The following is a 288,358-nucleotide window of genomic DNA, read 5'->3' on the forward strand; positions in this document are numbered from 1 at the left end:
CTTTTCACGTGTGGCCTGTTAATAATGAGAGAGAGTATAAAAGCTGGAGCCCAAAAGCAGAGAGAGAAGAGAAAGGGAAGAGAATCTGCCATGTTGGGACCGAGCCAAGGAGCAGAGACGCCGGTGAGCGATTCCCGGAGACCTGCCAGAGGAGCTTTGCAGAACCGGGTATCCTCTACTGTGAAGGCAGGCAGCAGGTGCTGCCAGATAGCAGAGGAGAAAGAAAAGCCATCCGTGCCTGAGCCCAGGTGCAGCAGGAGCTGCGGAAGATGCCGGGGATGGGGACCGCGTGTGGAGCAGAGTAGAGGTGCAGGGAAGCCTCTGGAGACGTGCCCGGTGAATTAACTGAAGGTTTTCCCGTTCGCGGAGAGCCACTGGGTGAAGCTGTGAAAGCCGGTAAGTGTCAGGAGACCGGAGCGCTCCAAAGGAACTTTAAATAATAGTGCTTGCATTTAAGTAAACTGAATACGAACTGAAAGAAAACCCCTAATTGAGTAAATCCAAGTGAATGCTACCCATATTGAACACTGAACTGAAAGAAAACCACTAATTGAAAAACACAGGTAAATGCTACCCATACTGAATACCAAACTGAAAGAAAGTTGCCATTCAAACAAACACAAGTAAATGCTACCTGTAATGAATGCTGTGAAAAACCTGAAGGTGTTTCACGACTCAGTCCCCGGGGATCCCTTATTCAGGTGGCCAGGGAAGGGCAATGACTATTGGATTCCGACTTTGGGGGTGGACCAGCAGGGGAGGATCACCAGGGTAGGGGGTCCTCGGGGAGTGGGGAAGAGATACCTGAAGGTGAGACATGGGATCCTCCATTTCCTGACAGCTGTTTACCCCACATTCCCTCTACCGTTATGGGATACTACAACTCCCATAATTCCCCTCCTATCTTTTTCAACCGACTACTGAGAGGAGGAAGAGGAGGACTGAGACTAGGAAGATTACCGCTAGTGATCTGCAATGGCTCTGAGGCACTAATGAGGCCAGGCACTCAGTCACTGCCACACATCCCTGAAACACATTGACAATCAAAGAGAGTATAAAAGGTGGAGCCCAGAAGCACAGAGGGAACGAGGGAACGGGACCGGGTACGAGAAAGAACAGCTGAGCAAAGGCGGCTTGAAACCAGGCTGAGGAGAACTGAAAGCCGAGATGCGTACCGACTGCGAGTGAGAGCAAGAGAAATCAAGGCAAGGGAGTTGCATCTCCAAGAAGTAGAAGAGGTTTTGAGAGGGAAGCCAAGAAGCTGGAGGAATCCTTTCTTTAATGTGCCTGAAGGTTGCTCATTTCCCCAGAGCGGCGAGAGTATCCAGGAAGGTCTGAGGGGTAAAAGTGAGAGACACCGACCTCAGACGTGATCACAGTGAAAGGTGCCGAAAACAGTAACAGCTGTTGAGTTCTTGAATGAAGGGAAAGCACGGTTTGTGAAGACCCGAGTGATAACAATGTTGCGAGGAAGGTTACATGTATGATGAAAGACACGTGGAGAGAAAGATGATCTTCCCAACACCTTGAAATGAGGTAGTCAAAGAAATAATGGTGTAGATTGCTGTAATTACCCCCCCACACATAGAACACATAAAACACAAAAACACAACACATAACTACATCAACCTGATTTAATTGAAGACTGTCCATCAACCTGGACCAATTAATAAGGTCTAAAATATACGAACCTCTAAGTCTAAACTGTAAACTCAGAATCCTATGCCCAATAACACATATATATCAATACATCCATCACTTATCAATCCCTCATCCTAGATATACTTCTCAATAATGTCACAATGAAACTCCCTACCCTATCACTTAATGTCACCCTAATACCAGGGCCCTAATTACAACCTTGGCGGAGGACCATGGTGCCATGGTGGATGGCGGAATTACCACCCCATTCCAAGGTGAGTGGGGCCGTAATTCCCCATTCACCAATGGCCCCTTCCCCATTCCCATTTTTGCCCCATAGGGCATAATGGGAATGGGGAAAGGCGATAATTACGGCACCGTAAATTACGGTGCCGTAATTATCTCCAAGGTCCCTTTGCGGCATGGCTTTTAACGCCTGCAAAAAGCAGGCGTTAAACAGCCATCCCGCAAAGGGAACCTTGTAATCAGGCGTTAAGGGTCGGTGCCATTTACGGCGCCATAAACCCCTTAACGCCTGAGTCGCAATGACTCCCATATCCTAACACACCCATTGCCAAGGACCACCAAACCCCATAATGTTCACACCCTTCCACAGCATGTTTCTAACATCCTCCTCCCTCACGTTGTCAGTATTATAACCTTACACCCATCTCTCACTAAAGAATCCACAATACCCAGTGATTGACCATTTTAGGGGATTGCATGAATAAGATAAATCTAACCTTGCAGCCGTAGCCCATATGGCATCACTATTCCCCCAACTCCTTCACTGTGAGTGTCTTCTTTTAGATAACAGAAAGTGCCACATTGTCATACCTGCCAGATCCCCCCAATAGGCTCAAAACTACTACCGTGGCAGCGCCCATTATTCCCCAAACCCCCAACAAACAAACAAAAAGGAAAGGGATATAAACATGTGAAGGACCCTTAACCATAGATCATAATTAGGATCCAATTGAATGTCAGTACAAATGGAACAATCTCCAAGCAATGAAAGGTTAAATGTCTCAGCTGACGTTACAAAAAAAGTACAGGATGTGTTCCAAATCTCCGGGGGACATTACCATCACTGTCTTCCCACCAAATCCAAAAATCGCCATTGTCACTCGCCATGGATCAGCACTGCATAAGTCATGCAGCAGTGTCATTTGCTTGCAGCAGTTTGTATAACACCCATCTATAACCTTCCAACACTACCAATTCAGTGGCTTCCTTCGGCTGTAGTAAGTTGACTCCTCCAAGGTCTCTCTCATCGCTTCCTTAGGAGCATGTATGATGCAAGAGGCTCATTATCAAAAGATGAGCGCTGAAAGAGCCCTGTATAGGACAAAATATAGGTGGGGCTCTGAACACAGCACTAGCAAACAGTGAACAAGTTCCAGCCCTTCTTTGCAAGCAAACATCATCACAACCTCAGCCACCCCCCTCCCCTCAAACATTGTAAGTAGCCAAACCCTTAGTGCTAATGAAGCCACAAGCAACCCTAAAAGGAAAACAGGGCCCAGGAGCCGGGATCTGCAACAGCAATAAAAGGTGCGACTTTTCTTGCAGATCCTATATATATATATATGTCACAAACAAAGGGGAGTATTTGTTAAAAAATAAAACGCAGCCTTACAAAGCCCCATAGAGTTCAGACAAGCGTGCGGGGGCCTAAGGCGGGATTTCTTTTACCACTCTAATTGACTCCGCGGGTATGCGGATGCCATCTTCCAATGCCCACAAAGTCATCACAGTATCCATTGTCCTACATAGCGAACAGCGCTAGCTCCTGAATAGCGGTGCAAGGAGCGTGTGTTTTTCTGGACTCACCATCCTTCAAAAGCATTTGTTTTTGCAGAGTGGTGTCTAATTTTGCTGCAGCCAAGATGAGGGGCAACGCGTAACGGCGGGGGTAACGCGGTGGCACCACTGTAGCCGGGATTCGGATATGACTGTCTGCCGCTTCTGACAAGCGGAGGCCTAGAGCAGGCGCCATTGCGGCCCAATAGGAAACAGATTAGAAGTTCACATCGTAAGTTTGAAGCCACCGGCGCATACAAGCTGAACATGCTCCCGGTTCCAATCATCCTATCGTAAGTACATGCATTGTACTCAACATTCCATCAAAGTTATTAGATCACACGCCGCCTACCTCTACGAAGAGTAACTTCCAGTGTCTGTGATCTTCTCAGCTCCTCAGCCATACAAGTCACTCCCCGTCTCCAGAACGTAAGAAGCGGGTCTCCATGGAAGTAAGTGCGCTGGTTGCTTCCTTTCACCACGCTCATCCATAGTCCACGCATAGGTTCCAGCGGCACATGACTCGACGCTTATAGCCTCCCAACTGTGCAGTGATTTCCTTTAATCATCTCCACAGCAGTATTCGATCCTCTTCAGCATTCCAATCATCTGTTATCCACATAAGAAATGTCATCTTCCTCTAAAACAACTATGTAAATAATTAAAATGTTAAAATATTAACTAACCAACCAACTAAATAAGAACATTGAAGATGATAAAAAAGAAAAAATCATTGTGCACAAAGTCAATTTTTTTTCTTGGAAGGCACGCCCTTGTGAGGCTCAGAAGCAGTTTCCATAGGAGCAAAGTCAAGATCTGTTAGAAAGGCTTCTGCACTTTGACAATCTGAAAAGGAGTGGGTCTGACCATCTACCATCACCCTAAAAATAGCTGGATAAACCATATAATATTGAATTGTTTTGCTCTTAGCCTTCTCCTTTGCAGCATTGAACAGTCCCCTCTTATCCAATACATCCCTGCTTAAGTCCCCAAAAATCATGGTTTTATGTCCACCCCACGCCAAATCACCCAACTCACGTGATTTTTTAAGTATCAGTTCTCTAGTGGGGAACCTTAGGAACTTCACTATGAAATATCTTGGTCTTTGACCCACCGCCGGTTTCTGTCCCAAGGACCTATGTGCTCTCTCCATCTCCAAAGGGGTATCTGGATTCAATTTCAAAATTGTAATCAAGGCCTCCACCAAAAAGTGCATAGGGTTTCCACGTTCCACATTTTCTGGAAAACCAGCCACCCTGATGTTGTTTGCCCGCAAAATGTTTTCTTGCTCTGACAGTTTAAGCACCAGTTTTTCATTTTGTGCTTCTAAATCTCTGATCTTAACATGTCATTTCACAGTCTTCTCATCAGTGGTGGTCAAATGATCTTCCAATGCAGCAACTTTTGTTGTCAGATCTGAGTATCCCTCTTCAGGGTTAATCACCTTGGCCTTTATCTCTGCAATGTCCAGAGTCACCTTAGTGAGAAGCTCCAAAAGTTTATCATCTCTTGTCTCAGATGCATCTGTCATGATGCATACCCCCGGGCATCCAGACCACGTCCATCAGCCCCGGGAGCAGGCATCATGTTGCCTTGAAAAAACCCAGCAACCCCTGTTAGGGGCTGTCTGGGTTCAGTCCTGGCGCCAATGGCGCCAGGCTCATATGGGACATCAGTCCTGGCGCCATAGGCACCAGGCTCTTAAGTGCACACTTACCTGATGCAGACCATGCTGTAAGAAGATCCAAGCCCATGTGAGGCCTGGAAGGGACTACTTTACCTTAGGGACTATTTTGTTACTCGGTGTGGTCGGGGAGGAATACCTACCTGGGACTACTTTGGAGGCTATTTAAACCACGCCCGAAGAGCAGCACACGCTTTGCGTTATTCTGCATCCAGCAGCGTAACATTCACCGTGCCAGCAGCAGCATCCAGCCTTCTGCCACGCCTGAAGGCTGAGGAAAGACTTTGTTTTAAACGCATCGCATCGCCAGCAGCAGCGCCGCGCCATACTCACCGTTCCACGCAGCATCTCTTCGATCAAGAGCTGTCTCCATCTTTACATCGCCGAATTCCGGCACCTAAAGGGAACAAGAAACAACAAGGTGAGCAGAGAGAACAGACAGAGACAATCTCTTTAGCCGCCATATGCTTACCTGATTTTACCGCCAGAGGTATTATTCATCACCACGTCACATCTTATGCCGCACCTGTGAGAAAAGGAGAAAGCAGCAAGTTTAGCCCTTGGCATTATTTACCGGACAGTGTTGGGTAACACAGGCTTTTACCGGAGTGCTTTTCAGCTGTCAATCTTCTTATTGGGTCAAAGCTGCAAGATAAAAGAGGAATTGGACAGGAGTGAATTCCAGACATTTTGAACTCTTACGAACTTTATACTTACGGCTCTTCGCCAGGACCTTTTGGAGTGAGGATTCGTCTACAACTCTTCCAATATCTTCAGGCCAGTGAAGTAACTGGTCTTCAACGCGGCCCCTGCGTACTTCGCAGGATGGAGGGCTCATCCTTCAAAAATATAAGGTGAGATTGCTGAGAGGGCGCTTCAGAGGTGACTAGAGGGGAGGACAGTGGGGGTGCAATCACTTAAATCCACAAGTGGCTAAATCCATCTCTCCACTTGTAGGAGAATATTTCTACGGGTCAAGCAGACAAGAATTGGAGGGCAGATCCAGTCAGTCATCGCTGCACTACGCATCACGTGGGTGGAGGCCGCAGCAGTCCGGGTTCGACCGACGCCCCTGTGGGAGCCAGCCAGGTGAGCTTCCCTTCTGTCGCTTAGCTGGCTGGGAGGTTTCTGTTGAGTTTAGGTCAGTCATAATGCCAGAGGGTGTAATTTCAATCAGGGCACAGAAGCGCAGTCTCTATGCTGCCATATTCTGAAGCTGACAGTTCTAGAATCCTCGCAAGCGTATGTTTCTGACATAGGGCCTCATTACGAGTTATGCCGGTAAGGGAAAAATGATGCCGGTATGTAAATACCGGCATCATTTAACGTTCCATAGCATTCTGATCCACAAACCCAGTATTAACGGCACAGTTATTTACGTTGCCGCTAATAGCGGCACAGGCGCGTACACGTGCCTCCTCAGGTAGTAAATACCGCCATGCCGGTAATAGGGGGCAATCACAACCCACGCAAACATGCAAATACCGGCATCGCGAACACGGTAATAACGGGCTGCATGATGCCGGAAAAACAGGCATCGCGGACCACCCGCAAACAGCAACCAAGATACAAGGCAGCTGCCACAGGTGCACACAATCCCCACAGGTGGAGTCAAAGGAGGCTGTGCCAGTATGAACTGAGCACACCCACACACCGCAACCCCCCCCGGCGTAGCCAATGCAGAGTTGGCCATCACAAAAGGCGCACAATGAAACACCACACCCCTTCCCACACCAAAATGCCACCACTAGCACCATCAAACATGGTGCAGGAGAACCCGCCCATAGTGATACAACCACAGCAGCAACAACAGGCAGCACAGAGGAGACGCAGGAGGTGAAGGAGGGCGAGACATGGCCAGCAATCACCACCAGCGCAGCCACCAGTGCCACGTAGGCAGCCACCAATCCCTCGCACCAGACCCAGCCCATGTAAACCAACCCCTGAGCAGATGCACACCCTGGACCGGTTGGACCGTGACACCATCACCACCATAGTGGACATGACACAGAATGACATTGCCAGCCACATCGAGATACGCACTGCCATCCCCCCACCAATAAAGGTGGTTACTGTGCAACACTTCCTGGCCACAGGCACCTACCAACACACAGTGGACCAGCTGCATGGCATTTCACAACCACTACTCTCACGCATGCTGGACCACGCGCCTGGCAGCCTGGTGAGTTGCACAACTGTCCCATGGCTGTGCTGTGGGGACCTGATCAGTGCAGATGCAGAAGGGGGGGGGGCTACTGCACCTGGGTGGCAAGGGGGGGGAATAGTGCACCTGGGTGGCAGTAGCCAGTGAGTGGAGAGTGCATGCCGAGCCAAACACTCCAGACCTGAACTAGCCAAACCGAACCCGACACATCACTGGGCCACAAATGCCAAACTATGCATATGGATGACGACAAGTAAGAGCCACAACCAGGCCACCATGGCAATGTCAAGCAATGCAGGACTGAACAGTATGGTAACCCTGGCAATGTGGCCAGTGTGAGCATGCATAATTGTGAGCATGCATAGAATACACATCATGAATTGGAGGCCAAACATTGCCGCACTAACACAGCACATCTGCCTCAACATGCATGTTTACACCCTGCATCATCTATCAAACCACATCCAGTGTCCCACACCTCATTACAGTATCCATAGCATCTATGTGACTATTGCGTATATGTACAGGGACATGTGCATGCCCACAGCAAATAGCTGCCGCCATGACTGAGTGCCCTGAAAGTTGGCAAGTCAGAGTGACACACACCTATTCCAATCTGCCTGCAGGTGATGGAGGATATACCTTCAGGCCGTGGCTACTTACCCCAATGCGTAACCGCTGAACTGGCATGGATAGGAGTACAATCGCGTGCACAATCGTACCCGTATTCTGCCTGAGCATACCTTTGGCCTGTGAAAGCGCGGTTACGATGCCAATGCAGTTCTGGTGGTGCACTCCTATATAGGCCTGAGGGGGTGGCAAATATCACCATGGCCTGTGTCATGCTGCACAACATGTGCGTCCGGAGGAATGTACCACTGCCAACTGACATAGACATGCATGGGCCGGGTGACCATGAAGGGGATAGAGACGGAGGCGAAGGAGCCCCCCTGCCAGTACATGATGCATGGGATGGCCATGCTGTACGCCAAGCACTAATCCACGTGTACATCTGAAACGCACGGACCATGAAAGGAATGTTCCAGTGACACACTGGCTGCATGTGGGCATGCACACTTGTAGACTTAGCAGTTCACAACCGTACGCTATCACACATTGAATGTACATGCACAAAATTAAGAATGTCCAGCCATTGAATTGCTTGCAAACAACGGGTGTATTATTCACATACACGTGATAATATTAACATTCCCCTCCAAACACCCCAGTGAACCCCCCCCACCCCACAAACCCTCCAAACACCACAGTGAAATCCCTCTCCCTCCACACAGATGCTAAGTGTCCCCATGTGTGCATCGGACAGTGCTCCCTTCCACAATGTGTCCTGCCACAATGTCATTGTCCGTGCATTCATTTCTTTTGCATCTTGGTGTTGGGTGGTGCCATGGCCGGCCGTCGTGCGCTCCTCCTCATGTGACGCACCGGACTGGATTTGGCCGAGGTGGCAGGGGTAGTTGTGGCGGAAGTGTCAATTCTCAATGGACTGCCTGTGTCAAGGTGTGGCCGCTGCATTGGAGCGTTACCTGCACGGATGGCCTCCGTGAGTGTCCCCATGCACTCCTGGAAGGCACGCGTGGATGCCTCCACTGCTGCAGTATTGGCTGCTGTTGCCCTCACGATGGCACTCATGGCCTCTCTGCTTGCTTCTACCAGCTGCTGCATGATCTGGAGCAAGGACTCCTGCCGGGCCTCGACCCTTGTCAGGCGGGTCTCGAATGATGTGACGTCCACAGGTCTGCAGGTTGCTGGCAGGGTGGAGGAGGGCAGAGTCGTGCCTTGCAGGGTGGTGGTAGGCGGCTGCGCAGAGCCATCCTCCGGGGCACTGTCCTTGAACAGCGCAGTGTCTGATTCACCGAGGTCTGAATCATGCAGGCACGGATTGTCGAGGCACTCAGACTCTGCTAGAGGTTGGGGGCTGGCAATTGGGCTTGGGGTGGGTGTGCCAGGCATCATGTCTGATTCCTCTTCCACCTCTGTGGGCACAACGTCCTTGATGGCTTGCGGCAGGGCTACCACTGTTGTGGTTTATGGTTGTTGGTCAGTGGGTGCAGGTGTTCCCTGCAGGGTTGGTGCCTTGCGTGGCACGCTGGCTTTGGCAGATGACTTCTCCTTGGACGGTTGTGTTGGGGTGTCCCTGGACCCCTTTTGTGCACTGGACGTGCTCGCACCCCTGTCCACTGGTCCACCTTCATCGTCAGTGCCTGGGGGATAGAAGAGATGCGGGTCATCAGTGATGTGGTCAATTGGCGGCTGTGATGTATTGTGGTGGGATGTGTCCATGCATTTAGCCATCATTTCAATTCTGGTTTGTTGCTTTGGGTGTACTGAGGGGGCATGTGGAGGATCAATGCATGGCTGGTGGTGTAGCATTAGTTTGGTCTCTGTGTAGTGGGTGCATGGGCATGGTTGGGTCATGTGGCACCTCTGTTGGGATTGGGGTCGTCACTCTGCGTCCATGTGGTGCGGGAAGTGACGATGATTGATCTATGGGTATGTTGATGCATCGCCTTGCCCACTCTAACTTCCCCATCAGCTGGGCCACATCATGTGTCGTGATACGTGGTTGTGATGATACACTCACCTTCCTCTGTGGTGATTGCCGCCCCGACCTCCTGATCTCCGATCCCCTCAATGCTTTCGGTGTTGATGAAGCGACTTGCCGTCTCCTCCCATGGCATCAATTGGACTGGGGAGTGTGGCCCACCGCCTGTCGCCCTTGCGGCTCTCCGATTTTCAGACAGTGTCCTCCGGACACGGAGGCGGAGGTCGTCCCACCGCTTCCGGCAGTCGCGCACACTCCTTGGGGCGCACCCCACTGCTGTCACCCTCTGCGCTAACTCGAGCCAGACCTCTTTTTTGCGGGTTTGGGCCGCATGCTTGAGGTCTGTGCAGCGTATTACGTCTGCATGCTCTTCCAGTGTGTTGGCGAGCATGGTGAGCTCAGCGTCCGAGAACCGCTGCTTCCTCTTCCTCTGGGTGGATTTCCTGCTGGCCTTGGACATGGTGATGCTCTCCTGACACACGACGACACGGGAGGAGTGTTGGTTGTGGAGGATTGCAATGGATTGTGTTTTTAAAGATGGCCGCCGGCCCATTTCCCGTTCCTGTGCGATGACGTAATTTCCGGGTCCATTTTTTGCGAACACGGTAATACCACGCCGGTATTACCGTGCCGGTATTTAGGGGTTAGTGTGAGGCGGTAGCGCAATGGGCGTGCCCCGCGATGCCGGTATAGGGGGCTTGGAGGCCCTTTACCGGCATGGCGGTATTGCCACTACCGGCATGGGGGAACGCGCGTGCTCGCGCACTCGTAGACACCCGCTATTAGCAGGTTCATACGTGCACGGACCCGCTCATTCCGGCATGCCGGTAATGAACGGTTTTACCGGCAAACTCGTAATGAGGCCCATAGACTTTTCTTTATTTTGACTAACTGATTTTGACTCCTTTATTTTACTTCGGTGGTAGCGACTACTCCCATTATAGAGATAGGGCTAGTTAGGAAGTCTCCAACACCTATTCAGAACTTAAATAAAGGTGTTGAAACTTGAATCATTGTCCCTGCCTCACAATGCCGAACTGAAAGAAAGATTTCTAATGAGTAAAGTACGATAAACTGAAAGGTGAATGAACACTTTCATAGATATGTCAACCAGCACTATCAATTAAGAGCAGTTTGGACAGAATCAAAGGCAGATGAAGGATTGACGAGTTGTGGTGAGCATTTTGTGTGCAAAGATCAGAAAGACTGCCAATTAGAGTTTCAAATGTGAGAAAGAGTCACCAACATATCACAAACCAGGAACTGGCATCGAGAGGGTTACAAATAATACAGTAAAAGCCTGAGGCAGAAGAGTCTACAAGGGGCCCAACAGCTTTGGGGAGATTTATGGTTGCGTGACCTGTGATGGGTGGACCATGCGGTCCGACAACTGCGCCTAGACCAGAAAGTCTACTAATATGCAGGGCTACTGGTAGCGTGACCTGTGATGGGTGGACCGTGTGGTCTGACAACTGCGCCTAGACCAGGAAACCCTGAAATATGGACAAGCAGTGAAGAACTGTGAAATGCTTGGTGAAGCAAACCCGAAGGAGGGGCAATCGGTCCCAGTGTTTTCTTTTGAACTATTGAACCCAAAGTGAATGTTATGTTGAGGTCTTGAGGAAGAGAACCCTGGGAGTCAAATGAACGAAATACTTTGTCTTGGAGAAGGAAGTCCCAGGACCTTCGGTTTGTATAAATAGTGGTACATTTGAGCTTGGAGAAGGTAACTTCAGAAGTTGATCAAACACTTTTGAACTGAATCTTTATTGGAACTGTGTTGACCTTGAAACAGGGAACCCAGGAAGAACTCAAGCTGAAAGGAGTTCAGTCTTTACTTTTGAACACTTGTATTTTGTTGAGAAAGATTCCCACACCATGTTTTGTTATGGATGTGAGGACAGACATAGGATTTGACATAGACAGACTTTCATTTTGGACTTACAGACAAAGACTTTCCTTAGGTTTCGTTAGGCAGGGAAAATCCCACTATAGTGTAGGGCTAGTTGGGCATTACACCATTCTGATTGTTAATAAGGTTTTTTTAGAATTGCACTTCTGTTGTCTGTGTCATCTCTCTTGATACCATGCCTGTCTCACAGTGGTAAGCTCTCATTGTAGGATTGTTTGGTATGAATTTTGTGATAAATGATTGTACTGTATGAATTTGCAAATAATCTACTGGCACCTAAAACTATAGGCTCTGTAGATAGGGATTTGCTAAATAACCTAAAATTTTGAATGAATAGAAAGAGTTGAATTGCACTTTTGCACACTTTTTTTGTATCTTCAATATATTTGTTATGCATTGCTGCTTGCCTAAATGCCAGATACATTTGAAAAAGATTTTTTTATTGTTTTGATGTATTGTTAAATCATGTTGTTTATGAAATAATAAAATATGCTATGTTCGCAGAACACCCTGAACTGATCTTTCTACCCCAGTCTAAGCCCTTTTTGATAAAATGAAATATTTGAAATGATTATTTCGTGAGACACTACGCTTGTAGTTTTCACTGTGACCATTCCCCAGGTGTCTATGAGGCAAGGGGAGCCCCACACATAGTTGTCATAGTAAGAGTCTGCATTGATTTTGTGAAGCATGCTTTTATGTGTTTTAACCACTGCATGTTTTCCGCCCCTTTTGTCTCAGCTATATTCCCAATTAAGTATTGGGTAAGTACTGCTTGAAGTTTTGTCCAAATATGTAATCATTGTAAAGCTAGTTCATCTTGAAGGAAATGTAAGCCCTGCTCTTTATGGGCGGCACAATATTGTGTGCTGAATTTGGTAAGCCTAGTAATCATTTGATGAAGAGTTTTTCTACCTCTTGCACGTCCAGGAAGTTGGAAAAGATCCTAATCTGAGGCACTGTATTTTACTGCAGCTTTGGTTTGGACAGTGTAGATTTTCTTGATTATGTTAAGCGGCTGTGTTTTACATTTCTTCATGATGCAGGAGATTCCTCCGAATGATTGTCTCATTCTGATTACTTGTTTCTCAAAATGTGAGTCAGGAGTAAGGGAACTCGAGAAGCGGATACCAAAAATAATAAAAATGTTAGCTCTTGGTATGAGGTTACCATTGCTCCAATAGTTGGAGTTTTTATCTTCTTCTTGTCATGCGAACAGACCATTGCCACTGATTTTACTGCGTTCAGATGTAGGCCTAAGGCATTCATAAGTTGGGTGTACCTTCTGGTTTGGGTTTTAGAGCATTTGGTGTATGGGTGATTAAGACAGTGTTGTCCGTGTACGGGTCCACAGGTAGGGCTCTTTCTCCTATTTTTGGGATGTCGGCTTTGCAATCTAGTAAAACTTCAGGACACACCTTGTCTAACCCCAGAGGATATAACGAACCAGTGGGTACAATGTTCTTCTATACTGCTTCTAGCACATGCCACGTTCTTTGTGTGAAATACCTTTACTCTATCTACCAAGGGTTATGGCTACTGTAGCACCTAAGCACTTGCCAGAGCTTCTCTCTATTAACTTTGTCAAAGGCTGTGCTTAGGTCCATAAATGTCAGGTAAATTGGTTCCTTTTTATTAAATAAGGAATAGGCGGCCACTGGATAGAGATTTAGACCTTGTTCCATCGTCCTTAATGAGGGATGAAACCCCAGTTGTATTGGTGATACAATTAGTTTATGTAAGGAAGGCATGGTATCAAACTGTAAAACAGACACAAGTGATCACAGTTCAAGGGTGTTTATTGAACTTCAATTGGGTTTGAAAAACGCCTATCTAATCCTAAATCTAAAGGTGGGAGCAAGCTACAGCCATCAAATAATAATAATGCAGTCCTAGTGGAGTCTGTCAAAATAAAAGGATAAAAGGGCTTATACTAATAAACCTATTGCCAATCCTTACTTCTAAATACAAATAGTTTGGGAAACAATGTTATGTAAAAGAAAAGTGTTCAAGACATGATATGTCAGGATATTCAAGCCATTGGCTTCCCTTCCCCACGTTTTCACACGGGACAAGGCGGCACACTCGAGCTTAGCACACTCTCTGGTTCTCTAGCATGAGGATATAGTTAAAAAATTCAATATCAGGGCCTTCTGTGCCAAAATCCTTTTGCCATTCAAAGTCTCTTATTTCAGAGGGCCTGATGCAACACGACATACATTAAAGTTCCTTTCTTAGGATTTCACATAATCGGTTGATTTACTGTTCACCCCGGGTTCCCCTGCGCCGGACCCATACCCAATTTGACCCAAAACCTTCAATTGATCTCCCTTGGCCGGGCTCGGACCAAATTTCTCGACTTCATCAAAATCGAAGACTTTCGACTGTGCACAGGATTTTGCTTGACCTGTCGCAGGACCACTTCGATTCACAATTACACATTCTCTTCTTGATATAACCTTTTTCTCACTTTCACTTTTGCCACTTCTCAGCTGGATACCTTACAGTGACCTTCGATTTTAGCACCCAACTCGGGTCAGACCACTCTGTCAAAGGTATTGTATCTTGCTTTTTAAAGTTCAGTCAATCATCAGCAGTTCAACTTTACTTGTGTCTCTTATCACACACGTTTTAACAATGTTCGTTGTAGCGTTCGCCATACAATGTTGCTGCTTGCAACCTTGGCTTCAACACAGACAGGTCTTGGATCGGTCTCCCCAACCCACTGGCTGTGTTGATTTCACTGATGCTGATTTGTTCTTGGAGCCAAGGACGGTAACACTGCGGCTAGTGATTCTTCCCGCTTTGATTATTGACGCGGGAGAGCCCGAGATATCTCCGACACACAATGCAGGATTCTTCAGCCTGGTTTCCTGGTCTTACGCTTTCTATTCTCAAGGTCTCTGCAAAGTAACGGTTCCTTGTCGAAAAGGTCAAGGGAAATTCCCTCCTTGCGATCCCCTTCTGTTTTGCCGGCTTTCCTTTCTCGTTCAGCTGCTGTTTCGAAACTGCTGTTTCCTGGTGTGCTTTGCCTCGCTCTGAGTGTACACTTGTGCTCCGCCTTTTATCCGTGTGGGGAAGCTTAATGGAAGTCAGGTGTGTGTGATGGTCAGTAATTGCCTGACTATTGTATTGGGACACGTCAGGTATACTGCTCAGGTGTTAGTCTGTTTTCTTTCATAGTGGGCTGTCCGTGAGAAAGTGTTTGTGTTGTCGAAGGGGGTTAGAGTTCCTAAATATCCTAAGTGGTAGGATGGGGTAAAGGTGTTACAGGAAAGGGATACTGCGTCTCGCCATCTGGTGTCCCACTCCCCGAAGACCCCTCACCTAGGTGATCCTCCCGCACTGGTCCACTCCCAGGAACTGGATTCAAATGCGATGGCCGTGTTCTGGCCACCTGGTTGACAGATCCCTGGGCACTAGTGGGTGCGTCACCTTCTGGTTTCTCACAGTAATCAGTGACCCAATTTTCCAAGTTGTTCAGTAGACACCTTCCAAAGATCTTAAAACTGGTGTTTAACAGGGAGATGGGTCTATATGCTTTTTTGCAACCTCTTTTTTTTCACTTTAGTTTTTATTGAACATTTTTCATTAGGCAAAACACTGTATTCCAAGCAAAAACAATAACTGAAACAAATCCCTTTTATCCCTATCCCCCCTCACCCTACCTTCCCCCCGCACATGCGCTAGCATGACCAACTGTCCGGTGGGAACTTCAGACTAGTAATTTAATCTAAATCTTCAGTTTTATCTGGCGTTGCAAATTCCATGTATCGTACCTGTGCACTACCAGTGTCTGTCTCGACCCAGGAGACCAGTGGCTCTGCAAAAACCTGGGTCCACCCTCCCGGTTAGAGCTTTAGGCCCACACATCGTTCTTTTAACAACTGTCATGCGCCCATTCTTCCAGCGTGTTTAGGACCGGTGGCAACGGGTCCGCCATTAGTTGCCCTGCCAAGTACTTTGGCGTTCGCATGTTGCGGTCTAGTCTTTTTTCCATCATGGCCGTCGCCGGGTGATTTAGTCCTCATTCACCCGACGGCAGCCGCGTTGCAACTTCGCTAAGGAGCCTTCCCTTTGTGTTGCCACGCTGAGTTTTCAATTGGCTTTGGTAAGCCCTCTTTACTTGTCCTCTTCGGACCCCCAGCCTCTCTCTTATTCTGTTTCTCCCTCTTGTTTGGGTTCTCGTCCACTTTCTCGCACCCCTTTGGTGGTTACTGTTCTCTCTCTCTCTCTCTGCGGGTCCTTCCCGCGTTCCTCGCTCATTCTTCCTCTTCCTTTTTTTATTGCCTTTGGATCCTTCTGCATCTTTCAGCCATCTACTCATTTTCCGCTCTGCAGAGCATACGTTGCAGATCTTTACCTCCAGCTGCACCGACTTTTATCTACAGTCTTAAATGTCTTCCTGGCTCTCCTGGACCAAGGAACAAAGACTTACCTCGGCTGGGAAATCCATCAACCTCAGTTAGTCCTTTGTAATCCGAAATCCATCAACCTCATGGACCATCAGTTTTTTTGCCTGGCATAGGCTTTTTCCCTACCTGGCTACTGTGGGACTGGGGCTACTGGTGATCTGGTCCTTCCAATGACTAGAGTGGCGTTGTCTCGCGGTAGACCTTATCTCTATAAAAAGAAACCAGTATTCAAGCGCCCACAGAGAAAGAAGCATCCGGCAGAGGAGTCCTGTACTTCAGATAAAGAGTCTGAAGTACGGTCAGCTCACAGTAGGGATTGTGACAACACAGGGCCCCACTCGGAAAGAAAACTTTCCATCTTATCATTTGAAATCGCTGACAACTTCTCACATGTAAAAATAGCCCACAGTTTAGTTCGCCATTCATTGTTGATTTGGGAGGTTTTGCCTTTCCATTTCTGGGCCAATGCTACCCTTCCAGCCTGTAACATGGCTTCCATAATTTTTCGGGACCTGGGGGTTTCGGAATCAGGGGACGGGACACCTAGTAAAATCTCAAGGGGGCATAACGCAGGAGAAACTCTGACCAAACCTTTGATCCAGCTCAAGACTTCTGCCCAGTAAACTTGCATGGACGGGCATTGCCACGACATATGGTACCAAATTACACGATGACCACATTCCCTTGGACGGACAGAGAGGAGAAGATCCCGGAAACACACGTGTACAGGGAGCCCACGAGCACCAATTTACACAGTTTACCCCAGGTTTCATCCGATATTTCTGCTCCAACCCTTGTCTCCCAGCATTGTCTACAAGTCTGCTTCCCCTCTAGGTCAGCTGTTACCAATACTCTATAAATCCTTGACAGCACTCACTCCCTTGTGGTGGCTTCGCAGTTTTCTCAAAGGGGTTGAAGACTCGGGAAACATCAGCATACCACTTGGGGTCTGTCAAGATACCCTTCAGGTGTAGATACTCAAATCAGACTAGGGATTCGTTCCCATGGCCTCTAATAATGCCTCTTATTAGATGAAGCTATTCCCCCTGAACAACTGGGCAGCTCTCTCCAAACCCATGTCTGACCACTGCTACGTGTTGCGGAAGCCCTTGCTACCCAGATCCAGCGGGTCACCCCACAACAAACTCAGGGGGCGAAGGCCAGGAAGAGAGGAAAGAGTTTGCTTCCTTACATTTCCAAAGGCATCAGAGCACTGCCAAAGTGGGATGAGTTCTGATATGGAGCCGGATCTCTTTGGCATGTGTCCATAGGAGGTCTCTTACTTTTTTGGGGTGAGTATGTGTATCCTCAATAAATGTCCAGTAAGTAGCCATGTCATTTCTCAGGTGCTTTAACATTAAACGTAGTTGTGCTGCGTTATAATATAGTCTGAAGTCTGGGAGGTCGAAACCCCATAAATCTCTGGGGAGAGTCAGACTTGCATACTTAATTCTAGGCCTCTTACCATTCCGTATATAAACTGGTACACCATACCCTGTAATTTCACAAAGAAGGACTGTGGAAGGGGCATGAGGAGAGCCATGAATAAGTTAAGGAGGCGGGGGAGGATATTAATTTTTACAGTTACCATTCGGCCAAACCAAGAGAGTGTGAGGGGCTCCCAGCACATGAGATCTGATTTTATTCTCTCTAGGATAGGAGTATAATTGACTTCGACTCATTTTTCCAAGTCTCTTGGGAGGAAAATGCCCAGGTACGGGGAGGACGTGTTCTTGGCCCTCATACCACCTACTGTCTTCCTACCTCTGGTCCCTCGGCTGTTTCCTCCCATAGGCATAACACTTGATTTGGAGAGATTTATTTTCAGGCCCAAGAACCTGCCAAAAGATTGCATCTGGTTTAGGAGTTCTGTTAGTAATTTCGAAAGATTCGCCAGGTAGCAGAGTATATCATTGGCAAATAAGGAAAACTTAAAGTCTAATTCACTGCATTGAATTCCCGTAATCCCCCGGTTCAGTCTAATGGCAATACTAGAAGCTCCATGACCAGAGCGTACAGCAGGGGGGAGATGGGACAGCCCTGCCTCGTCCCTCTAGTGAGCTGCAGGGGAGAGGAGACATTGCCATTAACTGCCACTCTTGCCGTTGGACCTTTGTATAGTGTTGATATCCACCCACTAAATTTCTCTGCGACCCCCATCCATTGTAAAACTTTACCCATGTACTGCCATTCGAAACAGTCAAAGATCTTTTCTGAGTCTATGGATATTAGGTGTGCCCCCAACCCCTTACGCCTGCATTCATGCACTAAGTTTATGGTCTTCCTTATGTTATCCACTCCTGGCCTACCCGGGATAAATCCCACCTGATCCCCATGAACCAGACAGGACATGTGATGTCCCAGTCTATTGGCCAACAGCTTTGCCAGTATTTTACCGTCAGTTTTCAGCAGGGACATAAGTCTATAAGATTGACACTGGGCAGTATCCTTTCCCTCCTTGGGTATAGCTACAATTAGGGCAGCTAGCATGGATTGTGGAAGGGTGCCCGTCTCAAGGACAGAGTTGAACAGTTTGGCCATGAACGGTGCCAGAGTGGACCGAAATCTCTTATAGAAGGACACTGTAAAACCATCTTCCCCAAAAGTGGTCCCCCCTTTCATACCACTAATTGTATCTATTACTTCCTGGGCAGTAATGTGCTCATCCGGGGGTTCTGCTTTTTCCGGTGGGAGATGCGGAATTGGGAGAGAGTCAAGGAAACGGTCCACCTCGGACCCGTCCGCATTATATTCTGAGGTGTAAAGTGTCTCGTAGAATAAACAGAACTCCTCCGCTATGTGCGGATCCTCAAGGAGCCTCATATCCTCATACGAACGAATCGCGTCCATCCTCTGGCTGTTCCTCAGCTCCCTCAACCTCTGTGCCAGTATCTTGTCAACCTTCTACCCCTTTTCCATATATTTTTGTTTCAAGAAGGCACATTTTCTTTCCGTTTAGCTGGCCAAGAGGGCATTTACTTTAGCTCTATGTTCTTGCAGTTTGGCCCATTTCCCTGGAAACATTTGGGATTTCAGTTTATACCCCGACTGGATAGCCTCAATTATCTTTCTAAGGACCTTCTCCTTGTGAGCCCTTTCCCTTTTTCTCCTTGACCCCATCCCTATTAGTACTCCCCCCTTTTTTTCAAAACTCTTTATTGTTTTACAATGATAACCAACAACAATAACAAACAAAACATAACACTCACTCTGGCACTTCTTTGTGGATTCCGGCTTCCTTTTTTTTTCAACATGGAGCGGTCCCGCGGCTGTTGTGCTCTGGTCTACGGCTACCCGTTTGCTCAGTCTCAGGTCCATATCCCTTGTGCGTCATCTTTATTAGGGGGCACTAAGTGCGTCTGTATAGTCTCCTGCTATTGTTCCTCTGCTCTCCTGCGGCTCTCTAACACTTGTCCAAATAGGTCTTGTATCGGGGAGTTCCATGCAAGTATCTTTTGCAGACTTTCCCCCCTCACCCATCTGCACCGCTCTTGTCCACACCACTGTTTCCGCCATCGCCATCTCTGGAGATCAGATCACCATGAGTCCATACTTGGGCCTGCACTGGAGTTCCATGCCATTGCTATACAACGTTTAGCCAAAATGCACACCAAATCCTTCATTTTGGCCAGATGCGTCCTTTGTCTGCCTCCTCTGGGAAAAAGGCCCAATAAATAAGACTCCGGGGTCCATGCTTGCATTTGGATTCCACCCCTGACACCCTCTCCTTGATTCCCTCCCAGAAAATCCTTATTACTAGGCAAGTCCAAAACATATGCAGCATGTCAGGTTCCTCCTCAGTGCAGCAGTGGCAGTTTTGAGGTTCTCCCGGTCTCATCATGGTCATACTTCTAGGCGTAAGGTATGCCCTATGCATAAGATATAACTGCGCTTGTCTGAATCTTGCATTCCTGGACACTTTTTTTAGGGTATTTCAGCACTCTAGCCCATTCCTGGTCACTGAGGCGCCTCTGGAGCTCCCCTTCCCAGCGTTCTCTTGTTTGCAGCACTTGCTCATTGTTGGATTCTAGCAACTGTTCATATAGTCTGGAGACCGTGTGTCCCCCTTCTGATATGTCGTACCACGCATCCAACCCCTTCCCCCTGTATCTTCTTCCTCTGGCCATTCTGCCCATCTCTTCTTGATTGTTTTGACTAGGCTGTTATGTTGAATAAACTGGCCTCCATGTATATCTTTGTCCTCCATGAGGCTTAAAAATTCCACCCATTGTTCCTCCTTCCTCAGATCTCCTATCTGGGCTACGCCCTTGGCTTCCCAATGGGATCGGTATATTGCGAGAGTTCCTGTGTCCGGGCCTACAAATCCTGCAAGGGGGATCTGTACCGAGCAGGGATCTTTCGTCCCCTGGAGTTTCCATGCCCTGCTGCATAGGGTTACTGCGAGTTTGACCATGTTAGGTAGAGTCTTGATCTGGGATTTATCGATCCATAACAGTTCTCTCAAATAGTATAGTTTCAATGCCGGATGGAAGAGTATTGTGTCTATCGTTGTTTCGACCCCCAGCCATTTGACCACAAATTGTAATTGCCCTGCCAGGTAGTACCTTTCGAAGTCCGGCAATCGAATGCCTCCTGCTTCATAGTCTCTTTGCAGAGTCTTCATCGCAACCCTGCACCCCCCCCCCCCCACAGGAACTTTCGTGCTATTGTGTTCAACTGTGTGAAGAAAGCCTTAGGTATGTCGCATGGGATGTTTGTGAAGTAATACAACATGCGTGGCAGTAACCCCATCTTCAGCAGGGCCACGCTCCCTATCATTCCCAGGGGATGTGTCCCCCAGAAGAATGTCTGTTTGCGTCCTATCAAGTGCTGCACGTGTGTTGATTTTGTGTGTGTCTGCGGTATCATTGTGCACTTCTGTCTGCAAATATCGAAAGGAGCGCAGTGCCCACATAAAGCCCAGATATGGAAGTTGATTCGAGGGGGCCCATTTTAGCTCTGCTAAGGGGAATAGAGAGGACTTGTCTTTATTGGTAGCTATTCCCGAGAGTCTGGTGTACGTATCAATTGCTTCTAGCAGACATGATAGGTTTACTTGCGGGTTCCCCACAAAGAGGAGCATGTCGTCCGCATATAGCGAGATTTGATGCACCACCCCATCTATGTCTATCCAGTGTCCCCATACTCGGCTCTAAGGAAAACCGCCAGCGGCTCTAGGGCCAGTATATACAACATCAGTGACAGTGGGCACCCCTGCTTGGTGCCTCTGTCTACCCTCCAGACCTCTGAGATGTGTTGTCTAGTTTTCACTCTGGCTCTGGGATTTTTATATAGCAGCCTAATCCACAGAAGGAACCCTTCCCCCATCCCACAGTGGGAGAGGACAAACAACAGCCACTCCCAATTCACAGAGTTGAAAGCATTAACTACGTCTAGCGACACTATAGCGCATTCCCCCGTCTGAGATTCGTCCGGTCTACCAGATGGTGTCGGAGATTCCACAACATGTTCTTTCCCGGGACATAGCCGGTCTGATCCGAATGGATCAGCGTGGGTATCACCCATTTTAGTTGGTTAGCAAGCAGTGCCATGAGAATTGTGGAATCTTGATTAATGAGGGAGATCCACCTGTAGGAGGCACACTCCAGCGGTGATTTCCCTGGTTTGAGGATTGGTATGATTACCAATGTCGACATGCTGTCTGACAGCTGTTCCTTCTCATACGCCTCTTGATATGTTTCTAGCAATCTCTGTTCTAAAGTGCCCTTGTATTTCTTGTAAAATTCACCTGGGAGCCTGCCGTGTCCCGGGGATTTGCCTGATGGGAGCTCAGTGATTACGGCCTCTATTTCTTCCACTGTGAGGGGAGCCTCTAATAATTGAACCTGTTCTGCTGCTAGTTTCGGCAGACTGATCTCTGCCAAGACGTCCACTATATCACCTGGCTCCACCTCTGCGTTAGCGGCGTACAGTTGCTCATAGAAAGGTGAGAATAGTTTGTTAATGCCCTCCTGGCTCCTGACCTCTTTCCCTGCTTTGTCTTTTACACTCCTGCTTGGTAATCCAGGCCAAGAGCCTGCCTGGCTTGTCCCCCTCAGCGTGCAGTCTCTGTATATACTTCCCATAATCCAATCTCCCCAGTTTCTCCCAGAGTTATACGCATACCAATCTCAACGCAATTAGTTCCCTAGGTTCCTCCCCAATCATTCCCGCCCAGCGTTCCACTAGTTCTATCTCCCTTTCCAGCTTTCCAAGATCTGCCAAGGCGCTACCTCAGTCCCCCTGTTTTCCCTATTGCTGCCCCCCTTATCACCACTTTGAAAGCATCCGAGAGCGTACCATTACTCTCTACGCTCCCCACATTGTGCTCAAAATAATCTTCTATCACATCATGCAATAATTCCTTGAACTCGCCCTTCTTCAATGCCTATGCCCTCAGCCGCTGTGTTGGTATTGGAGCCTTTCTATAGATGTGTGTCCATGTTGCCAGCAATGGTGCATGGTCTGATAGTGTGCATGCCTTAATGTTTATCCCTGTGAATTCCCTCAGATATTCAGCGCCTGTGAATAAATAATCTATGCGTGTAAATGTTCCATGGGGTGCACTATAATGTGTATACCCTCCCTCATCCCTGTGTACCTTCCTCCAGACATCCGTTAGATGCAATCGGTTCAGGACCATTTGTAACGCTTTAGTTGGGGGTGCTGGCTTTATGTGTTTGTCATCCGATCTGTCCAGGAGTGGGTCCAGGGTGCAATTGAAGTCTCCCGCCCAGATGAACGTTACCTCTCTGCATATGTATTCATCAAGCATATTTCCTTATTCTCCAGCATTCCGTGCACTATTACCAGTCTGCCTTCTGAATCGCGTTATTGCTTTATCAGCTGGAATGGGACCCCTGGGGCAAACCCATATCAGCACTCCCCTGGCACAGTTTGAGAATGTGGAACTGTACACCTGTCTCCCCCATTTCTTGTCCACTTTGGTTTGTTTCTCCGGTGTTATGTGAGTCTCTTGCAACATTGCTATCTTGACCTTCATCCTGTCCTGAGTCTTTTTACGTAGGCATTGAGCCCCCTGACGTTCCAGGTTGCAATCATTATCTCATATGGGCCCATATCGGTGGTATTTCTTCTGGCTCTGCCTTCCCATAGCCCTCTGCATACCCGCTGCCCTGTGTCTCCATCCTCCGGCCCCAGCTTGGGGTATCCCATCTCATCGTAGACCAATCCTCTTCATCCTTTCACTAATGTCATCCTCTGTCTCCATTTCCATGGGTCTCCGACTGGGCTTGGTTCTTTTGATCCCTGTCATGTCCGCCACCATTTGCTCCATGCCTTCTTCCTGTGCTACTTCCTCCACTATTAATGGCTTCCACCAACCAACCAAACAACTGACTAAATACAACTATCAAACAAACGCCCAGCCACCTTTCCCCTGATTCGCTGCTTCTCTTGCTCCGCCCACCAAGATGGGACAGGCCCGCTGCAGCGTGATGCCTTAGAACTGACATCCAAACTCATAGGACACTTTGGGATTGTGTGTCTTGTCGTCCCTTCCGGCAGACCTGGAGCTCCTCGCTCCATTATGAAATCCTTCAGGCTTGCGTTACGGTGATCGTGCTGAAATGACCTTTCTCATATTGGTTCCCTCACGTTGTCACCGGGGCAGGTTTTCATTGTTACTGGCGTTCCTAGGTCTTTGCTGGGGAATACCTTGCTGGACCATCCATGTGTGAGCCTCCTCTGTCGACTCGAAGAAACACGACCTGCCCTGATGTATCACCTTAAGTTTAGCAGGATATAGCAGCATGTAACGTATACCTGCCGCTCTAAGGCGTTCTTTAGTTAGCCCGAATTGCGCTCTTTGCTTCTCGACCATGAGAGTGTAGACTGGATGTATAGTAATTCTGGAGGAGTTCCTGGTTATCACCCCCCCTTTCTTTCGAGAATGTCAATATCTTCTCCCTATCTTTTAAGTTCATGATCTTGGCGATCATTGATCTCAGGGGGAGGTGCTGGGGGGTGGGGCACCCGGTTGGGGTTTTCTGGTCAGGGCTCTGTGGGCTCTTTCTACTGCAAAACCCTGGGACAGTACCCCTGCCCCAATCTCCTGCAACAGCAGATTTTCAACGTACTCCGTAGGGTCCCTGCCTTCCTCACCTTCCGGCAGTCCAACTATTCGGATGTTGTTCCTTTGTGCCCTCCCTTCCACATCCTCCACTCTGCGTTCCAGGATCTTTACTTGTTGCAACACCTCTGACATTTGTGTCTGAGTGGTGGCGACATCAGTGGTGTTTTGCTGCACCTGCTGTTCTGCTGTAGTCACTCGGTCTGTCAAGTTCTGTGCATCTTATCGGAGGAGGCCCACATCCACCATGACTGTGTCCAGCTTGTTTTCCAAGGACGCCTTCAAGGCAGCTATCGCTGTGTCCATCCTGTTTTCCAAGGACGCCTTCAGGGCAGCTATTGCTTCCAGTATTGGACCCTCGCTTCCATCTTCCACCTGCTGTGCAGTGCACGTCGAGGCCATTGCTGCGTTTGATTGGGTGGGTTGTTTTTTGTCTGACTTTTTGGTGAAGGAGTCTATGCCAGTTTGTTTGCCTCTTCCTCCTTTTGTCCTATTTGGCATTCTCCTCTTGCAGACGTGAGGCGTTGTCTTCCCCCTCTGTCCTTCCGAGGGCGGCGCACTGAGTCCACCTTCTATAAGCGTGACGGTTTATTGCGGTGCCTGGGAGATGTTATCCTCTTCCCCTATATGGTGCATTAGCTGCCTCTCATACTCCAGCTTTTGCGCTCTCCACGTGCACTCAGTCCTTATTCAGGGTAGTTGCCGGCTCCCCTCTCTGTCCCTGGTACCCACCAGTGCCAGTACGCCTCAGCGATGAGCGGGCTGTCCTCCAACTTCTATACATCTCCAAGTGGGCCGTCTTGCTGATGTTGTGTCCTTGCTTGCCCCTCAATAGCTTGTGTGGGTCTATCCGTTTAGCCACAGATACCTATGGCTGCTGGGAGGTGCTCCTCTTCGCTGCTTCCCAGGCCCAGGAGGCCGGACCTGCCTCCCCTATGTGTTGTTTCTTTATTTTTTGTTACTCCTGTGTTTCCTTGTTCATCTAACAACATGGGGGAGCTGGTGCTCCGTTGCCTGTGCCTGCAAGCCCCAAGCTTGGGCACGCTCGAGCGTTATTGTCACAGCGTAGCTTGCTTGTACTTGAACTGGTACACTATTGGGCCCTGTGAGGGGACAGTCTTCTGCTGCTCTCTCTTGCACTACTTCCCATCATATTGCTTCTCAAATGGGTTGTGCCCTCCCACGTTGCACTGCCCTTTCCGTCCGTTTCCTTACCCTCGCATCCCCAGGCTGTGCTCTCTCTCTCCCCCACTAAATTGCAGAGGTCCACTCCTTAACGGCTTTGTGTCCTGTATCGTGGAATGTTCCGCACAGTGTTCTTATTTGCAGGCTTATGGATCTATTGCTCTCTTTATCACAGCCCCCGGAGCTCTCAGTCTGGCCAGTAGTGTCCCTGGCCTTGAGATGCACCCCTCCTATGGTCCGGCTGACACTGCCCATGCTCCCAGGATAGGCTGCGTGGGCCCCGCCAACCCCAATCGGGAGCAGACAAAGAGGGGAGCCTGCGGTCTTCTTCCTCTGCCCTCCTGCGCCACTCACAGTTGTCCTCTCTCCTCCTCCTCAGGGTCCGCTGGTGCTCTGTGCCCCCTTGTACGTCCTCTCGTGTCTCTGGCTCCGTCCCGGCCTCCAGCGCTGCTTCGCCTTCCAGAGCACCTTTCCTGGCCACAGGTGCTCGCTGCCCAGCTGTTGGCGGACCTGGATCTTGTGCGGTCCTGCCACTGGTCCCGGCGGGCTCGCTATCCCCCTACGAGCCAAGCGGTGCACCCGCACACATTTCCCCGCTACACTTCCTGCAAGGAGTGGCATCCTCACACAGACTCCCCGAGTGTTGACAGTGGATCGCCAATACCCCCTGCGAGGGAGCTGGGCAAAGGGGAGGTCCGGTGTGCCCGTCTCGCCCGGGTGTTGGGGCTCTTCTGGTCCTCCGCCCTGGCACCTGGTTCTCGCCTCACTGTCTCGTACAGGCCATCACTGGCCAGTCTCGTGGGCTCCAGCCCCACTGGTCACGCCCACCCGGCGAGCGATGTTCTTGTCTGCCGTCCGCCCTCCTCTGACAGTGCACTCCCCTCGTTCTTCCTGGGTAATCCGGGTGCCCCATGGCAGGTCGGGCCCCAGTGTCACTCCCCAGTTCCTCTGCTGCAGGCGAGGACTTCCTGCCAGGGCCGCCTTTCCCGCACTCTCGCTCTTCTGCCCGCTCTGTCACTGGGCCGCCCTCTTCACCTCTGTCTTGCTGTCTCCTCTAAACTCAGCCTGGATCCGTGATCTGCGGAGCAGGTCTGCGCTCTCCCTCTTTGTCGTGTATCATCACGCTTAGGTTACAGTTCTGAGCGAGAGTCATCCTCGGTGTGCTCGGGACCTTCATGAACCCGTACATCTATTTTCAGCAACCGCTTATGCAATTTTTACCAGTTCTGGCTCTTTTTGACTTCAGGATCTTTCGGAGCTCCAGGTTCTTGCAGCCTACCTCATGGCCACCGGGCCACGCCCCCTAGTACTTCCCTATTGTAGCCTTGAATGCCTCCCAGACCCCTGCTAACTCTTTGTCTCATAGCAGCAAGTCGTTGCAGGACCACCTAGCATTGTGTTGGGGCCTCGGGGTCACCCCAATTCAGACCCTCACCAGGTCATGGTCTGACCACGGAATTATCTCGACCGCAAATTCGCTCACTCGCTCCAGCAGGGGGAAATCTACCAGGATGTAATCTATCCTCAAGAACATATTATGTAACTTTGAGTAATATGTGAATAATGGGTCCTGACCCTTTCCCCTCGTGTGCGTGTATGACAAACCCAGCTCTGCATTAACTTTCTGGAAGCGGGCAGCAGTCCGCCGTTGTGCCATGCCATGGTGTCGGAGTAGGGACCCTCTCTCTTTCTGTCACTCTTGGGGTGTAAAACCATATTGAAATCACCTCCTATTATCTAGGAACCCTCGGCAAAGGTCAACATTTACTCCTAAACGATTCCCAATACTGGTCCTGGGCTTTATTTGGGCAGTAGATGGAAACCACCGTAATCATTAAGCCCTTAATCTCCCCCATAACCATCAGGAAACAGCCGTCTGGGTCTTTGCATTGTGCCTTTGGTGTAAACTGTAGCCTGGTGGATACCAGGAGGGCAACTCCTTTTTTTTGGATGGGCCGGAGGCATGGTATACCTCCTTTATTGACTTGGCTCTCAAAGTCGGTTCCCTTACCCTCAACCAGTGGTTCTCCTGTAGGAACATGAAGTGCAGCTTTAACCAATTGAATTCCCTTACCACTAGGGACCTTTTGTTGGGGGGAATTCAAACCTCTTACGTTTAGGGAGCCCAACGCCAGGGTGGGCCTTGTGTCATCCATTGGGGGAGCGCACAACTCTCATATATCTCTCAGGTTTGGGATCCCGATGTGCACTCCCTCCAGGGCTTAGTATCTTACCTCTCTCTGAATGCATGGCAATTCCCCCGTGAACTGGACTGGATATTGGTAGCTTGGAAAAGTTGAATCTTACGTTAAGTAACAATAAACCCCCCAAATCACCCTCTCCCCCCATACACCCAGGTGCCTGGATCACCTGCGATATTGGTCTTGCTGCTGGGCCAGGCCACCAACTCCTACCCCCTTGGGACTGAATGAAACGAAATACCACTTCTGAGCCCCCCAATTAGCCCGACTACGATAAAAGATAACCATGTACATCTCCCTCCACCCCCCAGATACAAGAAACTCAATAGAGCTCCCCCTTAGGAGAGCTAAACAGCACCTAGGGACAGTGCCCACCTCAGGGACACTGGCCGAGGATTTAAGAAGCAGAAAGTTAGAAACAGAGAGACTGGCTGACCCACGGCTAATCACTCAATCAACTTCATTGCTTTGCCAACTCAGGACGAGAAGAAGTTCTTCTGGGGCTTCCAACCGGCCCACAAAGAGTAATTCCTCTGTGCGCTACCAAGAAGCCACCCTCGGCCGTTGTTAAGTGGCGGGAGCGGCGGATTTTACTTCCTAAACTTCATCAGCCTCGCCCTTCATTGAGAGGAGGGGACGCTGGATTAAGTTTCTTGAATTTCCTGTGGCCACAAACACAGTGCCTGTCCACAAACCCATCGGTCTTCTGGGATTCACTGTGTCCTCCCCCTCGGAGCTCCGGGGCGTTGGCCAGGGCGGCTTCGCCTAACACTCCCTGTGTCACCCTCTGTAAATCGTCCTCTGCTACGAGGTTGAATTTGTATGCATCACTTTCAAAAGAGAGGGAAAGGGGAATCCCCACCTGTAACACACTCCTTTAGTACTGAGCCACTTTGTTAGGGGCCCGCAGAGCCTTCTTCTTGTCAGGGTAAACGCCTAGAGATCTTGGTAAACAGTTATCTGTGAGTTCTCCCACTCTATTGGGCCCCTCTTCCTCGCCAACTCTAAGATCTTTGACTTCTCAGAGAAGCAGTGGAACCCTGCTAAAATAGGCCTTGGGCCCCTAGAGCTTCCTCCCGCTCTATGGGCACTGTCAATAGTAGGTTCATTGGTGTTTTCTTCATTGAAGAGTTTCCTGATCACCGCATTAATGACATTGATGATGTCACTCTGGGACTCTCCTGCTCGCTCTGGGAAGCCAAAAAATCTAAGATTATTGCGTCGTTCTCGATTTTCAAAATCATTCATCTTTAGAGTGCACTTTTCCTCTCACCGCTCCAACTCCGAGAGCCTCATGTCAATTTGGGTTTCGAGAAGGTCCACGGGGGTATGGTTGGCTTCCAGGTCTTGTATGCAGCCATCCATACTGTCTACTTTTTATCCAGACCATCTAGCCTCTTACCAATGTCAGCCATAAAGTCCCTGATTTCATCCAGCAGAGCGGCCATGCTTTTACTCACTGACTGGGTCTCCTCTGCGTCGGCTGCTGATGAGTTCGGTATGGTTGTTGGTGACGGGGAAGAGGTCTGTTTGTGTCTGAATTTTTTAAGAGAGCCTGCCCAGCTCATGGATGGTTCCGGAAGGGTTGGGTTCCTGGGTTGTAGGGCTGGAGGGCGAGTTGGGAGAGCCTTGGAGGGTGGGTGGAGGTCCCCTGGTCCCCTCCTTCGTTGCACACTACTATAATCACCCAAATTTAACATAGGAGTTTAAGGGACGTCATTTAGGGGTTGCCAAAGGTCGAAACTGCGACCTCTGAGGTCTCCCTTGCAACCACTGTGGTCTCACTTGCGAACTCTAAAAATAAAAAAATTAAATAACATTTTTTTTTTAATGCAAGCTCCTGGGCTGTGGCCAGCACCGTGTGGCTCTTTACTTCTGGAGTGGCTGGCTTTCGTGTTCAGGCCCCTTAAAAAAAGAAGAACAATAAGAACAGGAGTGCCACAAGTCTAACACTTTCAGCACTGACCCTAAATAAGAAAGAATAGGAATACCAAATAATGTGTCTTTCTGGAATTCTATACAATAATGACTAGACTCATTAAAGGTTTATTTCAGGCACACTTCAGGGGGTGAGTCACTGATTTAGTCTGTTCTTAAACGCCTCAACTCCGCCTTTCATCCTTCTGAGGTCGATAAATGAGTACCAACACAGGTTGGGTGATATTGGGTGTATATGTTTCCTATATAAAGCGCTTAAGCGTAAGTGCTATATAATAACACATCATTATCATTTGGTCATGGACGTCTGCTTGCATTCACAGTAATTTGGTAATATGGTAATAGACACTGATCTTAACGATACATATGGCGATCCATTCTTGTATGAAATGTACATCACATTATAGTGATATCATAACCATATTTCTTGTAGTGTAGAATGCTATGTGATGCCACTTCTTGTTTTGTCAACGGGTGAAAGGTTGTGTTCCATCCCTTCCCGTAATACCACTTCAGGGTGGGGTCAAATGACATCACTTCCTGTGATGTCATCAGGGGGTAAAGGGTCATGTGATGTCACTTCCGCTACCCCTGGCATTTTGGTGAAATTACGTCCCTGAGGAGTTGCACCAAGGGCGGCAGCTTTTCTCTCCACAGTCTCCACTAGGGACCGCTCAGGTCGAGTGGGGGTCCAGGCAGGGAGGTCAACTGTCTTCTTCTATAGGCCGGCCCCTCCAACAGGGTGTTGTACGGTGGTAGCAACGGCCTCAACACACAGTAGTCACAACAGCATGGCCCAGGGTGGGGAAGAAGGGTCTCTCTGGTTTCAGGGCTGGAGGGCAGACAGGTGACGATGCAAGGCTTTTAGCAGAGTAGAAGGGGCACATGCACAGAAGCGAGATTCCGCGTGAGGTAGAGCACCCAATGAACCTGTTGTATTCCCGATGGCCGGGGTGGGGTCGAATTGTTCCCCGCTGGTTCCTCACTGGGCTAAGGGTGTGCCACCACCATGTTATTGGAGACCAGTACCAAAGGCTGTTCACAGCTAGAGCTCACCCACCCCCATCCACCCGGCCCGGGGATGGTAGGGACTCATGCTGTTTATCCCAGATTACTTAGCCCAACCACCCGGATCCAAGTTGTATGAGCCTCACCTGGACCAGGTGTTCCCGGCTGAGTCTGAATGGGGCGAAGCGCAGGCCAACGATTAAATAATTTGTGATTGATTCGTGGGCCTATTCAGGAAACAATGAGGTTCCAACTTTGCTAGGGAGGCTCTTTGGTCGGCGTCACCAGGCCTCTGCAAACTGCCTCCACTGGCTGGGAGTAGGTGGACCCTGTGCAGGCCCTATCGGGGTGCCAAGCCCTTTCTGCAATCCCAATGCAGGCTCGCCAGCTTTACTGGGCTGCACAACCCAACTGCTTCTTCCAGGGGGGCCTCCTGACTTCCGCCGAGGGATGGCCGTTGGGTCAGAGGCTGGCTCACCTCATGTCACGGGGGGTTGTTGCAGTGCTCCACTCCGGCTGTGGGCTCTGGTGTGTGTGGAGGTAGGGGTTAAGGGCCACCGGCAGCTGACAGTGTTCAAAGGGACAGGCCACCAGGTACCACACTCGACGTTCCCCGGCTCCCTCCAACCGCCTTGCTCTCTATGCAGGGCGCAGGGTAGGTGTCGCTGCACTCTGTCCCACTGGGCAAGACGCTACTGTACGGGTCAGGGGGGGGTGCAGCGTTCACTTCTCACCTGCGTTGTGCAGACCCGGGGTGCGGGCTGGTCTGCCTCCCTCACGCCCCCCAAGTGCTCTGGGATGAGGGGGGTGGGCGGCTCCTCACTTCCCGCTCTCTGGGGAAGTGGAGACTGGTAAGCCCTATATCTTCCCTGGCGGCGTAGTCCAGGTTCCTCGGACTCACTTAGGTTTCACTTGGAGCCGGAGAGCGGCTTGTAGTTTTTATGGCTACGCCTCCTCAGAGCAGCGCCATATCTCAGTCTTCCTGGGGGCTATCGCCTCCGTTCTTTCACTTCCCCGTTTTTGCCTGATGCAAGCTCGTTGGGGGGGGGCAGTTCAGCTCCCTGGGGGCTATCAGGGGAGCTCAATTCCCTCTTCAGCCTTGGCGCAGAGGAGCAGATGCAGACGTGCTACCACATCCCTGCGCCCCCTGGGTGGCTACCTGTGCAACCTCTTTTACCCTTTTAACAATTGGTATGATTAGCGCCCTTCTTCAAGTATCTGTGATAGAATTGATGGATAATATTGCATTGAAGATGATTGTCAATAATGCCCCCCATAGGCATATTATGTTGTAAAAGAAGTCTGCGGGTATTCCATCAGGCTCTGGGGACCTATTATGGGTTGCTTCTTTAATTGTGAATAATAACTGTAAAGGGGATTCAGACAGGGTCTTCGTAGTATTAGTTGTCTGTGCCGTATTGGACACCCATGGTGGATCTTCTGCATACCTTATGTCTTTACATAATTCTAGGAAATGATCCAACCCCAATTGCTCGGGGATCGTGACTTCCAGGCCTATTGTCTTCTAATTATATAGGGGGTCTTAAGTGCTAGTTTTACAACATTTTTCTCAGATGCTGCTGCTTCTACTACACTCCAGGCTTTATTATCTAGCTCTCATTTTCTAATTGCGATGGCTCTTTTATATGTGGCGCTATTAGATTTTATTTGAGTATGCATAGAATCCTTGTTTTTAAGCAGCCCAATAGATCTTTTTTGGCTGCTTTACATTGATCGTTGAACCAGCCCTGGTCTTATTTCTTTTCAGGGTTCACTGATCACGAGATAGTGAACACTTTGGTAATTTTTGGTAAGAGTGTCACAAAGATGGATACAATTTCATCCGGATCCTCATCTTCCTATAATAGGGGGAAGATTTGGAGGTATTATAGTCTCATGTATAGTAGATGAATCTCTTGCTTCCCATTTAGTCTTACGGTAGTAGAACCCTGGCACACCAGATCAGTTAAATTAATCATTATGCTATTAGAATTGCTGGAGTTCCATAACAACTTCAAATGAAAGGCATGATGATCGCTATTAGTTTTTCCAAGGCCCTACAACAGTCAATTTCCCCTGCCCATTTTTCTACTCTCGGGCGGTCCGCTGCCCCCACAGAATCAATTTCATTTTTTATTCGGGATAAGGAGTGATCCTTCCCATTCTTTTGTGGGCTTTATACATATTTATAAGATACAATGATTGACCTGTGGTGGAATTAATTTAAAAATGTGCATACAAGAAAGGTTTTTGCTTGTGTGGCTTACTACCTGGCAGTACAGGCATGTCTTAATGATGGTAGCTATGCCTCCATAGTGTTCCCCCGAGCCTTTTTATGCCCAGATTTGGTGAGCGAGTATCTGTCCAACACCAGGTCCTTTCCTGCCCATGCCTCCTATAGTAGTATAATCACATGTCTACTGAGAAGTGATTTGATTGTGTTGTTAGTTAATTTTCCCATGTGTCTGTATGTTCCAGGACAAAATGGAGAGGGTGGAGGTTTGGGATGAACCATTTAAGTCTCTATTGATGTAATTTCTAATATTCAGGGAATTTAAAACGGGGGCTGATGAGTCCGCTCAGGTATTACTGCCTATTTTGGAGAAATCGTTTATTATTAGTGGTGTTAGTCAATCTATTTCCTCTAATGCCGTGAGAGCTTCAAATTGGGTCTCAGTGATTATTCCCCCTGAACCAAAGTCTCATGTCTTATTGTGTTGCCTAAACGGGGAACATTTTTCTTCCCTTTGGGAGACTCTAAATGGCAACATTCATGTGGAAGAGTTGGTTTTTATTAATGCTATTAAAGAGGCTTCCGGGGTTGCTCCTTACAAACAAGTCTACCAATCCTCATTGGAATTTCATAACATCAAATCTGGAAAGAAGGGAGGGAGGGTTTTTCAGGGAACACATTTTAAAGTCAATACAAAAAAACAAGGACTCTAGAGCCTCTGACCCGGAATCTTTGGCTCCTATCACTATTAAATTTAGTACAGAGCTATGGTCAGAGATCTTGGAAAAATAATTTGCTGACATTATTAAAAAGAATGCATTCCCTCCCTCATGGCACCTTTCCAATATAATTTCCCTTTTAAAAAAGGAGGTAGAAGCAATCCTGTTAACTTCCTATTGCGTTATTAGATGCCTCTAGTAATGGGTTTGCCTCCCTTTTTTTTAAGCAATTTGAATTTTGTGTTGTTACGCTGAATTTTCTAGCAAAATTTCAAGTGGGGTTCCCTAAGAAATTGGGATCCTTTCTTAATGGAACAATTTTAGCGCATCTACATGCCTCTGCACAGGTGAAATCAGGGAAACTATTTTGCGAGCATAGACTTAACTAACTCTTTTGATGGGGTTATCAGAAAGATATTATGATTTAAATAAAACAAATTGGGATATTCCCAGTGGCTTACTTAGTCTTATCACGCTCTTGCATGCAAATACCTAAATTGGGGTCCTATTGAAGAGAGGAGGTTTCTTCTCTCAAGATGAATACATACTTTGGGCTTAAACATGGTTGTATTTTAGCTCCAATGCCTTCCACCTTTATATTGCAGATATTAACAACTTGTGGGAACATCTTTTATGGAGAACATTGTCTCTATATGCTAAAATTGCCTGTCCTACAACAAATTCCCTAAAGCTGTTCCTTCCGTAGTCAAATTTGCAGTGCCTCAAGAAAATCTTTTGACCGAACTTGATTCGGATATTTGGGAACTGACGATTAACCTTGCTAGGACTAAGCGGAAACTTTATGAGATAGACTGGAGGCTCTTGATATTTCAACTGAGCTCATATTCATTGTACTCTGAATATCCAGAAATATTTTGGAAAAGGGGCAATATTCCCAAATATATTAACCTTTTTCCTTGTAGTACGTCAAGGTCAATTTATATGAGATTTGAATTGAATTAAGTTTCTACTTTGGAGTGCATGGGGCCGGGTTTGGGCCTGGAAAAAGCGGAGATAACATTTCAGTTGTGCAGGTCTGACGACACGTTGAAGGCAATTAACATTTTTATTTATTATCCTGTAATGGAAAGCTTAAGAGATATTTGTTTTGATAAATGTTCTGATTTTAATGTTATACATGCAAGTAAGCGATTATGGGTTAGACTTACGGAGGGTGATCATATCTCCTTGCTATTAACTTTAACTAAATTTTTTTAACAAATTGTATGCATTTTTGAAGTTGTTATGGGCTCCATAATAGTTGTATTGAGTTATTGGGTGCTAATGACGTGTGTAAAGCATATCAATGTAATTAACTTGTCTATTTTATTTATTCATTGTTACGCTCACCTGGTGTCTGCGGAGGTTTTGGGGCACGGTTGAGGCCCTCCCAGGAGTTAGATCACCCCTGTCAGGTCTCTGCACCTGCTGATAAGCTGTGGATGGCGGCAATTGGTGCCACGGCCTCTGCGTGGATATGAGAAAACACGAGTGCGCTGGTCGGTGACTGTTGTACCTCTCTAACCCTTCAATCCAAGGTGCAATTTCTATGGGCATGTAGCGGCCCATAAGGCTCACCTGTTTATTATTGATGATGAGCTCTCCATCCTGCTACTTTGGGCAGGGGCGCTTGTTGATGGGATCTAGTTCCTTCACTGATCCCTTGTAAGTAATATTCCAGTCCAGCTGCGACTATGCTTTCCCCTGGTTGATGGTAAGTGTCTCTCAATGTCTCTTGTCTTTTCCCCTTTCGGTTTTCTGTCTTGGTATTATTGCTCTCAATAGTGTTGTTAATTCGTGAATAATGTTTTCTCTTCTGTATTCTTCCCAATAGGTGGAAATGGGGCCCAAAAGCAGCTATCGAGGCGTGGAGCGCGACCGGGAGGAAGATGGATGAAACCGCAATGTCCGACAACAGGTGAGTGATGGTTTAAGGAAAAGCACAAGGTTCGGTGGTAGCGCGACCTTAAACTTAATGGGCCTCATTACGACCCGGGCGGTAAGGGAATACCGGTACTGGTAAGGGCACTGGTGCCGGTAATCCCTTACCGCCCTATTCCGAGGTCTCTTTGCGGGTCCTCCCTTAATGCCTGGTTTTACCAGGCGTTAAGGACAGGACCCGCAAAGGGACTTTGGAGCTAATAACGGTACCGCAATTAGCGGTACCGTTATTAGCACCTTCCCCATTCCCATTGAGCCCTATGGGGGCTCAAATGGGAATGGGGAAGGGCCATGGTGAATGGGGAATTACCGCCCCCGCCAACCTTGGAATGGGGCGGTAATTGCTCCATTCACCATGACGGAATCGTTAAGGTTTTGGAGGCAACCATGGCGCAAATAGCACCATGGTTACCGCCTGGGTCGTAATGAGGCCCAATGTCTGTTAAGTGTCTAACCTTGCCTTTTGTTTTTACTTGCAGGTGCTGCGGTCGCGGGTGGAGCGCATTGTGCTGCGGTGTCAAGATGAAGTTTCAGCATCCTGGAAGATTTGAAGATGAGCTGCGGTACAAAGGTAAAGATTTCAGCGTTCCGGAAGGTTTGAAGGTGAGCTGCGGTGTCAAGATGAAGGTTTCAGCGTCCCGGAAGATTTGAAGATGAGATGCGGTACCAAGATGAAGATTTCAGCGTTCCGGAAGGTTTGAAGGTGAGCTGCGGTGTCAAGATGAAAATGTCAGCGTTCCAGAAGATTTGAAGACGAGCACAGGTGACAGCAGGTTCCTCAGATGGTAAGTATGGAGACAGGTAACAGGATTTCCAAAGGTAAGTGTAACCCCAGGCAGCCGTGAGCGTTACGCTGCATGGAAATACACGTGGGGCTGCTGTAGTAATGAAAGTTCCCTATGTTAAATACACTTAGCACCTAACATGAGGTGCCATGTTCATAATAAAAGTATTCTTGACCCAAATACATGTTCCTGCTTATTGTTTTTCATGAGCCTGGCGCCAAAGGCATCAGGACTGTGTCGATCCGGGCCCCCTGTGTAAGTGGCCCTGTAATGTTTGTGTCATTGGCCCGATGGCCATGACATTCAGGTTTTGATCTAAAAACAATTCAGAATAAAAAATGTAAATGGAACAGAGAACTCAGTATTGTCTTGCATGGTTCAAGGATGATCATACATCTGCACCAAAATCTTAATGTTAACAGTAAGCAGGAAGAGCCTGATGATGATGTTATATAAAGAGAGGTAAACAATCTTGTGCAAAGGAGGTCCTTGCAGCTTTGCCTTCTATGTCTTACACTCTCTGTAACCTCCAAGGTAATCATAATATGAATCAATTGGGTATTCATTTTATCTGGTACAGTCAGCAATGTGCTTTCAAAGAAATCGGGTAATAGATTTCACTGCTGCCTGGAAATGACACTTGCAACAAAATGAGGATTCTCAGAAGCGGGCAGTCGACTTCTGCATTAGCATTTGCTTGCGGTGAGACCCTCCTGTCGACTGAAGCTTATGATGAAGTCTATGTTGAAGTGACATCACCACTTTGAACAACCGTTGGGGTCTTAGCACTTGCTGCAACAGAATTGGATACAGGAGAATATTTGGATATGGATGATCCTGATGATGAAAACTCTCCAGTAGCGAGAAAAGTAGAGGTCTCCAAAGACAAAGTAGTCAACTCTGATGTTTCAGATAGAGGCTAGATCTTGTGGCAGGTGGAGATATGGACTGATGATGGATGCTTTTCGCTCCTTATGACTGTCTGGATCAGCGGGATCTGGAATAGTCCATGCCAGTGCAGCTGTAACACTGACTTTCTCTGGTACAGCATGCAGATACACCCACTCTCCGGGTTTGAGGGTGTGTCCAGGCCCGTTGGAAGGTTGTGACAGAGACCTGCGTATAGGGAAATCTGATAGCCTTCACAATGGACTTGTAATAGTTCATAACAGCTTTGCCATCTAAATGAAGTTTAAGACTGACAGCAGAGGGAGGCAGGATCATAGCTGTAAGCATTGGGCATCCAGTTAGTATTTCAAGGGATGGCATTTCATGCTTCCTTTTGGGATTGTAACAGATATGAAGGAAAACCAATGCTAGGGCTTCAGGCCAGTTGAGGCAACTCTCTTGTCAAACCTTGCAAAATGGATTCTTTATTTCACTATTTCTGCTCTGTACCGCTCCAATGAATTGTGGATGATAGGAACAATAAAACATTTGAGAAATATTCAGGGCCTAGCAAATATCTCTGAGCACTTGATTGGTAAAATGTGTGTTTCTGTCACTATCTATAATCACAGGAAAAAAGAAATTGAGGAATACGTTCTGGCATTGACAGAGACAGATCAAGGTCATGCTTCCACCCCTCCAGAAAACATGTTCATGATTACCAAACAGAATTCATAAAACAAACATCTTGGCATTTGAATGAAATCCACCTGAATATTAACGGCCTTGTGGAACAGACTGTGCAAAAGGTTACGTCTTTACAGCTCGCCCCACATTATGAGCAAGACATGCCGGATATGTGCTAAAATATTTCTATAATATGCTACAATATTTCTGGACAGCAGTAGGATGATAAGGTGCAAAGCAGTCCAGATTTACCAGCGATATCATGGCATTTTTCCCACAATGAGCCACTGAATGGGCCAGTCGAGGGAGAAAAGGCTAAAGCGTTGTGTGCACTGCTACACAGCCACCTGGACTGTGCCACAACGTGTTATTGTACAACTTACACATTTTCCAGGACCAGTACTCTTTTTCCTGTTCAGGTGCTATGCTAAATCCTGCAGCACCACCATGCTAGAAAGGTAGCAACCAGAGGCTGATTCGCTGCAATGCAGATGAGAACATCATTACAACCGAGGGGCCTTTGAGGGCCGCAGTTTGAGCCAATTTGCCAGCAAAAGAATGTCCTAATGCAACTACTAATCCAGAAATGTCATGGGTCTTGCACTTTACTGTTACTGCAAGGTCAGAAGGCAGCAACATACAATCTACTAAAGCAGTAATTTCAGAATTAATACATAATAAAATAATAATAAAATGGATAAAAGCGCTACAGAAATCATTATATTTTTATGATAATAGTGGAAAGCCTATGTACACTGGTTAATTTGCGTAAAGGAAGACATTTATCATGTGGTGTATGTTAACGTAAGATATGTTAATAGAAAAGAAATGTGTAAAGGATCTTGCCCCTTTTACGTGGAGGAGTAGTAACCTCAAACAAAATCTCACAGAATCTGTTGAAAGTTCAACATAGTACATATGGCCAACTGTTGTATCTGCTCCTCATTGTCTTGGATTCCACTTACAGGTTTTGGAATCAAATATATAATGTTGAGGGATGTCAGAGTAATACAATCCACGTGCAGCATAATTTGAAGTTGTGCAGGATAATTTGAAGGAGACATGAGGTTGTAAGGGTGTCCCTAATTACGCCCACACCAGAATAAATACACCCTTCTAGGGAAATAAGGCCAAGAGTCTATCTTGTAACGATAACTAGTTTAATCTTACAAAAATGAGTATGGTAGCAAAGGAATCTGTTGCCTGAACGGTATTCTCCTGTCCCTCTTCCTCAAATTGTCTATTAATTTCTTCAGTCCATTCTAATTTACAATTTTTTGTCTTTTGTCCTTCTCTGAGACTTTATAACAGCGGCCTTGTGTAAGCTGCGTAGTCGAGGATACATTCCCTACAATAATTACATAAGCCCAAAAACTGCTGCATTTCCTTGACAGTACTGGGCCTAGGGGTGGCGGGTACTGCTGCCGCCCTATCTGATCATATTTTTTTCCCTTTTGCAGAAATAAGTTGCCCCAAGTATAGTACCTCCCGCTGGCAGTATTGTAGCTTCTTTCTATCTGCCTTGTACCCCTTGTGAGCCAGCAATTGCAATAATGCAATAGAATCCCTCCTGCACTGATGTTTATTTTCAATACATACCAGCAGATCATCCACATACTGGATGATTGTGCTATGGACCTGAATATTTCCCAAGTCGGCATACAGTACTCTATTGAAAATACTTGGACTTTTACAGTACCTTTGAGGCAATCTCGTGTGCTCTTGGGAATGCTACATAGGATTGTCGCTGGATTTTGAACTGCACCACGTCATTAAGAGGACGTACATCCTGGATCATTCTCCAACTACCCCCTGTTGCTTTCTTGACTGGGTATATGGCCATATTACACGGGGACGTGGATGGCACAATGATCCCTTGCTCTAATAGAGCTTGAATAGTGCCTTTATCCCTTCCTCTGCTTCCCTTGACAACGGGTACTGCTGCACCCTTGGGAGTACTGCTCCTGACTTCAATGTAATCTGTACTGGGGTCACATCTCTCACATCATGTGGATTAACAGTCCATAATTGTGCTGGCACATATCGCATGTCCTCCGCAAATAATAAAGACGGGGTCACCACTGCCATCGGGGGTACTGTACTTTCCTATAGTGCACCATGATATCACAGGGGATGCAGATTTCCAAAATGATCTCCCCATTTTGCTCACTATCCTCATCAGTCATTTCCTTCAATTGTACTGTCGGGTCTACACATAGTACCGTGCACCACTCGCACCCGTCCTGGTCTGTTCCAGTCAGGACTAATCTTTTGTCTGACACTACTAGTCCTTGCAAATCTAATGACAATATTGTCCCTGCCACCATCTCGGGTGGCACCATGGGTCAGAAAACAAAATCTGTGGGCCCTCGCCAACATTCTGGCGCAATTAGAGGCACTGCTTTTGCTAGTACCTTGATACCATAGACAAATATGTCTGAGACCACAGGAACCCCACGGACTACTGACTCCCTTGCCATTGCATTGATTATTACCATTGCTCGAGCTGCATACATCCCTGGAGTGGAACACATTACCCCTTGATCTGTGAATGATATAGTTATATTTAGTTTACATAGCAGATCCCTACCCAACAAGTTAACAGGGGAACTCTCTGAATATAACAAGGGGGCTCGTACTACCTTCCCTCCCATTTTTATATCCAGCTCCTCGGTGTATGGAACCGTAGAAATAACCCCAGAGGATTTCAGCATGTCAAGAGTTTTACCCGATAATGGAAAGTTCCCCTGGATAATGCATGATTTAGTAGCACCTGAATCTACCATAAATATAAAATGCTTGTTTCCTATTTCCGCCTCCACCAAGGACTCCTCTTCAGGGTGTGCGGTTGTTGATAGGATTGGACATGCAAGTGCTCTCTGTGGGCTGTCCTACTCAGAATATGCAGTTGTCCAGGGGAATGAAATGAAAAAGGGCCACCCCCTGCCATTGTAACTCCTTGGAACGGGGCACCTGTTCCCCCTGCCATCCTGTTAAACTGTGTTCCCTCACTCTGCTGTGGTTGTTGCCCACATTGCCCTTCCATGTCAGCCCCATAAGGGGACTGATTTTGACCCCCTCGCCCAAATTGCGGGTGTCCCATTCCTTGAGGCCCTTGGAATCCCTGTCCTGGAGTTGATGGCCCGTAATTAAATCCCATCCCGGGCCTGTTCCTGCATTCCTTTGCGAAATGCCCCCATCTCCAGCAATAACAGCACTGTGATGTTCCCAATGCTCCTCCCCGGGGCCCTAGCCCCCCAAAGCCTCCTGCTCTTGCTCCTCAAAATCCCCCTCTTCCCCTTGGTGCTCCTTCATACTGCCACTGTGGGTTGGGGTGCCAACCCCCAACCCCATTGTCCCTGTCCTTCTTTGCCCCATAGTGTCACAATTGTGGCATTCACAATTTGTTGCATGTCTCCTATCCTTTCCCCCTGAGCCGGTGCCATCACTGGTACTTGGACAACAACCTTATCTAGTTTCTTTTCCACTAGGTTTGCCTCGTCCGTTTGCAGCTTCTGGGCAGTCTCCCTGTCCCGCTCCTTGATTCTTTTACAATGGTGGACTATTATACTTTGTATCTCCGCCCACCCTTTGGCTTCAACTCCCAAAATTTTATCTAGTGCCTTCTTGACCTCTTTTGGTAACCCCCTCTTTACGATAGAATAGAAAAATGATACTGGGTGGGTCCATTGCCCTCCTGTCTCAACTCTCCACATTTTCTGTAACTTAAGAATAAACCTAACTGGGTCCTCATCACCCATCGTGCACTGCAATAAAGAATGTAAGTCAGAGGTATCTGGGTACATCTTTTGTAGGGCATCCCATACCCTCGCACTTACTTCATTAAAGCCTGCTCCAGCATGATCATTATCTGCAAGACTTATCTCAGGGTACCCAGCCCTTGCCCATATGTTCCCAGCCTGGTCCCCAACTATGACGACCAGTAAATGCTTACGGTCTCCTAGTGCTAAAGCTGCCCCTGATGTTTGTTTTTTCAAATTCATAGATCCATTTACTGGCTCCAGCTATAAGCTGGGGGAGAGCTTTAATCAAATTATTTTTGTCCATTTGAGGCCATGGCACATACTGCGTTATCCCTACTCCTTTATGGCTAAGAGGCATCTGCATGTCTCTGGCCAGGAGCAGGACATGCCCCTTCCTTTGTTTCCAATACCCATTGTTTATGATATTTGTCTATCCTTTCACAATACAATACAGTGGCAGAGCCCTATGGATGTGTTTTATTGGGGTTTCTTCCCCCATAATGTTGCACACGCCCCTAATGCTTCACTTAGACCATACTGCTATGCTGTGCACACTGCTGCTTGTTACACAAAAATACAGATCAACCCACTTTTTAGCCCACCCCCTTTATTCTTTTCCACTTTGTTTTCACACACACCGCAACTTATCTACCTTCCTTTCTTTTTTACCACAAAATACAGCAAGAGAAAATATATAAAAATAATTGATTAAAATCCATGTCCATTTCTTATACCGAGCCACTACTTTTATTTTCCTTATATCCTCATCGTACCACATTCCCAGCTTTTTTTATATGCTGAGGATCCCATTGCTTTTATCGTCAAAAAAGAACACCGCGTGGCACTACCTTCTCAACCTATTATGGCTGAGGATCCCTTACCTCTCAGTCTTTATACGCTGAGACTCCCTTTTTCCATTATAAAAAGTAGAAAAATACCTTAACACATCACCTGAAATCCTATCCAATCTATACCATAACACATCACCAAAGGTCGTATTCAATCTATACCTTAACACTTCACCAAAAGTCCTATTCAATCTATTTCATTGACCTCGTACTTCATCCATTCACACCAACATACTGTCATCCATACATGTCCCCTTGTTGTTATCTCTTACAAGAATCTACTCACCTGTGCGTGTTCACTCGAGTTTCCTCTATTAGGAGGTCCCAACACTGGTCTGTCTTTCTCTCTGGAGCCACGCCCTGCTTCAGTGATCAGAGAGGATTTTTTTTAAATGGCTCCCACTAAAACTGCTCAGGAAATACGTGTTTTTTAATTTGGGGGACCAGTCACTGTAGATGGGTGTGACACGTTCATGGGGACTAAGCCTAGGCCTTCAAAAGGTATGGGGAAAACTGATATCACGTTGGGGTCACCACTTGTAAGCCTGTCCCTAATTACGCTCACACCAGAATAAATACACCCCTATAGGGAAATAAGGCCAAGAGTCTATCTTGTAAGGATAACAAGTTTAATCTTACAAAAATGAGGATGGTAGCAAAGGACTCTGCTGCCTGAACGGTCTTCTCCTGTCCCTCTTCCGTTCCTTCCTACCAAAGTGGTGCCGGGCAGGAGTTTATATAGGCATGTCTTGCTGTAGTGGTGTCACTGGATAGGGGCCAAGGGTTCATCCCAATCCGTCCTCCTTCCATAATCGGGATGCTCCAAATCCTTCTTTTCTTCTTTGTCAGCAGTTTTGTCATAGCGTGCTGCTCTACATTTTGCTAGCTTATGCAAGCATACACTATAGCTCATGCTTTCCTTCATTTTGCTACCTATGAACATTTTATGAATAAAAAATGTTTCCAGTCATTCTCTTCATATTCCACTCATGTTTATATCTGGTCCTGTAATCTCCTTTACACCTTATACTTATAATATGTCCCATTTATGCATTTTGTCACACAGGGCATGTAAATCACATTTTTTAGCCTGCATGGACCTGAACCCGTAGGCCATCTAAGATGAGGTAGTGTAACGCTCACCTGATTCCCGTAGAGGCGCCGGTCTTGACTGGGCGTATACCGTATCTGCAAAGGTGATGTGTAACACACGGCTGGCTCTTTGGGCTGGACCTCTGTGCACTGTATGTCTGACTTGAAGGGTAAAATGTCTGCAGATAGAAAATATGGGATTAAGGAACTGGGTTATTGAATGTCTCTCTCTTCTTCCCTTTCTCTTCTCCTGTAGAACCCCAAAGGTTAACGCTCTCACCTTAGGTAAGTGAACGCCGTGCTCTCCATCTGCCTCGGGGCAAGGTGCTGTAACCAGTTTCTTCACTGGATAAGGGGAGCAGGCCTCTTGACTTCAGAGGACTGCTGTCCGTCGTTTACTGCACGAACGGTAAGTTTCGAGTAATTCTAATGTCTTTAAAGTCTTTAGTAATGATGTTTCTGTTTTGCAGGGTTCCGGCGATGGCGGATGACGGGCTGAAGTGAGTTGAAGATGGAGCCCGTGTGATGAATAGAAGCGCCTGGAAGCACGTAAGTAAGCGCTTGTTGCCTGCTTCACGATGCGCTCTAACTGTCTTTTTATTTTGCAGGTACAAGTTCGGAGCGGCTGCAGGGTGCCGGAATACCCACTGGGTTAGATGTGGAAAGGAGTAATAGCACGTGAGTATTAAAGTTCCCCAATGTCTTTAAACGCACCTTGTTTTGTCTTTCAGATGCGGGATGCAGCGCCGAAGGCCTCCGGAGCGTGCAAAGAGTTGGTAAGCTTTTGTCTTTCAGATGCCGGAATGCAGTGTGAAGACCTCCGGAGCGCACGAAGAGTAGGTAAGCCTTTGTCTTTCAGATGCCGGAATGCAGCGCGAGGCGTTGGTGACAGCCGATGGACCAGGTAAGTGAAGAGCTGTCACTGAAGACCGTAATGCTAACCTGTTCTTTCTTGTCTTTATAGGTGTTGCTGAAGACTGGATTCAGGATGGTAAGCCTTTTTCCTTAGGCCCAGGATTAGATGCAGAAGACACGATGAGCGTTCTGCTGCAGAGGATGCAGAATAACGCAAAGCAAGATTCATCCATCGGGTGTGGTTTAAATAGCCTCCTGTAGTGCTTAGGTGTCTCCTTCCACAGCCACGCCTAGGTAAGAAAAGAGTTCCTGCTTTCCAGAAGAGTTCCAGTGTTCTGAATCTAGGGAGTGGCTCCTGCCCCACCCAACAGGAAAAGTAGTTCCAAACAGAAGAGGATCAGAGGCTCAACTGGCAGGCAACTGGTCTGCTGCAGGTAAGTCCACCCAAGCATTATGAGCCCGGCGCTTCCAGCGCTGGGACTGGACATATTTATGAGCCTGGTGCCACTGGCGCCAGGACTGGGTCCAAAAGGTCCCAATTGGGACTGGTTGGCACTCGGAACCTGGGTTATGGATCTGCTTCCAAGGGAGTTGGGCAAACCCTGACCTTTTGGAAGCAGAGATCATGACAGGTAGCGCTCTTATAGGATGGATGGGGATGCAGAAGTTACTCAAACATCAATAAAAAAGATTGACTAAGGAAGTTGGCAAAAGGTAGGCTGTTTTATTAACAATTCTCTAAAACAGGGAGTACAACGGACATCAGCGGACATCTCATGGCAGCATCTCAACGATTTACATAAAAAACATGCTTTTATAGTCAAACTTCGTCATCACTGTCGTCACACTACGTGGCAAACCAAAAAAACTTAAACTGGATTGCGGTTGGATAACCGGAAACATCTACATATACTTCTATGGGGTTTGGGGTTGTGATTGGGTCTCTATTGTCAGGTGGGCAACTAAGCCCTCCTCTAGTGCAAATCATCCTCATAAAATACACAACGATTTATTGGTTCACAACTATAGGGCTCTTTGATATTTGGCCCTTTATAATAGGTTGGTACGCTTGTGCCGTTCTGGAATATTCCACTTGCTAGCAGCACGCAAGCTGGTACCCCAGGTGTTGGTGGGTTGGGCTTCACCATACCTCCGCACCCAATTAGCCCAACATCTATCATCACTCTTACTTTCTGTCATTCAATTAGCCTTTGAACATGACCTTGCAAGCCTCACAACTCCTGGGAATAAAAAGGGAGTGTGAGCATGCTCTCATCTTCTCGTCTCAGCGTTGTCTGCCCAAGTCTATTTCCATCTAGGTCATGTGACTGGCGACCACGTTTTCGAGTTTCTTCTCTGTATTTAATGGTTTAAAAACGAATAAACTTGGCCCTCATTGTCTTTTTGCTGTACCTTGGCAGGGGGTTGGCCTGTCTCTTGCATTCATTGTATCTCTTGAAGCCTTTTGACACTGGGCCAACCAAGCCCTCTTGGATTCTTTCTTGCTCGTCAGCTACTTTTATTAACTGCACCACACTTTCGTCTTCCTTACTCATGGGGTCCCAGTTTGCTAAAACACGATGTGGAACATCCAGATTTCTTATACATATAGATACCTTGGTGCATCGCCGCAATCTATTCACTACGTATAGCCAGCCTTTATGATTACTTACTCTACTTGCATTACAGCATCTGTACACTTATAAAATGGTGTGGATTTTCTTCCGTGCTCTTCCACACTTGTAATCTTCATTTTACAAGTAAAAGGTCTCTCACTTCTTTACTTCGTCACCGGATTCTATATGTTCTTTTTACTTTCGCTTCTGTTATCTCTTCTCGGTGTGACACTTTACATCATGTGACATCACTAGTCTGCTCTTTAGTCCATCTTCTCTCGCTCTTCAGGGATCTTCCCCAAGAGACTGTCAGCTCTTCATGGATACATACGGTTTTCTCACTGGGTATTTTGCTTCAAAGGCTGCTCGCGTTATTGGCATCATTACAAGTGTTGTCTTTGTCACTATTTCCAGTTCCCAACATATAGGCAATTTAGGGGCGGGACATCTTGTAGAGGCTTTTGGCTCCTCCTCTACAGACCCTTAACGAACAGTAGACAGCTGGTGAGTCTGTTTGTGTGCTCTGCCAGTGTTCACCTTAGTGGCGAACACTGCGGAAGCGCCTGCAGTCAATTTTTAGCACAAGCCACATTCTTTCTGGGAGGAAGGAGGAGTTTTTGACTCATACCGCACTAAGATTTTACAATTCATAGGATATGACATTACAAATCTATCCAGCTAATAGTCAGTTGTGCTTTGTATTTAAACAATAACTGCCTTCTTCAGTGCCTGCCCATGTCCTTCTTCAGTGCATGTCCATGTCATTCTTCAGTGCCTGCCCATGTCTGTGTATGTGATTATATCTGCATGAGAGAGCCTTCCAAGTGCCCCTCCCCCCTCTAGTCCATTATAGCGCCTAAAAAAGGTCTTGCCTAACTCGAAAGTGCTTGGGGGTGCGGGAGGACCCTGGTTCCTTCCCAACAAAAATCATAAAAGAAAGCAAATTGAGGTCAAATAAAGTTTAAAACAGACATAACAATATTATTGATATAATACATACCAAGAAATATTACAATGAACAATTACATAAGTACATTTAAAAAAAAGTAATGTATTTTGTTAGAGAAACAGTGCTTAATGAAATGAATGTGTTTATATGTTTTTTTAAATGTATGTTTTTTCTTAGTGTACGCAACTTGAAGTATGCTGTTAAAGTTGTATCCCTGTCTTGGGCCTTTTCTGCAGCTACTTGTATGTTATCATTGTTGAAATACACATTTTATTTGCCTGGAAGATGAACTCGAAGTCTTATTCTTGTATGTGTAAGGCAACAGCTCCCTCTAGCAGTGATGACAGGCGAAGCGGGCAAAACTGCTTCGGACAAACAGGCAGCAGGCCTTTTATTATATAGTATGATATGATGTGTATGCCAGCTGACGTCAGGTAGCCACGTCGCTGCCACGTTATGCTAAAGGCGTACGTAACACTGTAGGCATTGCAAGAATAAGTGTAAATCATGGACATTTTACCTTTATCAAATGTACATGCACAAGTAAGAGTAACCAGTTCAACAACCTGGTGTACAGAACTCATGGTGGCAACAGTAAAGACAGACACATGTGATCACAGTTCAAGGGTATTTATTAAACTGTATATGCAGGTTGGAAAAACACCTAATCTAAACCTAAATCTAAGATGGGTACAAGCTATGACCATCAAATAATAATAAGGCAGTCCTAGTGGCGTCTTGTCAAATAAAAGGGTCTATAATTAAAAAAAAACAATTGCCAATCCTTACAACTAAATACAAAAAGAATGTAGGATAGGATTCACAAGAAAGATAGAAATGTTCACAAATGATAAGTCAGGGTGTGGTAGCCGGGGTGCCCCTTCCCCACGTTTTGAGCACGGGACAAGACGGGACTCCTGAGCACAGCACACTCTCGATCTTTCCCAGCACGAGACGACAGTACCGTTCTCAGCTATCAGGAACTTCAGTGGTTAAGTCTCTTTTCTCCAAAAGTCTCTTGCCTCCGAGGACCTGATGTGTTCAAAATAACAAACAAAAAGTTCCTTTCCACTTGTATGTTGGTTGATGACTTTTCACCCCTTTATCCCCCTCTTTAGGGTTCAAACCCTTCATGAATGTTAGCCTCCCTCCGTCGGGTTCACTACGGCTTTCCTCAAAACACTTTCACATGTTGCATTCACAAGTCTTAATGTCTTTTAAACAATCCACTGTGGACATCCCTCCGTAGGGTTCACCCTTGTCACAACAATGTTCATTGGGGTCTCATGCTTCACCCCTTTCTGTCGGGTTCACTCTTGCCAGCACAATGTTCCTTCTCCTTTTTCACTATGCGGGATTCATCTCCCTTAACTTTCCAATGATGGACCGGTCAAAGACTTTCGACTGTACAGAGGATTTTGCTAGACCCCTGTATGACAACTTTGACCTTTTCCTTGTGGCTTTCTCAAGGCCTTCTAGTATTGGTAGTTCCAATAATGGGGAATTAAACAGAGTCCCTCGAGTGAGCACCCACGTGGTGCTGGACCCCTTTGCAGGTCGTTTTCCCCTTAGGAGTTAACAGTTCTTGGATTGTACCTTAATTTGCCATTTGCAACTTTCGTTCACCATAGTTCGGATACTTATCGGTTCTCCCCTCGACTCACCGGCTGTGATGAACCACTGGCTTTTTTTCTCTCTGGAGTCAAGGACGGTACCACGGTAGCAAGCGTCTCTCTCTGTCCTGATTATCAGTGTAGAGGGCTTTGTGTACCGTTGACATCTGCTGCAACACAGGCTGGCTATTGTTTGCGGTCTTACAATTCCTTTCACAGAGGCTCTGCGGGTCTGAGTCGGAAAGGGCAAAGTTGCTTCTCTCCTTGTCATGATTTCGGCTTCTTGCTGCCTTTCTCCTCCTCTTGAATTGCCGTACTGGGATAGCTGTCTCGTCATGCGGTCTGCCTTGCTCGTAGTGTGCTCACATGCTCCACCTTTTATCCATGTGGGGAAGGGAAAGGGCTGTCAGGTGTGTGTTGTTCTGGTCAATTGCCTGATTTTGCCTGACCCTTGTGGTGGGACATGTCAGGTAAACGGCTCCGGTGTTAGTCCGTTGTCTTTCGTGGGGTACGAAAGTGTTTGTGTTGGAAAAGGGGGGCGAGGGTAGAGTTTCTGAATATCCTACATGGTAGGATGGGGAAAAGGTGTTGGAAGAAGGGGGATACTGTGTCTCACCCATCCGTGTTCCACTTCCACTTCCCGAGGACCCCCATCCAGGTGATCCTCCCTCACTGGTCCACCCCCAGGAACTGGATCCCATAGCAATGGCCATATCCAGGCCACCTGGATGACAGATCCGCAGGGACTAGTTGTTAGTCTAGAAAAATGGATACCTCTCATATTTGACAGCAAACGTATTTTGGTGGCCGTGGGCCAACCGTCTCATGAACGATATGACAGACATATAAGTTTCAGAGTTTGCCAATGAACTACCATTTTGATGTAACAAGGATCGCCATTTTGATTTCTAACCATTGCTCATTGCTTTCTGTTCTTATTGCTTCGCAGCACATTTTCTGCTTCCACTGCTCGACTGTAAAACATTGTTGTCTGCACGTGAAAGGACAAGGACGCAGTGCCGCGAGGATAACAAGAGTTCGTTGAAACACAACGTAGGCAGCGCCAGGAAAGAATGCCCGGCTCTCTCCTGAATGTAGCCTTGAAGCAGAGCTGCAGGGAATTTAATCATTTCGCAGCTGCCAGCCAGTCTCGTTATATGGTAGAATATGTTAGAATAAAGCAGCTAAAGGCTTGAATTTTGCTCTTCTTATGGCCCCCCCTTTACTGAGCCCTGTAGAGCGTGTCGGCTCCTAGGACACGAATAGCACCTCATAGATAGCAAGGTCTGGAACGCGACTCTTCCCCTGTATGTAGCTTGCTTCCAAGAACAGAAGCACTGTGTTATGTTCAACAACTGAAAGATGCCTCCGCACGGGCAAATTGCATATTGTTAGTAGAATAGATATTTGAAGGTGCATAATTGTCGAAAATGTCCATCATCACACCGAGTTCAAAGAAACCCATTAAAGGGGGGTGTTAAACATGTCATAGCTGATTGTATGATATGCATTTTGTATATATGTAACTGATGTACGTAATTCACTCTCTTGCGTCCCTCGAGGTCTAGAGATACACGTCGCGGGGCGTGAGACTGAGTTGGCCAACTGAGACTATTTGCTTTGCAATAAACCCTAGCTTTGGGGATATACAACCTTGTGTCTGGCGTATCTATCGTGTGTGGTGACTCGCCTTGTTTCCATAGACGTAAGGGACTCCCTTACAGGGAGACACTTTCAGGTTTCTCACATACCCTTCCTCCATGCGATGTAGCAAATTGGTTTCACAGAGGAACCGGGAAAGAAAAGCTACATTTCCCTGGTCTTTTCCTTTTCAGTGTTCCACAGTGAAACAATAGGCTGTAGGTCCAGAAACCATTGCATGACCCGAGGGTGGGAATCTTTGCGTTGGCTAATCCAAACTAGGGGTGAGTGATCTGTAACAAGTGTGAATCTTAGTCCTAATAGGTAGTATCTAAGATGGATAATGGCACACATGATGGGCCGGGCCTCTAGTTCCAACACAGAGTAATCTTTTTCACGTGGGAACAGCTTGCAACTAGTGAATAATATGGGGGGGTTCCAATCCATCGCAAACCTGGGACAGGACGGCTCATAACCCTGTATGGGTGGCATCCGTCTGTAATACAAACTCTTTAGAGGAGTCGACTACCTTCAGGATTGGGTTCTGACACAGAGTCTGTTTCAAGGTGTTATAACATTTCTCATCCTCCTCATTCCAATGAAGTTTCTGGGGTTCAGCATTCTTTTTTTTTAACATATTTTATTAAACGGTTGGAGCACAGTACAACAACACAATAATATCTTGGTTAGGCAACAACATAAGTATGAACATCTTTGAAACCCCTGTCCCTCACCCCTTTTCCCCTGGCTCTTTCCCGCCAGTACCTTTCCTCTCCCCTGTTTCTCATCCCTTCCCACCCTGACCCAGATACAGCCGTTTAAGGTGGGGTTTAAAAGTCAAAGCTGGGTATTTGCAGTCAAACTCGAGGAGCGGTGACCAGATTGTGTGAAATTGGTGAAGTTTCCCTTCCCTTGCTGCAGTCACTTTCTCTGACACCATCACATCCCAAACCTTTCCCCACCATGGAATCATGTCCGGGCCCTCTGGGGCTTTCCAGCGTTGGGCAATGATGAGGGATTGTGGGGGTTTTTGGATTGGGTGTGGGCTGCAGGGGGTTTCCCCCGCATATATGTCCTAATTGACCTAATAAACTTGATCAGTTTTCCCGCAAGCAGTTCACACCCGATCAATTGTGATTAGAGCAATTTGCATACATCCTTGAGGAACACCACAAGTGAATATGTTTCAGCGGAAACCCCCGACCAAGAAACTGAAAAGGTTCTCGTTGATAGATATGATTCAAACCAGGCTAAAGTGAAACCAGAAAAGCCAAAAGAAGAAAGAGCAGACAGTAAGAGTGTGTGATCAACAGTATCGAAGGTGGCAGAGAGATCCAGAAGTATAAGAAGAGAACACTGTTTAGCGTGATCTGCAGAATGTAAACATTGTCCAGGACAGAAAGAAGAGCAGTCTCAGTAGAGTATCCTGGACGAAACCCAGATTGGAAACAAGGGAGAATAGAAATATGAGAGATAAAAGTAGAAACTTTTTTTATTATTATTGAAACTTCAGTCTAACAATCACAACTTAACAGTTGATCAAGCATGACTTTTGTTACAGAAGCCATTTCACGTCTAGACAGCACCAAAAAAGAATTGAAAAAAGTATAGGTCAATTGACACCTGTCGCGTGACCTTCACTTTGTACTGAATGGCCATAGACAATAAGAAGGTACAAACAACAAGGAAGCATAGAAAGATTAGATAGACAGTAAAACAAGTATCGCGACAAGAATCATTCAATTGTGCTCCCTGTCAGTCAATACTTGAGGGCCCTTCTTCAGGAATGAATCTAAATAATTCACTACGGCACAGGATAGATTTATATTGTGTCCTGCAATCACACATCCTCACCAATTTGTGATAATTCGTAACAGATCGCTGTTACAGAGCCACAGTTTGGTAGTTTCAATACACGTCTCCAAAATAATTCTTCTAGTTTGTGCCATATTAGAGGATCCAAGTTCCATCCGGCTTCGGCGCCGAACGTGATCGCTGGTATTACTTTTTGCGAGTAAAATATAATAACGGGTGATAAGCTGAATTTCCCGTACTCACTATTAATCTTGGAACCCTGTATTCCAAATTGCGTCATCCAGGCAACTAGGTCCTGCCTCCAATGATGCTCGTTTAAAGAATTATTGAACATAACTCCAAGATAGCGGATGGAGTTTACTGGCAACAAGCTGTCATTATCAATTTTCCATTTGAATGCTTTGCCTTTCCGAGACCCTGGGTGACCAATAATCATTACTTTAGCTTTTAAGTATTTGTGGAGATTTTCCAGTAGCCGTTGTAACCCGATTGGAGTGCGATCGATCAGCACAAGATCATCTGCGTATGTTATGCACTTGATATGGGTGGTGTTCAGTTTGGGTGAAAAACAATGTACCTGATTCAGGTGCTCCGGCACGTCAGCGATAAAGAGTTTGAATAGCTCCGCTGCCATAGGGCATCCTTGTTTCACGCCTCTTTGTGCTAAGATTTTATTTGACAGGTCACCTTGATTGATTAAGCACACACGGATTGATGTACCGTCGTGGAGGGCTTGTATCAGTTCCAATATGGACCGAGGGCAGTTCCAGTTCTGCAACTTCTTCCAGAGCTGCCACGATTGATTTTATCAAAAGCTTGACGCGTATCAATAAAGGCTAGGTACAATTTCTTCTTTGCCTTTAGAGTTTCCAACTTCAAGATGTTAAGAATGAGCAAATTTACTTCCACCCCCACTCCTGAGGTGAAACCAGTTTGACGGATGTCCGGGATCTTTGCATTCAATGCCCAGTCAGCCAATTTATGGCGGAGGAAAGAGGCCAGGATTTTTCCAATCGTATCAAGTAGGGCAATCGGGCGGTAGTTCATCGGGTCTGCCCGATTGCCCCTCTTGAAGATTGGGACTACTATTGCCTCTAGCCATGAATCTGGAATTTGTTTCTTGGTGGAGATCGTTTTGAACAATACTTTGATCGATGCTGCCCATTGATGGGTGTGTTTTTTCAGCATCACATTGATGATCATATCTGGTCCGGCCGAATGCGAGTTCTTTAGAGATCTGATCACTTTCTCTATGTCCAATGCTGAACTATTCACCTCCCACACTACATCGGCGTGCCTTATTTGTCCACACGGTTCCTCTTGCGGTTTCTTATAAATTTCAGAAAAATGGTCTTCCCATTTCTTGCTATTTATTTCATTTGAAATGATGGCCGAGCATCGAGAATTGCCTGTGTTCAAGATGGTCCATATTTGTCTGGTATCTTTGGTCACTAAAATGTTCATCATTTCTTCAGCTCTATTTTGGAGGATGATCATTTTTTGTGATTTTAACCAATTACGGTACAATTGTCTCCTTTGTTTGATAGCCTTTCTTAGGTCTTTTGGGAGCTTGATGAGCGCAAGATTTTTTTTCAGCCGTCTGATATCGCACCGCATGGATTTCTTTTGCGCTGAGATCATTGTGCATGACATGTGCTTATGAGAACTTCCCATTGGTCGAGCCGCGACCATGGAGGTCTTGAGTTGTCTCAAAAGCGGGGCATAGTTGACTTGTTGTTCTTCATGAAGTTAGAATAGCTTCTCGCCTAGTAGTTGAAGTTGCGGTTCATTAATTCGCAGCCGGTTCCCTCCGGCATTTACTGTTATCGGTGTTGCATATTGATCATCTGAGCTTGCCCACTCCATCATACAAGCCAATCGGAGAAGGTCATGATCGCTGTTAACCATTTTTTTGACGTTCAACTTGATCGTTTTTTCAGTCATATGTTGTGATATACAGAAATAATCCAAGATTTGGTATGAGTCAGCACGGTGCAAGGTGGCAACCGGTGGATCATCGCCTTGAGCGTTTCCGTTTACCATGTGGCAATTGCGGTTTGTTAGAGCCGTCAACCAAGCCTGACTGCTTCGAGAAACCTCATTCTCATTTAATTGGACGTTTATCTTTCAATCTACATCAAAACTGAACCAAGTACAATTTAGGTCACCACAGCAGATTATAGATACGTTTCTGTGTGTTATTAGAGCGTTGTCTATCAAGTGGGTGGTGGCTTTGGTGAAGGACGCTGTGCTGATTTTATATGGTTTCCAATAGCCGTTGATAATCAGCAGATGCTGACGCTCTTCCTTTTTTGTGTGAGAAGATTGCAAGACTATTCCTTGAATAAAAGGATTAGGATTGAAGGTTTCCAAGGTTGTCCACCATATGTCTATTTTTATCAGCATTACTAGCCCCGAATAAGGTCGACCCTGGGGGTTCTTCACAGCCGGTAGAAACTTGAGTATAGACTACGCGCTCGAGAATTTTAGAAAGATATGGCAGAAGTGAGATGGGACGGAAATTAGAAGCAGAAGATACATCAGCAGAGGGTTTTTTCAAAATAGGAATAATAGTAGCATGCTTAAATGAAGAAGTGAAAAAAGAAGAAAATAAACAGGAATGAAACAGAATTGTAAGATAAGAGATAAGTTAAGGATAGATTTTAGATATAAGTGCAGATGGTATAGAATCCAGAGGGGAGGAAGTAGGGTGAGCATGGGCAAGGAGACAGAGAGGATCTTCATCAGTAATAGGAGTGAACCCTGATCGAAAGGAAGAGACTTTAGAAGTGAAATAGAGCGCAAGATCTGTAGCAGTGAGAGTAGAATTAGTTGAAGGATACGGAATAGGAGATGAAAGCAGTCGAGAAAGAATTTGAAAGAGACGTATAGTATGAGAAGACTGTGAATGAAGTAGATAAGAAAAATAAGCTTGTTTGGCTGAAAGAAGACAGTTATCGTATAAAGTATGATACGACACATAAGAAGTATAATTTCATGGTGTCTTTAGTTTTAACCAGTACCTTTCTAAGTGCTGAAGGATGCGTCGCATTGCGCGAACATGGGAAGACAATCAAGGTTGGAGAGGTTTACGTGATGGGTGAAATGAAGAAGGGTAAAGTGAATCAAGGGATGCTGAGAGTGAAGAGGAAAGAGCATTTTGGATATGTCTAACCAAATTTGCTCTCACCTCATTGCTTTTCTCATATTTTTGATCATTAGAGCACATGAATATTTATGAGTTATTCTCTGTCTCCTAGTGTGGTCTTTGGGTTCTGGAAAAATTTAATATCTCATTATAATCTAAGGTAGAATTTGTCATCTGTACTTCATCTTGAAAGTAGTTGGATATCTTTGGTAAGAACTGCAAGGAGGATTTTATTCGGTTGCAACCTTCTGAGAGCTAAATGTGCTCTTTATAGTAGCCACCAGCTATCTGATTGCCTAATTTACAACTCATCTGCAGGATACTATGATCACTGTACTGTGTTGGTATGATTTTAAAGTTTTCTATTAGGTCTAGGTGATTGTGCGATATAAATACATAGGGGCTCATTACGACCCTGGCGGTACGGTATGGATGGTGCCGGTATGGCACCGGCACTGTCCATACCGTACCGCCTTATTCCGAGTTTCCCTTGCGGGTCCCTAACAGCCTGCCAGGTCTCATATTCCGTACCCTGTATGTCTTGTGATGGTATTAACTCCAAACATGGAATTAGTTTGTAGATTGCAAGCACGGTGGATCCATTTGGAAATGAATTGTGGTTGTCTATCAACCATCCTCATCGTAAGGATCTCCTCTTTGGAGAGGTCTGGCTTATTCTTACTGTCATAACACTGTTTATTTGGGTGTTTCAATTGCACTTAGAAAATTGGGCTCTTACTTTGCATGCTTTTGCACACTCTGTGTTCACTAACAATATTTGTGTGTGCACTTTTGTGATTAAAATTGTGAGTAGCCTGTCAAGCTCTTTTTTATTCTAATGTTAAAAAGGCTTGTTCATCAACATTGTTATGCTCACTGTTCATAATCTCAAGGAGTATCGATAAGTCACTCAATATCGGTGTATCTGAAATCACCACATCGTCAGGTAAGGACGTAGATGAATATGTAGAGAGATTCATGAGGTCCTCTGTGTCTGCAACACAATCCATTTCTGATGCTGTTGTTCTGGCATTCTCAGTGATAGCTGTATAGTCAGCAGATTGTTGCTCGCCGCTCTCTAAACCACTCTGGTTCCCTTCAGTTTTCATTGATATTCTCTTTACTCTGGGAAGCAGTTGGTTCTGAAGAGTGGGAGTAGTCAAATTCCCTATATACGTTTTGATTTACTTGTCACTTTCTCTAGTCCATTTTGATTTTTGTTTTTTTTGGTTGTAATGAATATGTTTTTAAATGGCATGCTACTCATACCTCTATTGACTTTTTTGTTTCTCTTGTTCGTTTGGAACACTTCATATACTGAGGGCTCACCCTATTCAATCACATTAATAAACACCTGGGGCTCGGTCAGGGAGATTTGACATCTCATTCTGTCTGAAATCACCTCTACATCTGTTGTCTCCTGTACGTACAAATATGCTATCCACCACAATGTCCTCCTTCGGTTCAGCCTCCACAGTGTTAAGATTGCAGACTTTAGTGGTTAAAAGATGAGAATTGAGTTGGGCGGTTTGCAGTTCTCCCACAATCCAATCAACTTTGGCAGCTATTAGGTGTATCATATGCATCTGTGCAGCTGCTTTTTTGTCCATTAAGTCAAAAAAATGTATTACGCTCTGAATTCCTGTGTTAATGGCACTCAGAGCTATTTCCCACGCCAGTGGCGAATGTGGTGGGATGCCAAATGAGGGTCTTGCAGTGGGTTTGATCAACAACACTTGTGAGGAAGCAGAGGAGTTTGGTGAAGTTTCCACTGATTCCAGGTACAATATCAGCGACTGTGCTATAGGTTCATTCCATTTCTCTATTTGGATGTCTCTTGTCTCTGAGATGTTATCCGAGTTTGGCAATATAGTCCACGTTGTTGGTGGAATCAAAGTTGATTGAATGTGGTTCGCCAAACATACTTGCGCCTTTGGACTTTGTAGAAGAAATGTTCCTGGTGTCTTCCTCAGAACTTGGGAGTATAGTAGTGGTTGACCATTACTGTCCATGTCATGTTTTAACTCTATAGTAGATGAGGTAGTGGTATGTGGTACCTCTCTCCTGTTGGGTGTTCTGACCCACGTTTGGACTATTAGACTACAACATTTGGTGCTGTGGGCTTAGGAAATCCAAGATGGCCGAAAAAGCCCACATGTGCGCCAGAATCTATGAAAACCGCGCAGTTGTGCACACTAAAATGGTTGCCTAGCTTGCCACCCACCAGTGCAAGCAGGATGGGCCGGGGTGCCATGAGTGAAATGTGCCAAAGGAAAAACCGCACTTTAAAATCACCTTTTGTTTCCCTGAATGCAAGCTTCAAATGCCCATTTTAAACATTGCAGGATATGCAAAATGTTCACTGAACACCAGCAGACATCTGGCAGAATAAAGTATTGTGGGCATACAAAATCTGGAAAGAGGATGAAAAGTTATATTCTGAAGTGACTTGAAGGTTTATAACAAGAATGGCTGAGCTATGGAGTCAGCAGTTTTAAATTAAACTGAACTACAGACACTAAAAATCTAAATGTTTAAAAGAAATGAGTGACCTACTTTTGAGTGTCACATAGGCTGCAATTGTTTAAATGTCATAGTTTTAAACTTAGAATCAGCATTCTAGCTGCATATGTAAAAAATTGTTAGTTATTTGAATGCAGAAAACTGGGGAACAGAAACGACATGTGGCTAAAAACTGGCTTAAAGAGATTCCAATTTTGCCTGGCAACTACCCCCATCAGGAGTGAAACTTGATTCACAAGTAACTTCCCAGGCCTGGCTGTTTCCTGCTGGCCAAACTAAGGATTTGCCATCTCTCTGATAATTGAATTAAGGGGAGCCCCCACAGAATACAGGAGCTCTGAACAATGCAACCCCCTTCACCCAGGCAGATGGTTTATTGCAGATGTCGTAAAACAGCTTCCTCTTGGCAGAAGCTGGGAGGGGCAGGGTCTCTGAGCTCGGCAGAAACTGGAAAGACTGGTTTCTGTACCATTTGACCTGAAAAGACCCACCCCTGCCAGCCAGAATATGGTTTTAGAAAAAGATCAATAACTCATAGTACGGACTTGTGAAAATTATTTAAATGATACCATAATTCTTGTGATTTTTCTGCCCACATTTTAAGACGTGTTAGGACCCGGTGGTATGTTCAGGGGGGTTTTAGTGGAAAAGAGGATATTACTCAAAATGTGTGCATGTGAAAAATCTGACACTTCATCAACTAATGTCCATACTCCTTGCGCACATGTGTGTAAATTTGGGTTAATGTCCGATATTGCGAAACCAGTTAAAAAGTGCAAATGTCGCCATTTCTGAATTCAAGCTCCCAGGAAGAGCAGATTTGGACAGGGTATACCTCCTGTGATGCATGATGGGTGCATGTAATTTCAAACCACTGTGTAGCTATGAAATATGTCTTTTGGGTCAAAATATAGATTGTGTGTAATTTGACAGGGGTGGGTTCTCTGTACCATAAACAGACCTCATCATGATGACACTTCATTTCATTCCCCCAATCAAGTGGAATAGGATGAAGTGGCCAATGACAAGTGGAGAGGGGTAGAGCCTAGTGATGCTGCACACACACCCATTTTCAAAACACATAAAAGCAGACAGACAGGACAGATAGGGACCTTCAAATCCATTTGCTGCGGGACGCTCTGCCGGGAAAATCCATACTTTACCTCCATCAATCTCTAGAGAAAGCTGTGCAGAAAGATCCAGACTTCAAATCCATCAATCTCCAGAATCCAGAGAGAGAGAGAGAGCTGACCCAGATCACTGTGAAGTGCAGAGACCAGACCAGAGTCCAGTCTAAAACCTGACCAGATCCGTGGCGAGGCCCATTTAATTCAAGAATATAGTGTGAGTACCTAGCAAGAACTGTGCAGAACCAATCTTCTAGTTAAAATAATATAATTCAATCTATTTTAATCTAAGTAGAACTGCCTCCTAACTGTCACCTGTCATTTGTAAAGCTGTCACCTGTCATTTTCTAGTTGCAAGCTGCACTTGTCACTTTGAATTTTAACATTCCAAATCCGAAAAACTACCTTTATTTAATCGCTCATATCTCCGTAACCGTTTGTGCTAGAGACTTGCAGTAACTTTCCTCAGAAAGCTTAGAATCGTGGCTTTCCTACGAACCTAGAGCCGCATTCCTACCCCCGATACTTTTGCCGCAATCGCGAAAAACGCACTCGCGAATTTGCCGCGATTTGCAAATTTCTCAACGTGTGAAAACAGCAGTTTTCTTGCTTTCAATTGCCAAAAATTCGTTTAACCTGCTAGTTACTCCTAGATCATTGCTAAAGTGAGCCTGGACTAATATTAACTTGATACCACTCACCCTGAACCTCTAGAGGGAATTAAAAGCATTCTAGCATATTTTTCACTTCATTGCCAGCACATATAAAAGCATTTTGGGCCTGTGTTTCAAACTTCTGTAGGCTAAACTTGCTGGGGTGAACTGAATTACATTTGATTGCATTTCTGAGAACTGGGTGCTTTCCTTCAATTTCCTTGCATTGCATAAAGGGGGGAGGGGATTGCCAGAGAAAAGTGATTACATTGTTTTGTTGAAATCATATTGAGTATTTTTTGTATTGCATTTTCATTCAACATTACATCCATCTAAACTTATATAAAGCATTCTCTACCACCTTCTTCTTCTGTTCCTATTCACAAGTGTGCTAGTGCCAGATTCTCCGTTGTTAATCTTTATCATATCAGATTAAGTGATATTCAATTATTAAATTATTATAAAGTGTGATATATATATATATATTGTTTAAATTATCAAATAAACCTTTTAACTTGCAAAACAGAACTACTTCTTGGCTCAGTGGGGTCAGGGGGATTCTAAGAGAGGGGTGTTATATAGGGGTAGTCATCCAGAACGCATGAACTGGACATAAAGATATATCAATAAGGGTTTCCATTCAGTATCCCAGACTAGGCATTGACTTAGCTGTAGTGTTGAATTGAATCCTCTTACACTCCCCACCACTGTTGGCTTTGTGAGTAGAGATTATGCAGTTACCTCGTTATTTAATAATGGAAGTTCTTGTAATACCTTGTCCGGTATGTCCATAGAGTTTTGAGACAGCTCAGTCACTATTGCCTCCGCCTCAGACACCCTAGTGGGCCAGGGTGCGTTGGGCTCGTTGTTGCTTTAATGTGCCCACAGAGCTCTTATTTCCATCTAAATGGATTTGCAGTGCTTTTTCAGTGATGTTTTACCAGAGGAGGCTGTTGAAGCCTGGCGTGATTCATGAACCGGCAGAGCAGCCACGTCTAGGTAACCCCCCCCGCCCGACTACCCACATTTTCAGGCATGGCTGTTTTGAGAGTATACACAGCCATTCTGCCTTACTGCCTTACTTTGCAAAGGCTTATTCAGTGAATATCCGGGTCAATGTCGAGTGCCTTCAGCTGCAAAGCCAACAGCATTCAGCGATGTGCGCGACCCCCACTCTTTATAGGTGGTTTGAGTTGGGGTGGGATTCCCAGTAGCTGTAAAACATTAAACGAAATATAGGGTATCTGACTAATTTTGCAAGATAAGGAGTTGATTTCTTCAGAATACGCAGGATCAAGGCGTACCGCCGCCAATGACTGTTAAGGTCTGTAGAATCCAATAACAGTGTTCCATGATGGTAAGGACAGTGTTTAAAAAGCGTCGCAGGAGTGAATCCTCAACGTGCACTCAGCAGTGCACTTTTACATCGGTCCAAATTCAATTGGATTTGTTACATTAATTCATTAAGATTTTCCCAGATTTTAACACTATATTATTGGGAATTTTGAACAATATTGTTGTTTGACTTCCTTGGACTTCTTGTTGTTGTATTCATATTAATTAGTCATTGTTAATGGAGAAATCTGATTTCAATAGTCGTAGTAATACATTGTGGAATGCAGAAAGCGAATGCAAGGGACCGAGAGATTCCAGTGGTGACATTTTCTGACTTGCTGGATATCTCAACAAAAAAGGACATGTATACATATATGCTCAATTCAATTCAGGAAACAGCAATCCACTCTAATGCCACTCATGGGATGGTAATATAATCCTGTTTTATCTTTGCATTCTGAGACTTGGTAGTACTGCAGGAGTTCCCCATTATACATGCAGCACTGCAAGTCACAGATGCAACAACAAAAATGAGTGGATTAACATGCCCCGAGCGTAATTGGGTTATGTTGGCATATACATGCTTGCACATATGCTGACAAATTTTGCAAATGGATTTGTAAACCATTGGATATAAGCTACTAGGAACCACAATATTAAAAATAGACAGTTGATCAGTATATTTTTCGAGAGGGCGGTTAACGGTCAGATGGAAGGGCACATGACTCATGTCGGCCAGCAAGTCGTACGAATATTTTTCTAAACAGATAAAATCGTAGACCGAAAACCTGCAAATGGCTTAACTTTAAAAATCATCAAGCCTTTATAAGCTCCACGCCTTGACCGACACAGCTCAACCTAAATACTGAAGATGTGTGGCTGTGGGGGAGGGGCGCATAGTGCGTTTCCTGAAACTCCGTGGATTCCTTTCTGCATCCTCATACATTTGAACAACACGCCGACTCATCCCATTTTCTCGCCGAGTGGAATACTACGCATTTAAGACAGTTGCCGGTGTGGTAATATAGTCCCTTATACGATAAGGGCCAAATGCACCAGGCTAACACAACATACGAACAAGAATAGGACATAGACGTCATAGCAGCCATATTGGAACGGGAACATAGGGGGCGCACATCCAACCGAGACCATGAGATGGTAGGCGATATTACGAACACAGTTGTAGGGAATATGTCGTACCAAGAGACGCACTTTAAATATACGAGGCACTTTATCGGCACACCAGGCAAATCGAATAAGCCCCACTAGCTAATCAATTCTCATTTAGGAGGCAAGGAACTTCGAAGGGAGATTCCATTTCAGTCGCAAAGTATGCGCCTCAAAATGGCCGCTGCGTTACGTGCTGTCGGTTGGGTGTTGGGTTTTGCCGGCATGACTCTCAGGTTACAACTGCGTCGGGTAAAGGGCGTTAGCTTTTGCGATAGCCGCCTCTGCGGCCTGCTGGGGGCGTGGCTGAAAGACTGACTGTCCATTCAAGACACAAGATGAAGCTGATTGACAGCGTTCTTCAGCCACTAGAAGGCTGCCTTCTTTTACAAAGCACAGTCCATCCTATGAGATGTCGCCTTGTTACAGAGTGACTACGGCCGAGGTGCTCTTATAAAGGCGCACACGAGTTGGCATTGTCGGGAGAGTCCATCTTGGAAGAAATTCAACGTTTTCGGCGTCTCGTGTAAGTTGAAACCCCGGAGTCTCCGGCTATTTTCTTGGTATATGTTCACGCTCGTCCCTTTCAATGTTATTTTTAAGTCTTGCGGGACGATTTTGCCGGTTTATTAACAAAAACAACGTCTGGCCGTCATCCATGGTCATCCATGGACGGGCGCGGTGCGTTTTCTCCACCTCGGCGCGATGGCTCGCAGATTTGATTTTTTTTTTTTTTTTTTTTTTTGGGTCTGCATGCGAAAATCACAAAAGGTTTAATGAGTGAAATGTGGTTCCGATTTGGACACGATTAAGTGCGACCGAGGTAGGCCTTTGACGCAACCGTTAGCCTTTTAATCGACGCATTTTGAAAGCGGGCTCCGTGGAAGCCTCGTCGCCGCTCAGTTCCTAGTTTTTTGGTTTCACAGGGCGGTGGGTATCGTCTAGCTTAATGCGGACGTCCGTTGATATTGGCGCCTGAAGTCGAGGCCTAGTCGGCCGACTCCACCGGATTTAGCCCCACCTCCCCCCTCCGCCCCCAATAACTAGCGCAGCCTGCTTCGTGCGTTGCGGTTGCAGAGGTAACTGCGGCAGGGAACTAATGTAATTCCAATGCTTTAGCGCTTTTTTTAAACCTATACCTTGCTAATGGGGCTTTACCGATTAATAATGCTGGGAGTACGCAATGTGTGCGCATTCGACCAACGTCCCGTTCCATGTTTGGGCGGATCGGGTTGCCTCGCGGCCATTGCCTTTCAGTTTGTTCACAATACGCCGAAATATGATCCTCTCGTGGCGTTGAAAGGGTTATCGTTCGTTTTTTGTAGTTGGTAGTATCGCTTAATCCTAATGTTTTTATTTTCCAGGTGTCCATCGTCTACTTCCCAAACACCATGTCTGATTCGGAGCAGAAACCCGTAGAGACCACCGAAAACGGGCACGAGGCGGCGGAGGCTGAGGCGGCCGAGATACCGGTGGATGGCGTGGCGGTCGACGAAATGCCCGAAGATGCCGACGCAGCTAGTGCTACCAAGAGCGATGAGGAAGGAGGGGGAGTAGCTGATATTTCCTCTCCTTTAATGAACGGAATGTAAGTGTATTTTTATGAACGTTTTCTGGTGTTTGGGGAGGTGGGATTATGAGGCCAGGCCCTTACTAGCGTGTCCTTTGTTCACGATCCTTTTGTTGGCGCCATGTGGTGGATGGGAAGGGGGAAGGGCCGGATAGCTTAGTAGTTTCCGTGTTAAGGGGATTCATCTTTTGCCATGTGCTTTTTGGATGGAGACGCTTAATTTAAAAACATGACTCGGCAGGTTTTCACGCCAGTTCTTTCATTTTGAGACTGAAACGGTTTGCACTAGTTATGCACTTTAACGCGTCTACCATTTTCTAAAACCATATGGCGGGTTTCTGGGAAACGGGGTCAGTGTCTTGCTTTTGGCCACACAAATAATAACCATGGAGTGGTAATCCCAGTGTGACTCGAGTACTTGTGCTCTGCAATTATCGCCTGCTTTGATCGTGCACGTTTATTTGAAATCTACAATTTGTGAATGTAGAATGTGTCCTGGCATCTACCATTTCAGATTCAGATAGAGTAGGTTCCCATTATGTTCGCAACAGAAACGCACATGCCCATTTTTTTTAATATTTTTTTAATTTTAGGAAAATGTTTGTTGGAGGGCTCAGTTGGGACACGAGCAAGAAGGACCTGAAAGACTATTTCACCAAGTTTGGCGAGGTTGTGGATTGTACGATCAAGATGGACCCAAACACAGGAAGATCTAGAGGGTTTGGGTTCATCCTGTTTAAGGAAGCTTCAAGCGTCGACAAGGTCTGTAGTGAGAAATAAGTTTGCTCCTTTTCCTTGTGGTGGTTTCCGTGTTTACAAGTAATGCTTGTTGTACCACAGGTGTTGGAACAGAAAGAACATAGGCTAGACGGAAGAGTGATCGACCCGAAGAAGGCCATGGCGATAAAAAAAGATCCCGTGAAAAAAATCTTTGTTGGTGGACTCAACCCAGAAGCAACAGAAGAGAAGATACGGGACTACTTTGGAGACTTTGGCGAGGTGTGTATTCGACAAGTATGAAACGTGACTCGCTGTAATACTTCTCCTGTACATGTACGCAGGCATATTGGTCCTCTCTGGCTTTACCGTATGGTTGAAGGACTGCATGTGACTAGATTAGGAAGGTTTTTTTTTTAACCCATCCCAATTTCCGTTCAGATCGAGGCAATTGAACTTCCAATGGATCCAAAGACTAACAAAAGAAGGGGCTTTGTATTCATCACATTCAAAGAGGAGGAACCGGTGAAAAAGATTCTGGAGAAAAAGTTCCACAATGTTAGCGGTAGCAAGGTATGTAGTAGTTTTCCGTTTCTTCCTGGCTCACTCATGGTGTATATGTCTCCCAACTTGTGGTAGCATTTCGTATTCTAGTTTTGCCTTTGAGCCGATGTTCATTTACATCAGTGGAATGTGAATTGTGACCAGTTTTTTGGTTTTCCTATGTTTTTATTTAGCCTTTAGATGCCTCCGCACAAGATAAAATGGCGTGTCTGGTTTATAATCGGTATGTTTCATTCAACTGCTTCATCATATCCATTTCATTGCAGTGTGAAATCAAGGTAGCCCAGCCGAAAGAAGTTTACCAGCAGCAGCAGTTCGGCGGTGGCAGAGGTGGCGGTGGTGGTAGCAGTGGTGGTTTTGGAGGAAGAGGTCGAGGTGGAAGAGGGGGTGGAGGTAAGACATTTTGCGCGTGATGGTGTCCCGGAATTCATGAAACCAGTAACCAGAGTAATACCCCTTGTAGAACTAGGTGGACAAGTTTTCTTTCACCTGCCAAGTTAACTTGGATCTTGATTAGGTATACTTGTAGTAACTTCTGAAATCTGTCAAACGGTTTAGCCCCTTTGGTTTGTATAAGCCATATGAGCTTGTACTTATGTACTAAAATGGCCTTTTGTGTATTCCTCTTCATAGCACAGAGCCAAAATTGGAGTCCAGGTTACAACAACTATTGGAACCAGGGTTATGGGAATCAAGGCTATGGTGGCTATGGGCAGCAAGGTTATGGTGGATATGGAGGATATGACTATACTGGATATGGGTATTATGGATATGGACCAGGATATGACTACAGTAAGTAAGAACTGCATTGGCTGACAGTAATTTGTTTGAGACCTCACTGGTTGGCAGGTTTAATAAAACATTTTCTTATTCATAGGTCAGGGCAGCGCAAGTTATGGAAAGTCCCCAAGGCGCGGCAGTCATCAGAATAACTACAAGCCATATTGAACAAAACTTTAATTCAGGTATGCAGTGGCATGCACAGTATTTCAGAGACTGCACAGGTTTTGTAAACGACTCTATTCTGGATAACAAAATTATGTACCAAAATTAAAGTTTCTACAAATTTTATGGCCTGTTAAAAAGTGTATCATTGTACAAACTCCCCTGGAAATATTTTTAAGTGTTTAAAAAAAAAAGCTCTAGTTGTGTTAGAAGGTTTGTGATTTGTAATGCCAGTCATGCAAGGAAGATATTAATTAATGATTTTATTAATAGGTTAAACTGAAACTGATTTTGAGGGTCTGCTTAAAGCTGCAGCTCTTCATCTAGGGGACTGCCTCTTCTTGGAGTTAAGTATGGACTCTGCATTGCTCCAGTTGTACAGACAGAAAGACATGCATCTTAGGGAACCAGTGTCACTTTTCCACCTTTTTATTTTGTATTGTTTTGTGTCATACATTTCCTGTAACGGAAGTGTTAATTTTACTGTACTTTTTGGTACCTTTTTGGAATCTAATGTATTGTAAGGTATTTTACATGTGTTCTGATTCACCATAACATGGATATGGAAGCTATCCTAGCTTTTGAAATAAAAGAATTTGAGTACTTTTGGCTGACGTGTGGTATTTGTGTTAATCTTGAGTTATAGTTGTTAATGCTATGGTTGTCGCTGATACAATGATTTGTTTTCTTATCCTAAATGTACAGATTAAAGTTCTTGTGGTGGCGTTATAGAAAATCTATAGACGATACAATACTATGGTCATTTTTATGTAATCGTATGGTTAACTTTTGATAGACTTGTTGTTCTTGGGAGACCCACGATGGACAGGGATGGAAATAGATTTGACCAGGAGTAACGAATCTACCCGCTTCACCACTTGCTCACTGACTCCAGCTACTATAGTCTGCATCTTTTACGATAGATGGAAAAGTCTTCGAAATGTACTTGGAAGGTGTCTGAAGCGTTCGCGCACGTCACGTGGATATTGTTTGGTCCCCCTTTGCATGGGAAGGGTTAGGGGTGAATTTTAGATGCTGGTTTAAAATCTAAACTGGTCCTTTTTAGGCTACACACTGGAGCAAAATCCTCACAGCAGCTGGCCATCCCTCCTGGTGAAAATAACCATATGGCGCAAATGTCCATGCCAGGTGAGTGGCTGGTACGTTTAACCCAGCAAATGTTTCGAACGTATGGTGCATTTTTGGAGCAATCCCCCTCTGTCCTTTTGTTTCCCGGGACTTTGTATGGCAGATATGCCTGCTTTGCTCGCTCCTGTCACTCACCACCTTATGTTCACAACAGCGTGCTTATCCAGACTGAATGGCAAGGATCATCCAGAAGTGTTTCCCTGATGGTTGGTGTTACCTGGGATCTCCCTCTTTAGGGTCACCTACCACGGAACGCCAATAGGACTAATGACCAACTTTTCTCGGTGACCCACGAAATTGAACTGCACTTGGTGCTGCCAGTGCTTCTACCCTGGTACTCCTGCGTTACTGCTGCTTCCGCTAAAATGGGTACTGCCATGCCTACAAACCCCTTCTGTCCTACTTTCTGCTTATCTACCTGTACTGTGGTTCTCCCAGCCTGCTTCAAATACCCATACTCCATATCACTCAAGTTAGTGGGCATTCCCAATATGTGGCAATATTCGTATTCCCCATGGGCGCCTCGTACTTTGTATTTGGGTTGACACTATGACCTGATCATTTCCCCGTTCGGAAGACTGGATGATTCTTATTTCCACCTCCAACATTATTGGCCCTCCCACGGTCCCACCTACAGTGTGAGAAATAAACCAGCCCATCGCTTCTGGTATCCCCCCCTGCCTGTAACCTGTCGTTCCCTCCCCAGCAATTCCTACGTAATCTTCTCCCAAGATCGCCCACATAATAATAACTTGAGCTGGGTTATCTGTCAAGTTCGAGCCCCATGACAAACTTGTAAAAGTTTTGCAAAGGAACAACCTGCTTAGGGTTAGTGAAAGAAAGTTAATGCACTGTAGAAACGACTGGCGATTTCATACGTGTGCTATGCGAACTTCTCTAAACTGCACTGTTGCTTAAGCAAAATCGTCATGTACACTTTAAAGTGTAGGTACAGGGCTATGTCTACATTTGGCTTTGCTGTTTTCATGTTTTACTTAACCGTCACAGGATCGTAGCATTAAGTTAAAGTACCATTTTCAACCTCTGACGCTTCACAAACAAGACAGGACAACATCGACATACACAACAGACAACTTCGAATAATCATCAAACCAACCCCCTAAATGTAACGAGTGATTTTTGGCCTTGTATTCAGGTAATGCCGCTGAACAGGCTTTTTGTTTAAGGGCTTGTAACTCCTGCCATGTGAATCCTTTAAAGGGCTGGTCTTTCCGGGAAGGTGATACACACATACTACATAACATGTAACTGGCACGAAAAGCTAATGTGAGACCATAATGCCCAATGAACTATATGCTCAGTCCCATCTATACTAGGTGCCAGCTTTGTTTCTATACCACTACATGCAATCTTGCACTGTTCGTAAGCAGGAATCCTGATCCTTTTTCTGCAGTTGATTAAATAGAATCAGTTGTACTTGCTTTTCAAAGGGTTTTCAGAATACGATTGGGTTTATTGGAGCCACGTCGGTGCTGCACTAGGGTTACAGCATGGGTGACGTTCCTATTGTCAGTTGGCTCACATCTAAGAGTACATATTGGCACAGTAACCTGCAGGGTACCCCACATGATGTGTGGTTTACAGAAGCTCTAGATCGCAAATGTCCAGGGGTGGGGAGGTTGCACTGTTTAAAAAATGCCCTGTAAACGGCCACAACGGCTAAAAGTGCTTTTACACAAGTAAAAGTTCTTCAAAGCAGCGGGAAGGGAACCTTCTCTGATCTTTTATTTCAATTTTACAACAATATCTAGTATACTAGACCAGAGGCATTTCTTAAGTGCGGGAGAAGGGGAAACCAAATAGGTTTGTCTATACGCCTTGGCATGAGTCTGGCACAACCAAGGGGTGGGGAAATGGACGTATATGCCAACGTCAGGCAAGTGTGCACAGGAGTGTAAGGGAGGGGAACGGGTGTGCCCAGTCCAGCAGGGGCCTGGGTTAAGTGCCGACCACTCGTGGAACGTTTTCAGTGCTGTGGTGCAAAGCAGAGTGCAGAGGCACAGAGTGCAGGACTGGTGGGGGAGCCTTGGACCAGTGTGGCTCTGGAGGTGCACTGGGCTACCCGCCAGTGAACTGAGCCAGTTGGGGAAGAGAAGAGGGAGGGGAAGGATGTTTGTAGGGAAGAGGAAGGTCTTGAGTTTCTGGAACTGGCTGGAAAAAGGTGGGTCTGGCTGAAGATGTGGCCGATCTACCCCAAATGCCCACCCCCAGAGTGTTGGAGGCAAGCATAGGTCTCTGGAACGAGCGTTGTCAAGTATGGGCCCCGGGTGACTTTGAAGACTATGCTCGGGGGCTTGATCCTTGCAGCCATGTGAGCCAGTGGACGGATTTCAGCGCTTGGTAGATGTGATCCCTGGGGTTGAGGCCACGATTAATTCTTGGGTTTCTGTTTTGGATAAGGTGAAGAGGTCTGAGTAGAGTGGTCCTGTCTGGAGAGAACCAGGCCTCTAGAGACAGTGAGCCTGGTAGTGGGACCTTTTGGACAGGTCTGGGCTGTGGCTAGAGAAAGAGTAAGTTGAAAATGAAGGCCATTTTTCCTCCCTAGTAGGTAGAGGTGCAGGGCCATGGGTGGCTGGCCAGATTGAAAGTGGGAGCCAGGGTCCCAATGAGGGCGATCTGTTAAAATCATTGGCAGCACACCAGGACCGAGTTGTGGACAGTGATGGTTGGCAAGGGACAGCGTTTTTGGGTTCGAAGTAGATTACGAACTCATTTTGGAAATAAATCTTTAAGAGCTTCAAACGATAAAGGTCAGTGGTTGTATCTATTTTACAGCAAGGTTCTAGAATCTTGGCCCAATAAGCAATTGTCTACTCTAAATCTTCTGTTTTTCACTTTATTTATAACGAAGCTCTCCCCTTTCCATGTTGTCTCCTATCCCGTCCTGCAGGAGTGCGATGTTAAAAGTGAAGTCGTTACATCTGTACTACGTATTACATTACGTAGTGCATACGATTCAGCAGGGGCATGCTTGGTACTAACTAACATGGTGATACAGGGGTCACATTGGGAATTGTTGACCAGGAGGGAGCAAAAAAGCAACTCCTGGGTATCGGGCATCACCTATTGGGCAGGAGTTCTCTGAGGAACCAGAGCTAGTACATAGTGTGCAGCAAGTCTATGCAAACCAATTTTTCTATTAAATATTATGGGATCTACTTTTGAACCCCCAAACGCTGTCCATTTTTTTAATGCACATTACCCAACACTGTTAATTTACATGGTTTTATGTTTGTATGGCACAGCTTGCACGGGGAGTCAGTTGGCTGTTGGTTTCAGGCTAGCCAGGTGCCCAATAGTTCCCAGCTCTTGACAAGTTCTGTTCATGACTAGTTTTAGTAGACGTGGCTCCAATTGCACTTTTAACGAGGCAGATCAATTGGAATAGCATGACACAACACTGCAAATGCAACGTATGGTCAAACCATGTCTTACATAGTCCCCCTCCTCCCCCTCCAAGAGACGGCAACACCTAGTACATCCGGGAAACTACCCCAAATCTGATAATCCATTAACTTTTCGCCCATCCACATTCACTTCTGGAGACTCGGTTTCCATCCTTACTTTCTGCCACTAAGGCACCCCATAATAGCCTTTTTTTGTTGGGAGGCGCAGTTCATTCACTGGTTTTATTTCAGTAAGACTGGGCGGTTTTCGATGAGGGCCAAAGACTAGTATGCTCACCCTTTTTTGCATAGACTTTGTTCAGCAGTTTGGTGTTGTAATATGTGCAAATTAAACTGGATTGTGTGGTGAAGGGTGCAGCATTACCCATGGACATGTAAGGTGGGGGATTGACTAGTAAAACCAACGGCAAGTGCAGAATGTTTTGGAGATTTGGAATGGAGGGCATACCCTGTTTATGGTTGAGCAGTTACACTGGGAATGTGGCAAACCGATTTATCCCCTTAATAAGCAGTGCCCCACATTAGTATTTTCGAAAATCCAGTAATGAGTTTGTAAAGGCTAAGTTATACCATGCGCTGTTTGCATGGTCTCAAAGTGCTGTTAGATCCGAGGTTGAGTGGTGACGGGGCAATTTGGGTTAATGGGTTTTTTCAGTTGGGAGCGAGCACCGATTGTTTGTTGGCTGAGCATTGACCTTTGCATCCGGGGTGGGCTCATGCTTGGGTTAGGATGCACTGGCTGGGGGCCGTTGGATGTAATTTGGTAGAGGGCTTTGATCTCGGTTGTTCATTGGCCATTTGTTGGTGACTTAGTTGGTATGTGTAGTTGACTGTAGATGTAGAAAGCAGAACTAGTGCTAGCAAAGCATGCAAAGGCCCCGTCCATGGTCCCTATAATCCTTCGAGGCCATTTAAGTGAAGAAATATTTTTGGTTCTATTCATGGATATCCCATGATTGTAACCTGTACCATACCTCACGCCTTTACCCCTGCCCCGAGTCCCACATTCGTGCCTCAACTGTTACCCTTTGCCAGGGGAAAGCTGGGAATGAGGGGCAGAGTGCTAGGCCATCCCCTGGATCAGCTCAGTAAGGTGTAGGTCCTGGTAGGCTAGTACAGGGGGGAGGAGGGTGATGCTGATATTGGCCAATTAATGTAATCTCGGTGCCTTGCTTTTGGGCCATACTTTTTCTGGACCATTAGAAGATTAGTCAAATTTGATTAGTTTGGTTAAAAATCTTTGCAATTGGTGACTTTTCACTTCCCCCGACCATTGTAGCAAATTTATTTCGCCTAGAGAAGTGCAGCTTAACATCAGATTCACAAAAAATACAGCTACCGAACCCCAGAGTTTAATCCTCTTGCTAGAATATTAAATCTAAAGAGCGAACATTGGGAACGCCAGTATGTGTTTAGGAATTTCGTTAGATATCTTTTCTCATGTCCTACACCAATCTAATACCCGTTAGGTTTGAGAGTTAACCTGCCAGATTGGAACGATCTGTCCCTGTATTAAATTGCAATCGTTTTTACAAGGGCCAAAGGGACCCATTGTATCAACATTTTTAAAAATCCTCTTATGGTCTCATAATGTCTTTCAATTATACCATTATGTTAGTGCCTTGTGCCAGTCTAATGACACTGATTGGAATACTTATTGTCATCGAAGGAATTCCTTTCTAGATCAAATCTTTAATCCTGTCTAGATCTTTTTTCAGATGGTTTACCTCGACCATATATCGGGCTGGAATCACTTTACTCTTGTGGATGGTTGAGGGACTACATGGAGAATCTGGCATTCATCCTTTTCATTGTTTTTCCTTCTCTTCACATCGTTATTAAACTGGGCTGTGAGAGCATTGCTTTAGTTTTATGCGAGTTATTTTCATTGGCGAAGGCTTCAAAAGCAGCTATCAAGGCTTTACGGCACAAATTGGGCATGTGATCCATTAGGATAATATTGTCAGCATATGCAAGCCAACACAATTTAGGAGCTACAACCTTGAGTAGGGATGCTGCCAACATGCATCCCTGTCTCACCTTTGAAAGTTGGTATTTCGCTTGTAAAAGCCCCCAGCATACATAGCCAATCTCGGACGTATCCCTATGTAATTTCATTAAAATCTCCAGTAGATTTTCGCAAATGCATAATGTTTATGGAACTATACTATACCTTGAACCTGTCAATGCAGGCAAAGGTCGGGGGTTCTCTTTGGGCAATGCTATATGAATAAAAAGATCCATCAAACATCCTAAGAGCCCTTTTGGCATTTTCAACTGCAATTCGGCAAATACTTCCTCCAAAGGCCAATTTCGGTGCCCCCCTACTGCATACATCACCTTCCTGCCTGTCCAGGACCACCCAGTCAATGCTCTACCTGTTTGCTCTCTGGCAATGTTTCTAGGAAAGGCTTCCAGGCAATTTGGGTGTACTTAACCACTTAAATCTATTATTTGGATGCCTTCCCTGTGTATGCTTACCTTTTGACTGGTGGTCCTCCTCGCCACCACTGTTATGACATCCACTTGAGCTTATGTACTTTGTTTAAGCCCACCCTACACCGCCATGCCATGTTACACTCTCGCAGACCTTTGGGCAATCTACAATATGCTATGGGGGGGGGTGTGCTGTTGAATTGGAAGCCGCACTTGATTTGTGGTCTCTTCCTTTCTGGTTTGTTCTACTCCAAACTCATGTGATGGCTCTAAACCTAGCTTTCTCCCCAGCCTTTCCTTTACGGAGGGGTTTGTCTGGTTTAAATTAACTTTATGCACTGAATTGTTTGTCTAATGAGGGTTTTTTTTTTTGCATAATTTGCCCCCACTACTCCCCGGCAGTGCAACAGTAATTGGTTATGCATTTTACAGTGTTTTCTATGTTTCATGAGGATGCAAGGCTTCTCAGTGGAAATGGCATATCCCAGGTTATCTTGCGTGCCAAAGGGATGATGCTCATGTTTGCATAGGTGTATTTTCCTCCCATGCATGCTTTATATGCAGCCAACTCTGGCAGTTTGTCCCGAGGGACATTAAAAATGGCATAGGATATGTTCTGTGAATCCTGGTTTCCTCCTGGTACTGTACTGTGCCATGTGCCCGAGTACTTTAGGAGCCTGGTAGAAAGTGTTAGGTGAGATGTTGCCTACCAATTTCCTGTTTGGACTTGGAACTAGTTTACTTGGCTGTCCTACCTACTTGCCTTCCTTATTCGCAGTGCACTTACCCATGCTCTACTGCTTGCTCTGCCCAACACTTCTTTGTATGTGTGGCTGTGCTGTTGCAACCACTCCCCTAATTGGAGTCGTTGATGAGACCGGACCAGTGGATCTGGGACTGTATTGAGTTCACATACATTTTACAGGCTGGATAGGTCTCCCTTTACTTTTGAAGTTGCATACTATCATTAAATTACCACCTATTAAAGAGTGATAGGAGTGCAGTAATCCGCTTGGACACCACCTTGCCTTGACGGTGATTACATTAAAGTGTTAGTCTTGAGTAATGCTACGGACAACTAAAAGTACTCCCATCTGTGGAACTGGTGTCCGCATTATTTAATTTCTCCTACATTTCATCTTAATCCCTACAGTCGTCTCACCTGTAAATACCCCAGTGTGCCTTTTAATTGCCTGTCATTTTCTGCGTTCTTGTCACAAGCAATGAGGTAACCCACCAAAATAAATTCAAAGCGCCTGCAAGTGGCTACGACATGAAAGGAAACTGAAAAGACCTGAATACACTGGTCGAAGAAACCATTAAAATAAGTCTTCCTTAATTTAATGTAAAAGCCGTTTTGAGAAGTCTGATCACTGGTTATATAAAGTGAATCAATACATTTGATTAGAATCTTGCACAAAGGAGGCATGTCCACCCAAGGAAAAAACAAAACCACCACCTGTGCACGCATACCATACAGATGACATGGGGGAGGGGGGGAAGCATCACAAGTTGTAACTCAAACTAAATATATTTAAACAAACTCAAATCAAAAATGTATCTAACATTTCTCCAGCATGGGTTCTGGCATGGTTGAATATTCCCTGTTGTCAGGCTAGGAATAAAAAAAAATGAAAACGGTCCCTGCATTACCAATCACTGTCCTCTGGGTCATAATGCCCCCATCCAATGACAGTCCTCTCCCTAAGCTCCACCCCTGGTAGCCTTCAGATTTTCAACTTGCGCTTCAGTTTTGGGAGTCCTTGCTCTCCAAGCTTTTATTCTTTAGAAGTTTTTTCGCCAACACTTAGAACTTTTGGACCTATTTTTGCTTCATTGATCGGCCAAAGGTTGATTACCAGCAGCGAGGGCGTGCTGTTGGCAAAAATCATCCTACATTGTGGATCTTCCATACAAGTTTCGGGAAGGCCTAGGCCTACTTGGTGCCTTTCCACCATGACCGAGGAGAAGAGGTGCCTCTAATGTGGTTTGACGAATGTGTATGTCAAAGATTGACACTAAATGCTTGTATTGCCTGCATCTGGACCATGATGGGGAGGGATGCATGGTCTGCTGTGGGTTTTCCAAGAAAATGAAGGGCCGCTACAGCAGGCTGGCGCCATTGCTCATATCTGGGAAGGCCTCGTGACTCTGCTTCCGGGCACAGTCATGTCTCACCGGGGACCAGCCGTTCCCACGAGCAAACTCCCTCAAAAGAGGTTGAGGTCCTTTTTTAGCATGCCCTGCCCATGGGGGTCCAAAAGAAGAGGCACCATGAACTATAAGCCCCCATGGGTTAGCCGGATGTGGGTCTCAGCTCGTGGACGACAGTCACAAGTCCTTGACTCATCAAAGCTTCGCTTGCCATCTGGTTCCAATCTGACGAAGGGTGACATTTTCGTGTAGCCCCTTTGCCCCCTTCTGTGATGTTAACCTGTACGATCATGCTCCTGTTGACTAGGACTCCACTGCCTTTCGGGAAGGCCTGGGCCTACTTCATGCCTTTCCACCATGACCAAGGAGAAGCGGTGCCTCTAATGTGGTTTGGCGAATGTGTATGTCAAAGATTAACACTATAAATGCTCGTATTGCCTGCATCTGGACCATGATGGAGAGGGATGCATGGTCTGCTGTGGGTTTTCCAAGAAATGAATTACCGCTACAGCATGCTGGCAACATGGCTCACATCGGGGAAGGCCTTGTGAGACTCCGGGCACGGTCATGCCTCAGCCGGTCCCATGAGCAAACTCCTCAAAGAGGTTGAGGTCCTTTTTTTTTTTTAGCACGCCCTGCCCATGGGGGGTCCAAAAGAAGAGGCACTATAAGCCCCCATGGGTTAGCAGTGGCCATTCCGCGATAGTCCCTGCCAGTGGTACAGACTATAGCATCTTGACACTCCGATCCAGAAGGCTGGTACAAATCTATAATAGCTCCGAGGAGGGTGACGATAATCTGCTCTGGCGATTATTCGGATCACAAAGATTGCCTCCCCCGGGGTGGCCCAGTCTTCCCCAGTGCCCGTGGGACATGTTCTGGCGCCTAGTGTCTGGAGTCGCAGCTGAGGCTGTCCCCTGCGCCTACCTCATCTCGAAGCCCGCCACGGCCTCTGGGTGGGAGCCCACCTGGGCGCAATTTGGAGGACCCAGCTCCGCATCATAGGGCAAATGACACTGATGAGGCTGATGTGTGGGCGGGGAGCTGTTGGGCACGGACGAGGCCCACAGCACCTCTCCCGCTGATGAGGTAGGTTCCTTTCATGCCATGATATCCAGGGCCTTGGACCGCTTCAAGGTGGTTCCTGAAGAGGCTAGGGAGGATTCCTTTCCCAGCGCTGCAAGTCGAGACTGAAGAATGTCCGGTCCGTGTCATTGCTGGACGACGTCTAGGGGAGGGCTTGGCCTGAGGAGTACTGCGCCTCCCAAGCGGGATAGGCAAGAGACAAAATACAGGGACTCGGACCCAGAGTGCTTGAGGGCCCAGCCTTCTCCGTAATTGTTGCCGCCAGGAAGCGCTCAGTGAAATAGTCTGTCCGTGGTGCCCCTTGACCAGGGAAGAAGGCTGGATGCAATGTGCAGGAGGTTCATTTATACCGCAGCCTCCACCACACCATTAAGGTGCTAATGCTCTGGCCATTCTGTCCTGTTAGACTGGGAATTGTGGTATTAACTGGGCCCTATTTTGGCTTTCCTGCCTGAGAACAAAAGTTGAGGCCCTGACCCTGTTCCAGGAGGGGGAGGTTGTCCTTTTGTTCCTTGAGGAAAGTCCGTGAGGTCCTCAAAGGGCTACACCGCCCTGTACCTGCTCCACTGTACAGAGGCTGCTCGCAGGCCTGGGTTCAAGGGCCGAAACCAGCCTGAACTGGCTGTGGTCTCTGGCGCTCACTTGTACACCTCTTAGATGGGTGCTGGATGTGCTCCAACAGGGGCACACCTTGGAGTTCCAACTCTGGTGCCTTTTATGGCTCGACAAGAACAGCATGTGGCTCAGCTGCTACAGGAGGTCCATGCCGTAAGGGGGCGGATTTATCCCCTTTCTCTTTACATGGTACTCTGTCCAACGGCTATGGGCTGCCCCACCCCACTTCAGAATTTTTTAATGATTATTTCAATAGTCACATTTGGTTATGAAGTTTTTACCTTAACCCCAGCCTCTGCTTCTTTCCCTGTTAGATAGGCTTTCCATCGCCTCGCTCCTAGGGACAGGCACCCCACACTTTAGGAAAAGGGTGTTCTTCCGCTTAGGGATCCCAGATAGTTACAGATTCATTGTGCATAAAATAGTACATGAGAAATTGTTTGTTCCTTAAAGCGTTCTTGTGTGATAAAAAGGTTTTCCCTATTTAACACTTAATAGATTGGTATCAATCGATTCCCCGATTGTGGATCTTCATGGACCACACACATCATGTTTTGCATCCGGATGCAGGGTGGGATTCACTCTTCAGGACAGGTTTTTTGTCCGGTTTCACCTGGCAAGCACCAAGAACACCATTGCAGACTCTCGGCAGGGAGCTGCGTTCTTCCCACGAAAGGGAGCTTCACCAGATTCAGGTGGCATCTTTTCTGCGAGGGGTCCACCACAGATCGACCTCTTTGTGATGCAGTGGACTCCCCCAAGTGTCAGTGGTTAGCCAGCTGGTCCCCACTGCTAAGGATGCCTTTTCGTGGGAGGGACCCTTCCGTTACGTGTTCATTCGTTGCATGAGCTGGAAAGGAGGGATGAATTCTGTCACTGCAGGATGATGCATCACTCCCGTTGGCTGCAACAGATCCGTTATCCAGACCTGCTACGTCTGTCGGTGACCACATCCTTCCGGCTGCCTATATTTCCTGATCTTGCCAGAGAAGGCAGTGATTCTGCACCGTGATCCGGCTTGGATCCTGCAACCCTAGAGTTGGACATTATTCCCTGCCGTTGGAATGTAAGGACATCCTAGCCAAGGCTGTTTAGTTGACGTGCTATGGCGATAAGTGGATGTGCTTCTCCATGTGGTGTAGGACTCTGAAGATTACTCCTGCATGTCACAGCCCTGCAGCTCATGCCATACCCAATGGCTGGACTGGCTCATGCCTCCATCAGAATGCACCTGGCGGCCATATCCTGTTATTACAGGCTCGTCAAGGAGTTCCTCTGAGGCCTCTTGAGGATTCTTCCACTACTGAGGGCGCCAGCTTGCAGACTCCAATGTGGTTGTGACTAAGCTCATGGGGGTGGCCTTTGAACTGATGCATCAGTCCCCACTAAAGTTTCTCTCGTGGAAGACTGCTTTCCTTTCCTCGTGGCAGTCACCTTGGCCGGGTGTGTCTGGGAGATCCAGGTCTGTCTTGCAAACAGCCATCGCAAACTTCTACTGCGTCGACAGGGATTCCAGGGAGGAGTCACGGGACGGCCAAGCGGTGCTACTCGACCTGTTTGCTTGAGGTGATTCTGTTCCAAGGGTGAGTGTTCCTTGCCACCTCCCGTGGTTGTGTATATGTACTGCTGTGTAATCTTTATTCATGAGCATGTGAATCCATGCTGGCAAAGGAACAAGTCCATCAACTCCTGTTCTCCAGCATGGGTCTGGCAGAGAACAGGAGTTGATAAGTGGACTTGTTCCTTTGCCAGCATGGGGTCTGGCATGGATTTACTTGCAAACCTTCCCACCTGGCACTTTGTGGCTCTCGTGCTTACCAAATCTGAAGATTGCCACCAGGAGTGGATCTTAGGGCAACGGCTGTCCTTGGATGGGGGCAGTGTGACACAGGACAGCAATTGGTTTAGAGGAGAAATGCAGTTTTCAAGCTAACGCGAGTGGTTTACTAGGATTCCCAGCCTGACTGGTAATATTCATGAGCATGTGAATCCATGCCAGACCCATGCTGGAGAACAGGAGTTACAGGTAAGTAACTTGTTCCTTATATGCCACCTCCAACTGCTCTTGCGTCAGTCCGTGGGATCTGTGATAATTTCAAAAAGAACATTTCAAACCCCAAAATACTGTTTTTTTTTTACACCACATATATATATGCGGGGGGGGGAAATTTGATACCCCTTCCCAAAGTGCATAGAATGCTAAAAGTCTACAGCATTAGTTGTGTGGTGAATTTTTGCGTTTTATTGATGAATTCTAAGGAAAAGTTTCGACTGTGAAGTGGCCATTAATTAAAAACAAGTGGCCCAGTCTTCAGGGTGTAAATTATGAACAGTTTCATGGCGTAGCCTCAAGAATAATACCTAAGCTCAATTCAGTGTTTTGTACAGAAGTATGAGCACAGTTAAAATGCCGGCAGCACTTCCCCCGCTGTGTCAGGTGTTCCCCTCCCATGCTGGTAACAGGTTTCAGGCATAGTTATGCAAGGAGCTGGAACGACAAGTTAGGTCTCAAGACGACGCACCAAGTAGCTCTCAAGGGTTATTAATGTTGTAGAGGCAAGCAGCACGCGCCACTGAGGGCAGGAGCCCTTCTCTGCCAGCACCTACATCCCGATTGCCAACACGGGCGCATCAAAATACAATGTGGTTTGCTGTAGCATCACAGGTATCCTAATGCAACCTGAATACCTGGCTGCATTTGGCGCACCAAGCACTGACGCCGCTACCCATCTGTGACGCGGTGTATGTCTCAAAGATCAGCTGTTCGCTTTGTCTTCTACCGTGCCTGGCCCCAAAAATGGCTGGCGCAACGCAGCCTCGCACCGAGGCTCTCCCAGGCTGCTAAGCAACCTAAAGAGTTTTTCTCTTGAGCATCTGCCGGTAGGCGGCAGGAGCCGACCACCCGGAAGAAGGCCAGAGGAAAAAGGCCTTCGTTTGCCACCGTTCGCCGTGGAGCACCGCACGGCACCCGTTAGCATACTAAGGTATTGTCTACCATATGGCATCTTGTACTCCTGTACCACTATTACTCATCCTCGTAAATCATTACCGCCACACGCCTGCCCTTCGCCTGCTACACGCATCGTGTTACTGAAACCAGGCAGCTCACGCCAATCTTGCCTTGAACCCCACTGCACAGACTTGCAACAACCTACTATGACTACTTCTCTGAGCACACACTGTACTACCTAGGATCTTACTGTCACTGCCTACTACTGTGCCTAGTACGTGTCGAAATAGCCATTGTGTCCACTGCTCTGATTCTATGGAACTTGCCTAATTCTGCATGTTTGTCATTGACCTAAACTGAACCTGCCTACTCTTTTGTTAGCATATACGGCCCTGACTTTGAACTGAATTTGCCTAATTTCAGCTAGCATATACTGCCCTAACATTAATTGAACTTGCCTAACTGTGCCAGCATACGTAGCCTACAGACACATACTAATCCTACCTTCCCCATGACAGTATACACTGCCTATTGCTTTAAATTGAATTGGCCACCTAGCCAGTTTATCTACCTAGCACCCGCCCCTTATGATACCACCCAGCTCACCTTTGGCTGCACACACCTCTGGGAATCAAACATCATAGTCTAACTAATTATGCCTGCCATAAAGACCCAACTAACAACCATACGATCAACACTTCTCTGTGCCATCATAACAATGGCCTGTATTAATCTTATACCCTACACTTCGCAGGAGAGATTAACTAAAGTAGCATTAAGGCTGTCTAGACCCCCTGCAATTAAATCCTATACTTTCAGCTAAACTCCCAATCTCCGATACTAGTACATTAAGTTTGTTCCTAGTATATAGAATCCCCCCCCCACACCCCCGGTCCAATTGGCACCTTCGAAAGACCTTTCCAGTCTCCTTACACAAACATGCCCACTCCATTGAAACCATTTTGACTGAACATGGTCTCACTCAAAACGTCACCGCCACAGCGCATATAAAAGGGCGAATCTTAGACTGGGTTGCCAACTTGAACTGCGCCATCACTATCACTAAAATAACCCCACAACCCTGGACTGACCACCACCTGATCACCTTCTCAACTACCATAGTGCCCCTAAAACAGAAAATTATTGCAATAGTACCATCACTCCCTACTAGAAGTAAAAAAGACATCACTGCGGAAAAACTACTTCCACTCATCCTACCGACCCTCTCCTCTATCACCAATAATCTTGACCCTAACACACTAGTAGCAACCTTTAACAATACCATGACGAAGGCCCTTGACGCCATCGTGCCAGTCAAACTTCGTAGGAGTAAACAAGTCTCATCTTAATACGGGGTTTACACCCCAGTTTAAAGAATTAAGACTTAAAAAGGGAATCTCCAAGCCATCTGGCGACACACTCCCACAGACTGGAATAAAACCATAGTAACCAACTTAAGCAAATTCTAACGCCTCTTTATCTTTCGTCAAATGGAAAACCCTATTCCACCAATAAATAATATCACAAAAGATAAACAATGGTGCACCAGTACTCACAATGCTTTATCTAATAAAATAAGTACTCTGCAGACCAAAATAGCAACCAAAAAAGCCTCTCTGCGCCCCACTGAGTGGCACCCCACCCCACCTACTGCCAATCCTACCACGAACACATCCTTCAGTTTCACTAATATCTCTATTGAAAACTGAAAGGGTTATACTCTACCTGAAGCCTTCCAATTGTCAGGGCGATAGCTGCCCTGCACAAATAAAGGACGCAGCTAGAGATTTAGCACCTTTTATCTCCAAGCTCATCAATGCATCCTTTAAATCCAGTACTGTCCTGATCAACCTCAAAGAATCATGGGTACTACCACTTCTTAAAAAGCAGACTCTAGGCCCGGCCATCCCCACCAATTACAGACCCATTACAACGGTCCCCTTCCTCCTCAAAATTATTGATAGAGTAGCCTACCTCCAAATCCAAACCTATTTGGAGGCTAACCATCTATTAGGATCACACCAATCTGGTTTCAGACTTTAACATGGGACTGAAACGACGTTAATTGTCCTAAAAACACAAATTGACGAGTTGAAGGACAAAAGGTAAAGCTATGCTACTCCTACTTGACCTCTCGGCTCCCTTTGACCTGGTGGATCATGCAGTGTTATGCAAACACCTAGCGTCAGCTGCACACTTCTCGAGTGATGCTATAGCCTGGGTTCAATCCTTCCTAGCTAACCGTACGATGAGTGTTCTTCCCTTCAGCCTCAGCAGACCCAAACCAATTCATTTGTGGTGTTCCACAAGGCTCATGTATGTCACCTACAATGTATAACATTTTTACCAAGCCACTCTTTGATAGACTGGGTGTCACATGTACCAATTATGCTGATGGCACTCAGATCCTTATACCCCTTTCGGGCAACTTCGTCGAGGATACGTCTCTGGTAAATAGGATATACCTCCTCATTCAGACATGGATGGCCTCACCACGGCCTCTGCCTGAATAACGATAAAACCGAGATCCTGATATTGGGTTCTGACTCCAACCTAAAAAAATTAAGTCCCAGCTATGCTCCATTTACTATCGGTGGCAACGTAATCAAAGTAGTCACCCAGGTAAAAATATTAGGTTTCTACCTTGATTCTACACTATCTGTAAAAAAAACAAGTTCGCTCCATGGCCTCATCTACAGCCTATACTTGTAAACTTATTGGGGTCTGCAGACCCTTTTTATCCAACTCAAACTGCGTTACACTTGCTAATGCTTTAATAATGTCTAAACTAGACTACTGTAACGCCTTATAAATAGGCGCCAACAAAAATATCCTCAATAAAATGCAAATACTGCAAAACAACGCTCCGAGAGCAGCTTTGAACATATTTCCAATTTCAGACGAGACCAGCACTGGCTAAAAATAAGTGACCGAATACAAAGTGGCCTCCCTCGCCTTAAAATGCCACAACGCCGCCCCTCCCTACCCCTCGGCCAGACTGACTAGAAAAACTCATACTCTCTACACCAGATCCTCCAACCACCTCTGCCTAGAAATTCCTAGATTTAGACTCCAAAGCTGCCGGAACTAGCTTCCCAGTCAGAGCTGCTCTCTCCTGGAATACACTTCTGTGGCTTTCAGAGTGGAACAGCCATACCTCAGCTTTAGATGCAACTTGCTGAATTGGATGAGAATTGATGACATTTAAAAACTGCTTACCCACTTGTTCACATCTTGTACATACCTTTTAATGTATATAGCATTATTGTCCCTATAGTTTGGGGGTTCCCTTGCATTTAATTAGCAATTGACTTTGGCATTGGAGGCAGCTGCTTTGTTGTCACCCAGCCTCTAGGCACATTTCAACTGATGAAAGGCACCAATAGCCCCTGATCCCCTGTGATTGGGAACTACTTGAAGTCCGGTCCTTTGCAGTAGATGTTTCAGCTGCCTACTGCTCCGCTTCAGTCCAGTGTCCGATTGGATGGGGGTAGCAATGGCAAGCTAGACCTCCATGGTGAAGGAGCAGCTTGCATACAATTTGACATTTGTATAAGGCACATCTTCCATCATTATGGCTTTGCAGTCTGAATGGTACATGGTAGACTGAATTACATTTCAGTAAAATGATTGCTTTGGATAAGAGTACAGTACTGCAACATATTTTACAGTTGTGTTGAGTGGGAGGGTTAACATTAGTGATTCTGGCATGAGCTGGAGAACACAATTTGGATTCTGTCAGGCAGCCGTTATTGGCACCCTGTGTTGAAAGGCAGAGCAATCAAATTTGAGTAGAGTATTCTGAAGCAACTAACTGTACCCTTTTCTGAGTGCAGTTAGTGTTCAGGAGTCTGACTGTGGGATCACTTTCACCACATTTGGTAACGAAGTGCTTGTTGCTATAGCACTTCATACCCCAGTAAGGCCACTTCAGAGCAAGGCGAGAAATTAGGTTTCTGCCCCATATATAAGTATCGGTGCACCAAAAGGTCTAACTGGGCGGGGCAAGGGGGTGCAGGGGTAGCCTGATGTCCCTCAAGACATGCAGCCTAGAGCAGTCATTGGGCCCTTCCACCAAATATTTCTGGGGCATTGTGGAGACTGAACCCCAGACTAGTTGGATTAACGGGTTGCTTGCACCTAGACTATTTTGAAACATAGGATTCTGGAAAAGGGCAAAAGCAGGACATTCTTAGCCCATAGTGCAGTTATGAACCACGATTCAATTTGTTGCAAAAGAGACTTCCAGATAGAGGGTAAAATGGTTATTGGCTACATTTAAAAGCCCTTTAACAAAAATGGCCAGGTTGCGTTATCTGTGAAAACGCAATGTAGTCCGTTTCAAGACTCCTTTACAAACACTGAAATTCTGCTTCAAAGTGAATTATGGTCAGTTTCATTATTTTTCATTTTACAAATGACTGTCTCGTCAAAGCGGCTGCTATTGGCGTTATTGCCGTGTTTACGGTTCTTTCTCTGCCCCCTCAATTTGATTGGCTGAGTCGGCCCTCCACCCTAGGTAATCACCCTGCTATTTAATACTGTTTTGTGTAGGTTAATGTCACTTGTATTGAGATGCTACATAAACAAAATTGTCATATGTATTGGCACATACTACAACTGTAAGGAGTGGGCCTCTTCGCACACATTTGTGAGGCTTTGGCGTCTCATCCCGATACGGTTACCATTTTATGACCATATTCTCAATGTAGACCACAATTTGACAGGCATTGCTAGATGTGCTGGTTTTCGGATGATGGTAGTATTCCTGTGGTATGCTTGTTGTTGGCTGCAAGTTAAGTTTTGATAAGCCTAGGCATCAAATTGTCAGATATGTCATTACCATAGAAGTAAAGTTCTGTTGTGCCCAGCATCACTACACTGCCAGATTTCATTAGGCAGCTAGCATTCCAGTAAGCATTGCTCGTTCTACTGCGGCCAGTTGGCACAATATGGCCATATTCTGTTATTTCCAGCAATGACCGATTTCATTAGGTTGATTTAGGTTTAAACACAATAAGGCCAGGCACGTATCAGATTTCATTGTTGGCATAGTACGGTCGGATTCCTTTATTGTATGGAAGTTGTGGGTATTTTAAGTGGCTTCTAGCATTTAGTGAAAGGAAGCAGAAAGTCCAAAGAGGGAACGGGTCCGTGTTAGTCCATTTTTTTTCCAGGAAACCATACTAGGTCAAGACATTGGTAATACTAGGGTATTGTGTATATGTTTCTTAAATGTGTGAATTAATCTACATTGTGGAATGCTTGCTAGTATTTTATTTACATTTTGGCAAAATATATAAAACGGATACAACACTCCAAACTCACAAAAGCCACAGATAATCTGTTCACACATGTCCTCCCAATGCACCCAATAACGACCACCCCTGCCAGCACCCTAATCAAATTACCCTGTTGCGTCTCACCATCTTCCCGAAATGTTATATTTGACAGGTACCCCCAATTACTTGTAAACCGGTTTCTCCATTTCCATTGATATATACAGCCCCACACTCCATATCTCCAATGCATTTTTTCTACCAACCTTTCCTTGGGGCATACATTGTTGCCTCTGTCAGATTCTCCTTACAGCGTCTACAGATCTGCGTCCCATGCGACTTTAATTTTGAACAATGGTCCTGTGTTTGTGCTCTTAATGCCCCTTTTTATATGGTGCGGTGCCATGGCCTTTGTGAATATCTCCCCCTCCCAAAACCCACCCCTCCAGCGGTGAACCTTCTGGTATCCCAGACTTTCCTTTCAAGTGGACTTTGATAGTATGTCGAAATTATAGATGCCTTTTATCCATTTGTAAATCATTTGAGGATCCTCAACACATTTAAACTGCCCCTCCCTACATCCCAATTTGCAGTGTACTTTTGGTCTTCCCAGACCTTGTTATATGCAACTCCTTTCACTTCAGAAAGTAGTTCTCCCACGTAGGTGTTAATGAAGTGACACACACTAACCTATTTCCTCGTCCATTTCTGCCGTATCTGGATCACCAACTTACCTGCCCGGGTGATGGGGTGGGGGTGGTTTGAGGGGCGGGGGGGTTGCTTGCTTGCTGAATAAGTGTCTTGTGCAGTGGAATGGCCTGAATTGGTGTCTGCCCCTTTCTTGCTGTCTCTAACCACCCTAAGGTCTGTCCTATCTGCAAAGACCCAGGGGTTAGCAATAATTATGTGCAACACCCAGGAGTACCCTTTAAGAGACCCATCCCCCCCCTCCCATGTACACATGGTTTTCAATGCCACCCTCACAACTCTATTACCCCCACAATATACAAGGCCTACTTTCCATCTCATTAAACTCTATGGGAAGTTTACACGCATAGCCTGCGTTGTGTAAAGGAATTACATGAAGGCAATCCTTTTTCAAATGGACTCCACCAATACTAAGTAGCCTTGTCCAACTTTTAACATCTGCTAGGAAACCATTATGGGGAGCCTAGCTCAGTCTAAGGAAATATGCCCGGTTTCTAGCAGCATGAATTTCGAGATACCTGAAAGAGACAGGCTCCATTTCAGCAGGCAATCAACTTGCTTGATGACCTACAATGTTTTAGCCGAGTGAATCTTCAATGATATTCAGAGCTAATGGTATCGATACTCGGATGTAAATTAAGGTTGTCTGCATGTTGTGATTCCTTGCCCGTTGGACACTGGAGCCCTCGAACATTTATCGCCTGATCCGTTCTGCAAGTGGCTCCATCACCAATGCAAACCAGGGGTGGAGACATGGTGCAATACTGTCCTCCAATGCAGGGTAAATACTGGAAGGTATTGGCATTAACCTTGGCCAGAGGGGATATATACAGAAGACGCACCAAACTCGTAAAGATCAAGACCAAAACCCATATTTTCAAAGTAGCCCAAATGCCCACTCCACTGAGACAGAGGCCTTTTGTGAATCCAGTAATAGGAATGCAAAAAGTTGCCCCGGGAGCCCATCTGATAATGTTAGGACCATCTTCTGAGGGTCATTTGCGCAGATGTTCCTGGGTTACTTGGATGTTGGTGATGTAACCGCTTCCATCAGCCTAATCCATACTGTTTTAGCCAACAACCTTGGTCTCCCCTTTCATTGGCGAAATGGGGTGCTATGATTTATGGGATGCTTCCTTTCTTTGTGTATGTAATACTACAATCAAGGCTGTTCTTAAGCGTTCCCTTATCCCAAAAATCCAGTACCTGAAATGGAAATAATTAACTGGGAGTCCCACCAGGGAACAGGGCTGAGGATGTTGAGTAAGGAGATTTTTCTCTGCTCAACATAAACATTCACATTTCAGTAGTTTAATTAGCACCTGGAGAATAACACAAGCCGAGCAGTTCCCTATAAAGTTGCATGCAAAGTATCAAACGTACACACCTTTCAAAACTACAAAGCTGTACTTAAATATTGTATGTATTATCAGATGTTCAAGTGGTCAATGTATACGTGTCTCGACATTGGTCCGGACGACAGATTGAAAACACTAAAACACTCGAAAGGCGCACAGAGACGATTTTTTGACAGATCTCGAAAAATCCAGCCAAATGACAAGTGCTGTTAATATCCATTAAAAATTGAGATGCTCACCAAGTTTTCCACCAAATGACTTTCACTATTAGCTGGGAAACCCATTAAATCCTGGAGTCCTCATTTTGCTGCTGCTGGATGCTTTGTTCCACTTCCACCACCGTTATAGCCACCTCCAGGGAGTCAAACTGTGCTGTTATTTGTGCAAACTGGAGGTCCCGCGTACATTTTGGAATGTCCTCAATGGCCCCAGCACTCCTGTATAATTTCTCGAAGCAAGCTGTGAAGGTTGCAGCGATTTCCTTCCTTGCTCACTGAAGACAGTAGTGCTTAGTCCACTAATCTTAACCACCATTTGTCGGTCTCTTCTCTTAAATGCAAGCCAGGCAAGTCATGTCCTCGAGTTCATATATCCTTGGATATCCAACTATAGATGTGAATTATCAAGGGCTAGTGCCCCGAGTGTCTTCTCGTAGTCTCTCCTCGCCAAAGCTGCTACAACTCTCCTTATACTGTGTCTTCACCGTTGGTAGATATTCACTCCATTACCTCTTTACAGCTATCGCTTTTATCCATCACCCTCTCCCGTAACACTGCTTTTGATGAGCTGGCATCACTCACGACCCTGCATTTGGCAGAAAATATCAACTAGTCCCCTCAAGAACTTCCAGCATCTTCCAGATCATCTGCATTGAGTCTCAAATGGTCTTTCAGTATAGAGTTAGTTAATTCTAGATCTACCATCAATGGGGGAAGTGCTCAGAAATACCCTGAGGGCGGTAGGGTATCTCCACCCTGGCAGTGAGCAAGCAATGCGTGAAAGGGAGCAGTGTGCTCCCAAAGGAATGACATCATCCATACTCTTATGTATTCTCTGTGCACTGCAGAGCCACTTATGCCATGAATAAACCCACCTGCAACCTTGTTTGAGTCTATTCCACTGCCTATCCTCTGCCCTTTCTGTCTCTTAATTTAAGTTGTTGCAGAAACAATCTGCTCAATTTGAACATTAATTTGTGATGGGGAGATGTGTGTAAATTTATCCCAAAGTGATGACCGCAGAGTCCACTATACCCGTCAGTATCCAGTATCTGCCTGCGGGGCACTCCTGACCATCATGGTTACACATGGATGCTCTTATTGACCAGAATAGCCAACAACCCAGGGCCATTCATAAAGCCTGCCTAGTATACCTGATTGCAATGTTTCTACGTGATTTTATTTTGTTTTAAACTTCTAATCATGTTATTTGTTTCTCTAGGGATTTGTTATACATAACACTTTTATTAATGATTTGGTGGATCCAAGTATGTTTTTCCTCCCTTCCTCTTATGAATAGTTAACCAAACTGGGAGAAGATATTTCAAATAACCTTTGCATTATAACATCATAATTAATAGGTAATGGTTACTGCCACAAGTATCCACTTATTATACATTGTCAGCAAGTCCAAACGTTTTCCTGTGAGAAAATGTAGAAATAAACTTGTTTACCACATAAGAGGCCCAGGGTGCAGAGGCCTATTGGGAAATCTCCAGAGCTCTCTATAGGCCAGTCCACCCTAGAGTAAGCCAGCACATTTTATAGCAATTCCTTGTAAATGGCTATCTCAGTTATGAAGTGGTGGGTGGAGGCTTGACACTTTTTCCAAAACTGAGCGGAAAGCTGAAGTGCGTTTTATTAATTACATTCCCACTCCATTTTAGAAATGTACAAAATTGCACAAGAGACCTTTTGCACTCAAGTGCACATGCTTTGAGCCCCTTCCGTCAGTGTAATTTGTGATTTCGAGTTAAGTGTATACCCTCCAACTAGTTTTTGCATTTTGTCTAGACTGTTTAGCACAACTTTTCCCTGATGGCTCCTCATCAAATGCTTCAAATCCTGTGTATGCCGTTGATGCGCCCAAGCCTCTTAGGGTTGGTGTGCCTCAGTGGTACCCTACTGGATTGTGACTGAAAATCCTGTTTAATTTTTGTGGAGTCTTTACATGGAACTGCTGTATAAAATCCATTGCTGTGCCCTGCAGCCTGTGTTTTGCGAGAGTGAGTGGGATACTGATGTTATCGTCATGGCTAATGCTTGTTGTGGAGTCAGGCTTGCCGAGTCCAGACCAGATCTAGCCAGAAAACGTGAATGGTGCCTGGATTCCTTGGAGGAACCCAGAAACGGTTTGAATGTGAGGCCCGTCGGTGATTGGGTTTTTTCAAAAAAGTTGGTAAGAATGCAACCCTCTGATTTGGAGCAGATTTGGCACTCACTTCTCAAAATTCCTATTTAACCCAAAGGTCTGCACCCATACCTTGCCTATCAACAGAAGCTCAAGCTGGGGACAAGTCCCGTAACAGGGCGCAGCTGACCCAAGATGAATCGTTGGGAAGCTCTGCTGGCCTGCATCCTTCCAAGACAGTCTTCTGAGGTGAGTGAGCGCATTTGTGCGCACGCACTTTCCTTCCTGAGACTAGAGAGGCCAGGCATGGTGCTCTCTGACATTGAACCAATGGGAGCAGCCAAGACCCCAGCTCTACAGAACTTCTCCTTTTGAGATTCACGGCTGTGACTAGTTTGTCTAGTTTCAGGGGTCAGGCAGCCCATAGATAATTTGCTTTCAGCAACCGGTAATTATATATTGGGTACCATTTCGTCTTTGTTTTAGATTTATTTGAGCCTACTCTTACCAAGTAAGGTTTATTTCTATTTAAAGTTGTTCCCGTTCAAATTTAAAGGGAATGGTTAAAAGCTTTCTGGCGATACATTGCAAGTTGATATAGTCCTAAAGGTAGGCTCCTGACACAATGTGCCTCTTGATGGCAAACCTGTAGTCGTTTTTATACACGTTTTTGTTGTACTAAATGTTTGTATAGAAGAATTTTTTGATTATATTCAATATTTTATATTCCGGATTGTAGCTTTGTGGTCTTATTTTCAAATGTTTATTTTCATATGGAGCATAATCCTGAGGGCGGCATAAGATTGCACTAGAATTGTAACATTTGATGCTTTTGAATTTATTTATAATTTTAAAAAAATGTTAATTCTTTTAATCGATCAATTGTTGATGCTTCCCCCAGATCGTGTGTGGGGTTTTGCCTTATATTTCATGCCTGTGTTTTTAGTTTCTCGAGCATCTTTTTGGCCTGCTCTAGCATCAGACTGCCATTGAAGATTGTCTGAAACTGCTACATAGACTGCCAGACAACACTACAAAGTCTTTCATGGAAGAAACTTGCTGCACCAGTACGATAACTTTTAACAGCTGGAAATAGTTTAAATATCTGAGAAAAACCTTCCTGAGCTGCTGAAGTAGTGTTTGACTGATCCCTGTCCAGCTACTGTATTGTGTGCTGCATTCATCCGAGCACTGCCTGGCCATATTGTGGACTAATCAAAGAACCAGATGAACATTGGTTATTAATGGGGATTTATATTGTGCTTGATGCCAGACTCTGCCAGCGTCTAAATGCTGCACTTGGGTTCAAACTCATGTTGCACAGCATCCTCTTGTTCCTGGTATCCTCCTGCTCTAATATAAACAACATTGTGAGTTTAACCAAATGTCATTAATTCTGTTAAGAGACCACAAGCGGAATTGTAGCATGAAAGAACTGTTCTCAAAAATTGCCACTGCATTTGTTGCTTTTATAATGCATGGCATACAAAACTGTCACCTGTCATACTACCTGTAAAAGTAGTAACCACAGTATTCTAAATAGGGTAGTTATTTTGTGTACACTACATAGGCTGTTTGAGAGGTACAGAGCTAAAGTATGTTAAGCATTCAACTTGACGCCACAACTCTGCCCCCCCCACCCGGGTTTAAAATAAAGTATGAATAGGAGAGCTGGCTTTGATGGTGCCCTTAAAGTGTCGTGTTTACCAGTACAGAGCTAAGACTGTTCCTACTCATTTATTTTCACTATCCAACGTGATTTGCTTGCCAACTTGTGTAGATATTTATCTAAATTAAAATGTAAAAATAGAACGTGTTGATGCCCCACCTAATTCCCTAAATGTTGTGCCATAGCTGCTTGACCACAGCAATCCTATGTGTTTTGGGGCATTCACACGGGGAGAACCTGCTTAGCTTGGTGAGGGAGCGCTCAGTTACTGTGTACATTTCCTGGAGAGGTAAGCACTGTTTCAATGAATAATAGGTAATGTATTGTTGATTTGGAAAATAAAGAACGTCTTTTGGGCTATTTTTAGTACTTAAATGTGAATGAATTTGGCATATAGTACATTTGCATATAGTAAAAAGGGAAAATGATCTTTGGATTTAAAAATCTGTCTACAAGAAGGAAAGTTGCAGACAAACATTTCGTAAAGTAACTGAGGCAAACACTATACGTCATGGTACAGGTTGTCATAAAGTTAGTAATATTAAGGGGAATATAATCGGTCTAATGGAAATTGCATCCTTGCTGAAGATTATAAAAAGCAAGTTAATCAAGCAATGAACTGTTTTGTGGTGATGAAAGGGGTTGCTAACAAAGGCAGTACATGAAAAAGCCAAGTGCTATTTTGAAACCCTGAGTAAGGAGCAAAGATAATTCAAGCATTTCTATTTGTAATCAAGTAGAGGTCACATAGCAAATTTGGGTACAAATGGCTAAGATAATATTGGAGTGTTTTGCTGTTGGACATATTAAATTATTTCTGGGAAATAAGTTAATTGTGTAACTGAACCTAAAACGTTAAGGGAAAGGATGTCACCAACTCACTTAGCAAGACAAAGTAGTGTAAAATAACATGGCTAAAGGATGAAAGAACAAATATATATTGTATGCAATTAAAAATCTTTATTTGAAGCACAAAAAAGGAAAATTAATGTGAGTAACAGAAAACATGAGTCCTAAAAATTCCAAGATAAAATATAATCTTTGGGGGTACAATGGAAAATGGAATATCAAGAGTAAGAATTATCTAGCATAATAATTATGGGAATTGAGATTGTGACAAAAAGAGGCTTGTATTATCTTCAGTCTTTGAGTAACAACATGACGTCTTAAGTACATTTTTTGTGAACAACATTCTTAAGGTTTTGACAATGTTAATGTTGCAAATTGGCTAGTGTAATATGGTCAAAGAAGTAAATCATGTTTAGTTATGCACTATTTATGACTTATGAGTAAGTGATCATATAACATCATGTATATAAATATCTATATCCATTGGTGGTGTGTCCATATTTTTCATGATGAATCCTAAAGACTAAGGTCGTCTTAAATGCAATTATAACATCCTGGATCATTTGACCACTTATAATGAATTGAGGAACAAATCATGTGAGTAAATACTTCATGTGGCAGAACCCAATGGAGACTACTTATGCCCAAAAATAGTTTGCCATTATCCCCAATACTGAATTCCAACAACAAAAAATGCGATTTATGTCAAATAATTTATTTGCACTAATAACCAAGCCTAATAAAATTGTAGTTATTTACGAATACTGCTCTGTAAAGTCTCATATTTGGAAAGCGCTAGCTAGTCGAATAGATTAAAAGATGGCTGAAAGGTTTCAAGATTTATAGTACTTTCATAGTCTAGTTAGTGGTCACACGTTTATACAAAAGACACTAAACATTACAGGTCTTTCACAGATGTCAGCACCACTCGGCTTTTGCAGCATACCACCAACATATTTCTTATGGCAAGTCCTTTTGTATATGGGTACAAGCAAAGGTTAGCACAAATAAGGAGCATGTAGAGTGCATAAGTCCAGGACATACCATTGCAGCAGTTTCTTTTTTTGGCTAAATGTCATATAGTAGTAACATGAGAAACTGAAAAGCTGATCTTACAAGTACTAGCCTTAATAGTCCATTAACAACATGGCAGTTGAAGATAAATAAAATCGAATAGGTGTTGCCAATTTCAAACTTTAATTGCACCAAAATTATTGGAAATTAACAGTTTCATTGTGTGATCCAAGGACCACTTTGTCTTTCATGCAATCGTGCATAATTCCTTGCAATAAAAAAAGGCTCTGAAGAAGCGCAGACAGTGGACTAGAGTTTATCCATCGTGTGAAGTAGGTGTGGCCTTGAGGTTTAAGAATTAGTGTAGTATTTACTCACGATTTATATTGTGGATATGTACTTCGAATTAGTTTCTTGCATTGCTATAGAAGTTTAACAACTTAACAAAAGTGAATCGATGTATAATGTAACCTTGGGATCTGAATGACCCCATGGATAACGACTCTAATCAGACACGGCTTGATTGTAATTCAGTTTTTTCTATTTTTTTCTATTGTCTAGTGCAATAAATAACTACATTGGTCTCACTCAGGATCAGTTGCAATTGGTTCTTGAACACAATGGACGTCTTGAGAACAAATGGCAGCATTGATAAATTACATGTATCGATTAACTGTATTGCATGATAGTCAGAGGCACGTGTAATTTGGGTATTTTGTAGTGTTTGTTTCCAAATGTGCTTCCTTGCCAGTGATTTGGATAGGTCTCCCATTTGGAATTGGGTATGTTATTTCGGGGTGTTGGGACATTAAAGACCTCATTCAGTGCCCTGTCAACTGAAGCACCCTGCACTTGTGAATCTGGCAGCCATCATGGCATCCTCAGCGTTCTGCTCTTCCTCGTACCATTCTTCGTCCGAGGTGCTCAACATGTTTATGGGTATTCTTTCTTCTAGCCATGAAGCTTGCATCTGTTTTCGGAAGGAGGAAGCCTGATCCTTTTTCTGCAGTTGACTAAATAGCATCAGTTGTACTGGCTTTTCAAAGGGTTTCAGAATACGATTGGGTGTCATTGGAGCCATTGGAGCCACGTTGGTGCTGAACTAGGGTTACAGCATGGGTGACGTTACGATTGTCGATTGGCTCACATCTAAGACTACATATTAGCACAGTAAGTTGCAGGGTACCCCACATGGTGTGTGGTTTACAGAAGCTCTAGATAGCAAATGCCCATGGATGGGGAGGTTGCTCTGTTTAAACAGCCACAACAGCTAATTGTTAAATTGTAAAGTGCTTACACACAAGTAAAAGTGCTTCAAAGCAGCAGGATGGGAACATTCTTCGGTCCTGAACTAGTATACTAGACGAGGCAATTCTAAAGTGGGAGAGAAGGGGAAACAAAATAGGTTGGTCTATGTGCCTCTGCATGAGTCTGGCACAACCAAGCTAGGGATGGGAAACAAACCTGCTAGGCCAAGTATGTTCAATGTCGGGCAAGTGTGCAGATGGAGTGCGAGGGAGGGGGAACAAGTGTGCCCAGTCCAGCAGGGGCCTGGGTTAAGTGCGGAGTGGTTGTCACTCATGGAATGTATTTAGTGCTGTGGTGCAGAGGCCTGGGAGAGCCTTGGACCAGTGTGGCTCTGGCGGTGCACCGGGCTACCAGTCAGCGAACTGAGCCGGTTGGGAAGAGAAGAGGGAGGGGGAAGGATGTTGGCAGGGAAGAGGAAGGTCTTGAGTTTCTGAAACTTAAGGTGGTCTGTCTGAAGATGTGGCCGGATCTACTTCAAATGCTCACCCCCAGAGTGTTGGAGACAGAGTGGAGGTCTCTGGAATGAGCGTTGTCGATAGCATGGGCCCCGGGTGGCTTTGGACTATGCTGAGAGACTTAAGCTTGATCCTTGCAGCCATGGGAGCCATTCGAGGGATTTCAGTGCTGGAGAGATGTGGTCCCTTGGGTTGAGGCCACGGTTAATTCTTGCGTTTCTGTTCTGGATAAGTTGAAGAGGTCTGAGTAGCAGTAGGAAGACGTAGAAAGGCTGTTACACATTAGTCCCGTCTGGAGAGAACCAGGCCTCTGCAGGACAGTGAGCCTGGTAGTGGGAGCTTTTGGACAGGTCCGAGCTCCGGCTAGAGAAGGAGATTAAGTTGAAAATGAAGCCCAGATTTTTTTCAGAAGAATTACCCACAATGAACTGGTAACAGATTTAGGGACTCAACAAGACCCGCAAGCAACTTTGCCAACCGGCAGCTAGAACAACATGGGTTAAAATTCCCCAAGATATACGACCATGCCTTTATAAAGACCCTTCTGGGTTTAAACGTGTCGGCTGACCACCTTCCTTTTACTATATGTCCACATTCTGGACAATGAAAAACTGAAGACACAGCAACCTCCGTGAGATCCTTTTTACTTACAAGGGTCAAATATAACATAACTTACTGCAAGGTAACCAGGACTTTTTTGTACGAAATTCCCTCAAAGGGGCATTGGGTTTGCCCCTTCCTCCCTGTGACCTTGCAAAGAAGCACCAGAGAAAGAACTACGACCACATAGAGCTCAGCGCAGGAGTGTTCAAATTGTAGAACCCATTCCCTACTACCAGATTTTTTTCCTCCCTAGTGGGTAAAGGTGCAGGGCCATGGGTGGCTGGCCAGAGTGAAAGTGGGAGCCAGGGTCCCAATGAGGGCGATCTGTTAAATCATTGGCAGCACACCAGGACTGAGTTGTGTACACAGAGAGGAGCAAGAGGCAGAGGGTATCCTGAAAAAGCCGTCATCCGCATAACACACAGTTGGAGGTGAAAGTGGAGATCTTGTAGGCCAAGATTGACTAAAGCTAGTGTGTGGGAGAACACAGGAGGGTTGGCAAGGGACAGCGTTTTTTGGGTTCGAAAGTAGATTACCAACTCCTTTGGAAAATAATCTTTTAAGAGCTTCAAAAGATAAAGGGGTCAGTGGTATCTGGTTTACAGCAAGGTTCTGTAATCCTGACCCAATAAGCAATTGTCAACTCTAAATCTTGTTCTTCTGTTTTTCACTTGAATTATAACGAAGCTCTCCCCTTTCCATGTCTTCTATCCCGTCCTGCAGGATTGTAATGTTAAAAGTGAAAAGTCATTACATCTGTAGCGCTATTGCCACGTAGTGCATATGATTCAGCAGGGGCATGCTTGGCACTAACGTATGGTGATACAGAGGTCAAATTAGGAATTGTTGACCAGGAGCAAAAAACAACTCCTGGGTATCTGGCATCACCTATTGGGCAGTAGGAGTTTATTCTGAGGAACCATGAGCTAGTACATAGTGTGCAGCAAGTCTATGTAAACCAATTTTTCTATTAAATATTATCGAATCTACTTTCAAACCCAAAAAACGCTGTCCATTTTTTTTTTTAATGCTCATTACACAACCCTCAGTTAATTTACATGGTTTTATGTTTGTATGGCACAGCTTGCACAGGGAGTCAGCTGTTGGTTTCAGGTTAGCCAGGTGCTAAATAGTTCCCAGCTCTTGGCACTTTTTGAACCGTGTTCATGACTAGTTTTAGTAGATTCCTCTTGTCTGTTTTTTACGTGGCTCCAACTGCACTTTTAAATCCACTTTGCATCCAAGGTGGGCTCGTGCTTGGGTTAGGATGCACTGGCTGGGGGCCGTTGGATGTAATTTGGTAGATGGATTTGATCTCGGTTCAAAGGCTTCATTGGCCATTTGTTGGTGACTTAGTTGGTATGTGTCGCTGACTGTAGATGTAGAATTTGGTGATGGGCAAAGCCGCAGAAGACAGAACTAGTGCTAGCAAAGCATGCAAAAGGCCCCGTCCTTGCTCCCTATAATGATCCTTTGAGGCCATGTAAGTGAAGAAATTCTTGTTGGCTCTAGTCATGGATATCCCATGTTTGTAACCTGTACCATGCCTCATGCCTTTACCCCTGCCTTTGAGGCCCCCATTTGTGCCTCAACTGTTACCCTTTTGTTGGGATCTCCCCCACACATACACTCCAGGACTCCTCTCGCAATCTCCAAAGGGCCAAGAGGCTGGTAAAAAGATAGAAGTTACTGGTACCATAAACACCCACAGCTGCGACAATTCTGGCTTACATGCACCACCTGCAATTTCTTATCTTGATGGGATTATACCAAACTAACTTGCACTAGCACTTGAGTGCGTTGGATAGCTTTATCCAGACCCAGCCCAACCCACACTCCAAAAAGCTGGCCTGTAACTATATGTCGGAGTGTATTGCTTTCCTGCTTATTTTACCATCTTTGTACAACAGCTTCTCATGGACTCTAGATTACGTGAGATTACCCCATTACGCCGGTCGTCTAGTGTGGTGTGCTTGTGTGATATCCTGTTGCTTTCTTCAATGTCATGGCTTGCAATCTCTATTGTATGCTGTTATCAAAGTGTATATGCTTATTTTGCACAAGTTATTTCATTGAATCTCTTGGTTCGTGAGAGCTGATTTTTGTCATTGAGGGCCAGACAAACTGGCATTACCCCCGGCCCATACGTATTTATTGTGCCTATGCAGCAAATGGTGTTTCAAGGCGCCACAAGACAAGTGTGGTGAGGTAGGGGCAGGTATGACGATTAACACAAAATGGTCCCACTAGGCCTTGTCATTCCGATTGTGTAGGGTGCAGGTCAGAGTGCAATGCGTTATGCGACGCTGGGAAGGCAAGAGTGGAGATCACGCAAGTGCTGGGGCTGGATGAGTACTATGGAGAGGCCAGGTGGTCAAGTGCCAGGAGAAAGCTGGGAATGAGGGGCCATATGCCAAGTGCAAGGCCATCCTCTGGATCAGCTCAGTAAGGTGTAGGTCCTGGTAGGCTAGTACAGGGGGAGTGATGCTGGTATTAATTAGCCAATTAAAGACGTATAAAAATAACTTCAACCCCAAATTAATTGTTACCATCTAATCTCGGTGCCTTGCTTTTGGGCCATACTTTTCCTGCACCATTATCAACATTAAAGAAATTAGTCAAATTTGATTAGTTAATTTGGTTAAAACATCTTTGCAATTGGTGACATTTCACTTCCCCCTGACCATTATAGCTAAACTTATTTCACCGAGAGAAGTGTAGCTTAACATCAGAGGTTACTTTTTTTGTCCAGATTTACAAACAAATACAGCTACCGAACCCCAGAGCGCTTAAACCTCTTGCCAGAATGTTAAATCTAAAGAGCGAACATTGGGAACGCCAGTATGTGTTTAGGAATTTCATTAGATATCTGGATAATTCTTCTGTTTCATAGTAAAATTTAAAATGTTTAACGCTTATACGACAGGACTTTCTCATGTTCTACACCAATCTAATAGCCGTTAGGTTTGAGAGTTAAGCTGTCAGATTGGAACAATCTGTTCTGTTTTAAATTGCAGTTTTTTTTACAAGGGGCAAAGGGACCCCTTGTATCTAACAACATTTTAAAATCCTTAGATACGGTCTCCTTTCCCAAATTGATATTTGTATGCATTTGTAAAGTCTTTCAATTATACCATTCTGTTAGTGACTTGTGCCAGTCTAATGACACTAATTGGAATACTTATTGTCATCGAAATCCTTTCCAGATCAAATCTTTAATCCTGTCTAGATCTTTTTTCAGATGGTTTACCTCTAGACCATATATCGGGCTGGAATCACTTTACTCTTGTGGATGGTTGAGGGACTACATGGAGAATCTGGCATTCATCCTTTTCATTGCTTTTCCTTCTCTTCACATGGTGATTAAACTGGGCTGTGAGAGCATTGCTTTAGTTTTATGCGAGTTATTTTCATTGGCGAAGGCTTCAAAAGCAGCTATTGGTCTTTGCGGCACAAATTGGGCATGATGATCCATAAGGATAATATTGTCAGCATATGCAAGCCAACACAATTTAGGAGCTACAACCTTGAGTAGGGATGCTGCCAACATGCATCCCTGTCTCACCTTTGGAAGTTGGTATGTCTCTTGTAATAGCCCCCTGCATACATAGCCAATCTCAGACGTATCCCTATGTAATTTCATTAAAATCTCCAATCGCTCCAGTAGATTTTCGCAAATGCACAATGTTTATGGAACTATACTATGCCTTGGACCTGTCAATGCAGGCAAAGGTCTGGGGTTCTCTTTGGACAATGCTATATGAATAAAAAGATCCATCAAACATCCTTTCTAAGAGCCTTTTTGGCATTTTGAACTGGAATTCGGCAAATACTTCCTCAAAGGCGAATTTCGGTGCACCCCTACTGCATACATCACCTTTCTGCCTGTCCAGGACCACCCAGTCAATGCTCTACCTGTTTGCTCTCCGGCGATGCTTCTAGAAAAGGCTTCCAGGCAATTTGGGTTTACTTAACCACTTAAATCTATTATTTGGATGCCTTCCCTGTCTATGCTTACCTTTGACTGTCGGTCCTCCTCGCCACCACTGTTAATGACTTCCACGTGAGCTCATGTACTTAGTTTCTTAAGCCTGCCCTACACTGCCATGTTACGCTCTCGCAGACATTTGGGCAATCTACTATATGCTATGGTGGGGTGTGCTGTTGAATTGGAAGCAGCACTTGATTTGTGGTCTTTTCCTTTCTGTTTTGTTCTACTCCAAGCTCATGTGATGGCTCTAAACCTAGCTTCCCCCCCCCAACCTTTCCTTTACCGGGGGCTTGTCTGGTTTAAAGTACCTTTATGCACTGAATTGTTTGTCTAAAGAGGGTTTTTCTTTTTGCATAATTTGCCCTCACTACTCCCTCCCGGCAGTGCAACAGTAATTTGCCTCCACTACTCCCTCCCGGCAGTGCAACAGTAATTGGTTATGCATTTTACAGTGTTTTCTATGTTGCATGCAGATGCAAGGCTTCTCAGTGGAAATGGCATATCCCATGTTATCTTGCGTGCCAAAGGGATGATGCTCATGTTTGCATCAGTGTATTTTCCTCCCATGCATGCTTTATATGCAGCCAACTCTGGCAGTTGGTCGGTGCTCCTGGCTGCCTGTCACCACGGTGACATTTTCCTGTAGACTGGGCCATATTCAGCATTCAAGTAATGTTGAAGCTCTCCCGCCAATGTTTTCACTTTGTTTAGGGTTCTCCAAGGGACATTAAAAATGGCATAGGAGGATATGTTCTGAATCATGGTTTCTTGCTGGTACTGTGCCGTGCAATGTGCCCGAGTACTTTAGGCGTCCGGTAGCAAGTGGTAGGTGAGATGTTGCCTACCAATTTCCTGCTTGGACTTGGAACTAGTTTACTTGGCTGTCCTGCCCTACCTACCTGCCTTCCTTATTCGCAGTGCACTTACCCATGCTCTACTGCTTGCTCTGCCCAACACTTCTTTGTATGTGCGGCTGTGCTGTTGCAACCACTCCCCTAATAGGAGGGGTTGATGATACCGGATGGGACCGGTGGATCTGGGACTGTATTGAGTTCACAAACATTTTTCAGGCTGGATAGGTCTCCCTTTACTTTTGAAGTTGCATACTGTCATTAAATTACCACCTATTGATTAAAGAGTGATAGTAGTGCAGTAACCCACTTGGACACCACCTGTCATTTACTTTTCTTCGGTAATTAACCATTGTTATGCCTGTAGGGTGTCCTGTGACCTATAGCTCACCAATACTCTTCACCCACTTCTCTTGAGATTAGGGGATTCCCACATACCTAATTAACACCCTTGCTTCACATACCCCACAGTGTGCCAGTAAAGGTGCACTTAAGTGACTGGCACTGATCTTCTCCAGCATTGGATCTTTCATGGATTCACATGCTTAGAATATTCCCCGTCGTCAGACTGGGAACCCTCGGTACACATATATATATTCATTTCCAATAGGAAAAAACTTCTGCCCTATCCCCGTCTGCGTCCTCTACGGGGCCGCCCACGTACACCCCGTTAGACGTGATGGTATATAAGCCCCGCCCCCGCGGGTCCCTTCAGATTTCAACCGTCTCCAAAGATAGTGGGATCTCCTCGTGTATTTTCTTCAAATACTTATCGAATTGTTTCTAACTCCTGCGAGTTTGTCTGTTTGGTCCACTTCTAACTCCTACGAGTTTTGTTTGTTGGGCTGGCAATAATGTCGGGTAAGCCTCTTTTCCGCCCGTGTGCCACGTGCGGTCTAAAGAAGGTTTATGAAGGGGATGGCCATCTTGACTGCATCTACTGCCTTCACCCCCACCACTCGGCGGACCAATGTGATATTTGCAAGGGGTTTTCCCAAAAAACCCTGAAGGACCGGAATCGGCGACTGGTCTCGTGGCTGAACGACGGCGCTGGAGCGTACCCTCAGTCGGAGGTAGGATCGGTGCGCAGTATCGCCTCAGCGAAAACATCAGAAGCCCCCCGACGCTCACATCCGTCGGAACCTCCGGCCAAAAAATCACGACCTACGGAGAAGGACGTGCCTCGAAGTCATTCCTCTAAGGCCTCATCGAAAGAATCGACGAAGAAATCTTCTTCTTCTTCTTCGTCGAAGAAAGATAAGGACAGGCCAAAATCCTCCTCGAGCGATCAGAAAAGATCAGCTACGAGTAGAGAGGCGGATAAACGCAGGGAGAGCTCCGCGAAGGCGGGACCGCCTAAGCCACCTGCAGGCCCTCCGTTGACGACGGCGACGATCCAAGTGCCCACTCCGTCACAGTCCCCCGCCTTTCAAACGGGCTCATCGTCGACGACGATTCCCTCGTCGACGGAGTTCCAGGCCTGGAGGCCAGAAGTGTTCGACATGGGGCTACCCGACACACTGCTGCAAGAACAGGCAGTTTCGATCGCCTCCAAAGAAGACGACGGCTTCAGAATAGTGAGCCCGGAAGACCTGGGGCTACGGCCCAGATGTCCTTCTGGTGCAACCTGCTCTCAAGTTTTCACCCAGCCTCCAAACGCCCAGGCTACTCTCTCCATGGAGGTACTTTCCTCCTTACACTCGCTCTTGAAGTCCCTGGACGAAAGGCTCCCACCTGTCCCGACGACTCCCCTCGTCGACGAGCCCGGACCTTCACACCGCCCGACTAGATCGGTCGTGGGCCTAACTGCTCCAACAGTCCAGGAAGAAGGTGAGCTCTCGGACTCCCTCTCTGAACAGGGGTCAGCTTCTGGTATCTCCCTCTCGCCGTCGAGAGACCCGTCATGGGTTTCGGATGTGGAGGTGGATCCTCCGAAAAGTCCCATTCACCCGTCTCCACCGGATGACATAGGGGCCTTCCATTCCATGATGGAAAAGGCCTGCAAGGAGTTCGGTTTGACCCAACAAGAAGAAAAGAAGGACTGCTTCCTCTTTGACCACATGGGCAAGAATAGGCGTTCCGTTTTTTCGATACCGATACTGGACCACGTATGGAAAGAGGGCGTCCAAACCATGCGGCATCCATTCTCGGAACCTGCGGTCAAGGGCCGCGTAGAGAAAAAATTTAAAGTTCCAGATTCGACGCCAAAATGCCTCTCTGCGCAACCCACGCCTGACTCGGTGGTATCGGCGGCGGCGACGAGAAAGGCAAAGGCCCAGCATAAATGCTCTACCCCTCCGGATTCCGAAGCTAGACGCCAAGACGCTTTCGGTAAGAAGATCCTGTCAGTGGGAGCGTCAACAGTAAAAGCAGCGAACTCCCTGGCAATCATGGCCAGGTATGACAGGGAGATGTGGCACAGACTGGCACCCATTATGGACCACCTCCCAGAAGAACACAGAAAATCAGCTATGTCCCTGGTTCGTGAAGGAGAAGAAGCCTCGAACCATGCTATCAATATAGCGGTGGACCTGGCAGATTCGGGGTTCAAACAAATTAACAACGGAGTGGTTCTACGACACCAGGCCTGGCTCAAGTGCACCAACTTTAGACCCGAGGTGCAATATAAGGTCGTCGACATGCCTTTCGAAGGTGACCACCTGTTTGGCGAAAAGGTGGATGAGGCCTTGAAAGGAATGAAGGAGGACTCTGAGACGGCGCGCTCACTGGGCTCTCTCCAAAGCGGTAAGCCCTTTCGTTCCTTTCGCCCCTTTAGAGGAGCTACGGGAAACGCACGATTTGCGGGATCCAGGGATAGAGCATTCGGGAGGTCCTCATATCCGTCCCAAGGCTATAGGCGCGCCTCACAGTCCTCGACCCGACGCAGAAATTTCCAGGCCTCCAAGAGACGTCCCACTTACTCGTCGTCGACGGGAAAACAAAAAGATCAACAATGACGTTCTAGGAGGGAGAGTGTCAAGTTGCGTCGAGGAATGGGAGTCAATTACGACAGATCGGTGGGTTCTGGACACAGTGAGACTGGGACATTCCCTAAGATTCAAATCCAGACCTCCAAGACGTCCACCGATACGCCTGTCTCAACCACACCTAAGCGTCTTGCGTCGAGAGGTTGCGCTCATGCTAAAAAAAGGCGCCATCGAGTTAGTCCCTGCTTCGCAGAGAGGCTTAGGGGTTTACTCACGCTGCTTCGTAGTAAAGAAACCAAACGGGAAGTGGCGCCCCATCCTCGACCTACGGGACCTCAACAAAACCCTGCTGAGTCAAAAGTTCAAGATGCTTACTCTACAGGAAGTAATCAGATCGGTCCAAAAGAACGATTTCCTGGCGTCTCTGGACCTCCAAGATGCGTATTTTCACATTCCGGTGCGCACTCACCACAGGAGGTTCCTGAGGTTCCTAGTCGGCCAAACACACTACCAATTTACTGTGCTCCCTTTCGGCCTGAAGTCCTCCCCAAGAACCTTTACAAAGTGCCTAGCACCCGTAGCAGCCTGGCTGCGGAAGGAAGGGCATCATGTTTACCCGTACCTCGACGACTGGCTCGTGAGGGGATCCTCCCCAGCGTCGACCAACGACAGCCTATTGACCACCTTGCGACTGCTACAGCGTCTGGGATTTGCAGTGAACTACGAAAAGTCTTCACTAAAGCCCTCGAAGAGCTTGAAGTTCCTAGGTGCTCAATTCGACACCCACACGGGACTAGTGAAACCATCCCTGGAAAGGTTGTTGAAGATCAAACACCTGACAAGCCAACTTCGTTTACAGAGCAGGTTGTCAGTAAGAAAATATGCGTCTCTCCTCGGCTCCATGGCATCGTGCATCCACCTAGTCGCGAACTGCCGGTTGTTCATGAGACCTCTACAGGAGTTCCTATCAGACAGATGGAAGCAGGCCACAGGCCGCTGGTCGGACAGGATAATAGTCGACGACGAACGAGTTATCAAAGCCCTCCGATGGTGGAAAGTGGCGCGCAACCTGGACAGAGGGGTCCCCCTGCAGGAGCCGGAATTTCAGAACACCATCATTACAGACGCCTCTCTGTCGGGCTGGGGAGCACACATGTCACGTCACCAAACCCAAGGCAGGTGGTCGTCGACCGAATCTCGCCTACATATCAACGTCCTGGAGCTAAGGGCGGTGAGATGGGCCCTGAAATCTTTCCTCCCACACATCAAGGGGTCAAAAGTAAGAGTGCTCACGGACAATACGACAGCTATGTTCTACCTGATAAAACAGGGTGGCACCAGATCCAGGACCCTCTCGAAGGAAGCTCAAAAGATCTGGCATTGGGCTTTAAAACACCACATCTCCCTAGTGGCATACCACCTACCGGGAGCGAAGAACGTACAGGCGGATTCCCTGAGCAGGACTATGTCACAAATACACGAGTGGGAGCTGGACTCCACTCAACTCGGGAAAATCTTCGAAAGATGGGGGACCCCGTCGATCGATCTCTTCGCCACGGAAAGAAACCGAAAATGTGTTCAGTTCGCGAGCAGATGGCCCCAAACAGGCTCCCTGGGGGAAGCGTTCTCGTTTCCGTGGACAGGCAAGTTCCTCTACGCCTTCCCTCCATTTCCCCTCATACGGAGGACGATCCAGGGGATCCACAGGTACAATTGCCGGGTCATCCTAGTGGCCCCGCGCTGGCCGAGGCAACCATGGTTCTCAGACCTCCTTCATCTGTCGCTGGATCAGCCGATACCATTCAGGAAAGTGCCGAACCTCCTGTCCAGGGACGAGGGGACCGTGTGGCACCACAATCCGGACAGCCTGAACTTAACTGCATGGCTCCTGACTTCTCGGAGTTCGGGAACCTAAAAGTCTCGACTGATTGCCGAAGGATTCTGCAGGCGGCCAGGGCCCCGTCCACTAACAAATCATATGTAAGCAAATGGAAAAGGTTCTGTATATGGTGTCAAACACAACAAAATATACAACCTTTGGAAGTAACTCCGGAGCAAATCCTCCCGTATCTTCTTCATCTTGCGGAGAACGGACTGTCATCATCGTCAATCAAAGTGCACCTGGCGGCTGTTTCGAGATTTACAAGAAGAAGACAGTCCCCCTCCACTATTCAGTGACAGGCTAGTGAAGCATTTCATGAAGGGTCTGTTTAGAACCTTCCCTCCGGAAAAACGGTTCCCACCGTCGTGGAGTCTGAACACGGTTCTAGCTGCCTTAATGAAGCCTCCCTTTGAGCCAATGGCCTCTTCATCTCTACAATTTCTATCTTGGAAACTCGCGTTCCTAGTTGCCATCACTTCGGCTAGAAGAATGTCGGAACTACAGGCACTGGTCATAGACCCTCCATATCTGAGGTTCTTTAAGGACAAAGTTATTTTATCAACTAACCCTTCATTCATCCCAAAAGTACCGTCGGTCTATCATAAGCACTCGACCCTGGTACTCCCTACTTTCTTTGCATCTCCTTCGTCGACGGCGGAGAAGGCTCTTCACACTCTGGACGTCAAAAGGGCGCTAAAATTTTACCTGCAAAAAACGCAAGATATCAGAGCCACCAGACAGCTATTCGTCGCCTACGGCCCCTCGGCTAGGGGTAAGGCTATCTCCAAACAAGGTCTGGCTCGCTGGGTCTCCTCGGCGATTACCCTGTGTCATTCCAAGGCCGGGAGACCTCTACTACATCGTCCCAGAGCCCATTCCACGAGATCGACATCTTCCTCCGTGGCTCTATGGGCAGGAATTCCGCTGACGGACATCTGCCAGGCGGCGGCATGGTCTGTTCCGCACACGTTTACGCGCCACTACTGCCTGGAAAAGCAGCACGCGGATGAGGTACAAATGGGAAGGGCAGTGCTTCGCCACCTTTTTCAATGAGGTAAGCCAAAGTTTCAAGAATAATGCTGCCTATTATTTGGCCTCAGCTGTTTTTTCAGAGTGTATACATGAATGTACATAGTTTATTGACCTAAACATAAGTGGTCGGGTAGATATATGCGCAAGGGGTGCATACTGAGTCATATGACATAGCATTGTATGGCGGAAATCCGTTTCGTATCAGTATAATAAGTTGTTGCTTACATACATGGTGTAAACGGCAGTGTTTGGGGGTGTCTCTACGAATGTAAGTTACATTGCACTCTCACCTCCTTCTTGATGTTACTGCTTTACAATCTATTCTAAGCATGTGAATCCATGAAAGATCCAATGCTGGAGAAGGGAGTAGTTTCTTACCTGTAACTCCATTTCTCCAGCATTGGTATCTTTCATGGATTCACATGCGCCCTCCGGCCTCCCCGGACTGCAATGTGGAAGATTGGTATGTAAGCAAGTTTTCCCCCGTTATCTTGGAGGGGTCGAAATCTGAAGGGACCCGCGGGGGCGGGGCTTATATACCATCACGTCTAACGGGGTGTACGTGGGCGGCCCCGTAGAGGACGCAGACGGGGATAGGGCAGAAGTTTTTTCCTATTGGAAATGACTATATATATGTGTACCGAGGGTTCCCAGTCTGACGACGGGGAATATTCTAAGCATGTGAATCCATGAAAGATACCAATGCTGGAGAAATGGAGTTACAGGTAAGAAACTACTCCCTTCCCCTTCGCATGACCGTAACTAATGCTTTTCTTATTTTGCCCTCAGAGACTTTGAAACTCCCCTGGTTACAGGGTGGGTCGAGCTCTCACCTTCCTCCTCAAAATGTGTTTTTCTCATCACGCTCTAATTGGTAGTATATCAATCCACAATGATGGAACGTGCCCTACTCATTTCTAAGCACCTCTGCCGGGAACTTTTTCATTATGGGTTGATCCATATACCGAAGCATAGGTTGTCCTTTCGTTCCTTGAGGAAAGTCTGGGAGGTCCTCAAAGGGCTACACCACCCTGTATCCGCAGCCTTTCTGCTCCGCCATACAGAGGCTGCTCACAGGCATACGGCAGGGGAGCACAGTGTTGCTGCCCGCAGGCCTGGGTTCAAGGCCGAAACAGGCCTGAACCGGCTGTGGTCTCTGGCCCTCACTTGTACACCTCACAGATGGGTGCTGGATGTGCTCCAACAGGGGCACACCTTGGAGTTCCAACTCGGGTGTCCTTTGTGGCTCGACAAGACAGCACGTGGCTCAGCTGCTTCCGTAAGTCCATGCCATAAGGGGGCAGCTTTTTCCCCTTTCTCTTTACATGGTACTCTGTCCAACGGCTATGGGCTTCCCCCACCCCACTTCAGATTTTTTTTTTTGATTATTTCAATAGTCACATTTGGTCCTGGACACTTGTTTTTACCTTAACCCCCCAGGCTTGCTTGATTCTTAGCATTTTCTTTTTTTTTACCATAATCTGTTTTTTCAACATGAAATATACATTGTAGTTATACGGACAGCCTCCGCTTCTTTCCTTGTTAAATAGGCCTTCCATCACCTCGCTCCTAGGGACAGACACCCCACACTTAAGGAAAAGGGTGTTCTTCCGCTTAGGGATCCGGGTAGGTACACATTCATTGTGCATAAAATAGTACTTGAGAAATTGTTAGTTCCTTAAAGTGTTCTTTTGTGATAAAAAGGTTTTACCTATTTAACACTTATGGTTAATAGATTGTTATCAATCGAATTCCCTGTTTGTGTTTGTGGAGGATCTTCATGGACCACACACACCATGGTTTTCATCCGGAAGCAGGGTGGGATGCACTCTGGCTCTTTGCTGTGATGCGCAGGCCCTTGCCTTGAACCCACTGCACATTCTTGCAACAGCCTACAATGACTACTTCTCTGAGCACACACTGTAGTACCTAGGATCTTACTGTCACGGCCTACTACTGTGCCTTGTGTGTGTCGAAATAGCCATTGTGTCCACTGCTCTGATTCAATGGAACTTGCCTAATTCTGCATGTATTGTCGACCTAAACTGAACGTGCCTATTCTTTGTTAGCACATGCTGCCTTAACTTAAAATGAACCTGGCTACTCTTTTGTTAGCATATACAGCCCTGACTTTAAACTGAATTTGCCTAATCTCAGCTAGCATATACTGCCCTAACATTAATTGAACTTGGCTAACAGTGCCATCATACGTAGCCTACAGACACACACTAATCCTACCTTCCCCATGCCAGTATACACTGCCTATTGCTTTAAATTGAATTGGCCACCTAGCCAGTTTATCTACCTAGCACCCGCCCCTCGTGATACCACCCAGCTCACCTTTGGCTGCACACTCCTCTGAGATTCAATAAACATCATAGTCTAACTAATTCTCCAGCATTGGATCTTTCATGGATTCACATGCTTTGAATATTCCCCGTCGTCAGGCTGGGAATCCCCGGTACATTATATAGACCCTTTCCCGTAGGAAAACTTTTTCGACGCTTATGCGTCCTATCCACCTCGTTTTGTATCATGCGTGCCCGTGCCGTCAGGACGTCATGATATAAATACAGGCCCCGCCCCTGCGCTCCCTCAGATTTCAACCGTCTTTCAAAGCAGTGGGATCTTCGTGTTACTACTAGTGATAACTAGATTGTTTTTTTGTCTGTTTCGCGTAAGCGAAGTTCAAATCTGGAGAATTATGTCTGGAAAGGCGTTATTTCGCCCATGTGCAACCTGTGGCCTCAAAAAGGTTTATGAAGGAGACGGCCACATGGACTGTATCTACTGTCTCCACCCGCACCACGCGGCGGATACATGTGAGATATGCCAGGGTTTCTCCCAAAAAACCCTTAAGGACCGTAAAAGAAGGCTGGTCGACTGGCTTAATGACGGAGCGGGTGCCTACCCGGCTTCGGAAGTTGGCTCCACGGCCTCCAGGAGCAAGTCGGAGCCTCCATCGAAGAAGGTGCGGCCAGCAGAAATTCGCCCTGAGGACAAGCATAAGGGGAAACATGCTGGATCCTCCTCATCTCATAAAAAGCCCTCCTCCTCCTCATCATCTAAGACGGAGAGGCTGGCGCTGTCTAAATCCTCCTCAGGGGACCGTCCCAGGTCTTCCGTGAGTCGAGAAGCTTCAGCCGGGAAGTCGGCATCAAAATCGACAACGAAGTCTAAAGGCTCGACGACGACGACTTCCTCGTCGACCTCGGTGTCGTTGACGATGCCTATTACCGTTCAAGCAGCAGCGGTTGGGATTCCTTCGTCGACGGAAACTCAGTCTATGGCTTGGCTGCCTGAGGTCTATGACCCGATCCCCCCTGAGGTCTTACTGCAGCCAGACACGGCCTGCTCGGCGGAAGGGGAAGGTGACATGGTTCTGCAGCCATTGGATTTAGGCTTACGGCCTTCCACGTCGACGACGACGGCGACGAGTGCGAGCGGGGGTATGGTACCTATATCATCCACGTTGCTGAACCCCCAGACAGTTTTGTCTCTGGATGTGCTTAATACTCTTCAGAAGCTACTACAGCGGCTGGATACCCAGTTCCCTCAACCTGGGACGTCATCGTCACTTCTGTCTGTACCTTCCGTCGACGAGCAAACTTGTACGGCTCGCTCGTCGACGAATCACCCATCGGCTCCCCAGGCGGTAAAAGATCGTCCTCGAGCTCAGGAGGAGGGTGAGTTGTCGGAGTCCGACTCTATACATGATGACTCTGGGTCAGACATCTCCCTGTCACCGTCGAGGGACCCGACATGGAATTCGGATGTAGAATTGGAGTCTACGAGGAGCCAGACACAGCCATCTCCCCCTGATGATGTGGGAGCCTTCCATGCAATGATGGGGAAAGCGTGTTCCGAATTCGGCTTGATTCCTGAGGAGCAGAGGAAAGACTGTTTCCTTTTTGACCATATGGGTCAAAGGAGAAAATCGGTATTTGCCATCCCAATCCTTGACCACGTGTGGCAAGAAGGTCTCAAAACGATGCGCCATCCGTTCTCGGAACCAGCCATAAAGGGACGGATCGAGAAAAAGTTTAAAGCTCCTGAGTCCACTCCAAAATGTCTAACATCACAGCCTTTGTCTGACTCGGTGGTGTCGGCGGCAGCAGCTAGGAAGGCCAGGGTCCAGCAGAAATGTTCAACGCCACCGGAAAGCGAGGCTAGGAGGCAGGACGCATTTGGAAAGAAGGTGCTCTCGGTCGGAGCGACGACAGTAAGAGCAGCCAATTCCTTAGCGATCGTGTCACGATATGATAGGGAAATGTGGCACAAATTAGCCCCTATCCTAGAACACCTGCCAGACGAACACCGAAAAGCAGCTATGTTACTGGTGCGGGACGGCGAGGAGGCCTCGAACCACGCTATTAATATCGCAGTGGACCTAGCAGAGTCTGGTTTCAAACAAATCAACCATGGAGTAGTGCTTCGTCGACAAGCGTGGCTCAAATGTACTACTTTCCGTCCTGAAGTACAGTACAAAGTCCTGGACATGCCATGCGAAGGGGAGCACCTGTTTGGCGAAAAAGTTGATGAAGCGCTGAAAGGGATGAAAGAAGACACGGATACTGCTAGGTCCCTCGGCGCCCTTCAAACGGGTAGAAATTTTCGCTCTTTTCGCCCTTTCAGAGGTGCTTCTGGAAACTCCCGCTTTGGAGCCTCGAGGGACCGTGGATTTAACAGGCCCTCGTACTCTTCACAAGGGTTCAGACGAGCGTCCCAGTCGGCACGTGGAAGCAGGGACTATCAAGCCTCCAGGCGGCGAGGCTCAGGTCCGTCGTCAACGAAGAACAAGCAAACCAGCAACCAATGACGGCCTTCGGAACGTCCTGGGGGGTCGAGTCTCTCATCACTTCGACCGATGGAAATGCATCACCAAAGATCGATGGGTCCTAGACACGATTCGCATGGGTCATGCGCTGCAATTCAAAGACAAGCCTCCGCGTCTTCCTCCTTTATTCTCGACACAGCCCCACCTCCAAATCCTACGACAAGAGGCGGAGCTTATGTTGCGAAAAGGGGCGGTAGAGAGAGTTCCTGTGGCACAGGAAGGCCAAGGAGTTTATTCCAGGTTCTTTGTTGTCAAAAAGCCAAACGGCAAATGGAGGCCCATTCTCGACCTGAGGGTACTCAACAAGTGGCTAAAGAGCCAAAAATTCAAAATGCTAAAACTCCAAGAGGTTATCAGATCGGTGCAACCCATGGACTATCTCTCTTCACTAGACCTTCAGGATGCTTATTTTCACATCCCAATACGCCCACGACACAGGAGATATTTAAGATTCGTCGTCGGGAGAAAGCATTTTCAGTTCAAGGTCCTCCCGTTCGGGCTCAAGTCCTCCCCCAGGACGTTCACCAAGTGCTTGGCCCCTATAGCGGCCCATTTAAGGAAGGATGGTCATCATGTCTATCCATATCTAGACGACTGGCTAATCAGAGGGTCATCCAAGGAACAAACACGAGACAGTCTACGAGCCACAATGTCCATCTTACAGGAACTGGGCTTCGCAATAAACTTCAACAAGTCCTCAGTAGAGCCTTCGAGGACCTTGGTCTTTCTAGGAGCGGAGTTTCATACGCACACAAGCCTGGTGAAACCATCCAGCGAAAGAATTCAGAAACTTCAAAACAAGGCGTCGGAATGGAGCGGCGGTACCAGAGTCTCTGTGCGCAAGTACATGTCCCTGCTAGGGACCATGTCGTCCTGCATTCCGTTAATAAACAACTGCCGTCTGTTTATGAGGCCTTGCCAGGAATTTCTAGCGGACCGTTGGGCACAGAGCAGAGGTCGCTGGTCCGACAGACTGGTCGTCGACGAACAACTAGTTCAAGCACTCGGCTGGTGGAAAGTGTCTACTCACCTAACGAGAGGGATGCCTCTACTGGAACCAGAGTTCCAAAAGACGGTGGTGACGGATGCATCGCTGAGCGGATGGGGAGCTCATCTGGATATGTTACAGGTACAAGGCCAGTGGTCTTTGCAGGAGTCCTCCCTGCATATCAACCTGCTAGAACTGAGAGCAGTGCGATGGGCTCTGAAGTCTTTTCTTCCGCAACTGAGGGACTCGGTGGTGCGTGTCATGACGGACAACACCACTACGATGTTCTACTTGAGGAAACAAGGAGGGACACGTTCCAGGTCCCTATCGACAGAGGCACAGAAAATCTGGCATTGGGCCCTTCAACACAACATACAAATCTTAGCATTTCACCTACCAGGAGTGAAAAACGTGGAAGCCGATGCCCTCAGCAGAGAAATGAACGAAGTTCACGAATGGGTGCTGAACGACCAACAACTTCAACAAGTATTCAAGGAATGGGGACACCCTTCCATAGACCTGTTTGCAACGAAGAACAACAAGAAATGCCATCAGTACGCAAGCAGATGGCCTCAGCAGGGCTCACTGGGGGATGCGTTCTCATTCCCATGGACGAACAAATTCCTGTACGCATTTCCTCCTTTTCCCCTTGTCAGGAGGACGTTGCAATGGATCCTCAGGTACCCATGTCGGGTAATTCTGGTGGCCCCATACTGGGCCAGACAAGTGTGGTTTTCAGACCTACTACACTTAGCGGCGGCGGAACCGATGAGATTCCAGAAGACCCCCGACCTTCTGTCTCGACAGGAGGGTGTCGTTTGGCATCACGACCCGGACAGCCTCAAGTTGACGGCCTGGCTCCTGACTTCGCCGAATTTGGTCGGCTAACGATTCCGGAGGACTGTCGACGTATCCTGCAAGCGGCAAGAGCACCTTCCACAAACGCCTCATACGCGTACAAATGGAAAAGGTTCTGTCAATGGTGTGAGGATCAACCAGGTTTGGCCCCGCAATCGATTAGGCCGGAACAGCTCCTTCCATACTTGCTGTTATTAGCTCAAATGGGCCTGTCGGTGTCGTCAATAAAAGTACACCTAGCAGCCATTTCCAGGTTTACTCGTCGACGGCACTCGGCACCATTGTTCAGCGACCGCCTGATTAAGCACTTCCTTAAAGGCCTCTTTCGGAGTTTCCCTCCAGAGAAGAAATTTCCACCGGAGTGGAGCCTCAATCTGATCTTAACGTCTCTTATGAAACCTCCGTTTGAGCCAATGTCATCATCGTCTCTGAAGTTTCTGTCGTGGAAATTGGCCTTCCTGGTGGCCATCACTTCAGCCCGACGTATCTCAGAAGTTCAGGCTCTAATGGTGGACCCACCATACTTACGATTTTTCAAGACCAAGGTAGTCCTAGCCACTAACCCACAGTTCATACCAAAAGCTCCTTCGGTGTTTCATAAACACTCTTCTATCGTGTTGCCTACGTTTTTTCCGGAGCCATGCTCGGGAGCGGAGCGCATGCTACACACATTGGATGTAAAAAGGGCTCTCAAGTTTTATCTTCATCGTACGCAACCGTTCAGAGAAACGAGACAGCTGTTTGTGGCCTATGGGTTGGGTGCTAGAGGAAAAGCCATTTCAAAGCAAGGACTTTCAAGATGGGTGTCATCTACCATCTCGTACTGCCATTCCAAGGCAGGGAAGCCTCTTCTACGACGGCCAAGAGCTCATTCAACTAGAGCAGCGGCATCGTCGACGGCACTGTGGGCCGGAGTCCCTCTAGGGGACATCTGCATGGCGGCTACCTGGGCGACTACACACACCTTTACCCGCCATTACTGCCTGTCGCAGCAACATGCCGAAGACACCCGGATGGGACAGGCGGTGCTTCGACACCTATTCCAGTAAGGTAAGCCCCGGCTGCGGGGTGGCATCCTGTGGAATTTATGACTGTATGTGGTCCGTTTTTTCCCTATGTAAACTATTACTGATGTATACATAATCTTAGGGAACGGCCTTTTGCGAAGAATGTATAGGGGTTTGCATGCACACCTCCTCTTGGGGGTAGTACTGCTATGTAATCTATTCAAAGCATGTGAATCCATGAAAGATCCAATGCTGGAGAAGGGAATAGTTTCTTACCTGTAACTCCATTTCTCCAGCATTGGTATCTTTCATGGATTCACATGCGCCCACCTGCCTCCCCTGATCATGCAAACCGGTTCCCCCACTACTTTGGGGGCCGAAATCTGAGGGAGCGCAGGGGCGGGGCCTGTATTTATATCATGACGTCCTGACGGCACGGGCACGCATGATACAAAACGAGGTGGATAGGACGCATAAGCGTCGAAAAAGTTTTCCTACGGGAAAGGGTCTATATAATGTACCGGGGATTCCCAGCCTGACGACGGGGAATATTCAAAGCATGTGAATCCATGAAAGATACCAATGCTGGAGAAATGGAGTTACAGGTAAGAAACTATTCCCTTATGCCTGCCATAAAGACCCAACTAACAACCATACGATCAACACTTCTCTGTGCCATTATAACAATAGCCTGTATTAATCTTATACCCTACACTTCGCAAGAGAGATTTGAGACTCTGAGCAAGAATGCCCCGGATTTACGAACCCTAGACTAATAGAAACTCCCAAGTTTCTCACCTAAGGCACACGGTACCTGCCACAGACCCTAATCTACCCTCACCACCATCAGAAACGAGGCAAAAAAAGCATTCTAGAACCTAGCCTCTCTACCTAAGAAGCAAACAAATCGACAATTATCACAGGAGCTATCAATACCAGATCCCTCAAAAGCACACACCACAGAAATTGCTGACATACTTTCTATGGACAATTTAGACATTTTAGCTGTTACAGAATCTTGGCTCCATGACGTCGCTGTTCCAGCCCTCATGCTAGCTGTACCAGAGGACTATCAAATACTTAGTCGATAGACCTAATGTCAGAGGGGGCGGCCTTGCTATCATAGCGAAAACTAAACTAGCATTAAGGCTGTCTACACTCCATGAAATTAAATCCTGTGAATTACTTTCAGGTAAACTCCCAATCTCTGATACTAGTACATTAACCATATTCCTAGTATATAGACCCTCCCCAACCCCCCCGGTCCAATTTGCACCTTCGAAAGACCTTTCCAGTCTCCTTACCAACGACATCAAAGACACCTCACAGATCCTACTGGTAGGAGACTTCAATTTGGGCTTCAATGATCTTAAGGACATACATGCCTACTCCATTGAAACCATTTTGACTGAACATGGTCTGACCCAAAACGGCACCGCACCAACGCATATAAAAGGGCGAATCTTAGACTTGGTTGCCAACTTGAACTGCGCCATCACTATCACTAAAATAACCCCACAACCCTTGACTGACCACCACCTGATCAGCTTCTCAACTACCATAGTGCCCCTAAAACAGAAAAGTATTGAAATAGTCCCACCACTCTCTACTAGAAGTAAAAAAGACATCACTGCGGAAAAACTACTTCCACTCATCCTACCGACCCTCTCCTCCATCACCAATAATCTTGACCCTAACACTCTAGTAGCAACCTTTAACAATACCATGACGAAGGCCCTTGACGCCATCGCGCCAGTCAAACTTCGTAAGAGTAAACAAAAGTCTCATCTTAATACAGGGTTTACACCCCAGTTTAAAGAATTAAGACTTAAAAAAGGAAACTCCAAGCCATCTGGCGACACTCTCCCACAGTCTGGTATAAAACCATACTAACCAACTTCACCAACATATATAAGAAGGAAATAATCCTCACTAAAAGGAACATGTTCAATGAAAGAATATCCAAAGCGAATTGTAACACCAAGGAGCTCTTTACTATCCTTCGTGAAATGGAAAACCCTATTCCACCAACAGATAATGTCCCAAAAGATAAACAATGGTGCACCAGTATCCAAAATGCTTTATCTAATAAAATAAGTACTCTGCAGACCAAAATAGCAACCAAAAAAGCCTCTCTGCGCCCCACTGAGGCGCACCCCACCCCACCTACTGCCAATCCTACCACAAACACACCCTTCAATTTCACTAATATCTCTATATTGGAAACTGAAAGGGTTATACTCTCCCTGAAGCCTTCCAATTGTCGGTGCAATAGCTGCCCTGCACAAATAATTAAGGACGCAGCTAGGGATTTAGCACCCTTTATCTCCAAGCTCATCCATGCATCCTTTAAATCGACCTCAAAGAATCACGGGTACTACCACTTCTTAAAAAGCAGACTCTAGACCCTGCCATCCCCACCAATTAGACCCATTACAACGGTCCCCTTCCTCTTAAAATTGATAGAGTAGCCTACCTCCAAATCCAAACATATTTGCAGGCTAACCATCTATTAGGATCACACCAATCTAGCTTCAGACCACAACATGGCACTGAAATGGCGTTAAGTGACCTAAAGAGACAAATCGACGAGTTGAAGGACAAAAGTGAAACAGCTATGCTACTCCTCCTCGACCTCTCGGCTGCCTTTGACCTGGTGGAACATGCAGTGTTATGCAAACACCTAGAGTCAGCTGCACTCTTCTCGAGTGATGCTATAGCCTGGGTTCAATCTTTCCTAGCTAACCATACGATGAGTGTTCTCCCCTTCATGCTCAGCCGACCCAAACCAAATCACTTGTGGTGTTGCACAAGGCTCATGTGTCTCACCTACAAAGTATACCATTTTTACCAAGCCACTCTTTGACAAATTTGATAGACTGGGTGTCACATGTACCAATTATGCTGACGACACTCAGATCCTTATACCCCTTTCGGGCAACTTCGTCGAGGATACAACTCTGGTAAATAGGATATACCTCCTCATTCAGGCATGGGTGGCCTCACACGGCCTCTGCCTGAATAACAAAAAAACAGATCCTGATATTGGGTTCCAACTCCAACCTAAAAAAATTAAGTCCCAGCTATGCTGCATTTACTATCGATGGCAACGTAATCAAAGTAGTCACCCAGGTAAAAACACTAGGTTTCTACCTTGATTCTACACTATCTGTAAAAAACAAGTTCGCTCCATGGCCTCATCTACAGCCTATACTTGTAAACTTATTGGGGTCTGCAGACCCTTTTTATCCAACTCAAACTGCGTTACACTTGCTAATGCTTTAATAATGTCTAAACTAGACTACTGTACCGCCTTATAAATAGGCGCCAACAAAAATATCCTCAATAAAATGCAAATACTGCAAAACAACGCTCTGAGAGCAGCCTTGAACATACCCTGTAGAGAGCGTATTTCCAATTTCAGAAGAGACCAGCACTGGGTAAAAATAAGTGAAAGAATACAACTCAAAGTGGCCTCCCTCACCTTAAAATGCCTCAACAATGCTGCCCCCACCCTCCTTTAGGCCAGACTGACTATAAAAACTCATACCCACCACACCAGATCCTCCAACCACCTCTGCCTAGAAATTCCTAGATTTAGACTCCAAAGCTGCCGGAACTAGCTTCCCAGTCAGAGCTGCTCTCTCCTGCAATACACTTCTGTGGCTTTCAGAGTGGAACAGCCATACCTCAGCTTTAGACGCAACTTGCTGAACTGGATGAGAACTAATGACATTTAAAAACTGCTTACCCACTTGTTATTCGCATCTTGTACATACCTATGCGATTAATGTATATACCATTATTGTCCCTATAGTTTGGGGGTTCCCTTGCATTTAATTAGCAATTGACTTTGGCATTGGACTCATGGAGGCAGCTGCTTTGGTGTCACCCAGCCTCAAGACCATTTCAACTGATGAAAGGCACTGATAGCCCCTGATCCCCTGTGATTGGGAACTACTTGAAGTCCGGTCCTTTGCAGTAGATGTTTCAGCTGCCTACTGCTCCGCTTCAGTCCAGTGTCCGAGTGGATGGGGGTAGCAATGGCAAGCTAGACCTCCAGGGTGAAGGAGCAGCTTGCATACAGTTTGTATAAGGCATATCTTCCATCATTATGGCCTTGCAGTCTGAATAGTACATGGCAGACTGAATTACATTTCAGTAAAATGATTGCTTTGGATAAGAGTGTACAGTACTGCAACATATTTTACAGTTGTGTTGAGTGGGAGGATTAACATTAGCGATTCTGGCATGAGCTTGAGAACGCAATTTGGATTCTGTCAGGCAGCCGTTATTGGCACCCTGTGTTGAAATGCAGAGCAATCGAATTGATGTGAGAAGAGTATTCTGAAGCAACTAACTACCCTTTTCTGAGTGCAGTTAGTGTTCAGGATCTGACTGTTGCATCACTTTCACCAAATTTGGTTAGGAAGTGATTGTTGCTTATAGCACTTCATACCCCAGTAAGGCCACTTCAGAGCAAGGCGAGAAATTAGGTTGCTGCCTCACAATGTAAGTATCAGTGCACCAAAAGGTCTAACTATTGGGGGGGAGGCCTAGAGCAGTCATTGGGCCCTTCCACCAAATATTTCTGGGGCATTGTGGAGACTAAACCACAGACTAGTTGGATTAACGGGTTGCTTGCACCTAGACTATTTTGAAACCCCGCTCATAGGATTCTGGAAAAGGGCAAAAGCAGGACAGTCTTGGCCCAAAGCGCAGTTATCGAACCACAATTACATTTGTTGCAAAAGAGACTTCCAGATAGCAGGAAAAATGGGTATTGGCTACATTTAAAAGTCCTTTAACAAAAATGGCCAGGTTGCGTTGTCTGTGAAAACGCAATGTTGTCCGTTTCAAGACTGACTCCTTTACAAACACAGAAATTCTGGTTTAAAGTGAATTATGGTCAGTTTCATTATTTTTAATTTTACAAAGACTAGCAACTGTCTCATCAAAGCGACTGCTATTGGCGTTATTGCCATGTTTACCGTCCTTGTCTTCACTCTGCCCCCTCAATTTGATTGGCTGAGTCAGGCCTCCACCCTAAGTAATCACCCTGCTATTTAATACTGTTTTGTTTAGGTTAATGTCACTTGTGTTGTGATGCTAAAAAAAAGGTCAATATATGTATTGGCAATTACTACAACTGTAAGCAGCGGTCCTCTTTGCAGACATTTGTGAGGCTTTGGTGTCTCATCCCGATACTCTTACCATTTGTATTGCTCGCCAAGAGTGCACGTACAGTTATTTATCACCAGCACATTTGCAGAGCAGAGCAAATACTTTGAACGCAGGTAGACCGAACAATAACTCACAACCAGACACAGTTGGAGGATAATGAGCACTTACACAGCTATTTATTCCTAGTTAAGCATACATAAGCAGCAAGTGATAACACAGAAATAAATCACAGAAAAAGAATACATCACCATGGGCGTAACTGAATCCCTCATCTCGCCAGAAGCGGCTGGAAGACCCCGGTAACAGCCAGGCCGAGAGCCCAAGAGCCATAGGAAGGTCGAAACAAGGCATCCCCCCTCCGACTGAGGGCTTTGTGTCTTTCCCGCCTGACCTTTCCAGAGCTCTGCATACATACCCTCCTCAAAAGGGGTGGCAATTTCTCGAACCATCTGACATTAGCGCTTGTGCATTGATGAGTGACCGTTGGTTGCCAGCCGAGCCAACCGGCAGTAACCCCAAGGAGCAAAGCGCTTCCCTCATCTAAAGCACCACGGAAAACCATTCCATAACTCATCTTTAACCTTGGCACGGGAATTACCTTCTTGCTCCCATTTCTTCTCAAAATCTTGGACAGGGTAGCCTATCTCCAAATACAACAACATTTGGAAGAAAACAACCTCCTAGGCCTGCGACAATCCGGCTTCAGACCAAGGCACGGGACTGAAACTGCCCTCTTGGATCTAAAAATGCAAATGGATGACACCAAAGACAAGGGCAAACTGGCCATCTTGCTCTTGTTGGATCTCTCTGCTGCCTTTGACCTGGTTGACCACCAGATCCTCACTCAACACCTCTCTCGGCTGCTGCATTCTCTCAGAATGCCACTAAGTGGATCCAGTCATTTCTGTCTGACAGGACGACTAGAGTCTTCCGCCCCTACCGCGGCTGCAGACCCTATCCCAATCACAGGTGGAGTGCCGCAAGGCTCCTGCATTTCTCCCACACTTTACAACATCTTCACGAAGCTCCTATTTGACAGTCTTGACGATCAGGGTGTCAGCTACACTACTTATGCAGACACACCCAGGTCCTCATCACGCTCACTGGTAGCTATGAAGAAGATGTTGCAAAGCTTAATGATATCTACTTAGAAATCCAAGCCTGGATGGCCACTCACAGTCTTTGCCTTAACGACGATAAGACAGAATTGCTTATCGTAGGCTCCCAGGCTCGCCTTAACAAACTGGACCAAAGGCACCAATCCTTTACCATTGATGGTAACATCATAAAAGTCTCCAAAGAGGTTAAAACATTAGGTGTATACCTCGACTCTACCCTATCTCTAAAGAAACAAATAAACTCGACCATCTCAGCTACCTCATACACCAATAAATTGATCAATGCCTGCAGGCCTTTTCTCTCCACCTATTTGCCTCACACTATCTAGAGCGCTGATATTGTCTAAATTAGACTATTGCAACACACACTACTTAGGCACTACCACTAAAAACTTGAACAGACTCCAGATTCTGCAAAATAATGCACTAAGATGTGCCCTCAAACTCCCGCGCAAGGCGCACATGTCCACAGTTAGAAAAGAAGTCCACTGGCTCCCGATCCGTGACAGAATTAAGCTAAGAACACTGGTGATCACCCACAAGTGCCTATCACTTACTGCCCCACGTTACCTTTCTGACAAATTCTCTAGACACTGCCCCATTAGACCCACCAGAACACCTTATCTACACCAACTAAAGATCCCCAATTATAACCTAAAAACAGCAGGGGGCTCCAGTTTTCCAGTGCTCGCAGCACAATGCTGGAACACCCTCCCCACTTCAATTAGATCGGAAGCCGCTTTCTGGCCATTCAGAGCCATGGTAAAATCATGGCTACTAGCCTAAACATCCAGACTTTCACTGACATGACCTGCTAGCCGCCGCTCTCCACCGGTAGTAATGTTTACTCTACCGACAGCCTATTTAGGACCAACCTGTAACCCGGTCCGCATTAGCCACTGTAACTTCTTTCCTGCATATTCTCTGTTCATACTTCTCTCGGTATATTCTACTCTTGTATGTAAACTTTCAGAGCCTGGACTAATGTACGCTCTGTCCGTTGTACCTTGATGCTCGTGTAACGATATGTAACTCTGCTGTACACATGATTATGCGCCCAGTTACCTGAGGGTTCGGATGCGCTTTATAAATAAACAAACTAAACTATCAGGTACCAGCCGACACCTGTGAATCCCAGCTTTCCCAGCGCAGTGTCCTTGGCTGAGGCCTGTATACAAGGCTCAGCAATGAATAACGTTGAAAAAAAGTTTTTCGGCAAAGCAAGTGCAGCTTTTCACTGAGGCATGGAATAAATATCCATTATGGCTCTGAGTGCCCCCAGAATGCACTGCGCACCAGTGTCATGTTTTAGCTCAAGCATCACACAATTTGAACTTTAATGACCATATTCTCAAGGTAGACCACAATTTGGCAGGCATTGTTATATGTTCTGGTTTTCGGATGATGGTTGTATTCCTGTGGTATGCTAGTTGTTGGCTTCAAGAGCCAAAGTAAAACCTTGGTTTTGATAAGCCTGGGCATCAAATTCCAGGTGCAGAAACAATTGTCAGATATGTCAGTACCATAGAACTAAAGTTATGTTGTGCCCAGCATCACTACACTGCCAGATTTGATTAGGCAGCTAGCATTCCAGTGAGCATTGCTCGTTCTACTGTGGCCAGTTGGCAGAATATGGCCATATTCTGTTATTTGCAGCAATGACCGATTTCATTAGTGTTTGATTTAGGTTTAAACACAATAAGGCCAGGCACGTTACGTTAGTGGACAATGCAGGGTGTTCAGTCATAATATCGAAAAAAAATGTCAAAAGACAATAATTGCGAAAAAATAATGGCGAAAAAAAATCAAATTCTTTATTTTTGTATTTATATTTTTTTGGGGTTTTGCGAGTAAAAAAAAGGGGGGGTTAGCGAGGGAACCCCCCTTTTCGAATAAAAAACGTAGTGAAAAAGAAATTCAATTTTTTTTTCCGACATTATTTTTTCGAAATTATGACTTTTGACATTTTTGTATTCGATATCACTATAAACCACAATGCAGTGGCAGATTTCATTGTTGGCATAGTACGGTCGGATTCCTTTATTGTATGGAAGTTGTGGGGAATTTAAGTGGCTTCTAGCATTTTAGTGATAGGAAGCAGAAAGTCCAAAGAGGGAACGGGTCCACGGTGGTCCATTTTTAGGAAACCAGGCTAGGTCAAGACATTGGTAATACTAGGGTATTGTGCATATGTTTCTTAAATGTGTTTACTACATTGAACTAAGTTGTCTGCACAGAAATCGAAGGGTGTATGTGGCATTCCAGAATGTGGATTCCTGCAGAGCTGGCTTGGATATCCGCTCTGAATTAATCTACATTGTGGAATGCTAGCTAGTAATTTTTTAACATTTTTGCAAAATATATAAAACAAATACAACCCTCCAACCTCACAAAAGCCACAGGTTCTTCCACAGATAATCTGTTCATACATGTCCTCCCAATGCACCAAAAAAACAGACCACTCCCTGCCACCACCCTAATCAAATTACCCTGTTGCGTCTCACCATCTTCCCGAAATGTTATGTTTGACGGGTAGCCCCAATTGCTTGTAAACCAGTCTATCCCTTTCCATTGATATATACAGCCCCACACTCCATATCTCCAATGCATTTTTTCTACCAACCTTTCTTGAAGTAATGAAGAGAGTAAAACATTTGGTGCAGCTTTTTTTGTATTGGATCGTTTGGCACTAATTGCATTCTCCTTGGGGGCATACATTGTTGCCTCTGTCAAATTCTCCTTGCAGCTTCTACAGATTTGCCTCCCATGCGCCTTTAATTTTGACCAATGTTCCTGCGTTTTTGCTCTTAATGCCCCTTTTTATGTGGTGCGATGCCATGGCCTTTGTGAAGATCTCCCCCTCCCAAAATCTACCGCTCCAGCGGTGAACCTTCTGGTATCCCAAACTTTCCTTTCAAGTGGACTTTGATAGTATGTCGAAATTATAGATGCCTTTTATCCATTTGTAAATCATTTGAGGATCCTCAACACATTTCAGCTGCCCCTCCCTACATCCCAATTTGCATTGTACTCTTGGTCTTCCCAGACCTTGTTATATGCAACTCCTTTCACTTCAAAAAGTAGTTCTCCCACGTAGGTGTTAATGAAGTGACACACACTAACCTATTTCCTTGTCCATTTCTGCCATATCTGGATCACCAACTTGCCTGTCTGGGGGGTGGGGTAGGGGTGGTTTGAGGGGGGGGGGGGGGTTGCTTGCTGAATACGTGTCTTGTGCAGTGGCAGGGTCTGAATTGGTGTCTGCCCCTTTCTTGCTGTCTCTAACCACCCTAATGTTTGTCCTATCTGCAAAGACCCAGGGGTTAGCAATAATCATATGCAACACCCAGGAGTACCCTTTAAGAGACCCAGTCCCCCCTCCCATGTACCCATTGTTTTCAATGCTACCCTCACAACTCCATTACCCCCATAATATACAATGCCTACTTTCCATCTCATTAAACTCTGCTATGGGAAGTTTCCACACATAGCCTGCATTGTGTAAAGGAATTACATGAAGGCAATCATTTTTCAAATTGACTCCACCAATACTAAGTAGCCTTGTCCAACTTTTAACATCTCCTGGGAAACCATTATGGGGAGCCTAGCTCAGTCTAAGGAAATATGCCCTGTTTCTAGCAGCATGAATTTCGAGATACCTGAAAGAGACAGGCTCCATTTCAGCAGGCAATCAACTTGCTTGATGACCTACAATGATTTTGCTGAGTGAATCCTGAACTTGCTCTTTTGTCAAAATTCTTCAGTGATATTCAGAGCTAATGGTATCGATACTCGGATGTAACTTAAGGTTTTCTGCATGTAGTGATTCCCTGCCCGTTGGACACTGGAGCCCTCGAACATTTATCTCCTGATCCATTCTGCAAGTGGCTCCATCACCAATGCAAACCAGGGGTGGAGACATGGTGCAATACAGTCCTCCAATGCAGGGTAAAAACTGGAAGGTATTGGCATTAACCTTGGCCAGAGGGGATATATACAGAAGACGCACCAAACTCGTAAAGATCAAGACCAAAACCCATATTTTCAAAATAGCCCAAATAAATGCCCAATCCACTGAGACAAAGGCCTTTTGCGAATCCAGTAATAGGAATGCAAAATGTTGCCCCGGGAGCCCATCTGATAATGTTAGGACCATCTTCTTGGGGTCATTTGCGCAGATCTTCCCGGTTTACTTGGATTTTGCTGATGTAATCACTTCCATCAGCTTAATCCATACTGTTTTAGCCAACACCTCGGTCTCCCCTTTCAATGGCGAAATGGGGTGCTATGATTTATGGGATGCTTCCTTTCTTTGCGTATGTAATAACACAATCAAGGCTGTTCTTAAGCGTTCCCTTATCCCAAAAATCCAGTGCCTGAAATGGAAATAATTAACTGGGAGTCCCACAAGGGAAGAGGGCTGGGGATGTTGACTAAGGAGATTTTTCCCTGCCCAACATAAACATTTACATTTCAGTAGTTTAATTATTAGCACCTGGAGAATAACACAAGCAGAGCCGTTCCCTATAAAGTTGCATGCAAAGTATCAAAGGTGCACACCTTTCAAACCTACAAAGCTGTACTTAAATATTGTATGCATTATCAGATGTTCAAGTGGTCAATGGATAAGTGTCTCGACATTGGTCCTGACGATGTGGATTCAAATCCAATCTCTGGCAGCAAAGACCGATTGAAAACACTAAAACACTCGAAAGGCGCACAGGGATTTCTTGGAAAGGCAAGAGATTTTTTTTTTTAACAGATCTCGAAAAATCCAGCCAAATGACAAGTGCTGTTACAATCCATAAACAAAAAATTGAGATGCTCACCAAGTTTTCCACCAAATGACTTTCACTATTAGCTGGGAAACCCATTAAATCCCGGAGTCCTCATTTTGCTGCTGCTGGATGCTTTGTTCCACTTCCACCACCGTTATAGCCACCTCCAGGGAGTCACACTGTGCTGTTATTTGTGCAAACTGGAGGTCCCGCGTACATTTTGGAATGTCGTCCTCAATGGCCCCAGCACTCCTGTATAATTTCTCGAAGCAAGCTGCGAAGGTTGCAGTGATTTCCTTCCTTGCTCACTGAAGACAGTCGTCCTAAGTCCACTAATCTTAACCACCCATTTGTCGGTCTCTTCTCTTAAGTGCAAGCGAGGCAAGTCATGTCCCCGTTTTATCCTCGAGTTCATATATCCTTGGATATCCAACTATAGATGTGAATTATCAATGGCTAGTGCCCTCAGTGTCTCTTCTCTTACTCTCTCCTCGCCAAAGGTGCTACAACTCTCCTTATACTGTCTTCACCGTTGGGAGATATTCACTCCATTACCTCTTTACAGCTATCGCTTTTATCCATCATCACCCTCTCCCGTAACACTGCTTTTGATGAGCTGGCATCACTCACGACCCTGCATTTGGCAGAAAATATCAACTAGTCCCCTCAAGATCTTCCGGCATCTCCCAGATAATCTGCATTGAGTCTCAAATGGCCCTTCAGTATAGAGCTTGTTAATTCTAGATCTACCATCAATGGGGGAAGTGCTCAGAAATCCCCTGAGGGTGGTAGGGTATCTCCACCTTGGCAGTGAGCAAGCAATGCGTGAAAGGGAGCAGTGTGCTCCCAAAGGAATGACATCATCCATACTCTTATGTATTCTCTGTGCACTGCAGAGCCACTTATGCCATGAATAAACCCACCTGCAACCTTGTTTGAGTCCATTCCACTACCTATCCTCTGCCCTTTCTGTCTCTTAATTTAAGTTGTTGCAGAAACAATCTGCTCAGTTTGAACATTCATTAATTTGTGATGGGGAGATGTGTGTAAATATATCCCAAAGTGATGACCGCAGAGTCCACTATACCCGTCAGTATCTGGTATCTGCCTGCGGGGCACTCCTGACCATCATGGTTACACATGGATGCTCTTATTGACCAGAATAGCCACCAACCCAGGGTCATTCAAAAAGCCTGCCTAGTATACCTGCTTGTAATGTTTCTATGTGATTTTATCTTGTTTTAAACTTAATCATGTTATTTGTTTCTCTAGTGATTTGTTTTTTTTTTTTTAAAATGTATTTTTATTTTATCTCAACCAAACAACATTCCAACGAAACATAAATAAAACACTTCAAACAACAAAGCCATACGAACAAAAAGTAAGGCACTGCAATCCCCATCCCTCCCCCCTATGAGCCTGTAGAGTGTTCACCATCAGTGTCCGTTCCGTGCGGTGGGGCCTCATCGCTCTCAAGTCCAGCCGAGGCCGATCCCGCACAAAACAGTTCGGCTAACAACAACTTCCATGCCATGAGAGAGCCTATTTCTTCCCCATCGCCTGCCATACTGCCATCTTGCCACGCTGTCGTTTCAGCATCCGCCCATTTTTGGAGATCCCGCCACCAGACCTCCACTCGCGGCTTGTGACATTTCTTCCACTCCATGGCTATCCTACGTTTTGCAAGCACATAGGCCAGATCTTTAAGTTTATCAACATGCCGAAGCTTACGCGCCCTGGGATACCCTCCCAGCAGACAAGCCCACGCCGAATCTACCTTAAGTGTAATACCCCTTCCTGCCAGCCTCTGCGCCACTTCACCCCAATAAGTTGCGATCACCGGGCACGCCCAGAACATATGTATCATGTCCGCATTCTCTTCGTTACACTTGGGGCACGCCTGGCGCCCACTACCCAGGAATTTGGAAATTCTGAGGGGGGTCATATATGCCCTGTGCGTAATATAGAGCTGTATCTGCTTGAACCTGGCGTTCCTCGATACCCTTTTATGGTACCCCAGGGCGCGTTCCCACATCCCATCCGACATCGGAGCCCCCACCTCTGCATCCCACTCCAGTCTCAGGTACCCTAAATCCTTCCCAACCTTTGTCATCAACATCTCGTACAACCTAGAGACCTCGTGTCCGCCCTCTGATGCGTCATACATCGTCTCCAGCGTGGCATCCGGTTCATTGGCCAAAGTAGTTTCGGGCCACGTGCTCCGGACCTCCCGGGCCACCCTGTGATATGTTACATATTGACCCCTGTGTAGTCCCGACCCTGCCTCCAGTTCATCGAACTCCATCAGGGTCCCCTCCTGCCAGATGTCGCCCATTGTAATCAATCCCACTGACTCCCAATACGTCCGGATAATAGTTCTCAGCTGCCCGTCCTCCTTTGCCAGGGCGATCAGAGGAAACTGCGGCATACACGGCGCGGGGTCACCCATCATCCGACAGGCACGCCGCCATATGTTTCTGCCAAGGGCCAGCATCTTAGGACGCTCTCTCATCCATGAGCCAGTCACCCAAATCACCTCCCGCAGATAGAAGGGGGAACAGTCTTTCCCTAGCAGCCTATGTTCGGGGGTCTCTTCATCTGAAAGCCACCTGGCCACATATTGCAGTTGCGCCGCGATATAATAGGCCTCAAAGTTCGGCAGCTTCACGCCACCTTTCTCGTAAGAGTTCTGCAATTTCCATAATGCAACCCTGTTGCGCGTGCCGTGCCACAGGAAATTCCTACACACGCTATGCAACCTGGCGAAAAACTTCCTAGGTATCATATGCGGGATGTTATTAAAATAATGCAGGAGCCTGGGCAACACCACCATTTTAAGCATAGCTCCGCGACCCATCATTGCTAAAGGCAATCTTTCCCAGAACCTCATGCACCTCTCAATCTTTCCCACAGCTAGTTCGGTATTATACTTGTGTTCTTCCTCGGTCGTGTGATACACGTCAATGCCCAAGTACCGGAAGGAGCTCGTTGCCCACGGAATCCGCAGCACCGGCAACCTCTCCGCCGGTATCCCCACATAACTGCCCAGTGGGAATAATACGGATTTCTGAGGGTTAACCGCTATGCCAGACAACCAGGCGTACCTCTCCAATACCTCCAAGATATACTGCAAGTTCTCTTCCGGGTGTTTCAGGTATAACAGCATATCGTCTGCATACAGGGATATAAGATGACACTCTCCTCCCACCTCTATGCCCACCGGATCATACTGCTGCCGGAGGTAAACTGCTAAGGGTTCAAGGGCCAGTATGTACAACATTGGAGACCAAGGACATCCCTGCCTGGTACCTCTGCCTAACTGCCATCTGTCTGACACTACTGCACCCGTACGGACCCTAGCCAAAGGCGCACTATATAATAGCTCGGCCCACCTCATGTAGCATGGTCCCAGTCCGAACTGCCCCAAAGCCGCCAGGAGCCATGGCCATCGGACGGAGTCGAACGCTTTAACCGCGTCCAGCGCCACTATTGCCATTTCGCTGTCGTCACTGCCCCCCTTTTCCACCACCCTGTGAAGGCGCCTGTGATTGTGGGTAATATTCCTGTTCGGGACATAGCCCGTCTGGTCAGGATGGATCAGCTTGCCTATTACCCTCCGCATTCTGGCCGCCAGGACAGCTGTTAGGATCTTGCTGTCCTGGTTCAGCATCGACAGGGGTCGGTAGGAGCCACAATCATGTCCCGGTTTATTGGGTTTGGGGAGCGGTACTATAATCGCCTCCCTGAGTGTTTCCGGCAACCGCCCCACCTCGAATGCTTCATGAAACATCTCCAGCATGGGCGGGAGCACCTCCTCCCCATATGCTTTATAAAATTCACTGGGGAACCCATCCGCTCCTGGGGCCTTGCAAGTGGGTAGCTGCCGCACAATCTCCTGCAGCTCCTCCAGAGTGATCGGAGCATCCATCTCCTCTCGCTCTTCGTCACTTATCTTGGGCAGGCCTATGTCTTCAAGTACTACTTCTATATCCTCCCGGCTTCCCCCCTCTCGATCCTCATATAATGCTTGATAATATTCTGCGAACGTTCCATTCACCCCTTCCTGGGTGTTCTGTTCCACTCCCTTTTCAGTGATAACTGACCGGATCGGGGGTCTTGGGGTCTCGCTCTTATACAGCCAAGCAAGAAGTCTGCCCGTCTTGTCTCCCCCGGCATGCAACCTCTCAACGTACTTCTTGTAATTCAGGTTACAAAGCCTGTCCCAATGTTCTGCGCACCTCTGTTGCAGTTTAATGACCTCCTCCATGTCCGTCCCCCCCTCCCCCAGCTCTCTCTCCAACTCAGTCTCGGCTCTACGCAGATCTGCCAGGACTCCTCCCATTAGTCCTTTGGATTTAGCAATGGCAACCCCCCTCATTACAACCTTAAAGGCCTCCCACAAAGTACCAGCCGACTTGACGCTGCCTGTGTTCGTTTCAAAATAAGCAACAATCTCCTCCCTCACTTCTTCTCTGAAGACTGGATCCCTGAGCGCTTCCGCCCTGAGGCGCCATGTTGGAATACGCGCACGTGGGGGACAAAGCTGCCAACGCATGACCAGGGGCGAGTGGTCCGAAAGGACTCTCGCCCTGTAGTCTATCTGGTCACACTCCGCGACAATGTCCGGAGTGGCGAAAAAGTAATCCAGCCTTGTGTGTAACTGGTGCGGGGCCGAGTAATGTGAATATTGCCTCACGCCAGGGTGTCTCGTCCTCCACACATCTGCCAGGCCAAGGTCTACCAACAGCGCCTGCAGTACCCTAGCCGCCGGGCTGGGCCTGTCCACCCTGTCGTCTGACCTGTCCTCCTTGGGGTCTAGTACACAATTAAAGTCCCCTCCCCAAATCACAGGCCCCCCCATCCCCTCGCCCAGTCTAGTGGTCAGTGTCCTGAAATATGTCGCCGTGTCACGGTTGGGGGCATAGGTATTTATAACGCACACTACTTTATTTTCCACAAGCCCCCTTACCATGACCAGCCTCCCATCAGCCTCCACAACCTCCCCAAGTAGCTTAAACGGGACATGTGGTGCAACCCAAATCAGCACACCTCTAGCATAGGCAGAATATGTGGATCCAACTACAGTCCCTCTCCACTTTCTCCCCACCAGTTCCAACTTATCCCGTGTCAGATGTGTCTCCTGTAACAGGGCGATATCTATCCTTTGTCTTTTTAGGTACAACATGACCTTGTTACGCTTAAGATAGCTGTTAAGACCTCTAACGTTCCACGTTAGTATCCTAAGGTCCCCCATGACGCATCCGTAGCTCCCATCCCTCTCCCAGGACCACTCGCCTCCCCCCTACCGCAAGGGCCCCCATCACCAGTTTCTCTCCCAGGCTCATATAAAAACTGACCCACCCCACCCCCCTAACCCCCTTAACCCAACCAACTGCCCAGCTCCATCCCTGGATCTCAGGCATCCCTGTGTTCGGTTCTCTCTGGAACCCAAGTAGAGAACCCGACAGGGTGTCACCCCACACACAGTGACTAAACTAAACTCAAACTGGGGTACAAGGACCAGCCCTCGGAGGCTCCCCTCCCGCACTTCCTTATCCGCGCACACGGACCATGTTTCAAAGTCCTAACGCATACACTACCAAACAGAGTCATCCCGACTATATTCCAGTCCCAATGTTCATAGCCCAACCGGGCCCGCAGCATCACTTATCTCTTCCCGTTCCATCCGCCGTCCGCTCATCTGGCTCCTGAGGACAGTTTTGTGCATCGAGCCATTCCATGGCCTCTTCCGGAGTGTCAAAGAACAGCATCTTAGTCTTGAAGAAAACCTTCAATCTGGCCGGGTAAAGCAGCATATACTTGTACCCTGCTGCCCGCAATCGCCTCTTGACCGCCCCAAAGTTCATGCGACTGCGCTGCACTTGCAAGGTGTAATCGGGGTAAGCAGTAATGGTCGCCTCTCCTCGCCGTATGGTGCCCCCCTTACGAAAGTGCTCAAGGATCCTTTCCCGATCCCGATAATTGAGGATCTTGGCGATCACAGGCCTAGGTGGGTTCCCCGGCGGTGGTCTTCTACTCAAGGCCCTGTGCGCCCTCTCCACCGCAAACCCCTGCGACAGGGCTCCCCCAGTGATCTCCTGCAGCAGCAAGTTCTCAAACTCCGTGGGATTCCGGCCTTCAGCCCCCTCCGGCAGGCCCACGATGCGAACGTTGTTTCTCCGGGCACGTCCTTCCGCCTCTTCAGCCCTACTTTCCAAGTTGCCCACCCGCTGCACCAGGGCATGGATATCGCGTTTATGTGCAGTGCAGTCCGCTACAGTAGGGCTCATCTCCTTTTCCAAAGTTTCCGTGCGCTCAGCCAGGGCTCGCACATCCTGCCTCAGGAGGTTCACGTCCTCCTGCACCGCTCCAACCTGTAGTTCCAACGCGGTTTTCAATTCAACCACAGCAAGTTGAAGCCTGGTCTCCCACGTCGCCTTCAGATCCGCGATCGCAGCGAGAACCTCCTGGTTCGCACCACCGGCGGCCATCTCCTTGGTCTGAGCCTTATCCTTGCTCCTGGCACCCTCCAGGCCAGGCGACGTCTTGGCGTATTCGTCGAGCGTGGGCTGTTTATTCTTCGCCCTCAGAGGCTTGTTCGACATGTCTCCAGTCAGGAGCGTCCCTCCGGTCGCGCCCCGGTCCCAACCAGGGAGGCACGGTGCCCATACACCACGACTCTGTTGAGAGTCTCAGCTCGCCCAGCAGTCTCAGGCACCGCTGTTATCCGGCGCTCCCCCCAGGTGGGCAGGGTCGCGCTGCCCCCTTCGTACCGCTGAGAGGGCGCTCGTATGTTGTGGTCCCGATCTACCGCTCCTTTGTCCCCTCGTCAAGCGGCGGCGGCCATTTTGTCATCCGCCGAGGTTTGGCCGCCAGTGCTTCATTCGGCTCTTAAGTGTCCGTGCGCACTACGGACCCATATAAAAATGTGTCCTCGCGTGCAGCCGGACTTCATGTACACAGTCTTCCAATTTTCGCCAAATCACAGCGGTCCTTGCGCGGTATCAGTCGGATTATGTACGGATCAGCGGGAGCTCCCGTACAAGCACGTCCTTTCACATGGCTACCAAGCCACGCCCCCCCTCTCTAGTGATTTGTTATACATAAGTTTTATTAATGATTTGGTGGATCCAAGTATGTTTTTCCTCCCTTCCTCTTATGAATAGTTAACCAAACTGGGAGAAGATATTTCAAATAACTTTTGCATTATAACATCATAATTAATAGGTAATGGTCACTGCCACAAGTATCCCCTTATTATACATTGTCAGCAAGCCCAAACGTTTTCCTGTGAGAAAATGTAGAAATAAACTTGTTTACCACACTTAAGAGGCCCAGGGTGCAGAGGCCTATTGGGAAATCTCCAGAGCTCTCTATAGGCCAGTCCACCCTAGAGTAACCCAGCACATTTTATAGCAATTCCTTGTAAATGGCTATCTCAGTTATGAAGTGGTGGGTGGAGGCTTGACACTTTTTCCAAAACTGAGGGGAAAGCTGAAGTGCGTTTTATTAATTACATTCCCACTCCATTTTAGAAATTACAAAATTGCACAAGAGACCTTTTGCACTCAAATGCACATGTTTTGAGCCCCTTCCGTCAGTGTAATTTGTGATTTCGAGTTTTTTAAAAAAAGTTTATACCCACCAACTAGTTTTTGCATTTTGTCTAGACTGTTTAACACAACTTTTCCCTGATGGCTCCTCATCAAATCCTTCAAATCCTGTGTATGCTGTTGATGCGCCCAAGCCTCTTATGATTGGTGTGCCTCAGTGGTACCCTAATGGATTGTGACTGAAAATCCTGTTTAATTTTTGTGGAGTCTTTACTTGGAGCTGCTGTATAAAATACATTGCTGTGCCCTGCAGCCTGTGTTTTGCAAGAGTGAGTGGGAGACTGATGTTATCGTCATGGCTAAAGCTTGTTGTGGAGTGAGGCTTGCAGAGCCCAGACCAGATCTAGCCAGAAAACGTGAATGGTGCCTGGATTCCTTTGAGGAACCCAGGAATGGTTTGAATGTGAGGACCGTCAGTGATTGGGTTTTTTCAAAAAAGTTGGTAAGAATGCAACCCTCTGATTTGGAGCAGATTTGGTACTCACTTCTCAAAATTCATATTTAACCCAAAGGTCTGCACCCATACCTTGCCTATGAACAGAAGCTCAAGCTGGGGACAAGTCCCATAACAGGGCGCAGCTGACCCAAGATGAATCGTTGGGAAGCTCTGCTGGCCTGCATCCTTCCAAGACAGTCATTTTGAGGTGAGTGAGAGCATTTGTGCACACGCACTTGCCTACCTGAGACTAGAGAGGCCTGGCATGGTGCTCTCTATCCTTGAACCAGTGGGAGCAGCCAAGTCCCCAGCTCTACAGAACCTCTCCTTTTGAGATGCACAGCTGTGACTAGTTTGTCTAGTTTCAGGGGTCAGACAGCCCATAGATAATTTGCTGTCAACAACCTGTAATTATGTATTGGGTACCATTTCGTCTTTGTTTTAGATTTATTTGTGCGACTCTTACCTATTAAGGTTTATTTCTATTTAAAGTTTTTCCCGTTCAAATTTAGGGGGAATGGTTAAATGCTCTCTGGTGATACATTGCAAGTTGATATAGTCCTAAAAAGGTAGGCTCCTGACACAATGTGCCCCTTGATGGCAATCCTATAGTCGTTTTTATACACATGCATGCTTTTGTTGTACTAAATGTTTGTATAAGAGGATTTTTTGATTATATTCAATATTTTATATTCTGGATTGTAGCTTTTTGGTCTTATTTTCAAATGTTTATTTTCATATGGAGCATAATCCTGAGGGCGGCATAAGATTGCACTAGAATTGTAACATTTGATGCTTTTGACTTTATAATTTAAAAAAAATGTTCATTCTTTTAATCGATCAACTGTTGATGCTTCCCCAGATCATGTGTGGGGTTTTACCTTATATTTCATGCCTGTGTTTTTAGTTTCTCAAGCACCTTTGTGGCCTACTCTAGCATCAGACTGCCATTGAAGATTGTCTGAAACTGCTACATAGACTGCCAGACAACACTACAAAGTCTTTCGTGGAAGAAACTTGCTGCACCAGTATGATAACTTTTAACAGCTGGAAATAGTTTAAAAATCTTCCTGAACTGCTGAAGTAGTGTTTGACTGATCCCTGTCCAGCTACTGTATTGTGTGCTGCATTCATCCGAGCACTGCCTGGCCATATTGTGTGGACTCTTATCAAAGAACCAGATGAACAGTAGTTATTAATAGGGATTTATATTGTGCTTGATGCCAGACTCTGCCAGCGTCTAAATGCTGCACTTGGGTTCAAACTCATGTTACACAGCATCTTCTTGTTCCTGAGGCCAGCATGTGGACTCCAAGGTATCCTCCCGCTCTAATATAAACAACATTGTGAGTTTAACCAAATGTCATTAATTCTGTTAAGAGCAAGGCATAAAATAAGCGGTGTCGCATAGCAATTTGTTATGCAATTCTGTAGGTTTGCTAATCAAATTGACACTTGTGTAGCAAAGTTAGCTATTTAAGTTACCCTGTTCAATAAAAGCACTGCTCACCCTGAATTTCTTCTCTAGCTCGCAAGGCTCTCACCGCCCTCTTCTCTGTTCACTACAAGTTCAAAGAGGCTAATGGAGAGAGAGTACAATAGTAATCATCATCATCATCTCCTTCACTCTTAAGTACTAAACGCCTGTGTGGGAGTGCAAGGCAAGATTTCTTTTGCAAACTATTGAAAACTAGAAGCAATCTGGATGATAATTTTATCAAGCTAACTTTATCCTCTTGGGCAAAGATATATTCTCTTTGTCAAAAACCAGTATGTCACTTTATTCAAAACAGTCGTTGAATTCCATTCTTAAGAATGTAAATTGTTGCATAATGCAGAACTACAGTATTGCTTCTGTAAAACACTGCATTGTCTCCATGGTTCACAGTAAAGTTTATGTCCGTGTATCTAAATCTCATAGTGTCAACTAGATTTTCTTTTGTTGGAGAAAACGTATCATATTGAGGAGTGAACACTTTTGAAAATGTACATGATCACACGACCAACTGCTTTTAATGGCAAATCTAGTTCTGTGACATGACCTCCTGGTTGCATTTATCTGTGAAACATGCATCTGAACATTGTGATGTCCAAGAGCTGGCCAAACTGTTTTCAGAGCCTTTTTATGAAATCTATTTATTTGTGCCCATTCATGTAGCTAACCTTTTACATTTTACAGACACACAGCCAGAGCTTGCAAACTCCACTCGCCCACTTGCATAGTCCAGTAGATTTTATGAAGGGCAAGTACCATTTGTAGGGGAGGTTTGAAACATTAACTTTTTGCAGTAAATGTCAATGAAGTTTCACTGTGCATAGCTGGCTTCTTGGTGATAGCAGTGTGGGTTTGTGGCGACATGCACAATTTTACAGCAAGCACACTTACATTTTTTGTCACCAGTTGACCTGGGTCGAGTGCTTTTCTTTTAGGTCGAGTAGGAAAGCTAAATTTCTATACTAAATGTTGTGCCATAGCTGCTTGACCACAGCTATCCTATGTGTTTTGGGGCATTCACACAGGGGGAGAACCTGCTTAGCTTGGTGAGGGAGTGCTCAGTTACTGTGCACATTTCCTGGAGAGGTAAGCACTTTTTCAATGAATAATAGGTAATGTATTGTTGATTTGGAAAATAAAGAACGTCTTTTGGGCTATTTTTAGTACTTAAATGTGAATGAATTTGGCATCTGGTACATTTGAATATAGTAAAAAGGGAAATTGCTCTTTGGATTTAAAAATCTGTCTACAAGAAGGAAAGTTGCAGACAAACATTTCGTAAAGTAACGGAGGCAAACACTATACTTCATGGTACAGATTGGGATGTCATAAAGTTAGTAATATTATAGGGAAAATAGTCAGTCAAATGGAAATTGCATCCTTGCTGAAGATTATAAAAAGGAAGGTAATCAAGCAGTTAACTGTTTTGTGATAATGAAAGGGGTTGCTAACAAAGGCAGTGCAGGAAAAAGCCAAGTGCTATTTTGAAACCCTGAGTAAGGAGCAAAGATAATTCAAGCAGTTCTATTTGTAATCAAGTAGAGGTCACATAGCAAATTTGGGTATAAGAAAATATTGGAATGTTTAAATTATTTCTGGGAAATTTTATTGTGTTAAACCTATAACGTTAAGGGAAAGGAACTCACCAAGTCACTTAGCAAGACAAAGTAGTGTAAAATAACATGGTTAAAGGGTGAAAGAACAAATATATTGTAACACACTACATGATGTATGCATTTAAAAATCTTTATTTGAAGCACAAAAAAGGAAAATTAATGTAACAGAAAACATGAGTCCTAAAAATTCCAAGATTAAATATAATATTTGGGGGTACAATGGAAAATGGAATATCAAGAGTAAGAATTATCTAGCATAACATTTATGGGAATTGAGATTGTGACAAAAAGAGGCTTGCATTATCTTCAGTCTTTAAGTAACAACATTACGTCTGAAGTACATTTTTTGTGAACAACATTCTTAAGGTTTTGACAATGTTAATGTTGCAAATTGGCTAGTGTAACATTATGGCCAAAGTAAATCATGTTTAGTTCTTGACTTTTGTTCAGGCTTCTGAGCACTATTTATGACTTATGAGTAAGTGATCATATAACATCATGTATATAATTATCTATATCCATTGGTGGTGTGTCCATATTTTACATGATGTATCCCAAAGACTACGGTCATCTTAAATGCAATTATAACATCCTGGATCATTTGACCACTTATAATGAATTGAGGAACAAATCATGTGAGTAAATACTTCATGTGGCAGAACCCAATGGAAACTACTTATGCCCAAAAATAGTTTGGTGCCATTAGCCCCAATACTGAATTTCAACAACAAAAAATGCGATTTATGTCAAATAATTTCTTTGCACTAATAACTCAGCCCAATAAAATTGTAGGTATTTACGAGTACTGCTCTGTAAAGAGTCATATTTGGAAAGCGCTAGCTAATTGAATAGATAAAAAGATGGCTGAAAGGTTTCAAGATTTATAGTACTTTCACAGTCTCTAGTTGTGGTCACACGTTTATACAAAAGACACTAAAAATTACAGGTCTTTCACAGACCGATGTCAGCACCACTCGGCAATTGCAGCATACCACCAAAATATTTCTTATGGCAAGTCCCTTTGTATTAGGGTACAAGCAAAGGTGAGCACAAATAAGGAGCATGTAGAGTGCATAAATCCAGGACATACCATAGCACCAATTATTTTTTTTGCCAAATTGTCATATAGTAGTAACATGAGAAACTGAAAAGCTGATCTTACAAGTAACGACTAGCCTTAACAGTCCATTAACAACATGGCATTTGAAGATAAATAAAATCGAATAGGTGTCGCCAATTTCAAAATTTAATTGCACCAAATTATCGGAAATTAGCAGTTTCATTGTGTGATCCGAGGACCACTTTGTCTTTCATGCAATCGTGCATTAGATGCACTTTGAACCAAAACTATGAGGATAGCTGTTTGTGCCAATTCCTCGCAATAAAAAAAAGGCTCTGAAGAAGTGCAGACAGTGGACTAGAGTTTATCCATCGTGTGAAGTAGGTGTGGCCTTGAGGTTTAAGAATTAGTGTAGTATTTAGTCACGATGTATATTGTGGATATGTACTTCGAATTAGTTTCTTGCATTGCTATAGAAGTTTAACAACTTAACAAAATTGAATCAACGTATAATGTAACCTTGGGATCTGAATGACCCCATGGATAACAACTCTAATCAGAAACGGGTTGATTGTAATTCAGTGTTAGAGTTTTCTATTTTTTTCTATTGTCTAGTGCAATAAATAACTACATTAGTCTCACTCAGGATCAGTTGCAATTGGTTCTTGAACACATAATGGACTTTATGCTTCTTGAGAACAAATGGCAGCATTCATAAATGACATAGATTAACTGTAGTGCTCATGCACTACAGTTAATCTATATGTCATTTATGAATCTAGGCTTCATTTTCAACTTACTCTCCTTCTCTAGCCACAGCTCAGACCTGTCCAAAAGGTCCCACTACCAGGCTCACTGTTTGCAGAGGCACGTGTAATTTGGGTATTTTGTAGTGTTTGTTTCCAAATGTGCTTCCTTGCCAGTGATTTGGATAGGTCTCCCATTTGGAATTGGGTATGTCATTTCGGGGTGTTGGGACATTAAAGACCTCATTCAGTGCTCTGGTCAACTGAAGCACCCTGCACTTGTGAATCTGAGAGCCATCATGGCATCCTGAGCGTTCTGCTCTTCCTCGTACCATTCTTCGTCCGAGGTGCTCAACATGTTTATGGGCATTCTTTCTTCTAGCCATGAAGCTTGCATCTGTTTTCGGAAGGAGGAAGCCTGATCCTTTTTCTGTAGTTGACTAAATAGCATCAGGTGTACTGGCTTTTCAAAGGGTTTCAGAATACGATTGGGTGTCATTGGAGCCACGTTGGTGCTGCACTAGGGTTACAGCATGGGTGACGTTACGATTGTCAGTTGGCTCATATCTAAGACTACACATTAGCACAGTAAGTTGCAGGGTACCCCACATGGTGTGTGGTTTACAGAAGCTCTAGATAGCACATGCCGATGGGTGGGGAGGTTGCACTGTTAAAAAAATGCCCTGTAAACAGCCACAACAGGTAATTGTTAATCTGTAAATTGCTTATACACAAGTAAAAGTGCTTCAAAGCAGCAGGAAGGGAACATGCTTTGGTCTTGATTTTGAAATCTTACAACAATAACTAGTATACTAGACAAGGCATTTCTAAAGTGGGAGAGAAGGGGAAACAAAATAGGTTGGTCTATGCGCCTTGGCATTAGTCTGGACAACCAACCAAGCTAGGGATGGGAAACAAACCTGCTAGGCCAAGTATGTTCAATGTCGGGCAAGTGTGCAGATGGAGTGCGAGGGAGGGGGAACAAGTGTGCCCAGTCCAGCAGGGGCCTGGGTTAAGTGCGGAGTGGTTGTCACTCATGGAATGTATTTAGTGCTGTCGTGCAAAGCAGAGTGCAGAGGCCTGGGAGAGCCTTGGACCAGTGTGGCTCTGGCGGTGCACCGGGCTACCAGTCAGGGAACTGAGCCGGTTGGGAAGAGAAGAGGGAGGGGGAAGGATGTTGGCAGGGAAGAGGAAGGTCTTGAGTTTCTGGAACTTAAGGTGGTCTGTCTGAAGATGTGGCCGGATATTCCCCAAATACTCACTCCCAGAGTGTTGGAGACAGAGTGGAGGTCTCTAGAATGAGCGTTGTCGATAGTATGGGTCCCGGGTGGCTTTGTGGACTATGCTGAGGGACTTGAGCTTGATCCTTGCAGCCATGGGAGCCAGTGCAGGGATTTCAGTGCTGGATAGATGTGGTCCCTGGGGTTGAGGCCAATGTTAATTCTTGTGTTTCTGTTCTGGATAAGTGGAAGAGGTCTGAGTAGCAGTAGGAGGACGTAGAAAGGCTTTTACACAGTAGTCCTGTCTGGAGAGAACCAGGCCTCTGCAGACAGTGAGCCTGGTAGTGGGACCTTTTGGACAGGTCTGAGCTGTGGCTAGAGAAGGAGAGTAAGTTGAAAATGAAGCCCAGATTTTTTTCAGAAGATTTACCCACAATGAACTGGCAACAGCTTTAGGGACTCAACAAGACTGACAAGCAACTTTGCCAACCGGCAGCTAGAACAACATGGGTTAAAATTCCCCAAGATATATGACCATGCCTTGATAAAGACCCTTCTGGCTTGAAACACGTGTCTGCCGACCACCTTCTTTTACTATATGTCCACATTCTGGACAATAAAAAACAACTGTGAAGACACAGCAGCCTGCGTGAGATCCTTTTTACTTACAAGGGTCAAATATAACATAACTTACTGCAAGGTACCAGGACTTTTTTGTACGAAATTCCCTCAAAGGGGCATTGGGTTTGCCCCTTCCTCCCTGTGACCTTGCAAAGAAACACCAGAGAAAGAACTACGACCACATAGAGCTCAGCGCAGGAGTGTTCAAATTGTAGAACCCATTCCCTACTATCAGATTTTTTTTTTTCCTCCCTAGTGGGTAAAGGTGCATGGCCATGGGTGGCTGGCCAGAGTGAAAGTGGGAGCCAGGGTCCCAATGAGGGCGATCTGTTAAATCATTGGCAGCACACCAGGACTGAGTTGTGTACACAGCGAGGAGAAAGAGGCAGAGGGTATCCTGAAAGCCGTCATCCGCAGAACACACAGTTGGAGGTGAAAGTGGAGATCTTGTGGGCCAAGATTGACTAAAGCTAGTGGGAGGGAGAACACAGGAGGGTTGGCAAGGGACAGTGTTTTTTGGGTTCGAAAGTAGATTACCAACTCCTTTGGAAATTAATCTTTAAGAGCTTCAAAAGATAAAGGGGTCAGTGGTTGTATCTGGTTTACAACAAGGTTCTGGAATCTTGACCCAATAAGCAATTGTCAACTCTAAATCTTGTTCTTCTGTTTTTCACTTGAATTATAACTAAGCTCTCCCCTTTCCATGTAGTCTCCTATCCCGTCCTGCAGGATTTTAATGTTAAAAGTGAAAAGTCATTAAATCTGTAGCGCTTTTGCCACGTGGTGCTTACGATTCAGCAGGGGCATGCTTGGTACTAACATATGGTGATACAGAGGTCAAATTAGGAATTGTTGACCAGGAGCAAAAAAGCAACTCCTGGGTATCGGGCATCACCTATTGAGTAGGAGTTTCCTCTGAGGAACCAGGACCTAGTGCATAGTGTGCAGCAAGTCTATGCAAACCAATGTTTCTATTAAATATTATGGAATCTACTTTCGAACTCAAAAAAACGCTGTCCATTTTTTTTAATGCTCATTACACAACCCTCAGTTTACATGGTTTTATGTTTGTATGGCACAGCTTGCACAGGGAGTCAGTTAGCTGTTGGTTTCAGGCTAGCCAGGTGCTAAATAGTTCCGAGCTCTTGGCACTTTTGAACCCTGTTCATGACTAGTTTTAGTAGATTCCTCTTGTCTGTTTTTTTACGTGGCTCCAATTGCACTTTTAACAAGGCAGATCCTTTGGAATAGCTTGAATTGCATTTCACAACACTGCAAATGCAACATAGGCTCAAACCATGTCTTAAATAGTGCCCCTGCCACCCTCTCCAAAAAACAGCAACACCTAGTACATCCAGGAATCTACCCCATATCTTCTGATAATCCATTAACATTTCGTCCATCCACATATTCACTTCTGGAGACTCTCGGTTTCTATCCTCTTACTTTTTGCCACTAAGGCACTCTATAATAGCCTTTTTTGGTGGCAAGTGCAGTTCATTCACTGAATGGTTTATTTCATTAAGACTGGGTGGGTTTCGATGAGGGCCCCACACACCAAGTGCCAAAGACTAGTATGATCACCCATTTTACATAGACTTTGTTCAGAAATTTGGTGTTGTAATATGTACAAATTAACTGGATTGTGTGGGGGAAGGGTGCATCATTACCCATGGACATGAAAGGTAGGGCATTGACTTGTAAAACCAACGGCAAGTGCAGAATGTTTTGGAGATTTGGAATGGAGGACATACCCTGTTTATGGTGGTTGAGCAGTTATACTGGGAATGTGGCAAACCGATTTATCCCCTAAATAAGCATTGCCCCACATTAGTATATTCGAAAATCCAGTAATAAGTTTGTAAAAGCTAAGTTATACCATGCGCTGTTGCTGTTTGCATGGTCTCACATTGCTCTGTTAGATCCGAGGTTGAGTTAGTAGTGAGGGGGCAATTTGGGTTAATGTTTTTTTTTCAGTTGGGAGCAAGCACCACCCTGAGATCTGTACAGATTGTTTCTAGATGGCTGAGCATAGACCTTTGCACCCAGGGTGGGCTCGTGCTTGGGTTAGGAGGCACTGGCTGGGGCCGTTGTATGTAATTTGGTAGATGGATTTGATCATGGTTGGAAGGTTTAATTTGCCATTTGTTGGTGACTTAGTTGGTTTGTGTCGCTGACTGTAGATGTAGAATTTGGTGATGGGCAAAGCCGCAGAAGGCAGAACTAGTGCTAGCAAAGCATGAAAAAGGCCCCGTCCTTGCTCCCTATAATGATCCTTCGAGGCCATGTAAGTGAAGAAATACTTGTTGGCTCTAGTCATGGATATCCCATGTTTGTAACCTGTACCATGCCTCACGCCTTTACCCCTGCCTTTGAGGCCCCCATTTGTGCCTCAACTGTTGCCCTTTTGTTGTGATCTCCCCCACAAATACACTCCAGGACTCCTCTCACAATCTCCAAAGGGCCAAGAGGGTGGTAAAAAGATAGAAGTTACTGGTACCGTAAACACCCACAGCTGCGACAATTCTGGCTTACATGCACCACCTTCAATTTCTTATCGTGATGGCATTATACCAAACTAACTTGCACTAGCACTTGAGTGCGTTGGACAGCTTTATCCAGACCCAGCCCAACCCACACTCCAAAAAGCTGGCCTGTAACCATATGTCGAGTGTATTGCTTTCCTGCTTATCTTCCCATCTTTGTACAACAGCTTCTCATGGACTCAGTCGTGGCTTGCAATTTCTATTGTATGCTGTTATCAAAGTGTATATGATTATTTTGCACAAGTAATTTCATTGCATCTCTTGGTTCGTGAGAGCGGATTAAAATTGTCATTGAGGGCTAGACAAACTGGCATTACCCCCGGCCCATACGTATTTATTGTGCCTATGCAGCAAATGGTGTTTCAAGGCTCCACAAGACAAGTGGGGTGAGGTGGGGGCAGGTATGACGACTAACACAAAACGGTCCCACTAGGCCTTGTCATTCCGATTGTGTAGGGTGCAGGTCAGAGTGCTATGCGAAGATGGGAAGGCAAGAGTGGAGATCACGCAAGTGCTGGGGCTGGATGAGTACTATGAAGAGGCCAGGTGGTCAAGTGCAAGGCCATCCTCTGGATCAGCTCAGTAAGGTGTAGGTCCTGGTAGGCTAGTACAGGGGGAGTGATGCTGGTATTAATTAGCCAATTAAAGACGTATAAAAATAACTTCAACCCCAAATTAATTGTAACCATCTAATGTCGGTGCCTTGCTTTTGGGCCATACTTTTCCTGGACCATTATCAACATTGAAGAAATTAGTCAAATTTGATTAGTTAATTTGGTTAAAACATCTTTGCAATTGGTGACATTTCATTAACCCTGACCATTGTAGCTAAACCTATTTCACCTAGAGAAGTGCAGCTTAACATCAGAGGTTACTTTTTTTTGTCCAGATTTACAAAAAAAATACAGCTACCGAACCCCACAGAGCTTAAACCTCTTGCCAGAATGTTAAATCTAAAGAGCGAACATTGGGAACGCCAGTATGTGTTTAGGAATTTCATTAGATATCTGAATAATTCTTCTGTTTCATAGTAAAATTAAAAATGTGTGAAGTTTATACAATAGGACTTTCTCATGTCCTACACCAATCTAATAGCCGTTAGGTTTGAGAGTTAAGCTGTCAGATTGGAACGATCTGTTCCTGTATTAAATTGCAATCGTTTTTACAAGGGGCAAAGGGACCCCTTGTATCTAACAACATTTTAAAATCCTCATATACGGTCTCCTTTCCCAAATTGATATTTGTATACATTTGTAATGTCTTTCAATTATACCATTCTGTTAGTGACTTGTGCCAGTCTAATGACACTGATTGGAATACTTATTGTCATCGAAAGAATTCCTTTCTAGATCAAATCTTTAATCCTCTCTAGATCTTCTTTCAGATGGTTTACCTCTAGACCATATATCGGGCTGGAATCACTTTACTCTTGTGGATGGTTGAGGGACTACATGGAGAATCTGGCATTCATCCTTTTCATTGCTTTTCCTTCTCTTCACACCGTGATTAAACTGGGCTGTGAGAGCATTGCTTTAGTTTTATGCGAGTTATTTTCATTGGCGAAGGCTTCAAAAGCAGCTATTAAGGCTTTACGGCACAAATTGGGCATGTGATCCATTAGGATAATATTGTCAGCATATGCAAGCCAACACAATTTAGGAGCTACAACCTTGAGTAGGGATGCTGCCAACATGCATCCCTGTCTCACCTTTGGAAGTTGGTATGTCTCTTGTAATAGCCCCCTGCATACATAGCCAATCTCAGACGTATCCCTATGTAATTTCATTAAAATCTCCAATCGCTCCAGTAGATTTTTGCAAATGCATAATGTTTATGGAACTATACTATGCCTTGGACCTGTCAATGCAGGCAAAGGTCGGGGGTTCTCTTTGGGAAATGCTATATGAATAAAAAGATCCATCAAACATCCTTTCTAAGAGCCTTTTTGGCATTTTCAACTGCAATTCAGCAAATACTTCCTTAAAAGGCCAATTTCGGTGCATCCCTTGTGCATACATCACCTTTCTGCCTGTCCAGGACCACCCAGTCAATGCTCTACCTGTTTGCTCTCTGGCAATGTTTCTAGAAAAGGCTTCCAGGCAATTTGGGTTTACTTAACCACTTAAATCTATTATTTGGATGCCTTCCCTGTCTATCCTTACCTTTGACTGTCAGTCCTCCTCGCCACCAATGTTAATGACTTCCACGTGAGCTCATGTACTTAGTTTCTTAAGCCTGCCCTACACTGCCATGTTACGCTCTCGCAGACATTTGGGCAATCTACTATATGCTATGGTGGGGTGTGCTGTTGAATTGGAAGCAGCACTTGATTTGTGGTCTTTTCCTTTCTGGTTTGTTCTACTCCAAGCTCATCTGATGGCTCTAAACCTATCTTCCTCCCCCACCCCCCCCCCCCCCAACCTTTCCTTTACCGGGGGCTTGTCTGGTTTAAAGTACTTTTATGCACTGAATTGTTTGTCTAAAGAGGGTTTTTCTTTTTGCATAATTTGCCCTCACTACTCCCTCCCGGCAGTGCAACAGTAATTTGCCTCCACTACTCCCTCCCGGCAGTGCAATAGTAATTGGTTATGTATTTTACAGTGTTTTCTAAGTTGCATGCAGATGCAAGGCTTCTCAGTGCAAATGGCATATCCCATGTTATCTTGCGTGCCAAAGGGATGATGCTCATGTTTGCATCGGTGTATTTTCCTCCCATGCATGCTTTATATGCAGCCAACTCTGGCAGTTGGTCGGTGCTCCTGGCTGCCTGTCACCACGGTGACATTTTCCTGTAGACTGGGCCATATTCAGCATTCAAGTAATGTTGAAGCTCTCCCGCCAATGTTTTCACTTTGTTTAGGGTTCTCCAAGGGACATTAAAAATGGCATAGGAGGATATGTTCTGAATCATGGTTTCCTCCTGGTACTGTACTGTACTGTGCCATGTGCCTGAGTACTTTAGGAGCCTGGTAGCAAGTGTTAGGTGAGATGTTGCCTACCAATTTCCTGCTTGGACTTGGAACTAGTTTACTTGGCTGTCCTGCCCTACCTACTTGCCTTCCTTATTCGCAGTGCACTTACCCATGCTCTACTGCTTGCTCTGCCCAACACTTCTTTGTATGTGCGGCTGTGCTGTTGCAACCACTCCCCTAATTGGAGTCGTTGATGAGACCGGACCAGTGGGTCTGGGACTGTATTGAGTTCACATACATTTTACAGGCTGGATAGGTCTCCCTTTACTTTTGAAGTTGCATACTGTCATTAAATTACCACCTATTGATTAAAGAGTGATAGGAGTGCAGTAACCCACTTGGACACCACCTGTCATTTACTTTTCTTCGGTAATTAACCATTGTTATGCCTGTAGGGTGTCCTGTGACCTATAGCTCACCAATACTCTTCACCCACTTCTCTTGAGATTAGGGGATTCCCACATACCTAATTAACACCCTTGCTTCACATACCCCACAGTGTGCCAGTAAAGGTGCACTTAAGTGACTGGCACTGATCTTCCCCTTCGCATGAACGTAACTAATGCTTTTCTTATTTTGCCCTGGGAGGCTTTGAAACTCCCCTGGTTACAGGGTGGATCGAGCTCTCGCCTTCTTCCTCAAAATGTGTTTTTCTCATCACGCTCTAATTGGTAGTATATCGATCCAAAATGATGCAACGTGCCCTACCCATTTCTAAGCACCTCTGCCGGGAACTTTTTCATTACGGCTTAATCCATCTAATGGCAAGGTCCTTCACTATCTCGCACATCCCCTGCTGTCCTGTGCTATCGCAAATCCTCATCCATTTGGTCATTTAACTGTCGGTCATGTTGTCACTTTGATAGTTACTCTATTCCAGCTTGCCTGGAGAAACACCATGCTGCCACCTACTGCCAGACCCTTTCCACCAATAAATCGTCAGCATGACATCACACCAGGAACTGCGGCTATGTTCATCCCAGGCAACATCTTCCCCATTATTCATCAGGTAAATGGGAAAGCTGCATTCTGGACCCACAAAAAGGATGGGGTGGTGGGAGTGTAGGGGATCACTGTTCTCCAGCATGGGGTCTGGCATGGATTCACATCGTCAGGCTGGGAATCCTCGGTAAAGAAAAAACCAGTATCAGTTTCGTTTCTGATCTGTCTTTCGTAGTAATAACCAATCACTGGTCTCTGCGTCATACTGACCACAGCCAATGACTGCCCTCTACCTAAGCACCGCCTCTGGCAGCCATCTTCAGATTTTTACCGCACGTTCATGTGTTGGGATCCTCGTGCTATTGTTCTCGAGCGTTAGTGCTATTTTTTTTCACGTTTTTTCTCAAAACTTCGTTTTTTCGGTCAAAAAGAGCCTCAAGCTCCACCGATTCTCCATCCGATCAACGGGGACCCGTGTCGGATTCGTCTGCGCCCCTCAAGGGTGAAGATTTCGTCGAGCTACGCTTTTGGAGGACTCCAGAAGTTTCTCAGGCCCGGTCATGGCCCAGGAGAAGGGAAGCTCGACGCCCGGAAAGCTGTTCAGGGTCTGCCCTGGATGCCAGCTGCAGAACGTCTTCAAGGAGGACGAACACTCTTTTTGTCTTTACTGCCTGTGTTCTTCCCGTCGCCTTCGTCGCCGGCTGAGAGGACTTTGCACTCGCTGGATGTGGCTAGAGCGCTGAAGTTCTACGTGGACCGCACTAAGTGTTTTCGGAAGACGTCACAACTCTTTGTGAACTTTGGACCTGTCAATCAGGGGAAGGCTCTCTCGAAGGCTTCCATTTCCAGATGGCTCTCCGGCTGTATCATGTACTGTCATCGGTTGGCAAACCGACCTCTGCCTGGCCGTCCGAGAGCCCATTCCACCAGAGCGATCGCAGCTACCACAGCGTTCCTTTCTGGTGTGCCCCTGCTGGACATATGCAGGGCTGCTACGTGGAGGTCGACGCACACCTTCACGAAATTCTACTGCGTCGACCGGGATTCCAGGGAGGAGTCCAGGGTCGGCCAAGCAGTGCTGCGCAACCTGTTCGCCTGAGGTGAGCCTGGTGAGGAGGTAAGATGCTTAATGTTGAGTTTGATGTAATGCTTAATGTTGAGCCTTTGCCACCTCCCGTGGTTGTGCATGTGTGTACTGCTATGTATTCTTTATTCATGAGCATGTGAATCCATGCCAGACCCCATGCTGGAGAAGGAACAAGTTACTTACCTGTAACTGTTGTTCTCCAGCATGGGTCTGGCATGGATTCACATGCGAACCCTCCCGCCTACCCCTCTGCGGCTCTTCACTTGGTCATACTGCCACTTCACGTGCTTCCAAATCTGAAGATGGCTGCCAGAGGCGGTGCTTAGGTAGAGGGCAGTCATTGGCTGTGGTCAGTATGACGCAGAGACCAGTGATTGGTTATTACTACGAAAGACAGATCAGAAACGAAACTGATACTGGTTTTTTCTTTACCGAGGATTCCCAGCCTGACGACGGGGAATATTCATGAGCATGTGAATCCATGCCAGACCCATGCTGGAGAACAACAGTTACAGGTAAGTAACTTGTTCCTTACGCCTTGCTGTTTGTGTGTTTATCTCTTGACTTGACAGTGATTACGTTAAAATGTTATACTTGAGTAATGCTACGGACAACTAAAAATACTCCCATCTGTGGAACTGGTGTCCGCATTATTTAATTTCTCCTACATTTCATCTTAATCCCTACAAACGCGTCTCACCTGTTAGTACCCCGGTGTGCCTTTTAATTGCCTGTCATTTTCTGCGTTCTTGTCACAAGCACACAAGAACAATGAGGTAACCCACCAAAATAAATTCAAAGAGTCTGCAAGTGGCTACAACATGAAAGGAAACTGAAATTAAGACCTTAATACATTGGGCGAAGAAACCATTAAAATAATTTCTTCCTTAATTTAATGAATGTAAAAAACCTTTTGAGCAGTCTGACCACTGGTAACATATATATATTTCTGAGGCTTGTGGAATCTGCTTAGATCACATGCTGTGCATAGGCCGACATATAGTGGAAGCTGCGGAGTATTACAGTTTGTTTTTCGAAACTCATGGGCGTCAACACAGGGCGTGCCAGTAATACTATCCCTAGTGTGACGTCCACTGTACCCAAGATCCCTCACGCGTCTAGGATCCTCAGATTGTTTTTTTCCGCCATACTGGTCGGAAGCATTTTGCGGAGTCCCCTGGCCTTAGCCATACTTTTGCTAAAATATTAATTTATTTACATCCTTCCCCATCCAAACGTCGAACTTCGACACTCGACGCCGGCTGGAGAAGAAATCGACCGTCGGCTGCTGCACGACGGATTTGGGCCTCGGCCCTGCAAGTAGGGAGAGTGGGGGGTTGTACATACTCTACACTCTTGGTATATAGGTACACCTTATACATTTCCTACACTTAACAGCCCACTGCCTCAAGGTGCGTATGGAGGGTACCCCTTTTCAATTCTGCCCCAAGTGCAATCCCAAATACCCTTGGGTCGACAGGCACGCCACGTGCAATCTCTGCTTGCCGAGGGACCACCCCGAAGCGAACTGCAGAGCGTGTAGTAGGTTTAAACCTAAGACACTTAAGGACCGTTCGACGAAGCGTTGGGCCCACCATGCCAGGCAAGCGGCCATGGCAGCGGAGGGCGCCTTCAGCGACGCCGTACTTTCGGACGGCGAGGGCATTACGGCGTCGAAAGACAGCCGAGCGCAAGTCCCCGACCTCGGAAGGTCGTCCGGCAGGGCGGCTATGGGGAAGACCCCCGGCGACACAAGTGCTTCACACACCACACACACTAAACACACAAAGTCCAACCGAGACTCGACGACGTCGAGTTCTCGGAAAGAGGCACAAACAGAACGGTCCGATTCGGTGTCCTCTGGGCGTTCTCGATCGAGATCGCCGCATGACTCCAGGCAATCATCCACTCTTGCTAAGAGTGCCTCGCTCCCTAGGCTAACAGAAGTTCGATCGTCGGAGGACGAAGACGACTTCCGCCCCCAGGCTGCGCTACAGGAGTCGGAGCCCGCAGACAAAATCAGCGAGGCCCCACGCTCGAAGGACAGGGACCCTACCCCCGATCCTCGACGCCAGGCGTCAAAAACCTCCGGAGCCACAAAAGGACAGGGAAAACATTTTTCCACTCACGGGGAGGGGGGGAAACAGCAGAAGAAGCAGCCTTTGCACTCTTCCACACCTGTGAAACACACCACTCCCCCTAAACAGACAGACAGGACCAGGTCTGCTGATATGTCTAAATCCAGCAAATCTACTCAAGATAAATCCCCGAGAATTGCTGAGAGAGTCATTCCCAGTTCCAAAAAATGGTCCAGTGAAGACATAGATAGGGTCATGTCAAGGATGTCTTCTTTGGCTGATTTTTACGATAAAAATCCAGACCATTTCCTTTCGTATGATCCACAAGGGGCGACACCCTCAGGCTCTAATGATCCTATCCCCCCGAGTAAGAAGCCCCGGTTTGAAACACCGATGTGGTCTACAGTCCCCTTCGAGGTACAACCATACTCAAGACCATACTCACTGTATCAAGGAGAGGCTTCCTTTGGTGAGGACCAAGAATTTGGCATGGTAGAAGAGCAAACCGGGACGGGATACTATGGGGATGATGACCAAGAAGAGGAAGAGGAAGACCCTGAAACCTACAGAGTTGATTCCCCAGTAGAAAACGAAACCCCAGTTACCGACTCCCCTGTCGATAACCAACCCCTCCTAAACGAGGTTCTCGCACGTGCAGCAGAACACTTCCATATTGACACCCACGGTGTCCAGGAGGAGAGGGACTTAGCAGAGGAGTTAGTGGGAGAAAGGAGGCCTGTTGCCCAGACCATCCCGATCCTTAAGTCCATTCAGCGAAGAATAGACCCGTCCCTGGTGAACCCGAATCTTACCAGAGCAGTCAATCCCAGGGTTGAAAAACTTTTCAGGGCAGCCCAGTCTGACCCTCTCTATATAAGAGGACATCTGAAGCCAGACTCCCTAGTTGTCAGTAACACTCGTAATAAAGCTGAACACCCTTGTCATCGTCCGAAGCTCCTTCCGACAAGGAGAGTAAAAAACTATATGGTTTCGGCAGGAAAGTAGCCTCAACGTCCGCCTATCAAGCAAGGATTGCAAACTCCACCACCCTGTTGGCCAGCTACAACTGCGATCAGTGGGAAGAAGTCGCGGCACTCAGCCTCTGCTCCTGAACCTTTAAAGGGCCAGTTAGCTCGGATTTACGCAGAGGGTAGAGCCGTGTCTGGTTGCATTTTGAAAGCAACCTTTGACGCCGCGGACAATGCAGGCAGATTGATAGCAGAAGGCACTGTTATCAAGAGACATGCGTGGTTACGGCAGTCTGGTTTTAAGGCAGAAACCCAGGCATCATTGTTGGACAAACCGGTGGAAGCCGATCTGTTGTTTGGTAAGGCGGTCGAAGACGCACTGAAGAATGCCAAGGACGAATACGAGACACTCAAGTCCCTTGGCCAGTTAACCAATAAACCCCCTAACCAGAGAGGGAATAGTCATTTTCGTCGCCCACGCGGCCAAAATTCCCAGAGAGGATCTAACTATTCCCAGGGGCAGGGTACACAGTGGAACAACAGCCAACAGTCTACCCAGGGTTACGGCAGGGGTAATAGGAGAGGTCGTGGTAAAGGCAGAGGCAGCCCCAGCAAGGGAGGTGGCACGCCTCCACCAAAGCAGTGATGCTCAGTTCAGGGTCCCTTCTCACGCAACCCCAGTAGGGGGACGCATTTCCAACTTCACCCAGGCTTGGGAAGGGATCACATCAGACAGATGGGTGCTGTCAACAGTATCCACAGGGTACTGTATAGAACTACTGCAGCGTCCCCGGAACCATCCTCCACGACAAAGAGTTCACTCTTTAGAACATCAGAAGATTCTCCTCGAGGAGATCGCCATTCTGCTAGAAAAGGACGCGATAGAACTCGTCCCGAGACACCAGGTAAACAAGGGTATTTATTCAACTTACTTCCTTGTGCCAAACAAAGATTTGACAATGCGCCCAGTATTGGATTTACGGCCTGCCAACAAGTATGTCAAGCCCCAAAAGTTTTGTATGACTACGCTACAAGAGGTAATCCCCCTCCTAAAAAAGGGGGATTACATGGCAACCTTGGATATGAAAGATGCTTATTTTCATATTTCCATGTTCCCAGCGCACAGAAGGTACTTGCGCTTCAAGGTGGACAGTCGACACTACCAATTCAAGGTACTGCCCTTCGGGATAGCTTCAGCACCAAGGGTATTCACCAAGGTACTGGCGGTGGCGGCTGCACCCCTACGCAGGGAGGCAATCCCGGTGTACCTTTATCTGGACGACTGGCTCATAACGGGGGAAACCCCAGTAATTTGCAGGACAAACATTCAAAGGACTATCCACCTCCTCCACGAGTTAGGCTTCTCAATCAACGAGAAAAAGTCAAGCCTGGTGCCAAGCACCTCCAAACAGTTCCTAGGAGCAATCCTAGATACTCAAGAGGGGTTGACCTTTCCTTCAGAGGAAAGAATTCGGAATATACTACTGCAAATTCCACATTATCAGTCCGGTCGCCAAATAACGGTACGCAAAGCAATGCGTTTACTGGGCATGATGGCGTCATGTATTTACCTGGTCCCCCACGCGCGCCTGCGCATGCGTCCCATGCAGGAATGGTTGGCGAAACAGTGGTCTCAGGCAAGTGGTCAGTGGGACGATCTAGTGGTTGTTTCGCCAACACTAGTACAAAGCTTTCACTGGTGGACAAGAGAGAATCTCGCACAGGGGAAACCCTTTTACGATCCCAAAGTACAGGCAGTAGTCACTACGGATGCATGTCTGACGGGGTGGGGAGCTCACCATCTCCACCACACAGCTCAGGGTCTCTGGTCTCCCTTAGTGGCCAAGAACCACATAAACCTGCTAGAGCTTCTGGCAGTATTCAGAGCGCTTCAAGCGTTCGAGCCCCACCTACTAAACCTGTCAGTGCAAATCCGGACGGACAGCACAACAGCCATGTTCTACCTGAACAAGCAAGGAGGGACTCGTTCGCCAAATCTGTCCAAGCTTGCCCAGAAAATCTGGATATGGGCACTCAGACGGAACATCTTCCTGTCATCACAACATGTTCCAGGGGAGCTCAATTCCCTAGCGGATGTTCTGAGCAGAGACTCCCTCCCAGAGGAACACTAATGGGTTCTACACAGAGAGGTCGTAGAAAATATCTTCTCTCAGTGGGGTTTCCCCACTATAGACTTATTCGCCACAAGCGAAAACAGACAATGCCCAGGATTTGCATCCAGGTTCCCCCAACCAGACTCCCAGGGGAACGCCCTGTGGATGAACTGGTCAGGGATGTTTGCGTACGATTTTCCACCAACTCCTCTCATCAGGAAAGTGGTGAACAAGATGAACAGAGAATCGATGACGCTCGTCCTAGTTGCTCCCATGTGGGCAAGACAACCGTGGTTCCCACACCTACGCAAGATGGCGGTGTGCGAGCCCATCACACTTCCAGCCTGGTACAACCTACTGTCCCAGCACCAAGGTCAAACAGTGCACCAGCAACCCAACTCAATGAACCTGGCAGCATGGCTCCTGAGGTCATAGAGTTTGGACATCTCAATTTACCACAGAGGTGTATGGACATCCTAAAGGAATCTAGGAAACCAAACACAAGGCACTGTTACTTTGACAAGTGGAAGAGGTTCGTTATCTGGTGCCAGAGTAGACAGATAAACCTTGTTCAGTGCACTCCTTCAACTATTGTTACATACATGCTCCACCTGCTAGATGCAGGATTGGTTTTTAACTCACTGAAAGTACACCTGGCAGCCCTGTCGGCATACACCACTTCCCATAGCAAGGTCTCGTGGTGGAAAGGACCAGTAGTTAAAGCCTTCATGGAAGGAGTAAAGAGACTTCACCCTCCTATTTCAAACCCACCACCAGGGTGGGACCTTAATGTGTGCTAGCCAAGCTCATGGGACCCCCTTTCGAGCCCATGCATAAAAGCAGTCTCAAACACCTGACTTATAAAACGGCCTTCTTAGTAGCTATTACTTCTATAAGAAGGGTCAGTGAAATTCAGGCTCTGTCAGTGCAGGATCCCTTCTTACTGTCCATAAAGACAAACTGGTTTTACGCACACACCCTAGGTTCTCACCTAAGTTTATATCAAAATTCCATGTAAACCAGTCCATCGAGCTTCCGGCTTTCTTCCAGGACCCTCAAAGCTCGGCTGAGGTGAAACTACACACCCTAGATGTGCGTAGGGCGGTCCTCTACTATGTAAATAAAACAGACCGCTAAGAAAAACAGATCAACTGTTTGTCTCTGTAGCTACAGGCAGAGAGGGGGATCGTGTCTCTAAAGGTGCCATCTCGAAGTGGATTATTAACTGTATCCAGCTGTGTTACTCACTCTCTGAAAGAACTCTGCCTTTCACGCCAAGATCCCACTCTACTAGAGGCATTGGGGCCACTCTGGCTTTCATTGCAAATGTACCCCTTGACACCATTTGCAAAGCAGCTACTTGGAGCTCTATTCACACTTTTACTCAGCATTACTGCATTGACACCCATTCCAAGGCAGATACACAAGTGGGACAAGCGGTTCTAAGACATTTATTTGCTCATGACCCTTCTCACATCCCACCTCCTTCAGGTACTGCTCGCTAATCTATGCACAGCATGTGATCTAAGCAGATTCCACAAGCCTCAGAAGGGATACATTACTCACCGTAATCGTATTTCTGATGCTTGTATCTGCTTAGATTCACATGCGACCCACCCTTCCTCCCCTCTGAGAGAAGGCGCATGGTTGCTTGTAGTCTTACCTTTCTATCTATCTGCCTGGATTATCTGTACTCACGCTACTCCTCATGCTACCTCATGTCAGAAAAAATACAATCTGAGGATCCTAGATGCGTGAGGGATCTTGGGTACAGTGGACGTCACACTAGGGATAGTATTACTGGCACGCCCTGTGTCGACGCCCATTTTCGAGTTTCGAAAAACAAACTGTAATACTCTGCAGCTTCCACTAGATGTCGGCCTATGCACAGCATGTGAATCTAAGCAGATACAAGCATCAGAAATACGATTACGGTGAGTAATGTATCCCATATATATATATATATATATGTATACACACACACAGACATCTAAGAAATGTCAAGAGAATCAATAAATCGATTTACTAATCTTGCACAAAGGAGGCATGTCAACCCGAGGAAAAAACCAAAACCACCACCTGTGCACGCATACCATACAGGTGACATGGGAAAAAGCATCACAAGTTGTAACTCAAACAAAATATTATTTAAACAAACTCAAATCAAAAATGTATCCAACATTTCTCCAGCATGGGGTCTGGCATGGATGTATATTCCCTGTTGTCAGGCTACGAATCCTCTGTAAAAAAGAAAACGGTTCCCGCATTAGGTTGAAAACTGCATTTCTCTAAACCAATCACTGTCCTCTGGGTCATAATGCCCCATCCAATGGCAGTCCTCTCCCTAAGCTCCACCCCTGATAACCTTCTTCATATTTTCAACGTGCGCTTCAGTGTTTGGAGTCCTTGCTCTCCAAGCTTATTTTATTCTTTAGAATTTTTTTCACCAGCACCTCTACAACTTTTGGACTTATTTTTGCTTCATTGATCAGCCAAAGGTTGATTACCAGCAGCGAGGGCGTGCTGTTGGCAAGAATCATCCTACATCGTGGATCTTCCATACAAGTTACGTGCCTTTCCACCATGACTGAGAAGAGGTGCCTCTAATGTGGTTTGACGAATGTGTATGTCAAAGATTGACACTATAAATGCGTGTATTGCCTGCATTTGGACCATGATGGGGAAGGATGCATGGTCTGCTGTGGGTTTTCCAAGAAAACGAAGGACCGCTACAGCCGGCTGGTAACATGGCTCAAATTGGGGAAGGCCTTGTGACTCTGCTTCCGGCCTGGTCATGCCTCACCCGGGACCAGCCAGTCCCACGAGCAAACTCCCTCGAAAAAGAGGTTGAGGTCCTTTTTTTTTTAGCACGCCTTGCCCATGGGGGTCCAAAAGAAGAGGCACCATGAACTATAAGCCCCCATGGGTTAGCCGGATGCGGGTCTCAGCTCGTGGAGGACACGGTCACAGACTACTTCCACGGCGAGGGGTGCCCCTTCCAAGAGAAAGTCCTTGACTCCATCAAAGCTTTGCTTGACATCTGGTTACAATCTGACAAAGGGGGAAATTTTCGTGTAGCCCCTTTGCCCCCTTCTGCGATGTTACCCTGGACGATCATGCTCCTGTTGACTAGGACTCCTGCCACCGCCTAGACGACCATAATGTCTTCGAAAGAGGGCCTGGCCACAAAGGCGGTGTCCACTGCCATGGCAGTGGCCATTTTGCGATAGTCCCTGCCAGTGGTACAGACTAAAGCCTCTGACACTCCAATCCAGAAGACTGGTGCAAATCTATACTAGCTCCGAGGAGGGTGACGTTAATCTGCTCTGGCGATTATTTGGACCACAAAGATTGCATCCCCGGGTGAGCCCAGTCTTCCCCAGTGCCCGTGGGACATGTTCCGGCGTCTAGTGTCTGGAGATGCAGCCGAGGCTGTCCCCTTCACCGGCGCCTGCCTCATCTCGAAGCCCCCCAAGGCCTCTGGGTGGGTGCCCACCTGGGCGCAAGTTGAAGGAGCCAGCTGGCCCACCTCCGCATCGAGGTTTGACTCCCAAGTGGGGAGCTGGCACTGCATACAGGCACAGATATGGTTACTAGGGCGAATGACGCTGATGTGTGGGCGGAGAACTGTTGGGTGAGGGCGAGGCCCACAGCGCCTCTCCCCCTGATGAGGTAGGTTCCTTTCATATCATGATATCCAGGGCCTCGTGACCTCTTCAAGATGGTTCTTGAAGAGGCTAGGGAGGATTCCTCTCCCAGCGCTGCAAGTCCAGACTGAAGACTGTCCTGTCCGTGTCATTGCTGGGTGATGTCTGGGGGAGGGCTTGGCCTGAGGAAGACTCGGAGCACTGCGCCTCCCAAGCGGGATAGGCTAGAGACAAAATACAGGGCCCCGGACTCGGACCCAAAGTGCTTGAGGGCCCAACCTTCTCCGTAATTGTTGCCGCCAGGAAGCGCCGATGAATCCATAGTCTTCATCCATGGTGCCTCCTGACCAGCAGGGGAAGAAGGCTGGATGCAATGTGCAGGAGGTTCATTTATACCGCAGCCTCCACCACGCCATTAAGGTGCTAATGCCCTGGCCATTCTGTCCTGTTCGACTGGTATGTGTGGTATTAACTGAGCCCTATTTTGGCCTTCCTGCCTGAGAACAAAAGTTGAGGCCCTGAACCAGGAGGGGGAGGTGGCATCTGACCACGCCATCACAGTGGTGTTGGACATTGCGGACACAGGTTTTCGCCAGATGGAGTGTTAGATGATAAGGATGGCTGAAGGCCACCAACTTCCGATTGGACGTCCAATCCAAAGTGGCAGACACGCCGTTTGATGGAGATGCTTTTTGGCAAGACCATGGACGAGTCTGCAAACAATGAAGACGGACATAGAGATGGCACACGCTGGGGAGCGTACAGAAGTGTAGGTTGTCCTTTCGTTCCTTGAGGAAAGTCTGGGAGGTCCTCAAAGGGCTAAACCACCCTGTACCCGCAGCCTTTCTGCTCCGCTGTACAGAGGCTGCTCGCAGGCCTGGGTTCAAGGGCCGAAAAAGGCCTGAACATGCTGTGGTGTCATGACCACTGCTTTCAAGGAGTCAGGACCTACCCAACATCCTTGGAAGCAGACTCATAACATGTCTTATCGGCACCAGCAAGTCCCAATTGGGACTTTTTGGACCTTGTCCTGGCACCGGTGGTGCCAGGCTCATAGTAAGGACCCGTCCCGGCACAGGAAGCGCCGGGCTCATATCAAGTGTAAAAGTGCTTGGGTGAACCTACCTGGAGCAGACCATGCTGCTTACTTACCCGTAAGATGATGCTTTACTCTCTTCTGCCAGGGACTACTTTTCCTTCTGGGTGGGGCAGGCACCACTCCCTGGATCTTGGATGCTGGAACCCTTCTGGAAGCAGGAACTCTTTTACCTGGGCGAGGCTGCTGTGGAAGAAGACACCTAAGCACTCCTATGGGCTATTTAAACCACGCCCGATTGGTACCACATGCTTCGCGTTATTCTGCGTCTGCAGCAGGACGCTCACCGTGTCAGCTCCAGCGAATCTTCAGCTCCGGATCCTGTAATTACGAAAATTACCTGCTGGGAACCAGTCTTCAATCTTCAGCGGCTCCTGCAAAACAAACGGCACAGATTAAACAAAGGCAAAGTTAGCGCTTCAACTCACCCGATCCATCGGCAGCATCCAAGACGTTTTTTCAGCATTTCTCGTCCAGCATCGGGCCTGCAAAGACAAAGAACATTGGTTAGTAACGCTCAGTTACAATACTGCTTACCTGTGTTGCGATAGCTCCAACTTGCTCGCACTGCATTCCGGCACCTGTAAAGACAAAAGGGAACATTAAGGTGCATTCTACGGCCCTAAGGCAGCCTTCCTACTTACGTGCCTTCGAATTCATCATCTTCTTGTCACGCTCTCTGCCACGAATCGGGGAGAGCAGTTTCGTTGGCATCGACAGCATCTGAAAAGATAAAAGACATAGACTTAAGGAAAAAGACATTTGAGAGAGCAATCTGAAAACTTTAATACTTACAAGTCACGCTCGTGCTGCAAACGGCGGCTTCGCTCTCATCTACCCTCTGCAATCAAGAGGCGGAACTCACATCCAGTGAAGTAACTGGACCCAGCGCCCCTGCACAAGACGCAGGATGGAGAGCTCAGCATTCACTTACTTAAGGTGAGCACAACAATCACCCGAGTACCACGGGAAGAGAGGGAGAGAGGGGCTAAGAACTACTCCCAACCTTCCAGCCACTAATACCTTGATTTTCCACTTGCAGACACCTCACTCTGCAGGTCAAGCTTTCGGTAAGGAAAGGGCCAAATCCGGGAGCCAGACGAATCCTACGCCTAACGTTGAAGACGTTTTCACTGCCCAGTCAAGACCTGCGCCTCCGAGGGAACCAGGTGAGCGTTACATGTGGTCTCTGGCCCTCACAGATGGGTGCTGGATGTGCTCCAACAGGGGCACACCTTGGAGTTCCAACTTAGGTGTCCTTTGTGGCGCGACAAGAACAGCACGTGGCTCAGCTGCTACAGGAAGTCAATGCCAAAAAGGGGCAGATTTTTCCCCTTTCTCTTTACATGGTACTCTGTCCAACGGCTATGGGCTACCCCAGCCCACTTCAGAATGTTTTTTGATTATTTCAATAGTCACATTTGGTCATGGACACTGTTGTTTTTACCTTAACCCCAGGCTTGCTTGATTCTTAGCATTTGTTTACCATAATCAGTTTTTTCAACATGAAATATACATTGTAGTTATACGGACAGCCTCCGCTTCTTTCCCTGTTAGATAGGCCTTCCATCACCTCACCACTAGGGATAGGCAACCCAAGCTTAAGGAAAAGGGTGTTCTTCCGCTTAGGGATCCAGATAGGTTACACATTCATTGTGCATAAAATAGTACTTGAGAAATGGTTTGTTCCTTAAAGTGTTCTTGTGTGATAAAAAGGTTTTCCCTTTTTAACACTTATGGTTAATAGATTATCAATCGAATTCCCTGTTTGTGTTTGTGGAGGATCTTCATGGACCACACACACCATGGTTTTCATCCGGAAGCAGGGTGGGATGCACTCTGGCTCTTTGCTGTGATGCGCAGGCCCTTGCCTTGAACCCACTGCACATACTTGCAACAGCCTACAATGACTACTTCTCTGAGCACACACTGTACTCCCTAGGATCTTATTGTCACTGCCTACTACTTTGCCTAGTGCGCGTCGAAATAGCCATTGTGTCCACTGCTCTGATTCAATGGAACTTGCCTAATTCTGCATGTATTGTCGACCTAAACTGAACGTGCCTATTCTTTGTTAGCACATGCTGCCTTAACTTAAACTGAACCTGCCTACTCTTTTGTTAGCATATACAGCCCTGACTTTAAACTGAATTTGCCTAATCTCAGCTAGCATATACTGCCCCAACATTAATTGAACTTGCCGAACAGTGCCAGCATACGTAGCCTACAGACACATACTAATCCTACCTTCGCCATGCCAGTATACACTGCCTATTGCTTTAAATATAATTGGCCACCTAGCCAGTTTATCTACCTAGCACCCGCCCCTTGGAATACCACCCAGCTCACCTTTGGCTGCACACACCTCTGAGATTCAATAAACATCATCATAGTCTAACTAATTATGCCTGCCATAAAGGCCCCACGATCAACACTTCTCTGTGCCATCATAACAATGGCATGTATTAATCTTATACCCTACACTTCGCAGGAGAGATTTGAGACACCGAGCAAGACTGCCCCGGATTTACGAACCCAAGACTAATAGTAGAAACTCCCAAGTCTCTCACCTCAGGCACACTGTACCTGCCACAGACCCTAATCTACCCTCACCACCATCAGAAACTAGGTGAAAAAAGCATTCTAGAACTTACATCCCTAAACAAAGCCTCTCTACCCAAGAAGCAAACAAATCGACAATTATCACAGGAGCTCTCAATACCAGATCCCTCATGGCACACACCACAGAAATTGCTGACATACTTTCTATGGACAACCTAGACACTTTAGCTGTTACAGAATCTTGGCTCCATGACGTCGCTGTTCCAGCCCTCATGCTAGCTATACCAGAGGACTATCAAATACTTAGTCGATAGACCTAATGCCAGAGGGGGCGGCCTTGCTATCATAGCTAAAACTAAACTAGCATTAAGGCTGTCTACACCCCCTGAAATTAAATCCTGTGATTTACTTTCAGCTAAACTCCCAATCTCTGATACTAGTACATTAACCATATTGCTAGTATATAGACCCCCCCTGGTCCAATTGGCACCTTCAAAAGACCTTTCCAGTCTCCTTACCAACAACATCAAAGACACCTCACAGATCCTACTGCTAGGAGACTTCAATTTGGGCTTCAACGATCTTAAGGACAAACATGCCTACTCCATTGAAACCATTTTGACTGAACATGGTCTGACCCAAAACGTCACCGCACCAACGCATATAAAAGGGCGAATCTTAGACTGGGTTGCCAACTTGAACTGCGCCATCACTATCACTAAAATAACCCCACAACCCTGGACTGACCACCAACTGATCAGCTTCTCAGCTACCATAGTGCCCCTAAAACTACTTCCACTCATCCTACCGACCCTCTCCTCTATCACCAATAATCTTGACCCTAACACACTAGTAGAAACCTTTAACAATACCATGACGAAGGCCCTTGACGCCATCGCGCCAGTCAAACTTCGTAAGAGTAAACAAAAGTCTCATCTTAATACAGGGTTTACACCCCAGTTTAAAGAATTAAGACTTAAAAAAGGAAACTCCAAGCCATCTGGCGACACTCTCCCACAGTCTGGTATAAAACCATACTAACCAACTTCGCCAACATATATAAGAAGGAAATAATCCTCACTAAAAGGAACATGTTCAATGAAAGAATAATCAAAGCAAATTCTAACACCAAGGAGCGCTTTACCATCCTTCGTGAAATGGAAAACCCTATTCCACCAACAGATAATGTCCCAAAAGATAAACAATGGTGCACCAGTATCCAAAATGCTTTATCTAATAAAATAAGTACTCTGCAGGCCAAAATAGCAACCAATAAAAAGCCTCTCTGTGCCCCACTGATGCACACCCCACCTACTGCCAATCCTACCACAAACACACCCTTCAGTTTCACTAATATCTCTATATTGGAAACTGAAAGGGTTATACTCTCCCTGATGCCTTCCAATTGTCGGGGCGATAGCTGCCCTGCGCAAATAATTAAGGACGCAGCTAGAGATTTAGCACCCTTTATCTCCAAGCTCATCCATGCATCCTTTAAATTCAGAACTGTCCCGATCAACCTCAAAGAATCATGGGTACTACCACTTCTTAAGAAGCAGACTCTAGACCCGGCCATCCCCACCAATTACAGACCCATTACAACGGTCCCCTTCCTCCTCAAAATTATTGATAGAGTAGCCTACATCCAAATCCAAACATATTTGGAGGCTATCCATCTATTAGGATCACACCAATCTGGCTTCAGACCTCAACATGGGACTGAAACAGCGTTAATTGACCTAAAGACACAAATTGACGAGTTGAAGGACAAAGGTAAAACAGCTATGCTACTCCTCCTCGACCGCCTTTGACCTGGTGGATCATGCAGTGTTATGCAAACACCTAGCGTCAGCTGCACACTTCTCGAGTGATGCTATAGCCTGGGTTCAATCCTTCCAGGCTAACTGTACGATGAGTGTTCTCCCCTTCAGCCTCAGAATACCCAAACCAAATCACTTGTGGTGTTCCACAAGGCTCATGTGTCTCACCTACAATGTATAACATTTTTACCAAGCCACTCTTTGACAAACTTGATAAACTGGGTGTCACATATACCAATTATGCTGACGACACTCGGATCCTTATACCCCTTTCAGGCAACTTCGTCGAGGATACGGCTCTGGTAAAAAGAATATACCTCCTCATTCAGGCATGGATGGCCTCACACGGCCTCTGCCTGAATAACGAAAAAACTGAGATCCTGATATTGGGTTCTGACTCCAACCTAAAAAAATTAAGTCCCAGCTATGCTGCATTTACTATCAATGGCAACATAGTCACCCAGGTAAAAACACTAGGTTTCTACCTTGATTCTCCACTTTCTCTAAAAAAACAACTTCGCTCCATGGCCTCATCTACAGCCTATACTTGTAAACTTATCGTGGTCTGCAGACCCTTTTTATCCAAATCCAGCTGCATTACACTTGCTAATGCTTTAATGTCTAAACTAGACTACTGTAACGCCTTATATATAGGCGCCAACAACAATATCCTCAATAAAATGCAAATACTGCAAAACAACGCTCTGAGAGCAGCCTTGAACATACCCCGTAGAGAGCATATTTCCAATTTCAGAAGAGACCAGCACTGGGTAAAAATAAGTGAAAGAATACAACTCAAAGTGGCCTCCCTCACCTTAAAATGCCTCAACAATGCTGCCCCCACCCTCCTTTAGGCCAGACTGACACGAAAAACTCATACTCACCACACCAGATCCTCCAACCACCTCTGCCTAGAAATTCCTAGATTTAGACGCTCCAAAGCTGGCGGAACTAACTTCCCAGTCAAAGCTGCTCTCTCCTGGAATGCACTTCTGTGGCTTTCAGAGTGGAACAGCCATATCTCAGCTTTAGAAGCAACTTGCTAAACTGGATGAGAACTAATGACATTTAAAAAGTGCTTACCCACTTGTTATTCGCATCTTGTACATACCTATGTGATTAATGTATATACCATTATTGTCCCTATAATTTGGGGGGTTCCCTTGCATTTAATTAGCAATTGACTTTGGCATTGGACTCATGGAGGCAGCTGCTTTGGTGTCACCCAGCCTCAAGGCCCATTTCAACTGATGAAAGGCACCGATAGCCCCTGATCCCCTGTGATTGCGAAGTACTTGAAGTCCGGTCCTTTGCAGTAGATGCTTCAGCTGCCTACTGTTCTGCTTCAGTCCAGTGTCCGATTGGATGGGGGGGGGGGATATTAATGGCAAGCTAGACCTCCAGAGTGAAGGAGCAGCTTGCATACAATTAAGGCATATCTTCCATCATTATGGCCTTGCAGTCTGAATAGTACATGGTAGACTGAATTACATTTCAGTAAAATGATTGCTTTGGATAAGAGTGTACAGTAGTGCAACATATTTTACAGTTGTGTTGAGTGGGAGGATTAACATTAGTGATTCTGGCATGAGCTGGAGAGCACAATTTGGATTCTGTCAGGCAGCTGTTAGTGGCACCCTGTGTTGAAAGGCAGAGCAATCGAATTGATTTGAGAAGAGTATTCTGAAGCAACTAACTGTAACCTTTTCTGAGTGCAGTTAATGTTCAGGAGTCTGACTGTTACTTCAATTTCACCACATTTGGTTATGAAGTGCTTGTTGCTTATAGCACTTCATGCCCCAGTAGCGCCACTTCAGAGCAAGGCGAGAAATTAGGTTGCTGCCCCACAATATAAGTATCAGTGCACCAAAAGGTCTAACTGGGGGGGTGGGCGGGGGTAGCCCGATATCCCTCAAGACATGCAACCTAGAGCAGTCATTGGGCCCTTCCACCAACTATTTATGGGGCATTGTGGAGACTAAACCCCAGACTAGTTGGATTAACGGGTTGCAAAAGCAGGACAGTGTTAGCCCATAGTGCAGTTATCGAACCACAATTACGTTAGTTGCAAAAGAGACTTCCAGATAGCAGGAAAAATGGTTATTGGCTACATTTAAAAGTCCTTTAACAAAAATTGCCAGTTTGCATTATCTGTGAAAACGCAATGTAGTCCGTTTCAAGACTGACTCCTTTACAAACACAGAAATTATGGTTCAAAGTGAATTATGGTCCGTTTCATTATTTTTCATTTTTACAAAGACTAGCAACTGTCTCGTCAAAGCGGCTGCTATTGGTGTTATTGTCGTGTTTACGGTCATTGTTTTCACTCTGCCCCATCGATTTGATTGGCTGAGTCCGCCCTCCACACTAGGTAATTACCCTGCTATTTAATACTGTTTTGTGTAGGTTAATGTCACTTGTATTGTGATGCTACTTAAAAAAAATGGTCAATATATGTATTGGCACATACTACAACTGTAAGGAGCGGGCCTCTTCACAGACATTTGTGAGGCTTTGACATCTCATCCTGATACTCTTACCATTTGTATTGCTCGCCAAGAGTGCACGGACAGTTATTTATCAGCAGTACATTTTCAGAGCAGAGCAAATACTTTGAACGCAGGTTGACGGAACAATAACTCACAACCAGACACACAGTTAGAGGATAATGAGCACTTATACAGCTATTTATTCATAGTTAAGCATACATAAGCAACAAGTGATAACACAGAAATAAATCACAGAAAAGATAGTGAATTAAAAAGAATACATCACCATGGGCGTAACTGAATCCCTCATCTCGCCAGAAGCGGCTGGAAGATCCTGGTAACAGCCAGGCCGAGAGCACAACAGCCCACAGGAAGGTCTGAACAAGGCGTCCCCCCTCCGACTGATGTCTTTGTGTTTTTCCCGCCTGACCTTTCCAGAGCTGCGCATATATGCCCTCCTCAAAAGGGGTGCAAATTCCCGAACCTTCTGGCATTAGCGCTTGCGCATTGATGAGTGACCATTGATTGCTGGCCGGGCCAACCGACAGTAACCCTTAGGTGCAAAAGAGCTTCCCTCATATAAAGCACCATGGAGAACAATTCCATAACTCATAATCACCAGCATTGGATCTTTCATGGAATCACATGCTTAGAATATTCCCCGTCGTCAGGCTGGGAATCCTCAGTAAATTATATAGACCTTTTCCATAGGAAAATTTCGACACTTTTGTGTCCTATCTATGTTGTTTTGGGCCGCGTACGCCTGCGCCACTAGGACGTAGAGGTATAAGTAGCCCCACCCCCGCAGCTCCCTCAGATTTCAACCGTCTTCCAAAGTAGTGGGATTACCTCGAGTATCTGCTATTTTTGCTAGGTTGTGCGTTCTTTTTCTTCGACTTCCTTCAAAAATGTCTGGAAAGGCGTTGTTTCGTCCGTGTGCTACTTGCGGTCTTAAGAAAGTGTATGAAGGTGATGGGCATATGGACTGTATTTAATGTCTTCACCCTCATCATTCAGCCAACACGTGTGAGATCTGTCAAGGCTTCTCCCAGAAGACCCTGAAGGACCGAAACAGACGCCTGGTGGCTTGGCTCAATGACGGGGCGGGTGCGTACCCTGCATCGGAGGTAGGCTCTACTGCCTTGAGTTCTAAATCTCCGGTACCCCCTCGTCGCTCTGCGTCGGCAGAGCCTCTGACGAAGAAACCACGTTCATCGGAAAAACACCCCTCTCATAAACATCCTGCGAGGGACTCTTCGTCAAAGAAAACGTCCCTTTCTTCCTCCTCATTGAAAAAGGAGAAGAAAATCCTCCTCGGGAGACCGCCATGGCTCTACCTCGAGTCGAGTGTCGTCAACCCACAAGCCGAGTTCAAAACCGGCGAGTGCGCCACAAGGCTCTGCGCCTAAGATTTTGCCGTCGACGACGGTCAGATCGTCAATGTCTTCTTTGCCATCTGTGCCTGATCTTCCCGCGATCACTTTGGCGGGTCAAACAGCGGTTGTGGAGAAGATGTCGTCGTCGACGGTGGCACCTTCGGTGGGTTGGCTGCCGGAAGTTTTCGACCCGATCTTGCCTGAGGCCTTGTTGCAGCCAGAAGCGTTCCTTTCCATCTTGTCGGCAGAGGATGACCGTGGTCCGATCGTACAGCTGACTGATCTAGGGTTACGTGCAATCAGTTCGGGGGAACTCCCGAGTGGGAGTGCCATCCGAACCGCCTCTTCCTCGCTGAATCCCCAGTCTCTTTTGTCCCTGGAGGTGTTGAACACGTTACAGAAGCTGTTACAGCGTCTGGACACGCAGTTGCCTCACAGTGGTGTCCCGACGGTACTGCACGCTACGCCTGTCGTCGCCGAACCAGGCCCGGCTCCGCGCTTGACGACCAGAATACCTACAACTTGTTCGGTGGAGGAGGATTGTTCTCGCCCACACTCGGAGGAGGGAGAACTGCCGGAGTCGGAGTCAGAGCGTGAAGGGTCCCTTTCAGACGTCTCATTATCCCCCTCAAGGGACCCCACATGGGAGTCGGATGCAGAGATGGAAACTCCAAAGAGCCCGGCGCAACCATCTCGGCCGGATGACATCGGGGCCTTCCATGCAATGATGGGAAAAGCGTGTGCGGAATTTGGACTGGCGCCGGAAGAAGTGAAGAAAGATTGCTTTCTCTTCAATCATATGGGCAAGAGAAGAAAATCGATGTTTGCCATCCCAATTTTGGACCATGTCTGGCAAGAGGGGTTGAGGACCATGCGTCATCCTTTCTCAGAACCGGCGATAAAAGGACGGTTAGAAAAGAAATTCAAGGCTCCGGAGTCAACCCCCAAATGCTTGACATCTCAACCTTCGCCGGATTCGGTGGTGTCCGCTGCTGCGGCCAGAAAAGCGAGGTCTCAACACAAATGCACGACCCCGACGGACAACGACGCCAGGAGACAAGATGCGTTTGGAAAGAAGGTATTGTCAGTCGGTGCGACTACAGTGAAAGCAGCAAACTCCCTGGCCATTATGGCACGGTATGATAGCGAGATGTGGCATTGTTTGGCTCCTACCTTAGACCATCTGCCAGAGGAACACAGGAAGTCCGCTATGCTACTAGTACGTGAAGAGGCTTCCAATCACTCCATAAATATTGCTGTCGACCTGGCGGAGGCCGGTTTTGAACAAATTAATAACGGCGTAGTGTTAAGGAGGCAAGCCTGGCTTAAGTGCACGACTTTTAGACCAGAGGTGCAATACAAGGTGCTGGACATGCCGTGCGAAGGGGAACAACTGTTTGGCGAGAAAGTTGATGAAGCCTTGAAGGGCATGAAAGAAGACTCTGACACTGCTCGGTCACTCGTAGCCCTCCAAAGTGGCAGAAATTTTCGTTCCTTTCGTCCTTTCAGAGGTGCTTCTGGAAACTCCCGGTTTGGATCACCTAGAGACCAAGGTTTCAGTCAACCCTCCTACTCTTCCCAAGGCTACAGACGAGCAGCCCAAGCTACTCGTAGAGGCAGAGATTACCAGTCCTCAAGAAGGAGAGGCTCCTACTCATCGTCGGCGAAGAATCGACAGGCAAAAGCCCAGCAATGACATGTTTCGAGACGTCCTGGGGGGCAGAGTGTCTCGTCGACGAGTGGGAACGCATAACAACGGACCAATGGGTTTTGGACATGATACGTCTGGTTCACTCCCTACAGTTCAAGGACAAGCCACCACACATTCCACCATTGTTCTCGCTGCAATCCCATCTTCAGATACTGGTGCAGGAAGTGACGCTTATGCTGCAGAAAGGGGCTATAGAACTGGTCCTGATGGCCGAACGAGGAAAGGGAGTGTACTCCCGTTACTTTGTGGTCAAGAAACCCAATGGAAAATGGCGTCCCATTCTGGATCTACGGGCTCTCAACAAGCTGCTAAAGAATCTAAAATTCAAAATGCTTACTCTGCAAGAGGTTATCCGATCGATACAACCGGGAGATTTTTTGTCGTCGCTAGACCTTCAAGACGCGTACTTTCATATCCCGATGCGTCGACGACACAAAAGATTTCTGCGGTTCGTCATCTCCCAAATGGGAGTTCAAGGTTCTCCCATTCGGACTAAAATCGTCTCCCAGGACGTTCACGAAATGTTTGGCACCAGTGGCAGCCTGGTTACGGAAGGAAGGTCATCATGTGTACCCATATCTGGACGATTGGTTAGTGAGGGGCTAATCTCCGGAAAGGGCACAGGAAAGTCTGAATGCCACCATGTCCCTCCTACAGCGCTTGGGCTTCGCAATAAACTTCGAAAAGTCCTCCTTATCACCATGAAGGACCTTGGTCTTTCTGGGGGCAGAGTTCCAGACGTAGTCAGGATTAGTAAAACCATCCGTCGAAAGAGTTCTGAAACTACGACACAAGGCATCGAAATGGAAAGTCAACAGCAGAGTGTCGGTGAGAAGGTACATGTCCCTGCTGGGGACCATGGCGTCCTGTATTCCCTTGATCAACAATTGTCTCTTCATGAGGCCCATTCAGGAATTCTTAACGGATCGATGGGCACAGAGTCAAGGTCGTTGGTCGGACAAATTGACCATCAACAGCAGGCTCGTGCAGGCACTTCAGTGGTGGAGAATCTCCAAAAATCTAACAAGAGGGGTGCCCTTACTGGAACCTGGGTTCCAGATGACGGTGGTGACAGATGCTTCTCTAACTGGATGGGGAGCTCATCTGGATTCCCTTCAGGTTCAAGGTCGGTGGTCATATGAGAAGTCTAGCCTTCACATCAACGTGCTGGAGTTAAGGGCAGTGCGTTGGGCCCTGAAGTCCTTTCTGCCACGCATAAAAGGATCCGTTGTAAGGATAATGACAGACAACACAGCAACAATGTTTTACCTGAGAAAACAGGGGGGTACTCGCTCCAGGACTCTGTCGACCGAAGCCCAGGAGATCTGGCATTGGGCCCTCCGCCACAGGATATATCTATTGGCGTTTGTTAGGCAGAAACCTGTGCAGTTCCCTCTGGGACAACTGCAAAAGATTTAAGACTACAGGTGTTTGGCAGTAAACCCACATGGTAGCAGTCTGTACCACATAGATTCACTTGGTAGCTGTGGCTGAGCAGTCAGACTTCCCTCAAGAAGAGTTAGGCAGTATACAGAATATTCACAATAGGTCAAGAGAACCCAATAGAACAAGTAAACACTGACCAGGGCTTGGTGTAAAAGAGATATAATTATTTATTTAAAACCACATCTAGAAAAACACACAGGCACCAATAGTAAGCAATTCAAAAACACGGTCACTAAAAGATATACACTTCCTTAAAAGAATATTAGACAAGTCTTAAGTAAAGCCCCACTTATTTTCAGACAGCGGTGAGCGCTTAACGTAGATGCACTCTAATAGTTCGTTTTTAAAAGGGAGAGAAAAGCAAAGAGCAAGTTGAAACAGATCCCAACACTTTTTCAAGAACATAACAAGAGAGGAAGGCAAAGTAAAACCGTGAAGTTAGAGTTCAATAGGCTGGATCCACTTTCAGAGGATCAAACGAAATGTGTCCAAGGTCACACGGTTGCAGTGCACAAAAGTCTTGTAATGGTTCAAAAAGGAGTTGGACCAAAGAAAGGGACCAGTTAGAGGGTCAAGGCGGCCAGCCCAGTCCAGAAGGTTAAGGAGTTATTATTACCTTGTAGCAATCTTTAGAAAAGGAGGCCTGGCGGACAAGGTACCTTAAAGTGGTGAGAACACTCCAGCGGGGGCAGTTGTTCCTGGCAGCGGATGCAAGTCGGTGCTTCGTCCGGGGGAAGAGAGGATCTCGTCGGGGAGGAAGACAGGAGTCCGTTGCACTGCCAGGGAAGAAACCAGCCGCAGAGTTTCTCAGGTACAAGAAGCGATCCGTTGATTCGCGGTTCAGTGGTGAGTGGCTGTCCGGCCGGCGGGGTGCTTGGCACGGGCAGTTCGACCACAAACCGGTCTGGGGTGCGAAGAAGGAAGGTAAAACTGGTTGTGCCCACCAGTCAGGGGAAGAAGCCTCTCCAGCCGAGAGATCTTCTCTGTCGTCGGGAAGTGGTGAGTCGGTTCTGCAGGGCTCCACTGGTGGTGTCGTGGTAGGTCGGCTCAGCTTCTCCCTCGTCGGATTCTCAGGTCCTGTGGCGACTTCTGAAGTTCCAGTCCCCAAAGCCCTGCTTTTATGCAGCATACCCCCATTCACTCAGCCTATCTGTCAATCAAACATGCTAAGTGGTGAGCCGGCCGGCTCACCACTTGGGCCAATCACACAAGAGTGCGACTTGAGTTACCAAGGTAACTCAGTCCAGGGTGCCTAAACCCCCTCCCACATCCCCTGTGGTACCCAGACAGAGTAGCACCACTTTTGGAGGCTTCTGTGGAGAAGCCCACCAAAAAGTGGGACAAAGGGCTCGACTTGGGTTGGAGTCACAGAAGAGAACACAGACGCCATTTTAGAATCTAGTCCTGGCAAAAAATACCAACCGGCGAATTAATATTAAATAAATAAACCGGCGGTATGTTCGAGGCTTTGAGAATTAAATAATTAAAGTTGGTAGCCTCGAACAATGGGAAAATCCCATAGGAAAATATTTGCGGTCGAATATAAAAAGTAGTTTCCACTGCCACCAGCCAAAACTCGATCAGGGGGGAAGGAGACGTGCCCCCTTGACTAACAGACCCCGGGGCAATCGAATTGCCCCGACCAGTACCTCCACAATATGATGGTTTGTACTGGTCTCTGTTAATAATTTGGGACTAGTAAAGCCAATGGTGACCTTACATGCCCTGGGAGACAGTAGTCAGTCCCAGGGTATGGAGTCTATGGTGGGGGTTCACTATGACACCCCTGGGTTACTGCACGGAGGGTGCTGTGTAACACACATAATAAAAACACATGAGACCCTATGGAGTAAAGGACCCCATAGCCCATAAAACACATTAACAGTCAAAGGAACACCATAAACATGTCTAAGACTGGGAAAAAAAGAGTCTCACTCTTGGCAGGAGGAAAAAACAAACTCCAGAAATTCAGAAAACCTGCTGGGGGACTCACAAGGTTAGGAAATTCAGCCTAAAGAGAGAATTCTCCCTAACACTCGCCCCCCCCCCCCCAGACTAAGGGACAGGAGGATTTAATCCACTCCTGGATGAATCTCATACCTCTAGTCGATGACATACATCCTAGAGAGACCATCAGCATTTTGTTGGTGACACCCTGACCTGTGCTAAATGGTGAAATGAAACCCTTGCAGGCAGATTGACCATCTCAATAGTTTTGGGTTTTCCCCTTTCATTTGCATTAACCATCTCAAGGGTTGGTGGTCAGTCTGAATGACAAAAGTAGAACCATACAAATATGGCCTAAACTTCTTCAGAGCCCACACAATAGCAAAACACTCTCATTCAATGGTTGCCCACCTTGTTTCAGGATCCTTCAGTTTTCTACTGATGAAGCAAATGGGGTGCTCCCTACCTTTCCCATCCAGTTGACTGAGGACTGCACCTATTCCTACATTTGAAGCATCTGTTTGCACAATGAAAGTTTGGTGATAGTCAGGAGCTCTGAGTACTGGGGCTTGGCAAAGAGCCTTTTACAGGGTTTCAAAGGCCTGATTGCATTCCTCATTCCACCTAACCTTTTTAGGGAATTTAGGAGAGGAGATGACATTCAGTGGAGAAGCCATGGACCCATAGTTCTCAATGGAATTCCTGTAATACCCAGTGAGACCTAAGAAGGCTCTCACCTGGGTCTGAGTAGTAGGTGTTGTCCAATTTTGCACAGCTTCAATCTTACTGGGCAAAGGCCTTATTTCTCCACCTCCTACCTCATGTCCAAGGTAGACCACTTTACTCTGTCCAATCTGGCATTTACTTGCCTTTATGGTCAGATTGGCCTTTCCAAGAACATATCTCAGGTGGTCCACATGTTCTTCCCAGGAATTGCTGAACACTGTATGCAAAGTATGCCATGCAGAAGTCCTCCATCCCATTCAGAACCTGGTTAACCATCCTTTGAAACGTAGCAGGTGCATTTTTCAACCCAAAAGGCATAACCTTAAACTGGTATAAGCCAACTGGGGTAGAAAATGCAGTTTTCTCCTTGGCATGGTCTGTCATGGCTATTTGCCAATAGCCTGACATCAAGTCAAATGTGCTGAGGAACTTGGCTGCACCAAGTCTATCCACCAACTCATCTGTCCTTGGCAAAGGGTGGGCATCAGTCTTAGAGACTGCATTAAGAGCTCTGTAATCCACACAGAATCTAAGTTCTTTAGATCCTGCCTTTGGTACTAACACAACTGGGCTAGACCATGGACTAGTAGAGGGCTCTATTACCCCGAGATCAAGCATCTTGTTGACCTCACCTTTGATGTGGGTTCTTACATTCTCTGACATTCGATATCCTCTGCTTTTGACTGGCAGACAGTCACCAGTGAGTATATCATGCTGTCCCCAAGGGGCAAGCCTGGTGAAAGTGAGAACAGAGAGGCAAACTGATTTAACATAGATTTGCACTCTTCCTGTTGCTCAGGTGTCAGATTTGAAGAGAGATTTACTCCTTCAATCTTTTCATCTAAAGGTAAGCCTCTGAGGAGACCAGGAAGAGCTTCACTCTCTTCTTCTTCCTCTGATGATGCTAGAAGCAAAGCTCCTACATCAGGTCTGGAGACATACGCTTTTAGTCTGTTGGTGTGGAAGACTGTTTGAGCCTCCTTGGGGTTGCCCAAGTCCACCAGATAATTGACCTCTCCAAGTTTACCCACAACATTGAAGGGTCCCATCCATTTGTCTTGCAAGGCCCTCTACCTTGTTGGAATCATAATGAGAACTAGTTGGTCCTGAGTAAACTCAACCATGTTAGCCTTTTGGTCATGCCAGTGCTTGACCAATGCTTGTCCAGCTTTCAAGTTATCACTTGCTTCTGCCATCATTTGTGACATTCTCTTTCGGAGACCTATCACGTAGTCAGTCACTCTGACGGCTTGGGGGAAGGAACACTCTCCAACCCCTCCTTGATCAGGGCCAAAGGACCTCTGACCGGATGACCATAGAGAAGTTCAAAGGGAGAATAACCTACTCCCTCCTGAGGGACTTCTCTATAAGCAAAGAGAAGGCATGGCAGTAGAAGGTCCCACTTTCTTTTAAGGGGGTCCTCTAAAGCACCTATCATGCTCTTCATGGTTCTGTTGAACCTTTCCACCAGCCCATTTGTCTGAGGGTGGTATGCGGTTGAGAACTTGTAAGTAACTCCGCAGGTTTTCCACATGGCTTTCATGTAGTGGGACATAAAATTTGACCCCCTGTCAGAGATTACTTCCTTAGGCAACCCAACCCTGGTAAAAATACCAAGGAGGGCCTTAGCCACAGCCGGAGCTGTAACAGTCCTCATAGGAATTGCCTCAGGGTACCTAGTAGCATGGTCTACTACAACAAGTATAACCCTGTTGCCTGAGGAGGTTGGAGGATCAAGGGGACCAATAATGTCAATCCCTACTCTCTCAAATGGGACTCCCACTACAGGGAGAGGCACTAAAGGTGCCACATTCTTGGAGCCAACCTTACCAGAAGTCTGGCAGGTGTGGCAGCTCCTGCAGTATTTATCTACTTCAGCCCCCATCTTTGGCCAATAAAAGTAGAGTGAGAGCCTTTCCTTAGTCTTCTTGAAACTCAAGTGACCAGCCAAAGGAATCTCATGGGCAAACTGCAAGAACTGTGTTCTGTTCTCTTGGGGTACTACAAGTCGTTTGTTGTCCCCAGGTGCAGACTCCGTTGGTTCACTGTAGAAGAGGCCATCTTCCCAGTGTAACCTATATTTCCCAGGCTCTTGCCCTTCAGCCTGAGCATCTGCCTGGTGGCGAAGACCTTCCAGAGTTGGACATTCTCTCTGTCCCTTACTGAAGTCTGCCCTGTTGGGTCCACCTTCTGCCAGTAAAGACTGCAGCTCAGGATGGTCAACAGGATCCAGATCTCCAATGAGTTCCTGGCCTTCCACTAGCTCTTCTTCAGAGTCTAGTTCAACCACACAGGGTTGTACCTCCCTCTCAGCCTCAGCTGGAGGGGGAGTTACTGGTGTAACTTTGGACAACCTAGGGGAAGTCCTTGTTGGCTGCACTGGAGTGCTGGCTGTGAGGTTCTTTTTAGAAGTTTTAGGTTTCCCTTTTTCTTCTAGTTTCTTAGAGACAGCAGCTGACATCTCCAGTGGAGCAGGAGTGATCTCTTTCTTCATCATCTCCTTGGGAGTACCTCTCATGGTTCTCTCCCTTGCAGGTCTGGTGAGCTCCTGTAACCTTTTACCAGGAGGTCTGGGGGTGTGAGACACTACTCCAAGAGTTTTCAAGTCATTACCCAGCAGAACCCTTCCTGGCACCTCACTTTGTATGCTGACAGGTATCTTCGCAGTCATGTCATTACACTGGATGAGAACTGGTAATTGGGGAAGCATCTGCACAGGCCCTCCAGCTAACTTGGTGAGTCGTTTGGGTGCCTTAGCAACATCATCAGCCTGAAAAAACGATTTGTCCACCACAGTTATGCTGGCCCCAGTGTCCCTAATGGCAGAAGTCTCCTGACCATTCACTTGGACACTGTCCTTATAATACTCTTTAGTATTATCTGGGATAGAATTATAGACATCTAAATTCTGTTGTTCCCACAGACCCAGAGACACTAAAGAAACACTGGCTGAGACTCCAATGGGTTCGTCAGCCAGTAATAGAAAGTTTCCACTTGCCATTTGGACTTCCTCCTCTGGAGCGAAGGCTAAGGAGACAAGTTGGACCCCTGAAGGTTTACCCTTACATCTGGGATCTCCTTTCACATGGTCAGTAGAGCCACAAACAAAGCATTTACCAAATGCTTTCTGGAATGGTGGCTTGTTCTGACCTCCTTCTGGTTTGGCACCAGGAGGTACCCTAGCCTGATTTGGTTTCCCTGGTGGCTTACCCTTTTGGTTTTGTTTGGGGCCCTCTTTGGAATAGGAATTATTAGAATTCTCTTTGGAGTCCTTTTTTGGCTGTTTTCCCTCATCCTTTTTCTGAGTAGCCCCGAATCCTTGTGAGTGGCCCTGTTGACAACCCACAAGTCAGCAGCCTTAGCTAACTTCCTGGAATCTAATTCCTTTGAATCAGACATGTGCTGTCTGAGCACAGACGAGCAGGCATCATAAATTGACTCCAACATTACAAGATTCTTCATTCCTTCATAAGTGTTAACTCTGTAACCCTTAATCCATCCCTCTAAGTTTTTCAAACTTTCACTCACCCAGGTAGCCCAAGGGGTACCATCATGCTTTTTGAGGGCCCTAAACCTCTTAAGGTACTGGGAAGGGGTCTTCCCAAATCTAGCTATCAAAGCTAGTTTCACACATTCATAATCCTTCTTATCCACCTCCCCCAACTCCATTAACACATCAGTTGCAACAGGGGGAAGCCTAGAGAATAACCAGGGAAGTAACTCATTCCCTGTGATGTCCTGGAGCCCATGATTATACTCAAACATTTTCAACCAATCCAACACATCCAATCTAGGTTCATACATACCCACTAATTCCTTAGGCATCCGGGGTCTTTTACGACTGGAACTCCTAGAAGAACCAGAGGAGAGAGAAGCATTTTCCACAGACAACTTTTTCATTTCTAGTTCATGATTAAGCTCTATTTCTCTGAGTCTTAATTCAGCTTGCTTCTGCTCAGCCTGGGCATTCATTCTTCTGAACTCTAGCTCTTGGTTTCTTTCAGATTGAGCAATAAAACGTTTGTACTCTAATTCAAGCTTCATTTTTTAAAGTTCAAAATAAGCAGGGTTACATGTAGGACCTGGTATAGGCCCAGTAGGTACAGTAGGTAAGGCAGACAGAGGCTCAGAGTGGCTAACTTCATTAGGTTCACTTTCCTCTTCTGACTCATTATCAAGACTTTGATTCAGATCAATACCATCACTGTTTTCTACATTTGCTGGGGGGGGGGTAGATTCCTCTGTACCACCCAGACTTTGGTTTTCTAACAATCTTTCTATAAGTTCCATTTTCTTGCCCTTCTCAGAGAGATTCTTATGTCTACACAATACTTTTAAGCAATCAGCAGTTTTGGCAGACAATGATTCTAGGGTATAACTCTCCATAGCAGACATAGTTAGAAAATCAGCTTTTTTAGTGCTAAGCTCTGTGGTTAGTTGTCCTAAAGTGTTCAACAAGCACTCTAAAGTGTATACTCAATACAAATCCCACCGCTGTACACCAGTGTTAGGCAGAAACCTGTGCAGTTCCCTCTGGGACCACTGCAAAAGATTTAAGACTGCAGGTGTTTGGCAGTAAACCCACTTGGTAGCAGTCTGTACCACACAGATTCACTTGGTAGCTGTGGCTGAGCAGTCGGACTTCCCTCAAGAAGAGTTAGGCAGTATACAGAGTATTCACAATAGGTCAAGAGAACCCAATAGAACAAGTAAACACTGATCATGGCTTGGTGTAAAAGAGATATCATTATTTATTTAAAACCACATCTAGAAAAACACACAGGCACCAATAGTAAGCAATTCAAAAACACGGTCACTAAAAGATATACACTCCCTTAAAAGATTATTAGGCAAGTCTTAAGTAAAGCCCCACTTATTTTCAGACAGCAGTGAGCACTTAACGTAGATGGTACTCTAATAGTTCGTTTTTTAAAAGGGAGAGAAAAGCAGAGAACAAGTTGAAACAGATCCCAACACTTTTACAAGAACATAACAAGAGAGGAAGGCAAAGTAAAACCGTGAAGTTAGAGTTCAATAGGCCGGATCCACTTTCAGAGGATCAAACGAAATGTGTCCAAGGTCACATGGTTGCAGTGCACAAAAGTCTTGTAATGGTTCAAAAAGGAGTTGGACCAAAGAAAGGGACCAGTTAGAGGGTCAAGGCGGCCAGCCCAGTCCAGAAGGTTAAGGAGTTATTATTACCTTGTAGCAATCTTTAGAAAGGGAGGCCTGGCGGACACAGTACCTTAAAGTGGTGAGAACACTCCAGCGGGGGCAGTTGTTCCTGGCAGCGGATGCAAGTCGGTGCTTCGTCCGGGGGAAGAGAGGATCTCGGGGAGGAAGACAGGAGTCTGTTGCACTGCCAGGGAAGAAACCAGCCGCAGAGTTTCTCAGGTACAAGGAGCGGTCTGTTGATTCGCGGTTCAGTGGTGAGTGGCTATCCGGCCGCCGGGGTGCTTGGAACAGGCAGTTCGACCACAAACCGGTCTGGGGTGCGAAGAAGGAAAGTAAAACTGGTTGTGCCCACCAGTCAGGGGAAGAAGCCTCTCCAGCCGGGAGATCTTCTCTGTCGTCGGGAAGTGGTGAGTCGGTTCTGCAGGGCTCCACCGGTGGTGTCGTCGTGGTAGGTCGGCTCAGCTTCTCCCTCGTCGGATTCTCAGGTCCTGTGGCGACTTCTGAAGTTCCAGTCCCCAAAGCCCTGCTTTTATGCAGCATACCCTCATTCACTCAGCCTTGCTGTCAACCAAACATGCTAAGTGGTGAGATGGCCGGCTCACCACTTGGGCCAATCACACAAGAGTGCGACTTGAGTTACCAAGGTAACTCAGTCCAGGGTGCCTAAACCCCCTCCTACACCCCCCTGTGGTACCCAGACAGAGTGGCACCACTTTTGGAGGCTTCTGTGGAGAAGCCCACCAAAAAGTGGAACAAAGGGCTCGACTTGTGTTGGAGCCACAGAAGAGAACACAGACGCCATTTTAGAATAGAGTCCTGGCAAAAAAATACCAACCGGCGAATTAATATTAAATAAATAAACCGGCGGTATGTTCGAGGCTATGAGAATTAAATAATTAAAGTTGGTAGCCTCGAACAATGGGAAAATCCCATAGGAAAATATTTGCGGTCGAATATAAAAAGTAGTTTCCACTGCCACCAGCCAAAACTCGATCAGGGGGGACGGAGACGTGCCCCCTCGACTAACAGACCCCGGGGCAATCGAATTGCCCCGACCAGTACGTCCACAATATGATGGTTTGTACTGGTTTCTGTTAATAATTTGGGACTAGTAAAGCCAATGGTGACTTTACATGCCCTGGGAGACAGTAGTCAGTCCCAGGGTATGGAGTCTATGATGGGGGGGTCACTATGACACCCCTGGGTTACTGCACGGAGGGTGCTGTGTAACACACATAATAAAAACACATGAGACCCTATGAAGTAAAGGACCCGATAGCCCATAAAACACATTAACAGTCAAAGGAACACCATAAACATGTCCAAGAGTGGGGAAAAAAAGAGTCTCACTCTTGGCAGGAGGATAAAAACAAACTCCAGAAATCCAGCAAAGCTTCTGGGCGACTCACTAGGTTAGGAAATTCAGCCTAAAGAGAATTCTCCCTAACAGCGTTCCACTTACCAGGAGTCAGAAACGTGCAAGCAGACTCTCTCAGCAGAGAGATGAATCGACTACACGAATGGGAATTGAACGACCAACAACTACACTGTGTCTTCGAAAAGTGGGATCGTCCGGCTCTAGATCTCTTCGTGACGAGAGAGAACAGCAAGTGCTCACAATATGCGAGCAGGTGGCCACAACAAGACTCACTGGGGGAAGCATTCTCTTTCCCGTGGACGGACAAGTTTTGGTATGCGTTCCCCCCCGTTTCCACTCATACGTCGGACGCTGCAATGGATTCACAGATATCCATGTCGGGTGATCCTGGTGGCCCCGTCCTGGGCGAGACAAGTGTGGTTCTCCGATCTACTCCATCTTTCAGCAGCGGAGCCCATGAGGTTCCAGAGTATCCCGAACCTTCTGTCTCAGGACAAAGGGGCAGTTTGGCACCACGACCCGGACAGCCTCAGTCTGACATCCTAGCTCCTGATTTCTCCGAGTTTGGTACGTTAGCAATTCCACCGGACTGTCGTCGCATTTTGCATGCTGCAAGGGCGCCATCCACGAACGCTTCGTATACGTACAAATGGAAGAGATTCTGTATTTGGTGCGGGGATCAGCCAGGTTTACGTCCACTTCACATCACACTGGAGCAGCTTCTACCATACTTACTACTCCTGGCTCAAAAAGGTTTGTCTTTTTCATCGATAAAAGTGCATCTGGCGGCCATTTCGAGATTTACTCGGAAGAGCCATTCAACTCCATTATTTAGTGACTGGTTGATTGAACATTTCATGAAAGGATTGTTCCGAACTTTTCCTCCAAAGAAGAAGTTTCCTCCGATCTGGAGTCAACCTGGTTCTAGCAGCACTAATGAGGGCTCCTTTTGAGCCGATGTCATCGTCGTCATTGAAATTCCTATCATGGAAGCTGGCTTTTCTGGTGGCTATTACTTCGGCTAGACGTCTGTCAGAAATACAAGCGTTAGTGATCGATCCACCATATTTGAGGTTTTTCAAGAATAAAGTCGTGTTGGCTACTAATCCTCATTTCATTCCTAAAGTCCCTACCATGTTCCATAAGTACTCTTCTATGGTGCTACCGACGTTTTTCCCAACACCTTTGTCTGCTGTGGAGAGGACTCTCCATACGTTGGATGTGAGAAGGGCTCTGAAATTTGACCTCCATCGCACTCAAAATCTCAGGGACACGAGACAGCTATTTGTGGCCTATGGCCCTTCGGCTAAAGGTAAAGCAATCTCAAAACAAGGATTGTCCCGCTGGGTGTCATCTACCATTTCGTTTTGCCACTCAAAAGCTGGGAAACCGATGGAAGGACGTCCACAAGCCCATTCAGCGAGATCTGCTTAGTCGTCGGCTGCATTGTGGTCCGGGATTCCGCTGGGAGATATATGTCAGGCAGCTTCCTGGTCGGTACCACATACGTTTACCCGGCATTATTGCCTCGAACAACAACATGCTGAGGATACACAGATGGGTCGTGCAGTCCTACGGCACCTGTTTCAATAAGGTAGGCCCCAGTAAAGGGGGTATATCCTTCAGCTAATGTACTTTAAAGTGTTGTTTTTTAGCTGTTCATGTACTATGATTTGAAGTCTGGCCAGGGCGAATATGCATTCATGGTTACAATGTTATTGGTTTGCATACACACCTCCATCTATGGGGGATACTGCTGTACAATCTATTCTAAGCATGTGAATCCATGAAAGATCCAATGCTGGAGATGGGAATAGTTTCTTACCTGTAACTCCATTTCTCCAGCATTGATATCTTTCATGGATTCATATGTGCCCGCCGGCCTCCCCTGGCATGCAAACCAGATGTCCCCCCATATTAATTTGGGGGTCGAAATCTGAGGGAGCTGCGGGGGCAGGGCTACTTATACCTCTACGTCGTAGTGGCGCAAGCGTACGCGGCCCAAAACGACCTAGATAGGACACAAAAGTGTCGAAACTTTCCTATGGAAAAGGTCTATATAATTTACTGAGGATTCCCAGCCTGATGACGGAGAATATTCTAAGCATCTGAATCCATGAAAAATACCAATGCTGGAGAAATGGAGTTACAGGTAAGAAACTATTCCCTTCAACCTTGGCACGGGAATTACCTTCTTATTGGGTACCAGCTGGCACCTGTGAATCCCAGCTTTCCCAACGCAGTGGCCTTGGCTGAGGCCTGCATACCAGGCTCAGCAACGAATAATGTTGAAAACATGTTTTTCAGCAAAGCAAGTGCAGCTGTTCACTGAGGCATGGAATAAATATCCATTATGGCTCTGAGTGCCCCCAGAATGCACTGCGCACCAGCGCCATGTTTTAGCTCAAGCATCACAATCCACCTTTGGATATTTACCTTCCATAGCCCAGTGGTAGAGGAGCCGGTTTCTGAAACTGACGAAACATCAGAACTAAGTTGGGAATACATTGAATACAAAAACAACCAGTTATTATAATAACCAAAATAGTACAAATGCAAGCAAAGGTGTAACGCAGTGTACCCCCAATATCAGGAATTCTCAGTTTGATCTTGAGAGACTTGGGAAATTAAGTCCCTCAAACCTCGGATATGACTTTCAATGGATCGCAAATGGTCACTTAGGTTGAAACAACACATACCTTCAACCGCGTTACAACCCAAATTATGTTTCAGCAATAGATAATCAACGGCAGCCCTGCTTTGCAAAGTTGCTTTTCTAATAAGTTGCTATCAAGGAGCAACTCTTCTAATGCTTGAGAAGTATGATTAAGTCCTTTTATCACTAAACATGCTAATTTAATTAAAGATTTGTAACCCCCAGCGGCTAAACCCCAAACTCCCACTAATGAAAGGGCTAATGCTAGAACCTCAGCCTCTGATAACAAATGCACATGTGAATCACAATCTGGGGATAAACCCACAGATTCAATAGTTGACCTTTTGCTTCGAGACATTGCTGGGTGTAAAGGGAACATCATTAGCCCTAATCGAGTTAAGGCACATGGACCTCCGGAAATGTTAGCTGGAATGTAAGTGTATGTGATATTGCCACATGAGAAGAGCCATCCTGTTGGAAGTTTCACATGATTAAGGTGACTGGCAGCTATCACTGTATGATTGCAAGACATTCACACTGGTACATGTCCTTGTATCTCGTGAATACAACCTTTTCTCAAACGCAGTTAGATTTTTCTGTTTGGTTAAATTCAGCTGTTGGCATTTGCCAATTTCTATTACATTGCAGGTCATAAAGTAACACACATCGCCTTGAGTTATAGTGTATGTTATAATACGTGTCAGGTTTCTCCACTTGCGATCGGTTTCCTGGCAAAACCTGCAGTACTCATAGACTGAAAAGAATTGTCTGATATCGGAATATTGAACTGCAGAATCATTGTGCACGACGCCGAAAATATGCCTCAAGATTGGAGCCGGCGTCGGCATCGCTACTAAACAGGTAGTCAGCAAAGCTAACGCATGTTGCATGTCAGTAAGGCAAAAGTGCGTAATGTTGAGCACTTGCTGTGCCAAATATGTCCACATATTCTCAGTTTGGGCAATCATCGGGGAATATCTTCGCCGTCCTAAAGATATCTCCTGCATAGCTGGCATCAACGTTGTTTGCGCTTGCACCTGACGTGTTTTTTGCATTCCACAAATCAATTTCTTCGGTCTGGCTGGCTTATCGGCATAGGGCTGCTTTTGGACATCATTGCTCATCATCGGTTTCCCATGGATCGCTGGCACAGATGTGACATTTTTCATGGGTAGCAGCATGCCGTTTGACTCTCCCAAACAGAGTCCATTTAGTCCCACAATTACACCAGACAGACACAGGATCCACAAGGCAAACTCAGAAAAGAGATATCACTATTGAAAGTCACTCTATTAGGTAACATTTGTCTGCGGGCACATACTGCCATTTTTCTTTACCGGGTTCCATTACTTAAAACTACCTGGTCTTTGCCTGATGCAATAACATCTGCGGGCACTGGTGGGCCACTTGGTCTTTCAACCCACACCTTTGCACCCGGTACCATACTGTCTGAAGAGCCAAACCCACGATCCGCACGGGTAGTTAACACTGTGGGAGGCTCCCGCTTTTTAATCATGGACAACTTAACAGGAACAATAATCAACTGGGACACCCGATCGCCCTTATGAATCAATAACACTTGGTCCCCACTATTCATTAGGATGACTTTGATCTCGCCTTGGTAATCTGCGTCAATGACCCCTCCTAGCATTTGGACTCCCTTCAATGCTAATCCAGATCTAGCGGCAATCCATCCCATATGCTCTGGAAGAATTTGTACTCCAATCCCTTTTTCAATCACAACAATCCCTCTCTGGTCTAATCTGATTTCTTCATGAGAATGCAAGTCTCTGCCCCTGCTGACTCTGGAGTCGTCCGATAGGGAGCTAAAGAACCTGGGGTAATTTCCCAGTACAATAGAGTTTCTCTAACTGGGTTAGGTTGAATCTGTAAAGCAGGAGTTATTAGTCGCAACAATGGAGTTTCACGATTATTCACAGGCCTATTGTTTAGCACTTGCACCGCATCAACCACACAATCACGCCAGCCTGCTAAACTGCCCTCCAGATTTGTGCAGCTGTTCTTTCAATAAACCATTGATTCTTTCAATTAATCCTGAAGCTTCGGGGTGATAGGGCATGTGGTAGAGCGACTCAATACTCTTTTCCTGACAATATTCCTGAATTAATTTGCCTTTGAAGTGTGACCCATTGTCACTTTGAATTTGCAAAGGCTCTCCGTAATGCAACGTGATCTGATACAACAACTTAATGGTGGTCAGTTGTGTGGCACGTTTGCACGGCAAAACCATCATACATCCAGAGTATGTATCCACAATGGTGCATGCATACTGACAGCCTTTGCTGATTGGCAGAGGACCGATGTAATCAATCTGCCAAATTTGACCTGGTAACTTTCTTCTCCACAATGTGCCCTGGACAATCTGCGGGATAGGCCTATGCTGTTGGTGTTGGCACACCGGACATTTCAAAATGATTGTTTTCACTACCTCTAAAGGAATACAGATTGTCTATACATTTGTTACAGAAAGTCATGATTCTATTAAAGACTAGGAGGCAAAAGATTATGCTCAAACTTCTCTTTACTCACTCGAGCAGCATCAAGAAAACAACAATCATGAAAAACAATAACAATAAACTACAAATCCCAACAAAACCCAGCATATTTGTAGTCTGTTTTTCATAGGTTATGAACACATGACTTCATTCCCCAATCACGATCACTTCTCCTCTATAACATGCTCTGAATCCATAGTCCTTCCTCTTTCTTTCGCAGAACTAATTCAAACTTGCGCCACAACCGGTAGACGACTTAATTCTCCCTTATATTCTTCTCAAGGCGTTGTTTTCTGCTCCGTCCCTGAAACAAATATAAACTATTACCAATCTCATTATGAACGGGTGGGCAATTGCATAACAATAACATATCATACCAAATACAAGCTTGCATTATTTTTCAAATATCACATTATCTACTTGTATAGCAGTGATTGAAATTGGGTGGAATAATTTTTCGTCTCTGAGTCTTTAATAGAATCATGACTTTATTTAACAAATGTATGGAAAATCTGTATTCTGTGTCAAGACTTGGAGTTTCAGATTATGCTCGTTTAAAGCTTACCTACCACCGACGACTCTACTTGCTCCACTTGTCTGAAATAAAAATTCTTGAACGTCTCTTCATTAGACCAGTCTGCCGCCTTTAGAATATCTTCCAGACGGGCTCCTGCCATAAAAGCAGATGATGCCATAGCACCACGTGTGGAATGTGCTCCAAACTGACTTACATCTATGCCTGCTTCAGCCATGCACCACCTGACCCATCTAGACAAAGTGGCTGATGCTACTGCTCTAAAAGGTTTCCTAATAGCTACCAGCAATTGATACTCTCCCACAGGTCTCACCATGTTTGCTCTTTCTTCGTACACTTTCAAGCATATAACTGAACACAATTTGGGTTTCCCCGGAAAAGCCATGTACTCAACTGATTTAATGTTTGTCTTTGTTCTCTTCTCTATGTAAAATACTACCTCTGAAGGTGAAAAGGATTTCCTATTTACTTCTAAAACCTTCACATCGGATACTCTCTTACCAGAAATCAGACACAATAGGGTAGTTAACTTAGCCGACAACGCTTTCCTAGACAAGAACTCATTGTCTGGCCAAGTCTCAAACATCTTGAATACTATACTCGCGTCCCATGAATGAGAATATCTAGGTGCAGGTGGTCTCATGCATCTGATGCCTTTTAGAAGCCTACTTACCAGGGGATGTTCGCCTACCGGCTTACTCTCAATGTACAAATGACCTGCCGAAATCGCTGGTCTATAATTGTTAATGGTCCTGTACACCTTCGCCTGCGCCGCTAAGAAATTCACTATGTGCACTACATCTGTACGTACGGGATCAACCTCTCTCTCCAGACACCAATCACTCCATCTATTCCATGACACTATATAGGCCTTCCCTGTAGCCGGTGGCCATGATTCTATAATAAATTCTTGAGCTGTGCCTGAAAGTCCTAGCTTAGACCAATTTTTCCTGAAATCGCCCAAGCTATGACACTCAAGTTCCCTGACCTGACCAATGGATGAATCTCTCCTGCTGGATTTAACAATATATCCTCTCTGTCTGGTAACCGAATTGGAGCTTCGTAAGACAACTCCAGAAGATCCGGAAACCAAGCTTGACCTCTCCATTCTGGTGTTATCCAAATCACTGTGGCTTGTTACCACCTGACTTGCGCCACTGTGCGTGCTATCATGACGAACGGAGGGAATGCATATTCTCTTGCTGGTCCCCAGGCCTGGAGAAAAGCATCTGTCGCCGTCGCTTCCGGATCCGGTCTCCACCTGTAAAACCTGGAGATCTTCCTGTTCAGCCTGGAGGTGAACAGATCTGTCTGACACGAACCCCTGCGATGCATTATCTCATGAAATACTGAGTCGTCGAAACGTTGTCCATCTTCAACAGAATGGCAGCTTTCACTCCTTCCCGGGTCCAACACCGGACTGCGAAGGAGCCCGCCAGAAGTTCCAGGCAATTGATGTGGAGACCCAGCTCTTCGCTCGACCAGCTCCCTCCTGTCGATTGGTCTCCACATCTGGCTCCCCATCCCCATCAGCTGGCGTCAGACTATCACCAGGTCCGGTGATGAGCCAAATATTGCCCTGCCATTCCATGCTTCCATGTGGTAGTACCACCATTCCAGTTCCAATATCGCTTCCCGCAATACCCTCACCTTCTGTTCGTAAGATAGACCTCTCCTGAGATGATCTATCTTCAGCCTCTGCAATGCTCTGTAATGCAGAGGACTTGGGAATATTGCCTGAATTGAAGATGACAGACGGCCTACTAGTCTCGCTATTTCCCCTCAATGAAACCTCTTGTTTCGTCATCATACTCTTGATTTCTTTCTTCACTGAGTTCACTTTGTCCAACGGGAGCTTGAGAACACCCTTGGTCATCTCTAAGCTGAACCCCAGAAATTCCATTTCCTGCGCTGGCTCTAGTTCCGACTTCTCCCAGTTTATCAGAAGTCCCAGCTGCTGTAGCAAACCAGTAGCTACCTGAACCTGTTGTACTAGAACTCCCCTGTCCTGACACATTAGACAGATATCGTCCAGGTAAATGATCAGCCTGATCCCTTGCTCTCTCAGGTATGCTACCACCGGTCTCAATAGCTTGGTGAAACACCATGGCGCTGAAACCAACCCAAACGGAAGGCATTTGAATTCCCACTTCTGTCCTTTCCATAGAAACTGCAAAAGTTTTGTCTGCTCTGTTTGGATTGGAATCATTAAGTATGCATCTCTGAGATCTATCCTTGCCAACCAATCTCCCTGCTGGAGAACATCTCTTAAAAGATGAATGCCTTCCACCTTGAAGTGCCTGTACACTAGGAAGTAATTCAAACCCCTCAGGTTTATCACTGGCCTTACCTTGCTTTTCCTTTTCACTAAAAACAGATTGCTTACGAAACCTCCCGGACCTTTTGAGGCTGGACCTATTGCGTTCTTTACCCTGAGTAATTCTACCTCCTTGTCTAGAAGTCCCTCATCTTCTCTGCTGAACTTTATCTGCCTCGGCAACACTTCTTGATATGGCTCTTGCCAAAATTCCAACTGAAAACCTCGCACAGTCTGCCTTATCCATGCATCTGAGGACAACTCCTCCCATTTTCCTATATGCAACGGCACTCTCCCTCCTACTAGAGGAATACTCACATCCAACCTATTTGTGCATTCTACATCTCTCACCTGAATTATTCTGGTGCTGTTGTCTGCCATTGTTCCTCTAACCTCTACCCCTGCCTCTTCCCCTGGAAGGGAAGAAGGGGTTGGATCTCCGATCTTCCTGTTTCCAAGAGGCTCTGTCTCTATAGGGGCCTCTATATTGGCCACAGCTGGACGAGCGGGCCTTTCCTCCTCCTCCAGCCCTGTCGAAAACCTTCCGGCCGAATATTTTCTAAAGAGAAGATTGGGCCCTATCCATTGAGACGTACGTACTGGCGAATTTTGCCATGTCCTTAATGAACAGGTCCCCAAACAGCTTGCCCTTTGCTGCCATTGCCTGCTCAGATGTTGTCATCTCCCCTAGCCTGTAATGCAGCTTCATTAGGATGACGCTGTATTCGTGTTACTTAGCAGACAGAGGGTCCTCTGAGCCAAGCCAGCTACAATGTCTGGGTCCATAGGCTCTTTCTTGGCCTTAGCCTCTTCCGCCAGCTGCCAGATTCTCGTAATTGGCCCTAGCATGTCCAGCAACTTATCCTGGCAGGACCTCCAGGGCCTATCGATGCCTCTCTTTACGTCCCTGCTATACATGCCCAGGAACGTAAGGATTCTGTCATCGATTTCAGGGGTCTCCGCTACCCCATCCAGAACCCTTGGTCTCGGACACTCTGCTTTCAGTTTAGATCTTGCCTGCTTGCTCAGCGGCGCCCTCAAGCGTCTTCTGATGTACTCCGCAATCTTTTCCGGAGGGTCCCACTCACTGGACCTTGGATGAACAAGGTCGTCGGGATCGAACTCGTCTCCGAGAGGATCCTCCTCTTCCCTCCTGCCTTTTTTACTCTTAGGCTGACTTTCATCCTCTTCTGGGGAGGTCTGAGATTCTGATGAGGTGGATCCCTCAGATCTAGAACTGCTCTTGCAATAGTCATCATCCGACTTGCTTGAGCTTGTGACTCGCGTCTCGTGAGATCTCACCTTCCTCTTCCCCGCGCTGGATCTGCGGTGTGAACCCGGGGCGGGGGGACTGGGCGCTACGGTCCCTGCGGGTTTTATGTTTGCTTCCCCCTTTCTTCCTGTGTGCCTCACTCATACGCAGCCCGCTGACGTGAGGGCCTTCAGAATCGTCTGAGTAGTCGCTCATATTAGTAGTACCTTAAAGGATCTATATGCAGTTCACCTGGGCTGCACCCGTCAAAATATATATATTTTATATTGTAGCTTGGCGAGTCTCGGTATCAAATAGCAGTTTTGCCTGGGACTGAGCCCATCAATGAGATCTTGCACAATCTCTTAATACCTCCTCCCCAGCAGGCAATATAATGAGGGGACTAGGATTTTACCTGGCTTCACCAGACTTGCAGGCTTCAAATCAATACTCTCCTTGCCTGCGGTACCTGTTCTCACCACTAGGTGACGCCCGCGGCTCACAGACTTGAGCTGCTGCTTCCCTGCAGCAGGAGCAATCACACCACGCAGTGAAAGATGCCTCTGTGAAGTTAATGGCCTTGGAATGCAGAAGGGACTCTCCCGTGTGCACACAACCAACTTTCTCTCACAAAACGCAAGTTCGCAACGGCGCCGGGAGTCCCGTCCATGATAGCAGTGCCTCCTAACGAGGTGAATCCGACGCCGGAACGAAAAGTCCCATCGCGTCTTTCCCCGCAGATATGTTCTGCCAATCAAACCCACACGCTGCTTGCCTACGCGTTCTTCTATGCGCGCGCACTATCTAAAGCGTATAATAAACATAAACACTGTCAATATAATCAGCATGCACATAAAGGTAAATAAATGTCACTTATCTCGGTTGCTCGAGGAGCAAAGAAAGAGGAAGGACTATGGAATCAGAGCATGTTATAGAGGAGAAGTGATCGTGATTGGGGAATGAAGTCACGTGTTCAGAAAAACCTATGAAAAACAGACTACAAATATGTTGGGATTTGTGGTTTATTGTTTTTCATGATTGTTGTTTTCTTGATGCTGCTCAAGTGAGTAAAGAGAAGTTTGAGCATAATCTGAGCCTCCGAGTCTTGACAGAAAATACTGATTCCTCGAGCTTGTGCCCACCTGATAGTAGCCTTTTCTCCAAGGTGCCCACATTTCTGGTGAGCCCATTTGGCCAAACCCTCCAAATCGTCTTCCTGAGCCTCCGCATCCACAGATGAAATCTTGGTGTGTTCATCTGCAACAGAATTAAACCAATGTTCTAATGAATCTGTAGCACAATGCGCATCCACATGATATACAGTGACTTCACTTTGTGATACCATTTCTGCAATATCTCGCCACAGTTCTTTTCCCCACAACTCTTTTGAATGAATCTTCCACCCATTCTTTTGCCAGGTTGGCAGCCACACCGCCAATCCATTTACCACTGACCATGAATCTGTGTACAAATGACATTGACCAGAGGTCTCTTGTTTCAATGCTTGGTAAACTGCGTAAAGTTCTGCAAACTGACTGCTCTTCCCTTTCCCTGACGTTGTCAAAATCGTTTTAGTCTTGGGATTGTTTGACACCGCTTTCCAGTATCGCTTGGTTCCCACATATCGGGCTGAGCCATCTGTAAACCAGGCATGCTCTCTGTCTGCTCTACGGTCAGATCGCCATAAAATACTCCCCATTTCATGGGAGACTCGTGTTTCTCAGGCACTTACGGTGGTATGTAATCTGAGGGTGGTATGTTGGCTACTTGCTCATGTAATTTTGCAACCCCACCCTTCCCTGATTTAGCTCTGTCTTGAATATACCATTTCCATTTAATCATTCTGGCTTCTTGAGCGTGTCCTATTCTGTGTGTTTTAGGAGAGCTCAGCACCCATTGCATAATCGGGATTTCAGGCCTCATCAACACAACATGCCCCACTGTCATTTGCTCAGTATCGACCAGGGCCCAATAACATGCCAGCAACTGTTTCTCGAACGGAGTGTATGAGTTAGCAGCATCGGGCAACTTACGACTCCAGAACCCCAATGGCACACGTTTTCTGTCCTGTTTCTGCCACACATTCCAGTTAGCGTAATTGTCTTGCACAGACACATTCAATTCCACTTTGCCTTCCTTCAATGGCCATAAATTAAGCACCTGCTGCACGGTGTCTTTCACCAAATCAAATGCTTTTTGCTGCTCTTCCCCCCACTGAAACTCATATTTCTTTCGTTTCACTTTGTAGAGGGGGGCCAGTATCTGCCCTAAATGGGAAATGTGCTGTCCCCAAAATCCAAACAGCCCTATGAACTGCTGAGCTTGCTTTTTGTTCATTGGAGTGGTGAACCTCTGTCGGGCCTTCGGCACCATCTCTCGATGCCCATTATGCCACTGAATCCCTAGGAATATCACTGTCTCAGCTGAGCTTTGAATTTTGTTTGGGTTAATCCCCCACCCTTCTTTCTTCAATCCTCGCATAATGACTTCTAACTGGTTTTGCACACTTCGCTCATCCTTGCCCTGAATCAAAATATCATCAATTTAGTGAGAGATTTGTATGTCAGGTTTACACAGTATCTTGTCCAAGTGCTCTGCCACCAGCCGGTGACAGATAGTCGGGCTATGCATGTACCCCATAGGTAACCTTGTGAAGGTGTACTGACGCCCGCTCCAAGAAAATGCAAACTGCTCTTGGCACTCTTCAGCAATTGGCACAGAGAACAATGCATTGGCTAAGTCTACCACTGCATATCAGGTCCCCTCAAACATTTGGATATTCTCAATCAGGGTAATGACATCTGGGACTGCGGGCACCAAGGGAGGAGTGTATTTATTTAACTCGCAGTTATCCACGGTCATCCTCCAAGACCCGTCCCCTTTCTTGACAGGCCAGAGTGGGTTGTTCCATGTGGTAGTAATAGGGCGTAACACACCCGCCTCTACGTACTCTCTTTGATGGTGTCTGAAATTTCCTTGTGCCCCCCGGGAATGCGATAATGCTTCATCGCTACCCGCTTGGTCGCCAAAGGCACCTACACTGGGGGCATCTTCAATTTGCCTACGGTAATGGGTGTGCAGGTCAATGCACTCACCCCAAACTGATACGTTTTACATCCAAGTCCCAAAGTCAATCCTTCTAGAATGTCAAAACCAGTTATGTACTCGGGTATTGGGGCAATCAACACTTGGTATTTCTGCCTAGTCAAATTGCCTATTTTCATATCCACTTCTGTTTGTACTGCGGGAGTCTCCTTCCCCCCTAGCCCTGTAATGGTAAAGTGTCTGCCTTTGAATCGTGTTGGATTTCCATGAATCGTAGAGGCCTCCGCCCCGGTGTCTATCAATGCTTGCACGCACACGTTGCATATTTCCTGGCCCCCAAAAAATCTTAACATTAACATGGGGCCGCCTATCAACTTTTATGCGAGCGGACGCTGCAGCAGCAGCTTGGCCGCAACCCGAGTCAAATTTTGAATGAGTGTAACCTGACTCTGCCTCTAACATTGCACTCACCACCTTCCTCAAATCAGCATATGTTGGTTGCTACGGGGAAGGAGTCCCCATAGACCTTTCTTCCTGTTCTTCCTCAGGAGGGGCGGAAGGTGAGGTGTCCCTCTGTGGCTTAGTCACAACTTGTTTTTTATTCTGTTTATAATGGTCTTTGGCTGCAAGCCCTCTCTTTTTGTATAGCTCATACATTACCCTGGTTTCAATGCCATCAATTTCTTCTCGTGGCACACCATCTTTTAACAAAGCCAAAAAAATGTCCATCACTCTTGTCCCACTCCCCTAAGTCTGCCAATTGCCGGATAGCATCCACTACTTCATCAGTGGGTTTGCCCGTCATACCTACGAGCAAAGTCATAATGACACTTTTGTATGCGGGCGGAGCAGTTCTGATCACCATATTCCTGGTTGAAACAGAGCAGCACGGCCCCCATGTGTCCTGGTGCATCTACATGAATTGCCTCCTTTATAGAATGCTATCTGACCTTTTGAATCACTTCTTTCAAAGTGTACCACTTCTTTTCCTCGCTAGGCCAATCTGTGGTAATAGGATACTTACGGTTAGATGCCTGGGCTGCTAGGTGCAACAAAGACACCTGTGAATCTTGCCCATTTTCATCAGGGGGCGGCCCTGCCCTGAAGACCTCCTGTACATTGGTGTCAGTTGACAAAGGCAAAAAGCGCGGTGAGTCTGTGGAATCTACCAACAACCCTGCGGTGCCCCCATCTAGCAATCTCACCATCCATGTCAGTAAAGGTTTCCCTGACTTTAGCCTCAGACGATTAATGATTTCCCCAACCTCCTGCTGGGTGTAATCTTCCAGCGTGGTTAAATCCACAAACCTGCCTGCAGGATTCTGCAGGTGGGGTCCGGCACCCTGTCTCCTAACCGGCTTCACTGCCACTGTCTTTTACTTAAGTTCTGCTTTAGAATCTGACTCATTAGCCGAGCTACTCTCTGGGCTTGTTGAGTCAAAAATATCTCCCACTTATCAGGGTCCCAATCCACAGCTGCGGTAGCAATTACAGCTGCCACCTTCCTTTGGTTGATCCCCTCACCTCTTTTTATATGTGTACTGGGCTACCCTAACTGCAGCCCTCTCTGCCACAGCCTGATATTTATCAGCCTTGTCTTTAAAAAGTTTAATCTGAATTTCCTGCATCGACGCTATCTGCTGCTTGGCAGCCAACTCTTTTTCTAATGGCAAAATATGCTCTTTCATTTCTACATTTTTTTGATGTATTTTCCTGTAGGCATGCAAGAGGACCCACCCGCACCTGCGCAATGCGGCGCATTCCTTTCCCCTCTCTACTGAAATCTGTTGTAAACAAAACATTACTTCTGATGGAGCAGCCTCTCCCAAACTACCGTCCCATGTTTCACTCAGCCCAGATCCACACACCCACACCTAGGCTAACCTATCATATGGGCTTTTAGTCCACCCTGGAATCATAACCTCGGGACATTCACCGCCAGCGGGAACACCCTTTTTCCTGAACAAACTATTCATCATTACAGTAATTTACAAAACCTCTTTTTTTTTTCTCTTTCCACTCTGCAGTCACTCGCGCACACACAAAAAAAACAGATTAACACAGTCCGACACTCACTGCCAAATGAAAACAAACTTTCGCTTGCAATGTAAGCAAAGCCTATCTGCGTTCAAACAGATTCTTTAATATTTGGAGCAATTCATCACAAATATCCCATCCTCGTCACCAAAAATGTATTGCACGCAAAGAGTGCACAGACAGTTATTTATCACCAGTACATTTGCAGAGCAGAGCAAATACTTTGAACGCAGGTAGACTGAACAATAACTCACAACCAGACACGCAGTTAGAGGATAATGAGCACTTATACGGCTATTTATTCATAGTTAAGCATACATAAGCAGCAAGTGATAACACAGAAATAAATCACTGAAAAGATAGTGAATTAAAAAGAATACATCACCATGGGCGTAACTGAATCCCTCATCTCGCCAGAAGCGGCTGGAAGACCCCGGTAACAGCCAGGCCGAGAGCACAACACCCCACAGGAAGGTCGGAACAAGGCATCCCCCTCCGACTGAGGGCTTTGTGTCTTTCCTGCCTGACCTTTCCAGAGCTCCGCATATATGCCCTCCTCAAAAGGGGTGCCAATTTCTCGAACCTTCTGGCATTAGCGCTTGCGCATTGATGAGTGACCGTTGGTTGCCGGCCGTGCCAACCGACAGTAACCCCAAGGAGCAAAGCGCTTCCCTCATCTAAAGCACCACGGAAAACAATTCCATAACTCATCTTTAACCTTGGCACGGGAATTACCTTCTTATCGGGTACCAGCGCAGTGTCCTTGGCTGAGGCCTGCATACCAGGCTCAGCAACTAATAACGTTGAAAACATGTTTTTCAGCAAAGCAAGTGCAGCTTTTCACTGAGGCATGGAATAAATATCCATTATGGCTCTGAGTGCCCCCAGTATGCACTGTGCACCAGCGCCATATTTTAGCTTAAGCATCACACCATTTGAACTTTAATGACCATATTCTCAAGGTAGACCACCATTTGGCAGGCATTGCTATATGTGCTGGTTTTCGGATGATGGTAGTATTCCTGTGGTATGCTAGTTGTTCGCTTCAAGAGCCAAAGTAAAACCTTGGTTTTGATAAGCCTGGGCATCAAATTCCAGGTGCTGAAAACATTGTCAGATATGTCAGTAACATAGAAGTAAAGTTATGTTGTGCCCAGCATCACTACACTGCCAGATTTGATTAGGCAGCTAGCATTCCAGTGACCATTGCTCGTTCTACTGTGGCCAGTTGGCACAATATGGCCATATTCTGTTATTTCCCGCAATGACGGATTTCATTAGTGTTTGATTTAGGTTTAAACACAATAAGGCCAGGCACGTAACGTCCAGTGGGCATTGCAGTGGCAGATTTCATTGTTGGCATAGTACGGTCGGATTCCTTTATTGTATGGAAGTTGTGGGGAATTTAAGTGGCTTCTAGCATTTTAGTGATAGGAAGCAGAAAGTCCAAAGAGGGAACGGGTCCACGGTGGTCCATTTTTAGGAAACCCGGCTAGGTCAAGACATTGGTAATACTAGGGTATTGTGCATATGTTTCTTAAATGTGTTTACTACATTGAACTAAGTTGTCTGCACAGAAATCGAAGGGTGTATGTGGCATTCCAGAATGTGGATTCCTGCAGAGCTGGCTTGGATATCCGCTCTGAATTAATCTACATTGTGGAATGCTAGCTAGTAATTTTTTTAACATTTTTGCAAAATATATAAAACAAATACAACCCTCCAACCTCACAAAAGACACAGGTTCTTCCACAGATAATCTGTTCACACATGTCCTCCCAATGCACCAAAAATACAGACCACTCCCTGCCACCACCCTAATCAAATTACCCTGTTGCGTCTCACCATCTTCCTGAAATGTTATGTTTGACGGGTAGCCCCAATTGCTTGTAAACCGGTTTCTCCATTTCCATTGATATATACAGCCCCACTCTCCATATCTCCAATGCATTTTTTCTACCAACCTTTCTTGAAGTAATGAAGAGAGTAAAACATTTGGTGCAGCTTTTTTTGTATTGGATCGTTTGGCACTAATTGCATTCTCCTTAGGGGCATACATTGTTGCAAATTCTCCTTCCAGCTTCTACAGATCTGCCTCCCATGCTCCTTTAATTTTGAACAATGGTCCTGCGTTTGTGCTCTTAATGGCCATTTTTATATGGTGCAATACCATGGCCTTTGTGAAGATCTCCCCCTCCCAAAACCCACCGTTCCAGCGGGGAACCTTCTGGTATCCCAGACTTTCCTTTCAAGTGGACTTTGATAGTATGTCGAAATTATAGATGCCTTTTATCTATTTGTAAATCATTTGAGGATCATCAACACATTTAAACTGCCCCTCCCTACATCCCAATTTGCATTGTACTCTTGGTCTTCCCAGACCTTGTTATATGCAACTCCTTTCACTTCAGAAAGTAGTTCTCCCACGTAGGTGTTAATGAAGTGACACACACTAACCTATTTCCTTGTCCATTTCTGCCGTATCTGGATCACCAACTTGCCTGCCTGGGGGGTGGGGTGGGGGTGGTTGGGGGGGGGGGGGGGGGGGGGGGTGGGGGTTTCTTGCTGAATACGTGTCTTGTGCAGTGGCAGGGTCTGAATTGCTGTCTGCCCCTTTCTTGCTGTCTCTAACCACCCTAATGTTTTTCCTATCTGCAAAGACCCAGGGGTTAGCAATAATCATATGCGACACCCAGGAGTACCCTTTAAGAGACCCAGTCTTCCTCCCATGTACCCATGGTTTTCAATGCCACCCTCACAACTCCATTACCCCCACAATATACAAGGCCTACTTTCCATCTCATTAAACTCTGCTATGGGAAGTTTCCACGCATAGCCTGCATTGTGTAAAGGAATTACATGAAGGCAATCATTTTTCAAATGGACTCCACAAATACTAAGTAGCCTTGTCCAACTTTTAACATCTGCTAGGAAACCATTATGGGGAGCCTAGCTCAGTCTAAGGAAATATGCCCTGTTTCTAGCAGCATGAATCTCGAGATACCTGAAAGAGACAGGCTCCATTTCAGCAGGCAATCAACTTGCTTGATGACCTACAATGATTTTGCTGAGTGAATCCTGAACTTGCTCTTTTGTCAAAATTCTTCAATGATATTCAGAGCTAATGGTATCGATACTCGGATGTAACTTAAGGTTTTCTGCATGTAGTGATTCCCTGCCCGTTGGACACTGGAGCCCTTGAACATTTATCTCCTGATCCATTCTGCAAGTGGCTCCATCACCAATGCAAACCAGGGGTGGAGACATGGTCCTCCAATGCAGGGTAAAAACTGGACGGTATTGGCATTAACCTTGGCCAGAGGGGATATATACAGAAGACGCACCAAACTCGTAAAGATCAAGACCAAAACCCATATTTTCAAAATAGCCCAAATAAATGCCCACTCCACTGAGACAAAGGCCTTTTGCGAATCCAGTAATAGGAATGCAAAAGGTTGCCCCGGGAGCCCATCTGATAATGTTAGGGCCATCTTCTGAGGGTCATTTGCACAGATCTTCCCGGGTTACTTGGATGTTGGTGATGTAATCACTTCCATCAGCCTAATCCATACTGTTTTAGCCAACATCTTCGTCTCCCCTTTCAATGGCGAAATGGGGTGCTATGATTTATGGCATGCTTCCTTTCTTTGTGTATGTAATACTACAATCAAGGCTGTTCTTAAGCGTTCCCTTATCCCAAAAATCCAGTACCTGAAATGGAAATAATTAACTGGGAGTCCCACCAGGGAAGAGGGCTGGGGATGTTGACTAAGGAGATTTTTCCCTGCCCAACATAAACATTTACATTTCAGTAGTTTAATTATTAGCACCTGGAAAATAACACAAGCAGAGCAGTTACCTATAAAGTTGCATGCAAAGTATCAAAGGTGCACACCTTTCAAACCTACAAAGCTGTACTTAAATATTGTATGTATTATCAGATGTTCAAGTGGTCAATGGATAAGTGTCTCGACATTGGTCCTGACGATGTGGATTCAAATCCAGTCTGTGACAGCAAAGACCGATTGAAAACACTAAAACACTCGAAAGGTGCACAGGGATTTCTTGGAAAGGCAAGAGACTTTTTTTTTTACAGATCTGGAAAAATCCAGCCAAATTACAAGTGCTGTTACTATTCATAGAAATCAAATTGAGATGCTCACCAAGTTTTCCACCAAATGACTTTCACTATTAGCTAGGAAACCCATTAAATCCTGGAGTCCTCATTTTGCTGCTGCTGGATGCTTTGTTCCACTTCCACCACCGTTATAGCCACCTCCAGGGAGTCACACTGTGCTGTTATTTGTGCAAACTGGAGGACCCGCATACATTTTGGAATGTCGTCCTCAATGGCCCAAGCTGTATAATTTCTTGAAGCAAGCTGTGAAGGTTGCAGCTATTTCCTTCCTTGCTCACTGAAGACAGTCTTCCTTAGTCCACTAATCTTAACCACCCATTTGTCGGTCTCTTCTCTTAAGTGCAAGCCAGGCAAGTCATGTCCCCGTTTTATCCTCGAGTTCATATATCCTTGGATATCCAACTATAGATGTGAATTATCAAGGAATAGTGCCCTGGGTGTCTCTTCTCTTAGTCTCTCCTCTTCAAAGCTGCTACAACTCTCCTTATACTGTGTCTTCACAGTTGGGAGATATTCACTCCATTACCTCTTTACAGCTATCGCTTTTATCCATCACCCTCTCCTGTAACACTGCTTTTGATGAGCTGGCATCACTCACGACCATGCATTTGGCAGAAAATATCAACTAGTCCCCTCAAGAACTTGCGGCATCTTCCAGATAATCTGCATTGAGTCTCAAATGGTCTTTCAGTATAGAGTTTGTTAATTCTAGATCTACCATCAATGGGGGAAGTGCTCAGAAATCCCCTGAGGGCGGTAGGGTATCTCCACCCTGGCAGTGAGCAAGCAATGCGTGAAAGGGAGCAGTGTGCTCCCAAAGGAATGACATCATCCATACTCTTATGTATTCTCTGTGCACTGCAGAGCCACTTATGCCATGAATAAACCCACCTGCAACCTTGTTTGAGTCTATTCCACTACCTATCCTCTGCCCTTTCTGTCTCTTAATTTAAGTTGTTGCAGAAACAATCTGCTCAATTTGAACATTAATTTGTGATGGGGAGATGCGTGTAAATATATCCCAAAGTGATGACCGCAGAGTCCACTACACCCGTCAGTATCCGGTATCTGCCCACTGGGCACTCCTGACCATCATGGTTACACATGGATGCTCTTATTGACCAGAATAGCCACCAACCCAGGGTCATTCATAAAGCCTGAGTTACCTGGGGGCAACCAGACGTGGACACCCTGCTCACTGTGCTCAGAGAGACAAAGCTTCACCTCACTGATGAGGCCCAACAAGGCTGACACACGTGTATGGGGTTGCTTTTGGTACTCTTGTTCAGAGAGGAATTGCCATAGCATTTCGTTGCTGGACTGCCCATGTGGGCGGGACAAAGACTGATATGCAAATGGATATTTCCCATCTGTGAAAGGTACAGTGAGCAAAAAGCGTGTGCTGCAAACTCATCTCAGAACAGGTTATCATGTCATGTTCTTTCTGGAGAGGAGCGCCTGCTACCTTCTTTGAAATCAAGCCTGCCTAGTATACCTGCTTGTAATGTTGCTACGTGATTTTATCTTGTTTTAAACTTAATCATGTTATTTGTTTCTATAGGGATTTGTTATACATAACACTTTTATTAATGATTTGGTGGATCCAAGTATGTGTTTCCTCCCTTCCTCTTATGAATAGTTAACCAAACTGGGAGAAGATATTTCAAATAACTTTTGCATTATAGCATCATAATTAATAGGTAATGGTTACTGCCACAAGTATCCCCTTATTATACATTGTCAGCAAGCCCAAACGTTTTCCTGTGAGAAAATGTAGAAATAAACTTGTTTACCACACATAAGAGGCCCAGGGTGCAGAGGCCTATTGGGAAATCTCCAGAGCTCTCTATAGGCCAGTCCACCCTAGAGTAAGCCAGCACATTTTATAGCAATTCCTTGTAAATGGCTATCTCAGTTATGAAGTGGTGGGTGGAGGCTTGACACTTTTTCCAAAACTGAGCGGAAAGCTGAAGCGTGTTTTATTAATTACATTCCCACTCCATTTTAGAAATGTAGAACATTGCACAAGAGACCTTTTGCACTCAAGTGCACATGCTTTGAGCCCCTTCCGTCAGTGTAATTTGTGATTTTGAGTTTAAAAAAAAAAGTTTATGCTCACCAACTAGTTTTTGCATTTTGTCTAGACTGTTTAGCACAACATTTCCCTGATGGCTCCTCATCAAATGCTTCAAATCCTGTGTATGCCGTTGATGCGCCCAAGCCTCTTATGGTTGGTGTGCCTCAGTGGTACCCTACTGGATTGTGACTGAAAATCCTGTTTAATTTTTGTGGAGTCTTTACATGGAGCTGCTGTATAAAATCCATTGCTGTGCCCTGCAGCCTGTGTTTTGCAAGAGTGAGTGGGAGACTGATGTTATGGTCATGGCTAATGCTTGTTGTGGAGTGAGGCTTGCAGAGTCCAGACCAGATCTAGCCAGAACACGTGAATGGTCCCTGGATTCCTTGGAGGAACCCAGGAACGGTTTGAATGTGCGGACTGCCAGTGATTGGGTTTTTTCAAAAAGTTGAAAAGAATGCAACCCTCTGATTTGGAGCAGATTTGGCACTCACTTCTCAAAATTCCTATTTAACCCAAAGGTCTGCACCCATACCTTGCCTATCAACAGAAGCTCAAGCTGGGGACAAGTCCTGTAACAGGGCGCAGCTGACCCAAGATGAATTGTTGGGAAGCTCTGCTGGCCTGCATCCTTCCAAGACAGTCTTCTGAGGTGAGTGAGCGCATTTGTGCACACGCACTTGCCTACCTGAGACTAGAGAGGCCTGGCATGGTGCTCTCTATCCTTGAACCAGTGGGAGCAGCCAAGTCCCCAGCTCTACAGAACTTCTCCTTTTGAGATGCACGGCTGGGACTAGTTTGCCTAGTTTCAGGGGTCAGACAGCCCATAGATAATTTGCTGTCAACAACCAGTAATTATATATTGGGTACCATTTCGTCTTTGTTTTAGATGTATTTGTGCCAACTCTTACCTATTAAGGTTTATTTCTATTTAAAGTTTTTCCCGTTTAAATTTAGGGGGAATGGTTAAATGCTTTCTGGTGATACATTGCAAGTTGATATAGTCCTAAAAAGGTAGGGGCTCCTGACACAGTGTGCCCCTTGATGGCAAACCTATAGTCGTTTTTATACACATGCATGTTTTTGTTGTACTAAATGTTTGTATAAGAGGATTTTTTGATCATATTCAATATTTTATATTCTGGATTGTAGCTTTGTGGTCTTATTTTCAAATGTTTATTTTCATATGGAGCATAATCCTGAGGGCGGCATAAGATTGCACTAGAATTGTAACATTTGATGCTTTTGAATTTATTTAGAATTTTAAATTAATCGATCAACTGTTGATGCTTCCCCAGATTGTGTGTGGGGTTTTGCCTTATATTTCATGCCTGTGCTTTTAGTTTCTCAAGCATCTTTTTGGCCTGCTCTAGCATCAGACTGCCATTGAAGATTGTCTGAAACTGCTACATAGACTGCCAGACAACACTACAAAGTCTTTCGTGGAAGAAACATGCTGCACCAGTACGATAACTTAACAGCTGGAAATAGTTGAAAGATCCGAGAAAAACCTTTCTGAGCTGCTGAAGTACTGTTTGACTGATCAACCGACCTGTTGAGTTGTAGCGGTGGGCACAGAACTGCCCAGCTACTGTATTGTGTGCTGCATTCATCCGAGCACTGCCTGGCCATATTGTGGACTCTTAATCAAAGAACCAGATGAACATCAGTTATTAATGGGGATTTATATTGTGCTTGATGCCAGACTCTGCCAGCGTCTAAATGCTGCACTGGGGTTCACACTCATGTTGCACAGCATCCTCTTGTTCCTGAGGCCAGAAAGTTGCCTCCAAGGTATCCTTCTGCTCTAATATAAACAAAATTGTGAGTTTAACCAAATGTCTTTAATTCTGTTAAGAGGCCACATGCGGAATTGTAGCATGAAAGAACTGTTCTAAAAAAAATGTCACTGCTTTTGTTGCTTTTATAATGCATGGCATACAAAACTGTCACCTGTCATACCACCTGTAAAAGTAGCAACCACAGGATTCTAAATAGGGTAGGTATTTTGTGAACACTACATAGGCTTTTTGAGAGATGCAGAGCTAAAGTATGTTAAGCATTCAACTTGATGACAGCCCCCAAGCCTCCCCCGGCTTTGAAATAAAGTATGAATAGGCGAACTGGCTTTGATGGTGGCCTTAAGGTGTCGTGTTTACCAGTACAGAGCTAAAACTGTTCCTACTCATTTATTTTCACTATCCAACATGGTTTGCTTGCCATCTTGTGTAGATACTTATCTAAATTAAAATCTAAAAATAGAACTTGTTGATGCCCCACCTAATTCCCTAAATGTTGTGCCATAGCTGCTTGACCACAGCTATCGTATGTGTTTTGGGGCATTCACACAGGGGGAGAACCGGTTTAGCTTGGTGAGAGAGCACTCAGTCACTGTGCACATTTCCTGGAGAGGTAAGTACTGTTTCAATGAATAATAGGTAATGTATTGTTGATTTGGAAAATAAATGAATAACGTCTTTTGGGCTATTTTTAGTACTTAAATGGGAATGAATTTGACATCTGGTACATTTGCATATAGTAAAAAGGGAAATTGCTCTTTGGATTTAAAAATCTGTCTACAAGAAGGAAAGTTGCAGACAAACGTTTTGTAAAGTAACTGAGGCAAACACTATACTTCATGGTACAGGTTGTCATAAAGTTATTAATATTAAGGGGAATATAATCGGTCTAATGGAAATTGCATCCTTGCTGAAGATTATAAAAAGGAAGTTAATCAAGCAATGAACTGTTTTGTGGTAATGAAAGGGGTTGCTAACAAAGGCAGTGCAGGAAAAAGCCAAGTGCTATTTTGAAACCCTGAGTAAGGAGCAAAGATAATTCAAGCAGTTCTATTTGTAATCAAGTAGAGGTCACAGCAAATTTGGGTACAAATGGCTAAGAAAATATTGGAATGTTTTGCTGTTGGACATATTAAATTATTTCTGGGAAATAAGTTAATTGTGTTAATTAAACCTAAAACGTTAAGGGAAAGGTTGTCACTAAGTCACTTAGCAAGACAAAGTAGTGTAAAATAACACGGTTAAAGGATGAAAGAACAAATATATTGTAACACACTACATGACTTATGCAATAAAAAATCTTTATTTGAAGCACAAAAAAGGAAAATTAATGTGAGTAACAGAAAACGCGAGTCCTAAAAATTCCAAGATTAAATATAAACTTTGGGGGGTACAATGGAAAATCGAATATCAAGAGTAAGAATTATCTGGCATAACATTTATGGGAATTGAGATTGTGTCAAAAAGAGGCTTGTATTATCTTCAGTCTTTGAGTAACAACATTACGTCTTAAGTACATTTTTTGTGAACAACATTCTTAAGGTTTTGACAATGTTAATGTTGCAAATTGGCTAGTGTAATATGGTCAAATAAGCTGTAATGAAGTAAATCATGTTTAGTTATTGACCTTTGTTCAGGCTTCTGAGCACTATTTATGACTTATGGGTACGTGATCATATAACATCATGAATATAAATATCTATATCCATTGGTGGTGTGTCCATATTTTACCTGGTGTATCCTAAAGACTAAGGCCATCTTAAATGCAATTATAATATCCTGGGTCATTTGACCACTTATAATGAAATGAGGAACAATATCATGTGAGTAAATACTTCATGTGGCAGAACCCAATGGAAACTAATTATGCCCAAAAATAGTTTGGTGCCATTAGTCCTAATACTGAATTCCAACGACAAAAAATGTGATTTATGTCAAATAATTTCTTTTGCACTAATAACTAAGCCTAATAAAATTGTAAGTATTTACGAGTACTGCTGTTACTCACCGCTCCGTAAACAGGTCAGGAAGATAGATGACCTTGGAGACGATATGTACACAGGAATCGATATTCAGCCTCCAATTCCAACTCCCCTGAGTACAAGACTCAGGCTTCCTCAAAGAGGGGCTCTTCTTTACAACGTACCTCTCTGCTGTTTCTATTGGAACAGGCAGAGGTGTCAGTTGAATAAAAGAGCGGGGCGAACATACACCGTCAATACCAATGCTGCAAAGGAATACAAAGATTAGACAGTGCTGAGAAAACAAGTAAACAATCAAGCACAGTATTGGACAGGAAATACCTAGGCAGGGATTGGAGTGGAACTTTCCCCGGGATGGACCTACAAGTAAAGAATTAAACCCAAATGAGTGAATTAATCTAATGGATTCTTCCTATAGAGAGTTTTAGCCAAAACTACAGACCTGAATTGTGGGACTCTCAAGGGTTAATGATTTCCAGGATTGGAGAAAAACGACAGGAAAAAATAATAAACCGGTAAGTTAGTACAGGGAAGTAAACCCGGGTGGCACGAGGGTCGTGCTAGAGCCGGGTTGGTGCAGGATCAGGAGAGCGTCAATATCTACTTTGAAAATATGTTCGTTGAGTGCTGTAGTTCAATGAATGTCCCAAAATATAGTAGAGAGGAATACCAACAGAGCAGTGGTTAAATGAGGTACAATAGTCAAAGATGGCGCTGGCAGAAATAGCAGAAATCAAACACAGTTGGTTACCTGAAACACCCGCTTCCCAGACGAGGGTTGGAGCAACTGAGGTGTTCCTAGTAACGGCTGACGAATGAGTTGCAAAGACAGCAGGAGCAGGGAAGGACAATCCAAATAACGTTCCGCGTCAAATACCAGAAGATCACAACAATAAGGACGGAGAGAAGGCAGTCCAGGGGCAGTCCGGGTCGATACCTTAGTGGTCTTTAAGAAGTGCCAATGGAATAGAAGGCGTAACAATCCAAAAGTTTGAGCGTGGATCGGAACCAGGAGATCAAGTCGGGATTTCGTGACAAGATTTCACGAAGGAAAACGGATGTAACTGCAAATAGTAAGAAACACTAATTAGCAGCAACAAGCCCTCTGGAAGATGGCAGTTTTAAACCCGTAATGGGGCGTGCCTTGTTGTACGTCCTTCACGTACGAGACGTGTCAGCTGACACGGGTTCCACCGTAGCTTGTACAGGCGACATGGCAACCTGTATCTGCTCCACAAAGGAGCCTGTGTATGGGACGTACTCCGCAGGGAAGTTTCTCTCTGCCGAAGTGTAACAACTGCTCTGTGAAGTCTCATATTTGGAAAGCGTTAGCTAATCGAATAGATTAAAAGATGGATGAAAGGATTCACGATTTATAGTACTTTCACAGTCTCTAGTTAGTGGTCACACGTTTATACAAAAGACACTAAAAATTACAGGTCTTTCACAGATGTCAGCACCACTCGGCAATTGCAGCATGCCACCAAAATATTTCTTATGGTAAGTCCTTTTGTATTTGGGTACAAGCAAAGGTGAGCACAAATAAGGGGAGCATGCAGAGTGCATAAATCCAGGACATACCATAGCACCAGTTTCTTTTTTTGTCAAAATGTCATATAGTAGTAACACGAGAAACTGAAAAGCTGATCTTACAAGTAACGACTAGCCTTAACAGTCCATTAACAACATGGCAGTTGAAGATAAATAAAATTGAATAAGTGTCGCCAATTTCAAAATTGTATTTCACCAAATTATTGGAAATTAACAGTTTCATTGTGTGATCCGAGGACCACTTTGTCTTTCATGCAATCGTGCATTAGATGCACTTTGAACCAAAACTTTGAGGATAGCTATTCAGGCCAATTCCTCGCAATAGAAAAAAAGGCTCTGAAGAAGCGCAGACAGTGGATTAGAGTTTATCCATCGTGTGAAGTAGGTGTGGCCTTAAGGATTAAGAATTAGTGTCGTATTTAGTCACAATGCATATTGTGGATATGTACTTCTAATTAGTTTCCTGCATTGCTATAGAAGTTTAACAACTTAAAATTGAATCGATGTATAATGACCCCATGGATAACGACTCTAATCAGACACGGGTTGATTGCAATTCAGTGTTAGAGTTTTCTATTTTTTTCTATTGTCTAGTGCAATAAATAACTACATTGGTCTCACTCAGGATCAGTTGCAATTGGTTCTTGAACACATAATGGACTTTATGCTTCTTGAGAACAAATGGCAGCATTGATAAATGACATATAGATTAACTGTAGTGCATGATAGTCAGAGGCACGTGTAATTTGGGTATTTTGTAGTGTTTGTTTCCAAATGTGCTACCTTGCCAGTGATTTGGATAGGACTTCCATTTGGAATTAGGTATGTCATTTCGGGGTGTTGGGACATTAAATACCTCATTCAGTGCTCTGGTCAACTCAAGCACCCTGCACTTGTGAATCTGGCAGCCATCATGGCATCCTGAGCGTTCTGCTCTTCCTCGTACCATTCTTCGTCCGAGGTGCTCAACATGTTTATGGGCATTCTTTCTTCTAGCCACGAAGCTTGCATCTGTTTTCGGAAGATTTCCTCCAAGGATGAGTGTGTAAGTGCTGGAATGCCTGCTGAAGCATTGAGCATTGAGTATGTACTATGCAACTCTCTTAAGCTCATCAATGATATACTTATTTCATTGCAATGTTGGACAAACTAAAATATTCATTATAATGCTCGCCTCCAGTCTTGATATAGAATTTAATTATTTTGGAGTTTTCCCTCATAACATTGTGTTTTCAATGTTGATTGCTAGCTAGTGATCTGGGTATCCCAGTGCGAGAGAAGATGGATAATTTTGAATGCTTGTTCACAAACATAAGGATTGAAAATATAATTGCTTCTGCAATTCTTTGAATTTGTTTGAACTCCATTATCGAAGTAAATGTAAAGTTTCTTTGTTTTACATAGTTAAGTTGCAATCATGTTTTTTCTACTCTTAATTGTAACAAGTATTTAATTATCAAAATATAGTTTACACTATGTTCTTTTAACATAACGAGTAAATGTTAGTTTGAAAGTCCATCAGCCTCCTCTGTCTATTAATATTTATTAAATTTAGACATTTGAAGTTACATGTGAATTTCTACATAAACCTATAACTAAGTTAGGAAACTTGTAATGTTAGCAGTTGTTATAACTAATATAACTAGGGTATACGCACATCACTAACCTCTCAAGGATCACCCCATTCCTTAATTTTTTTATCATTTTTAAATTTCAGATTTCATTATTGACACAACATACACCCACTATAAGAACAAAAAGCAATTTAATTAAATGCAGCACATATCAACCACTACCTCGACTGGAAACAAACTATATTGCATTTTATCGAAGCAGAGCAGACACCAGCACCAACGCTTCTGCAATGGTAAAGGAGAAGATCAACATCATGGTCATTGGCCATTTCAACTCCAGCAAGTCCACCGCTGGCTACCTCATCTACTAGTGTGTGGGGGGGGGGGGGCATCGACAAGAGAACCATTGAGAAGGAGGCCGCTGAGGTGAGGGAGCGGGACACTTGGGTGCGATACTGTGGGGGCAACGCGCCATGCAGACCACCGGCGACCTCATTTTCAAGTGTGGGGCATCAGGGGTGTCAAAAGATGTATTGAGACGATAGGGAACCCATGGGTTGGTCCTAGGCAGGGGGTAGACAAGGGACCAAAAGTGTCCCTGGATGTGACCCCATATTCAACCATGTGAGCAAGCCCAACCCCTCTACGAAGGGTTTGAGGGGTGCGGAGGGGGTGGATTCTTCCAAGAAAAATGGGACAAGGTAGTGCATTTTAAAGCACAGATCTAACGAAAAAGGACAAGCATGTAGGAGGAATAACCCACTGGAAGGCGTATAGCCCATTTGTTTGCTTCAATGGGATGTGAGGCAAAACAAGGGAGGTGGAGGGCCAACTGAGTGGGAACAGAAACCTAGGGCATACACTCAGAAGAGGTCTCCTGGGGGATTCCTCAGAGTTCCCTGTAGGCCATTCCTCCATGGGGTCTATGGTCCTTGGAAGCCACAGTGTCCATGTAGGCCAGTCCTCTGGGTATAGGAACATTGGAAGGCTCCATGGGCCTGGTAAAAAAAATAAGTGCCCATATTCGTGGATACTGCCACTTAACCGGACTGCCCGACTATGGGTTTGCCGGTTGGGCACCTGGGTTACCTCCAGCTAAAATCTGGAGGTAAGTCAGGTGCCCTACTGACAAGAAAAGCACCTGGTGCCGGTAATGACCGCAAATCCCCTCATGGAGTCCTATGGGACTACATGAATGGGGATTAACTCTGTACCTCCGGCACTCGTAATCCAGCAATAATGCCGCCAGTCCGAGTGCCGGAAAGAGTAACAGCCTTTGTTGGTATCCTGGTGGGTTTACCACGAGGATACTGGTATGGTTGGAATGAGGCCCAATGTTACTGCAGGCCATTCCAACACTGGATCTAGGTCATACCGAAGGATACCGAAGCAGGGTTTGGAACCTACACCTATTCCCGTCAATCAGAAAGGTCCCTATGTTGAAATGGTGGTGGGAAATAGGAAACATCTCTTTTTGATAGATACTGGAGCACAGAAGTGTTCCATTGATCATTCTCGGGTTTCAAACATTCCACTATAAGGGCAAACCAATGTTTCTGTAGGGTTTTCCGGCACACTAGTTTTTTGTCTAGTTTCTTCGCCGGTACCTATTTCTTTGGGTCCCTTTACGGATCACTGTCCATTCCTTTTGACTTCGAATTGTGGAGAGATTTGCTGGGGTTGAACCTGTTAAAAGAAATAAATGCAGTCATTTATTGTTCTTCTGATGGAGTGCGCTTGACGATTTCACCACAGCAACTTTCTGTCTCTCAATTCTTAACCAGACCTTTGCCGCCAGAATTCAGTGATGTAGCAGAGTGCTTATGGAATGTTGACGACAACGAATTCGGTGTTTTACAGATTGAGCCTGTTAAAATAATTTTGAAACATGGGATTGAGCTGCCACGCATTCCCCAGTATAAGATTTCAGTTGAGGGCGAGCAAGCTTTGAAATGCATTGCTTCTGATTTTGTGCATCGTGGGGTGATTGAGGAAATTTCAGGAAGTTTGTACAATAGTCCGATTTTACCCATGTACAAAAAGGCGATAATGCAATTCCATTCCGTTTCATAATTGATCTATGTGCCATTAATAAAGTCGTCGCTCCACAATTTCCAATTGTGCCTAATGTGACGACAATATTGACCATGATTCCAGCTACAGCTACTTACTTTAGTGTTGTGGATCTGAAGAATGATTTCTTTAGTATTCCTATACACAAGGATAGTAGATACTTGTTCGCGTTCACCTTAGGGGGGCGCTCGTTCACATTTACTCGTGCACCTCAAGGGTACACAGAGAGTCCTAGTATCTACAGTAGGGCTTTGAAAGAACAGCTTGATACCCTTGAATTGCCCTCTACTTGTACATTGCTTCAGTATGTTGATGATTTGCTTTTAGCTGCTGACTCTGAGAGCGCCTGTAAGGAGGGCATTGTGTTGTTGCTTATACATCTAGCTAAACATGGTCACAAAGCTTTGCCTAAAAAGTTTCAATATTGTTGCCAGGAGGTCGCCTATTTAGGCTATCTCCTGTCAAAGGAGGGAAGAAGATTGACACCTGAAAGAATAAAACACATTTCTGGCATGTCTGTCCCAAATACACAGAAGGAAGTTAGAGCCTTGATAGGTATGGCTTCTTACTGTAGGTTGTGGATCCCAAATTTTTCACTAGTGATCAAACCGATGTTGGCTTTGACAAATAAGGGCATTTCTTCGCCATTGCCGTGGAACGCGGAACACCAGCAATCGTTTGATTTGCTCAAGACTGCATTATGCTCGCCACCAGTTTTGGGCACACCAAACTATGAAAAGGCCTTTGTGTTGTTTGTGCATGAATGTGATGGATGTGCTTTGGCTGTATTAACGCAGGAACATGGAGGGAAGAATAGGCCGTGCAGTTACTTTTATTCCGCCCTTGATCCTGTAGCATGCGCTTTGCCAAGATGTTTGCGAGCTGTCGCTGCTGCTGCGTCTGTAAAACAGAGTGAGGGAATGGTCCTAGGCCATGATCTAACCCTGATGGTGCCTCACTCTGTAGATGTTCTTCTGAACCGAACCCAAACGCAACACCACTTCCGCACGGTTGACGAGATATGAATTGATCTTGTTTGCTCCTCACATCCAAATTAAGAGGTGTTGTGTTCTTAATCCGGCTGAACTCCTACCTTTCCCGCAAGGTACTACTTGCGGCGATGAAAAGTCACATGACTGTATACTACCGAACAAGAGACAAAGGGTAGAATTGATTTGAAAGACACTCCTTTGAATAATCCGCAAGGAGAGCTGTTTTGTGATGGCTCCTGCTTCAAACTTCCAGATGGCACATCCACAGCTGCTTATGCAATCACCACATTAAGCACGGTCGTGGAAACCAAGAGAATCACGCATAACTCTGCGCAGGCCGCAGAGATTATAGCATTGACCCGAGCTTGTGAAATTTCTGAAGGGCTTACAGTAAACATATATACTGATAGTCAGTATGCCTTTGGGGTGGTTCACAACTTTGGGAGACTTTGGTCAGAGAGAAGGTTCTTAACTTCACATGGCACCAAGATCCAACATGGCTCCCTAATAGTACAACTGCTCTCAGCGCTTGCACTCCCTACTCAGTTAGCCGTCATGAAATGTGCAGCACATCGAAAGATTACAGATGACATAGTAAAAGGGAATGCTTTCGCTGATCAGATAGCTAGACAAACTGCTACCGATCTCCTTACGGAGATGTATCTTTCAAGGGAGACTGTAAATGCCTATGCAATGGACGAGGGTGTTGGGTCTGTACGGGATATCCAAGCTGATGCCACATTAGAAGAATCCAAGAGGTGGGTTGAAGGCTTGGGGAAACTCGATGATGACGGGTGTTGGGTAGATATAGTTGAAGGGAAATGGCTACTCCCTGACGCTTATGTAATGATGATGGTCATCATGGCCCATGGTCCTACGCATGTATGTGCCCAGAGGGTCACAAAAATGCTAGAGAAAGTTTGCGCAAATGACAAAATTTAGAAAATTGCCCAGTGCTATGTTCAGGACTGCATGATTTGCCTACAACACAATGTGGGAAAGGGGACAGCAACTCCAAGGGGAAGTTTTGGCCACCCTCTGTCCCCTTCAGTCCCCTTCGAAGTCATCTACTTTGCTTTTATTGAAATGGAACGCTGTAATAATATGAAGTACGTATTAGTGGTCATCTGTGCTTTTAGTAAATGGGTTGAGGCTTTCCCTGTCAAAGATGCTACAGCCATGACTACTGCGAAAACCATGTTAAAAGAATACTTCCCACGGTTCGGGCTACCAAGAGTCATCTGGTCGGACAATGGTCCACATTTTGTCGCTGCTGTAATTCTGCAGATCTGTGCAGCATTACAGATCGACAAGCGGTTCCATTCGGCCAGACACGCTCAGAGCGCCGGACTAGTAGAAAGACACAATGGTATCATCAAGAACGAGCTTGCTAAAACGTGTGCCGGCACTAAATTAAAATGGACGGACGCCTTACCGATCGTGTTATTAGCCATGCGTACAACCCCCTCAAACTAAGACTGGGCTCTCTCCATTTGAGGTGGTAATGGGGAGACCTGCCAATATCTGGAACCTTCCTAAATGTAGATCTTTGAGAAATGTTGAAAATGTATTACTTTCAGATTATTGCAGCCAGTTGACTAAAAACCTGTATTTGATTTATCACCAGGTGCGAGAGGCTTTACCTGTGCAATACGAGGGCCCGGGCCACAGCATACGGCCTGGGAGCTGGGTGCTCATCAAGGCATTTGAGCGGTCTTCGTGCCTTGCACCTCGCTGGCAGGGCCCATTCCAGGTCCTGTTGGTCACACAGACGGCGGTGTGGGTTTCTGGCAGAAAGAATTGGATCCACACGTCGCACGTCAAGAAACTTCCTCACCCAGTGCCACACGATACAGAAGAAACCGAACCCCTTGCTAATGCTGCAACCAACGATACCAAAGCAGTAGATAGCACTGAGAGTGTATCAGAGAATCTTTCTGTGCCCGTGAGGCTTGGGAAACCTGCCATTTTATCTCCACACTCTCCAAAGGTTTTGCTTCCGGAAACTGTTGTTTCAAATTCGGCATCTTTACTTGCACTTGATACGTTGCTTCCAACGGGAAGTGACGACGCATTGTTTCTGGATCAATCAGTACTGGGAAAAGCAAGGTGCAATCTGCGTCCAAGAAAATAGACTTGCGGCACTGTTCGGCTGTGCATTCGGAGAAGGAAAGGATCATCGAGGGCTTGTTTTTGCCCAAATTTGAGAAAGGGGATTCTGTTGGCTAGGGTTGTGGAAAGACTAAGAAGTCGCGCGGCCGGGAGGTCGCCAGCAACGAACATTGGGGGTTTCCGTTTGAAGACTACAATGCCTGCCACCGCTACCGCTCGTATGGGACTTGTAAATGATTGTGTGACCAACTGGGATAATGGACAAAGAGCTTGGGCCCCGAAAACGTATTGCTGTGTTTTTATAATAATATTTGGTTTTATAATAGTCACTGTCTTAGGCTTATGGTACCTCGAGGAAACTCATCCTTTAGAGTCCTTGTTACCTACTGAAAATGTACCTACTCCTCCTACTCCCTTTGTACATTTGCATACTCTGTCCCCTAGGGACTCCCAGCATAGACAAAGGTACCACAATAATACTCTGCTACTTATCATGAATGCTACGAATGCCATTTTTAATAAGTCTAACTGTTGGGTCTGCTTACATTTACCGCAACACTGGGATAATGGGCTAGGTTGGTATATTCATCCTTTACCTTTGACAACTGCTTGTTATGCTTCTCTTAGAGCACTGTTCTTTGGCCGTTGGAATGGTAGCATCTCGGGGAACTTTGATGGCACTAATTTGAATAGCTTTGAGAAACGTGTTTTGACTCCCCTGGGATGCTCGCTTTTTGCAAATAGGAGTAAGCTCAACGTTGTTTCTATTAGGCCTTCTGATAGACTGTCTCGTCCTTTTCAGTCTTTGATTTCCTTTAAGATGGCTCTGATAGGCAATAAGGATGCCATACCTCCTTCTTGCAGTGTTAACCATAGCCCTGATTCAGTTTCTTTTTGCATACAGAGGAATCGTACTCAGTCAATGGGAGATTTTAGAGGTTGTGCCAACGTTGCAAATTTGACTGGGGAAGGCAGACCTTTGTATGTAGGCGAACCTGTCTACTTTGTTTGCAGTAATGTAGCATTTCCACGGTTGCCCAGGGATTGGCAGGGAACCTGTTAGTTAGGGATCCTGTTACCTGGGGTGTTTATAGCTAATACAATAGAGGTTTCAAAGGCTCGTCCACGGTGGGACAAGAACAGTGACACTCCAGCACAGGTCTTGGGAGATGTAGCAAAATAATTTATGCCATTTTGGGGGCAGATAGCGAATTCCGAAGATATCAGAAGACTAGCGAGAGTACTGGAGAGAACCATCAACCGGACCACAGACATACTCTATAATATGATATTAGAACAGAAAGCGATAAGACTAGTAGCGCTCCAGAACCGGATGGCATTAGATGTCATTCTGGCTGAACGTGGTGGAGTGTGTAAATTAGTGGGGTCCGCTTGCTGTGTTTTCGTGCCAGATTCCTCCCCAACTATCTTCAAGGCAATACAGAATCTGCACGTCCTTAGTTCAGAAGTGCATGTTCCCGAGGGAAACTGGGATCTTAGCGCTTGGTTCTGGGACTTCTTGCGATCTTGGGGTTGGAAGGTACTTTCGGTCTTACTGATTATTTTGGGAATTCTGTTGTTCCTTTGTTATTGTATCCAGTGTCTACCTAGTATATGTTCCATGCTAGGGAGATGTTGCGCACAAGCGATAGGTACGATAGGACATAAAGTTTATGCCCCAGATAAAACTTCCAAGGAATACGTGTTAAAGGAAATTTTAGCGAATGACCTGATGGCAATAGATATTTCTGACAGCGATTCAGGGTGCATGGACGATGATGCATGGAGTTATTTGCAATGAGATCAGAAGTAGTTTAGCACTTGGCATAGGCCAAAAGAAGGGTTTGTCAAACGAGAAATTATATCGTGCCTCCTATTGCAACCAATATATGTATATTGGCCTACGCCAAGCTGCTTATAAGCCACTTGCGAAAGAATCCGTGTTGCAAGGTCCTGACCTTAGAATCAATGTAAGCCGCCATTTTAGGTTTGCTTTGTAAAGTCACCCTGTGAGTTAAAATGGTGAACGATGTCATTCTGAAATACAACATGGCCGTCTTGACCTCTGTGTGTAACTAATAAGTAACTTGCCTGCAGGCTACTTGTTGAGGTCGTGAACTGAGACCTTGTCCTTCGTTGACCTGTGTGTAAAGGATTACTTGCGCCAATGAAACTAATCTGCGAGCATATGTTAAGAACAATGTATTCAAATACTGAACTGAGAACACTTGTTTAACTACATTGTATTAATGTTTGAGAAGACCTGTATGAGAAGTCCCAAAATACACAGTTGCCGTGTAGGCTTGTTGACGTATGTATTAAAGGCAATCCCTATGCATATAGTGGTACGAACTCGGCATGAACCCTAGATCAGTAATGTATTAGAGGAATATTAACCTGAAGTAGGGTTGGACATCATGTTCGCAAATGGTATAAAAGAGCAACGAATTCTAATGTACAACGTCTCTCACTGAACACGCTGGAGTTTGCTGTGTTATACTGAGGGTCGATAGCTATCTGATTTTGTTTTGTTCTTTGTAACTGATTCAGTATAAATGAAAGATCTTTGTATGTTCCTTTGTAACCCGTGTTTGGTGTATTTCCTTTTGGGGTACTCAGCCTCGATATTTTGATTTTGTTTTCACAGCACCTTTAGAGACGTGATCTCTTTCTCTGCCTTTAGCTATGGAGACGAACAGTTGATCTGTCTTCCTTAGCGGTTTCTTCTTGTCTACTTAGTAGAGGACCGCTCTTCGCACATCTAGTGTGTGTAGTTTCACCTCAGCAGAGCTTTTGGGTTCTTGGAAGAAGGCTGGTAGCTCAATGGAATGGTTAACATGGAATTTGGAAATTAACTTAGGTGAGAACCTAGGGTGAGTCGGTAGAACCAGTTTATCCTTATGAACAGTAAAGAAAGGATCCTGCACTGACCGAGCCTGAATTTCACTGACCCTTCTTATGGATGTAATGGCTATTAAGTAGGCAGTCTTATAAGTCAGGTTTTTGAGACTAGCTTTATGCATGGGTTCAAGGGGGGGGGTCCCATGAGTTTAGCAAGCACCACATTAAGGTCGCATCCTGTTGGTGGGTTAGAAATTGGAGGGTGGAGTCTCTTCACCTCTTCAATGAAGGCTTTGACAACTCGCATCTTCCACCATGACACCTTGTTATGGGAGGTGGTGTAGGCTGACAGCGCTGCCAGGTGTACCTTGAGTGAATTAAAAACCAATCCTGCATCCAGTAATTGGAGCATGTAGGTGACAATATTGGAAGGAGTGCAATCAACTGGGTTGATTTGTTTATTCTGGGACCAAATAACGAATCTTTTACACTTGTCAAAGTAACAGTGCCTTGTGTTCGGTTTCCTTGATTCTTTTAAGATATCCATACATCTCTGTGGTGAATTGAGATGGCCAAACTCTATGACTTCAGGAGCCATGCTGCCAAGTTCATTGAGTTGGGTTGAGGATGCACCGTTTGTCCTCCGTGCTGGGAGAGTAGGTTGCACCAGCACGCAAGTCTGATGGGTTCGCACACCGCCAGTTTGCGCAGGTGCGGGAACCACAGTTGTCAAGCCCACATAGGAGCAACTAGAAAGAGCGTCATCGATTCCCTGTGCATCTTGTTGACCACCTGCCTCATCAGAGGGGTTGGTGGAAAAGCGTAGGCAAACATCCCTGACCAGTTCATCCATAGAGCGCTCCTCCTGGAGCCTGGCTGGGGGAACCTGATTGCGAATCCTGGGCATTGTCTGTTTTCGCTTGTGGCGAATAGGTCTATAGTGGGGAAACCCGACTGTGAGAAGAGGTCTCCTACGACTTCTTCGTGTAGACACCATTCGTGTTCTTCTGGGAGGGGGTCTCTGCTCAAAGCGTCCGCTAGTGAATTGAGGTCCCCTGGAACATGTTGACACGACAGGTAGATGTTCCGTCTGAGTGTCCATATCCAAATTTTCTGGGCAAGCCTGGACAGATTTGGCGAACGAGTGCCCCCCTGTTTGTTTATGTAAAACATTGCAGTCATGCTGTCCGTTAGGATCTGCACTTACAGGTTCAATAGGTGGGGTTTGAATGTTCGAAGCGCTCTGAAGACTGCCAGAAGCTCTAGCAGGTTGATGTGATTCTTGGCCACTGTGTGAGACCAGAGGCCCGGAGCTGTGTGGTGAAGGAGGTGTGCTCCCCACCCTCACAGGGACGTGTCTGTAGGGACTACGGCCTGTATTTCTGGATCGTAAAACGTTTTCCCCTTTGACAGGTTTTCTCTTGACCACCAGCGAAGACTTTGTACTAGCGTTGGCGAAACGACCACTAGATCGTCCCACTGACCACTTGCCTGAGACCACTGTTTCGCCAACCATTCCTGCATCGGTTGCATGCGCAGGCGCGCGTGGGGAACCAGTTAAATACATGAAGCCATCATGCCTAGCAAACAGATCGCTTTGCGAACCCTTATCTGATGACCGGACTGATATTGATGAATTTGCAGTAACAGATTCCGAATTCTTTCCTCTGATGGAAAGGCCAACCCCTCTTGAGTGTTTAGGACAGCGCCTAGGAACTGTTTGGAGGTGCTTTTCACCAGGCTTGATTTTTTCTCATTGATTGAGAAGCCCAACTGGAAGAGGAGGTCGATCGTTCTTTGGATGTTGGATCTGCAAATTATGGCGGTTTCCCCTGTGATGAGCCAGTCGTCCAGTTAAGGGTACACTGGGATTGCCTCCCTGCGTAGGTGCGCCATCACCACCACCACCACCACCGCCACCGCCAGTACCTTGGTGAATACCCTTGGAGCCGAGGCTATCCCGAAGGGCAGTACCTTGAACTGGTAGTGCTGGTTGTCTACCTTGAAACGCAAGAACTTTCTGTGCGCTGGGAACATGGAAATATGAAAATAGGCATCTTTCATGTCCAATGTTGCCATGTAATCTCCTCTTTTTAGTAGGGGGATTACCTCTTGGAGTGTAGTCATGCAAAATTTTTGAGGCTTGACATACTTGTTTGCAGAGTGTAAGTCTAATACTGGGCGCATTGTTAGATCTTTTTTTGGCACAAGGAAGTAAGTTGAATAAATACCCTTGTTTACCTGGTTTCCTGGGACAAGTTCTATTGCGTCCTTTGCAAGAAGAATGACGATCTCCTCGAGGAGGATTCTTTGGTGCTCCAAGGAGTGTATTTCCTGTCTTGGAGGATGGTCGCGGGGGTGTTCCAACAGTTCGATACAGTATCCCGTGGACACTGTGGACAGCACCCATCTGTCCGAAGTGATCCCTTACCATGCTTGGGTGAAGGTGGAAATGCGCCCCCCTACTGGGGATGCATGGGAAGGGACCCAGAGCGGAATGTCACTGTTAGTTGGGGAGGTGTAGCACCTCTACCTGGGCTGCCTCTCCCCCTACCACGGCCCCTCTTTTGACCTCTGGCGAAACCCTGGGTAGCCTCCCCACAATGCTCCTTGCCCTTGAAAGTAATTAGACCCTCTCTGGGAATTTTGGCCGCGAAAGCGACGAAAATTATTATTCCCTCGTTGGTTTGTGGGTTTATTAGTTAGTTGTCCAAGGGACATTAGGGGGTATCATATTCGTCCTTGGCTGTTTTGAGCGCCTCCTCCACCGCTTTCCCAAACAAGACATTTGGTTCTACTGGCATGTCGATGAGTGTGGCTTGGGTGTCTGGTTTAAACCCTGACTGCCTCAGCCAAGCGTGTCTCTTGAGGACAGTGCTCTCTGCGATGAGCCGGGCTGCATTGTCTGCTGCGTGAAAGGTCGCCTTGAGAATGCATCCGGACACCGATCTCCCCTTCTGAAACAATCTGGGCCAACTGGGCCTTTAGGGGTTCAGGTGCGGAGGCAATGAGGGCAGCTACCTGTTCCCATTGGTGACAGTTGTAACTTGCCAGCAGATTGGTGGTATTAGCAATTCTTGCCTGGTAAGCGGAAGTGGAAGCCACTTTCCTTCCTAGCCCATATATCTTTTTGCTCTCCTTGTCTGGGGAGCTTCAGAGGATGCTAGAGGTGTTACCGCCCTCTTCCTGGTGGTTGTAACCACCAATGAGTCGAGTTAAAGCTGACCCCTTATATAAAGTGGGTCGGAGGGGGCAGCCCTGAATAATTTCTGTATTCTTGGGTTTACTGCCCGGGTAAGATTAGGGGTGAGCAGAGAGGGGTCAATTTTGCATTGAATAGACTTCAGAATTGGTATGGCTTGGGCAATGGATTTTCTATCCCCCATAATTTGCTATGCAAAGCCCCTCTCTTCTTGGGCCCCCTGATTGTCTATCTGAAAGTGGTCTCCAGCTTTCGCTAAGACCTCGTTCAGTAGTGGCTGATTATCCACAGGTGAGTCATTCACTGGTGGGTCCTTGGGAATAGGGGAGTCGATACTATAGGCCTCTGCCTAGTCGTCCTCATCGTCTCCATAATAGTCGATCCCTGCCTGGTCGTCCAGTGTTGTCTGAATCCTCACCATACTGATAAGGTTCAATAGTGGCTGGGTCTGAAATCAGGCCCTGACTTGGAGTCTCAGTACGAGGTGTTTTACTAGGAGGTTGAGGGTCTTTTGATCCGGAAGGAGTAGAGGTAGCAGGGGTATTCTGATAACTCAGGAAATAATCAGGGTTTTTCTCGTAAATTTTTTCCATGAAAGACATTCTCCTCATCAATCTGTCGATGTCTTCAGAGCTCCATTCTTTGGAACTGGGAATGACCACTTCCTGCTGTAGTTCCTCTTCTATTCCCATATCCTGGGGAGTGGGAGGGACAACTTTAGGTCTAGTGACAGGGTCAGGTGTCTTGGACTTCTCAGAAGATTTGTGTTTCTTATTCTGAACCTGGTGTTCAGAAGTTCTTTTCTGTTTGTCCCTTTTCCCATGTGTAGAGGCATGTTTCACTGACTCTTTGGCTTTCCCTGAATCTTTCGACGCTTGGCATTGAGATTCGGAGGCGAGTACAAGAGGTTCTGGAGCTTTAGAGGAGGGACGTCGAGACTCAGAGGCAGACATAGAACGAACTGCTGGAGTCGACTTTGAATGTGCTGTTTGGGGGTAGAGGTCGGATTCGTCTTCTGACGACCATACCTCTGTGACCTTAGGTAGCGTGGCACACTTAGCAATCATAGATGGTTGCTGTGTGGCATGGGGCGCCCGTGACTTGGAGCGCCCAGAGGACACCGATTCTACGGACCGCTCTCTGTGTGTTTTTCTGCCGATCACTCGACCCACGTGTCGAGTCTCGGGTGGGGTTAGTGTGCTTAGATGAAGGTGTGTGGGTAGCGCTCCTTCCGCCGGGTGTAGTCCCCATAACTGCCCCGCTAGACAGTCCTCTGAGGTCGGGGGCTTGTGCTTGGGTGTCTAACGATACGCCTGTGCCCTCGCCGTCCGATACGGTGGCGTTGCTGCCATCACTGAAGGAACCCACAGCATCCATGGCCTCGAGCTGCCTGGCGTAATGGGCCCAACGTTTGGTGGAGCGGTCCTTAAATGTCTTAGCTTTAAAGAGCTTAGACGCTCTGCAATTTGCCTCGGGGTGGTCCCTAGGAAGGCACAGATTACAGGTGTTATGCTTATCTACCCAAGGGAACTTACGGTTGCACTTGAGGCAGAATTTAAATGGAGTACTCTCCATATGTTAATATATGGCAGCGGGCGAGTGTATGTAGGAAAATAAACAAGTGTGAGTATGTCCACCCCCCTCTCTCCCTACTTGCAGGGCCGAGGCCAGAGGCCTTCCGAGGCCCAAAGTCCATTGTGCAGTCTCGACGGCTGTTCGTTCTCCAATACTGGCGTCAAGCTTCGGAGTCTCGACATGGGATTTGAGGAACGGGTATTTTAGGTTAAATTATGATAAATGGCTGAAAGCCAGGGAACTCAACAACTATGCCTCCGACAAGCATGGCGGAAAAAAACAATCTGAGGGTCCTACACGCGGGAGGGGTCATGGGTACAGTGGACGTCACACTAGGGATAGTATTACTGGCACGCCCTAGTTCGACACCCCTTTTTGAGTTTCAAAAAACAAACTGTAATACTCCGCAGCTTCCACTAGATGTCGGCCTATGCACATAATGTGATCTAAGCAGATTCCACAAGCCTCAGAAATATATATATATATATATATATATATATATATATATGGCAATGTAGTACGCTAACCCAGTCCCCAGTTTAAAGCGAATACATATGTGTCAACACACTCACCTGTGTGTGCTTGTAAAGTGCGCGTTGTTAGCAAAAGGGGCCCAAATGTAGAGCTGATATTTCAAATGGACTAGAAAGTCCAAGACTTCATGTGATTATATACCTAAACAGTAAATGGGTGACAAAAGGCATGAGCGCTGTAAATTAAAAATGCTATTGATTCAAAAGTCAAGAGACATAACTAAGTAAAAAGTGCTTGAGTGGTACAAACCCTAGATCAAGTACAGAAGTAGCATTATGTGTCATCTGATATCCAAGAATATAGCGTGAACAGAGCAAGTGGCTCGAACAGTGTTAACTGTGGTTATTCTAGATCCGAGTACCTGATAGAGAGACAATCGTATAGAGTACTTAGAAAAAGAACGTACTAGGATGTACGGTTGCGCTAAATCTACAGCTAAAGAAAAAAGATTATAAAACATATTGCTCAACAATGTACCTCATGTGATCTCAGAGTAGATCACCGTATGGGTGCTGAAATAAGTCGCCAAATTCAGTTAGGCTGCACGAATCTCACAATTACCACTCCGTTGTCAAGGACGCCATCCACTGCAGGCTTTGAAGCAAATGCGTAATAAAGAGCCTGTTAAGCGGGAGTTCAGTCAACCTGCGGAGGAACGCATTATATATATATATATATATATATATATATATATATATATATATATATATATATATTCATTCAAATTTAACTGTGTATATGCGTATAAAGAGAGTAGCTGCATGTGAAAAGGTGAAGAAAGCCACTACAGTTAGCATACCTGTTAGGAGGATTCAATCCGCTGAGTCTGGACACGAATGGCGCAACTCAAGCGGCCGTGGCCACTGTAGCTAAGGATCTGATCGGCTACCTCTGTATTCCCAGGACCCATCCTAGCAGAACTTCGACCCCAAACAGTAACATGCTGTGATATACTGTCTGTGTGCCCGCATGGTGCTTTGCGCCTGTGCTGCCAAGAGAAGAGCTGCTACCCAGGCATAGTAAAATCCGGGCATGGAGAACACCATCCCTTTATCTGTGAATGAAATAGTTGAATTCAGTTTACTGAGCAAATCTCTCCTCAACATGTTGATGGGTGTATTTTTGGAGTATAGTAAGGGAGCTACGAGATGTTGCGTCCTTATAGTTAATGGTAAATCTTTTGTTACTGGAACCGCAACCACCGCCCCCAGAAAACCCCTCTGTATCCATGACTTTGTTAGAAAGTGGGAATCCCCCCAGTCTAATGCAGGATTTGGTTGCTCCTGTATCTATGAGAACACTCCGGGTCCCATTTTCACTGTCACCTCGGGTTCCTCTTCAGGGTCGTCAGTTACTACTAGGACTTGACATGCTTGAACTTTCTGTGTGCCCCTTATTGCTGTGTGTTGTTCGGCGGGAAGGGGAAGGGAAAAGGATAGGGATGTCCTCCTACCACGCTGACTCCTGTGTAGTGGGGCACCACGGTTTGCCCTAGCACTACTGTTGTTCCCCTGCTACTCTGGGTGGCTCGGACACAGCATGGACCATTGCCCCGCTGTCAGTTGTTCCTCCATGGGGCTGCACTCTCCCCTGCTGAGCTTGCATCTGCACTGGAGGACTCTTTATCTGCTACCATTGGAGTACTTGCTGTTGCGCTGTTTGGTTTGCCTGCGCCTTTTACAGAAACTGACACATGCATGCTACCTGTCCCATGTTCTGACATATATAGCACAGTCCGAACACCCTGTACCTAGATAGCCCTCTCTTCCTTGCAGTGAAGAGGAGAGAGAGGGGGGAAAGGGGGGAGAAAGTGAGGAGGAGAAAGGGAGGGGAGGAGAAAGGGAGGGTTTGAAAGGGAGGAGGGAAAGAAGGGGGGGAAAGAAAGAGGGGCCTGGATACAGTCCGGGGATGACTGAGACATCTCGCTGGGGCCTCCAAATGTAGTCAGGCGCCCGCTAATTAGTGCATAATAAAAAAACACAATCAAATATGGAGCACAACCCGGTCAAGAAGCAACGCTGTTTATTACAGCTTGGTGAACACAAATCAAACAGTGGATTAGCTCTGATCGAAAGGCTGGCATCTGAATGGGCTATGAACAGCAGTTTTATAACAAGAAATACAATAATCGGAAGGCAGGAGAAAAACTTGCAAGTTGGAGGATTAGTTTTTTCTGTGCGTCCCAGGGATTTGATTGGTTTGCAATCTCCTCCTCCTCGATAGTTACATTAATTAGTGAAAGCGTCATTAGAGCAAGCAGTTCAATAGTTTCCCATCACCTCCCCATGTGGTACCGTCTATTATTCACAACCCACCCTGGAGCATCTTGTTATTAATGAAGCAACATTTGTGCTGACTGCCGGAACTTTAACATACTGCCATTGGGCAGCACCATTGAGAACTGGACACAAGACACCCTGCAGCTGGTGGGAAAGGGGACATTGACACAATACCTGTTAGATAATGACCTTCATGGTCTCTGTGGTAGATATCTTGAGGGCTGTGCTCCTCGTCAGAACTTAGGAAATTACTGTCTGATTGGTCCTCCACGAAAGCCCCTCTGTCCAGTGATCCTTTCCCACTGCTGCCTGCCAATGGACCTCAGGCAGCCATGTTACGAGCACACTGGTACAGCTTGTTTGGCTGACAGCCCTGCAGTTACTTCATCCAGTTCCGGTTGTCTTAATTCCCATATGATGAGTAAATTGACCCTCCTCCCCCCTTTGCACAACCCTGTCACTGTGGCCAGTTGTTTTAAATTGAAAAGTTCTCAGATCCAGCACGTTCCAAGGGATTTCCCACTATGCATATTTGTGATTGTGCTGTTTTTTGTCCTTTCTCTCCTTTAACTAAACATAGAGAAATGCGTTTGACCAAGTTTACATCCAATGTATCGTTACTCCCTACCATTCCCGATGAAGTCCTTTACACAGTGTGTCTGTGGCTCAGAGTATCTGTGCTATTCCCCATGTGGCCACTCCCCCACTGTACATCATCTTTACTCGCCTAGTCGGTAGGTTTTTCCCTTTATCTGGTGCTGAATTAGCACCTTTTATACAACAGCATGTTGTTTTCCACTCTGTCCTCTAGTACATGCCCTGTGTACTTCCCCTATATACCACATATATCCTTAATATGTTTAACCTGTTTAACCCTCATTCTGGCACACTGCCTATAGACAACATGCATAGGTTGATTAACAGCGTGTTCCTGTGGTTCCCGTCCCTACCCTGTCCTCCTACCCCCATGGCCATTTTGGCGCATAGCAGAAAGCAAGCTCTGCCGAGCTCCCACATCACAAATACCCTTTGAAACCTCAAAAATCAATTATCCTCAAATAGCGGTCTCCATTTCCTAATGCTCCTTCCTATTGCATCCAGCCGGTGTCTGGTGATCAGCAGTACAGATCGCTTTCCCTCATTTCCCCCCAAATTCCTTCACTCTGGAGCGGAGCTGCCCAGGGAGGAATCCTGGACTGCAATTCACCCACCACTGCCAGTTAAGTCTCCCTCTCCCACACACACATATATATATATATATATATATATGTGTAGTTTGGTTAAGTTGCTAAACTCATAGGAAGGGCACTTTTTCGGCGGCTTATAGCTTCGCTCCCCTTGGACGAATCCTCACCAAACTTCGCAAAAAAATATATGGGTGGCTCTGAATTGTTTCGCCAAGTTGGGCGAGGTTTCGTTCGGGGGGGGAGTTATAGGGGGGTTCCAACATTTTTTTTTTCCATAGACTGAATGGGGAAACACTTTGCGCATGGCCACAGGTCGAACGGCTGGAGGGATTTTCATCAAATTTGCGCCAGGAGCGGGGCTCGGGCCAGAAAGTGTGCTTTCGTGTGTTCGGTGGAAATCGGACCGGTACATTTTTTGCGAAACACTAAAATGTACGTCATAAAAAATTAGTGATATCTAGGTCCGCTCTGCGGACCCATTTCCCAGTTCGCTCCGCGGACCAATGTCTGATTGGGTCGCGGTATGCCGTGCTGCTGGCGAACCATGGACGCAGCCGGTGGTTGGCTGAAGGGAAGCGCGCTGTGCGTCAGTTTTTGGGAGACGCCGCCATGGTGTATTGGAGGATATGGTGCACCGAAAGGCGTTGGAAAGACTGCTTTGCAGGATTGGCTGGGTGAAAGAGGGGGAAGCAAAGATATTGCCAATGTTTTGTTCTGTAGGCTACGGCTGCCGATAGTTATATTGAGGTTGTGCGTTTGAGTTGTATTGTTGCGGCGGGTTTGTAAAATATTAACCTGCTTCTTTTACTTTGCTTGCTGTGGGTCTGGGTAAGGTGTAGGCTTTTCACTGCATGTCCATGCCATGTAGAAAGCGTGTACGGCTTGGGTAAAACCCCCTAATGTAAGGGCTGAATGTATGGGAGAGCGCTGAGGCACTTAGCAATTAGGTAGGCGGGTGAGTTTTCTTACACCATTGCTGCAAGGGAGTGCATAACGACACCGAAAAAAAGGATTGTTGCTGCAAGGGAGTGCATAACGACAGAGTAAAAGAAGTATTGTTTGGCAGCATACTGTCGAGATATGCACCAATCCCGCAGCTATTGACATACACTGGATTGGTGGGTAGTTGCACAGGGAAGTATGATATATTGGTCACTGTAGGCAGACGGGGAGTGCCTTGGAAATATGAGGATATTAGCAGTGGGTGTACTATGTTGTGCTGTGCCTCCAAAGGCCCTACTGCCTTGTGTGCATGGCAATGGCCTATGGACATAAGTGTGGCCATTGGTTGGAAGTAGGTGTGTGAATGCTGTTTTGGTTCGCTCCTTTACTGTACGTACATGTAGGCAGGCAAGCACTGTGGGAAATGTTGCCATGCATTACTTAATTGGTTTCTAGTGGGTGTGTAGTAGGACTAGCCATTTCGGTGCATGCGTGAAGGCTGTACGCCTCCACCTATGTACCCAAGAGCGTAGGGATTGACCACAGCCTTGCTTTAGGGAGGGCAGGTTGACATTGGCAGATGGAAGGAATTTGTACAGAGGTACTCACAAACAGTTAATTGGTGGGCAGTTGTGGAGGTGACTCATTTTTTGGTGAGTGCATTGGACAGAATATGAGGATACTTGCAGTATAAGTGGTATGTTGTAGTGTGCTTGCAAAACCTATACTGCCTTGTGCACATGGGTGGGGCCATTGCACATAAGAGGGTGGGCACTGGTTGGAAGTAGGTAACAGAATGTTGACTTGATTGGGTGTATTACTGAACCGATATGTACCTGTGGACAGAAAGGGTAAGTGCTGACATGTTTCCAGCTATGGGTGTATTCACCTATGTACCCAAGAGCTTGGGCTTGGGCACAGCCTTGATTTAGGGAGGGCGGGTAGACATTGGCAGATGGAAGGAATTTGTAAATTTGTATGCATGTACTCACAGATAGTGAATTGGTGGGCAGTTGTGGAGGCGACTATTATTTTTTGGTGAGTGCAGGCAGACTCTATTGGGGATGGAAAGTGCATTGGAGACAATATGAGGATATTTGCATTCGGACTGCCATGTTGTCTTGTGCCTGGCTTGTGTGCATGGGTACGGCCCTTGGCTGTAACAGTGTGGGCACTGGTTGGAAGTAAGTGTGACAATGTTGCCTTGTTTGAGTATGTTGTATCTATACGTACTTGTAGGCAGTAAATTATAACTTACCTTGTGCTATACAATACACTTGTAAAGATGTAAGTGCCGTAAGATCCTCCCCTTTGCAGAATTAATGTGGAGGACATGGTGCAGGTCGTAAAGGGAAATTGCAGAGATAAGACATCATTTGTCTTCGGAGGGGTGTGGACGTGACCAGACGTTCGGTCCAGGGAGTGCAGTAAGAGAGTGGGAAATGCAAGGCTTGTTTTAGTACGTAACGTTTACGACATGGCACATGTATGCAGATACTAACACACAAACAGTTGTGGGGTAGGTGCACAGGTGACAACCTTGAGAGGCTATTGGGGAGTGTACTCCAGATGGTATAGGGATTGCTCTAATTGGTGTACCATGTTGTGTTGGGAGTGGCAAGTATGTACTGCCGTGTATGCATGGCTACGGGCGTTTGACGGAACAATGTGGGCATTGTTCGGAAGTAGGTTTAACAATGTCCCCATCTTTGGGTCAGTTCTTACAATGATATGTAAATCCAGCGTACCAGGCTGGAATTATGTATGTCAACTGTGGGTGCTCACTGTCACAGCATGGTTGTGGAGGATATTTTGCAGCTGCCATACCAGTAGAGGTTGTGTGAAGTGACCACGTGAATATGGTGACCGTTATTGGCCTTGTTGCCATTCACATACTGAGATGACACAATTAATGTACAGTATGGTACATCTCTCATAATACCTAGTACGTTGAGAGAGAAGGAAGGCAGTGCGACATGACACAAGTTATTAAGTATTACATATGAACACTATGGAGATTGTAAATTCAAACACACATACATTTACAGCCGGCAACATGATGAACGCCGTTAAGTGGAGCTATATACAGGATGGCAGGCCATCTGACTGTAACCTTTGTTTGGCTACTTGTTCAGATGGCGAAAGGAAGCCAGTGGAGCTTGAAGTGTGTGCATTTGTAATGTGTGCACCGCTTCCGTTAGCTATGCCTGTGTGCCGCATACACCATCGCAGCAGTCACTGGCGTCAGTGACTTTACTTGTGGACACTCGTTCCTCATGGCGTGCACTCCAGGTATCTATTTTATATGTGTGCCAAGCGTAGCACACTCTGTCATGTGAGCACATAGCTCTGGAAAGGAACAACTTAAAGAAAAGAAAAAGGAGACTTGTGCAGACAGACTGTACGGTTCGAGATCATTCCATACTTTACTAATAATACAGTGAGTGGTTGGAAGTGCTTTATTTTGCCACAGAATGTAAACACAGTTGGTGGATTCACTGCTCTTTTATTTCACAAACAAGATATAGTGACCAATGCCGTCTGTGCAATTATGTTCTTCTGTTCTCGTGTAGCACAGTGGGAAAAGGAGTACGTACTGCTGCTTGGTGGTCCATGTGGAAGAAGACATTGGGCCTCATTACAAGTTAGCTGGTTCGGAATCCGTTTTTTCTGTGAAGGCAGTGACACCGTTTCCGTGTCCGCAAGCATAAGGGGTGATTACGGTTTGTCGGTTGCGCGCACCACACCATCGCAGAAACTGTGTCACCGCCGTAACGCAAATGCCCATAGAGACTGATGCACCGGGTACAATGGCACATCCGTTTCTGCTATGCCCGTACCAGAAACGGAAATACTGGTTCTGGAAACACAGTGATCGCGAAATCCGGAAAGAGAGCGGCGGCCATTACTTAAATCACAATCCACTGCAATCCTCAGCAACCACTGGGCCTACAGCTACTATAACCACCAAGATGACATCTCGCATACCAGCCACACAGCAGCGCTAACCCCGCTTCAGCGAGGCTGAATTGACAGTGCTCTTTGTGCACATTGTGGACAATGCGGCACTGCTGTTCAGTGCCGATCAAAGGCTCAGCACACAGCGGAGGTGCAAGGAAATATGGGCAGCTGCTGCACAGAAGTACACAGCAGTCTGCGTCACAGTGCGCACCATCAAAGACTGCTGCAAGCGCTGTGATGATCTGCAGCTGTGAGTCCGCAACCTCATGGCAGCACACTGGCAGCACAGCACTGGCAAAGGAGGGGGACCACCTTCACCCCTGAAGCTCAAGACCTCGAAGGAGAAGTGCAGCAGTGTCATGCACCTAGAGGGGATCAAGGGAGTTGGCGGAGCAGAGGTTAGAGCCGGCACACCTGGCAAGGCCGGTAAGTACACAGAGTGCAAAGCCATGAGTGCGAATGATGGAATTTCCCCCCCGCCAGGGCCTAGAAGCACACAACATATCCACCAATGACCCCCCCCCCCAATCCAGCAGGGCCTAGAAGCACACGACACATCCACCAATGCCCCTTCCCCCAGCCCCGGCAGGGCCTAGAAGCACACAACCCCTCCACCAATGACCCACACCACACCCAACACGCCCATGTGACAACACCACCAGGACAGGCAGATGGCGTGCAACTGTGTGCAAGCCGTGATCCACACACCTGAGTGCATCACCCATCAAATGAGTGTACATGCAAGTGGACCAAGTATGAGTGCGTTGCATGTGACTGCCCCATTCACATCCTGTCACACGACTTACAGTATGCCCTAAATTCCCCCAAAGGCACATCAACTGACAGTGACTCGGCACAACAGCCAACACCAAGGGGGACTGCACGTGGCCGTCAGACAAGGACATCCCAGGCACCACTGCCACCACCTCCGGCACACAATCTGCCACGCCAACGGTGCCCACGGACACCTCATCGCCGCAGCACCCGAAGTGCAGCATGTGGCAACTGATGACACACATGCTGCCACTCCCATCGCACCCATCAGTGGCCGGCCAACAACAAGCGACAATGACGCAGCCAGCATCGACAGTGTGCTGGGAGAACAGGGCGTTGACGCACCAGACAATGGTAATGATGGGGGCAACATCACTCCCGAACAGGTGTGCATATACAGCCCCATGGGACTCCACAGTCCATTGCGCTGCCCCACACCATCCATCATGGAACTCAGCGCCCGCCTACTGCGCATTGAGGAGCACCAGGCAAGCCTGACAAAGCTTGTGGAGCAACAGCTCCGGAAGGCGAGACTGCAACGCGAGGAGGCCCGACTCCAACATGAGAGCTCTGCCACCTCTGTGCGACGCCTCACACGTGCAATCGGGCGGTTTGCAACCACGAACATGGTGCTTTCACGGCGGGTCAGGGAGGGGAACAATATGTCTATTATCGCAGAGACAATGCTTGTTGCCCAACAGGCTTTCCTGGGTCGTGTGCCACCTACGGTCCCTGCAGTGCCATCTGCCAGCAGCACACCCTCCAGTTCGGTGTCCAGTAGCCCTCGTAGGAGGTCTTCACAGCTGGCAGGACTCTCCAGAAAGGACATCCACGGGCACAAGCGAGGTGGGGGTGGTCCTTAGTGGGGCTAGTCAGTTGGGGCCTGGTTGGTAGGTTGGTACGTTGGGAGTGGTCCTTAGTGTGGTTAGTAATTTTGGGCCTGGTTGGTGGGTGGGTACATACGTTGGGGAGGCGGGGGAGCATATGTGTTCTTGATTTCAATCCAATTCCTGTTTGCCCTGTTAAATCAATAATACACTATTGTTAAAATGCAAATGATGAGTGGACAATCTTAATTTCGTGTGCATACAGACCATTTAATGTAGTGCCACCACATGAAGTGCTGAATGTGCATATGAAAAGAACCAAAAATAATTGTGTATGAGTACTGCATGCACATGTTGTCCATCAATGGCACCCCGGCCTGGTAGTGCACCCATACCATCACCCTCAGCCTCGACATCTGGGGGCAGTGGTATGTTCCTGCGTATGCACAGATTGTGCAGCATTGCACCTACTATTTTCCCTTTATTCACCGGGCTGTACTGCAGTAAGCCACCTAATCGGCTCAGGCAGTGGAACCTGGCCTTCAGTGGTCCAATGGTACGCTCTATCAGGCCACGTGTGCGTATGTGTGCCCTGTTGTAGGCCTCCTCATGCCTGTTCCGTGGCCTTCGTATGGGCGTCATCAGCCATGGCGTGAGTGCATATCCGGCATCACCTGCATGGGAGTGTAAGCAAGGGCACATGTTATTGTTTGTGGTATTACTGTCTGAATCAGATGCAACCCAATGATGCCACGTTTGGTAATCCGTTGTGTGATACATCTGTTGAGCACACTTGGATCACATTACCATGCAGGGGTCTGTGATGCTTACATTTGAGGATTGATGTTGGGCAACAACATGTTGCACACATCAATGCACATGGGTTCAGTTGTGGTGGGTGACTATGGCATTGTGATGTGATGGGCAGATCTGCATCAGGCAGACATAGGTCATTGCAAAGATGTGACCAATGCAGACTGCACGAGAAGTGCCCATCGTGTGCATGGCAGCAGCACAGGTTCATTGGGCGGGGGAGGGACTCACATCTTCATGTTGATATTGCATGTAGTGCCACCCCTTGGCTAGGGTGTGCATGGAGGTAGGCAGGGAATGTATTTGCGCGCTGTGGCATGGGGCATTTTAAAATTTGCTGTGTGGATTCCGGTGCTTGTCCATTCCATTGAGCAGGGGTCATGCATTTACAGTTGTACCCACCCAAATGCCTGGGACACTGTGGGCCTGCACTACCCCCCGCCCCCCCAATACACAGGGGTCATGCATTGGCAGTTGTACTCACCCAATAGCCATGTGCTTTGTCCCGCATAGCGTTCCATCTAGCGTGGCAATGTAGAATTCCGCAAGACCATTGAGTCGTGTGTGGACCCCGGGAAACGTGCACAGCAATGGGTGATCACATGTCCAGCATCGCAGACCATCTGGACGTTTAGTGAGTGGAATTGCTTCCGATTGTGGTACACTGCCTCGATTGCATGTCCAACAGTCAACTCTACGTGCGTGCAGTCTAATGCGCCTATGCATTTGGGCATGCCTGCTATGGCATGGAAGGCCAATTTGGTGGCAGTGACCTGGCCAGGAGTACGGGGTAGGGAAATGTACTCTGACACATGGCTCAGCAGCGCATCAAGTATCTGGACCAGTATTCTAGATAAACAGGGTTGTGACAGCGCATGTAGCTCCCTAACAGTGTGCGGATAGGTTTTGGTGCCGAGGAAATGCAGTACAGAGACTACCTTCAGCATGGCGGTTTGGGGGGGGGAAGATTCCAGTCCGGATGCCAATGCGGCTGCTGATGTCCTCTTCAATCAGGGTGACGATGGATATGATTGAGGCCCGGTTCAAGCCAGTATAATGTGTGGATTTGACCTGGGGTAAGGTTCCAGGGTGAGGCCCTGATGCGGGGTGGTGCCTGCTGCACATTTATGTTTGGGATGGGCACTGGGTTCATGATTTGCCACCTGCGCCTCCTCCTCCTCTGCCCCAGTGCTGCCTCAATGTGCACTACTTGCAGGTTCCCTAGCCCAAATGCTGCTATGGCGGCTGACAGCATGGTTGTGTTGGAAGGTGGCCTGGGTGTGGCACTTTTGTAGGCTCCCAGTGGCCTATGATGTGCCGTTGGCCTCACTTTGCACACCTGGGGCCTGATTCAGCTCACCTGCCACTGTTTAACGCCATGTCTGTGGTGTTTATACCATTGCCATGGCGGTGTTTCCATGCCTGTGCTACTCATAATGTGCCCGGTGTTGCGCATTGCCGGTGACTGGGGGTGCGCCAGCGAGTCGTTGCCCAGTTTCCGCCCACGGAGCTACCGGGTGTGTTGACACTGTGGGGGTCGCTTTGCAGTGATGGTGTTTCTGGGATCGCGGGTCGGAATGAGCCGGTCCGGTAAACGGTGCTGGTACGTTTTTACCAGAACTGTTCAATCCGGACCGGCTAACTCATAATGACCCCCATTGTCTTTGAAAGGTAGCGAAGGTAGCATGCAGTGCCTCTGGGATGGCTTATAGAATGAAGGTTTGCAGGTTGGTACGTATAGCAGGAACCGCAAGTGGACATACCGACCCATAGTGGTCAACCCAGATAATAACGATGGAAAAGACATTGCTTATCGTAATCTTCCAATGGTTGGTCCACCAGCCGTCTATTGGAATGTGAAAGGGGTGGCATGCGCAGTAGGGTGCAACGTATCTGAGTAGAAAGAGGAATAATAGTCCATGTAAGTAGCGGCTATTAGTTGTAGCGTACAGGACAAAACTTTGCGGGAAGTATAATGTAGTAATAGCTGAATGGCTGAGGAACAATGACGTGTGTGCTACTGCGTAGCGCCATATCTGAACTCACTGCCTTGGTGTCTGGTTTGAAGGTAATACAGTGATTTATTTATTTAGTTTTACATTTGTATAGCGCACAAACAGCCCGTGGGCATCGAGGTGCTGTTGCTTGCAAGGAGCTTAGTTACAGAGTGGGTACAGCTGGGCCATGTATTTACAAGTTTGTACATAGATACTTCGGTGTGCAAAGTCATTGTCAGAGTCAAAGTCACTTGGTAGGAGTAACAAAATACAAAAATGCATTAGAGGTTAGACAGGCTGGGCTGATGATTGTTCCACATTAAGTAAAACGCACCATTGTCATGGCCTTGCGGAAAGCCATGAGGGATACCTCGCCTGGGAGGGTAGGAGGTAGGGCATTCCAGTGTGAAGGTGCAAGGTAGGGGAAGCTTAGAGCCACCTACTCTAGTTCTTTTTTTATCAAGGGCACACAAAGCATGTTGGCGTAGGGTGATCTGGTTGGTCTTGTGGAGGTGGCGGGGTGGATCCTTTGTGATAGGTAGTCGGGTGCGGTAAAATGGATGCACTTGTGGGTCAAGGTCAAAGCTTTGAATATGATCCTTTCCTTTATAGGGAGCCAGTGAGCTGATTTCCTGGCCTCAGTGATGTGTTCTCTTTTGGAGATGCCTTGTTGTTCTGGATGACTTGAGGTCTTTCCAGGTTTTTAGTGGAAGTCCCTTGGAAGAGTACATTGTAATCGTCTAGCCTTGAGCCAGTGATGGCTCAGGCTACGTTGGTACAGTTCTCTTTAGAGAGAAAAGGCCTAGCTGCGTTGATTAGTTTGGCATGGTAGGCTGCAGAGGAGGCGATTGCATTGATTTGTCTGTTCATGGATAGGTTGGAATCCAAGTAGACTCCGAGTGTTTTGACTGAGTCTGAAACTAGAACTTTGATGTAGTCAATGGTGAAATGGCTGAATTGTGTGTCGTGGTTTTTTAGTGTGTCGGGGGATCCTACCAAGAGGGAGTTCTGTCTTGTCAGAGTTGAGGCACGGTCCGTTGTCTGCATCCAAGCTTGGATGGTGTTGTAGATGTTGTTGAGAGCAATGGAATCTGTGTTATAGTTGCCAGTGAGGGTGAGGAGGATCTGAGTATCACCTGCATTGTTAGTGTAGGAGATACCCATTGCGTCAAGGATGAGGAAAAGTGGGTGAAGATGTTATAGAGCATTGGTGAGAGGCAGGATCCTTGGGGCACTCCACAGAGCATGATGGTGGGTGAAGCAGAGGCCAAGTCAGAGAATACTTGCATGGTCCTGTCTTGTAAGAAAGTGGTGATCCAGGCTGTGGTGTCAGGGGAGAATCTGGAAGTTGAAGAGAGGTGGTGGCATAGGACGGTGTGGTCTACGAGGTCAAATGCCACGGAGAGGTCAAGGAGTAAGAGTAGTGCTGGTTTGCCCAAGTCTCCGGGATCGTCCATCTGTTTTTTTAGGTCCAGTAGGGCGGTTTCAGTCCTGTGTCTTGGGCGAAAGCCAGATTGACGTAGTACTAGGAGTTTGTTTTCTTCAATGAAGTGTTGCACCTGCAAGTAAGCTGCTTTATCCAGTATTTTGAGTAGGAACGGGATAGTGGTGATGGGCCTGTAGTTATTAGGAGAGGTAGGGTCAAGCGTAGGTTTTTTTTTTCACTTTGTTTTTATTAAGCATTTCAGTAAACAAGAAAACAAATAAGCCAGGTAACCCCTGGCTACAACAATATGGAACAACAATACAAGATTATTTCCTCACCCCCCATACCCTCCCACCTGCACATTACCTTGCCAAGGCTGAACAGGCGATGGGTATAGAGAGCAGTAGCACAGAACAGGACATGGAGTAAGAACAGTTCATGGTGACTGACATAGTGGGGCCAAGGCAACCCCCAAAGACAACGGGAAAACAGGTGAACAGGCGCTAAGGAACACAAAGGGAAATAAAGGATTGCAGCAACACAGTAGAGTTAGTCTTATAGCAGCACAATCATTATTTAGGAGAACTGTCCAATCATGCACAAACGAGGACATTGCGCTGTTGGTTATCGCCCACAGTTTTTCAAACGTGAAGATGGACCGCAGCTTGGCAAGCCATTCAGCCTTGGAGGGGGTGGAGGAGCTTTTCCATTTTTGAGCGAGAGAAAGTCTCCCGCCCCCTCAACATCGCCCCAACCACCCTAGGAAAGGCGTGCACATCAGAGTCGGGCATGGGTGTACCCAAGAGAACCTCCAAGGGGAGAAGGGATGGGGCCGTGCCTACAATATCCTTGATCCAGCTAAGCAGCTCAGCCCAGTACACCTGAACGGCCGGGCAATCCCACCACAAATTATACCAGGTACCGCGCTGCAAGCACATCCTGGGGCACAACGGGGATACCCCCTCAAACATCTTAGACAGGGTAGCAGGGGGACGGTACAGTGCCAAGAATAAAGCAACTTGAAGCCATGCTCCATGGCCGAAGTATACAATGACCTTGAAAGATTAGACCTTAAAATCGCCCTCCAAGCAGGTTCCTCGAGAGCTATCCCCAGCCTTTCCTCCCATATACGCTTAAATGGCTGTCTACCCTCCAAATTAGCTGTGATTAGGGCGTTATAAATCCTAGAGAGGGAACCCTTCCTAGACGTAGACTCAACAATGACTCTCTCAAAGGGTGTAAGGGGGCGAGCCAAGCCATCCAGCCATCTGGGGTGGGTGAGAATCCCTTAAGGCGCAAATATTCAAAAACAGAAATCGGGTTATCCCCCATTGCCTCGGACAGCTGGACATGTTCAATGAAGACACCCTGGCGGAAGAGCTGAGCCGCCCGCTGCAACCCCTTGTCCGACCATGCCTGAGTATTACGAAAACCCCCTGGAACCAAGGTCAAAAGAAGGGCCCCAGAGGGACATCCGGGGCGAGGGCCAAAAGGAAAGCGGTTTATTGTCCTTATCTGGCTTCCACGATGCCCATAGGATGGCCAGGGTAGGATGGTTCTTAATATGCAGGGGAAGGGATTTAGTGGGAGCCAACAAAAGTCCCTAACTTTTTTCGGGTGAGCATGAACGTCTTCAATATAAGTCCAATAAGTCCCCATATCATCTCTCATGTGTTCGAACATCAATCGCAGCTGAGCTGCTTTATGATATAACCTAAAGTCGGGAAGACCAAAGCCCCCGGTTAGGTAGAAACCTGTGCAGTTCCCTTAGGGACCACTGGAAAAAGTTTAAGACCACAGGAGTAAGCAGTAAACCCAATTGGTAGCAGTCTGCACCACCCAGATTTACCTGGTAGCTGTGGCTGAGCAGTCAGACTTCTCTCAAGAAGAGTTAGGCAGTATATAGAGTATACACAATAGGGCTAAAAATACAGTAGAACAAGCAAACACTGACCAGAGCTTTTGTATAAAAGTATATAATTATTTATTTAAAAACACATGTATGAAAATACACTGGCACTAATATATCAAGCAAGTTCAAACACAGTCACTATAAGTATATACACCTCCCTAGTTAATTATTTGACAAGTCCAGGTTAAGCCACCACTTATTTAGCAAAACAGAGGTGAGCGTGTAACCGTAGATGGCACTCCAATAATTTGTTTAAAAAGGGGGAGAAAAGGCAGAGTAGGAGAATAAGACAGTACCAACACTTTTAAGAAACCACAGCAAGTCAAGAAAGGCAGGGTCTACTGTAGAGCAAAAAGTTCATAGGCCAGGCCTACTCTTGGAGAGAGCAAGGCGGAATGTGCCCAAGATCACACAGTGGAAATGCACTCAAAGTCTTTGCAGAAAAGTCAAAAAGAGGTGGGATCAGTTCAGAAAGGCAAAGTTAGCAGGTCTGAGGTCAACCCAGTTAGAAAGTCAAGGATTTACGGGACACCTTGGACAATCTGTTGCAAGGGAGACCAGGCGGGACACAGTACCTAAAATGGTGAGAAAGCTCCAGCGGTGGCAGTTGTTCCTGGCAGCGGGTGCAAGTCGTGGCTTCGACCAGAGGAAGAGATGATCTCCACGAGGAAGAAAGCTGGAGGTCGTTGCACAGCCAGGGAAGAAACAAGCCGCGGAGTTTCCCGATTAAAAGGTACAACCCTTTTATTCGCGGTAATGGTGAAGCGTGGCTATCCGGCCGCCATGGTGCTTGGCACGGGCGATTCGACAACGAGAAGTCCAGAAAGGTGAAAAAGGCAAACTGGTTGGTCCCACCAGCTCAACGGGAAGAAGACTCTCCTGGAAGAAGATCTCTGTCGTCGGGGAAGTGATGTGTTCGTACAGCAGGGCTCCACCGGTGGTGTCGTCGTTGTAGATGGCTCAGCTTCTCCCCTCTTCGGATTCTTTAGGTCCTGTGGCGACTTTTGAAGTTCCAGTCCCTAAACCCCATTCATCAGCCTAGCTGTCACTCAAACATGCTAAGTGGTGAGCCGGGCGGCTCACCACTCGGCCATTCACACAAGAGTGCGACTTGAGTTGCCAAGGCAACTCAGTCCAGGGTGCCTAATCCCCCTCCAACACATCCTGTACACCCCAGACAGAGTGGCACCATTTGGAGGGCTTCTGTGGAGAAGCCCGCCAAAAAGTGGAACAAAGGGCTCGACTTGGGTTAGAGTTTCAGAGGCGAACACAAACGCCATTTTAAAACTGAGTCCTGGGAAAAAGACACAACCGGGGAATAAATATTAAATAAATAACCCAGCGGTATCTTTAACATTGCACCAAAAAGTGGTGCGTTTAAAATCAATGGGAAAATCCCATAAGGAATATTCCGGTGGAATATTTTGCGTGGTATCCACTGCCACCAGCCAGAAACTCGACGAGGGGGGACTGGACAGTGCCCCCTTGGAAAACAGACCCAGGGGCAAACGAATTACCCCTACCAGTACTTCCACAATATGATGGTTTGTACTGGTTCTGTTCACAATTTGAGACTAGTAAAGCCAATGGTGACTTTACATGCCCTGGGAGACAGTAGTCAGTACCAGGGTATGGAGTCTATGTTTGGGGGTCACTAGGACACCCCTGTGTTACTGCATTTAGGGTGCTGTACCAAAAACACATGAAGCCCTATGGAGTAAAAGACGCACAAGCCTTTGGTAGCGATAAGGTTGAAACCTTAACTCTAGCCTTCTTGCCAATCCAAATAAAGCAAAGAACTCGAGCTTGCAGCACCTTGAAGAAAGCTTCCGGGATGACAATAGGGAGAGTAGAGAAGCGATATAAAAGCCGGAGAAGGACATTCATTTTAATTGTGACCATGCGCCCAAACCACAAAAGAGTGAGACGGGTCGAGCGTACCAAATCCATGCTGATTTTCGCCAGGAGCAGAGGGAAGTTAGATTCAAATATCTTACCAAGGTGCCTAGGGATAGATACGCCTAAATATGTGCTGGACACCCATTCTATTTTCATTCCTTTTTCTTCAGATTTTGCTCTGATATTGACCTTGAGCCCCGAGAAGGAGCTGTAAACTCTAATGAGCTCAAAGAGACGGGGAAGAGAGTCATGAAGGTTAGTCAAGTAGGCCAGGATATCGTCGGCGAAAAGGGACAGTTTGAATTCAACTTCGCCACATTGCACCCCCGTGATCCCATGGTCCGCCCTTATTGCAATGGCTAGAGGCTCCATTGGCAGGGCATATAAAAGGGGAGATAAGGGGCACCTCTGGCGGTTACCTCCAGGATGGGGTAGAGACGCCCAGGTGGAACCATTGGCCAATACCCTTGTCCCGGGGCCATTGTATAGAGCTGAAACCCACCCACAGAACCTGTTCCCCAGGCCCATTTTCTGCAACACCTTGCCCATATAGGGCCATTCGACACAGTCGTTGGCCTTTTCTGAGTCCAATGAAAGAAGGTAGGCCTCCAAGTCCCGCTTTGAAACTTTGTGCATGAGGTCTAAAGTCTTTCTCACATTGTCTGCCCCTTGCCTTCCGGCAATGAAACCGACTTAATCTCCATGCACCAAGGATGGAAGATGCTTAGCCAACCTGTTGGCAAGGAGTTTGGCCAGGATTTTAACATCGGAATTGAGAAGAGATATATGGCGGTAGGATTGACAATTGGTGGGGTTTTAACCTTCCTTAGGAAGAACCACGACTAGGGCGGACATCATTGAAGGAGGGAGAGCTCCTGTGTTAAGGGTGGAGTTGAACATTTTAGCCATAAACGGGGCCAGGACTGAACGGAATGATTTATAAAAGTGAACTGTGAATCCATTGTCCCCTGGCGTAGTGCCCTCTTTCAACCAAGAGATAGGGCCTCATTACGAGTTTGGAGGCAGCCATGGTGCTACTAGCACCATGGCTGCCTCCAAACCGGGCTACATTACCGGGTTCCTGCAATGGGAATTTACAGGGTCATTCCGACATAAGAGGACCCGGTAACTCCTCCTAGCAGGAACCATTCCCCATTCCCATTTGAGCCCCCATAGCGCTCAATGGGAATGGGCAGGGAGGTAACAATGGGCACATTACAAGTGTCCCGTTGTTACCTCCCTCTTCCCCTCGCGGGACCCGGAAAGGACGTCTGGTTTTACCAGACGTCTGATCCGGGTCCCGCAAAGGGAAACTCGTAATTGGCGCTCCCGTAATGATGGGGGCCGGTCCCTTCATTACGGGAGCGCCAGGGTCGTAATGAGGCCCATAGTGTCTATTATTTCCTGCGGTGTGATAGGGAGATCCAGAGGATCGGCCACCTCGGGGGTGGGGGGGTGGCGGGGGATGAGCACGGAATCCAAGAACCAATCGATATCAGTACCGTCTCCTGCATAACCCGAGGAATACAGACGCTCATAGTATTGCCGAAATTGTTCCGCTATCCCCCCATCTCTTGTAACCTTCTCTCTATCATGGGACCAGATGGTATCCACTCTCCTGTTGTTTCTGAGTTCCCTCAACCTCCAAGCTAGTATCCTGTCAGCCTGTTCCCCCTTCTCCATATATTTCTGCTTTAAAACGGCTAGCGTCCTTTCTGTTTGGCCCACAAGGAGAGCTGCGAGTTTCGACCTAAGCAGCTCCGCCCATTTGCCTGGGGACATCTGCAACCTCAATTTTCCCCTGGTTGAATAGCAGCAATCTTCGCTCTTAGTTTTTTCTCTTCAATGACCCTTTCCCTCTCCCTCCTCGAGCCCATCTCCATGAGGGTGCCCCTGATAGTAGCCTTGAACGCCTCCCAGACCCCCATGACGCCCACCTCCCCATTATCATTGATGGTGAAATACTCTTTGATGGTGGCCAAGAGAGACTGACTCAATTCTTTATCTTGCAACAGGAAGTCATTGCACGACCATCGGGTCCCAGAAGAGGGAGGGGAGGGGGAACCCAAGCAGACCCTAACCATGGGATGGTCTCAACGCCAAAGTCTGAGATGTGCTCCCGGAGCGAAGAATCTATCAGGATATAGTCAATCCTGGAGAGCGTTGCGTGAGGCTTGGAGAAGAATGTAAAAAGAAGGTTGTGACCCTGTACCACGGTGTGCAAGTCCCACAACCCCAGCTCCCCATTAACCCTATGGAAGGTGGCTGCCAGCTTCCTTTGGAGGCGCAGATCAGTAACTAGATTAGTTGATTTCTTATCTCTCTCTGGGCAGAGAACCATGTTAAAGTCCCCCCCCCCAACCCACCATGAGAACTCCCTCCGAGAACCCCCTTATTTTCTTATTTTTCTCCCTCATCCCATCCCAGAAGAGATATTGTGCCTCATTTGGGGCATAGACACACACCAAAGTCATCATACTACCCCTCACCTCCCCCTTAACCATAATATATCGGCCCTCTGGGTCGGAGCAATGAGCTCTAGGAGAAAAGTGGGCCTTAGGAGACACCAGAATCGCTGCGCCTCGTTATTTGCAATATAAGGCGAAGAAAACATGTGCTTTATGGCCCGAGCTCTAAGCTTCGCTTCTTTCCCCTTGACCCAGTGGATCGCCTGTAAAAATAGAAAGTGGAGATGGAGCCTGTTAAATTCCCTAACCACCTTTGACCTTTTAGTAGGTGAATTTAACCACCGCACATGTAAGGACCCCACAGTCAGTGAATGGGATGCATCAACCATCATAATAAGGAACTTCCTCCAAAGCCTCCCTGGGGGACCCTACACTACCCCATGTACCCTGCTGCACATATGCACCGGGATAAACCCCTGAAATACCCCAACATCTGCAACAACTCTCAAAGCCTGGCAAGCATAACAAACAACCCCAAAGAACTATCCCCAGTAGAAAGACCCCCCCCCCTGAACCCCAAGCGCCTGGACATCAAGCGACAAAGACATTGTCGCCAGGCCAGACCACCAGCATCCTCCCCCACCGGACTCCCACATTCAACAACAACAATGTCAAGAGCACCCCACCCCGCTCTGAACACAACCAAGAAGTGAGCCTGCCAATTTTACCCCGCCACTTTAAGGACTGTCATCAAACATAGTTCCCTAATTTCTCTCAATGCCGCCTATCCCCAGGTCGACCCCCGAGCCGACCCTCCAGACCTCCGGTCAAAAATTCAAAAGACCAGGGAACACCTCCCGGCAAGACAGAACCAGAAGAACATCAAACCGAGCCAAACATTTGGCCAAGGTACCTCCCGCCCCCCACAAGTGATCACAAACACCCTCATTTAGCAACACATTCAGGGGAGGGCAGTGCCACCCGCCAAAACTTTCTATTACCCCGGACCGTCTCCTCTCCGGAAGGCCACTCGGGCGACCATTTGAGACCTGTGAAGGCCCTGCTTCAGCACCTCTGGGCTCCTGATTGCCCTCAGAGGCGGAGACACCCAGGAGCTCTTGGGTCCCTCTGCGAATGTCATCCTCCATCACCAGAGAGTATTTATAACCCTCATACTCAAAGGAGAGGGAAAAGAGGTGACCCCACCTGTATCGAACACCCTTAGATTGAAGCCATTTCGTTAGAGGGGCGCAAAGGCATCTCCTTGCAAGGGCGAGTGCCGAAAGGTCTTGGTAGATTGACATTTTTGCACCCCCCCAGCCCCCACCCCCCACTCAACAGGTCCATTCTTGCACGCCAGCTCGAGGATCTTACACTTCTCTGCATAATAATGGAAACGCACAAGAATTGACCTGGGACCCCTGGCAGGGGCACCCGCTCTGTGAGCTCTATCGATGGTCGGCTCTGTGGTGTTGGATTCATTGAACAGACTGCTAATGATCTCATTGACTGTTCTGAAAATGTCAGTCTGCGTTTCGCCTTCCTGGTCTGGAATCCCCAAGAACCTCAAGGTGCTATGACGCTCCCCGTTTTCCAAGTCGTCAACCTTCAACATACACTTCTCCTCTCTTCGTTCCAACTCCGACAGGCGCATGCCCATCTGGGTTTCCAGTATGTCAACAGATGTTTGATTTGTCTCTAGGGTTTGGACCTGATCATCCAGTGCGTCCACTTTCTTGTCAAGGTTGTCCAGTCTCTTCCCAATATCCGCCCTGAACCCACGAATCTCCTCCACGAGAGCTGTCATATTTTTGTTGACAGTCTGGGCATCTATTCTTTCCAATTGCCTAGGGTCAGGTGCACTGCTTGCTTCCATAGCACTGTCCGACAGGCGCCCCACCAAGGATCCAAAAAACCAAACCCAGAGAGGGAATCAAACCAATCAGTCCAGGGGGCCAGAGCAGGAGCCTGTTAGAGCGATGGCTCAAGGATTGAAGACCCCTATAAGAGGTAACATTGTGAAAAAATGATGATGGCCCACGGGCCCCCCTGCTCAGCAACGACTCCAATTCCACTCTCCCCGACCACACCCCAGAGGTCGCTGGGGATCCACAGAACAGGGGCGCGGGAGCCAAGGCGTCAAGTCAGGATCCGCTGCTGGAAGAAGTGAAGAGACCCACGGGACACACCGGGGCCATCAGAACAGTCCAGACTCTCTCCACTCCTGACGTGGGCGCCCGCGCCAATCTTCACAGGGCACACCGCCGGAGCAGCCGGTCAGGTCTCCACAGGCCCCCACAGGCCTGCACAGCCCCCCCCCGCTCAGGCAAGGGACAACGGACCACAGGTCCAGACTCCCCACCATCACTTTAGGGCTCCAGACAGGCCCGCGACGAGGGGGGGCACAGGGCTCACCAGGGCCAATGGTGCAGCCTCTCCTCCTCCGCCCCATGCACGGACACACTCGCCGACCTCCGCAAAGTGCCCTGCAATGTTCCGTGGGCTGGGGGTTGTGGGCAGGTCCTTCATCCAATGCGGCCTCCCCGGGCCAATAATTCAGTGGGTAGAGGCTAAGTCCCTCGCACAGCACTGCAGCTCCAGGATAGCCACACACCCGGCCGCGGCACCAGAAGCAGAGGGCGGGAACTCCGCCCCCAGGTTCCACAGGCTGGATCTCCGTTATAATGCCACCTTGAGACCCCGGATCCGGCTCCCCAGGTGCACCAGAGGATCAGGCAACTCCCAGGGGGTTCAGGACTTCACCACTGGGGGCTTCAGGGGGCTCAGGTCCTGAAAGCGAAGTCCAGTGGGGGAGACCGACGGAGATGCGTTGGGACATCTCTGCGCCCCCTGGTGGCTCAAGCGTAGGTTTTTTAAAAGTGGGTGGACCCCAAGCTTCTTTGAGGGAGGAAGGGACTTTCCCTGTGGCAAAAGAGGCATTGACAAAGGCGGTCAGGAATGGTGTGAGGGTTTCGGCAGTCCTTAATAGTGGCAGGGCAAGAGTCCCCCCTACAATTGGAGGGTTTAATGGTCCTCATGAGGTTGATCGTGTCTTGCTCCTGTATTGAATTGAATGAGAATGGTGGGGGGGGGGGCAGTTCAGGAGGGGGAAGGGGGTGGGGATGGGAGTAGTATTGGGAGCGCTTGCATTCACGGGACACTTGTTGCGAGCGCTTGTTTCGTGGACTGTATTTTGGTTTGGAGAGAGCTCAACTTGTTTTGCATGGCTGTTTGAATTTCTTCGCACCATGCTTTATCTTTAGTGAAGTTCTGGGGGGCAGGAGTGGGAGTCTCTAGCTCTCTGAAGATAGCGAAGATTTCTTTTGTATTAGATTTCGCTTCAGAGATTCTGGCTTCAAAGGATTTAGCCTTTGCTTGAGCGATTTCCTTCTTGTACTTTTTTGAGCAGGCTTGAAGTCAAGTTTGTCTTTTTCAGAGTGGGAGGTTTGCCACTGTGTAAGGACGGCCCGTTTTTCCGTGCGGAGTATGATGAGGTCAGGGGTGAACCAGATATTGGAGTGGATGGTGGGTTTGGATTTGTGGGTTTGAGCGGGGCTATGGAGTTGATCGCTGATTTGATAGCGACATCATTGGCTAGCGTAAGGGTTTCTGGGTCAGAGGAGAACGGTGGTCTGAAGGCTGGGCCCTGGAGGAAGGGTAGTAGCCTTTCCTTGGTGAGTTGGCAGGAGCTTCTTGCGAGGGCTGGTGGCAGGGGCTGGGATAGGGGAGTAGAGGAGTTGGTGGTGGTGATGCTGAATGTGATAATTTGGTAGTCAGACCATGGGGTGGGAGTATTGCCAGAGATGATGAGTGGGCAGTTATGCTTAGCGATCCAGTCCAGAGTTCTGCCTAAAGTGTGGGTAGGGTCAGAGATAGTGTTCCTGAACCCTAGGGTCTCAAGGGCTGAGTTGAGTGATTTGGCTGCTGAGTCCTTGGTGTCATAAAGACCTAGGTTGACGTCCCTCAGGAGGATGACTTTGGAGGTTTTTTTTGAGGTTGTCAGAGAGGAGGTAGATGAGAGAGGCCTGGAAGTCGCCTCGAGGGCCTGGTGGACGATAGACAAGGTGTATGGCGATAGTGCAGTGGGGAGAGAGGCTGAGTTTGAGTTGAAGATAGTCACCGTTGTTATTAATGGATTTCTCTATCTTTATAACGGACAGGCAATCTTTGGCAATTAACGCTACACCTCCACCTTTAGACAGGTGGTCTTGTCTGGTGATAGAGTAGCTAGGGGGGAGTGCGAGTGAGAGTGCAGGGGCTGAGGCTTCATGCAACCTGGTTTCGGTGATCATGAGCAGATCAAGGTTGTGGGTGGTTATGAGGTCATGTATGTCTAGTGCGTGAGCGCGTTAATGGACCTGACGTTGATCATGGTGCATTTTAGATGAGGTTCTGTGGTGGCTGGGAGAGGGGGGGCACTTGGAGGTGTAGGCGTGGAAGCAGACACATGGTAGCATCCAGTACATTCACAATACAACTGGGGGTAGAAGATTGTGGCATTTCAACACTTGCATTGGGGATCCCATTTTCAGGGGTGGCAGACATAGTTAACACAGCATTCGGTACATTCACAATACATATGGGCGTATAAGATTGTTGTGACATTTCAACACTTGCATTGGGGGTAGCATTTACAGGGGTGGCAGACACAGGCAGTGTAGCATTCTGTATATTGAGGTTTGAAAAGGGGAGGACAGTTGTAGGGTTCTGGTCTTGGTGGTGTGGGTCATGGGTGTAGGCTTGGGGTCCTCCTTGTTAATGTCCTATGTGATAGGGGCTGTGGTTAGTACTCGGTTGGAGCTTCGTGGAATGGCGCGAGGTGTTCTTACATACAGTGCTTGGATCAGGATTCGGGACCGTAGGCGAGCGTTACGGGCACTCGTAGATTGTGGCTGGGATTTGAGTGCGGGCTCATTAGTGCGAGCACGTAGTATATGTAGTCTAGAGGTAGGGCATGCATTGGAATGGAGTGATCGGGTACCGGACTCCTTACCTTGTAGGTGTTGCATGGCTCTGAGACAGGCAGCAGACCAGCAGCAAAGAGCTGCAAAGAGGAGTGATTGTACAGGTGCACAGAAGAAAATGTGTTGGGACAAGATGTTTTCATGTGTTGCTTTTTTATAAAAGTTGACAGTGGTAGCGAGTGTAGTTGGACCCACGGCGCAATGTGTCAGTGTGTTTACAAAGAAAGTAATACAATAAGAAACGTAATGGGGGTTACCTTGGATTGCTGGAGAATGGAGTAGCTGCTTTGGTAAGAAGCGCGTGAAAGAAATGTGAGTTGTACATATTTGTGTGCCGGTTGACCGCTGCGTGCACCTGTGTCAGTTACAACGTATACTAGACTGAGGGTGCGTAGACGTAGTAATTGTGTGAAAGGGCATACAAAGGGCAGAACATGGAATCTAGCAGTGCACGAGTGCGTAGAAGGTGAGGTGTACGAGAAGCAAAAGACAGTACAATGACAGTTGCAAGTTACTGGGAATGGTGGAGACATGGCAGTGTGATGGCCTTTACTGCTGTCACAAAGGTCCGTATAATGTATGGAGAGAAAGTGAGTGGTAGAGCAAGTTTGTAAATATGCACACTGAGGAGCACATAAATAACTGTTAATCGTAATGCACATGTGATGTAAAGGTGTACTTACATAATTTTGCCAAATTCCATCCTTCAATTGGGAGGCCGTGAAAAGGCACTGATCAGCGTATGAGATGGTTGCAAAGTACCTTTGGGGCACATGGACAGAGGACCTGCAGTGCAAGTTATGTATATTTTTTTTGCTAGACTTCCACACAATATATGACCTTGGAGCTACACATGTTTCTCCCTCAAGGCTGTTTTACAATGAGTGTGTGTTCTGTTTAAGGAGTGGTATGTTAAGTTTCGATTTCCGGAGTGTAGCATCTATTTACAAATGTTGGTAGTGTCATTACGGTGAAGGCAGTGCAACGTACAAGTAGATATGATGGTGCTGTACAAATGGTCACGTGAATGCACAGATGGCAAAAAACACAATGTGTTTACAGAGTGTAAGGAAAAGTTAGATGTGCACTGTGTTACTAGCCAACGGTGGGAAATGTGACACTGTGTTTGCTGTTTGAGAACACATGGGTGGGTGGTTCATACTACGCAGTTTGGTGTTGTACTTCATGACCTTTTTTGGGGATACTGTTTAGGAAAGGAAAGCAGTTAGTGTGAACGTTTGTTTAACATTGTAAGGCTGTTATGGCCTGTAAATGGTGTTTTCTTTACAGAAGAAAAAAGGTTAACAGAAATTGAAAAAGTAAAGAGGTACGGTAGTAGTTGCAATGTGGCTGTGGAGCTATGATGTATGTGCTGTACTGAAATATGGGTTGGCTACGTTTTTTGAAAATAGTGTATATAACAACGAAAGTGGCCTAATGGCATACATGGGGCAGTGTAAAGCAAGGAGGCAAATGTTGGCGAAGTTAGGAGAGTTACGTAAAATGTATGGATGGATGCATGCATGAAGTGGTATTGTTGTAATTGTGCAGATTCTAGGGTAGGTTACTGTAGTGTTGTTAATTCAGTGTGTGCACTTATGATAGAGTTAGGTGACCAGTATATATGTATTCTGTGGAAGAAGTAGTAGGCAATATAAACTGTAGTGGCTAAGGGGTAGGTGGCTGTGTTATGTGTGGGGTTAGTTGTACGTGCATAGATGTTTGTATGTGTAGTGCTGCAGTGCAGCGACAATAGTGGGCAGGGTGTATAATGTTTAGTGTATGGCTGGAGGCCCTACAATGTAGAGGGTGTAGTGAAGCATGTAGGGCGTGGCCACAATCTGCATAGTGTAATATAGGTGTGCATTGTCAGTGGTGCTATTGGTATGTGTATAGCAGAAATAAGTGCACTGTGGATATTGTACAGAAGTATAATAGCAATCATTGAAGACTTACTGTTTGCATTGAGGAAGCCCTGCACTGTATTTTGGGTATGGAGTGTAAACTGTTGTCGTACTGGTTGCTGTGTTATCTGTGGGAAAAGAGAACACAATATGTTAGGGCAGGTATTTTGTTACTTTGAAGTACATTACATAGCATACATTTCTTTATTTTGTGGACCCGCATAACTAGCACTTCGTAAGTACTATGCTTTGAACCAGTGTACTGTGCAATCGGTGCTGTTCCTGTGGTTCTTTGCATAATCATTGGGTCTGTGGGAGAAAATAAATCCATGCTGGATTAAAAAAAAAACATCTTCGAAATTTTGTTGCTAATATAGTGCACAATGAGTGATAGTGACGTTTGGGGTGGTTACATCACTTGCTTAACTGCTGTTATGGATGACGTACGGGTGGAAACTGTTGTTATGCTTGAAATGTATGCAGTTTGCATGGTTTGGTCAGAAAGGCTGCCTGATAGTTAGTTGTGTTTGCGATTTGTACAAAAGTGCTAGGAGGTGGTGTAATTGGGGAAACAATTGTAACAAAGACGGAACAAAAGAAAACAGTAACGTTTTTCATCTACAAATGAGTGTTGCGGCCAAATGGAACCTTTGCCACCACCTACCACTGTAGGAGCAATTTCACGGGAGGCACAATAGTACGTCATGGTTATACCTAGATACTCTGTTGCTACGCATGGTGTATAGTTCTCAACCTTTCATGGATCTTGGGCGTGTGAAAACAACTGATGTCGTAATTGGCGTGTGAAAGCCCATTGATTGGTATGGGCATTTAGGGAGCTTGGCGGGTGAGACAACTGATTAAGTGGCGGATGACAGCCGCCAAAAGCGTGTGATTTGAGAGGTGTGCAGACGTATAACACAGTTGGCATTGTACTGTAGAAAAAATAGTAATACCTACTGGGTGTGCTGATGGGTAGTGATGCTGATGTTTGTGGGTGCAGAAAGTGTAGATCGTTTACTCATAATTTCTTGTGGAGGTGCTTTTCATTTAGAAGATATGTCACCTCTGCGTCAGTAACGGCTGTTACACACTGTTCATTAGATGTGATACAATTAAATGCACACTTCTTGGTTGTAATTGGTTTATGCGTATCTAATAATTTAACAGTAGTTAATCAGGGAGTGCTGCTGAAAGCCTACTTGAAAGGGAAGGGACTGGCCCTGCTCTACTGGGCCGAGGCCCTCGCGGTAGTAGGGGAAATCGCACGTGCTAAATGGTGTTCTTCGTAACGTGCTTGGTATGGAAATGGGACTACGTTTCAGCGATTCACGTGTATGTATGCTTTTGTGTTCCATGGTAGGATGTTGTTTTGTGGCCATTATAACATTAGTGCTTGTAGTGTGACGTTTGTTAGTGGCGGTGAATCTTTTTTTCCTGTATTGCAATTAGTAATCTGTTGCAGTACATACTATGTACGCTGCAGACACACATGTAGTAATATACGGAGGACAAGCCGAGAGCAACCCATAACAAGGAGCACAGAAGGTGTTTCTTGACACGTCCCTTTAGCAAAATTAGAAATAAACATGTTGCATAACTTCTATGAAGATGCTGATTTTTTTATTACGCTTCAAATGTTTGTGTAGCCCCGTAAACAGGGCAATATGTTGGCGAAAGCCGGTCCTTTTGGGGGAGCGCACAGGCTACATCCAGGTAATGTGAGGATGGCTGCAATGGAAATGGGACTATGCAGGAGTTGGGATTGGTCAATATGAATTTGTGGGTGTGGTGTGTAGGAACAGATTGTGACATAACGTTTCTTTGCCAATAGGAGTGGACATGGCTACGGGGACGGGTGTGCCGTTAAGTAGGCGGTCTATATGGCTGTTGGGCAACTCGTGGATACATTGGGTACAACTTTACACAGAGCGTTGTGCACTAGCAGTACACCTTGGTTTCAATAATGTTGCTGTGCACTGGTACGGAATACGTGGAATGCAGTCGGCCCATGTGGGTCCTTTTTGTACTAGTCTGGTGACGCTTCCTCATCCAGACATTATTATGGTTTATTGTGGAGGGAACAGCATAGGGCATGTTACCGGCATTTCACTGCAGTTTGCAATGAAGGAGGCATTTTGCCAACTAATAGAAATGTTTCCAAATTCACACATAATCTTCTCTCGCATTGCCCAGAGGCAGAAGTGACTGCATTCTTCCTTCTGTGGTCCACAAATGGAGAAAGCGCAACGCAATGTGAACAAGGCTGTGTGTGCTTTTCTCTGTGGCGTTGGCATGTTCTCCTTCCACAATAACAACATAACCTTTTATAGTAAGAACATTTTTCGTTCAGATAGAGTTCATCTGACTGATGCTGGCAATTAGAACTTTCTGCATAATATCCAAAATGCTGTACAATGCTTCCTGCAAGTGTAGGATGCATTTTCCCAGTGGTCCTTCCCCAATTGTAACGTTTAAAATACAAATACTACCAAAAAGGCTTTTTTCAGAGCCACTACTTTTTTTGTGGAAATGCATACAATGCTTTTGATGGCATCTCGCCGCTAATTGTTGCTATGTCTGTACGCAGCGCTTATAGGGTGCTTATCCGCCTGCATGCGTCATTTGAAGTTCTATTTTTGAACACGAAGGTGGCTCTGAAAAGAGCCTTTTTGGTCACCCCGCTTTCTGGCTGTGTGGCATTTTTCCTGTTATAAGAGATGCCAGAAAAGACAGCAGTGCAAGGGAGATTTCACAAAGCGTACCAACCACAGGGATAGGAAATTGTAAGTGGAGAGTAGAAGATGTAAGGTGCACCTTACTTGGGTAGGGGGCAGTGTTTGCCATGGTCCCGGACCGCTGACTCAAAATCACTTCGACAGTGTTCTCCCCTAGACAGTACCACGCCACAGTATATGCACAATACAGATACCTTTGAAAGGTAGGGGTCTGTTGTATTGTGTATGTCCTCCAAGGTTGCTTGTGGGACGCGGTGGCTCACTGGACTGTCTCTAGTGGTGGTAGGAGCAGATGCAGAGCATGCTGTAGTGGACAATAACGTACTGCCTGCTTGGAAGGGGACAACTCTCCAAATAGCTGCCTGGTGGTGCGCTTTGAGGTGCCGCCGCATGGAACTGGTGCCATAGCTGTACAAGCCAGGTTTCCCGCGACTGAGTACTGTGTTGCACTCGGAGTACTGCACCTGGTTAGCACGAGATTTAGACACCTTTCCAACTGTCCTAAACAGTTTTCAAACCCAGGATTTCTGTACACAATGTGGATTCCGTCTACTTTACTCTTGTTTCCTTTTCGATGTCCCTCCCCATTATGATGCTTGTCCATTTGCTGAGGATTTTTAGAAGGAGGTGTTAGTGGTGAGGGTATGGGTGCTTCTGAGTCAGAGGTAGTAGCAGAAGCTCTGGTGACCATTACTTGGAGAAGTTTGCAGGCACAGATTTGGTGAGAAAGCTATTTCTGCCCCAAACACTGCGCACCAGTGCTTTTGTATAGAAAGTCAAACAGAGCAATTGTAGGGTGTGCTCTTTTATAGGGCTCATGTGGAGCATGTGACATTGTAAAGTGCCATTAACTAATTCCCTACAATATCCACATGTAGAAGGAAGAGTGGAGGATCACTGTAAGGGTGCACTATCACTGTAACACTCCGTACAGTGCAGAGAAATGCTCTCTTTCGATGTGTACGGATCTGGCGCGTGTGCGCCAAATAAGGGACGATGCGCAACGTTGCTACGTTACTATGGTGACGTCGCCATTGTTCTCCATTTGCAAGCTTGCCTGACAGACGTATATTGCACATTACACTTTGTCGCACGGGCATAGTTGTACTACCGATATGTTTCCCACCCCCAGGCTACTTAAACATATGGTTCATGTACATTGCACATTTCTACTTATGCTTGCTGTGAGCACTCTAGAGTAGGAGGAATGTTTACATGGAAAAATAGGCGCAGAACGAGGGTGTACGCTTCCGACTACTATGACTATACCACACGTTTATTTGGTTATGTTCACCAGGGAAAGTGTTACCAGGCGTCCCAGCACGATATACATATGTGCACAGTTGTGGCAGAGATAAACGGACGCTGCTGTTACTATTTCCAGACAGATGTGTGCATGCAAACATGCGGCCCGTACTGGCGTCCTACGGATGATTGTATTGTGATTGCACATAGGGCAGCCAGGTGCGGCAGTCGTCCGCCTCCTCCATTTGTCCGACTTGTATTCATCCCCACTACTGCTGTGTCCTTCTCACTTACAATGTCCTTATTAAACGAAAAAAGGGCCATACACAATCTGTACAAATTAACATTGCAATATTTATTAGCGCACATTTATAGCGACTAATCGGAAAAGGAAGGGGGACAAGAAACAGATACATATATTGGGGATGTTTCTATTTCAAGAAGCAGTTGCTGAGGGGAAGAAGGGATTGAGCTCTCATCGAATGGTCTTTCATGCTACTGATTTTGTGGCTGGGAATTGGGGAAGGCGGACATGTGCAAGTTGGGCAGTGATATCTTATTTTGCCCCTTATATGGTCTTTAACAAACGTTCTCAAGGCAGCAAATTGGAGGAGCAACTGCTGGATTTTGGCGTCCAGGCGTTCAACTTTTATATGCCCAGCGTTCAGTTGCGTTTCGGTGGCCATATGTTCCTGTGCAAAAGGTGCCGTTTCTGGTGTACAACTTTGCATTCCGGTATGCTCTGTTAAAAGAGAACAAATGTGGTTACTTGAAATTAAGTTTTATATTGTGACTGTGTTCTTTTTGCCAGCTCGTTCCCTACCTATGGGGTTACTATGCTCACTCATTTGGTCATTGAGAAAATGTTCCTCCAGCCATTCCAGGATGCTTTGGCAAAGATGATTGTTACCAAGGCTGTTGTATGTGTTCCAGCCAATGCCGATGGTTGGGTAATGCTTGTTTCCGATCCCTACATGCTACTCTTACCAGGTACTTTGGAAGGGTAAGACTCAGAGCATCGCTCTAGCCACACTGCGATTGCTGGCAGGTAAAGGGGTATCGGGGTGCCTAATTTTAGGGCATAGTATTTGGCCTCAAACCTGCAACATATGGTGGACTGGTTCACGCAATCGCATGAAGACCGTACCACGGGCTGGATAGAGAGGGAGATGGCAGTGCACAGCCTGCTGGAATCTCATGGGGGACAGGAGCTGCAGGGATTCCTCTCCCCTGTTCGCACGATTATCAAGATTTGGTGCAGGGCCATCGCTTGCAAGGGACAGTAATTTCCCTTTCTGTCGGTTATTACCCTGGGCATGCTGCGGAGGGTGATGGTGAGGAGGGATGGGACTGTAGCCTTTTTGTATGTGGAGGACAGGGCAATTAAGGGAAACCCCAAACTCATGGGAGGAACGTGACTCTCAGGCAATTGGTGTATGGGGGGAAACGTTTGACAGAACTGTATGCAGCTAACTGGGGGGAATGTGACATCACAGCTATATGGTTTCACACTAAACGGGAAATAGATATGGGGAACAACTTACAGATGGTGAATGGGTCTGCACTCTTGAGCATGTGAAACGGGTATCCAGGAATGCCAAATTCCAATGGATACAATATTAAATAGTTCGGAGGGCATAAATCACACCAGTGAGGGTGGTTAAGATGGTGCTGGAGATAGTGGGTGGGGTGATATCGCTCCACATCTGCAATTTATGAATAAGTGCTTGTTTACCTTTTTAAAAATGAAATAAAACGACTTTGTTCACCTGGGGGGGCATTTCCAGCAGATAATTGTTATTATCTTGGTATGGAATCATGATCAAAGAAATCACTTTTTATGGCCTGTGGGTCTTGTGGCTTTAAAAATGTCTTTGAGGGGAACTAACATAAGACTGTATATACTGTCTGAACCCCAATTATTCTACGGAAGACTGTGACATTTGCTGGGGGTTTAATACTGGAAACCTGAAGGACAGAAAACGATGTTTGGTCTGTTGGCTGAATGAGGGGAATAACCCTGCCTCAGAAGCTGGTTCCTCGAGGAGTGTTAGGGGGGCCTTCACCTGCTGAGAAGCACCTCACTTCCTGTCACAGTGCTAGGTCAGAAGAGAGACTGATGAAAAAACACAGAATACACTGAGATGAATCGTCCTTAAAAGGTGGCCCTTTGCAAATGCTTAAACAAGGGACAGGGTCGTTGACAGGACGGTGACATGATGTCCAACCAGTATCGTCGTTAAAACACAAAATACCAAAAGGAACCGTCTGATATGCTCGTCTGTGACGGTCCAGTCATCAGAAAAAGCCAGCGACAGAAAAACATACACCTTCCTTGTCGATGACTGTTTTCGTGGAAAACCTGACCCTAAAGGATCACGTCTGGCAGCACCTCTGTCAACGAAAATCACGGCCGCACATAAACTGGACAGTATTGTGGATGGCACAATCCATGTCCTCGGTGCCGGCCAAATCAGGAACAAAAACTACAACACATCAAGTGCCCACTCATCGATGATGAAAGCATTGGGCAGTGGCATGTCAAAAGGAACAAATATTACAGTATCACCTATTAGATATTTAGATGTTATGCCAGAAGATATCCTGTAGCATGAAATCACACCTGATTTTGAGACTCTAATTGATTACACTCCAAGGTTTTCAGTCTCAGACTCTGGTCAATGCATGACTGAGCAGTCACCAAGTCACAGAGGTAGCCCCCCATTTCACTGCGAGCTTCAGCAATTGTCAGCGTAGGAATCTGGATGTCCATTCCAACAGCGGCCCTCTCAGGTGCAATCCTATGCCAAGGAGGGCATCTAGCTTCACCGGCCTAACCATTTATAAATCCAAAGTCGCTTCTATAACTGCAAGTTCTTTCAACATTGCCAAACCTGCTCGCGCAGCTCAATACCAGGCTGCCACCAGCTCAGGGAGTGCTAACTTCAACGCTGCCGCAACAACTGACGAGTAAATGCAAAAGGTCAGCATCAGGGGGAGGATCAACATGCCAGGACAGACCGAAGAACATTCATGTGGGCAAAGGTCGGAGTCCCCACAGAGTAGTAGGGAACACAGATCACACTCACAGCAATGCTCACAGCGGGCTCCCAGACCGCATAGGTCACTGTCACTTCCAAAGTCGCCTCGGCGTATTGCAAGTCCAATAAACCGCGACAAGGAAGAAGGGGAGCTGACTGGTACTGATCCAGATACTGGGCCACGGACACAGCTGAAACCTCAATTGGTTCACTGCTTAGTGATGATGGCTGGGACAAAGATGATGTGACAGTACAGGATCCTCTGAAGAATCCTTCACAGCCTTCACCTCCAGATGACATTGGGGCGTTTCACTCCATGATTGCAGAAGCATGTCAAGAATTTGGCCTAATGCCAGAGTAAGAAAAGGAGCACTGTTTTCTTTTCGACCACATGGGGAAATGCCGTAAAACCATATTCTCCATTCCTATTCTTGACCATGTATGGGCGATGGGGTTACAGACAATGAGGCATTCTTTCACCGAGCCTGCTCTAAAAGGTAAATTGGAGGAAAAAAGTCAAGGCACCAAATTGTAAATCAAAATGTCTCACATCCCAATCAAGACCGGAGTCGGTGGAATCTGTGGCGGCAAGTATGAAGGTGCATGCGCATGTCATAGAAATGTGCGCTCCCTCTTGAGAATGAGGGAGAAAGCTGGATGCCTTAAGCTAAAATGTTCTTACCATCAGAGCCATGACAGTTAAGGCAGCCAATTCCCTAGCCATTATAGCCTGCTGTGAAATGTGGCATAGAATAGCTCCCATTCTTTTTTTTTGGGATAAAACATTTTATTGTTTTCTGATACAACCATACAACTTATAAACAACATTCCCCAACAGCCATCCTAATCCTGACTGGGCCAGTTGATCCTCACTTGCTTGCCACATCACTCACATCGATGTAGCATCTTATTGCGTTACTGTATTCCCCATTACACTCCCGTCCACTCATCCCATCATGTCCATCTACACCTTCCTCCCATTTTCCCCATATTTTGGTAGCTTTTGTCAGGCATCCCCATGCTGTATATATTCTGTGTTCCTTTGCAGCACACATGTCCATCTCAGCAGTCCATTGAGCCAAGGTCGGGCAGTCGGGCACTCCCCACTTTTGTGCAATATCACTCTTTATCAAGCCCCATGCCGTGGATTGGAACATTCCCTCCCACTTATTCGCAATGTTCTCATCCGGAACCCCCAGTAACAATGTTGCTGGATCCAATGATTGATACTGTGCGAACGAGGACCTTCGTCAATGTTCGACAGCATTGTGTCCAGAAGGCTTACATTTGGGGGCATTCCCAGAGGATGTGTATGAAACTGCCTTCCCCCCCTCGGAATCTCAGACAGTTGGGAATCAGGAGCATGTTTCCAACCAAACAGGGCCACTCGAGGGTAATAGACCCGGTGAAGTATCTTGAGCTGTACCAAGCACATTTTGGAATCTATTGCAATTTCACGTGGGTGCATTAGAACTCAGATCCAATCTTCTGGTTCAATACTGTCAACATCCCTCTCCCACTTGGCCCGGAGGGTAGCCAGTGCCGGGGTAGCAAAGGCCGTTATGGCATTATGTAGTGTAGAGGTGACTCTGGAGGGAATATGTTCTGTCAGAAGGTTGCGCTCCAGAGGTGTGCAATTTGGTGCAACGATGAGTGCCGGTAGGTGCCTCCTCAAGGCGTGGGTCATTTGTGTATAGTGGTAGTGTTCAGTCGCAGGGATTCAGAATTTCTGTTGCAGCATTTCAAATGGGGGCAATAGCACCCTCAACAAGAACATCGCCTACTCTGATTATCTTAGCCTCCACCCACCGTGGCCATGCTGTGAGTTTCCATAATTCAGTAAGCATATAATTGTGCCATAGGGGTTGCATCCAGGTTACTCTATTCCCCCACCCAATGTGGGCGTGTGCTTGCCTCCAGTTTACTGCGATGTGTGCCGCCATCGTTTGTGGGGGAGGTCTAGTGAGAGTTTGATATAACGTGTCAAGTGGTGTGGTATTCGGGGTATTGGATGTATCAGCCCTAATGTGTGGTGCTTCGCGGTCCCTCTGAAGTAGATCATTAACCACTGTCATCTGGCTCGCCCATTGATAGGATTGGAGGTGCGGAACCCCTATACCCCCCTGCCAGACAGATCTTTGTAGTGTAGCTAGTGCAATACGGGGTTGCCCGCCTTTCCATATAAGCTTCCTGAGGAGGCCCTCCACTCGGGTAAACTCGGAATCCGGGATCCTAAGTGGTGCATTTTGCAACACATACAGAAAGCACGGGAGAGCCATCATCTTAGAGAGTGCCGCACTGCCCATAAGCGTGAGGAGGAGGAGCATCCAGTGTCTCACGTCCTCCGTGAAACGATCTATTAGCGGGTGCAAATTATAGGACACAGTCTGAAAGGTCCCCAAAGACTCATATTCCCATATAGCAAAACCTCTCCCGTTCCACCCGTTATGGGCAATCTCTGGGAATTGCCAGGTCCCCGCCCTTCACTGGGAAAAGTAACGATTTCCCCCAATTTACTTTCAGCCCACTAAATTCGCCAAAGGATGTCAGCAGCTGGGTTACTATCTGGCATGCGCGGGCCGGGTCACTCAGATAGATTAATAGATCATCCGCATAGAGGGAGACCTTGTCTTCTCAAACCTCCCCTGCCCCCGGCCATTTGAACCCAGACCATGTGCTAGCCTGCCGGAGCCATTGGGCCAGTGGTTCAATTGCTAGAGCAAAAAGGAGGGGGGGATAAAGGGCAGCTTTGTAGTGTGCCTCTGCCCAGTGGGAAGGTCTTAGAGGTCCAACCGTTCACCCTAACCACGGCGTGTGGAGATTCATATAGAAGTCTTACCCAACTCAGGAAAGTTTCCCCGAAGCCCATGCGTCTCTGTCACCCAGAGGCTTTCCCATATCACCGAATCGAACGCCTTCTCGAAATCAATCGTGAGGAGGGCGAGTAGCAGATCGAGAACAGAAGCCTGCCCCAGAAACAAGTGGAGGCGGCGTATGTTCATTCTTGTTGACCTGTGCGGCATAAAGCCACACCGATCAGGGTGGACCAAGGAGGATATAACCGATTAAAGTCTGATAGCTAGGAGTTTGGTCAGGACTTTGGCCTCTTTGTTGATTAGTGGTGTCGGCCTATATGAAGTACATAGATCAGGGGGTTTACCCGGTTTGGGAATGACCACAATGCTGGCTTTCCGTAAATCCGGTGGGAAGCTGCCCTGCTCCTTTGCTGAAAGGAACATTTTATAGAGGGGAGTCGCTATCTTATCACTGCCCACATTTTTCCAAGTTTCAACCGAAAATCCATTGGGACCTGGTGTTTTCCCAGACTGTAGCTGGGCTAGGGCTTCAGCGATTTCAGTTTCATCCAAATCTCGGTCAAGCTGTGTTTTCTGCTGCTCCGACAGCTGCAGGAGCACGATCCCATCTAAGAAGGATAGATCCATCGAGGATGTCGGGTCTTGATAGAGGGTGGCATAAAAGTTGGCGAACGCTCCTGCTATTTTCGGGTCCGCCTTCTATTTTGACCATCTATGATCTGCCTGACGTGTGTGTCCCTCCTCACGTTTCTCCAACTAAGCCAGCAACTTGCCCGCCTTATCGCCACATTCGTAGATCCTAGTCCTCGATTCTCGCTGTGCCTGTTTAGCGTTATCTAGTGCCGTGTTGTGAAGGGATTCTCTAGTCTTCAGATGAGAGTGGTGTGTTTCTGGGGTAGCATCCAGGATGTATTTTGTTTCCCATTTTCCTACTTTTTTCTCTGCCTCTACCACTTTTTTTATGTTGCTCTCTTCTTTTGTTGGAAGTTCAGGAGATTATGTCCCCCCTAAGCACTGCTTTGTGTGCCTCCCAGAGCATGACGGGGTTGTCTGCTATCAGCGTTTATTTAAAAATATTTGTTGGATTTCTCTGTGATGTATTTTACGAGTTCGGGGAAGCCCAGATAATTATTTAGCCTCCACCTTCTGGGGGGCACTGGCCTATCAGCGCGGACCAGCATCTCCATGGGTGAGTGATCGGCGATACCTTGGGGGGAGTAGTTCTGCAGTGGTTACCCTATATGCTTCGGGGTTGGAAGGAAAAAAGAATCTAACCTGGACACGGAAGCATGAGCACGAGCACCCAAATGGAAGGAATAACCCCTATCTGTAGGGTGAAGCTCTCTCCACACGTCACTGAAATCCAGCCCAGATATAAAGGTTGCCAGTTTTGTGGGTGTGTCTGATTGCGGTTACGGATAGGAGTCCGATCTCGAGTATTGCACATCACATCGTTGAAATCCCCACCTAGGATCCACATGTTTGGTTGATATTTTGCTACTAATATGGTGATTTCATCTTGGAGTTTTTCCCCAAGCCCCGGTGGGGAGTATATAGCTAGAATGGGCATTGATTCCCCCCAGAGTGTGCCCTGCAACATCACAAAATGACCACATGGGTCCTGTTCCACTGTACGCAACTCGAACGGGAGACGTTTGTGCAGCAGGATTAGGACTCCCTGGGATCCCATGTTGTACCCTGCATGGAACGCCATGCAGTCATTTGTTCTACGAAAACAATTGCAAGTCGAGCCCGCTAGGCGAGTCTCGGTAAGGAGGGCCACGTCAGGGGACTGCCTGTTAAGGAATTGGACAATGAGAGAGCGCTTGATTCCGGAGCCCATACCCTTCACTTTCCAGATGAGGAGCTTGAGGGACTTACAGCGGTCAGTAGCCGTCATTGGGATTTGTGTGTTTGCCATGGAGGGTGCACCGTGGTTGAGTCATGGCGGTTGTATAAGATAGGAGCGTGATTGGTGGGTGGTGAGTGAGTGATGACCTTGTGATTGGGGTCATAGCGGTTGTGCAAGATGGCGCAGGAGCTATGAGTGGTAAGGGCGTGATGACTTTGTGAATGGCATCAAACTGTCTTAACATCCCCATGCAATGAACAGTGAATAAGAACCTTGTGTCCCCCCTCCCCATACTCCTCCCCAACACGAAGTATCTGTCGCCCAAACCCCACTTGCGACCAAACAACTGTCGCCAGCAGGAGTAACTAGTATAAACTGTCTCAACTCCAAACAAACTTACTGCTCACAGTGAGAGTCCAATGTCCTGTGTAGGGGGCCATAGTGGCCGCCGACAGTGTGGCAACTTGACGAAGGTGTGATGTGACATCATTCTCCATTGCTCCGAGGCCTTGTCACTTAACTTCCACTATAGCTACATCATTTTCGGGTGGGTTGCTATGACAAGAGTCTATCTCAGGAGTGTGTTTTTTTTTAACTCTTGTCTGGTCTTTCGCCTCTTGGCAGCCGATCTTCAGGCTCTTAAGGGTCTGCGCCCTCACCCGGGTCATCCTGTGCCTCCAGTATGGGCTGTTGTACAGGTCTATCTCGGTTCGGTCGGGCTTGTGATCTTCCCCCAGACTCCGGCCAGTTCTTTGTCCAGTCTCTGTCAATATGGTTTTCGGCCCATTTCCAGGCTTCTTGCGGATCAGTGAAGTGCACTGTGGTGCCGCCTTGCTGAATCCTTAACTGGGCCGGAAAGAGTAGTCCATATTTTACATTCATGGAATGAAGCTTCTTCTTTGGAATGAAGCTTCTTCTTTAAATATTCAAAGGACTGTCTTGCCTTCCAGAAAGAAGGCGATTCCTGCGCCGTTATATGTAACATTTCCCTTTGTCCGGGCCATTTGCAGAATTGCATCTCTATCTTGGTAATTGAGTAGTTTGGCAATGACTGTCCTTGGAGATGCACTTGGGATTGGTCTTCCGCTGGTAGTCGATGCGCACGTTCCACCGAGAAGAAATTTGAAAAGGATTTTGGCGCATAGAGATCGGCCAGCCATTGCTCCAGGAAGAGTTCCATATTGGGCCCTTCCGTACGTTGCGGTAGGCCAAGGATACAGATGTTGTTACGGCGTGACCTACCCTCACCCTCTTCGACTCGTGCCTCCAGGGTCTTCAGTCGGGTTAACGCTTGTGACAGCTGTTGGCGCACTCCTCCGAGGTCGTCCTCCACCCCCGACACTCAATGCTTTACTTCCCCAGTTCGAGACGAGAGTTTCTGAAGATCATGGCAGAGGAAGGAGACCTCCGCAGAGATGCCCTCTATTTTTTTCTCCATTGAGGAGTGAGAATTGGCGATGGCGGCCATCACGTCCTTCAGCATTAAAGGTTCTACCGAGGAGAGGAGGAGGAGGAGGCCATTTGTATCTCCTCATCCGTCGATGCATTGGGGATGTTGGTAGCATATTGGTCCATGGTGCTCTGTGTGGAAGTTTTCTTGCTCTTATCTTTACCCATGATACCGCACAGCTCTGTCCCAGTTGCGATGGGAGTCTATGGGATGTTTCCTGCTTTGTGCCGCAGGTCCAATCGACTGTAGTAGCGGCGATGGGGAGTCGCCCAGTACTAAATATTGTTTGTGGATGGTGTTCTCACCGCACCTATGGCGTAGTCCCAGGTGTATCACAGCCCCTCAGAGGTATTTCTGTATTTCTTCCGCTTTGGCCGGTGGTGTAACAGTCGCACTTGAGTTTCCAGGCCCTCTGGGTTTCCTTCACTGATCAGGTGAGTCAGGGAAGGAGGGAGGGGGGGCGTCCTCCCACAAAATTGCTTCTTGCTTGATATGTACTCTTGTGTGGCTACAGTTTCGCTAATCTGAGAAGCTCTGGTAGAGTAGTGCAGCAGGGACAGGGCCCACACTGCTTTCTGGTGAAGTTCCTGGCATGTTACAGCACGATGCAGCGCCCAGGGGTGCGTCTTTATTTTGGTAATCTTATTTTTACTGCAGCTGCACCTCTCTGTTTCCCTGGACGCTCTTGGGTCCGTCTCACCGTAGAGGAGGGTTAGGAAGAGTGGGGGGCAAGGGGGTTTCTGTCCCTGAAGTACTTTCTGTTTCAATCTCTGGTGCCCACTATGGGGTCTATTTAATGTATGACGCTACGGCTGGAGGCAGGATGTTCAGTGAACCTCTGGTATTATTGCCAATGGTGTGCTCTGGGGGTGTTTCTCAGCTACTGCCGACCGTCCACCAGGTGTCTAGCTGCTCCTTTCAGCTCTTATAGGCCCCTCGCACCCCCCACGTACCCAGGAGAAACAGGAAAGGGCCAGCGGCGAACAGCCAGTGCATGAAGTAGTGGGTGCAGCTGTTCACCAGTGGGTTGGCCCGTATTGTGGAATCTCGCCCCCGGGTAGTTAATATCCAAGGAACATTTTGCCCTGTGTGTTATATTGGCAGGTCTGCTTTCAGGCGGTATGCAGGTGTCTTTGCCCCGGGGATCGCCCCTTGGCGTGCAGCGTCATTCTGGGCACTCTAGGAGGGCCGGCGCATCACTTGGGGTCGTCCAGGGTCCAAGGATGTGGCTCGGTGCGGCACTTCCCACCACGTGTTCCTCCCTTGCTACCCCAGGTCGTATGGCGCAGGGAGGGGACGGCGGGTTCAGGGCCAGTGGGGCCATCCGCCCTCCCGGCCGTCCCAGGACCCTTGTGGTCTGTAGCTTCACGCTCCACCTCGTTGTCCAGTTCCCCGCGTTGAGCACTTTGGGCGGGAGCACAAGCCGTCTGGGCCCAGGGAAGCAGTTCATCCAGGTGTTCGGATCATTGCGGTCCGGCGCACCCTCGCCGCCGCCTCAGCGCTTACTTATCCTTTGACCGCCTCTGTCCGCCCAGGGGTCCAACTTCCCGGTGGATTCAGCTCAGCCCGTAGTCTTTCCTCTTTGCCCTCTCTCCTGGCTAGCAGCACAGTTTCTTGCGCCAGATGGATGGTGCCACACTGAGCCGCCGGCTATTCTGCACTCGGGGTCAGGGGTTCCACTTGTTACTCCCTTTTATCGTAGCTTTCGCTGCCGTTGGTCACCTCCCGTCCGCGACGGCTCTCCTTCTCTCGGTCGTTAGGTTATGGTGACCATCTTGGCAGGGTTATTTTCCGCACCTGAGGAGGCCAAGAACAACATTGTGTAGCATTGTTACAGAGCTTTCCCAGAATCTGTAACTTCTCTCGGGGTTGCAGCACATTATCTTGCTCCTGTACATATATTTTTGTGAATATCTGCTTCGCCAAGAAGGATGTTTCTCAGGATGTTATCGGCAGTTCACAGGAGCAGTTGGGACTCACGTCCTCTCTGCTCGCATGCTGGCCAAGCCCCCCGAATAGCTCCCATTCATGAACAACTGCCAGAAGCATACTGCAAAGAGGCAATGACTATCTTGAAAGAAGGCAAGGAAGCATCGAACCATAGTATTAACATTGCTGTGGACCTTGCAGAAACAAGGTTCAGACAGATTGGAAACGGTGTGGTGCTCAGAAGGGAAGGCTTGCTTTGGTGTACTGACTTCAGGCAAGGGGTGCAGCATATAGTTGTAGACATGCCTTCTGAAGGGGATAACTTGTTCGTGCCTAAAATAGATGAAGCGTTGAAAGCCATGAAAGCATAATCAGGCACTGCACGGTCCCTTGCAATACTGCAGAGAAGAAAAACCTTTTGTCCCTTTTAAGGGCACATCAGGATTAGCAGGATCCTCCTCTGCTATAGGCTCCACAGGTTACTCTAGAAGCACCTATTATTCCTAAGGCTCTAGATGCAACTACCAGTCTTATCAGCGTTCAAGGGATTATCACCAACCACAGGGACAAAGAGGCTCTGCCACCTTGCAAAGGGGAAGGCAGAACAAATCCCAAACATGACCTTGGGCACAACACACTGTCCATAGGGAGGGGGGGAGCAACTTGCATTACTGCAACAGGTGGCACCGAATAACAAAGGACAGATGGACGCTAGATGCCATCCAATATGGCCACCTGTTGCAATTCAAAAAACAACCAAAGCACATAACCCCAGAAATATTAAACACCCACACTTACAAGTGCTCCGACAGGAGGTATGTCAAATGGTGGCCAAGAAAAACATTGAAAAAGTCCTGGAACATCTCTGGGTAAAAGGAGTTTACTCCAGATATTTCGATGTAAAGTAGCCAGATGGCAAGTGCCGCCCCATATTGGACTTGGCGCCTAAACAAGTCCATCAAAAAGCAGAAGTTTAAAATGGTAATATTACAAGAAGTAATAAGGGCAATACAACCTCAAGAATACCTGGAATCATTAGACCTAAAAGATGCCTACGTTCACGTCCAAGTACATTGGAGTCACAGAGTACCTCATGTTTCTGGTACGGGATGACCACTGCTGATTTCGGGTTCTAGCTTTTGGCCTAAAGTCCGCTCCCTAAACTTTCACCAAATGCCTAGGGCCTATTGTGGCATACCAACTTGGACGGCTGGCTGGTTCAAGCACCAACCTTCAGCCAGGCATTGGTCTCACTGGCCGAAATGAAAACTCTTCAACGGCTAGGATTTACGATAAATTACAAAAAATCCTGTACGAGAACATCCAAGACCTTAGTATTTCTAGAAGCACAATTCTCCGTATCAGAGGCTTTTAGTGAAGCAGTCCACTGAAAGAATCCAGGCGCTCAGAGTGTTAGTCTCGACCTTCACACCAAAAAAGTGGGTATCTGTAATCAAATGCATGGCACATCTTGGAACCAGGTGATCTTGCATACCGCTAATTCACATGAGGCCCGCAACAATTTCTGGCCACCAGATGGTCGCAGACCCAAAGGCTCATGGGAAGGTCGCAGACAAGGTCCAGATCACCCCATCTCTCTCATAGAGCATGCAGTGGTGGTCCAGTATGCACAACTTAACAGTTGGCATGCCGTTTCAAGAACCAATCCACGAGGCCACACTAGTAACAGATGCATCCCTGACATGATGGAGAGCACACAAGTCAAATCAAGGGACTTTGGATGCCGGAAGAAGCATCCCTGCACATAAACATCTTGAAACTATGGGCTGTCCGATATGCTTTGAAGTCACTTCTACCAATAATACACAACTCGGCTTAGTTTATTAACTTATAACGCGCACCAGTGGCCCAGAGGCATAAGGGTGCACCAAAAACATCAACAAACATAACAACACAAAAAGCAGAAGATGGAAATAGAAACATATCTCGTGCGAATCAGAAAACATAATCTACTCATAAAATCAGATTTTAAAAACAGTTATAAAAAAATAACCCAATCCATGACAATTCTTAAGCTTGTAGTCGATGGCAGGTTTCCTAATAGGTTACAATGGTTGAGAAAGGAAGGACGATTACAACAGCCACAACCAATAATAGAGGTTATGGTTGTGGTGGTGAGAGTCCTCATGGACAACACAACCACCATGTATTATTTGCGTAAGCACAGAGAAACAAGGTCAAAAACCTTATCCCAAGAAGCACAGAAGTTCTGGCATTGGTCCATACGCAACAACATATATCTCAAGGCGAATCACCTGCCAGGGATAGATATGGAAGAATTTGCTGTCATTTGTTAAAAGCAGACTCGCTACCTTATCAGTTAGGGTACACCTTGCAGCTAATTCTAGATTCACTAGGAAAAGAGGCAAGCCTCTGCTGTTTAGTGACAGACTCATTGAACATTTTCTAAAAGGGGTGTTCCGCACTTTTGTCAAATAGTGCCACCAAAGTGGAGTTTGAACATAGTCCTTGCAGGGCATGTGAAGGTGCTATTCGAACCTTTAGCAATGGTCCAGGTACAATTTGTGTTTCATAGACAGTCACATTCCTGGTGGCTATTGCATCTTCCAGGAGAGTCTCAATGATAGATCCGCTGTACCCAAAGTGGTGCTTAGTACCAATCCTCATTTTATACCAAAAATACCTACAGAATTAGACTAAAACGCAACTATCACAATTCTCACTTTCTTCCAAAACGCTACTACTCCTGCAGAGACTGCTTTACACTCACTGGATGTAAAGAGAGCACTGAAATATTACTTCAGGTCCTCCAAACAACAATTTGTGGCATACAGCTTATCAAAAAAGGGAAAGGCGATTACAAAGCAAGGCATATCAAGGTGGATCTCGTCCACTATTTCTCTCTGACATGCAAAGGCCAATAAACTGCTACAGGCAGCAGCCAGAGCACACTCTACAAGAGCCAAAGCTACCTCTGCGCTGCTATGGGCTGCCAGTATTGGTAGGATAGCTCACGGGCAACGTGCTCGCCTTGGAAGCAAGACGACACGGAGCACCACAGGTTTGATACACAGGTTTGATCCGCTCTTAGAAACCTCTGGGTATGAAGCGTGTTACAAATAACCTATCATATCATGTCAATAAAAGACATTTGCCAAGTAGATATGGGCAGCACCCCACACTTTCACAAGGCATTACTGCCTGCAAAGTCAGCACGCTGCGAATTATCGGATGGGAAGGGCATCCCTGCAGTGGCTGTTTCAGTAAGGTAAGCCCTGGAGCTCCAGGTGTCAATCTTTACTCACTATTCATATCTGTTATTGAGTTGTTGCCGGCCTTCTCCTCTCAGCAGATCTAACACTGCTGTACAATCTATTCACAGCATGTGAATCTATGAAAGATCTGATGCTGGAGAAGGGAATAGTTGCTTACCTGTAACTCCATTTGTCCAGCATTGGCATCTTTCATAGATTCACATTCACCCACTGGCTTTCCCTGGAGGTAAAAACGCTTAACTGGAGGATGAACATATACCAGCAGGCATTGGTTAAAATCTGAGGGGAAGCTACAAGGGTGGACTTACACACTCGAAGACCCATTGGTTGGGACCAAAATCACCCATAACATTGGGTATGGGCTAAAAAAATTGTTAAAGTTTTTCCTTAAGGAAATAGGTTAACACATAGGTAACAGGGGATTCCCAGCCTGATGACTGGGGATGTTCACAGTATGTGAATCTATGAAAGATACCAATGCTGGAAAATGGAGTTACAGGTAAGTATCCTGCATTTTGGCAGATTAGGAAAAGTGAGTTGGTGTGGAAACTCTGATCTTACCATTACCTGCTAAGGATTACGAGAGGAAAGAAGTTGATGATCAATGGAAGGGACAAGTTGAAATTTGGGAACCGCAAGCCCCCTTTTCACCTTCCTCATTACATTGGTTAGGAGGCTGAGCAATGCCTTGGACCTCACTCTTAACATGCCCTGGTGCTATGCTCAGTTGCCTGATAGGACTTTTGCCAATCAAATGCAGGGCATGGCATTTATCATGTATTGGCCGAGCCAGGGGCCTAAATCCCTGCTCATTTCGTCCAGCAGTCTACCCTGCTATCTCCCACAAGCCCCAAACTCTTCTTGCTTTGATCAAAATGAACCCCTTCCACTGCCACTAATAGACACATCTCACCAGGTTTTGAGGTGGCAACAGACCGTCTATATCAATGATGCTGCAACTCTACAGGAGATTCTTCATGATGAAACGAGGAGCAGAAAAGTTTGAGTGTGGATTCCTCAAAATACGCAGCAGTCCGTTGCCTATGACAAACAGGGGTTTTGGGGTGGGGGGGGGTTATGATGGACTTTCCAATAATACTGCAATCTCGAATTTGCAGTCTCTGGCCCATTTCTACCCGAGGGTCTCAATGGTCCTCCTTAATTGTACCTCATCTAAAATGTAAGACCAGTTCAAAAACAGGCATGTGTTAAACCACCCCTTTGTAAGAATTGGTGGGACCACTCATCCAAGAAAACCCAGTTGGGGTGCAGCAAGTTTAGGACTTGGCGGCGGTAGAACAAAAGCTCATCGTCCAGGTCGGGAGCAGCTATTGCAGATGATTGGGGCCCTGGGCACAAGTGGAATATTTGCCTAGTCCCAAGCTCCAATTTAGGACTGTCACCTGCAGTGGCAGTGAATCACCAGTGGATGCTCAATCCCCGGAGGATCCTGGGTCACTATACTGTTTAGCCAGACCAATCGAGGGGAGAAGGGCACCAACAAGATCTTCCCTGGTCACTTAAATGAAGCAGAAAAGCCCCAGTGATTGGCTTGAGAAAAAACAGTCTCAGTCGCACAAAATGTAAACAGGATACTTAAACATAGATTGAAATGCTTGTGGTTCAATTATAATCAATGGATGGCTAATTGCAAAATAGACACATTTCCCCAAGATCCACCAACAACTTATATCGAAGACCTTCTGAGAGAAACATAAATTTCTCTTTTAGTTTTTTAGGCAAAATAGCCTGCTGCCTGTAGTGGAAAAGCAACAGGGCTTCCCTTTCTGGTGTATTGTGATCCCTAACAAAGACATGGTGGTCTTGGTTACAATATGCGAGCAGTTGAGCTTGACCAAGTTCTTATACCTCGAGGGTAAAAACGGTCACTCCATCCGATTCTGAAAGTGATGAAATAGACGAACTTGCTTTTGCAATAGACCTTCAGAATGCTTATGAGCAAATTTGCATTAGAAGTCTGCATTGAAAATATTGCTTGATTTGACGCAAATTGGGTCTTTTTCCAATGCAAGGCGCTCCCCTTCAAGCTCAATTTGGCTCCCAAGATAGTCACAAAAAGTCTTTCCATCAGAAGATGAACCTTGTGATGCTGCGTGGATGATTGGCTCATTTATCCTCCCACTCAGAAATCCGATCTATGGGAGAAATTGAGTGTCCCGTCGATGTCGTTGTGGGTGCTTTTGGTACCCACCAATGGGACGTCGAGTGTATAGCTCCGCCCCAGCAGCTTCCCCTCAGATTTTAACCATCTTCTGAGCTGTTGGTATTCCTCTCATTTCTCTCCTGAGAGAAAATTACATTTCTTCGAGAATAATCAACCATGGAAACTTCAGGACCAAATAAGTCTTTATTTAGGCCATGCGAAACCTGCGGCCTAATAAAGTTTACAAGGGGGACAGGCACACAGAGTGCCTTTACTGCCTGTACCCGAACCATTCGGCTGACGGCTGTAACATCTGCCAGGGGTTCTCTCAAAAGACCCTTAAGGACAGTAACCAACGCCTTATCTGCTGGCTCAATGAGGGAGCCTATCCAGCATCTGAGGTTGGCTCGTCATGGAGTGGAAGAGCAAACACTCCTTCTGACAGGAGGTCATCCTCAAGACAGAGGTCCATATCCGAGGAGCCGGTGGCAAAGAAGCAAAAGACAGGTGAGGCAAAATCGTCCTTGTGGCACGATAAAGCCAAACACTCTTTACCTGTAAAGAAACCTCTGCTCAGTGGTGAAAAGTCCCATTCAGGGTCCAAACATTCTTTCAAGGGTCCATTGTTGAGGTCACCGTTGGATAAACCTAGGGAGAAGGGCTTGCACCCATCCTCAAAATCCACAGACCTGTCGACAGACTAACTTCCATTGTCGACAGACAAACTTAGAACCAAACCGGCTATGGCATCCTCCTCAACCTCCTTGTTGAAAAAGACTATACCTCGACGAGTGGAAAAAAAAACACTACTGGTCTTTAGAATCTCGGAGATCCTCCTCTGGCCATGAGTCATCAAGACACAACCTTCAATGGCCAAATCGTCATCAAAGCCGACGACGACCCCACCATCAACGACTGCATCAACCACGGCAATGACAACGGCATCTTCGTAAGGGTCTACGGCTCGTCTCTTGTCGATGACCACTCCATTGTCGACTGAGAAAAAGTCGTCTGCTGAAAAGCCTATGCGTCTGTCGACCACCAGGTAGGAAGTTTCAGAATTGCAGACAGAATAGAACCTATTGTCCCCTAAAGGTATTTTAAAGACCCCAACTGGGACCACAATTCAGCGCGACTAGGTTCCACTGGGAATGTCTTCTATTCACTACCAAGTTATCATGCCAGAAGACATCTGCTGCTATACGAATGCCAAGGTGTATTTGAATCTGATCCTGAACAAGGAACTTCTGATCCTCCTATCCAGGGACCAGCTAGAGTAGAAAACACAACTCTAGGGTCTCAAACACCTACTCTGCCATCAACATCTGCAGGAATAGGAGGCATGCAGACACAATACCCCCTTGTAAATCCTAAATCCCTGCTTTCCATGCAGGTCCCTACTACACTGCATTCTTTATTAGGTCAGCTTGACACCACACTTCCGCTTCCTCAAGCTCAAACAGTTCAACCTTATGGAGAACCACATGTCACCCCTCAATGAAGGGATCCAACCTATCCCTCTAGAGACCAGGACATACGCCCTAGGAGGCAAACCCCTCCTAGACCTCAACCTCCTTGTACACTGAGTCCACGTAGGAGAGACCAAGAGGAAGGGGAATTGGTCGACACAGACCAGGACACTAATCTGAGGAATACAAGTTCCACCGCTTCCTCGTCCCCAAGGAGAGCCGACACATGGAACACAGATCCAGACCTAGATGCACCAGGTAGTTCAGCTCAGCCTTCACCTCCGGACTATATCGGTGCTTTTCACTCCATGATGTCCAAGGCATGCCAGGAGTTTGGCCTAATTCCAGATGAGAGAGTAGAAAGATTTTTTACTCTTCAACCATGTGGGTAAACGCAGGAAGGCAGTCCTTTCCATATCCATTCTGGATCACGTGTGGCAGGAGGGCCTCTGTACTATGAAACATCCTTTTACGGAGCCTGTGGTTAAAGGAAGGTTGGAGAAGAGGTTGAAGGCTCCAGATACTACTCATGCGGCCTTACCCTGGCAGTCCGGAGAGTTGATGGTCGGGGGATGAGGGGGGATAGAGGTCCCCCGTGCAGAGCCTCCCCCTGGAGGCCCCGGTGTTCCCGGGCCTCCTCCTCCAATGCTTCTTTGCTGCTGGTGTTGCCTCCCGGGTCACCGCTGCCTCACACGGGATCCCCGGGGGATGAGCGCTGATCCGGCTTGCAGAGCCTCTGTTGGCCAGGGGTTGGGCTACAGTGGGAGCAGTCGGGGATCGGCGGTGCAGAGCCCTGGGTTCCTCTGGGCCCCTTTGTTGGCGGGCCTGTTCATGCTGTGCTCCCCATGATCCCCCGTCTTGCGGTGAATGCTGGGTCCGGATGGGGATTTAATTGTTTTTTAAGGGGGGGGGGTCCGCGTCGCCCGGGGAGCCAGGACCTGCTTAGATGGTGCGGGTGCGGTCCAGCAAAGTTTGCAGCGGGGGTCCCTTGAGCCCTTGGGGTGCTTTCCTCTCAACACCGGTGCCCCACTAGAATGGACGCAGAGCCAGTAGAGCACTTGTAGTTAGTGCTCTGAGTGTTCCCAGATGACCGATGTGGAGCTGGGTGTTCTGAATGGGCCCTTCTGCGGCGTTGTCCCTGCTGGAGCCCCGGTGGGTTGAACCAGGACCCGGCTCATCGGCTACTGCGGGCGAGGTGCTGCTTGATATCTGCTTTTTTCACCGAAGGGGTCTGAGTGGATCCGGAGCTCGGGAGCCGCAGTGTTTATCGGACGGCAGCCATCTTGGAAGTCCGGGATCTCACTTTTTTGTACGCTTCTGGGGTGGGAGTAAGCACCCTTACATGATCAAGTGGGAAGTGGATTTAGGGCAGGAAATCCCAGAGGAGTCATGGGCTAAGATCTGGCAGCAAACACATGCTAGCTCAAGGTGCACCCAGGCAAGGGAGGGAGCAATACAACTCTGCTTCAGGTGGTACCTCACACTGGCAAGGCTCCATCACATATCACCAGAGCTGTCGGACCAGTGCTGGCTGGGTGTGGAGAGGTGGGAAGCATGTTGCACATGTGGTGGTCCTGCCTCATTATATCTGTATACTGGAAGGAGGTCCTAGCTCAAATAAAATAAATAACTGGGGCCCAGCTGCCCTTCGACCCCCTAGTGGTTTTTCTCAGAGACACGCCAGAGGATTGCTCCTACCCGCTCACAGGACCCCGAGCCTCATTGACATCCCAGCTACTCCTAGCACCGAAAATCATTAGAGGGGAGAGAACAAAGAAATTGTCACTAGACCATTTACTATTTCATTTACTGTGTTACTTTGAGTTGTCGTGTGACCGAAAATTAAACAAAGCTTCTAAAACATTTGTTCTTAAATTGAGTGATGGGTTTCTTTGTTTTGGTTTGTAGTAGTGGGTTGTTTGGTTGTGCGTGCAGCCTTTTTTTCAGTCTTTGGTTATGTAAGGGGTGTGGATGTTTAGGAATACTAACTTTGCTCTGATTCTTTTTGGGGTCTTTCTGAAAAAGGTCTTTAGAGTTTCTGGGTGCTGTTGGTTGTGGTGGTTTGGCAGTCTGGTGGGGCCCACTGTAGGGTTGCTTGGGTCCTTACTTGTGGTTTGTTTGTTTTCCGTTGACGTAGGTCATGGGTGGAGAAGTAGCGGTCCGTATACTTAATCCATCTAGTGGTGGTTGGTGAGGATTTTTATGTGTTGCAAGTTCTGATAGGTGGTTCCCGTTCCAGGGGGGTTCTATTTATTTCCTCTTTCTGTTTTCCATTCTTGTTTCTTTGTCCTTCTTGTACCATGGCCTGTTTCTATTCTAGATGTCTTGGTCTTGGATTTGGGTTTTTGGTATATTCCAGGCACGGGTACCCTCCTGTGTTACTTTCTTTCCTGAGATCCGTGATAGGTCAATGTGCTGTGACATACAGTGGTATCTTCCTTGCTCTGTGGTTTGTAGTATATTACAGTGGCGGGTGCCCTCCTGGGATGCTTTCATTTCCTGAGATCAGAGATAGGTCAATGTGCTGCATTATACACTGGGGTCTGCCTCGCTGTGGTTGTAGGATTGCGACTCCATTTCAAATTTGGATTCGCAATATATTCCAGGGCCAGGTGCCCTCCTGGTTTTCTTACTTTCTTGAGATCAGTGGTAGATCGGTGTGCTGTAGTGACGTCCGCTTTGCTTCGATTGTAGGATTGTGGTGGCTTTTTTTGTCGTCTTGGTCTTGTATTCGGTTTGTGTTATATACCAGTAGCGTTGTCCTCATGGGTTACTTACTTTACTGGGATTAGATGCCCTGCAACACACAGTGGGGTCTGCCTCACTGTGGTTGTAGGGTTGTAATGGCTTGCATTTCCACATTGGGCTTGAGGTGTCTTCCAAGGGGAGCTGAGGGGGTGCCCTCCTAGGCTGGTTGCTTCTCTGGTGTCGGGTTGTGTTGAGACACACAGTGGCGTCTACCTCGCTGATTTAGAGCGCTAGATTCAACACATTGGTTATTCACTGAATCTCGTCACTTCTCCCCAGAGGGGGCCCTTCCTTGTGAGGCTAGGGAGGTGAACCCACTACGCAACATTCCCTCTTGGGCTGGCGGTCAGCGGGACCTCACAGGGAGAGACTACCCTTTTGGGGTCAAGGACTTCCGTTCTCTGAAGGAACTCTCTGCCTGATGTTCCTATCAACCCCTTAGAGTATCACTGCTTCAGAAGACCCAATTGGAACAGACCACTGTGAGCTATTGTGATACCACTTCCAATATTAGAACACAAAACACATCCACTGAGAAGAAGAGGAATGGAGGAGTAATGCTGATCACTCCCCTATGGCAAATAGAGAATACTGTGAAGAGTTGGAATTATGGTGTAAGAAAGAATACTCCAGAGGAGGTGTGTAAGAAAGAATACTTCAGAGAAAGAGGACAACTATCCTCTGCTGGGGAGGACCCAGCTTAGATGCATACAAACCAAATAAGGACTTGCATTAGAGAGTCATGTTCACCGAGCAGGTGTTGCCTGGGAGGTTCGAACCTGGGACAGAGAAGCCAGGGCATTGCGGGAGGTCCTTAGTCCAGAGGACATGGAGAACAAAGGAAGAAAATGGTGTGGTAATGTGTGTGGGAATGTGTGTGGGAATGTGTGTGTGGGGTGTGTGTGTTTTCCGATAGCAATGCCGAGACCATCCAGCAAAATACTCTGCAGAAACCAAAGCAGAGAAGAAGACGCTGGAAGCGGTCATCGAGGGTTTATAGACATAATTTCGAAATCAAAAATTTCGAAAGTCAAAAAGTCGAAAAAAAAATGTCGAAAAAAAGAATGTCGAATTTATTTTTTATGACGTTTTTTTTCGAAATGGGGGGGTTCCCCCCAACCCCCGTTTTTTCTTTTTTTTTTGTTTTTACCTATTTTTTTATATAAACTAGAGCCCAAAAAAAATATCGAGAAAAAAAATAATTCGACATTTTTTTTTTCGACATTTTTGATTCGACTTTTTTGACATTCGAAATTTTGTATTCGATATTATGACTGGACACCGTCATCGAGGCAGCGTGCTTCCGACCCCACAGGAACGTTGATGCCAACCTGACAAGCTAGAGGTAACAGGAATGGCAGGAGGGGCCATGGGCAGATGCTAAACAGCAAAAGGTTCATCATACTCTTCCCAGCACCTGTAACAATACATACTCGTCTAAGTAACGGTAAAGACAGTAAAGAATACAACAAATACCGTGAGACTCAACATACTCGTCTCAGTAATGGTAAAAGCAGTAAAGAATATAACGAATGCCAAGGGACTCCTCATATTCATCCCAGTAACTGTGAAAACCGCAGAACAGATATCGAATCCAGAAGGACTCCTCACATCCCAGTGATTTCAACAGAAGTAAAGTTAGTGAAAAAAAGTCAAAAGACTGGTAATACTTGTCTCAGTGGTTGGGAAGATCAAGACAATGTCAAAGAGGAACAGAAGAGCATACATGGTGGTCCCCAACCCGGGAACTACTTTCAAGATAATTAAGTGGTGAAATAAATAAGGGACATTGATCTCTGGAGAGTTGAGAGACTGTGAAAGAAGTACAAGAGAGAGAGATACTGATGTAAAGGAAACACAAAGGAAGAAAGGTCAAGAGCCTTGAGTAGAGAAACAAGGGACTGTAAATAGGTCAAGACAGGGGATACCTGAGAGAAGGAGGAAGAGTTCCCTTGAGGAATTAAAGGAACTCATTAACTATGTCACAAGGACCTACCTCAAGATAGACTTAAGGCTGAGAAGGCCTATCCAGTACAAGGGAGTCATTCTCTTTGAACCCTTTTTTATTTTAATTGTTAATTAATGGTAGGGTCAGAATAGGGTAGTTTTTGGATGGAGGGGCGGAATAGTTGGATTTGGACAACCTCATTGATGATGAGCACCCTAGTTAAATTCTGTTAGGTAGGTCAAACCCCGTTTATTAGGGATACACAGGCCTTTTGTTTAATATTTTGAAAGGAAATTCAGGTAGAAATGCCACCTCTTTGTCCACCTCCTTCTTCTGACATACCATATCTTCCTGCCAGAAGTATGGCATTAGACATGACTGCTCTCATGGAGTGTGTTCAGGGTTGACCCTGAAGCAGCCCTTTCGCAAGATGATGACCCAAGTAAATGACCCAAAACAACACTAAGAGAACAACAAAGTGAATGCAGTTTCTTCTATTTTTATGAAAATATTGAATGTTACAGAGGATTCTCAGCCTGACAATGTGGAATAGTGAAACACCATGTGAATCTATGAACAATACCAATCCTGGACAACAGGAGTTACAGGTAATAACATACTCCTTCTTGGAGCTTCTCGTGCTCTCTAAAGGAGTATTTCACCTCCTTCTCAGGACGTGAAATGACCTAATACAACAGCGAGGGCCGGCAGTGCATCCTTGCCTCTTATTGCTGAGCTTGAACGTCTGGTTCCTGAAGAACTAGTTTATGCCAATGTTGGCCTCTGTGATGCTAACATCTTGGTCATGAGGGTAGCAAGGAAGTATTCCACAAGAAGCCAATATAAGAGCTAATGGCTAAGATTGTGTTACTGTTGTCTATCAAAGGAACTCACTCTTCTAAAAGCTTATTTAGACAAAGTTTTAACTTTCCAGACTTTTGTTTGGCAGGTACGGGCATTCAGGTTCAGTCCTGCATGTGGAGACCTTTTCTTTGAAGAATTAAATTATTAAGCAGCATTTTGAGGGTCTTCTTTTATCTCCATCCGCCTTTCAGAGAAACACCTTCTTCATGGGACCTTAAAGTGGTTCTGGCGGCCTTTATGTGTAGGCCATTTTAGCTACCAATTTCTTGTGACTTGAACCTGCTCACACGGAAAACTACCTTCTTGGTGCAATTACCTCCACGAGGTAAGATCTCTGTCATCTTCCACAGAGACACTGTCATTCTCTGGACTGCACCATCTTTTGTTCCAAGAATGTTGACAGATTTTCATTTAAATCAGTATATTGTTTTGCCGGTCTTCCGCCCTAGGCCTCAAACTCCCTCAGCAGAGGAGACTGCAAAATCTCGCTGTGGCAAAAATGTTGCCCTTCAGGAACTCCAACATTCTGTTTATTAGTCACGGTGGCCTTTCCACTAGGAACAGTACTCATAAACAATCTCTGTATGCATAGAATTGTTTATTTCTAAGGCTTATGAACATACTATGCTCCAGGTTCCTGAAAGACTACAATCTCATTTTTCCAGAACAAAAGCGGCATTGCTGGCTTTCCAGAAACAAGTTCCCATTGCAGACATCTGCAGTGCTGATACCTGGGCTACACCTCATGCCTTCCATCTCGGACTATTCTTCAGATTCCTCTTTCGGCAGGGATGTTCTTTGGCTAGCAACTACTATGCAACCTTTTTGCGTAAGCCCATGTCGGCATATGCTGTCTCCTCCACCAATTTCATGGATCTGCACTGTCTAGGTTCCCAATCAGTTGGGCAGTAGGGAGAGCAGGACACTTGAGTATGACTCGTCTTTCCTCTCCCTTCCTGGAGTAGAGATCCACCGATGGTACAAGGTGTATCGGTTTGCACTGCAACAGATGGGCAAGGTCAAGGTTCCATGGTTGTCTAGTCCATGCTGGGGCTATGAGAGTGTGCCGGCAAGGGTATTGTTTCATGTTGGCAACACCCTTCAGATTAGTGGTATGGCGATGGGGGAAGCGTATGCAAACATTCCTTTCTATGGGAACGCTTCTCTTTCTCTCTCAGCCTTCTTGACGGAACACCCTCATAAACCAATTGCATTTTTTGTGTATTTGTGTGTCGAACAAGTTCATGTGTGGCTTTCCCCACCTCTTAAATATGAGACTTAACTGCCGGTCTTGCAGCTCCCATTTGTGGCACACCTCTGCCGCTCTGCTGAGAGCAACAGCCATTGAGGTCTGCGCCCCTGACAGGTGGAAACCCTGTTGGATCATGTTATTGTGGATGATCCAGTGCCACAGCTGCAGTGCTTCCTGATAAGAGGACAGGGGATCGTGTCCCCACCTTGAGTGGATTTTCCGAGATGCTCATTCTTTCTCTTGCACACATGCGCCCCAGGATTCTGCCCTGATTGTTCTTACTGGTTGCAGGGATTAAGTAAGCATTGTGTAGCTTGATGTGGCTGTGACCTGTGGTACCACAGGAGAGAGAGGTCTCTACGCCAGCTCCACGCAACAGCATTGAGTATGCTGCTGGCCACGTGACAAGACCCTGCATTTCAATTGCTCCATCCACCACCAGTATTCACAACTTCCAGCCCGTTACTTTCTTTTTTTATAAACTGCTTTATATTCATTTTTTTCAAAATTACAACATATAGCATGTTCAAACTGTATAGTCGACCACATCAACACCAATAGTCCTCCAGCAAACAGACTATTCACTTCTGGTATCCGGTTATTGACCCTCTCCCTTACATCCCTCCCGACTCTCACCCCATCTCTACCCTCTTCCCCATCAACCAAAATTCTAAGCATACCATTCCATACGCCCCCTACTAACCACCAGCATCCCAACAGAACCCCTTCTGACTTGCCAGTATCCACTCTCTCAGGGGTGTTTTTGATCCGGGGAGGAAGCCAATTCGTTCAACAACTGTCCCTAATCTAACTCTGCTCCACTGCCCACATCCACGTCTTGTTGTTTCTCCAAGTATTCCACCTCTGCCATGCCCCATTGCTGTACATCCTGAAGCCATTGCCTTATCGACGGGCCACCCGCACCTTTCAAAGATATCCTGACCCCGCATTTAGCTAGGACCATCATAAATTGTCCCACTCTATTCCGTGTCTTATGACATTTCTCCACAAACAGATTGTCGGAGTGCATGTAAAAGTACTCCCTAGCAAGGTATTGGGCCGCCCCATCACCTCCTCCCAAAATGTAATTATGACTGGGCATTCCCAAATCATATGCCAAAAGCCTAAAGAGCCCATCCTGCATTGTGGGCATGCATGAGTGACTGAAGAGTTGATCATATGCAGCTTTGCTGGTGTCATATAAACTTGTGTAGATAATTCAATTGTATTAACTAAAACCTTGCGTTTCGTGACCCGTTCTTTACCGGTCCCCACATCTGAAGCCATTCCAGCCCTCTACTTAAGGACTCTAGGCCAGCTCCAGGCAGACAGCATTGAGTGGCCCCCTGGTCACATCGTGACCAGGCCATGTCAATCAGTAGGTCCACCCACCGTCTATTTCACCAGTCCTCCTTAGGGGTCCTCATTGCCGGCATCCTCAGCAAACAGCGGACGAAGACAAGGACATCACCTGTTTGTGCCTGTTTGGGCCTGATAGGGCAAAGGGATAGACCTGCTATACTGCATTTCACCTACAAAGCAGCCACTACTACTTCTACTTGTCAAAAGACATCACCATATGTCTCTTACCTATGCAGCTATCCCCACTCTCACTAGGGTTCGAATGGTGACTTGGCCTTGGGCAGCCCCAGAAAGCTACCCTAGCGAACCTCATCGATATACCGCACATGCCCCCATTGAACACCCACAGACCACATGCACAGGCCCTCATGTTAATCAATGCACGCCCAGCAGTTGCTCACGCTGCAGTGATTGCGGACCTCCTTATTCAACAACCTTGATGCCCTGTTCATCATTGGAACATGGTTTACCCCATCCTCACCCCATGTTTTCGACATCCTCCTACCCAAAGTCTACTATATCCAACATGTCGACTGGCTAGGAAGGGCACGAGAAAGAGTGGCAATAAAACACAGGAGCGATTGGCCATGCTCCATCATCCCCTCTCCCAGAACAAGCTCGTCTGCCGGTGCCCTTTATCGCATAAGGACTTCATCTTCCACCTCATCTATAGACCATCCAGCAGGAGTGACTTTAATTGCCGGCATCTCCAACGTACTCTCCTCTGTCAAATAAGCACACTATAATAATGTCTTTCTCAGAGATTTTAATGACCCCACGTCAAAGACCGACAACACCACTCAAAGTAGTGCTCTCCCCCACACACAAAAAGGCAATACTCTAGACTTAGTCTTCATATCAACCCCTCTCATCACCTGCGCAGACCCAATCCCACTTGACTGGTCTAACTACTCTGATATACCACTACCGCTCACTCGCTTGACTACGGCCCACAAAGGTCAGGCTAAACGCCACCTCACTCAATGGCGCTCATTCAAAACCCCAACACAGAGAATGCATGTGGCCTCCTACAATTATTCACTAACTCTGCTATGAAACTGGTGGACACTCATGCCCCAATAAAAACTAGACATACTAAGACAAAGCCATCCGCTCCGAGCTCACCTCCAACCAATACTCAATCCGAGCCCTAGAGAAACAGTCGCACAAAAACAGTAACCCTGGAGACCTCACCAAACTCAAATCTTTCTGCGCCAGCCGTAGGATTCTGATTACAGAGGAAAAAGCTACTTACCACTCTGTCACCATCACAGCAGGCCCTAACAGGAGCAAAGCCCTCTTTGAAGTACTAGAGCATTGTACCAAACCCACACCCGACCCCAAGGTACCACTGACTCAGAAAAAATGCGATGGAATCAACACATTTTTTATAAAAAAAAAATAGACAGAATCTGAGAGAGCATCACATCAACCTCCCACAGTATTAGTGCACACTGCTCCTCTGGTCCAAAGTCTCTCCTCTCTCCCACTCGGATTTCCGAAAAGTGATTGTCTCCCTCAAACCTACTTCTTACTCCGATGAGATCATCCCAGCTTACATCATTGAACAATTGACGGGTCCGGCGCTAAGCCTGCTCCTCAGCTTCACTAATGCCTTGAGTAGGGCTTTTACACCTTCTATTAACGTTACCCCCCCCTTTATATATGCACCCTGCAGTGCAAATGAACAAAATTCGACCGCGGGTACCCGCTTATGTTACAGTGTAAACGTAACCGATCCCCCTGTCAAATTACGAGAAACTCCAAAGTACCCCCAGTGTATTTATTCAATGTGTATACATCTGTGGATTTGCTTCATTTAGATGTATTAAGTGCTTGGAATACACTCCACCAGAATCTTAAAAAATGCACACAGAACTCTCGTTCCAGCTGCAGAATGATACATAGAGTTCTGCTATACTGTGTAATTAATAATTTCTCTCGGGCATTGGTGAGGGTCAGGGGTGTTGTGCTGCACTGCCCGTGCCTGCACGTTGCACAGGCTCTAAATATTCACTATGTGCAGGCTTGGGCCTGCCTTTTGCACGAGGTGCAGCCGATCAACTGCCCACACTCAGCCCCCAAGGTGTCGGCTGGGGTACATTGTTGTTACATCACCAGGCTTTTTTTCGCAGACTTTTTTGCTGAACTTTTTCAGCTGAAAAAACTCATCGAAAAATATGGGGGGGGGGCAGTGGCTAAGGGTAGAGAAGGGGTAGAGGGTGTGGGGAATAGGAACTAGATAATAGGGAAGTTGGTTGCCCCCAAATAAAATTTAAAAAGTCACGTTTTTTATAGCCGAAAATATTCTAAGAACATAGCACCATCGGCCTGACATGTGCCAAAGGGGAGAGCACACAATATAGTCAGGCAGCCGGTTGGTGTGGCTGATATGCTCTTGAAAAACTATGCTATTGCTACCAGTTAAGATTGCGGATTAATCCGGTTTTTTGTATATAAAGGAAGTTAAATCATGATTGACTGAGTCTTGTGTAGTCTTCTTTCTAGTTATGTGCCTGTGCCTCGTGCACATACTTTCCCCATTGCTGTGAAACACTGGCTTTTATTTGCATAGCAGGGGTGGAGTCATTGTGTTTTAGCCTGTGCTGCATGCAGCCGCTCGCACACGAACCGTAGCCCTCCCCTCCAACACTCACCCCACCCGCACATGTGCATTTTGAATGGAGGTTTCTTGTTATGCCGCCCTGAGGGAAAGTAGTTTACTATGGTTATAGAGCGAACTGTATTGTGTGGATTGAATGTATGATTGCAGCACTTTGCTGTTTGGGGACCTTGTTGAACAGCCAGATGGGCGGTATCAAGCTGTTTTTACATCACATTGTAAAAAGGTGACAAGAAATAGTTTTAAACAAGCAGGGTAGAAAAGGCCACATTTGTTGGACTTGACTATACATCAATGCTTATCAAATATATATATTTCAGCAGGGCGTTCTTTCTGTGTTTTTCCTGCACTTGGCATCTGAAGGAAAGAACATACATTTTTGGGCATTTCTGTGTGTTTGCTTTGCAATGGGACGGGTTTAATTGCAGTGGGATTGCGGGAGGCCACCTTCAGGTTAGAACTCCTTAATCTGCAGATGTTTGTGGCTTCTGCAACTTTCCACGCCAATTTGCAGATATGAGCCACTGCCTGACATCCGACTGGTTCTTCTGCCCATCGGACATTTCAGTGGCTAGCATGGCATGTGTCTGACTTTACTCAAGACCCTCTGTCCTCAGAGGGGAGTGTGACGTATTGCGCAGAATCATACATCGACTGGCAGGGGTTATATTGTATATTGCTCTGAGGGGCCAAGATTGCATCCGATTTGCTGTGACGAAATCATTGGGCCTCATTACACGTTGTGCGCTAAAAATCTCAAATTACCGGCATGGCGCTCTTAACGTGTCCGCCCTCGCAAGAGGGCGCTAATAGCGTACCATTAAGAGTATGCGGACACGAGCATAGTGCCATGCCGGTAATGACCCTACCGCCATGCCGCTAAAGTCCCCAAAAAGTCTCTTACCGGCTTCGACGAAAGTGCAGATAGCACCTCCGCCCTCACGCTGCATGCAAATAGCGGTCACCGCTATTAGCGGTGACTGTTAAATTGCGGAACCGGAAACAGCGTCATCACACAGGAACGGGAAAGAGCACGGCGGCCATCTTTAAAAACACAATCCATTGCCATCCTCTGCCCCCTGGACCTGTTCTGAGTAGTTTGCAGTAGGAAATCCACAGGGACACCCTCGACATGCCCAAGGCAGTAAAGAAAAAACACCGACTGGCAGCGGAAGGAAAAATTTACCACAGAGGAGCTATTCATGCTCACCCAGACCCTAGCTGACAATGCCGCCGTGGTCTTTGCCAGCGACATGCGGCGGGAGACACTCATCAAAAAGAAGGCAATCTGGGCTGAGATCGCCTTGAAAGTCAGTGCTGTGGGCACCACCACCCGCAATGTGCGTGAGTGCCGAAAGAGGTGGGATGACCTCAGACTCTGGGTGAGAAGCATCCTTGCAGAAAACCACAACATTGCCAGAGCAGGTGGATCTGGTTCGCCCATAAAACTGAAAGAATGGGAGGAGACCTGCGCCAACCTCATTGGAGTGGAATGCATAGAGGGAGTCGGGACGATGGAGCATGGCGTGGCAACCACTTCAGATGGAGGTGAGTGTACACATGAAAGCATGCAATGTGAATCTACTGGTCCCCCCAAATGTGAGCCCAGAATCACCTCCTGGATGGCCAAATATCCACACATGCATCCCACCCTGGCCATGTCAGTGTCAGACCCAAACACACACACATGCACACATCACCAGAGACAAGTGCCACACACAACCATGCATGGATGAGCCACTGAACTGACACATCACCTGCATCCTTTACAATGAAGTCCAAATGCCCACAACTGCATTATTGATGTATACTGCATTAAGTACATAGAACCGTAACCAATGCCATCCCCCTTCTTGTCCCCGACAGGCTCACATACAGACAGTGAGGATGCTGGCAATGCATCTCAGGCACCCCCTGCGCATAAGAAAACAAGGGCACAGGACACAGAGGACACCCCCACAACATCAAGGGGCAAAGGTAGAAGGGTCCAGATGCAGAGTGTGAACATCGGTGGAGCGCCACTGCCAAGACACAAGTTGCCACACCACCAACAACTGCCCCACCTCCGGAGGTTAACCCACCACCACCGATCCAAGCCACGGAGGGCCCACCCTCAGCTGCAGCTAGTTCCGCAGGAGAGGCGGCAGCCACTGCACCACTATCAGATGTGGAGGACACAACCGATTTCCACATGGAGATGCACACCCCAACCCCCCCTGGGACCCCCAAGCCATCACCACAGCAGACACCTGGGTCTAATGTCACTGGAGATGAGAACATGGGAGCTTTTAGTAGCCCCCCGGTGGCTTAATCTGTTGACCTGGTTGCATCACAGGGCACAGCAGCCACACCACCAGAACCCAACACTGCCCTCGACCCGGCCAGCATCAGCCAGCAGCAACAGGAAATAACTGTGCTGGTTGGGCAGCATGTGGAGGAGGCTGCCCGTCTCAGGGCGGAGATTACGGAGACAGCAAGGCACTCCAGAAAGGGGATGGAGGCATGTACAGACAGGCTGTGTGGGGAGATTATCCGAGTTAGGGAGGTCTTCACACGGATAGCAGACGCAATGGACTGCCACTTCCCACCACCACCACCAGGACAGTCTGCCACTTCCTCATCCGCCAGTTCGAGGCAGACAAGCCCCCTCCGCCGCTCCTCACACACCACCAGGCGCACGTCTAGGCAGCCTCCCAATGCTGGTGTTGGCAATGGCCAATAGGGAGTGCATGGTCAAGCTTCCGCCTGCATGGCTGGACGGAAACATTGTGGCAGACACATGAGGAACTGTTGTGGGGGGTGGGGGGAAGGGTGTTATGGGACTGTTGTGGGGGGTGGGGTGAAGGGTGGTGGGATGTTTGGGGACATGCACAGTTTCTTCTTTACGTTCCTTAATACACTGGTGTTTGATCAAAACACAGGCTTGGACTTTTGTATGTGTACTTTATTGACGCCAGGGTCCATTGCGCGCTTCCAAACAGACACCAGTGCATTACTACCCATATCCATGTGACAGTACGAAACCATGTTACTCAGAATATTTGGTTGATCAGATGCTGTCTCACAGCACGTCCCTCCTGGCCATCCCCTCTTGCATGACCTGCATCCCCTTCACCTCCGTCCTCATCACCATCACCATCACCATCATCATCATCCTCATCAGGTGCTTCTATTTCAACGTCAGGGGGCAGTGGCACATTCCGTGTGATACACATATTGTGCAGCATGACACATGCCATGGTGATCTTGGCCACCTTCTCATGGCCATACAGGAGAGCGCCACCAGACCTGCTAATGCACCTAAACCGTGTCTTCAAAAGGCCAAAAGTCTGCTTGATCACGATGCGGGTACGGGTATGTGCAAGATTGTATTCCTCTTCGTGGCTGTTCTGTGGGTTTCCGTACAGGTGTGAGGAGCCACCTCTTCAGGGGATAGCCGGCATCACCTGTATGGGGGGACGAATGGGGTCCTGTTACTGTTCACCTCAAGAGCGGCCTGTTCATATCACACAAATTGACTTTGCATTGTGATTGAAGTACACAATTAACAGCATACATGCAGAAGGTCTTTGTGACTGCAATGTGCAAAGGTGAGCTCGACCCTGCAAGTAGACATGCCCCATTAATGCCTCCAATAGTAATTGACATGTCCTTGGTGAGGCCAGGTCTTAGGTGTCCCTGGGCCCAGGCAGATTTGGTACCACACTGCTGGTGTACTGCCATTCCAACATTGATGTTGCCATGCTGAGTGGCATCACTTCAGTGGTGCTATAGGTGCGTGGTGCAATGCTATGGCTAGGGGTGATCCCTTTGCATGCATTCAAGGGCACATTGCATTATTGATGTTGTGCTGGACTAATTCTGTATGACTATATTGACGGCATGTATGACATTTGTGTATTTTGTGGCGTGGAATGTTGTGAGATGTGGATGGATGTTTAATGTTTCTAGACCTGGATTGTCATCTATGTTGTGTAGCTTATACTTGCAGGTCAGTTCATCTCAAGTACGTTGCGGCCTTCCCAGATGGACATTGGCATACATCTGTATGTGCATTTGTCCGACGGACGACAAGCTACACCCATTTCGAGTATGTATATCTCCCCCCCCGATCACACCCAGTTGGAGTATGTATCTCCCCCCCATCACACCCAGTTGGAGTATGTATCTCTCCCCCCTGAATCACACCCAGTTGGAGTATGTATCGCTCCCCCCCAATCACACCCTGTTGGAGTATGTTTCCCTCTCCCCCAATCACACCAAGTTGGAGTATCTATCTCTCCCCGCCCAATCACACTGCCATGTGCTTGCCCCGCTACTCACCAAGTAGCCACGAACGCTGTCCGGCTTGTCGCTCCATGTAGCGTGGGATAGTTGAGGTCCGCAGGACCATGGAATCATGGGTTGATCTGGGAAATCGGGCACAGCAATGTGTGATTATCTTGTTGGCGTCACATACCATTTGGACATTGATGGAGTGGAATTGCTTCCTGTTTCGGTAGACTACTTCACTGTGATGTGGGACCACCAATTCCACATGTGTACAGTCGATGGCCCCGATGCAACTTGGGATGCCTGCCAGTGAATAGAACCCAACTTTGGTGTTTGCAATCTCCTGGGCAGTCCGTGGCATGAATATGTGTTCAGGTGCATGCTTCAGGAGGGCATCGAGTACCTGGTTCAGCGTGCGTGAGAATACTGGTTGTGAGATGCCATGCATCTGCCCCACTGTTTGCTGGTAGGTGCCTGTGGCCAGGAAGTGGAGCACAGTCACCACCTTGAGTAGAGGGGGATGGCAGTTCGGATGTCTATGAGGCTCACAATGTCGTTGTGTATCATGTTCACAATGCTGGTGATGGTATCCCGGTCCAGACGGTACAGGGTGTGTATCTGCTCAGGGGTTAGGTTAAATGGACTGGCTCTGATCCTGGGGATTGGTGGGTGCCTCTGTGGTATGATTAGGTGCTGTGGTGGTGCTTGCTGTGCCTGTCTTGCCCTCCTCCTCCTTCGTCTCCTCTGTGCTGTCTGTTGCTGCTGCGCAGCAATCATGTCCTCCAGCCCATGTAATGCTGCTAGTATTGGAAGCATCTTGGTGTGGGAAGGGGTGTGGTGTGCTCCTTTTGAGCTGCCACAGTCTCCATTGCCTCCACCTGTGCTGATTGTGTCCACCTGTGGCAGGTGGGAACACTGCTCAGTTCTCTTAACGGGTGGTTCGCGATGCCGGTATTAGCGCCATGGCGGTAAGGGGTTTTGGGGGCTTTACCATGCCGCTATTGGCATGTCCACTTGCCTTGTGATGCTGTGCTATTAGCAACATGGCGTTATTACGGGATGGGGGGTTGCTCGCACGCGGACTGCCTGCTATTTGTGGCACCGTACTTAGCGGTGCCGCTAATAGCGGTGAGCCGGGTCGTAATTCGCATGGGGATTTAACGTTACCGGTATTCCATTACCGGTAACGTTAAATCCCTACCGCCTACCGTGTAATGAGGCCCATTGTTCTTTGCATTCTTCAGAGAAAAGACGTCCGTCAACATCAACAACAAATACACTGTCAAGGAGCCGGACTCAGTCAAAACACAAATCGGTGTCGGTGCCATCTTCTTTTTCAACTGCAATACTGTCCACCATCTCCTCAACGACCACTGCACCGTCCACGATTCGCTCGTCGATGGATACTGCCATCGTTTCTAGGGTTGGGTTGCCTCCCAGGCCAGTGTCTACACTTTTGACAATTTCGCAAACTCTTGTGCTCGCTTTATTTTCGAGAGAGGAAAGGGCGGAGAAAGAGATGCCTCCAGGACTCTTCTTTGTACCACGGCCCACAAATACAAAACCACTTTTCACCTGGGTGCCTTTAGCCACTGAGACACCACCTGTCCAGATGCTGCAGGAATGTAGCATGTCAGAGGTACAGCCCCTGGAGGCTTTACTTTCAGATCACGAGGTTGTGGAAGGGAAACCTGACCCAATACTACTGGCACCTTGTCAGCCAGTGCCACCACCAGCTCCAACCACTGCTGTGCCAACGCTTGTTCCACCCACTGCTATGCCTATGGTTCTCTTGGGAACACCATCGGCACCCAGAGATCTGTCATTGGACATCTTATCAACTTCACATACTTTAGTCACAGAACTGCAGTGGCGGCTACCTCTTCCAGCCCCTCAAGGTGCCCCTAGTAGGAGCCCTCCAGCGTTGCCCTAACGTGAGGATATAATCTCGCATCCTCAGCCTCTTCAACCAACACCTCTGTTGTTCTCAGTCCCCGAGGCTGCTCTCAGGGGGAAAGGCCCCAATCCAGACACTGACTCATCCCAGATACACATCCTACAGATGAGTACGAGGACGTGGTGCCAGCGGAAGGAGAGACCCCATATCTGCATTCCTAAGATTCTCTACCCCAAAAAATTGGTTCTTTTCATGCACTATTAACACATACAGTGAAGCTCTTCGACCTAGTTCCGGAAGAACAGTGAAAATAGGGTTTCCTGTTTCAAAGGTGCAAAGTCTCCAGAAAATCAGTCGTGGCCATCCCCATACTTGACGACATATAGGAGGATGGCTTGCTGGTCATGAAAAATCCATCCTCAGCTCTTCTAAAGAGGGTGGCCTAGAAACAAAATATAAAGGTCCGGATACCGCACCCAAGTGTCTTTGCGCTCAGCCATCCCCTGACTGTTGTGCCAGCTACAGCAAGGAAAAGATCAGCAAACCCTTCTTCTCCTTGCATGGTGCTCCTGGACAAGGAGGGGAAGCAACTAGATGCTCAGAAAACGGGTGATTACCACGGCTCCCACCACTATCAAAGCTGCCAATTCCTTAGCTATTCTTTCCCGGTACCATCGGGAGTTGTAGTATAAGATGGGCACCATCCTAGATGTATAGCCGGATGACAAAAAGGATGAGGCTCTTGCCTTGCTACACGAAAGGGAGGCTGCATCTGATCATGTAGCCCTAGACATAGCGGACACTGGTCTCTACCAAATGGGGAATGGTGCCATGCTGAGGTAACAGGGATGATTGAAGGCCACCAACTTCCGCAGAGGTGCAGTCTAAAGTTGTAGACGTGTCCTTTTATGGAGTAGACCTTTTAGGTAAGAAGGTTGACGAGACCGTTCAGGCAATCAAGACGGACACTGACACTGCCCACTCCCTTGGCACCCTGCAGCAGCAGAGGCAGCCCTTTAGATCTGGGAAGGGCAGATTCTACAGAACCTCCAGGGATTATCAGCCATCATATCACCAACCATCTCGCACCACCTTTCAGGAGGCATGCGGGGGGAGGACACAAGCATACAGAGACGCAGATCCTCTTCCCGCATGCAGACTCCTAAGCAAGCCCGACCAGAGTCATGGCCGGGTACCCACTTCAGCACCCCAGTGGGAGGCGAGTGCTCAGTTTGTCGGCCAGTGGCGCAACATCTCCACGGACCAGTGGGTGCTCAAGATTGTTCAACAGTGTCACACCGTCAAATTTATAGGCAAGTGCCCATCCATTCCCCCAATAAAGAAAAAGGAACATCTGCTACTCCTTTTACAAGATGTTTGATCCCTGTTAAAAAAAGGGGGCTATAGAAGTCGTACCATCGCACCTCCAGGGCTCCAAAGTGTGCTCCAGATACTTCCTGGTGAGAAAGAAGTTCGGTGGGTGGAGACCCATCCTCGACATCAGGCAACTTAACAGGTTCCTAAAATCGCAAAAGTTCTGCATGGTCACCTTACAAGTCGTTCTCAACCAGCTGGAACAGGAAGATTTCCTCTCCTCTCTGGACTTGGAGGATGCATACTTCCACATCCCCATACATCGCAAGCACAAACATTTGCTTCGATTCTCGGTGCGGGCCAGCATTACCAGTTCAAAGCTCTGCCCTTCGGCCTAGAGTTTTCACAAAATGCCTAGCTTTGGTTGCTGCACATCTCCGACACGCAGGCATTTACTTCTATCTCTACCTGGACGACTGGCTAATACGGGCCCCTTCTCCAGCATTGGATCTTTCATAGTTTCACATGCTCTGAATATTCCCCACCGTCAGACTGGGAATCCTCAGTTACATTATTGTCTTTGCCTTGCTTAAAGCAAAGAATACGTTCAATTTTGTAGGCTGTCACCTTCCTTAAGGGTGCTTTTTGTCCTGGCCAATGGGACATTGAGTAGGTAGACCCTTAGACACTCCTCTTCCTGTCATCAGATTCTAACTGCATGTCACGCTGATGGGAGTCCTTGAGTTTTCTTCTCTAAGAAAATATCTTCAAAACAAAAAATGGGCTATTTCTTTGGAAAAACAGAATGTTTTTCGTGTCAGCACGTCGACAGGGAAGCCCCTTTGTCTTCTACACAGATAGGTGTGGTTGGAAGGCAAAAAGAAAGCCTCGTTTAAGGCGTGTGCCACCTGTGGCTTTAAGAATGTCTTTGAGGGTGACGGGCACACAGATTGTATCTACTGTTTATACCCCAACAACACATTACAACAATGTGAAACCTGTAAGGGGCTTAGCTCCAAAACCCTGAAGGATAGAAAGAGAAAGTGTTGTCTTGTCTGTTGGCTCAATGAGGGGAACTATCCCCCTGAGTGGAACTACCCTTCTGAGTCAGAGGCCACAAGGAGTATGGTCATCCCAAAGGAAAAAAGACCACCTAAGAAACATAAGTGGCACGACAACGACAACCACAGCCGCGGGCCGTCAGGGAGGGAGGTCTTCTCGTCGAAGTAACCAAGGCCATTGCTGTCTTTGAAATCCCCTTTGTCATCAGAGTCTGCTAGAAGCCTGTCATCATCAAGGAAATCGGCAGAAAAACACAGGCTACAGGGGAGGAAACGCCCTACCGAGTCTCCCAGAAGCCAGGCGAACGACCGACCAGTTGTCGAGCCAATCCAACATTTCATCGACGACATTGTCGATGACAACCACATTATTGAGTAAACACAGGTCGATGAAGGCCCCACGCCAGCTCAAGCAAAAACAGTCCTGTCATCGGGCACACAACACCTGCAAAAAATGAATTGACGCCTTCCTCAACGAGTAAGCACTAGTCAGATAAACAAGAGTCAACGGCAGATCTAGCTCCCGCACTGTCCACGACTGATAAATGACTACAAACCACATTGTTGAAACAAACCTGGGTTCTCCCACTCCTAAAGAAGCAAACTGTAGATCCACTTATTGCTACCAACTACCGCCCCATCACGACGGTACGATTTCTACTCAAAATACTTGATAAAGTCACCTATACGCAGATTCAAAAGTACCTTGAGCTGCATACACTTTTAGGGGTCAGACAGTCTGGCTTCCGCCCTCTACATGGGACAGAAACTGCTTTGATAGATTTGAAAAAACAGATTGATAAGCTGAGAAATAAAGGGAAGACACCATTGCGCTTATCACTTGATCTCTCAGCTGCATTTGACCTGGTGGATCATAAGGTCCTCTGTGGGCACCTGGACTCAGCAGCCCACTTCTCCACAGAGGCTATCAAATGGATAGAATCCTTCCTGAGCGAGAGAACTATGATGGTGTTCTCCCCATCGGCAGCGGCGGACGCTACCCCAATCCTGTGTGGTGTACCTCAGGGTTCTTGCGTTTCCCCTACTCTATACAATATATCCACCAAACCTTTGTTCGATGATCTGGATCTTCTGGGTATCACCTACACTAACTATGCAGATGATAAACATATTCGCCTCCCACTTTCTGGGGATCATTGTAAGGACTTGGCACTGGTGAATAGGGTATATCTCATCATCCAGGAATGGATGGCCACCCACGGTCTATGCCTGAATGATGACAAGACAGAGTTGATAATTCTAGGTACTCATTCCAACATCAATAAATTAGGTCAGGAATACTCATCATTTACCATCGATGGAAACATTGCTAAGGTCTCCAAGGAGGTAAAAACTCTTGGCTTCTACCTTGACTCAACCATGTCCTTTGATAAACAACTGAAATCTCTGGCCTCTACCACAGCCTACACATGTAAGCTCATCAGAGCTGGTAAGCCATTTCTCTCTAATGACAGTTGCATTATCTTGGCCAGAGCATTAATCCTCTCTAGGTTAGACTACTGCAATGCTCTCTACAGTGGTGCTAACAAAGCAACTATCCAGAGGTTACACATTTTGCAAAATAATGCACTAAGAGCCACACTAGGCATGAACAAAAGAGTACATATTGCCTCGACTAGACGTCAACACAAGTGGCTCTCCACCTACAATAAAATACAGTTAAAAATGGCCTCCTTGATCCACAAAGCCTTAAATAATGTTGCCCCTAGCTATTTAATAGACAAACTGTTGAGAAGAACTTCTAGCAGGCCAACAAAAGTTAGCAATTCTAACTGCCTCGTGGTACCAAGATTTAGGCTTACCAAGATTGGTGGCAATAGCTTTCCTGTGAAGGCTGCTAAACTTTGGAACTCCCTACCTCAAGAGCTGAGAGTAGACCAAACTTACATACATTTTAGAAAGAGATATTTCACTCATCTCAACCTGACTGAAGACTAGTTAGACTATCACAGCTGCCTATACAATACCACACTTCACCAATGCTGCCCATTACTGTAAATAATAGTTGGAATTGTAATGTATAGACTTGAATTGTATATAATCTGAACATTATTCCTATCTCTGCCTGTAATTAATTTTGCCTGTACATTTATGTGGTTATATTGTGAATTATTTGAAACTTTGTAATCTTTGCATCTTCATATTGTTGCGCCCTGTTACCTCTGGGTTTGGTGCGCATTATAAATAAATAAACAAACAAACAAACAAAAGAAAAAGGTCAAATAAATTTGATCAAATGTTTTAGGTCAAATGTATTTAGGTCAATTATGCTAATACCAACCAGAGTGTCCAGGTCATTGGCCTGATTCCCGCTCAGGGTGGGGAGGCAGATATCTTCTAGGTGAATGTCTACGTCCCCCTCTTCTGAGTTGGACTCTGGCGT

General features: G+C 46.6%; 1 protein-coding gene across 11 annotated transcripts; it reads left to right on the forward strand.

Annotated features, from left to right (window-relative positions):
* The first annotated feature begins 62,383 nt into the window (after positions 1-62,383).
* On the forward strand, positions 62,384-204,972 carry HNRNPAB (heterogeneous nuclear ribonucleoprotein A/B). 11 transcript variants are annotated; one of them, XR_011304535.1, is made up of 12 exons: positions 62,384-62,531; positions 63,370-63,593; positions 64,169-64,337; positions 64,416-64,574; positions 64,734-64,865; positions 65,123-65,249; positions 65,490-65,648; positions 65,734-65,821; positions 66,868-66,950; positions 132,790-132,921; positions 198,646-198,776; positions 199,498-204,972. XR_011304535.1 is itself a non-coding variant. In XM_069652637.1 (9 exons), exons 2-8 carry the CDS (start codon positions 63,397-63,399, stop codon positions 65,802-65,804), a joined length of 1,014 nt encoding a protein of 337 aa, XP_069508738.1. In that variant the 5' UTR covers positions 62,384-62,531; positions 63,370-63,396; the 3' UTR covers positions 65,805-65,821; positions 89,432-93,437. The 11 variants fall into 11 exon arrangements, 3 of the variants coding, with proteins under 3 accessions (XP_069508738.1, XP_069508737.1, XP_069508736.1); XR_011304531.1 differs by lacking the exon at positions 66,868-66,950 and adding an exon at positions 89,432-89,562 and having other exon boundaries at positions 199,468-204,972; XR_011304529.1 differs by lacking the exon at positions 66,868-66,950 and adding an exon at positions 89,432-89,562.
* The last annotated feature ends 83,386 nt before the right edge of the window (positions 204,973-288,358 follow it).

The sequence above is a fragment of the Ambystoma mexicanum genome, chromosome 3p, assembly GCF_040938575.1.
Source record: "Ambystoma mexicanum isolate Mex_15411 chromosome 3p, UKY_AmexF1_1, whole genome shotgun sequence".
In the NCBI taxonomy this organism is placed as follows: Eukaryota; Metazoa; Chordata; class Amphibia; order Caudata; family Ambystomatidae; genus Ambystoma; species Ambystoma mexicanum.

Coding starts and splice junctions, on each gene's coding strand:
- HNRNPAB (XM_069652637.1), top strand. CDS start 63,397: ATGTCTGATTCGGAGCAGAAACCCGTAGAGACCACCGAAAACGGGCAC. Junction 64,575..64,733: donor ACTTTGGAGACTTTGGCGAG/GTGTGTATTCGA, acceptor ATTTCCGTTCAG/ATCGAGGCAATTGAACTTCC. Junction 65,250..65,489: donor AGGTGGAAGAGGGGGTGGAG/GTAAGACATTTT, acceptor TCCTCTTCATAG/CACAGAGCCAAAATTGGAGT.